The 282,074-nt window shown below is 42.8% G+C and overlaps 7 protein-coding genes and 1 pseudogene across 24 annotated transcripts; 2 read left to right on the top strand and 6 right to left on the bottom strand.

Annotated features, from left to right (window-relative positions):
• The first annotated feature begins 3,966 nt into the window (after positions 1–3,966).
• Positions 3,967–23,581, top strand: SACK1A (scaffolding CK1 anchoring protein A). The gene is made up of 4 exons (XM_045805696.2): positions 3,967–4,786; positions 12,712–12,879; positions 14,503–14,627; positions 22,218–23,581. The coding sequence occupies exons 1-4, from the start codon at positions 4,307–4,309 to the stop codon at positions 22,753–22,755; spliced, it is 1,311 nt and encodes a 436-aa protein (XP_045661652.1). The 5' UTR covers positions 3,967–4,306; the 3' UTR covers positions 22,756–23,581.
• Positions 19,911–23,706, bottom strand: LOC123797736 (large ribosomal subunit protein eL32-like). Its single transcript, XM_045805708.2, is given in 4 exon segments — positions 19,911–19,959; positions 19,961–20,415; positions 21,985–22,065; positions 23,578–23,706. Coding segments are annotated over 4 exon segments (666 nt in total). The 5' UTR covers positions 23,672–23,706; the 3' UTR covers positions 19,911–19,923.
• Positions 23,707–31,999: 8,293 nt separating this feature from the next.
• Positions 32,000–51,561, bottom strand: C9H8orf76 (chromosome 9 C8orf76 homolog). Of its 8 annotated transcripts, none has more exons than XM_045805703.2 (7): positions 48,553–51,376; positions 48,244–48,339; positions 47,924–48,039; positions 47,352–47,495; positions 42,805–43,262; positions 38,140–38,272; positions 32,178–32,518 (listed from the first exon to the last, which is right to left on the bottom strand). In XM_045805703.2, exons 3-7 carry the CDS (start codon positions 47,954–47,956, stop codon positions 32,321–32,323), a joined length of 966 nt encoding a protein of 321 aa, XP_045661659.1. In that variant the 5' UTR covers positions 47,957–48,039; positions 48,244–48,339; positions 48,553–51,376; the 3' UTR covers positions 32,178–32,320. The 8 variants fall into 8 exon arrangements, with proteins under 8 accessions (XP_045661657.1, XP_045661659.1, XP_045661660.1 ...); XM_045805704.2 differs by having other exon boundaries at positions 47,924–48,016; XM_045805701.2 differs by lacking the exons at positions 32,178–32,518; positions 47,924–48,039; positions 48,553–51,376 and adding exons at positions 32,000–32,130; positions 51,390–51,561.
• Positions 51,562–58,312: 6,751 nt separating this feature from the next.
• On the bottom strand, positions 58,313–83,380 carry ZHX1 (zinc fingers and homeoboxes 1). 5 transcript variants are annotated; one of them, XM_045805695.2, is made up of 5 exons: positions 83,011–83,379; positions 76,319–76,431; positions 71,128–71,259; positions 64,138–66,987; positions 60,044–61,670 (listed from the first exon to the last, which is right to left on the bottom strand). In XM_045805695.2, exon 4 carries the CDS (start codon positions 66,760–66,762, stop codon positions 64,141–64,143), a length of 2,622 nt encoding a protein of 873 aa, XP_045661651.1. In that variant the 5' UTR covers positions 66,763–66,987; positions 71,128–71,259; positions 76,319–76,431; positions 83,011–83,379; the 3' UTR covers positions 60,044–61,670; positions 64,138–64,140. The 5 variants fall into 5 exon arrangements, with proteins under 5 accessions (XP_087720768.1, XP_045661651.1, XP_045661649.1 ...); XM_087864642.1 differs by lacking the exons at positions 60,044–61,670; positions 71,128–71,259 and adding an exon at positions 58,313–59,338 and having other exon boundaries at positions 83,011–83,380; XM_045805693.2 differs by lacking the exon at positions 71,128–71,259.
• Positions 83,381–99,968: 16,588 nt separating this feature from the next.
• Positions 99,969–161,566, bottom strand: ATAD2 (ATPase family AAA domain containing 2). Its single transcript, XM_045805692.2, has 29 exons — positions 161,272–161,566; positions 150,191–150,339; positions 144,821–144,870; positions 143,098–143,263; positions 142,666–142,765; positions 142,239–142,326; positions 141,229–141,399; positions 140,505–140,622; positions 134,298–134,405; positions 132,105–132,213; positions 131,744–131,859; positions 125,521–125,695; positions 124,544–124,632; positions 122,047–122,206; positions 120,572–120,662; positions 119,658–119,972; positions 118,920–119,052; positions 118,389–118,575; positions 117,537–117,722; positions 112,102–112,237; positions 110,902–111,098; positions 110,173–110,332; positions 107,536–107,658; positions 107,267–107,410; positions 105,338–105,733; positions 103,417–103,550; positions 102,059–102,187; positions 101,224–101,275; positions 99,969–100,348 (listed from the first exon to the last, which is right to left on the bottom strand). Exons 1-28 carry the CDS (start codon positions 161,437–161,439, stop codon positions 101,231–101,233), a joined length of 4,143 nt encoding a protein of 1,380 aa, XP_045661648.2. The 5' UTR covers positions 161,440–161,566; the 3' UTR covers positions 99,969–100,348; positions 101,224–101,230.
• LOC148109421 (phosphatidylinositol N-acetylglucosaminyltransferase subunit P pseudogene) lies at positions 127,039–129,083 on the bottom strand (annotated as a pseudogene).
• Positions 161,567–170,040: 8,474 nt separating the features above from the next.
• Positions 170,041–243,841, top strand: NTAQ1 (N-terminal glutamine amidase 1). Of its 7 annotated transcripts, none has more exons than XM_087864638.1 (7): positions 170,047–170,336; positions 176,030–176,129; positions 177,042–177,092; positions 179,772–179,920; positions 180,621–180,745; positions 194,993–195,110; positions 242,072–242,222. In XM_087864638.1, exons 1-7 carry the CDS (start codon positions 170,248–170,250, stop codon positions 242,082–242,084), a joined length of 645 nt encoding a protein of 214 aa, XP_087720764.1. In that variant the 5' UTR covers positions 170,047–170,247; the 3' UTR covers positions 242,085–242,222. The 7 variants fall into 7 exon arrangements, 6 of the variants coding, with proteins under 6 accessions (XP_087720763.1, XP_087720764.1, XP_045661645.2 ...); XM_045805689.2 differs by lacking the exon at positions 194,993–195,110 and adding an exon at positions 187,427–187,552 and having other exon boundaries at positions 170,049–170,336; positions 242,072–242,205; XM_045805688.2 differs by lacking the exon at positions 242,072–242,222 and adding an exon at positions 187,427–187,552 and having other exon boundaries at positions 170,050–170,336; positions 194,993–197,516.
• Positions 229,515–264,253, bottom strand: FBXO32 (F-box protein 32). Its single transcript, XM_045805684.2, has 9 exons — positions 263,572–264,253; positions 257,594–257,706; positions 256,679–256,728; positions 255,402–255,494; positions 243,500–243,593; positions 242,475–242,659; positions 236,534–236,716; positions 235,410–235,553; positions 229,515–234,972 (listed from the first exon to the last, which is right to left on the bottom strand). Exons 1-9 carry the CDS (start codon positions 263,685–263,687, stop codon positions 234,883–234,885), a joined length of 1,068 nt encoding a protein of 355 aa, XP_045661640.1. The 5' UTR covers positions 263,688–264,253; the 3' UTR covers positions 229,515–234,882.
• Positions 264,254–282,074: the final 17,821 nt, after the last annotated feature.

Here is a 282,074-nt window from a genome sequence, read left to right as displayed (position 1 = left end):
TAAACACTCAAAACTGGAAACAACCCAGTGTCCTTCAACTGGGAAACAGATAGACTGGTACATTCGTGTTATTGTAAGACACTACTCGGCAATAAAAAGTAGCTAACCACGGACACACATCACAGTCTGGATCAGTCCCCAGTGCATTCTGCTAAGCGAAGGGAAGCCAGACTCAAAAGGTTCACGCTGTACGATTCCATTTATAGGATGTTCTGGAACAGGCAAAACTTTGGGGAGAGATCACTGATCCGTGGTTGCCAGGCATTGGGCGTGGGGAGCAGTTGACTACAGGAGAGCGTGCGGGGATCGAAATGTTCTAGATCTTAGCTGTGCTGGGGTTACATGATTGTATGCATTTCTCCAAACTCATAGATCTGAGCACTAACAAGGGTAAATTTTACTCATTTAGTTATACCTTAATTTGAAAAAAGCATCCGCAAATTTACTAGCCAAAAACTGGGAGCTCCCGTGGTTTTTATGCATGTTTATGGTGTTTACGCACACCGAAAATCTTGAGCGACCAACTGGGAACTCGGAAGTAGGAAGCTGGAGAAGGCAAAGGGCCCGTACACGCGAGGGCCCTGCTGTGGTTTTGTGCGGGGTGCCCAGGCAGGAATCCCTGAGGACAGCCCGGGAGAGGAAGGACCTGTGGGTGGGGTTTAGTGCGCCCGGCTGGCCATCCTGACCGGTGTTCGCTCCCACCGTCTGCCCTTGGCTGCCGGCAGAAGGCACAGCTGCCTTGGCTGAGCCGATTATATGCAGAATGGATTGATTGGTGTTGACAGGGAGCTATTTACCCGTCTAATTAATTATGCCAACTGATTTCCAACTTAATTGCGCTTCTTGGGTCACTGGGTAATGAGACTCTAAGGTTTTCATGCTGCTGCAGGCCCGGATGGAGAGGTGGTAGGAAGGGGGTGGCAGCGGCTCCTTAAGGTCAAACAGGCACCCCGTTCCTCCAGGTTCCTGGGCCCAAGGCCCAGGCTCTCAGCTCCGGCTGCTCCACAGACAAGCTCCGGAATCCTATTTGGACATTCCGTGTAAACTGGCCTCTGCCCCAGGAGCGCATAGCCATCCATTCACCTAACATACATGTATTAAATGCCTACTGTGCGCCAGCTCCACGTGGCATAGGCACTGGGGGTGTCAAGGAGCTAAGTCATGCCTTAGCTTGTCCCCCAACCCCCGTAAATTGCTCACGGCCTAAAGGAGGAGAATCTCCCTAAATGAGCAATTACAGAATCTGGTTGTAGACAGCAGCAAGGGCTTTGCAGGCAAACCCGATTCAGGCTCTGCTGTTGGGCCCTTGGGGAATTTACTACACGTGTAATGGGACTACCCGCTCCCCCCAGGCCCCTGTCCTCATCCCCACCTCCCCCTGCTTGTCTCCTGAATGTGGCAAGTCAGTGTCTGATGCTTTCCTCCTTACGGGATCACCTAAAACACAATTTTGAAAAACCAGTCAAAGTTTAGGTTACGCGTCTTTGGCAAGAATATCATGGAAGCAATGCTGGCTCTTCTCCCTGCATCCTATCAGGGTCTATACTGATTTCCTTCCTCCTCTGAGCCTACAAGGTGCTCATGGAACTTGCCTCCTCTTCCTCCAGCAGCTTTAGGGGTGAAAGTTCACTCAGATTTTTGTTTTTTGTTTTTGTTTTTTTTTTTTTAAAGAAGAGCTGCTCTGCGAGGGCATAGGTCAAAACAGTCCCTACAGGCCCAGGAGACTGGCCACTGCTTCAGGGGTCCCTCAATCATTTATTCATCGAACAAAGAGAATTGGGCCTGGGTGAGAGGAGAACCCCATCACATCCACCCACTACTTTCATCCTCCCCTGTATACATTCTGGAACTGGTAAGAGGATGTGGATTGTTCTGAGGGTAGAAGGGGAAAGGGGAGGGGAAGGGAAGGGGTGAAGCTTGGCACAGTGAAAAATACATGGGCTTTGGAGTGACAGTGCCCAGGCTATGCCACTCACTAGCTGTGTGATCTTGGACAAGTTACTCAACCTCTCTGAGCCCTTGGTTTCCTCATCTGTGTCAGGAGGCCCTCTTATCCGTCTCCCTCAGCACAGATGGCCAGCACGCAGCGAGCACCCAAGTAGAGCCAAGTGTAGGAGAGGTCAGGCTGGAATGTTCACACAGGTCTCAAACACACGGCGTCTCCAGCACAAGCCTTGGGAAATGGAACGTAACATGGCAGGCAACGGAGAGCCCCAGACAGTTTCCAAGCCCGGGCGTGAACCAGAACAAATCCCAGGGATTATTACTCCCTTCCCCAGGTTGGTTTCAGCAGACTGGGCACTGGAGGTAGGTGACACAGAGAGGGATAAAGGACTGGGGAGGGCCGGAGAGGGGGCAGGCTCAGAGGAGAATGTGGGAAAGAGGTTAAGCCAATCTGCATGAGCAAGAGTTGGCGGAAGGGAGAGGTGGAAGGGCATGGAGCCAGAAGGGCTCTGGGGAGAGAGCTCCTTAGGTTTGTCGTCCTGAGGGTTCCAGGGATTTGATCAAGTCTAATAAAGCGAGGGTCGCTGAGGGTGTGACTTGGATTTCTTCAATGAACTTCAAAAGAGGAGAGGAAATTTATTTCAATTTCTTTCTCTCTTCTTTGGACCGTGCTTTTAAAAGTACTGCTCTCCTGGGGCGCCTGGGTGGCACAGTGGTTAAGCGTCTGCCTTCGGCTCAGGGCGTGATCCCGGCGTTATGGGATCGAGCCCCACATCAGGCTCCTCCGCTGTGAGCCTGCTTCTTCCTCTCCCACTCGCCCTGCTTGTGCTCCCTCTCTTGCTGACTGTCTCTATCTCTGTCAAATAAATAAATAAAATCTTAAAAAAAAAAAAAAGTACTGCTCTCTTGCAGGACTGAGCCACTTGGGCGGCAGCTCTGGTGGGTTACAGATGCTGACAGCGATTTTCCTCCGAAGACTAGATAAGCCCCGGACAGACTTCTGGCCCCTCCTATATGCCAGTCGTGCCAGCCGTGCGAGGACCGCACAGTCCCAGCGTCCCGGCAGAGTGCTCTTAGCAGACATTGTCAGGGCCCTACTTCGATCCCCTTAGCCCTCCCCTCTCCCGCGAGTCTCTGACCGTGCCCCTGAGAGTCTGACCACATGCGTCCTGTGGCTTCAGGGTTGCGCTTGGGGAGCGCCCAGGGCGGGCCCACCACGTGGGGGTTAATGTGGGCCCAGGAGCAGCCCTCCGACGATGACAAATGGAGGTTGTAGATAAATTCTCAGCCTTTGGGTAGGAAAATTCTAAGATGTCCTCTATGCCATCTCCCAGCGGGCCCGACAGGAATGACCCAGAGGGTCCCTGCAGGTTCATGAAACCCGTACACGCGCCGCAGCAGCCTGCTCGTAAGCGCGCCCCCTGGTGGCTCCCCGGCCGTCCTGTCTCACCCCCTCCCCCGTCGGCGCTTCTTGGAATCACCTTCCAATGAGCTACCTATACTCGAATCCTGTCTCACTCTGTTCCTGGCAGAACCCGATGACAGACATTGCATTCCGCCGACATGGACTTGACCATGACCTGACCCGGAAAGAAAATGTGCCTTCTCCCTTAGCTGTTCCTGTACCTTAAACACACCTGCCCGTCCAGCTGGGAGACACAGGTCCCAACCCCCGCCCCCCCACCCGGGGGCCCAGACGCAGCCGCAGAATTCGCTCCAGGACACACTCCAAGCAGGTCGTGCAGCCCCCAGACTGGAGCTGACAAACACAACAGGGGAGAGAGGGAGCAGAGCAAAGCTTTTTCAGAGGACCGGAGGCTGGGACCTCAGTGTCACTGGGAGGGAGGAGCACGCCTGGTGGACGGCTCTGCCTGGCCTGCGTCCAGCTTCCCTCCCCAGCCTGGCGCAATCTCAGGGGCAGCATCTCTCCCCGCAGGGGAGTTCTTGTCTTGAACCAATGGCGTTTGAACTGAGAGCACAGGAGGGGCTGAGGCCCCGGGAGCGCTGGGAGAGCCTCCCCGCTCAGCACGGCAGGCAGGCCGGGGGCTCCGGAGAGTTGTGCAAGGAGCGCAGGCCGGCTGCTGGGAGCAGAAGAGGCTCCCAGGGCTGAGTGTGCCAGGGCGTGACTGAGCCGGCCCTCCGGCCTGCGGGCAGGGCGGTGGCGCCCGAGATAAGCCAGCGCCCCGCTGTGAGGATGATTCCTGGGAGGTGTTGCTCTGGACAGCGGTAAATGGCTCCCTCCGAGCGGGCGTGAGGGGTGGCAGGTGGAGGCTGGGTGCTCCCCGACCCGTGCTGTGGCCCTGACATCAGGAGGAGCTCAAGCCACGGCCTCCTGCCCACCACGACTCAGGGACGGGGCAACATGAGCCGGTCGAGGCATGTGGGCAAGATCCGGAAGCGCCTGGAAGAGGTCAAGAGCCAGTGGGTCCGGCCGACCAGGGCCGATTTCAGCGACAATGAGAGCGCCCGGCTGGCCACAGACGCCCTCTTGGACGGGGGTCCCGAGGCCTACTGGCAGGCACTCAGCCAGGAAGGTGAGGTAGACTTCTTGTCCTCGGTGGAGGCCCAGTACATCCAGGCCCAGGCCAAGGAGCCCCCTTGTGCCCCGGAGCCCCTGGCAGGGGCAGAGGCAGGCCCCAGGGGACTGGACTCCTGCTCCCTGCAGTCGGGCACCTACTTCCCCGCGGCCTCCGAGGGCAGCGAGCCGACCCTGTTGCACAGCTGGGCCTCGGCCCAGAAGCCCTACTTGAAGGAGAAGTCCAGCGCCACCGTGTATTTCCAGACGGACAAGCACAACAACATCAGAGACCTCATTCGCCGCTGCATCACCAGGACCAGCCAGGTATGGGTGCCGGAGCCTGTGTCTCCTGGGCCGTGGGGGACAGGGTGCAGGGAGGAGTGGTGCTGGTGGAGGAAGGAGAGGGGCTGGGTCCTGCTCCAAGGCATGGAGCTCAGAAGACTGGGGCTGAGGATGGAGTCGGGGTGCTATTCTCTGACTTGCCCTGGATCGCTGACTTTCTGATCCCGCCTGCCGCAGTCAGGGTGCGGACCACCACCACCCGTGCCTGGAGCTCCTGCAGTAGCTTCCCGCCTGCCCCTCCTCTTCCGACTTGATCCCCACCCACCGGGTCTCCCTGTTGCAGTGGTGCACTTCCTCTATACTCACGTCCAACTTGGTGCCCTCCCTGCTTAGAGCCCTCCATGGCTCCCAATTGCTCACAGCGGGAAGAACAGACTCCTTATGGCTCACAACCCCTCCAGCTCCTCTCCCAGTTCCTGTCACTCAGTCCTGAGGGACCTGCAGACTCTCCAGCCCCCCTTGCTCTGTCTTCGGGGCTGTGCATGTGCCGTTCCCTCGGCCTGGGACCCCTTCACCTTCCCTGCTTTTCACCTGACGAAGGCCTCCTCCTTCCTCAGGACTCAGCACCCAAGTCCCTTTCTCAGGAAGGCTCTCTTGAGCTCCCCCTGGCTGGGCCAGGCCCCTCACTTCTGTGGTTCCAAATGAAGGGGCCAGTCCACTGGGCCACACACTTTTCCCTTGTCCTCTCAGACTCAGCTTAGACCTGTCTGCCCACAAATGGCCGGGCACCCCCCTGAATCCAGCTGGTGGTCAGTAGGCAGAGAGAAAGTTTCTCCCCAGAGTATTTATGTTTTAATATGTGACTTTAGAAGAAGAAAAATAGGGGCGTCTGGGTGGCTCAGTCGGTTAAGCACCTGCCCCAGGCTCAGGTCAGGATCCCAGGGTCCTGGAATCCAGTCTTACATTGGGCTCCTTGCTCAGCAGGAAGTCTGCTTCTCCCTCTCCCTCTGCCCTTCCACACCACTCACTCTCTCTCTCTCTCTCAAATGAACATGTAAAAGTTTTTTTAAAAAGAACAAAAATATCTCATGACCAGAGCTTGGCCAGTAGCATTTCAGGCATGGTGATGGGCATCTGGTCATCAGTTCTCCCATTGCCTCGGGATCGAATCACCGGCCAGGGCAGCGGCTTCCTGCTGCAGCTGGGGAAGGGGGGGGGGGCTCGAGCTCATTCTACCCCAGCCTCATAAAGTGCAACAGGCTTTGAAGGCCCCCTCCTCCCTCCTGAAGCTGTAGAGGGACAAGAGTTGAGTCGAGAAAGAACCAGCTGGTATTTAAGCTTGTTTTCTGCTAGGATCCCAGGCTCCTGACGGAATCCCCTCTGAAGTTCACTAATGTGAAATCTTAAGGCTCCAGAAAAAGCCCGGCTGAAGGTGGAGAGGCTGTGTGTGGAAGGGGAGGGAAGGAGTGGAGTTCTGGAAAATTAAGTGAGGTTACAATGGCAGGGAGCATTGGCTTTTCGAGCCTCGGGGTTGTTTCGGAGCCGTTTTTCCTGTTTCTGTGACGGGTCAGCAGTAGGAACTGGCAGATGGGCCGAGGTGGGCAGCCAGGAGTGCCCGCACTGCCCGGGGCTGATCGCGTCACCCACGGCCAGTCTTTTGCCCTCCACGGGCCTCAGACTCCACGCTGGAGTAAGGCTAGCTCTGGTCTCTGTGTGTGAAGCTCAGTGCCCTGCCCAGGGGTAGAGACCAGTGGTGTTGGGGAAATTCTCGAAGCTGTAGCTCTGACCGTGAGTGAGGCTCCCTGGAGAGGAGCCAGCTCAGGGCTGGTGAAGCAATCCCCCTGCTGAGTCCGTCCCCCACCCCTCCTCCCCACCCAGCCAGGCTTCCCTCCCTCTGTGGCCCCAGGCCCCTGATATCCTTTGTTTCACCAATACTGCATGTTATGAATTTAAGATGACACTTAAGAGCCTGAAGATTTCACCTAAAAGTAAGAAGGTGGTGACCACCTTTTTGGGGTGAGTCCCCTTTGCCATAGTCCCCACCACGCCCTCTTGTCCCAGGCCTGGATGAGCTTCACCCACCTTGTTGTCTGTCAGGCCCCTGCAGGCAGAGTTTGTGATATGCCTCACACACACACACACACACACACACACACACACACACACACGGGCTTAGGGCTGACCTGCCCCCACAGAGATGCCAGGGGGGCTGGAGCCTTCACAGGCTGTCCACGGAAGCAGGCTGTGCCCCCTGCCTCCCTGCTCAGACCCGAGGGCGGCTAGGTTTTCATGTTCCCCCCCATGGCTTCAGACTCCTGAGAGGAAAACAAACAGAGCCAGCCTACTCCGTGTTTTCCAGGCCAGTTTCCACTCCCTGAACTAGCAGGAATTCTCCCTCTTTCGCTCCATGCTCGCATTCCTTTATTCCACAAAGCTTAATTCATAGCCGGGCCCTGCACCCAGGATGGCAGAGCAGAACAGGCGGCCTCCCTCCCTCTGGGGGCTCCTTGCCCCCGCCTGCCTGTGAGGGGAGGAGAAGAGGTCATGGGGTGGGAGGCAGCCCTGGGTGTGAGCAACCCTGTGCCTGGGAGGGGAGGACAGGGTGACTAATGTAGGCTTCACGGAAGAGGTGACCTCTGAGCTGAGTCTCAGAGGCTGAGTAAGAGTTGGTCAGGCAGAGAGAGAAGGGAAAGGGATTCCAGGCAAAGATCAGGAGGTGTGAGAGGGCTGGGCGTCCCGCAGGTGGGAAATGACTGGCAGGAAACAAGGTTTTGCTCACAGCTCCCTAGAGGCAGGAGGCAGAGCAGGCCAGGCCCGACCACACAGGAAGCACCGGGTGGGTCCGGAGGCAGAAGGGGCCAAGGGAATGCGTGGGCACAGGCCCTTATGGTGCTTTTGCAGGAAAGAGGGGGCAGGCAGGCCAAACAGCTTAGGACTGGCTCGTTGGTAGGGGCGACTGGGTGGCTCGGCGGTTACGCCTCTTGCCTTCGGCTCAGGCCCTGATCCCAGGAGCCTGGCACGGAGCCCCGAGGTGGGCTCCCTGCTCAGCGGGGAGTCTGCTTCCCTCCCTCTCCCTCTGTGTGCATGTGCTCTCTCTCTCTCTCTGTAGCTCTCACTGTCAAATAAATAAATAAAATCTTAAAAAGAAAAAAAAAAAAGGATTGGTTAGTTGGAATAATGTCAGCAGGCTCTGGGCTGTAGGTGGTCCCTTGTTGCCCAGGACCTGGCCCTGGGGTCATTTAGGGCAGGGGGACGGTTGGCTGGGTGTGCCTATCACAGGCTGCACTCCGAGGCAAGGTGTTAGCTGTCTCCATGAATCAGCTGGCCCTGGATGGCAAAGCATCGTAAAATCTGGAAACAGCAGGCTGAATACATCCTGCGAGTGTGGTCAGGATCCCCCGAGGGTTCCGGGATCCTTTCAGCGGGCCTGGGAGGTCATGCCCTCTCTAACTGCTCCTCTGTGTGAGGCCAGAGATCTCCCTATGCCCCCCCCCCCCCCCCCCCCGCATGCAGCGTAGAGAAGCAGATCAGAGAAGCCTTCTGTCTCCTGGTAGGCCAGATGGCCCAGAGATTTGCAAAACTGTGAAAGAACGTGCTCTGCTCACCACACGGTGCTGTTGCTATTGTTTTGGGAAAACAAAGGAGCCTCAGCACAGAGAAGAGAAAGAGGCAAGAAGAGAAGTAGAAGCAGAGAGTGGGGGATGGGGTGAAAGTGTCCAGGACACGGTTGGCCCCCACCAGGACCCAAACCCCATCTCCCCTCCTCCACCCTGCCATTCCTGAAGCAGCGGGGTTTTCCAGCCCCAGAGGAGCTCACATCTGTCTGCCAGGGGGTGAGGGACTCTCAGCCAGGATTCGAGGTCCCCACAGGATGACCCTTGTCTATGGGTGTTGCCCCAGCAGACCGGCATCCCCCTGGCGAGGCTCCTGGGTCTCTCTGCCGCTCAGACTCCCAGAAACGGCCTGCCAGGCTGGGCTTCCTTTAGCGAAGGGTCATGGGGTCGAGGAAGGACTTCCTTCTTAGCCAACCCCACCCCGACATGCTGGTCCAGCGGATTGGCCTACTTTATTTCTTTTTTATGCTGGCGTCGGCACTAATTTTAATCCTCTTCCATAACCTGGACTAAAACATGCTTGCATGGTGTTATTCTAACATTATTCATACTTGCTCATAAGGCATATAAAAATCCTAGTCATATTTTAGCTACAAACTAGAATAAAAGCCTTTACTTTTTGCACATGGTTTCATTTATATTATTTGGGCTCAGGGTTAGATGCAGCTTGAATGATAGCTAATGCTGTATTTTTGAGCAGTGTTTTATCAGTAAAGAAACTGAGGGTAAGTGACTTGTCCAAAGGCACTCAGTTCATCGCCAGTAGCGCCAGGGCTGGAGCCACAGTTCGCTAACACCCCATAGAGCACTGTCGTCTGGACTGTGTGTGACTGCCTCCATATTAGTGTCCCAGGGCTGCTGGGACAAGTTACCACACCGCTGGTCGTTTAAAAGGAGATATTTATTTTCTCCTAGTTCTGAAAGCCAGACCTAACATGAAGATGTCAGTTGGACCCTCCTTGATCCAAAGTCTCTTGGGGAGGGTCCTGTCTTCTTCTTCTGGCTTTTGGTGGCTGCAGGCATTCCTCAGCTTGTGGCCGCCTCACTCCAGGCTCTGCCTCTGTCTTCATGTGCCCCCCACCCTTCTCCCTGTCTCTCCTCTGGGTGTCTTTTACAAGGACAATTGTCATTGGATTCAGGGCCCACCGGAGAATCCAGGATGATCTCATCTTGAGAGTCTTTTTTTTTTTTTTTAAAGATTTTATTTATTTATGTGACAGAGAGACAGCCAGCGAGAGAGGGAACACAGCAGGGGGAGTGGGAGAGGAAGAAGCAGGCTCCCAGCGGAGGAGCCTGATGTGGGACTCGATCCCGGATCGCCAGGATCACGCCCTGAGCCGAAGGCAGACGCTTTAACGACTGCGCTACCCAGGCGTCCCTCATCTTGAGAGTCTTAATTGCACCTGTGGAGACTTTTTCCAAGGGAGATCATGTCCACGGGTTCTGGGGGTTAGGCTGCGGACACATCTTTCGGGAGGCCGTCATTCATCCCCCGACACCCTGTAAGGTAGCACGACCACGCAGGGGACTGAAGAGGTTATGGGCCTTGGGTCAATCCAGCTGGGAGCCAATCCCAACATGTGGCCAACAGGATAAACCTAGACTGCATCGTGAGCCTGTTTTTCCAAGCATCCCTTCAATTACAAAGGGGTTATTTGCAAACATGGCCCCTTCTCTGTTTTCGTCTGTCACCAGCCCTGTCTCTGGGAAGCAAGGACTCTCTGGAACACAACCAGGCAGGGAGGATTTGCTGACCTCCTGGGGAGAGAGAAGTGTCCTTTTCACCTATACCGCCCTCAAGGAGGAAGCGTTTCTCTTCCAGCGGAGAGGGTCTGGGTTGTTGTTGGCACCGAAAGTTTAAATGTGTAGAGACAATCATGTGCTAGCCGGGCCATGGTTCTAAAGGAGCGGGGCCTCCCTCTTAGAACATCTTTTCTTTTTTTGACTTCTATCCTGGGCAGTTGCTTCTCCTGTCCAGACACTCACATCATCTGGGCAGGAAGTCAGCTCCACGTGGGTACCAGACATCTCCTTTGTCTGTTTCAATGACGTCGTCCTGGCTACTTCCCAGATGTTGATGGTCCATACAGCTATATATCTGTATATACACATATATCTGTATATACCGTATATAGAGAATTACTATAAGTATATAGTAATTATTAGAAAAATGGTGGAACATTATTACAGGTAATGTTGAAAACTATCCTAGTGCCCAGTCCAAACCTGACTGCTGGTTTGGGCTTTGTGCTTGCTTATGTGTCTACACACCACTTTCCCTCACTGGTAGTCATATGGACAGACTATCATTTTGTGCTCTGTTTTCCTTTTTCCCTGAATTCATTCATTGATAATACACCTGTGTCGAGCATGGATCATACAGCAGTTTTGCTTCAACATTTCGCCACGTCTCACAGTTTTTATGTGACCATTATAATTATCATTGCTAATGGCTGCCATATCCACTTGTCATTAGGCCATGATTTGGGTATTAGGACAGACTTCTGAATGGGTGACAGCCGTCTAATCCCGCTCTAGTCCCACTGTGTGGGGGTCCCTCACAACCGAGCAATTCTCAGACACCAGCTGGGTGTCCCAACCCAACCCAGGCCAGTCCCAAGCTCAGACTGGAGACTCCAGCGACCCCCTCCTTGGGTTTAATCAATCTGCTAGAGTGGCTCACAGCAAAGAAAAATGTCGCTTTCTAGATTACCAGTTTATTATAAGGGATAGAACTCAGGAACAGGCAGATGGAAGAGATGCACAGAGCAAGGTATGGGGAAGGCATGGAACTTCCACGCCTTCTATGAGCACTCTGCTCTCCCCAAATCACCAGCCCAGAAGCTCTGAACCCATCCTCTTGGATTTTTCTGTGGGCTTCGTGACTGACAGGTAGAATTGATTACATCATTGGCATTGGCAGTTGATTCAACCTCCAGCCCCTCTCTCTTTCCTTGGGGTAGAGGGGTGGGAAGGACAGAAAATTCCAACCCTCTCTCTAATCACTTAGTTGGTTCCCCTGGCAACCAGCCCCCATCCTAAAGTCACCTCATTAACATAACAAAGGACCTTTATTGCTCTCGCGCTCTCTCTCTGCTCTCACCACTTAGGAAATTCCAAGTGTTTTCAGAGCTTGGTGCCAGAAACAGGGATAAAGACCAAATACACATTTCTTTTTATAAATCAAAATACCGTGGGAAACAACCCCAAACAAGTTTAGGAAGAGGAGCATTCATTGACATCTACAGTGGGAAGGTCAAGGGTAGGACTGGCTTCGAGAATGACTGAAACCACATGTTCGAATGATGCTGCTGGCAATGTGCTTGGTGCTGCTTTCGCGGGGGCTGACTTCATTTTCAGGCAGGCTGTCCCCACGTGGCGGCAAGATGGCTGCTAGTAGCTGTAGCTCTTACTCTACCAGCTGAGCAACCTCAGCAGCAAGAACACCTCCTTCCGTCAGTCCCAGCACAAGTCCAGGGCCGGCACCCATTAGAATAACTTAGGTCATGTGAGCAGCCCTGGACCAGTCTCTGTAGCCAGCGGGGGATGCTGTGCTCTCATTGGCCTGGCCTTGGTGATGTGCCCTCCCCCGTGCCCAATCCGGCGCCTGGCAGTGGCCCCGCCCAAACCACATTGCTTGAGGAGGGGAGGCGGTTCCTTAAAGTGAGAGTGGGTGCTACTGGCCAGAGGAGGGGTGGGTTCTTGGCAGGCAGGCAGGCAGGCATACACAAGTCTTCCCCTTTGCTGGATTTCTAGGGCTCTCTCCTCCCCAGGATTCTGTTATGATAGAGGAGGCAGTAGCTGCTGGCAGAGCAGGACTCCCTTCTCCATCCCACTGGGGCAGCTCAGCCTTGTCTAGTCTACATTATAGGGTCTCCACAGGGATTTTGTTAGAGGCAGTATTCCGTGGCTTAAAAACACTTGAAAACCAATGGCCATCGAGGGCCTTCGAGCTCCGCATGGCTGAGCAGCCATGTCGGTAAATCCATCCCTCAGCTCTGAACCTGCCTGACCACCTCCCCTTGTTCTTCTCTTCCCCTCCTTGTGCTCCTTCTCTGCCTTTGGCTCCTTCCTCCCCTGCATGCGACACTGCAGCAGTGGACCGAGAGGCTAGATGGTCTGTGGTTGGGCTGGACAGATGGGGTCAGGGAGGAGGCCTCCACTCCAGCTTTCCCTCGAATGCTGCCCTGGCAGAATCTGCCCCCCCCCCCCCCACAACCTCCTGCTTTCTCCTCCAGAGCATCAGCAATGCGAATGGCTCTCTTAGGCCCAGCGAGACTCAGGAAGCTCGGCTGAAACCAGTTAGCACCTGGCCCCTGACTCTTTTGTTTCGACCCCTCTGCCCTGGCTCAGGTCCTGGCCATCCTGATGGATGTGTTCACGGATGTGGAGATCTTCTGTGACATTCTAGAGGCGGCCAACAAGCGCGGGGTGTTTGTCTGTGTGCTCCTGGACCAGGGAGGTGTGAAGCTCTTCCAAGAGATGTGTGACAAAGTCCAGGTCTCTGACGGCCATCTCAAGGTAGGGGCCTCCAGTGAGCACCCAGAAGGCATTTTGTATTAGGATAGGCTAGCTTACGCCATGTTAACAGAAGCCCCCACCCCCATCTCAATGGCTTAACGTAATGAAGGTTTATTTCTTGCTCGAAGTCCCAGTGTAGGACAGACAGCCCCCACATCTTGTAGCTACACCATAAGGAATACATGGCCTCCAAGATGGCAGCGGCAGGGAGGGAGAGAGCAGGAGGATGCCGCAGGACCTGACCCGGAAGAGATTTCCATCACTCCTGCTTACAGCCCTTTGGCCTCACGAAGATGCATGGGGGCTGGGAACCCAAAGGGGCGCCTGGATATCTCGTGAGCAGCACTGTCTGCTGTGTATGCTTCTTGTCCTCCCGGCTGAAGGAACCCCGTGGCCACACTTCCCAGGCCAGGGCAGCGGCCATGGATAGGACTCCAGGGCCCTAACAGGAAGCTGATCCTCTTGGACTGAACCCAACTCCCCACTGACTTCTTTCTTCTGGCAAGGAGAAAAGAAACCCAGAGATAAGGGTTCATTTAGTCATGTCAAATTTATGGCAGTGAATTCAAGGCCCAGTGTAAAAGCACCCCGTGTTTATGAGCAGGCCCAACCGTCTGGAGGATGGGTGGGCCCCTTGGTGACTCCACTCTCACTCAGTCAGGTCAGCCTCCGGGAGACCCCACCATCCCCCCTTTCTCCTGCCCTTCCTTGCCTCATTGCCTGGGACATAGCTGAGTTCTGGCACCTCCCAGAGCAGCGGGCCTCTGGTCCTGTGATCACTGGGTCTGCTTGACCTGGATCATAACAGGTGCATAGAGTCAGCACAGGCCACGCCATGGCCCACACTGGCCACGCCTGCCTGTTCTCTGCCCATCAAGGGACGGTGGGATGTGGCCCTCCTCTCAGCATGTCACAGAGCTTATGGAGAGGCTGGGAATTGCTGTTGGAAGCATTGGGCATCCTCTTCCCAGAGCCTGCCCAGCCACCAGGGACATTCCCGGGATCCCAGCAGTATCCTCCTTTTCTCAGAGATCCCCGTGCTTTACCCACCTTTTCATTTCTCTAGCCTCCCAAGGGTTCTGGCTGATGAGGGCTGGGCCAGCAGGTGTTCCTGGGTGGGGGAACGGACAAACGGGGCCATGATTTGGGTTGTGGACACACCTTTCCTTAGGACAATCTAGGGTCCACTGAGGTCTCCACAAAGGTAGCCCCTCCGGCTGCACTTTCCTCTGACCAGCTTGGGGTCAGGGACTCAAGTCACTAAAGCCACTGACAAGGCAAGGCTGGGCTTGCCAGGCCTCTGTTGTCTCTGGGAGCCTAGACGGAAGGCTCCATGGGCATTAGGCCCTTGTCTTTCTTCTGTTTGCCACTTTGTTTAAATCCTACCGTCTCCCTTTTCCTCCCTCCCCACCCCCCACCCCGCCATGACTCAAATCATGTCAGGACAATGAAACAAATTTGGAAAATTCAGCCAAGGGAAAAATAAAACTAGCTGATGAGCCTGTGAATTAGAGATAACCCCTGCCTGTGTCTTGCTGAGCGTCCTTCCGGATGTTTTCCTAGGCACACGTGTATCTGTACGTACGTAATTAGTGAGCGACGCCTTGACTCTCCTTCCAACAGAACATTTCCATCCGGAGTGTGGAAGGAGAGGTGTACTGTGCCAAATCAGGCCGGAAGTTCGCCGGCCAGATCCAGGAGAAGTTCATCATCTCGGACTGGAGATACGTCCTGTCGGGATCGTACAGGTGAGCACTGGGTTTCACCTGCCGAAGGCTTCCAGAAGCGTAAGGCTGAGCCTGGCGCAGGGCAGCCCCCGGCCACTCAGGCACTTACCCCTCCCAGCGGCTCCCAGAGTGCTGCTCCGGCCGAGCTGGGACTTCACCACATACATGAGGCTGGAGGCAGGACCAGCCTGGGCAGAAGGGGGGACATCTGGACCCTTCGTGGGGTGGGGGTGGGGGCTTCAGGGTAGAGAGGCACTTCCAAGTTTCCCTTCAGATTGCAATAGGACACAGACTCTTCTTTTTCCCTCCTTAGCTCTCTCAGGCATAATGGTAAAGCTATGCAATTTGTTTTGGGCTGTGTGTGTATGTGTGTGTCCTATTTTATTTTCAGAAGTGTGTCCAAATTCCATGGGACCTAGGGTGGTGCTAGGGACTGGCCGCGACAGCAGCCTAAGCTAGAAGTCAGACAGCAGAGGTTCAATTCCTGGCTCTGTAGCTTCCTGGCTGGGCAACCTTGGGCAAGTCACCACACCTCTCTGTTCCTTCCTTCATTCGACAGCTATGTAGAGACCCACTGGGTCCATACCAGGCATGCTTCAAGGCTGGGGTGCCCCTCTGGAGCTCAGTCAATGGAGCATGTGACTCTTGATCTTGGGGTTGTGAGTTCAAGCCCCATGTCAGGAGCTTGAGATTACTTAAGTAAAAAAAAAAGAAGAAGAAGAACCAGTACAGAGAGAGAGAGAGAGAAAGATGGGGGGAGTGGAGGGGGCCTGGGAAAGGGTGGCTGAGCTAAAGTTCCCTTTGGCTCCCCTCTGGGTCTGTCTCTCCACCTTATCCTGGGCCTTGTTTCTGCAGCCGCGCGGCGGGCCTGTGATGTCTAGCTCACAGACTGCACCGGAGCTGAATGAGGTGCTGTCCGTCTGCAGGGGCAAGAAGCTGTTTCGTAGCTCCGCTGTCAGGAGGGCCTCTGAGACCGGGCAGTCCTGAGGGGACACCTCCATCTTCCAGGGGTCACTGAGCCCCAGGTGCATTTCCACCCACAACTTCCTCATTGTTTTGCTTCATTGGGGCACCTGTGCAGCGGAGCCCGTGTGCTTCTGGTCCTTGGGCCCTGCATCCAGCACTCGCGTGTTTTGTAAGAGGCTGAGCTGCCCTCCCCAGGTGGCCAAAGCCACCTTTTCAGCTTTTATTCTTTCCTTGGAGACTGACAAACACCTCTGGGCATCAAGCCATAAGGCTGCAGGTGGGAGCTCAGCCTCAAACCCCATGTCAGGACTTGAGGCCTCTGACCTTGACCTCTGACCTTATCTAAGCTGCCACTAGACCTAGCTCACCACCAGGATGGGAAGGGTCAGGTCTCTGTCTGGGCAGCTGTTCCAGACCCAAAGACCCAAGCCTGGAGTCAGGGGCCCACCATAGCTGAGGAATTCTCTCTCATTCTTTTATTATTGTTATTATTATTATTATTATAGGGAAATTCACATAATCTAAAATTAGCTATTTTAAATGTGTAATGCAATGGCATTTAGTACATTCACTGTGTGTGCAACCGTGACCGCTATCTAGTTCCAAAATATATATATATTTTTTAAAGATTTTATTTATTTATTTGTCAGAGGTAGAGACAGCCAGCGAGAGAGGGAACACAAGCAGGGGGAGGGGGAGAGGAAGAAACAGGCTCCCAGCAGAGGAGCCTGATGTGGGGCTCGATCCCACAATGCCGGGATCACGCCCTGAGTCGAAGGCAGATGCTAAACGACTGTGCCACCCAGGCGCCCCCGAAATATTTTTATCACCTCCAACAAAACCCCATATCCACTATCTGGGGAGGAAAAACCTCTTTTTCCTATTACCCTTCTAGGTCCTCTGGCTGGGGCCTGTACATTGGACAAAAGATAGATTAACAAGAGAAAAGCATATGGATTTATTTGTAAGTTTTATGTGGCGTGGCGCCTCCGTAAAGAAATGATCGTAAGCAATGGTTAAACCTGAGCATTTTTATATGAGGTGTGATGAAGAGTAGAAAGTCATGGAAAGTTGTGGAAAATGTGGTGGGGCCAAAGGGTATGAGCTAAAGGTAGTTACTGGGGAAATGTAGCGAGGCCTATTTATTCGGATCCCTCCTATCTTTGGGGACAGAGAAAGAAATTTTGAAAGGAAGATGCAGAGGAAGGAGAGTGTCTCCTCTTACTTTCAAGCAGGAGAAATATGCCTCTTCATTTTCGTCTGTATTTGCCCTTGTGGAGCTCATCATGCCGGGGCGGGGGTGGGGAGGCGGGTAGCTTGACCTTGGTTGGGGCAGAAGGAAGCAGAACTAACCTTGCTGAGCTTTGTGTCAGGCCCTAGGCCAGGTGTGATCAGACCTTTAGGAAGGATTTAATCCCCAGGACAACACTTTGAGGGAGGCATTATTCTTCCAATGGACAGTTGGGGGAACTGAGGCATGGATAAGGTAGGTGATTGACCCAGGGTCACCGGCTTCCTTGACGAAGCTCTCCAGCTCTCCAGTGCTTTCTGGGCTTGTCATCCTGATATGGGAGGTGCCAGGAGGAGGGTGGCAGTGGGCTTGAGGATATGCAGGGCCATTCCCGAGAACTGAAGAGTCCCCCTCCTCGACAGAGGGCGGGACAACTATAAGTTGGTTTGCACTCAGTAGTCAGAGGTGATCTGTTTGCCAGCCTTGCAGAAGACGCTTCTCCCCGGGTCTCTCAGGGTTGTCTCCAGTTAAAACAAAACACAAGTCTCCATCCCATTCTTTCAATGCAGCTGTCCCTGGACTTCAGATATTTTGGCCCCAGTCATATACAATTCTTCCAAGCTGAAGAGCTCTGTCCACATCTTCAGCTGAGGGGTGGGGGTGAGGTGGGGGGGTGTGCATTTCAACATTCAAGCTCTCGTAGAAAGTCTTACCCAGCACAGACACTGCGACAGGTACAGGGGACACAGTGCTCTTCTCAGTTATCAAAAAACTGGGTGAATGGCCACAGAGCGGTGTGGTGTGTGCTCTAAGATCGGCCCAAGAAGGGAGGTGCCCTGGGGTCACCCAGGAGGGAGCCCCCACATCTGCTGTTGGTGGGGTTGGGCCTTGGTGGGTGCAGCATGAGAACCTAACTGACCCTGCATCCATTCCTGCCCTGACCTGCACTTTCACCTCTGGGCTTTCTCTACCAGGAACAGAAAGACTTTTAAACATAAACCAGATCAAATCACTTGCATCCTTAAAGTCCTTCCATGCTTGTCACTGCTCCTAGAGAAGAAAAAAAAAATATGCTTACCATGGCCTCTGTCTCAGCAGGCTTCTCCTTCCTTTCCAGTGTGCTGTAGCCACACTGCGTTCCTCCAGGTCGTTCATGCTCTTTTAGGCCTCGGGGCCTTTGCACTTGCTGCATATTCTCTCTGCCGGAGAGGTCATTCCTGCTGTGTTATCCTGCTAACTCCTTATAGTTTCCAGATCATCTGCTAGAGAGCCTCTCTGTGGACTTGTTCAGCTAAGATTGTAAATGTGACGTCAGAACCCAGATTGGGTCTGTTTTCTTCTCTGTTGCATTCCTGGCATGAAGTACAGTTCATCCGGTGCCTGAACATTATATATGACCATAATATTTGCTGAATGAATGAATGAATAAATGAATGAAAGTCCACGGAAGGTCTGGCCATAGAGCTTTTCAACCTCTGTGCATCATTATCAATTAGCAGGATATGAAATCAATTTAGTGGATGATGCCTGGAATTTTTTTTATATAATGAAGTAGGATAGAATAAATGTACTGAGGGCACACCAAGGTCAGGAGTGTTCTGGAAACTGTCGTGTGGTGATGTATGTGTTTGTATATGTGAGTAGGTCATGACGTAAAATGTATTTCTCCAAGATTAGCCAAGATAGGTCTGAAGAAGAACAGGCAGGGAGGACCAGCCCTGCCCCAGATTGGGACGTGTCACGGAGCTGGAGTAATCACAGCAACGTGATGGACCTGGAGGAGGAGCGGGCAAGCTGACAGATGGCACAGAGCAGAAAGCCCAGAGACAGACCCGCCATGATGGGGCATGTCAGAGCGGTGGGGAAAGGAGAAACTGGAAAAAAATAATTCTCCACTCAGAAAATTGGATTCCACTTCACACATACACCAAAAAAAAAAAAAAAAAAAAAAAAAATCATCTTCCAATAGATTAAAAGGCCTGAAATGTCAAAAACAAACTTTAAAACTCTTAGTAGAAAAGAATAGATGAGTATCTTTTAGACTTTAGGATAAGGATTAGGTGTCTTAACACAGACACCCCTCTTTAAAAAATACATTATTTATTTATTTGAGTGAAAGAGAGAGCGCACAAGCAGGGCGAGGGGCAGAGGGAGAGAGAGAAGCAGACTCCCCATTGAGCCGGGAGCCCGACGCGGGGCTTGATCCCAGAACCCCGGGATTATGACCTGAGCTGAAGGCAGACACCTAACCAACTGAGCCATCCAGGTGCCCCCAGACATCCCTGTTTTGTGTTAAACATAACACAAAAAAGCCTTGACTATATTATATAAGATTACTAACTCCGACTGTATTGTGGTGAAGAACTTCGGTTCATTGAAAGATATCTGAAAGAAGTGAAAAGTCAGATTACAGAGTGGGAGCAGGTTTTCATGATGCCCTGACAAGATTAGTGTCAAGAACCACAAAGAACTCCCGTGAATCATCAGAGCAAAGCAGCACAAGGAAGAGCTGGTGGGAGGCGTGAGCGGGCATTTCAGCAGAAGCAAATGTGTGTGAAAACATGAAGAGGTGTTCTGCCTACTCAGTGACCAGAAAAATGCAGATCAGGCTAGAATGAGTTGCCACTTTATACTTTTTCAACTAGCAAAAAAATAAGACCGACAACACCAAATACTGGACATATAGGATCTTTTCTACATCGCTGAGGGGACTGTAAGTTGACAGAGTGACTTTCAAGAGAATTTGCAATTTTCTCCTAACGCTGACTATTCACCTGGTTTCTAATCCAGCAGTTCCACACGTAGGGGTATTTCCAAGAGAGAGTCCACAGGACAGTGAAAGATATGTGTACAAATGCTCATTATAGCACTGGTCACAACAGAAATACCGCAGAGCAACCTGAATGCCTGTCAGTGGGCGGATGGATGAATAAACCCTGATCTGGCTGCCAGTGGAATATTCTACAGCAGTCAAAAATGAATGAGGTACAGTGACAAGAGAGAACACGGATGAATCTTAGCAACATAATATTAAATGAAAAAAACCCAAAATATTACATATATGTTAAAAACAACTAATACAGTTTCTTTCCAGAATACATAAAACATTTTTTTGTAGTTTTATGGTTTTATTAACACAAATATGACATGCACAACAAGCTGTCTATTCATTTTCTTCACTGCGCAGCCTGGCATTGGGATTGGTGACTCTGATGGCCAGCTGGGCTGCTCTTTCCACAGTGGCTTTGCGATTCTTGGAGGAGACACTGTGAGCGATCTCTGCACGGTGAGATTTGTTGCAGGTCAGCAGCACTTCCAGCTCCTTGACACTGTGGACCAGGAACTTCCGGAAGCCACTGGGCAGCGTGTGCTTTGTTTTCTTGTTGCTCCTGTAACCAATGTTGGGTATCAAGATCTGGCCCTTGAATCTTCTGCGCACCCTCTTGTCAGTGCCTCTGGGTTTCTGCCAGTTGCGCTTAATTTTGACATAACGGTCTGATTGGTGCCAGATGAACTTCTTGGTCCTCTTTTTAATGATCTTGGGCTTCACCAGAGGTCTGAGGGCGGCCATGATGCCCAGTAACCGATGGCTGCCACCGCCGCAGGCAGCGCCTAGGAAGAGCAAAACATTTTTTTTAACAGAGAAAGGAAAGTATGGGAACTATGACACAGGATTCAGGGTGATGGCTGCCTCTTTTGGGGGGACCTGGAAAATAGGTTGCTGGGAGGGACCATATGGTTAGATGCTAGCTTTTAATTTTAGGTGGTGGGTTCATTTGTGCTTATTATATTATTTAAAATAACTAAGCAAATAGCCACATAAGTTAAAATGGGCCAGCAGTGGACCAGTCATGAGAGCGGCTCTTGAGCCAAAAATTGTGACAAAGTCAATTTCATGTATTAAGGGCCAAAAAGCAATAGAAATGACGTGTATTTCCTACCACGGGTGGTCATCAAGAAAACGTAAATGCTAGGGCATGGAATGGATGGCCATGCAGGGTGTGAAGGAGGGGAACCCCAGCACGGTGCATGGGTGCACGGGGGCTACAGGGACACCAAGGGAGGGTGCAGAGGCCACCGGGGTGTAGGGCACAGGGGGCGTGGGAGTGAGAAAAGTTGCCAGGGCACCCTTGGACCTGTTTTGTTGTGTAAAGCATGCAGTTGCTTGGCCTAATCTAGTCTGATTCCAAACAACACAGGGCAACTGACTTCTTAGTGTAGCCAAGAGTCCTGCTGTGCCCATGTTTGCCGCCTTCCCTGTCACCTGGCTGGCCCTAGGCTCAGCATCAGCTGCTCACCTCTCTGGTGTGTGTGGGTGGCTCCTGGGTGGGAGGGGAGGTTTAAACAAAGCCTCCTTGTTCTTCCCAGGATTGGCCCAGCCTTGCTTGGGCCCCACCCTGCCTCACAGAGCAGGGACTCTGCAGGCTGAGCCAGGCCTTTCGGTGGCAAGGCCGGTGGTTGGGGAGGGGGGTGCTGAGACCTTTGGGTGGGGGTCATTCCTGTCCCCCACAGTGACTGTGTTTCCCTCTGACCATCCTGCCACGTTGCCCTCCATGCCTGGGTTCCCATTATTAGGAACCGAGGAATCTCTAACCTGACCCTTTTGGTGGGTCTTCTGTGCTGTCACCAGGCCTTTTCAAGGGTTTTGGGTGTGTGTGTGTGTGTGTGTGTGTGTGTGTGTGTGTGTTTCGGGGGGAGGTTAATGAGGAGACTTTTCCATCAGAGATAAAAAGGAATTTGGTTAAATGAAGGAATCATAGAAAGCAATGCATAAATGCCTTCAGCATTTTGTGTTCATTTCAAACCAGTAGATGGAGGGAGGGCTGAGGCCTCTGCCCACCTCCTGGGGTGTCTGGGCACAGTGCACTCAAGCTGTGCCATTCCCCTTCCTGCGGGCGGCCTTGTGTCCCTCCGGAAGAGCATGTGACTCTCCCTCACGTCCCCCTGAGGAGCAGCCTGTGTTTTGCAGCTGCCTTGCCCAGACCCCCCTTTGATTAGAAGAGGCAGGTGTTCCCGCATTTCACAGGGGGCTTCAGCAGCTAGGGGACTCGTCAGCACAGAGTTGGGGACACTGGGACTCAGCTGTCACTTAGCCCTTCTGGGCTTGGGGGGGGGGGGGGAGTGGGGCACCAGAAGGGATCCCTGAGGCCAGAGATTCAATCTGGTGTCTCTCTTGGTCACCTGCAAACATTTGCTGGTTTTCGAGCTGAGCTGCAATCTTGCCATCTGTGAAGGGGGTCCCAAGGTCGCCCTCCAGGGGTTCTGCCGGGATGAAATGAGCAGGCCAGAGGAGCAGAGGGCTAATGTTAAGTCCTTACCTCCAGCCCTGCCATCAGCCTCCTTCCCCCAGCAGGGCCTGCAGGGGCTGGGCGCGGCCACCCCGCTCCCACCCCTCACTCTCCTTTCCCCTGCAGCTTCACCTGGCTCTGCGGACATGTCCACCGGAACATCCTCTCCAAGTTCACGGGCCCAGCGGTGGAGCTGTTTGACGAGGAGTTCCGCCACCTCTACGCCTCCTCCAAGCCCGTGATGGGCCCGAAGTCCCCCAGGCTGGTGGCACCCCTGCAGCCCAGAGCAGGCCGCAGCCCCCCGCCTGGCCGCCTCAGCGGCAGTAGCCGCTCTGCCAGCGACCACACGTCCTCCAACCCCTTCAGCAGCCCCTCGACAGGCAGCAACCCCCAGAACCAGAGTTTGTCGGCCTCGTCGGGGCCCAGCAGTCCCCTGGCCCCAAACCCCCCTCTGCCTCCCAGGCTGCAGCCCCACCATGGCCCGTGGGGGGCCCTGAGCCCACAGGCCCACTTCTTCCCCCTGAGGCCCCACGATAGCACACCAGCTCCCTACAGCAACCTCAATGCCTACAGGCCCACACGGCTGCAGCTCGAGCAGCTTGGCTTGGTGCCCAGGACGGCCCACATCTGGAGGCCATTTCTCCAAGCCTCCCCTCATTTCTGATGGGTCGCTTCCCCCAGCAGCCCTCCCCAGGGCCAGGCTGGGCATGCCTGGACTGTCTGGCCCAAGGACCCCACCTCAGTGACTAGCAGCCTGGAACTTCCTTCCCTTTGAACTAAGAGTGCTTGGACAACCTCATTGCCTGTGTTTGTTCCCAGGCCTGCGACCATTTACCTGCCAACACCCACCAGTCCCGGGGGTTCCCTCTCTAGTTTGGTCAATGGAGCACATTCCATAAAGTTCCAGGGAGGTGGGGGAAGGGAGCTAGAGCTAGAGGACAAAAGCATGAAAATAGAGTCCTATTCTTCCAGAGAGCAGCCAGCACTTTAATAATAATGTTTCCTGACTCTCTGTAATGTAAGACGGGGCAGATGAAGCCCGTTTTACATATGGGTAAACTGAGGCACTAAGACATAGATTGTGGGTGCGACCAAGGTACTCCTGTTTCCCAATGCCTGGGAATGGCCCACTTCACAAAAGGTATGGGAACATCCGGGATGTTTCTGGGAAAGGCGGTAAAGGCATAATAGTGAGGTACCCCTGGGCCCAATGAATTAGGGATAAGGCCCCAGAATGTGCCACTCTAAGCTGTGTGGGGTCGGTTGCAATTGCAGCCCCCAGGGATGGGGCAAGCCAAGGTGTCTAGGGGGTGGAGTTGGGCAAGGCAGTTCATCAGCTCAGGTTCTGTCTTGAGGGAGCCTTGGGCTGGTCTCAAGGTCCCTGAGTCTGGGCCAGTCCCAGGGGCTTATGGTGTCAGGATCTGGGAATGGCCCTGCAGCAGTGCCCAGGGCAGCCCGAAGCAACCAGGGAGGGTTCAGCATTGACCTTGTGGCCCCTTGCCATCAGACCCAGGGGCCTCCGTCTGGCTTGTTGACACCTGAAGCAAGGATGCGGGGCTCTCACAAGCGCCATCATTCATTCACTGTCAGATTCACAGCACGCCGTCTGTCCTGGAGGTGGTCCCAGATCTCGAGGGTGCAGCCTAGCTGGAGTAGAAGGAATACAGCAAGCACAGGGAAGGCCAGGCAGCCCAGGCTGGGGAGGTTAGGGGACACTTCCCAGTGAAGTGACAGTTAAGGAGACCTAACGAACAAGGGCGTTAAAGGTGGAGGGAGGGCTGGGACCCAGGCTGTTTGGCCTGAAGGAAGCAGGCACAGAAGCCCCGCAAGCATCTTCCTGTTTCTATGACCTCCTCCTGCCACCAGCTCACCTCAGCAAGTGTCTTCCTGCTGCTCGTCTCTGTTTCAGCAGCTTCGCCTTTGCCATGGAGGGCTGGGAGGACACAGCCCTTCCTCCTGTTGGCTTCGGAACCCCAGTAGCTCATGGCATCCCAAGTCACACTCTCCGGAGGGCACGTCCCTTCAGCCCCTTCCTGTGTTTGTCCAGTGTTTGGCAAAGGCAAAGGTGTCTTTGCTTCTGTTTTCTTTTAAATAGTATTCCTGTCCTCATTTCACTTTCTTCCTCCTTCATTCCTGAAAGTCCAACAACAAAAAAACCCCTTTGGTTCCTGAAGTTTCTTTAAACCCCAGCCCCGATGTGCTGTTTCCCTGCTGACCACTGTAACAAGGTTAGAACAGGCAGGTGCTGCTGAAGGTTCTAAACTGGATTCCACAGTCTGCGGAGGAAGCTTCAGGAAGGTACAGCTTGCCAGGGACCAAGAGCCCCCAGGCCTGCTCTGCCTAGGCCTGCATCTGGCCTAGTCCGAGTGGGGAGGAGCAGCCCTCCTGCCCCCAGTCACCCTCCACCAGCCAGGTTTCCCCCCCCCGGCCCCCCGCGGCCTTCTTAGGGGCTCACAAATATTGCTTTTCCTGCTCTGGACACCTTGTCGCGTGTGACCCCTGCCTGCTGGGAAGTTAGCCGCAGTTTGCTGTGGCTGGCACACTGTGAACAGAAGTGTGGAGAGTCGCTTCCAGGCATAAGCTTTAAGAGCCTGGGTGCAGGTGGCCATGGAGGAGCACGCCTCAGATGGAGCCCCCGCTTCCCACCAGCCCAGATTCCCAAGAGACCGTGGTGAGCAGGACCCCCCACTTTTACCCGCCGACCCCGCCGTGGATAAGTAGTATGAGCCAGAAATAAACCTTTGTTGTGTAAGCCAGAGATTTGAGGTCATTGATTACTGCACCATGAACCAACCTAGCCTGATACGAGGTTGGGACCCACTCACATGAGGCTGGGCCATTCCTTTATGGGCCTGGATTCCCAAGGGCCCCCAGCCCTGGGCTCTCACCCCAAGACACAATTTCCACCAGACAGCAGGAGGGTTTTACACACATGGCAAGGGGGTGACTGAAAATCCTGACAAATCCTTACCCAAGCTTCCAATCCTCCCAAACCCAATTCTGCTCCGGGCTAGAATCACACCTGCACCTGCCTCGCAGCTCTGCTTGCTGGGGACTGTCCTAGACCTACGGCCTCTCTACCACAGCGCGGAATTCAACAGCAGCAATGCGACACCCACCCTGGATGTGCTGACCCCATCTCGCGCCAGGCAGAGACCCAGACTCACGTCTACCCCGGAGAGCTCCAAAGTGGGCCGACGCGCGACACCCACGCGAACCACCCCCATGAAGAACACGAGAGAATGGGAGAAGCGGTACGACGGTGCTGTCCAGGGGGCATGGCGGAGCGGGGGTGGTTCAGTTATGGCCCCCACACCAGGGATTAGGGATCACATCATCCTCCACTAGGATTACCAGCCAGGACCGACTGGAAGCTAGTCTCCCAAGCCTCTCCTGGAATCATCTGTTGTGTTCATGTGTGCCCCAGACGCTGCTCTTTTAGCTCCCTACCTGCACCGGAAGAGCCCAGAGGCCGGGGATACTCTGCGGGCCCCAGGGGCCCTGACCACGGTGCCGGGCTGGTCCCAGCGCACAGTGAAGCCCGCTGACGGGTCAGGGAGCTCTGCTCCTGCAGGGACACGCTCGGCGCGACGACCTCCCCCCGCTCTGCGCTCACCCTGCCGTGGCTCCCCGCCTCCACCCTGCTGGCCTGTCACAGAAGTGCCGAGCCCCAGCTTCAAACGCTTCCTTCTCTGGACCTGGTCCAGGAAGTTGTTGGACACGGAGACACTGTCATTCACTTTCTCAGCTTCCTCCTGAAGAGCGTATGTGTGTCAGAAAAGCTGTTACCAGCGAGTATAAATACCACACACACACACACACACACACACACACACACACACACACGAGCAGACACACAAGCTCCTCTTTCTTGTTCCCTGTGTTTTGACTGAGCTGCTAGAGCCTTCTCTCCTCTGTAGGGTGTGGCGAGTGAGGGTGTCCGCACGGTGCTGGGCCGCGCCGACCCTTCCCGAGTAAGAGAACATTCCTCCTGCCCGACTCTGCCTTTGAACCGGGACCCAGGTCTCGCCTGCCATTGGACTCAAACTGTGAAACAGTGGCGTTCCCTGGGTCTTGAGCCTGTTGGCCTCTGGACTGGAGCTACAGCCTCGGCTCTCCCGCTCTCCGGCTTGTCAACTCAGCCTGCGGACCTTGGGACTCGTCAGCTTCCATCAACACTGAATAGGCCAGCTCCCCTACTCGAGCTCTCTGGACAGACGGACAGGTGGAGCTAGAGAGACGGGTATAAAAGCGCACGTTACAGTTCTGTTGCTCTAGAGAACCCTAATACAGATTTTGGTGCCAGGTGTCTGAAGGCCTTATGCAAATAGTCACATTCCGAGGGATTGGGTTAGGGCTTCCAAATACAACTTTGGGGGTATGGTACGGTGGACGGAGTCCAGCCATAACAGGCAGGCCTCCCATGTAGGCCCATGTGGCCAGAGGGGCCTGGCCACTCCATCTGGGCTGCTCCTTCCACCCCTGCTGCTTGCCCCCCCCCCCCCCCCGGCCACGGGACAACGGACGGCTGAGTCAGCTCAGCTAGGCCTCTCGAGATGGCCCTCCTCCATGCAAACTGCGCCTCTCAGCCAGCAGTCAGGCCTCTGGTGGCTGCTCTTCGAGAACGGCGCTTCCTGCCTTGTCTTGCAAACATCCACCCGTGTGAGCTCCTCGCAGGCCTTGGCAGTGCAGCCTGCTGTTGAGGGGCGAGCCCGGCACGGCTGTTCTGGGAACCCTCCCTGCAGGCACGGCATCAAGAAATGTCCAGTTCACATTTCCTTGCTGAATTATTCTAGCCCAAGTCCTGGGTGGCCAGCCTTGGTTTCCACGCCGAAAGGGCCTGGATTCATGTATTTCATCACAAGTTTGGCCCTTCAGGGTGCCAGGAGCTGGGTGGCCAATATGGATGGAAGCAGATGTGCTCCCAGCTCTGACAGAGCTTGCACGACAGCGTCGAGAGCCTCGCTGCCTCCAGTGCTTGTGTCTTACTAACCTGTGGTTTAGGGGGGGTGGGTCTGAGAGGGGCCAGAGGGCAGGGAAGGGGGCAGGGAAGTACGAGAGGCAGACAGGAGTGGAGACTGGAAGCGGACAAGCCGTCAACGATGCGAAATGTGGGAAGAGCGCGCTGGACAGCGGGCAAAGGCTGGCTGGAGTTGTGTAATGGGAAGTGTAATGGGGAGCCCCGAAGAGTAGCCGACTCTCCAGCAACGTGAATTCCCTCAGGCATGTGGGGCACGTTGGGTATCTTGAGGCCACCTAGACCCTCCCTGTTAGTGCTAACATCTGGGGCCTTCCTACACCCAAAAAACACATATTGCATGAAGCTCAAAGACTTTTAAACATTTGGAAAGTAAGACCAGATTTATCAGTCCAGACCCTAAATCAGCCATTCTCCTGCTCAGAAACTTCCTATAGCTTGTATTTGTCCCCTGAGCGTAGTCAAACTTCTTACCGCGGCATGGATGAGCCTCCGTGATTTGAGGCTGGCTTACCTGCCCTGCCTCATCACCCATGTCCCCTCACGCCCGCCAACCTGGACGACCAGCCTTCATGTCCTCCAGGCCGTGGCTCCTTTCATCTCCCTACTGAGAAACCCAACGTGCCTGCCTTTCGTTCCCCACAGAGCCTGCTACCAGCCCTCCCCTTCGCAAGGTCCGACTCAGATGTTTCCACCTTCATGAAACTTCTCTGAAAGCCCAGCCCTCCTCTGTACTTCTGTAACCCCCAGACCTGCCTCCTGCCCATTGCCTATTACTCACGTGGCTGTCCCATTACTTCTGCCAGAGAACGGAAGCTCTTGAAAGCAGCTGCTGCGTTTCTTATTTGCTACCTTCTTCAATAATGTTCTATCAAGGTTTTAAAAAGGAAAGCCACGTTTAAAAGAAATAGCTTCTGAGAAACAAAGTCTTATTCTAAAACCAAGATTGAAAGGACCCAAGTGGCCTGTATTACGAATTTTTGGCTGCAAGTAACAGAAACTGGAACTAGCTCAAGCAGTCAACTTATGACCACAAAGGTCATAGCTTAAGACAAACATAAACCTATTACCTTATGGTTCTCTATTTCAGAACCCCAACATGGGTTTCACTGGGCTAAAATCATGGTGTCAGCAGGTCTGTGGTCTTTCCTGGACACCCTAGGAGAGAGAATCCACTTCCTTGTCTTTTCTAACTTCCATAGGCCCCCTGCATTTCTTGGCTCATGGCCCCTTCCTCCATCTTCAAAGCCAGTAGCATAGTATCTCTCTGACCCTGACCCATTCTGCCTCCGTGTGGTGGCCAACTTTGTGTGTCAGCTTGACTGGGCTAAGCAATGCCCAAATAGCTGGTAGAACATTATTTTGGGTGTGTCTTCAGAGTTTCCGGTAGAGATTAGCATTTGAATTGGCGAACTGAGTAAAGAGCAACCTCCCCAATGCAGGTGGGCACCATTCATCCCCCTGAAAGCCTGAAGGGAACAAAAAGGCAGAGGAAGGGCAAATTTGCTCTCTGCCTGAGCTGGGACATCCTTCTTCTGCCTTTGGACATTGGCACTCCTGGTTCTCTGGCTTTGGGACTCAGATGAGGACATACACAATTAGCTCCCTGACTTTCAGGCCATTAGACTTCTCGGCCTCCATAACCACGTGAACCAGCTCTCATAGTAAATCTCTGCCTCTGGCTCTCTCTCTCTCTCTACGTCTGTATCTACATCTACAGATTTAAAGATATCTCCTGTTGGTTCTATTTCTCTGGAGAGCCCTAATACACTCCATCTTCCATTTGCAAAGGTCCCAGTGATTACACTGGGCCTACCTGGATAATCCGGGATATTCTCCCTAGTTTTAGGTCAGCTCACTAGCAACTTTAATTCCCCTTTGCCATAGAACCTAACGTATTCACAGGTGGTGGGAATTAAGACATGCACATCCTTGGGGGGGCATTATTCTGCCCACCGCACTGCAGGTGTTTCATGGCGACCTCAGCCAAGAATGTAGCTAGGGCTAGAGAACAGGAAGGCCTTGCAATCAGGAAGTAGCTGGGCACCTCGGCATCTCCTTCGTTTTCCTCCTTCTCTCTGTACACTCGCGCTGTCTGCTCCTCAGTCCGCTTTGACAGCACAGCCACCCCCAGGTTTTGACCTTGTTAGTTTCAGACACAGGAGCAGAATCTTTGATTTCTAAATCTCTTGGGGAGATTCTGATTGGTCGAGCTATGACCAGGTAAATCCTCTGTCCTCTCTCCAGTTAGTTAGGGTCATTGAGTACAAATATGGCAGCCAGGTACCCACCTGTGTGGGTGAGAGGGCAGTTCCCAGAGATAGGGGGTGGGGTGGTTGTTAGCTCAAGGGCTAAGCAGACACAACACTGAAGTTTTAGGTGATGAAGTCACTCTGCCAAGGAGGGAGAAAAGGACAAGGTGAGTCCCAAATAGATGCCAGTCCTCTGTTTTTTAAAAATTCTAATCCCATTATAATTTTATATATATATATAAAATCCCATTTGTGAAAAAAAGCACAGTCACTGTGAAATTTAAAGGGGGACCTGAGCAAGTCTGGGGTCAGGAACACCTTGTTTGAGAATGACTCCCCCCCCACCCCAAGCTAAGATCTGTAGGAAGGGGAGGCTTATGGCAGGGTTGGGAGACTACAGGGAAGAATGTTCCAAGTAGAGGTAACTGGATGGGCAAAGGGCTTGGGTGGGAAGATGCTTGGAGTCCAAGGACATGAGAAAAAACAGTGAGCTGGGGGGAAGTGGGCCAGGGCCAGACCACGCAGGGCCTCCCACACAGGCTTCATGAATGAGTTGGGAAATCACTGCCAGACTGATAACAATCTTTCTAAGATCCTTCGGCCACAGTATGAAGATTGTAGAGGTGTAAGAGTATAAAGGACAAAGGACTCTCACCAGTTCAAATACTAGGTACAAACTCCTCCTTGGGAGAAAATGTTGAGGACAGGCCTTTTGGGAGTCGCAAGAGGCAAGAATTGCCCTTGGGTCCCACCCAACCATCTGGAGTGCAGTCACCTCTGTGGTTCACATTTGCTCACCTTCCCAGTGATTCATTCATTGACAAGAGGGCAGAGTATCTAAGTAGGCAGGCCTGAGATTTTTCTTTAGCATAGTCATTGCTCGGTTAACCCTACCCTTCGCCATCTGTGCTGGAAATGATCAAGATGACGTGTGTGATGAAACCCTGAGGTGCCCAGTAGTCCTGAGTGCCCTTTCCTACCTGCATTACAGCCAAGCCTCCCAGTGCAGGCTTCTCACACGTCACCAAGTTGCTGCCAGGAAAGTGAGGTGGGGCAGGCGTATGGGAAGATTCACGAAGACCACTCAGGCGGTTCAGGACAGCACAGACAATGGATCTGGGAGGACAGCCAGAGGGCTGAAAGCTAAAAGCATGGACAAAGTTAGAAGGGCACTAGGATCAAGAGGGGAAGCCAAGCCAGACTAGAGGGAAAAGGGCATTTCTAGGAAGCCTAGACTAACAGGAGAAAGGGGGTTAGCTCCAGAGAGAGAAACAGGCAGGGTGCTTCGAATGCCTCAGCACTGTGTTGGATCTTCGGGGGATAAATTTTTGTGCAAACAAAATAAGATGCTAGCCAGTTAATTCAAAAATTCAACAAGGATTTCATTAAATGCCAGATATTCTGCCCCGAGCATACCGATATGAAAGAGACAGTCCTAGCCCTGATTTTATGAAGTTTAAAGTCTATCATGAAAACAAGCAAGCAATTACAGTAGGGTAGTTCAGAACCAAGATGGGAAGGAAATAGTGAAGGAGCACGAAAGAGGGAAACCTACTGCCACCTGGAGGTCAAGACTTCTGGGACACAGTAAGGAAGTGGAGACCTGAAAGGTGAATAGAATCAGCCCTCTGATGGGGGACGGGGAGAGGTGCCAGACCCAACTGCCAGTGTGAAGGCCTAAATACAAAAGCTACAGCGCATTTAAAGCTGGGGAGCAGGGACGGAGAGCGCTTCGGAGCCAAAGGCTCTATCGTGAAGGGATTGGCAGTTTGGGCTCTATCCTGAGGGGCCATTCGCAACTAGACCACAAACTCGCAGACAGCCAGTGTCTCCATTGGCAACTGCACAATGCTTGTCGTGTAACAGGAGCTCCATAGTGATTGTTCATGACTCCATGAGTGGATGGGGGGCAATGGGAGCTGTTGAGAGGTTTCCATACTTTTTAATGGTTCCTAAAAATTACAGTGTCTATTAATCATACCAATCTTTCATTTCCCATTAGAGATAAACGACAACTTAACAATTGCTAGTCAGGCTGTCATACGTACTAAAAGAGCAGTCAAAATAGAGCAGTCTGTTTTGGGTTGGGGCCTGGGAACGGGTGAAGCAGCAGGCGAAGCAGAAGGGAAATCCTGGGGACTGGAATTCTTATCCCTCTGCTGAGAAGAATAAAACGTTGTGCGGGACAACACTTGATGAAGTTTTTGGTGGACTATTAAATCCCACTCCTCAGAAGGGAGCTCTTCCATTCCAGATGATGTAAGGTAATGGCCTTTTGTGCTGAAGATGTCAGAGACCGTGACTATAATCCGTGCGTCTGCAAGGACAGGACCGTCACCCACCCTGCACGACAGCGCCCGTGGGCCTCATGTTTCTGTGCATCGGGGGAGCAAGGCACTAACTGCCCTTCGGTCCAGACCATCTTTTCATCATGATGTTTGCACAGCAAACAGCCTTACAAAAGAGTCGGTATCCTCTGCGGCCCAAGGCAAGAGTGCTGACTACTGACCATTAGAGAAGACCTGAGTTTCCAGAACGCAGTCCACCCATGTGCACTTTCATTTGGGCCCATACACAAAATCTCAGAGCCTCTGCAGACTTTGATAACCCTTCTTAGAAATGGTTTACTTTTACATTTCAATATTCTTATTCTTTCCTGATGGATTTACCTGAACAATGTGGATACTTTTACTGCTGATTATAACACAGTGCCTGTTTAAAAAAAAAATATCTAAGAGCCTCTTCTACACCTTCCCAACAGGTATCTTCTAAAGGAAGAGCAGGTCTAAGATAAGTGAATGGCAAAAATCTACAAAGAAAACAAACAAAAAATCAAGAAACTGAACACAGTAGAAATAATCTGTGAGAAGCTGTTTTTATAAAACATAAATTATCATTTTAAATTCACTATATTCCATGATTAGCAGTGGATTCTGTCTGAAGTAAACAAGGACAATTAAAACAGTGCAGGATGTTTTCTTTTGTTTTTAAAGGGACCACTAAGCCAAGATTTGTATCTCTGTATGGAATTGATTTTCAAAGGGACAGAAGTGGTCTTTGATCTTTCTGAACCACTTGTCTTCAAATTCTTTCGAAGATGCAATCACCAAGGCAGTCAGGGCTGCAGAGCCAACACACTTCACCTCTGTGTGAACCTCATCTTTTATTTTTTCTGGGACGATATCTTCTCCCATAACCTGCAGCAGGAGGGAAAAAAAAAAAAAAAAACCTGTCCCATAAAAGGGGCAGCAGACGTGGTGTGGAAGAGTACGCTACTCATCAAGTGTAAAGGGTTTCCTATCAGGAAAGAGAGAGAGAGAGAGAGAGAGAGAGAGAGAGAGAGGAAGGAAGGAAGGAAGGGAGGGAGGGAGGGGGAGGGGGAGGGGGAGGGGGAGGGGAAGGGGAAGGGGAAGGGGAAGGGGAAGGGGAAGGGGAAGGGGAAGGGGAAGGGGAAGGGGAAGGGGAAGGGAGGGAGAAAGAGAGAAAACCAGCAGAAATACTTTAGCAGCCAGGGGACAATCCCAACATATTGAAAAGATGTTTGTTCAGAAGCAGCGATCCAAGGACGACAGAGGTAAAATACCCCACACTTCTCCTCTTCTCTTCCCCTGGGTGAACAAGTCACTGGAATACGAATGTGGCAGCTATTCCTCCTACAGGGAGTGCCCCGTCAACATTCTTAAGTCAAAGATCACCTTCTGCTGGCACGGACGCATCTGCGAGTGCTTCTCCCTCCTCATAAAATAACCAGAAAGCAGAGCCCCGGCCGAACACTGCTGCTGGGGGTGCGGTGGGGGCATTCTTCCTCTCAGAACTGCTCCAAGGAAGTCCAAGGCAGCAAACAGGCGAGTCCCCTTGCCTGACCCAGAGAGACCCAATCCCTCCGGAGATGCTGTCGCAGCAACCCCCAGGACCTGAGGAGCTGGCTGCCCTCTGAAGGCACAACACTGCCCCCTACAGGTCAGAATCAGGCCCAGAGCTTGTGCTGGTTGCTCCGGTAAGACGGGCCGAAATTCAGTCGTGGGGAGCCTGCACCTGAACCCACTAAGTGAGCTCATCTCTGGTAAGGACAGCGAACTAAAATTAAGTCTCAACACATTGCAGATCGTTGGCACAAAAGGTTAGGGAGCCATCTGGCAGGGGTGCTGTAAAGGGAATTTAAGTTACTTGGATTCGGACTAGATGATACCTAAGTTTCCTGAAAACCTGAGATCCAATGTGTTCATGAATACTCAAATTACACTGGATTAGAGACCCATTCAAAGAAGGGTTTCCACCGACTCTAAATATCAAAGACTACTTGTATTAGGCAAGAGCTAATGAGATGAATAGCTTAACCAGGCAATTGTCAGCATTTATTAAAGCCTGGTGTTTTCATTAGTTTTAAGACAATTTTGTATTTCAGCATTTCTGACATCAAGAGGTACCTCACAACACGGGCGGGTCGCAGCATAAATGGCTCCTTACTTTTCTTTTAGTGGCCCATCAAATAATGATGTGTCTTACAGCTGATGACTTCTTGGACTCAATGAAAGGCAGTATTTTTAAATCTGGGATATAACACCAAAAGTCTTTTTTTTTTTTTAATAAAAAAGAGCACTGAATAATAGTAATAACCAGATGATGCAATGTTCCAAAAGGAGGAACTAGTAGGTGCATCACTCGCAGCTGTCGAAATACCCGCAAAAATACCTGACCATATAAAAACATTTAAACTTCTATATACCAAAAAAATCATACACCTCAGAAAATACTGCACATATAAAAGGTTAGTAAGCCTAGTATAGAGAGAGCTCTTAAAAAATTAGTAAGAAAAACAGAAACATACAAATAGAATAATGAAGCAAAAGCATGACTAGGTATTTCACAAAATATAAGTGGCCAATAAACATATGAAAAAACCGTTCATCTTAAGAGTAATCAAACAAATTAACACTAAAAAGTGCCATTTTTTACCAATCAAATCGCAGATTTTAAAAAATAAGTTAATATGTGTAATATTGTTTTTATAGGTCAAAATGATCGACTATTGACAATTTCACATGGTTCGACCTAATATCTAGGACTGGAGAAGGCAAATCAGTATTCTCATAACAGGATATGTAACTTGAAACAGAGTTTCTGAATCACAATTTGGAAATGAGCTTCAAGTCTTTAAAATGTTTGTATACGTTAACCTAGTGATTCTATTCCTAGTAATCTATTCTAAAAGGAATAAATAAATACACTGACTTTTTTTGCAAAGTCTTATTAAAATACTTAATATTTGTTAAATGTTCAGTACAGACGACTTAAGTAAATAAATGATAGCTCATCAAAAGCTATAAACTGGACTACTATCCGGCCATTACAAAATACATATTCAAACAGTATTTAAAGATACGGGGTCGGGGCATCTGGGTGGCACAGCCGGCTGAGTGTCCAACGCTTGCTTTCGACTCAGGTTGTGATCTCAGGATTGTGGGATTGAGCCCCACATGGATCTGCTTGAGTTTTTGTCTCCCTGTCCCTCTGCCCCTCCTCACCACGTGTGCTCTCTCTCATTCTAAAATAAATAAATCTTAAAAAAAATAATAAAGATACAGGGTCACGATCATGTCATGTTGGTAAAAATAACAAATACAAGGTGAAATGCACAGTTTCGCGATTCCTCAAAAAGTTCAACAGAATCACCATGTGACCCAGCAAATTCCACTCTTAGGAATATATCCAGAAGAATTTAAATCAGGAATACTCGGACACCTGTACACCAATGCTCACAGCAGCCTTCTTCACAACAGCCAAAAGGTGGAAATGACCCAAGCGCCAATCACCAGAGGACTGGATAAACAGAATGTGATGTGTACGCAGAGAGTGGAGTATTATTCAGCCATAAAAAGGAACGAAGTTTGGACACAGGCTACAACATGGATGAACCTTGAAAACATTATGTTAAGTGAAATAAGCCAGACATAAAAGGGCAAATATTATGGGATTCCACTACTTGAAACAGCTAATGTAGGTACATTCATAGACACAGAAGGCAGATTAGAGGTTACCAGGGGCTGGAGGGAGGGGGGGAAGGGGAATGGGAATTATTGCTTAATGGTTACAGAGTTTCTGTTTGGGATGATGAAAAAATTTTGGAAATAGTGCTGACGGTTGCACAACACTGTGCATGTAATTAATGAATTGTACACTAAACCATGATTAAGATAGCAAATTTTATGTTATATATATTTTTTATCTTAAAAAAAACAGAGAAGGGGAGCTGTTACAGAATAAAAGAGTGTAAGAGACAAAAGAACCAAATATGGTTCCTATATGGATCCTTTAATTTTTTTTTTTTAAAGTAGGCTCCACACCCCACGTGGGGCTTGAACTCACGACCCTGAGATCAAGAGTTGGACGCTCTACCGACTGAGCCAGCCAGGTGCCCCTAGATCCTAACTAAATTAAAACGACGATAAAACGAAAAAAAAAGTATGCAATCAAAGGATATTTAAGGACACAGGGTCATGCTTATGTCACAAAGTAAGATTAACAGAGCACAAAATGAAATGTATATTATAATCCCAATTGGGGCCCAGACATTTGTCCTGTTAAAAAAGCTCTGCAGGTACTTCACATGCATTGTCCGGGTGGAGAACTACTATTCCGCGCGGTCCACAGATATACTGAGCATGGTAAAGAGTATGAAGATGTTTAAGACATATTGTAAGGATGTCTTCTTTGTAAGGATAACCTTACTTACAAGGAGACCTAAAATCTAGTTGAAAAGATAAGACATATTCTTGTATTTTGGGGGGGGGGGCAAAGTGCTATCTATTCAAGCATTGACTCTCCTTGAGCTCAAGGAGGGAGCCATTGCCACAGACAGGGACGTTCAGGGAAAGCTTCCTAGATGTGGGACTTCAGCGGGGTCTCTGAGGATGATACAGTAAGTGGGTGGGGATGAGAAAACCCATGACAAGTTTGTTAGATGTGGCAGATCAGTCTACAGGACGCAAAAGATTTGTGAAAGGAATTACAAGGTCCTAAGTCTGGGATTACTCTCTGGAAGGCCTTGGATATCATATGGAGGCACCTAAACCAAACCTGACCTCTGAGGTGATGGTGACACGCTTTAGTTTTTGAGCAAGCAGGTAATATGCTCAGAGCAATGCTGTGAGATAAACCTCAGACAGATCTGAGGGGAGAGAGTAAGGAAGCGAGGAGAGACAAGCCAGGAGGTCACTGTGAGCCAAGCATGAGGTCATAAGGACAAGGGTGCTGGTGGTGCAAGAGAAATGGAAGGTGGACCTGAAGGAAGGGTGGCTGGGTGCCTGCTAGAGGTGAGAAGGAGAGGAGACGGCCCACAGCTAGCAAGCTCCCAGGTCTGGATAAAAGAATGACAGACAGGACTGATGAAAAAAACTAAGTCTACAATGAAGAGATGGTTCTCCCCGACTCCCCTCTGCTAGATACTGACAGAAGACTGACCAGGAAGCGTGTTGCTGAGTAGCTCCATTTTAGACACTTTGTACCTGCAGTGACAGTAGGATCAGCAATCGTCACTTCAGATTAGTCACTTAGGAGGTGTCTAGTCTGAGATGTGAGACAAGTGTTTCAGAGATGGAACTAGAGATACAGATTAGAGGGTAATCAACCCAGTGGTGACAACTGAAACCATGTGTGGTTATGATTTCTGTGGGAGATGGCAGAGAGAACAGAGAACCTAAGTGGAACCTCTGAGAATGTCATTATTTAAGACACTGAGGGAACTAGGAAGTTCCAAGAGGCAGAGGAATATTAAGAATATAGAAGAAAATCAGACTGATACGGCCATTCGGAAGTAAAGGGAAGAGGAAACAGAAAGTGGGTGGCCAATAGCTATGAACACCAGAAAGAGGAAGGAAAACAAACACTAAGGAAAGGCTACAGTAAACTTAGGAGGGATAGGCTATCCACTGAGCATGTCTGTGGGCTCAAAGGAAAGGCTGAAAAAGGCTCACAGAGAAGAGACAGGAGAGCGTGGTCCCATAAGAGGGAAAAGGGGTCCAAGTGGGAGTTTAGAGAAGCAAGAAAGGAGCCTGGCAATTTAGATATGCAATAAGTACTTCTCGAAAGAATGACATTAGGATGGATATGGATATAGACTTAATTCATGGGAAGAGTACCTGAACTGTCAAGTTTCAGTTACATACTAACAGGAACTAGCGTGAATAACTTAAATCCAAACATAATCTCCAAATGCGATCGTAAGTAATTTCAACATCACTTTTTAAAAAAACTAATGAAGGTTAAACAAACAAACAAAACCAAACCCTGACATTTTAATTTCTTTGCAACCATCAAGGTAGTAGGAAGGTGGAACAGAAGGAAAACGGACTTGTAGTGGGCTGGGCGCTGGTCTAGCTCTACAGCTCAAAATCTGACCTTAGGCAGGTCCCAACCTGTATGAGCCTCGCTCCCAGCCCCCCTGTCCCACAGGCCGTTCTGAGTGTTATGAGGACAAATGGAGGAAAAAACGTACAGAAACGCTGTAAGACTGCCAACATTCATTCATTCGTTTAAACAGCACTCAAAAAACAATTATTGGGCATTTATGATGTGCAAGCAGGTACTAACAAGCGCCGACAGGAAAATGAACCAGAGCCCCTGCCTCTAGCACGCTGCAGGAGAAAGATGACGAAGAGGCTGCTTTCACAGATTAAGTGATCAAAAGGCACGTAAAGAAGGGAAAAAGTCCCTTAATAAAGGAGATTTGGCTGTTTTTTAAAAAATGGTACCAGAGCCAGGAAAAATACCTCTGATGCCTTGGTTCACATAAACCCCTAGGGTTTATGCGAACACTCACCTCAGCTATCAACAGCAAAGTGTCTTCTTTGAAGCTGAACCCTTTCATTTTATCTTCAATTTCCTGCTGAGTCCTTAAGTTCCTCTCCAAAGCAAATGATGTTTGCTGAGACTGGGTGAGCTGAAGCAAGAGCCTGAAAAACAGTAAGTCCCAATGTGTGGGCAACAGGTAAGAGAAGGCAGTGAGGAAATGCGTGCAGAGGGCACAGGTACTGGGCCGATGGAAGTCCTACCGGGCCAGGGAAGGTACTCACCTTCATTTAAATCCCAAAGCTTCCCACTTGAGCAAACTGAGCAAAGTGCCTTGGAGAGTCTTCTTTTCTAAAATTCCTAGACCAATGCTTCTCAAAGAAATGTTTAGGGAGAAAAACCTCAAAAGGGCTTCCTGTAGAAGTCAAGTGATTGAAAGCACAAACTATTTGGAGTGAAAAGGACAAGCTTCCTAATCAAAGGCTCCTCCTCACAAAGTGTCGGGATGTGCTCCTTTGAAGTCAGTGTTCTGTGACCCTTTAAATCCCCTGAACGCACAGCCACTCGACCTGGAGGACTAATTATATCCTCCAGCATACTTTACTTACCCAAAGCAGGGTCAAGTCTTTGACAACCCTCTGATGACCACCTTGCAACTGCCTCACCGCTAACTTCCATCGTGAGCATAACCTGGTCTTCCCTTTCCTCTGCCCTCCCGTCCTTGTCACATGGCTCCTTCTCTCCATTGTTTTTTATTTAGTTTTTAAAAAGATTTTATTTATTTATTTATTTGTTTGACAGAGACACAGCCAGCGAGAGAGGGAACACAAGCAGGGGGAGTGGGAGAGGAAGAAGCAGGCTCATAGCAGAGGAGCCTGATGCGGGGCTCGATCCCAGAACGCCGGGATCACCCCTGAGCCAAAGGCAGCCGCTTAACGACTGCGCTACTCAGGCGCCCCTCCATTGTTTTTTAAAGTACTGAATGTGGGGGCGCCTGGGTGGCTCAGTCTGTTGAGCAGCCAACTTTTGATTTCCGCTCAGGTCATGATCTCAGGGTGGTGAGATCGGGCTCTGCGCTCAGCAGGGAGTCTGCTTGGGATTCTCTTTCCTCTCCTTCTGCCTTCTCCAGGCTCCTGCCCACTCACACGTTCTCTCTCTCTCTCTCTCTCTCGAATGAATGAATGAATGAATCAATCTTAAAACAAAATACTGAATGTGTAGATTTTCCAGTTTCCCTCAGGCCTCACTGGTCCTTATTGCTATTCCCACAAGCACTCGGCTCTCTTGTTCAGTCATTTCATGTCCTGAATGGACACTCACTACTCTAGGCACTGGGAGATACTGGCAGGCAAAACAGGTTCCTGCATCAAAGAATGGAAGGAGACAGATCACAAGATTACCTCAGGTAATGAGGAGTGCTGTGCAAACAATAAAAAAATTTAAAAAAATTAAAAAAATCCAAGCAGGGTGGATCAAGTATCTGCTTCAGGTGGAGCCGTGAAGGAAGTCTTTTCTGAGTCACCACTCAAGCTAAGACCTAATGATGGGCCAGCCACCAGAATATCAGGGAAGGAGGCCCAGACACAGGAATTAGCTTGATGTGTTTGAAAATTGTGAAGATCACTGTGGCTGGAATGGAGAGAAAAAAAAACAAAAACAAAAAACTAGTAAATGAGAAAAAAGGAAAGGCCAGGTCAATATCTCGCAGGCCATGGAAAGAAGCAGGGCACTTATGTAAGGGAAACAGGAAGTGACCAGAGAGTCTGGTAGGAGAGCGTGCTCTGACCCACATTCTCCCAATTCACTCAAACCCGCTTATGTTACCTACCTGGCCTCTGGAAGCACGTACATTTGTGACCCCTTTTATCTTTGATATCCTTGCTTTCCCCTCTCTTGCTCCTGAAAGTACTAGAAAATACAGCTTACACTTGCTTCTTCTGTCTCATGTTCATTCAGCCCTCTGCCCTATGCCTGGTCACCCACTGTTACTCAAACTACCTTCTCAAAGGCTGCAAATGACCTCCTCACTTCCAAAGCCTCTCCTCAGAATCGATCCTACCTGACTTCTGTCATCTGGCTGCTAATCTCCCTCCTGAAACTCCTTTATCTCTAGCTCCCTTCTTCTGAGCTCAACTCCTCCTAGGGAAAAGCTCCCGACTGGATGTCCTATAGGCACTTGAATCTCAGCACATTAAACCAAAATCTTTACTTCCACCTTAAGTCTGCTCTGCTCCTCCTGCCATGTATCCTGTCTTAGCAAAAGGTGCCACCATCCAAGGTAGACTCTTGACTCGTCTTGGACATCTTTGCTCCCCCTCCCCTCCCTGCCTTTCCCATACCCTCAGCTAGTCACCAAGTTCTGTCTATTCCATCCTGCAGTGACGTCCATCTCCTCGTTTTATTACACTTGCACTACCCTAGGTCAGATCCTCGTCACCACCCACCGATGACTTCACAGCTCCTTCACTGGTGTCTCGAGATCCCAACTCCTTCCTCCAAAATCTCCTCCCAGCCACCAGATCTCTCTCTTGAAATCACAGCTCTTGTCACACTGTTTGGACATTTAAAACCTCAAATACTATTCAGGCCTTCAGCATAAGGACCAAATTCTTTAAGATGACATTTAACAACTTCTGCTAATACAAGTACAACCTTCACCGAATGCTTACCATATACTGCGCACTACCCCAAGAGCTTCGGATCCTTGAATTCTAACAACCCCACGAAGAAGGCATGTCCCCTTTCCTCCAAGAAGACGAAGACGAAAGAACTGGAGAGCAGAGAGTCAAAGTAACTTGTGCAAAGTCAGACCACTAGCAAGTGGAGGAGTCCACACTCGTTCACTCAGGAACAATTTATTAAGTTCCTTACAATGAGATCAGACTCCAAAACCCCTCCTCCTCCTCACTCCATCATCCTGGCTTGTGGTCTGCGGCCCACCTCTCCGGCTCCACCACCAACACTGCTGTCGCTGCAGCAGTCTGTGTGATGACACTGCGCGACACTGGTCCTTCCACCCAGTGGACTGCTTACTGCCTCTTCACCTAGCATGCCTCTTCTCATCTGGGGAATATTCCAGAGTCAGCAAAATACCCCAGAAAGAACACAAGCTGTGGAATCAAAGGCCTGGGTCCAAATCAGGGCAGCATTTCAGAGCTGTGCCACTTTCGGCATAATTCTAAGTTAGTTTCCTAGTCTCTACAATGGGATCCCAACGTCCCCCCAGAAAGGGGTAAGGATTAAAAAGAAATAACGCATATAAAGCTCCAGTACACATTTCCCTCAATAGCTGATGAAGGTGCCCAGAAATATCCGCCAGAAGCATCACTCCCCCGTAAAGGTTTCCTTCTTCCTGCTACACTGAACCGCTCACTCTACCTGTCCTGTAGGGGTCTGCTCACACTACTAATACCCTGTTAGCGCCTGTGCCACCTGTCACTGACTATACGTGTATTTTCTGCAAGCACACTGAGTGGTGTAAGGAAGGGCCTTAAAAAAAAAAAAAAAGATTTCCTTATTTGAGAGACAGAGAGCATGAATAGGGGGGAGGGATGGAGGGAGAGAGGGAATCCAGCTGAGCGGGGGAGGCCAACTCGGGGCTTGATCCCATGACCCGGATATCATGACCCAAGCTGAAACCAAGAGTCAAATGCTCAACCAACTGAGTGCCCTTCAAAGGGCCTCTTTCTAACGATCTTTATGATTCCGGCACCAAACATGTGCCTGGCATACCACTGGTTCAATGTACTCCTGAATTAAAGTAACATAGTCAACACTAAACATCTGCTGAATAAAGTTTACAATTTGCTTCATAGCTACCACTTCTCAGTAAGCCTCACTGTTAATATTTCTATAATTCTCCAGAGTTAAAAACAACAACAACAACAACAACAACAACACTCTTCTGGCATCATTTGAGACCTAAGAGAATCTGTTTCATAAATTATAGAATTTGGTCAAGTGTATGTTCCCCTTTCCCTTAAACTTTTTTTCCCCCTTAAACTCTTATTACTATGGATTTAAAGTGTTTGGAGTCTCTAAACCATGGGAATTCTCTGTAGAATGAGTCAAACACTGTTTATTCATATTATTAATAGTGATTCAAACACAAGAGCAAATTTTTGTCTTTAGATTTCTGTGGAACCTATGAGTGAAAAATTCCTTGTTTAAAATACCTCTTCCCCTTAGTCAATGCTTTATACATTTAATTTTCTTATCCCAATTTTAATGATTTTCAATTTTAACATTTTATCTTAGTACTGATACAAATCATATTCTTGGGCAAATCTGGTTTTGTTTCTAAATCTTACATACTAAAAGGACATGTTCAAAGGATTTCAACCAGGGGCGCCTGGGTGGCACAGCGGTTAAGCGTCTGCCTTCGGCTCAGGGCGTGATCCCAGCGTTATGGGATCGAGCCCCACATCAGGCTCCTCCGCTATGAGCCTGCTTCTTCCTCTCCCACTCCCCCTGCTTGTGTTCCCTCTCTCGCTGGCTGTCTCTATCCTGTCAAATAAATAAATAAATAAATCTTTAAAAAAAAAAAAAAAAAAGGATTCCAACCAGACCACAGGGAAAAAAATCTCAAAAACATGCCAAACATCTATACTAGGACTTTTTGAAGCCTAAAATTAGAAAAGTAACACCCTCATCCTGGGCCTAGTACCGTGTGTTGTTGAATCCATTCTTCATTTACCTGGTTCGTATAAAAGAGGCACATGCTTTCATCTGAGTCTCTAGAGACACTGCCTCCCTCTTGTCTGCCGCGCAGTTCTGAACGTTTTTCAGAGCTTTCTCGTTCTTCTGGTTATTGCTGCTGCTTGCTTCCACAGAAAACACAGAGCTCTCAGGCAAGGTTTCAGGAAAACACAAAAGACAGTCTTTTCCTGAGTGTGGAAAGGAGGATTTGATAGTTTTGTCACTGGAGGTGACTCTGTTCTGTTTCTGAGATGACGCACACAGTGTTGACAGAGCTGGCCCCAGATTCAGGTAGGCCTCTGCCAATTTGCCCCAGTTCCAAGGATCAAAAGGATGCAGAGAAATTAGTTTCTGTAGGCAGAGAACTGTCTTCTCTGAGTCCGGCAGACTTGCCCAAATAGCCAGCTGGAGGTAGAGCACAGTGGTTAAATGGTCTGTGTTAGTTGCTTTATTTTCCTAAGGAGGAAAAAGAAAGTTAAAAACTTGATTATTTTTTTAAGATTCTATTTTTAAGCAATCTCTATACACACGATGCGGAGCCCGAACCCACAGCCCCGAGGTCAACACTTGTACGCTCCACCGACTCAGTGAGCCAGGTGCCCAAGAGTTAAAAACTTTAAACTGCAGAACGTTTTCTATGTAAAAATGGAGACGCCTAAAAACCCAAGCTGTGTATGTTGTAAATCAGAGGTATCTTTCAGTAGCTACAAGTAGAGACAACTGCTTGAAGCTGTAAACCTAGAGAAATACATACTACCTACCAAAATAACCACCAGACATTCCCAAACATCCCGTCAGAACCATAGCATAATTCATGTGACAGTGGCCTGACAAAATTCAGCAGCCAAATCATAAATGTCAGTTTATCTTCCATTTTTATTGTAATCTTTATTGTCTTAGCCAGATAGCTGAAAGACCCGGCCAACTTTTTTTTACCCTGGGCTAATGGTTCCATTTTAATATTCTAGGCTTTCTAAAAATCCAAATGGTAATTTCCTTGAGGATTCAAATGGACTCCATTTCCAAATCTGACTTGGCTTAGACATCTTAAACAGGATAGCCTTGAAGCTCTCAGTGCTTCATGAGGCATCATAATTGAATCCAAATGCCGTCCCTGGTAACCATTACCAAGGCCAATTATTTTTGGCCAGAAGGGGTTGCTTGGTTTCCTTCTGATCAGAAAATGCTTTTCAAGTCTCTTTAACCAGAGCCGCCACCTCTTGCCTAACTTGCCACATGGCAAAAGCCCTGTGGGTTAGGGAAAACAAGGCTTCTTTTTCTACGTTAGTCTGTGGAGAGCAGATGGCCGACTAAAATTACCTTTCAGTTAATTTTAAGCCTAAAGAAAACCTGGCCTACTAGTATCCAGACCAAGCTCCTGCACACAACTACGATGGGCAAGAAATGCAAGGAAAACTACCCAGGATGCAGCCCGAGGAAACAGGCCAGTGAGGGCAAGCTTGGGGAGAATTCTGAATATTAATGTATTTAGTGAGAACACAGAAAATACAGCTCCATGCGACCTATCTGGTGATACCGCACCTTCCTAATGACAGAATAGATGTCGTTTTATTAATACTATTGTTTTGTATTTTGTCCTTCCTGATAGACCATTAGGTTCCAAAAGGGGTTTTTTTTGTTTTGTTTTACTTTTTAAAACTCATTTATTTCAACCTCGATCAGTTCCGACAACACATAAAATTATTTTCTAAAGTTTTCCCTTCAGAAAAGTTCTATAACTTTTTCTTTTTAAGTTTTATTTTAATTCCAGTGAGTTACCATACAGGTGTTATGTTAGTTTCAGGTGTACAATAGAGTGACTTAACACTTCCATACCTCACCCTCTGCTCATCAAAAGTGCACATCTTAATCCCCATCACCAAGTTTACCCATCCCCCTGCCCCCAATCCCCTCCCCTCTGGTAACCATCAGTTTGTTCTCTATAGTTGAGAATCCGTTTCTTGCCTTTTGACTTCTCTCATTTTTCCCCCAAATGTTTTTTTTGCTCAATGCTGAATTCCTAGTAGAGAGCTTAGCACCTCGAACATAACATGTTCAGTAACCTAGTAATACATCTTCATGTCTCTTATTTATAAGGAGAATAACACATATAGACTTTAAGAAATGCTACCTTTCTTCCAGGACTAGTCTATAGTGTTTTACGCTGTTTAGGAACATTTCATATTGAGAATGTATGTTGGGGTAGAGGCTGTTACATATAAACCATGATTTCGATGGCAGGGTTTTTATAGCATAAATAGTAAATAACTCTCTGGAAATTAAATTCCATGTAAATGACTTTGTGTGATCTTTTCCAGAATAATGCAACTACTTCTGAAATGCAATAATGATGACAAGAGTTAATATTTATGGAGTGCGAACATATGCCAGGCACTATTCTAAGCACGTTACTTATTTAATCCTCATGACAATCCTTTAAAATAGGTTCCATCATTATGCCCATTTCATAGAAGGGGGAGCTGAGTCACAACAGCGAAGTTAGAGAACATGCCCGCAGCCACACAGCTAGCCAGTAGCAGGGCTACGGTCAGTCATACCAGAAGGCACAGAATGAAGGGTACTTTAGAAGAGCTGGTGCGCGTTAGCTGGCTTAGGATTCTCCCTCCAGATGCACAGTGTATTGCAGGGTATGGATATGCTCCATCTGTCACCGGAGCACTGAGCCCAGAGCCAGGCACATGGTGGGACTAAAGTCAATGTTTGTAGACAGCACACATTTAAAAGAGTCATTTACCGTCAGAAAGCAATGTCCTTAACCACAGCTTATCACAGGAGCATATCAGTTCCTGTAAGCTGTTTAATTATTAAATAAGAAATAAAACAGAAATGACTTCTATTACAAATTTTGTCCAAAATTCATTAAGAAGAGAGACGAATTAAAAGTTGTGAGCATGAAGTGTTCATACCCTGATGGGCACTCCAGGACGAGCTATTTTATTCCATGCTGTATACCGACCTGTTTCCCTACAGAACGCGAAAGGACAATAACTACCGAGACAAACCCAGAAATAGGCCAGAGCTAGTAACAAAAGAGAAAAGTCTATAAGTAGGGAAGAAATTTTAAAAATAAAACTAAACACGGGGTGCCAGGCCTTGAGAAACTATGCAGACTGGTGGGTGAGACGCACTGGCCTGTACTGCTGGTTCCTTCCCCACCACGGTACCTAGAAGCCTGATGGACAGTTCTCAGTCCCGGCAGGGAGCTGAAGGTCTTCTGATGGGTCCTTCCTCCTGCTTCGCCACATCCCCAGCTCTGGACACCTGGCATCTGCTGACAGCAACAGATGTTTCTCTGAACCTCAGGAACAGACTTCCTACGCTGGAAGGAACCACAGGCATGATCCAGACACTAACGCCACTGCCACTGCCTTCCGTAGGTTAGGCAGGGAAGAGCAGAGCGGCAAGGTGCAAGAGATACCAGGAAGAGAGGTGACAGCAGAGCACAGAACAGGCACCAAGGATGGGTGCCTGATGTCTAGAAAACGGTAGCGAATGGGCCATCACTGCTGCTAATCCGCAGACCCGGGAGACCAAGAATGAACGCTGCTAGATCCCACTAAGTTCACTGTTTGTGCTACGTGCTTCCTGAACAAGGTAATCTTACCTTCCGGCTTAAGAATTAACCCACATTTATTAGAGGGGAGAAAAAGAAGAACAAGACACAGCTGTTTTCCACGTTCTAAAGACAATTTCCGAGATTTGCTCTCACTGCAAGAGGCTGAGGTCCTAGGCAATGAACCCCATCGGCAAGTAAATTTGGGGATTTTTCCTAGTTAATGAGATGGAGGAGGACAGTTCAATTGCGTGCATACTTTAGGCTGACCTCTGGTCAACCTGATCCGCAGGGCTCAAGATCAGTGTCTGGGTGCCTCATTAATTCCCTCTGAGGAAGAAAACTGGTCATCTATAAACTAAGATTGGTCAACGTAGACCAATACTCATAAAATTTACACACAGAAAAACCAGAAGTAAATAAAAAAATGCCTTTATCTGAAAACAAAAACAAACAATCTAGAATTGCAAATAACTGCTTTTCTTTATCCCTTAAAAAAGGGATTCTGTGAATTCCATTTAAGAATAAAAAAGGCTGTTAAGCTTGGCTCAGTATATTTAGGGGTTTTTTGGTAACTTTTTTCTTGTTTACAAAAGTAATCCATGTTCATTGTAGAAATTTTGGAAAATAAAACCTAAAAAAAAAAAAATTAAAGAAAAAAACATTACTGATGATCCTCCTACTCTGAACGTTTACTCCTAACAAGAGTAAAACCTTTTTTTACAAATGAGATTTTCAGGCAATGAAGAATTTTGAGCATAACACAGGCAAGAAAAAATATGACAAAAATTGACTGTCTAGGGCTCCGAACTGTTCATCATTCTAAAGTTCTTACACCACTGAAGATTTTCTCCTACTTATCCAAACCCAGAGATTTTGCTGCTAGCAAGAAGTTGTTTTTTGTTTTTAGAAAATAAACTATTCAATAATCCCAGGAAAGTAAAAGGAATATAAGCAATGAAACCACTTACCAAGTTTGTAGCAATCTCCAATGCTTCCATGTGCCTTCCCAGGTGAACCAGACACCGAGCCTGGCCTTCCTGGACATCCCTTTTCATGGCAAAATTCGTGGACGGCAGTTTTTCAGAGATCCTGGAATACTCTTGCAGTGCTCTCTGCCAATTATTTGTTAAATAAAGGAAATGAAGAGAAGGGATAAAAAGAGAGGCAAAAATATAGAAAAAAGGATTCAGTTACAGGAATGATTTTTTTTTTTCTTGGCACAAGGTATTATTATAACTGACTCTACAATGAACTATGGAAGGCTTCAGTAATTGTCAGTACATTTTTCTAAAAGGCTTTCTTTTCTAAAAGAAACGGCTGGAGACTATAACCGCTACTACCATGGAAAATATCACCGTACGGTAGGAAGAAGCGTATTCTGGAACCAAACAGACAAGGGTTTGAATCCTGGTTTTGCCCCTAATTTGCTATACAACCTTCCTTCTCTCATCAGCAAGATAACAGTAAGACTTTTGTGAAGAAGAAATGAAATTTTATATGTAAAGCAACCTGGTATCTACTTGTTCTTCCCCTCTCTTACACATTTTGGGGTGCTCTGCTCCTGTGACTCCATGAGGCATCTGGGCTAGAGGCTCCCGCAGAATGAGAAGATAAAGAACCTGGGGAAACAGACCTGCAAGCATCCCAAAAAGATCCCTATATTGTAGACACAGGAAACAAAACCAATGATATAGAGCCATGTAGAAAAAAAGACAGAAACCTGGGTTCCTGAGATGACAAACACTTATCACAGAAGATTAAATTCACCCTCACAAACACCACGTTCAAAACTAATATACCGTAACTGACGGAACAAGAGCCTATGTTAAGTAGTGCCACCTTATATATGCTGAATTCTACCTGATACTCTTGCCGTCTGTAGGCGAGGTCCCCTTTGAATTTCTTCAGAGTCAGAGCTTCGACATCATCACTGCTCTCTGTTTCTTCAAAAAACCACTAGAAATTGTGAAAATGGCAAATTACAGAGAATTAAGTTATGCTTCCCCCCCCATACTCAGGTAGAAGCAATTTCCCACACATAATTGATTAAACCTCAAAAAACTGACATACTTCTTTAGGATGAGACTCAAAGAAAACATCCAATAAGAAGAATGACAATGTAGGCGATGGCTCAGTTTTCATTAAGATTATCGTGAGTCACAAACATACCAATAATAAGAAACCTCTCAACTGAAAAAGCAGCACAGGCATATACGGTTCTATCCAGAGCATTTCAAGATGCGGTCGTGGTGTCTGGGAGGCTGCCTTTTTACTAGCACAGTTCCCACTGCTTCTTTAGACTGAGACAGGTTTCCCTGTAGGGACATTTTTAGAGCGGATGGAACCGGGACTGACGATCCTTTATGGAAAGTACAAAAGAAAGAGGAATTACCTTTACTTACAGCCCTTTTATGAAAATGTCGTAAAAGCAAAAAGTAGAATCTAACCAAAGAGATTAAGGCTGAAAGGAGGTTTCCATGCAATCAAATACCAAAGACCTGGAGAAGAGAAGTTTGAAGAAACGCCCATCTGGAATATTTTATTCACTTTTCTACTGATAGACAGGAACGCGAGACTGGGATTTCTCGGTTAGTGAGTAAAGAACATTAAGATGAGAAAACAGGTATAACAAAAAGCAGTCTGTGTGCCAGTTTTTCCAGCTTCAGGGTAGTAGTTCAATCTCCCTTTTACTCACAGTAGAACATACTGAGGCTAAATGTGGTCTACCCAGGTAAATGCTATTAAAATGCAACTGCAGTTGTGGTCAAATTGCTTGGTTCTATTTCTAAAAGTGTTGCCTGGGTATCACTGCCTCCTATTTACTTAGTAAAATAGTCTCTCTCCTTCGCCTGATCCACCACAGCGAAGAAAGCTAGTAACTGCTGTTTTTCTGTTGTCCCTGAAGTACGGCGTTAAGTCAACAAGTCTATGTTCTGAGCCCGTAATTCTCCCTCACGCTCCACTGCTTTCCAGTCACAATGCCAACCCCAACTTGCTGAATAATAACCGCCCAACTGCAAACCTTGATGAAATTTTCACAATCCCACCAGGAAACGATCAAGAAAAACTGGCTTTCAAATGACTGTTTCTATTCTCCCACGTAACCTGCAGGTCCGCAACCATCCAGACAGGGATGGCTTCAAATTCCCCTTTCTGGTAAGAGGAAGGAGGGAAGAACTATGAGAAAGAGTGGATAAGGCCAACCTCCGACCCACAGAGAATCTGAGCCGGGACAACAGAAGTCTCCTGACCCAAGCTCCTGGCTTTACCCCCAGGGAGATCACCAGGACTTGAATAAGGCCTCTCCGAGCTCATGGGCAGCATCAGACGCCAAACAAATCCTAAAGACGAGTGATTTCTGGATTTTACTTTGTAAGTGTACAGCACATCACAGCTGACCAAGTAGCTCACCCGCTTCACTCCACAACAACCGTGTGAGCCAGCAAATATTGTTTTTCCCAAATTACAAATAAGGAATTGACACTTTGAAAGGCAGTGGTTAAGCCAAGGCTGCAGGGCACGGTCCTATCTCATAACCAACCACGGCTTTTAAGTCCACTCCTGTTTTTAGTCGACTTAATCAACTACTATAGGTAACTTTGTTTTTTTGTTTTTTTAAAGATTTTATTTATTTATTCGACAGAGCTAGAGACAGCCAGCGAGAGAGGGAACACAAGCAGGGCGAGTGGGAGAGGAAGAAGCAGGCTCATAGCGGAGGAGCCTGATGTGGGGCTCGATCCCATAACGCCGGGATCACGCCCTGAGCCGAAGGCAGACGCTTAACCGCTGTGCCACCCAGGCACCCCTACTATAGGTAACTTTGAAAGAGTGTATGTGATAAGGAGAAAAGGAAGTTAAATAAACAAACATAATTCAGTAATTACTGAGCACCTGACATCTTTAAATACAAAGGTTTTTGTTTTTGTTTTGTTTGTTTGTTTGAACTGAGAGACAGAGAGCAGGGGGAGTGGCAGGCAGAGGGAGAGGGAGAAGCAGGCTCCCAGCTGAACAGGGCGCCTAGGATCCTGGGATCACGACCCGAGTGGAAGGCAGACGCCCAACCCACTGAGCCACCCAGGTGACCCCTAAATACAACAGTTTTAAGGAAAAATGAAGACAGTACAGGTAAAGGAACCCAGCACAGTGGCTGAAACAGGTTAAGTTTCTGATAAATAGTACTGTAGTTCTTATACGTGAGATGAGATTTACATACGTGCAATAACACCAAGCAATATTCTACCAATTCAAAATATTCATGGAGTTCCTATCATGGACAAAAACTGCCAGGCACTGGAGGACATAAAGTTAAGCCCCCACTCTCCTGTGATCATTTAGCACTCCGGGTGGAAGAGCTTTACGTTATTGGCAAGTGCTGTAATACAAATTGAATGGGGAGGAGGCGCTCAAAGACAAACGTATTTGCTTAGAAGGAGGAATCAGAAAAGACTTCCTGGAGGCGGCGGCATTCAAGGTGTGCTCTAAGAACTAGGACAGATTATTGAACGATCTGACCATGCGAGCGGGGCTGACGTGGGCTGGGAGAATTCACTGAACAAGGGCAGGCCCGTGGGTGGGACGCGCTGTCTGGGAAGCAGACAAGTTTTGGAAAGTGGGCGGTGGCCGGATTTCGGAGGCCCCTGACTGCCCGGTTGCAGACTCAGTGAGGGCGCAAGGAGTTACTGAAGATTTCAGGACAGCGAGCCTTGGGAACACCCGCCAAACGCCCCGTGCGAGTTACTCGCCGACAGCTCGGGGCCCAGTGGGCCAGGCCCACCGGGTGCGGCTGCTGAAGCGCTCCGGCCTCCTGGGGGAGAGGGAGGACAACGGGAGGGGAGGCCTGCGGGGGCGCAGGGTTGGCCTGGCGAGGCGGCGCGCATCCGCAGAGCTACAACCTGGGTTCCGTGGGCGGCGGCGCGGGAGTGGGGCGTCTGAGGCGCTCCCTGCCCCGGACCCGCGGAGGCCAAGGCCGGGAGTCGGAATAGGGGCCAGAAGCCCCGTCCTCTCACCTGCGGCTCGCAGCGCTTGGCTCGGTAGGACGCCGGCGGTCCAGGCCGCCGCTCTGGCCTCTCTTCGAACACCGAGTCCTCGAACTCGCCGCCCAGCAACCAGCACCCGGTCTCCATGGCGCGCCCGCCGCGGCACCGGGACGGGGTGGTGCCTAGAGCGGCGCCCACGTGCGGGGCCGACACGGAAGGGGCGGGGCCGCCAGGGCTAGAGCGCGGCATGCTGGGACTTGTAGTCTGGGGTGGGGGGTTGCCCAAACCGGGATTTGGCCCGCCGCTGGCGTGGAGTCACGGTGGAACTTAGATTTTTATCTGATTGACAAACTGATCGAAGCCGGGTTCGGAGTGTTTGACTGCTCTGTTTCAGGAGATGGACAGAGAGATCGTTACCTGCACGCATCAAAAAGCACTGACTCCAGGGTAGCTTTTTTAAAACTCGTACGTGGCACTGTGTTAAGCACGTTTTTTGCACTTTGTATCCTCTCCCAGCAATTTGTGAAAGGTGCAGTGATTCCCACTTTGCAAATGAAGCTATTGGGGTTTAGAGAGAGGTTAAGTAACTTGCTTAAGACCAATTTTTACGTGGCTAAGAGCTGAGAAATACAGAAATCAATCACTAGTCCCTTTGTCTCCGGAAAAGAGACACCACCGCCACCAATAACAAAGACCAGAGAATTCACGTATTTATAGAATGGAGGACGGAAATTTACTCTGGATGCTCCTTCAAGGACTTTTAATTCTACCTGGAGAAAAACATCAAATTCCAGAAGTCTAAAACTAACATTTACTAAGGTTCTTATACATTCAAGATATTCCTTGAGACGGTAAACTTGAAATTATAGACAAAATACCGGCCAATATCGCACAGTACAATATTATTGTGACATATTACACAGCAGGTTTTCTTTCTATTTCTCCTCGCTCACCCGTTTCTCTTCCACCATTTGTCTTACAAGTTTCTTTCTTCAACCCAATCTTCTGTTCCACAAACTCACCCTGGGAGAGCCTGATCCACTCCCCAACGTTTCAAAATCCATCTCTCAGCTTATCATTCCTCAAATCTAGAACCAGCCCATATATCCAACAGGCTTGAGTGGAAGGCTTCACCAGGACAGCCTCCAGACATTAGTTACCGATTCATTCACCCATAGAAGGGTCATTAAAAAAAAAAAAAAAAAAAAAAGGAGGAGGAGGAGGAGGCAGGGGAGGAGGAGGAAGGGGTGGAGGAGGAGGAGAAGAAAAGTTTGTTTTCCCATCAGAGATGTAATAGTCCTAATTAGGAAAAATTCAGAAATTATAGAAAAATAGAAGAAAAATAGGTATCCATAGTATCATCATCCAGAAGTAATGGAGTCTAAAGAGAGTAGAGATATTTGCCCTAATCCTAATATGCCCTGTTCTAGCAGAAAAGGCAATACAGCATAGTGTTGAAAGGGCCTTAAGCACCAGATTTGCCTGGGTTCATGATCATGGTGCAGTTATTCACTAGCAGCGTGACTCAATCTGTGAAATGGCATTGATTAGGATAATGCGCATAAAGTGCCCGTCAGATAGCAAGTAACATGTATTCATTCAAAATTCCTGTTTCAGGTGCAAAGAACAAAGCAAAGGCAAGCAGAGAGAACCTTTTTTTCAGTTTTTTCTTTTTTAAGGCTGTTTAGCTTTGGAATGTCCGTCCTCTTCGTTCCTGTGCCCCCCACCTCCCACCGCCCGACCCCAACCCAGCCTCCTCCTGGCCCAACTACCTGAGCTAGGTATTCTGCTGCATGGGTCAAGAAGCCACAGAATGGCAGCTTATGAATAAGAGACAGTTCCTTGTCCTTTGAACTCAGGATTCCTGACCTCAGGGGTTTCTAGCCTTTTTACCACTAAGGACCCTTTCGGTTATTTTCCCCCAAAGTTGTGGAGGATTTGTGCACACAATAAAACTGCATTAATTAACTAATAATTGCTTCATTTTCCTTAAAAAATTGAATCCAAGTCCTATATAACAGCCAATACAAGCTTCTGCCCAGCCAGAGCCTACCAGCATTGCCTCATTGTGTGTTAGGGTTTTAGTTGAAAACAAAGAGGTAGCTGTTATGGACCCCAGGAAGCCTGGGGAAAGGTTAAACGTGATTAACATTGGGCCTTTGGCAATAATGAAAACATCTCAAAGGCCCCTATCAGTATTGAGGACCTGGCATCTGGACCCCAAGTTTTAAATCACTGCCTCATTTGATAGAGAGGCCCTAGGATAATGTCATTTCTTTCTTTCTTTCTTTCTTTTTTTTTTTTTTTTTAAGATTTTATTTATTTGTCAGAGAGAGAGAGCAAGCAAGCACAAGCAGGGGGAGCTGCAGGCAGAGGGAGAAACAGATTCCCCCATGAGCAGGGAGCTGCGGGACTCAATCCCAGTGAGATCATGACATGAGCCAAAGGCAGGTGCTTAACCAGACGCTTAACCTACTATGCCACCCAGGCAGCTCGATAATGTCATTTTTATAAAGAGAGGGGCATGGGAGTGCCTGGGTGGCTCAGTCCGTTAAACGTCTGCCTTCAGCTCGGGTCATGATCCCAAGGTCATGAACCCAGGGTCCTAGATGGAGCCCAGCGTCAGGGTCCTAGATGGAGCCCAGCGTCAGGCTCCCTGCTCAGCGGGGGAGTCTACTTCTCCCTCTCCCTTTGCTCCTCTCCAGCTCATGCTCGCGCTCGCTCGCTCTCTCTCTCAAATAAATAATCAATAAAAAAAATACAAAAATAAAAAAGAAGGGGCGCCTGGCTGGCTCAGTAGGTGGAGCATGAGATTCTTAATCTTGGGGCTGTGAGTTCAAGCCCCACACTGAGTGTGGAGCCTACTTAAAAAAATAAAAAGAGGAGAGTAAATGAATAAAAGAGAAGGGCACGTTGTAAGTATTAAATACAACTTACATACCTGGGAAAAGCTAAGTGTTAGGCTTTTTTCCTCCTGTTAGGGAGTAAAAGAGAATTCTGCAAGTGTTTAAGATTGTGTCGGTTGTGATAAAAATCTGTTTTTATAGATTTTTATTTATAAAAATCTGATTTTGATTGAAGGGTGTGATTGACTTCCCCACTGCAAGATATCACCTCCTCCAGGCAGCTCTCCTTCCTCTTTCCTCTAATTCCTTCATGCTTTTACCCATTCTGGCATTTACTACACTGTGGACTGTTGGAAGTTAAACATGGTGTCTTTCTCACTCTTGGAAACTCAGCCCCCAGACAGGCCTTAGCCCAGAGCTGCTCAATCAATGCTTGTTGAATGGACAGGAAGTGGCAGGAGGAGCAGACAGGAGCACTTCTCAATTCTAAGTCACATACTGAGGTCCTTTCTGAGAAGGACGGGAGGAACCAACATTTATTAAGCATCTATTATGTACTAGGCTGTGCTGTGGACACCGTTAGCTTCATTTTAACTAATTTTCACAATATCTCTCTCTGAATTAGACATTATTATTTCCATTTTTGCAGAGAAAATAGGATCTGAGAGGTAACTTGCCCAGGGTCCCAGGTAGTGAGTAAAAGAGACCAGACTCAACATCAACTTTGTCTGACATCAAAGTTTATGTTCTTAATTAGCCCCCAGAACCAAAATGGCAGGGTTTCATGAAGACATGGAGAACTGAATCTGAGGCTGGCTCTCCCTGCCTCATGTTCTGGAGGCTTAGGGGCTCTCATTTCTTCTTTCTGTGTCTCTGCACAATGGCTTTCTCTGCCTTGCTTGCACACATTCCAAGATGGCCTCTGAAACCTGGGAAATTCAAGCCCCCAGAAGAAAATTACATGCATCACTCTGTGTCCCCATTCCAGGTCATTGGCCGAGAGATTCTGTTGGCCAAAGAGTGAGATGTCCTTGCCATTTCAAAGAGCTAAAGGCTGGAGGTTCTGGTGGTCTCCTGGTGGCTCAGGGGCGGCTCTGGGACTGGTAGGTGGCAGGAAGCCAAGTAGACATATATATGTGGTCTATGGAATTTGCAGTCACTGTGCCAGGCAGAGTGCTGGGGTCTTCACTTTAGCCTTGGCTGGGAGCCCCCGGGCTAGACTCTAGTCTCTTGGGGATATCATTCCACAGACCCAGGGGTGCTTCCAGAGTACAAGACTGTTTTCACTATACTTAGAAATTACAGACCTCCACACCCCTCCCAGTCTTGAGCCCTGCTCAGTGTCTATTTCTGCTTGTCAAAGATACTCCCTTCCAGAACACCAAAATATTATCTTTGACCATAGGCTTTAACCAATGGTGGGAAGACTGGTTGTTTGCAAATTGGTTTTGGAATTACCCAGAAATCTAGAAATTCTATGAAGCAAGAGGAAGTTTTATCCGGGCCTCAAAGATGGGTGTCTGGGGGCGCCTGGGTGGCTCAGTCGTTAAGTGTCTGCCTTCGGCTCAAGGCGTGATCCTGGCGTTCTGGGATCGAGCCCCACATCGGGCTTCTCCGCTGGGAGACTGCTTCTTCCTCTCCCACTCCCCCCTGCCTGTGTTCCCTCTCTCACTGTCTCTGTCAAATAAATAAATAAAATCTTTAAAAAAAAAAATGGGTGCCTGAGGTTACTAATTTCCTTCCTGCCCCAAGGGAGATGTTAGAGGTCCTTTGAAAAAGCCTGACACCTCACTAACTATACATTCCTTAGGCATTCAAAGCCATCTACAGTTTATTACCAAACTAACTCATACTGTTTTATTGTTGTTGTTTTTTTAGTGTTCTTGTTTCTACTTCATTGAGGTATAATTGACGAACAATTAACTGTACATATTTAAAATGAATTTTGACATAGGTATATATCTGTGAAACCTCTCCCCCCCAACCACTCAAGATGATGAACATATCCATCACCTCTAAAGGTTTTATCCCTTCGCTACCTCATTTCTTTAACTGAATCCTGCTCTGCAGCCAGGCTGGTCCTCTCCGGAATGGGCCTCCCACATTGCCCCTCTACCCCCACCCCTAAATCCTTCATTCATCTTGCAACCTTCCCTGACCTTACCAAGTCCCAGCTCACCATTTCCTTCGTCAGCCCCTCCCAGTGCCCTCCCACCATAACCAAGTGGGATTTATCTTAGGAATACAAGAGTGGTTCAACATAAGAAAAAGAATAATAGATATCCAGATTGAAAAAGAGTAAAACTACATCTGTTTAAGGAGGGCATAATCCAACATATAGAAAATACTAAAGAATCCACAGGGAAACTACTAGAGCTAACAAATGAATTCAGGAAAACTGCAGGTTACGAAATCAACAAACAAAAATTAGTTGCTCCTGGGGCGCCTGGGTGGCACAGCGGTTAAGCGTCTGCCTTCGGCTCAGGGCGTGATCCCGGCGTTATGGGATCGAGCCCCACATCAGGCTCCTCCGCTATGAGCCTGCTTCTTCCTCTCCCACTCCCCCTGCTTGTGTTCCCTCTCTCGCTGGCTGTCTCTATCTCTGTCGAATAAATAAATAAAATCTTTAAAAAAAAAATTAGTTGTTCCTATACACCAGCAATAAACAATCTGAAGAACAAATTATGATAGCAATTCCAATCACAATAGCATCTAAAAGAATATCTATGAGTAAAATGTAACCAAGGAGGTGAAAGACTTGTACACTGAAAACTATAAAACTTGCTGAAAGAAATAAGACCTAAATAAATGGAAAGGCATCTCATGTTCATAGATAGGAATACTAAATATTGTTAAGATGTCAACACTACCCAAAGCAATCTAAAGATTCAACATAATTGCTTCCATAGTTTATAATTCAAATTTCAAATAATTTTTTTTCAGAAATGGAAAAGCCAATCCTCAAATTTATATAGAATTGCAAGGGGCCCCTAGTAAACAAAATAATCTTGAAAAAGAAGAAAGTTAAGGACCCATACTCCTGATTTGAAAACTTACTATAAACCTAAAATAATCAAAACAGTGTGGTAATGGCAAAAGGATAGATATATAGACCAAAGGAATAGAAGTCAGAGTCCAGAAATAAACCTCACATATACAGCCAACTGATTTTTGACAAGGGTGCTAAGTCCATTCAGTGAGAGAAAGACAGTTGTTTCAACAGATGGTGCTGGGAAAACTGGATTACCACAAGCAAAAGAATGAAGTTGGACTTCTACCTCACAGCACAAAAATTTACTCAAAATGGATTAGTGACCTAAATATAAGAACTGTAACCATAAAACTCTTAGAAGAAAATGTAGGATATATCTTCATGACCTTGGATTTGGCAATAGATTTTTTCTTATTAAGTAATCTCTAGGCCCAATACGGGACTTGAACTCACAACCCAGAGCTCAAGAGTTCATGCTCTCCCAACTGAGCCAGCCAGGTACCCACCCCCTGCCCCTGGCAATGTATTCTTAGATATGACGTCAAAAGCATGAGTAAAAACAACAATAACAAAAATAGATAAATTGAACTTCATCACAATTGAAAAATTTTTGTGCATTAAATGACACTATCAAGAAAATGAAAATATAATCCACACAAGGGAGAAAATATTGTCAGTTCTCGTTCCTCTCAATAGTTATGTTCTATAAAGTCACCATGAACGCTGAATTAGGGGATACTGAACAAATGCTCCTAGGATTAAGATCCTGGGAGCTTTTGATCATAACATTTTCATAAGCTGATCAATAGATAACCTGTTCTATGTGTTTTTCTGTTTAAAGATCCCTTATTTAATATACATAGATTTGTTACCATTGAACTCGCAGCCAACAGCACAATCACTCAGCCTGAATGAAGCTTGTCTAACATGTGTTTTCTCCATAAGGTACCTCACAGCCTTCTTGCATTTGCAAACACTAGACAGCACTCCAGCACTACACTTGGAGGTCATTTTAAATAGTGAGATCACCAAAAAAAGACACAAAAATACTTAAAAGTGGCACTACCAGACCACAGAAAGGATGCTTTCTATAATCTGAGAGCTGAAATAAGAGGCAAAGCACTGCTTTTTTTTTTTTTTAACTTCATCTGGGAACATGCAGATTGGCAACTCAAATGTTTTGCCACCATTCACATGTGCGTGGATGAGCACAGAAGTGCCATGAATATTGATTTTTGGGATTACAAATAAATTTTAGTGAGTAGTCAAATTTCTGTAAACAGAATCTGTAGATAATGAGAATTGGCTGTATTTGCAAATCATATATCTGATAAAGGTGTCATCTAGAATATACAAAGAACCCCTAAAACGCAACGACAAAAGGCAACCCAATTACAACTTGGCGAAAGACTTGAAATCATACTTACTTCTCCAGAGAAAATATACGAATGGTCAATAAGCAGACAAGAGATGCAGAACAGCTTTAGTCATTAGAGAAAGGCAAATCAAAACCATGAGATACCACTTCATACCTATTAGGACAGTTATAATAACACTTTTTAAAAACTGAAAATAAAAGGTGTTGGTGAGGATACAGAGAAACTGGAGCCCTTGTATGTTGCTGGTGGAGTAAAATTGTTACAGACATTGTGGAAAACATCTTGTCACTGTGGAAAAGTTTGACGGTTCCTCAAAAAATTAAGCACAGAATTGCTATTTGATTCAGCAATTCCATGCCTAGATATATCTCTGAAAGAACTGAAAACAGAGACTCAAACAGATACTTGTATGCCCATGTTTACTGCAGCATTTTTCTAGCCAAAAGGTAGAAACAACCCAAGTGTCTACCACAGAAGAATAGATAACAGAAGAATCAACAGAAGAATAGATAAACAAAATGTACACATGGGGTTGTTTAATCACTATGTTGTATACCTGAAACTAATATAACACTGTTTGGCAACTATACTCAAAACAAAAAACAAAACAAAACATTCTGGAATATTATTCAGCTATAAAAAGGGACAGGGGCACCTGGGTGGCTCAATCGGTTAAGCGTCCAACTCTTGATCTTGGTTCAGGTCTTGATCTCAGGGTTGTGAGTTCAAGCCCCACATTGGGCTCCACACTGGGCATGGAGCCTAGTTAAAAAAAAAAAAGGAACAAAGTTCTGATACATACTACAACATGAATGCACCCTGAAAACATGATAAATAAGTAAGGTACAAAAGGAAAAGTATTGTATGATTCCACTTACTTGAAATATCAAGAATATGCAACTTCATAGAAACAGAAAGTAGATTAGAGGTTACCAGGGGCAGGGGGGAAGGGGAAATGCAAAGTTATTGCTTAATGGTTATAGAGTTTCTGTTTGGGATGATGAAAAAGTTTTGGAAATAGTGGTGATAGTTGCCCAACATTGTGAACATAATTAATGCCATTGAATCATACACCTAAAAACAGAGTAACAAATTTTGTTATGTGTATTTTACCACTGTTTTTTAAAAACTCAGTTAATAAAAGGGAAAAAAATCACTGAAAACTACTAGTCGCTGCTAACTTTTATTCTGTATTCAAGGAGATAGTATCAACCGGGAGAAGAGGGGTTTCGCTCTGTCAAATAAATATATTTAAAAGCTATCAAACATCAGAGCCAAATGAAGTGCCAAGTTTATGAAAGAGACAGAGGGGAAAATTACTACTCGTTATTTATGGCTATACAAAGTTGATATATTGCAAGGGAAACATAATATAAGTGTATTATTCAAAGGTTTCATTTCTAATACTTGACATTTCAAATTTGAAAACATGAAAATTGTCAAACAAAAGTCAGACCACATTAGCAATGGTTTAAAAAAGGGAGCAATTTAATCATTATAATACAGAGTGCTTTAAGAAGTTTTTAAATGTGTAAAAGAAAGAACAGTTTAGTGCATTAAATTGTTACAGTCTTTACATTGCTTCTTCTTAAAAAAGTTAACAGTAGTATGAAAAAGCCACCCACAAAGCCAGCTGTCTGAGTGAAGAAATCAGCTAAATTGCAGCATTTTGGAATTACTAATAAAGCTATAGTTAAAAAATAAAAAGTTTATAAAAATGAAAGCAGCATGCATATTCAAGGCTTTTTCATAACATTTCATTAGCTGACAAACATTTAGGTAAAAACAAGAGCTTAATATTATTCATTAAATTAGACAAAAGAAACTGGCCAAGCCCACTACATCCGGTCATTCAGAAAAATCCAGAGCTAATTAAAATCCAGAGCTAATTAAAATCCAGAGCTAATTAAACTGAACATTTTTTTCTATGAAGAAAGCACATTTTGAAAAACGATCCTGTAGTCACAAAAAAAGGGTCCTTCTCAACGTGAATGAACAGCACCGGTCTTTTACAAAGTTTATAAGTTAGTATGAACTTTCAGTCTCCTGATATGGCAAGAGTTAACAGTTAACACTCCCATGATTCATAAGTGAAAAGCTAACCTTTAACTCATTATGATCAGTTCAGAAATTTTTCTCTCTTTACTGAAATTGCTACACAAAGTAGAATTTCCGTGAAAGATAATTCTTGAAAATTCTGATCTGATACCTGTACAAACATTTCTGATTTCTATATGATTGTAAGAAAACACTAAGTATATATTTACTATATGGTTCTTCTTCACATTTTTGGTAAAATATTTATTTCAGAGTTTCACCCTATCCAAATTCTTATGCCATTTTCTTTTCCTTCTTCAGTATTGATTATCTTTAGTTTAATACAAAGCAAATTCAGCTTCTAATGAAAAAAATGAATGGAGTATTACAGAGTAATAGTGGTTTCCATGAATGTGTTCAATTAAAGATCCAATCATTAAGGGCCAATGATATCACAAAATCTTACAGTTTCAACATGTGTCAATAGGCTGTTTTTTTTTTCACTTACACTAAAATTGTCCAAGCCCATACACAAATTTTAATCTTAGTGCAGGACCTGATAAATAAGACATAGAAATAAATCAGGTTTTTCTTTCTCCTGTTTCTAACAATTTTTACTCTGTAAAATGTTTGGTCACTCAAAGCTATGAGCTTAATCACATATCAAAGAATACAGGCAATAAGGCCCATCTCACTAGACATACAGTATATTAAGCTGGACAAAATATGAGGACAAGCTCTAGTGGTCATTAAACCCCCTCAGAAAGTCTAAGAATCAGAACATCTCCATCATATCAGAATAAAAATGTACTATATTAAAATTCGAATTTTTACAAGTTGTTTAATTAGTGTTCTATTTACATTGCAGAACTTCCGCCAAATGCAGTAGTTTAACTTTGGCACAACATTAAGTTCCATTTCTTTTGGGTATTGGATCCTATTTTTTGAGAATGTGTATGCCCCAAAACGTTTTCAGTGTCATCAAAGATTGGGCCCATTCACAGTAAATCAGACATCTTGCGTTGAAGAATTGATTCTCCTCCAACATTTTAGGAAGCTATAAAAGAAAAACATAATAAAAACTAAAATTTTAAAGAAAACCATATTTTAATGTTCACCACTTTCGAAACAAAAATTATACAAATTAGCCATGAAAATACATGCTCTGTATTTGCTTATTCACACTGAGCTCACTTGCTATACATCTTATATAAAGCACTGCAGTTTGTGTGCAACTCCTATGTATACGTTCTGCATATAGACATTTTCACCTATATGTAATAATTTATAAAAACAATTATTGGTAGGAAGTACATATTTCACTGTCAGTTTTTGTAACAAACAGACTGAAATTTAAAGGCTCTTGTATTTTTTTCTATTTATATATACAAGTCTGGCTTGTGCAAAAGATATATATGTATTTCACTTTTTGCAATAACTATTTTGGAAAAGTTTTGGTTACTTATTTTTGGTAAACTGAACCATATTTAAGTGAAGAAATAACTATTAAGAGGAAACTTATGGTGAATCCTTTGTAAGATGAAACATTTTGTGAAGCCAATAGTAACTTGCTAATTAATGTGTTTTATAATTTTAGACTTTTGAATATTTTAAAAGGCATGCCTGAATATGTACCATGAAAGTGCATGTCTAACAGATATGATACAATGTTTTGAAAACTGTAGATTTGTATGAATTTTTTTGATCATAGTATCCATTAGCGTATCAATATAGAACATGAGAATTATCCACACAAACTTAAAGTCAAAAAATGTGCAAAAAAGTTCCCGTTATTTTTAGAAGATTGCAGCTCCCTCCAGAATCACTGCTGAGGTTACTACAACCACAGGGACAATTCACTGCAGCAACACATTTGTTGATTTAATCTTGGCTGAGTGAGAATTCTTGTGTTTAGCAATAAAAAAAAAAATGCCTGTTAAAAATATTTTATGCATCTGGGTCAGAAGAAAGACTGTCCTGAAAATTTCTGATATTAGGAAACGGAGGGTGGTACTTTAGGATAAAGTTGCGCAAAACCGTCTAACTTCCTGTGACTTACATTACGCTCTATGAACTGCAGTGAGATTTACTCTAAAATAGGTACATTTTTAGTTTCATCTGTTTTTCTGCTTGAAAAAATATGTTTATGAAAAGAAAGGCTGGAAAAGGACTGCCAAGCAATAAGAAAAGCGCCTGGTACGTATTAAGCTCTCTATAAATAATTGTTTAGCAAAATAAATAAAGCCAGCGAGGAAGACATGGGGGAGTTAAGGAAATACTGTGCAGAATAACAGAGCATAAAAGTAGAGGGTGGGTAGGGATGCAAACTGCTAAGGAAGTAAGTAAATATGCTCATACGATAATGAGGATCTATGTCTCGATTCCTTTTTTACTGCTAGAGAACACCACAGTAATTTCTGATAATAAAATGCTTTGGACTACTGATGGACATATACAAACGTTTTGTGACAAGTGTGTTATTCTCAATAGACTATAGTTATATCCTAGAATACTCTAAAACAGAGAGTAGGAAAGAATAGAACTATGCTATTAAATTCCAGAAGTATTAAGAATTGAATTCCTAACTCCAAATCAGGTATACAGTGAAATTTTAATTGATTCAATGTACAAAAGAATTAAAATTTAAGGAACATGCCAAACCTTTCAGATTTAAAGCATGTTTACTTGCGCTTTTATAGCAAGAGACGTATTTTTTAACAAATGCAGTGTTTCTGCTGGTAGCAGGTTTGTTTTCTAACAAAGAATGAGAAGATACTTTAGGCAACCGAGTTAATTTAATATCAAATCTGTTATTTACCTTTTGATCTCTAAGACAGAAATAATTTATATCACAGTTTTCAAAAACAGATGCCATCTGAGCAAATACGAATTTACACAGAGCCTAAAACAGACCTTTGGCTTTCAACAAAAAAATTACTGAATATTTTTAACACATAAAACATTTTAAACTCTAGTTAAAAACCTAATAGTTTTGGGGCAATACAATGAATAAAAAAAAATAGCCATTTTTCACCTAGTTTCCTAAAACTGAGCAATCCTCGCCCCTGTGGTAAGTCTGTCCTTCGGTACACTTTTCCCCTTCTTTTTAGTTTTCGTTTTTGAATTCTTTCCTTAAATAGGCAAAAAATGAAGCTTTAGTGAAGGAGGGTTGCAAGCAATACATTTTAGTTATCTTTAGTATTTGTGAAGCCCCCCCCCCACCAGTCTCCCTTCTCTGAGAATGGGTAACTTTCCCTTAAAACAAAGTGAAAAAACATTTTGTGTAAAAAAAAGTAAATAATTAAAGCAGCATTAAATTCTACATAATAAATGTAACAATCATAATAATCAGACCACACATAATAATCACGTATCTCTTGGCCACAGTCATGGTCCCTAGTCCTCTTATTAGCTAAAAGGAAAACCATTTTAGAAAAAAACTGTCAAAAGTGAAGGTGTCAGATACAAGGTGACTATTCTAACTGTATGTGGTTGATGAACATACACTCAGATGAAAAACTTACATTTCAGTCATCTGATTTAGAAAGCTTCCGCTTCACATGTCGTGGGGGTTCCCAAGTGTCACTATCATCTGTTTCTTCTTCATCCTCTTCCTGATCATCAATAACTTCATCTTCTTCCTCATTTTCCTCAAATAATTCTATTCCTAACTCTGATCTTCTCTGTCTTTCTGCAAACCACTCTCTGACCTGCTCATAGCCCATATGTGATTTGTTCACGAGTTCATCAAGGTCTTGCTCATTAAGAAATTTGTGCTTCAGGTAATAATCCTTAAGTATTGCAGTTCCAGTTTTAAATTTTATGAGTGATGGCCCCCTGTCCCAGTTGTTCATTCTCTTGCTTCCTCTTGGCCGTCCACGTGGTCTTCCTCTCCCCCTTCCTTTGGGTCTCCCTCTCCCCCTTTTCCGAAGGGAGGACAGACCATTCATACTACTTGAATTGGCGCTTTGATAGTAGTAGTACCATTTAAGGTTTCCATTTTTCCAAGCATAACGGGTATCCCCAAACCAACTGACGATGTCTGTTCTAGCAAGCCCACTTTCTTCGGCCAACTTGTCATACTCTTCTGGTGACGGCCACTGTGTTCGGACAAAAGCACTCTTAAGCATGTGCAACTGCTCGGGTGTTTTTTTACAGATCTTGCCTGTACTCCCTGGCTTAGGTGCACCAGATTCATCTCTGGGAGAAGTTTCTCCAGCTTCTTCTTTGGAACTACCTGCATTATTTTCATCTATTTCCATTTTCTCTTCCTTTAAAGCTTTTGATTTCTTCTTCTCTGTAAACCAAGCATCAATTTCCCTTCTGGTAAGTTTGGTTTGCGCTCTTAACCTATTTAATTCTTCATCTGTGAGTACGGAGCTGTTCAGAAAACTCGCCTGAAGGGCACGGAGCTGCTCTGTGGTCTTCTCTTTAAACTTCTGGGGAGTGAAGTCAGGAAAAGGATTCCAGGATTGTTTAGGCTGTGAAGTAACAACAGTGGGGGATTCCGTGGTTTCATCACTGGAGTCTATAACAATAGTGGTGGAGGAATCATTGTTGAGATGTAAGCACTGATTACTCTTTGAATTTCTCTGGTTGTACCTCGTGTCACTAAACCATTTTTTAATCTCTCCTTTAGTCAGGCCTGTGATTTTCATGAGTCTGATAATTTCTGAATCGTGGGGAAACTGATTTTTAAGGTAGCTGACTTTTAATTCGGCCAGTTGCTCTTTAGTCTTTTTTGCCCGAATGCCAAATGAATCAGGGTTTGCCGCTGCGGTTTCGTGTTTGACGAGCTGAGAAGGTGGGATTGCTGCTGTTGCTGGCTTTGTCTCTGCAACAGGCTGAGCAGCGGGTGCCTGACTTTTTTGTACATTTGTTTGATTTGGAACCCCAGCCACGGTCAAGGCTATAGGGGCTGTTACCGGCAAGGTGTTCGCTCCAGCAACTTGTGTAAGGACCAGACCAGGCTGACCAACTATTTGGCATGTCTGTAAAATGGATGGTAAACCGTTACTCCCTGCGGAAATGTGTGTAGGAATAACAGTTATGGTCTGAGGTACAGTGTGTACTGTTCCGTTGAACTGTTTTCTTCTGGCCTCCTCTACTTCCTCAGGAGTCCAGCTAACACCATGTTTTAGGCGTTGGGCTGAAAACCATATCTTGATCTGTTCCTCTGTATATTTTGCTTGAGCAGAAAGAACAGTAATTTCTGACATTGTTGGATAAGGGAATTTGTTGTAGGTGTTAAGCAAAAGGGGGTTGTTATCCAATGCAGCATTGTAGGTAGGAATGCTATTAACAGGGATTAAGACTTTGGGAATCAAACTGGAATTCTGCTGAGCCGATACAGCGGTTATCACCTGTGCTAACCCAGGAAGAACAGCTGCTGGGGTCACGACTGTGCTGGCAGTATTTGGATGTATTCTGTTTACAATGGAAGTACTTGTATTAGATTCAGAAGCTGAAGAACTTGGATTTTCCACAGTTTCTTCACGGTCTGGTTTGATTTCATTCTCTTTGTCTTCAGGAACATCCTCAACTGAGTTGTGATGAACTGTAATCCGTTTGTTCTCCACTTTATTTTTCATCATTTTCATGATTGGAGTTTTACTGATAGATATTCCTGAAGAAGAAACTTCTGTAGGTTCAGCTTGCTCTGAATTCTCCTCTTTAACAAAACTACCATCAAAAGTCAGATCATTTATTGTCTGTTCAAAGATTGTCTGGTTATTTCGTTTCACCATAGTCAACTTAAAATTCTCTTCTCCTGGGTGATATTTCATATTATGCTCAGAAAGTGCATCATACCTTTTGGTAAGAAAATTGCATTCGACACAAACATAGGATGAATTTAGCACTACGTTGGGATGTTCTGAATCCACATGAAAAGTAAACATATTTAGATCTGGGGTTTGAAAAGTACAATATTTACATTCATAGCCACCTTCAACTTTTTTATTTTGCTGATTGTCAGAATCCACAGATTCATGAACTTCTTCATCACTTGAGATACTCTCTGCTCTGGTGTTTTCTACAGGTGTAAGTACAGGAGGACCTTCATCCAAATCTGATATCAACTCGAGGTCTGGATCCTGTTCACTGGCAAGGACCATGCAGGGTGTTGTGGATTTTCGCCTGCTTGCCATTCTGATGTTATGAGGAAAATCTCAGTGGTGATTAAAAAGCATTGAGGCTTAGAACTGTTCAGTATTCTTCATTTGAAAACAATGGCTTTTGGTTCTTCAAGTCCATTTTTATGTTCAACAAGTTTCATTAGCAGCTTTTTCATGGTGCAATCAAGTAAAGAGCTTATTGTTGGCAGATAAAATACTGTTGAACTGCTGAAATTTTTGAAGCACAGCTCCAATCACCTACATTAAAATAAATTTAAAAGTGTTTTTAAATGCATGATTATGATCTTTTAAACAAACTGCAGTTATATTTCACTTACATGAAGTTGTTGGATAGCTCAGTTATAAAGATCTAGAATAAGACCAGAACCAGGAAAAAAAATCCTCTAAGGATCAAAATACATGTCTCCAAGCCAAATCACTGAAGGTCACATACTGTACTCATGGTCAGCCCCAGGCTTGTTTACTTGGATTTTTCAGCCAGCTCTATATTGACAGGGAAGTGTGAGAAGGGTCTGCTTTGGCAAGCACACTATTATCAATGTGAAATGATAATGTTTTTTTTTAAAAGATTTTATTTATTTATTTGACAGAGAGAGACAGCCAGAGAGAGAGGGAACACAAGCAGGGGGAGTGGGAGAGGAAGAAGCAGACTCTTAGTGGAGGAGCCTGATGTGGGGCTCGAACCCAGAACGCTGGGATCACGCCCTGAGCAGAAGGCAGATGCTTAACCACTGCGCTACCCAGGAGCCCCTGAAATGATAATCTGTTAACAAGGGAGGAAATTTAAAACTATAAAAAAGCAGTCACAGGTACTCAGAGATTATGGCCATTAAATGTATAAGAAATTCAATTCATCAGTTATGCCCTCTTCCACCTTCTGGTCCGTTTTATCATTCTAGTAGCATAGCCAAGTACAACAGAAGCAGCAAAGATAGATATGGATGATCAAAGTTTCAGAAACATTATTCTTAATCATTCTCCACAATGCTACCAGGATTTATAAAACATATCTAATCATATCAGGCTCCTGACTTAAAGTTTCCCCAGTGCTGGAAGAATGAAGCCCAAACTCCTTAAGCCACATGTAGTTCTCTTCACACCTGCCCTCAACCTCAACTTCCTGACATTTCTCTCCTGACTCTTATTTCTTATGCTTTGGGCACAGTAGACACAATTGCTGTTCCAGGGGCACACGATAGAGGCTGTTCCCTATGCCAGGAGCCTTGTTTGTACACATGCTGTGATGATCTTTGTATGCCCTATAGATCACCTTCTCCCTTTAATTTGGATCCAACCTCCTCCTCCTCGGTTCATCTTCTAGTCAAGTACTTACTGGATTGTGGCAGAGGAGTGTTATATTTCTGTCCCACAACCTATCCATATTCCTGGTCTCCTTACTATAGGTGAGTCTCATTCTTCCAAGGACCTTTGTATCTCCAGTCTAATGCTCTTCCAGCTGAACTATCTTGGTTGACTTCTCATTCATTTCTGTATCCCCTCTGCATACAAAGAGCCTAGAACAAGGGACTCACTAAATTTTTATTAACTTTAACTAGAATGAATAGGAAAACGTCCTATGAAACTCAACATGCCCTGCCAAATTACAGAAAGAGCCCAAATGTCCATCGACTGATGAATGGATAAAAAAGATGTGGTGTAAACATACAATGGAATATTACTCAGCCATCAAAGAGAATGAAATCTTGCCATTTGCAGCAACATGGATGGAGCTAGAGTATATTAGGCTAAGCGAAATAAGTCGGTCAGAGTAAGACAAATACCATATGATTTCACTCATATGTGGAATTTAAGAAACAAAACAGATGAACATAGGGGAAGGGGAAAAAAAAGAGAGGGAAGCAAACAATAAGAGACTCTTAACAATAGAGAACAAACTGAGGGTTGTTGGAGGGAGGTGTGTGGGGGAGGGGCTGAATGGGTGCTGGGGATTAAGGAGGGCACCTGTGATGAGCACTGGGTGTTGTATTTAAGTGACGAATCACTAAATTCTACACCTGAAACTAATACCGTATATGTTAATAGAAAATTGAATAAAGAAAAACTCAACAAGCCCTGAGAGCAACACCATAGAGAAGAGTAGCTGAAATTCACAAGAATGACCATGATTTATCAAGAAAAAGTGAATTATGCTCATACACATACATTTTAATAATTTTGTACCCAAATATTTAAAATAAAATTTTAATGCTACATCAATGAAAGGTAGTGTGCTTCTGAAGTCTAAACCAAAGAAAAATGAATAAAATGAGTTAAGTGGGCTCATTTATTCTCTACCACAAATTAATACTATTTTCACTTATTAGTATAATTCTTGTCCTATCTGAACTGAGGAGAAAAGTTTACTTCAAAGATTATAAAGCAAAACCCAGTCTGTATGAGGAGATATACTGACTCAGGAAAAGGAGAAACATTTTTAGGAAAAAGAACTGTCCAAAGAGAGAATGCCCTGACTTTGAAAGGGGCAAGATCCTCCTCACTGGGATTATTCAAATATATACTACATATCCATTTGATGGATCCAAGCAACAGATGGGAAGTTGGCCTAAATATCACTCATTTCCCAATTTCCCATATTATTAAATAAAACGCATCAGCTTAGTAATAATAGTATCCTATTTTCAAAGAATCCCTATTCTCAAAGGTGTCATTCCACACCCCCCTCCCCGAAACAGCCTTTGATTTCTAAGGGAATATGAAGAAACCACTGATATTTAAAAGTATTTCTTAACTGAATATTATACACTAAGCTAATGCCATCTCTCCAATTCAGTAGGATTTTAACTATTTTGTTCAAGTGCTAGTATAGCTGTTTGATCTTTTTTTTTTTTTTTTTTTTTTTGTCATTAGAAACAGGGAATTCCCCAAATAGCTCGAAATAAGGTTGAGTAACAAATGAGCAGCACCCCCATTTTTGGCAGTGAAGGGGAACTGTTGAAAGGCAGGGAGTAAGCTATTTTGTACCTGTTATTCTCCAAGAATCTCAGGTTATATTTAATTGGGAGTAGACTAATGGTTAAAAATCAAAGATAGGTTTTGTTGTTGTTGTTGTTGTTTTGTTGTTGTTTTTCTGAAACTACCTTTCTTTAGTGGTGGTTTTGAAACTTTTTGTTGTAAGCAGCGGAGCCCCTTCTTCAAACAAAATTCTATGAGAAGCCTTGGGGCAAAACAGATAAAAGAACAGCTGTCTAACTGGAGAAGTAGAGAGGCTAAACTACTTCCTGACCCTATCCCATGGATCCTACAAACCCTACTTCTACCTCTGAAGGGTTCTGAGATGTGTTTGAAAGCCTGCGCCTTAAAAACTTAACTACTTTTAAGACAATGTATCAGTGTCACCAAAAATCCTCCTCAGCTTACCACTGCTGAGCCATGAAATTTGAAAACTAACCTAAAGTGAATTTAACGTGTCCTTCAGGTTGTTTCATTGTGTAAGGCAGGGCTGGGGCACCCAGGGGTAGAACAGAGTAACCAGTACTAATAAGAGACACAGAAGAGCAACTTGAGGAGCTAAGATCCCTTTATTCTTTTGGCTATCTAGGTCTTACGTTAAACTGCCCACTTTTCATTTTATCTCACTTAAAAATAGGAATTTGCTAAATTATTATTTTTATTTCTCTTCCTTATAAGCTCATTAGCTCAGAATGGTCAGTTCATAAGAATTTACGCAGATATTAAAAAATTTTAAAAGCCTTAATATTTTTTGCTAAATTCATAAAAAATTACAAAATATTCATAGGTTATTTTACAATCTAATGATGTATACGCACCATTGTGTGTTTTTCTTTGAAAGCACTGGTTTTGGCAATATAAACTTAAACAAGCTACTTGAAAGAGAACCTTTTTTAAAAAAAAGTCTTCAGTAATGCAAAAGACTCAAATCTGATTATCTTGGGTATTAAAGATGGCTTCAAGCTCAGGTTACTTCTATACCCAAATACACAGAGCTGAGAAACACTCTTCCCACTTTACTCCTGAAACTGTTTACATTTACCTAACAAAACCAGAGTCACTATATTGTTTAACATATTTTTAAAGGGAGACTGAGAATTCCCAAAAGAACCTCAAGATTTGGTCCAATGGCTCAATTCTACTGTAATGTATAATATAGCTAAAAAATAGACCAAAGTGCAAACAAAGGCATCCTCAGGGTCCTGATTATATAAGGTCATGATTTTGGAGGAAGCAGGGCACTCGGTACAAACAGCCCATTTTTACGACAGAAGAAACCAGGTCCACAGGAATACATTCACAGAAGCGCTGTGATATAGGATCAAACCACTGGTTCTGCAGTCTCCTCTGTCACTCAGTGGTTCAGTGACTGTAAAAGTTACTCAGTATCAACCTCAGTTTTCTCACCTATAAAACCAAGATTCTTCAATTCAACAAATTCACACAGCCATCCGTTGAATGTCAACCATGAGCCAGGCACTGTGTTAGGCACTACCGTAAGGTGATGACAGTGACAGATCGCCTCAGGTCTGTCGGGTACTAGTTGAGCAAGAAAAACAGGCAGTAAATAATCACTTAAAATAACTGTGACCAATATCAGGAACTCTATGAGCCTACTGCAGGAGGCTTCTAGAAAGGAAGCAGAAAAGGCTGCCCTGGAGAAAATAAGAAGGGTGCAATCCACCTCAGAGGCTGATCAAATAAAAATGCTTCACACACTGTGATACACAGTAGATACCTAATTAATGTTATTTTCTAGTCTTTGAAAAACTCTTTTGGGAGATGAAGAAATACCACTTATTTAGTATTATCCTCTTTCTCTCTCTCAAGCAACTTAATCAGCTGACAAGGCACACAAATTGAATGAAAAAGCAGAAAGAGTAAAAAAGAATTAAGAATTGCTTTGGTGTAGTTCCAATTTATTTCCTTTTACCATTAAAGTGCAATGGGGCTGAGACAGGAAAATTGCCATACAGAAATCATTATTAGCTGACAGGCATCTCATCCTCTACTTGAAGGTCAACTAAAAACAGAGCTCAAAATCAATTTGGGGAACCTTGCACTATTTACCTGTAAAGAGGGGGTAGAGTTCAGTTGCACACCTGAGTAGCTAGCTAGGTGGCTTTGCAATTAAAACGCAAAGTGAAGACTGCCAATAAGATAAAAAATTATGCTCTAAATGCATTCAGCACTGTAAATATAATTATATTTGAAAGCTATTTTCAGTTAACTTTTCAGTAGAAAAATGATTAAAAACAAAATAAAACAAAATGAAAAAACCCAACCTGATCAACAACTGTTATATGTTCATTAAAAAATGGTCATCAAGAGTAATTAAGGAATATGAAAAAAAATCACTTCTCAGCCTTTTGGCTAAGACCAAGTGCAGGAATATGAAAAAATATTTATCCATTTATTGTTAAATTTTTTAAAAAATCACAACAAAATCTTCAAATTAGTTATAAAATAACTGGAAAATATGGAGGCATATGGAAAAAAACTAGATGAGAATATAAAGAAATAAAATTTTCACATGAGATTATGAGTGAAATTTTTGTGTGTGCTATATACAAATTTTAATATTATTATAACATTACTTTATTATAAAATACAACAAACAAATTATTTCAAGGCCTTAAAATTGCAAATAGACTAGAATATTCTGATGGTCATTTGTCTGGAGCTGGAAACAAAGTTTACTTTCTATTTTTAAGGCAAAAACATGTGCTACATAAAGGTTTTTTTCCAGGGGAAGCAGAAATCCCTGAGTATGTATACATTCAAGTGTATTCCACACGTTTTTGGGAGCTGTTCCATGGTCTGAGAAGTCAAACTAGTTCTATGAACCCTCAAGAGCACTCAGAATCTGCCCCATATGGATCTAGGTCAAGCCAATTCCCATGGTTCTATCTGAATCCTGGCTCTTCTCCTGAGGGTAGGATACTCCCTAAACAATTCATGATTCTTAATTCATCAAAATAATTACAACAAAGTTTCTCTACTGAAAAGCATTTAATGAAAGCAAAATTCATTTTATCACCAGTATAAAAACTGGGGACAATTCTAACAGCAGTTCTTACATGGTCAGAAAGAATATCTACTTAGCTCTCTACTATATATCCCCAGGCCCAACACATTGCCTATCAAGGCCTCATTAATATTTGCTGGGGAAAAAAAAACCTTTAAAATTGTGTATTATAACATTTTACCTCATTAAACACTCATTTATAGAGGAGTTATAAAGAACAACTGCATTTACTTTCTAGTAGATTACTTCAATGGTAAAATCCTTACTAATAAAACTACCTTAGTCATTAGAATATTAAAACATCCTCATATATAGAATATTCTATTTATTAAAATATAGCAATGAATATTCATCAAATATTAACCAACATCTGTAATTCTGTTGTAACAAATCAGTTTTATGTATGAGTAGTATATGTCTAAATTAGTGGACTGTTTAAGAATGAAACAAGGAAGATAAATTCATTCACAGAATTAGTCCTGCAGTGAAATTCAGGAGAAAAGAATTCTTGTAAAAAACAGCAAATGCAAATCTGAACTTAGAGTCATTATTTTTCTGTCCGGGAAAAAACTATATTCTAATGGTGTTCTACATCTTTAAAGAGATTAAAAAATAAGTTCTCAATGTAATACACTATAAATAGTAGATTGTTTCAAATTCTATGTTTAGTGCTACAAAAAGTCTAAAATTTTTTATAGTTAAGCAGAGCCACAACTATACTCAATTTCCATGCCTCTATTTTTTTGGCAGTCCTATCCTTCAAATTAAATGATTAACAGACAACAATTTACTTGCTTCGTTAGCCACAAAATCATATTATACTGGTAAGATTTTATGTGAATAAAAACAACTTTCATACCAGTTCTTAGTCAAATATGAACACATAAAATAACTATAATTTTTAATGATTATGTTAGTTTTGAGCTGGTACTAGCTAAAAACTGTTCTCAGGGTAGCTAAAATATAAACTGAGAATCCTTTAGGATATGTATTCATACCTATACTGAGAATTCTTAGAACTCTGTATTCTATTTAGTTTCACTTCTTATTCTCTGAGTCAGAGTTCTGTTTAGCCAACTGAAAATACTTATTTTTATATGTTTGTATTCAAACTAAAAGTTACAAACCCATCAAAATCACAGAATGCATGAAATAATAATTTTAATAAAGAATAATGGGGTCAAATTAAAACAAAGAATATTCACCATGTTAAAGAAAAGTGTCTAAGAAGATGTTTTCTTTAATTAAGAAAAGCAAAACCATTTTGGCCTTTATACACTTGAGGCATTTTTCAAAGCCAAAATGTAAAAATACTTAGAAACAATGGTCAAGTTCCTAAAAAAGTTAAATGAGAAATTTGACAACCCAAATTTGTATCCACAACAAATGTTTTTAAGAATTATGGTAACCTAGAATCATTACCTAAGGGATAAATCTCAAGAAAATTGCCAAAATGGTCTCAAGACAATAAAAATTTGAGTATGAAGGTGAATATAGACAGGAGTAAATGTGATAAAAATAAAAGTATTGAAGAAACTGTGGCCAAAAATCATCTAATTTCAGAAGATCCCTTTGCTAATGCTAAACTAAGGCTTAACGGTTTAGAAATTCTATCCTCTCTACCTGTTTTTTTTCCACCTGAGAAAGCCAACCTTAATAAGATTAAAAGAAGAATCCAAGCCGGACGGAATTCTCCTGGCAAGAGCTGACCCCAGATTTGAGGAGTGAAATGTCTTTTGAAAGGTCTCTGTAACTCTAACATACTGGTTTTCTACCTTCTGCTGGCGTGTAGGTTGGTATGTAACATATTGAGAGTGATACATAAATAAGCACTATAATGAAATCTCCTATCTTTGTTATTAAGGCTTGTAGTATTACCCCAAAGTAATTTTTTGCTGGAAATAGTTTTCCCCTACTTTTCTCAAGGAGGTATGTTAAATCTTTCACAGACAGTCTAACACAAGAATGCTATTCTTGATTACAAGTGAGATTATCATTGAGAGGCTGAAAAACCATTCATCTGTTTGTTACCTTCCCTATTTATAAAATAACTGTTACATGTTTCACTCAAGATATAATCAGTCAATTATTAAAAATACTTTTAAAGATAATAGTAATAAGTATTAGTAATGTCAGCTTGTAAGGACTTTAACAATTTTTAAAAAATGAAAGTTGAACCACCACATTAATAGCTATGCAATCTGGGGTACATGGGTAGCTTAGTCAGTTAAGCCTCCAACTCTTGGCTTCAGCTCAGGTCATGATCTCAGAGTGGTGGGATCAAGCCCCGGTTTGGGCTCCACACTCAGCTGGGAGTCTGCCTGAAGATTCTTTCCCTCTGTACCAACCCCCCCAACTTGTGTGTGCACATGCGCACACACACTCTCTAAAATACATAAATAGGGGCGCCTGGGTGGCACAGCGGTTAAGCGTCTGCCTTCGGCTCAGGGCGTGATCCCGGTGTTATGGGATCGAGCCCCACATCAGGCTCTTCTGCTATGAGCCTGCTTCTTCCTCTCCCTCTCCCCCTGCTTGTGTTCCCTCTCTCGCTGGCTGTCTCTATCTCTGCCGAATAAATAAATAAAAAAAATAAAATAAAAAAAAAATAAAATACATAAATAAATCTTTAAAAAAATCTTTCTTAGTACTTTCTGGATTATCTAAAATAACAATTGGACTGGAGGCGCCTAGGTGGCTCAATTGGTTAAGTGTCTGCCTTCAGCTCAGGTTATGATCCCAGGGTCTTGGGATCGAGTTTCGCATTGGGCTCCTTGCTCAGCGGGGACCCTGCTTCTCCCTCTGCCTGTTCTGCCTGCCCTGCCTGCTGTTCCCCCTGTTTGTACTCTCTCTCTCAGACAAATAAATAAATAAAAATAAAATAAAATAAAATAAAATAAAATAACAATTGCATGGACGTGTAAATATTTCAACACTATGGTATGTGATCTAATGCTTCTTATAAAAGCCAGTTTATGTCAGTTAAATAAAATACAAAAGTAATTATGTACAAATGTATTCAAATATTTAAATACTGGCGTGCTTAACCTAAAACAAAGTACTTAATCATCAATACCCTAATTTTTAGAATTATAATTAACTCTTATTAGTAGACTATATATTGGAAATATATTTCCAGGAATTGTTCTTTTAAGTCTTGAAGCATTTTTCTGGATATAGGTAAAAAAAAAAAACTAAAATTTCTAGATCAGTTTCCCCACACTAAAGTTCTCTGCCCTCATGACCTTCGTTTGTCTTGTTTACCACTGTTACCACAGCACCAGTGCGGTGCCTGACACACAGTGTATTTCAGCAAATATTAATTGAAAAATCAATTATTAATATGCCACATAGATTTATCATGAAGTGTGATGCAATTTCCTTTGAAATTAAAGCAGCCAATACTCCTGTATTTTTCAAGTTTGAAAGTACATTTCTTAACAAAGTGTCAAGACTAAGGGCTGCTTTTTTAAGAAAAGCTTTTAAGACATTAGCCAAATATAGTATCATGGGCTCTAAAGCCAGCATAATCAGAATCTGAGTTTTACTATACCCAAACAATGAAACACATACTTGCCATAGCTTCTTCAGCATTCTGTTCTTTGACACGGAGGGTGTCCCTTCAAATTAGGTGTTTAGCTCAGGCCATCACTACCAACAGGTCTGAAGTACCTATCTGCCATTTCCTACAAAAAAAAGAGTAATATCACTTTATTATCCTAGATATAATTCAGTCTTAGGACTTTAAAGTTTATGCCTTGGCTTTTTAAAAATAAATGTAATTTTGAAAAAAAATTTAATTTCCTCATAGAAATTGTAAAAGAATCACTTAAATGCCAAACCCAATATTAGTAAGAAACACAAAATTTAAAACATTCTCAAAAATTCTATTTATAGGGGTGCCTGGGTGGCTTAGTCATTAGCATCTGCCTTCGGCTCAGGTCATGGGGTCCTGGGATCAAGCCCCACATCGGGCTCCCTGCTCAGTGGGAAGCCTGCTTCTCCCTCTCCCACTCCCCCTGCTTGTGTTCCCTCTCTCGCTGCCTCTCTGTGTCAAATAAATAAATAAAATCTTTAAAAACAAATTCTGTTTATATTATATAAAACAACCAAGTACTATTTTCACTATTATTTTCAATAAAAATTTTCAAAATGTGAATATATGCAGACTGTAGTAAAAAAGCTGAGATGAAGAAATTGGAAATTGTAAAATATTAGTACACAAAAGTTATGAAACACAATTTAGTTAAACTAAAACTATGCATTAGATCACATACTATGGGAGGAGGTGTATGTTTATATGTTTAACACATAAACCCACTGATATCTATATCCTAATTTATAATGCGTTAATTGGAATGGAGAGGATTATTAATGCTGGCAACAAGCCAATAACTAGTGGTACTCTACCCCAAAGCATGTGGTATGTAATGGAATGACCTGTGTTTATTTCATTTTTGCAAGAAAGCTACTACCAAATGGCTTTTCAATCAGTGTATTGTGAAGCATCAGACTGTACAATGAAATAAACTGAGAATCATTCTCCAAAAATTGAGATATGTGTCCAAAAATGTTGTGCCATATTATTCAGAGTACTTAAACCAATCAGGAAAATTTAATAAAAACTATAATTGCTTCTCTTAATAAATAACAGTAAATAGTGCTTTTGAAGGGTTGAAGATTTTAGCTGTTGTTTTTTAAGCATGGAAACTCTATAAACCAAGCAAATAAATATTAAGGAAGATGATTTCTTTCAAATACCTTATCCTTTGATTCTGTCTGTCTTTATATACACGTTCATGAAGAGGCTCTTAAGAAATAATGTAAATACACCAACCCTTTAGTAAAATACTCCCAGGTTAAGTTAAAGCTTAGGCTGAATAGCTATACTATTTTCACGAAAAGGAAAAGAGCATTTTCCTGGTAGGCCCAGTGGAACATCCTACTATCTGCAGCCTGGGATTCTACAGTTTCATTTCCTGGTATCTCCTTGTTTGGAAACTCCTTAGCTATCCATCTACAGGATGTGGACTAGAAGAGAAGATAGGAAACAGCTGCCAAAGAGGGGAAGTTATTTTCCAAAATGAATTATTAATATTATAGGAAATTGGTAACCTATTTGAATCCATTCTTGAATCACACAGTAATTGCAAGATGTTTTACCGAACGAAGAGTCTCTTGAGAAGAGCTGCTGAGACATGTAAGGGCACAAGGCAACTAGAGGAGCAACAAATGAGCTTCTTGATACTTCTGGATGAAAAGCATACTTGCCTGATGGTATTCCAGCTCCTGAAACTGGCATTATTTTAAAATACTTCTCTCTAACTCAAAGTATCTTTTAAAATTTTAAGATTAGAATGAACTTCAAAAATTAGTCATTTCAGCCATATACATCATATAATAAAACAGATGAGTTGTTTTGGCAGAAGATAGACTGTAAATAAAGATGAAGAGATTGGGCTTTGGAACCAGACTGCATGGGTTCAAATCTCAGCTCTGTCACTTACTATCTATGTGGTCTTAGACAAATGACTTAGCCTGTCTATGCCATCACCCCCTCATCTAAAATGGGGCTCTAGAAACATGTGTTTAAAATAACACATGTAAACACGTGTAACACAGGTTTGGAATATTTTCTGGCACATAGTAAGTCCACAGTTAGATTTTTCTGACTTTTATTTAAGATACTAACTTTAAGTTATACAACAAAGGAAGTCTTCACATAAACTTTGCTAGATGTTAAGATAGTATAAAATATTTTAAAAATCTGGGCAACAATCAATCAATTTTATTTTCCATTTCATACCTTTGAGCATATTAAGCAATGCTAGAACAAGTTGGCTTTAACAGGTAGACATTAATCAATCATAATTTATACCTCCCACCCCAACATACACATACTTCCTCTGACCTTAGCTTCAAGGAGAATCATTAATGTACAACACATTTTAAAAGGTGTTTCATAGAACTAACAGAGCTCTCATATAAATCATCTTATTGTAGTTATGAAGAGAAATTGTCCCCCCACCATGCCCTCACTATCAAATACAGTCCATGCCCAGCAAAGTTTTATTTTTTTTATTTTTTTATTATTTTTTAAAGATTTTATTTATTTATTCAACAGAGATAGAGACAGCCAGCAAGAGAGGGAACACAAGCAGGGGGAGTGGGAGAGGAAGAAGCAGGCTCATAGCAGAGGAGCCTGATGTGGGGCTCGATCCCAGAACGCCGGTATCACGCCCTGAGCTGAAGGCAGACGCTTAACCGCTGTGCCACTCAGGCGCCCCCCAGCAAAGTTTTAAACAAACTTCTTTTTGACAATATTAGAAGGTAAAAAGGAATAGACTTAGTATAGAAGAAAAACATAATTATAAGTGAAGTGCTTAGAAATATCAAAATCTTTCTATCTCCTTTCACTCCTCCCAATAACCAAAAAAAAAAAAAAAAAAGAGAGAGAGAGAGAGAGAGAGAAAGAAAGACCTTCAAGAAGGGCGAAAAGAGAGTCAGAAATCCTATGGGAAATCTAAAATCACTAAAATTTAATGACAAAGTTCTTTTATTTAAAATAATATGTATATGGCGACTACTTTAACGTTTTGATTTTTCAGATAGGCATTGAGACTACTAGCTTTTAAAAATCTAAATCTATAAACTGAAAACAAAAATCCTGCATAAAAGTTTTGACTCCCTTGGATGCCTGGGTGGCTCAGTTGGTTGAGCAAGACAGACTCTTGGTCTCAGCTCAGATCTTGAGCTTGGGGTTATGACGTTAAGCTCTGTGTTGGGCTCCACACTGGGTGTGGAGCCTACTTTAAAAAAAAAAAAAAGGTAAAAAATGTTAACTGCCTTGAATGAATGTCATTCTTAACCTGCTCATAAAAACTTCTTTTCCAAAGTATATCATCATATTTTTGTTTAGATAGAACGTATACAAGACCTTCTTACTACCTCTTGAATACATCATAGAATATTGATTATATAAACTGCAAAGATTAAGTGTCCTTTAAGGTCAAAACTCGGCAACTACATAAACATTTATATAAATATTTACTTTAAAAATTAACTGTATAAAATACAAATCTCCAAAATGTAAACTCAAATGTATATCCTGATTAGTAATATAAATCAGCAGCTTCAACCATTCAAATTTGGTTATTCACAACCACAAATATATCAGAGCAACAAGGATACAATAAAATAGATCAGTAATATTATGGAAACATTGGCTATTATTCAAAGGCTAACATCACAGTTTTTTTCCCCCTTCAATTAAATGTAACTTAAATTACTTTTGAGATTACATAGGATGGTTTAGAAGGATTTTAAGTTAAAAGAAATTTAGAAGTAAAAGTGAATGTGTTACACTGGTTACAGTGCAATACATATTTCCAAACACCTCCCTAAATTAATGAATATGATATTAGAATAAAACCTAGCTTAGGCACTGAAGCTTTAACACCGCTAATATTCAAATATGTAGAGTCTCTTGAGCCCAAATGCACAATGATGCAATGTACATAAAAAGGTTATTTCCTCAGCTACATTTGTAATCATTTTAGTAATTTTAAGAGTATTTCCATTTAAATATAAAGACATGATTTACAGCAAATTAAGTCCCAAGTAACCCATTTTTGTGCCTCATTAACATTATAAGAAAGAAACTATAAATACATTATAACATCACCTTTCAGTTTTAATGTAAAATAAATACAAAAGAGAAAATCTCCAACATGAACCACCTCACCTATGCTATTAAGTTCACTAATAAAATAACTGTAAAACTTTATTCACATTTATTGAAAAAAAAACCTTACAAGTATCACCAAAGATGAAATAATTGCTACATCATTCACAAACTGTTCTCCAAATCCAGTGAAATAATAAGCTCGCTATAAGGGAAAGACATCTACTATTAATGAGTACAAGCACAGCACAAGCACATTTATGTTTTCAGCCTTAGCATATTTTCAAACCATCTGGCATCAGTGCCACTCTGGTTCATCCAGCCTAATCTGTTCAGAATTGAATACAAAACTAGAGCTACATGCACTTTGGGGAAACCAAAGAATAGCTCACATGTATAATAATACTCCAAATGTGCAGCTCTCAACTAGTTTATACTTGAAATGTGTTTGAGAAGACATTTCCATGAAAGACATTAAAGCTCTTTTAAAAATACTAGAATGGTTCAAGAAATCTGTATGAATCATAGCTGTCATCAGGTACCCAACTCTTATTTTCTTTTTTTCTCACTTTAATCCTGATCATTAAATAAAGCATTTGGAGAGGTACTTCTACAAAAAGATTCACTGATAAGTGAAATGCTATCATTTCTGTATTGAAAGAACCCAACACTTTACATTTTATTTTGCATAAGATTAGTCAGTTTTGTCCTAAAATGCTTAGAGTAAGGAGAGACAGATTAAGAGGAAAAAATATTCATGAGAGCCCTTTTACATCCTGTTATGCATTGTCTCTGGCAGCACCCATATTTCTTTTGCTTGAAATCAAGAGTCAAAATTGCCACTTAAGAAATTTTTAAAAACCTATGGATATACTAAGGCCAATACCCCTATTAAAATCAACTCCCATTCATCCTCACTGATGGCATAAAAACAAACGACTTTTTTTTTTTTTGGATAATTTTTCAGACACAAAGATAACGCATGTAACACCATATAACACAAGTTAAAGCTTTCAGACAAAGACTGAGATATGATGACCAATATCGAGGAAACTAAAGGTGCACTCATGTAGGTAGGTGCACATATACACTCCAAACCCACAAACAGGCACTCTTCCTGGAGGGAAAGCTGCTTCTTCCTCCCTGTAAACCCTGTATCTCCCAATCCTTGATTTCCCCCTTTTCTGTTATCCTCTTAACCTCCAAGAGAATTGCTTTTTCAAGTTACATGAATTCCAACTAGTCACATTACAAACTATCAGCCTTTTTTTTTTTTTTTTTTTTTTTTTTTTTTTACATTTCTCCCCCACAAAGATTAGCTCCTTCTCATGTTTTTCTTCAGCTCTGGGCTGTGATCACAGAAAAGCCTTGTGGAATTCCCACTCTGCCCCACTTCTACCCTGTATTCCTCCTCTATCCACCCCTTTCCCCGCTTCCTACTTCCCCTACCCTGAGTCTCTCTCATTGAAGCCTGGCCGGAGCTTGCTGCTTCGCTAACCTAAACCAAGGATATCACACGGAACCTTCTCTTTGGGGTTTTGCTTTCCTCCTTGTTACCTATAGAGAGGAGAGGTGGAGGGAGCTGCACGAAACAAAGAATTTCAAGTCCCTTTACCTACAACTTTGGTGTAAATCCACAGGGAAAGGGCATCCGCCAGGGCTCTTCTTCCCTATCCTTGGACCCCGCTCCCTGTGCCCTCACAGCTCCTTCCCGGCCCTTCATTCCCCGCCGAGATTGGGAGATTGTTCCCGTTAGGCCCCAAGGCTCCGAGGAGTCCCTGGTCGGCCTCCCTTGTCTCCCTTCTGAAAGGGACGGAAAACGTTTCCATTCTCTTCAATTAACTTCTAAGTCCCAGTCTTCCTCAAAACGGAATACTGTTCTTAAGGACTCAATTCTGAGTCTTGCCCCAAAGTGGGGGAACCGCCTGGCCCCGAAATGGGTGCGTAGCCTTCTCTGAAGTGGGGTACAGCCTCCCCCGAAAGGTTTCCCGGGTTTCCAAGCCAGTGCCAAGGCGTTCAGCGCCAGCCAGAGGATCTCTCCTTACTCTCCGAGAGGCAGTCCCCACGAGGCCACGCGCCCCCTCAGGGCAGGCCTTCCGACCTCCTCTAGGACCCTCCACATCGCTGGGCTCGGCCGTCCCTGCCTCGCCCCCCCCTCCCCCCCAACCTCCCGGAGGCACCGTCTTCACTCCCCTCAACAGTCCCAAGTTCCTCAGTGCTCTCGTAAGGACTGGGGCTGAGATTTTCCCTCACGGAGTCCACCCCCAGCTCTTTCGACGGCCGCAGACACCCCGAAAGCGCGAAGGAGCCTCAGGGGCAGTCCCTCGGAGGCGATTCCCTGGTGCAGGAAGGCCGGGTCCCTCCCCCTCGGACGCCCCGCGCCGCGTCCGCCTCGCCACCCGCCGCCGCCAGCGAGCTGAGCCCCCGGGGTCCCTGGCCTGGGGCCACCCTCCTCCGGCCGGCCCGCGCGCCGCTCGCCTTCCCCGGCCGCCGCGCCGCTCGCAGGCTCTGCGCTGCCGGTTCCCCCCCGCAGTCCCCGGCGTCCCGGCCCACTCGTCCCGGAGCCGGCTCGCGCCGCTACCTGCAGGGGCCGCCGCGCCTCTCAGCGCCCCGCCGCCGCCATCTTGCATTTCAAACCGGCTGCACTTTTCAGGGAGTCAACTCTGACCTGTGAACCCTACACCCGGAACCGCTCGGCGGGCCGGCACACGGCCTCGGCAGCTCGGCGGGCCCTGCGGAGCGTGGAGGGTCGGGGGTGGGGGTGCGAGGCGAGGCGCGCGCCCCAGCGGCCGACCGGGGGCGGGGAGGGAGGGAAGGAGCCGGCCGAGGCGGGGCCCTCCCGCGCGCGCGCCGTCCGCGCGCCCCCACCCCGCTCCGCGCCAGGCTCTCCGCTCCCGGACCCCGCTGCTCCCTTGGGGTTCGACCCGGGCCTCTACCCTCTGGATTGGCGCACACCGGGAGGTAGGGGCCGCCCCGCCCCTCTGTCAACAGAAGCCCCGCCCCGGCCCGTGGTAGCCCCGCCCTCTGTCAGCAGAAGCCCCGCCTTCTCCAGGTCTAGAAGCGGCCCCGCCCCTTGCCGGCGGTAGCTCCACCCACTATCAACAGAAGCCTCGTCTTTATTCAGCTCAATCCCCGCCTTCTGTCACTTGTGGTCCTGCCCTCTGGGCGCTCCGCCTTGCTAATGTCACCATCGGATCGCAAGAAACGCCTCTTGTCATCGTAAGCCCCATCTCCTGGGGGGCAGTCCACACAAGCCACGCCCTTTCGCTGGAATCCCCGCCCACTGTCAAAAGAAGCCCCGCCTCCCCGAGACCGGTCTGGATTCCAGACCGAAGCCCCACCTTCTGTCAACCGCCGCCCCGCCTCTTCTCGCCTCCGGGTCTCCGCTCCACCACAAATCGCAGCTCCACCCGCCGACACCGAAAGTTCAGTTCAACCTCACTTCGAGCTGCCGTTGAAGACGGAGCCACCCTTTGCTACCCGAAAGCCCTCCTTTCTCCGCTCGCGAACCACTCTGCTGAAGGGCTTTCTTTTCAAGCCGTGGTCTTCAAATTCGGACAGCTTCCATGTGAACTAGTCCCGCGGAGGGGGCCAGCCAACGACGCAGGCTTTGGAGAAAACCGAACGGCGTCACCGCCCCTCCTCACCCTCCCATCACTTTCAAAATTATAAAACGTGCAAACCAAAGCGAAGAGAAACGTCTCACCCTCCAAGCTACTGTGCACAGATTCATGGGCCTGGACGCTGGACCCTCTGTGCTTTGACAGCAATGCTCCCCTGAGCCCCATTAATCCTAAAATGTGCAGTTGCTTAAAGTGGAAGCCTGATTGTTGAAATCAATGTTCATCAGCTTCTTTATTTTTATGTTTCATCTTAGAGTCCTAGAGCTTTGGGAAGGAGAAGCAAGCAAAGCTTAATGATCTTATAGACAGAGGTACTCAACCCTACCATACTCAACATCCTGTATTTACAACAAAAATGTAACACCACTTTACTCTCCTGGAATTAAATTCACAGGTAATGTAAACTACACAAATAAGTTCAATAAACCAGTGTAATGTTATAAAGGTGGAAGAAGAGAAAGTCGTTTATTCTAAAATACTATAATAACATCAATACAAATAAGATATGTTTTTTACTATGTCAATACTCTGGCCCCAATAAGAAAACTACGAAACAAAAACTGCCCCTACAAAATTTCAGGACGCCCCCTAGGGGGCAGTACTGTGCCCACTGAGAAACTGCTTGGGACTTCTTTCGGGGAAAGGAAATACTTCAGACACAGAAATTCATTCTTTTGTTCATACATTCAACAGCTAGGTTTTTGAGCACCAGCGTTCGTCAGGCACTGTAGGAGATGCAAAGCTGAGTCCGACAATATTTGTCTTCAAGGAGGCTACAGTCGAGTAACCAAGTGAAACACATGAGCGTAAAAACATCAATCAAACTGAGAGGTGAGAAGAGATCGAGATGGAATACAAAGAGAGATCCCTTTAAGGGTATGGACTGATGAATACAAATCTCACCCTCTCTCTCTGCCTTTCTCCCTCTCCCTTCTTCTCTCCCTCTTTCCTTTTCCCCTTCTTTTTCACCTCCTCTTCATCTTCTTAGCACCAGTTTATAGAGTCACCTCCTTCTCACTATAAGCTGTTTGCCTGGTTCACTGCCCGATGCCAGCAGCCCAGAGTCCTCCCAGTTTAGGGCCATGACCACAGGGCAATTCTGTCCAGGAAAACAACTTCAATAGCACAGTGCTTAGAACAGTGTCCTTGGCTGAATTGCTGCCAATTATTTGGTATACTTGTACAAAGCAAGACTGTTATCACCCTCAAAAAAAAAAAAAAAAAAAAACCTGCTTGCAGACCCAAGCAATATGAATATATGTTTAGCATAGCAGATTGTGCCAGCCCACATAAATCTGTTTAGAGATCATGCTCACAGAGTAACTTGTTTTTATTAAAATAAACTCATTTGTAAAAATTGTAAATATGACTGATTTCAACAGCTGTGTGGCTCCAGAAGTAAGTTTTGAGCCATGGATTGGCACAATTAGAAGAGTCTAGATTTTTTATGCATATGTTTTGCAGTTTGTCATACACAGTCTGGTAAGGCAAAACTTCAGTACTGCTAGAGATGAAAAGTTGTCCAGCGGGTTTTTAAAAAGCACAGCGCTTTTGCTATTCAGAGCCTCTTCCATATTTGGAACGGTGAAAAAAAATATTTGTAGGAAATGAAGAGCTTTGAATCAAAAGTTCTAAGTTCTGGTGTCATCTAAAGAGGAATAGGCTTCCAAAGGCACTTTTTTTTGTAGTAGTTCCTTCAGCTATTATCTTTCCTTTTTATACTTTTGGTGACAAAGTCTAAAAACACGATACTGTGAAAACAGACCAGCCGAGAAGATGTCAAAAGAAGACACTTTAAACTTTTAATTACAAGTAGGTGAACTCAAGAATTTTGCCCGAGTGAAATACTCCCACAGTGCTCTCCAAATGGCTAGTTCCGAAGGTAAACAAAAACGTTCTGGCTAAAGCTGGTTCAGACTGAACAAACTTTCAAAGTCAGTTTAGGGTCAAGTCATTTCCTATTCCTCTGAATGCTTGCTTTGTGAAAATAGGAATGTTGTTGATAATAACAACAGTAAAAACAAGGTAATACTCTTAGTAATGTTCTCCCCATTCCACTCCTCCCATTTCTGCATCTAGCATAAGACTATACATATAGGACTATGGGACTACAGATGCAAAACAGGAAAAACAGGAAAAACTGATTTCCCAGTATTTATTCAAGGAGTAACATGTTGATACATTTTTTTTAAAATCATGGCGTCATCTGGGTTGGTTCAATCATTGCTATGTATTCTATTTTCACGAAAAAGTTAGTGGCTATGTCAACACTATCTCTGAAAAAAAATGGTGCTGCTCCTGGAAGAGTCTAATTCAGTAGGTCTGGGATAAGGCCATGAACCTGCCAGGCAGCTGGTGACGCTCAGGTCAGTGACGAATAGGCTTCACTTTGGAAACAGGGATCTAGAAAAATGCTTATAATTGAGGAAAAAGTTATTGCGTTCTTGTAGAACTAAGGGTTACAAGCCATGGAAGGTCATTAACTCTAAGAAGAGATATCCATTCCTAAACCTGTCGGTTGGTTGGACATCAACCCTGAAAGGGAAATGCTACTTCAGTCTTCAAGAACTTTTGGACCCATTGCAGACGTCCGTCTTCCAGGAAAACTCACGAGGCACACTAAACCCTGGGCATTTTAGATATACTATCTCATTTTACCTTCCTGGTGTCTCTGTGAAGTGGTTGGTATTGCTTGAAGTTAACATAATGAGGATGCCAAGGTTTGGAGAGGTTAAGCTGCCAGTCAGTTGCCCAGTTACCTACAAGGTAAGGGGTTTGGAACCCACCTTGACCAATCCTAAAATCTAATGGAGATGCTACAGGCACTCCTTCTTAGAAGTGGGGAAGGTATTGCATTAGTCAGGCTATAGTGTGCACAGGATTGGAGAGCATTCCCTGGTGTTGAAGTCAGACAGTCTTCTGTTCAAATCAGCATCAGCAACTGTTGCTTCATCACAAACCCACAAAAACTTAGTGGCTTGAAAGCCCAAGCAGTTATTTAGCTCCCAAGTCTGTGGGTCAGCCAGGTGGTTCTGCTGATCTGGGCCAGGTTTGGTTGATCTTGGCTGGACTCATTCACGCATCGTGGTCTGCAGGTTGGTCGTCCGGAGGCTGCCTGCTCCCGGATAGACCCGTTCGTGTAGCTGGCAGTTGGCTGACGGTCAGTGGAATCATCTGGGTGCTGGCTCATCGAGGATGGTCTTGGTCATACCTGCGGTGGGTGGGTGGCTTTTGATCATAGGGGTGACTGGGCCACGTGGGTCTTATCTTCCAGTAGTAAATAGCCTGGACTCCTTCACCTGCACAGAGTTCTAAGAAACCGAGAAGCAGTGTTTAAGACTTCATATGGTTAGCCTTGGAAAGGACACATTGTCATTCCTGCCACATTCTGTGAGTCAAAGCAAGTCACAGGGCTCGCCCAGATGCCACCTCTTGAGGGGAGCAACTGCCAAGTCACACTGCAAAGGAGGAGGAAGGGTAAACAATTGTGGCCCTTTTTTGTCATCGATTTTCCACAATAACTCTATGACTCAAGGCAGGTTTCTTAACTTCTATTTCTACTCATCTTCCAAAAGAAGGTAATATTACCATTGTTGTGCTCTATCTCAGAGGGTGGATAGTTCCTGCCAGGGGCCGGGTTTACCTTAAGTTTTCAGAAAATGTTGGCCATGATAATGCTGGTGCTGCCCTCTAGGGTCTTCCTAGCCTGAAAGTTTTATGAATCTGCGTCCAGAGAGAGAAAGTAGGCGGATTTTTTTGGTGACCTCTTAGGGCAGGGCTTTGGCCCTGATTTTCTCTGTTTTTTTCATGCTGTTCCACTTAGCACTCTTCTGGTTGTGGTACAGAAACCCATTCAAGCTAGCTCAATCAGAGAAGCCAAAGCTACTGTTTGCTCCTGCATGTTCACGCCGTCCTCTCCTCCCTGGGCTCTCCTTTCACGACTCCTCTAGAACATGCCCCAGCCAAGAGGCCTTAGCCCTGGAGTCCACTATGACTGTTCAGCTTTGTGCATCAGAGCTAAATGGCCTGGTTCTCAGTGTCCCAATTTCAAAATCTGGAGAGAGAATCTGCTTGGTCCAGTACATCTCTTCTTAAAAGGTCAGTTTAGTCTAATCCGCTAAGGCAGGAGGGGTGGGCAGTCTTGGGGGGTAAGGGGCAGCACTATGTGGGCAACCGAGGCTGTGAGCAAAAGCAGTTCCTTCAGGAGATGGCTGTGAGCCAGCAGACGCAATGATTCACATTTCCTGGACACAGGCAGCCTTCTCTAATATTTTAAATTACCTTCCCATCAAAGAGTAGAAGTACACAGCTTCAAGGACTTTATAAAAACCCATCTCCCTTCTGAACACCTCTTAATAAAGCGGAGGTAGGTGGCTGTTCCCCATGCGCTCACTGAACCTACCACACGCTTTCGCCGTAAGCAGAACGTACTGGCTTGCTAGGGCTGCCGTCGCGGAGTACCGCAGACCACAAAGTACACTGCTGCGGCTTACATAACAGAAATATATGTTTCTCACAGTCGCAGAGGCTAAGATCCAGAGGTCAAGGCAGAATTAGTTCTTTCCGAGGGTTGTAAGAGATCTGTTCCAGGCTTCTCTCTTTGACTTGTGGATGGCTGTCTTCTCCCAGGCTCTTCACATCATCTTCCCTCTGTACATGTGTGCTCAAATTCCTCTCTTATAAGGACACCAATCGTATAGGACAAGGGTCCGCCCTAATGCCCTCGTTTTCCCTTATTCCCTCTGCAAAGACCCTATCTCCAAATACAGTCACATTCTGACTAGGTTAGAATTTCCAGCACATGAGTTCTGAGGGAGACACAGTAATCCAGCCCGTAATAGTGTGAAAACCATCATTTCTATAAACAATGTAAATGGTGTCTACGCTTGTTCTTTCCGTTGAAACATCACTGGGCTTATCTACAGTTCTGCTTATCGGAATGCCCTTCAGTCCCTGAGAGCATCCAGTAACTACCTATTGACTCTTTTCGTCTGTCAGTTATAAGCGTTCTTTAAAACTCCAACTCTGTGAAAAAGTGGTCATACTGTGTACTTTTTGAAGGCACTTTTGAAAAAATTCTGTGTTATCAAATAGCATTGTGTTTACACATTGCCCAAGAAAATGGTTCTCAACCCTGGTTGGACAACAGAATCACCTTGTGCTTTTAAAAAACAGCCCCCCCCCCTTATCAGTCTTACCTCTAAAGATTCTGATTATTTGGTTTAGGTTGGGATAGAGGCACTGATTTTTTTTTTTTTTAAAGCTTCCCAAATGATTCTAAAGAAAAGGGAGTGTTGAGAACCACTGGCTTCAGATAAAACATAGGGGAGGCAAACAACTTTTATAAAGCACCTCAACCTGCCAGTCCCTGAATTCGGTGCTTTGCTATGTAATTTAATTTTCAAAGCAATTCTATGAATATCAGTATTACGTCCTCCATTTTTCTAGACAAGAAAACCGAGGCTCATGACGATTGCCTTACTCAAGTCCTACAAGCTGGAGAGGCAGAGGTTTGTTCAGGTTAAAATACCGGGTAGGAGGAGCCTGGATAGAGCTGGAGGTTGGTCAGGCCTCTTTCACTGCAGAGACCATCAGCACAGAAAAACACAATTTTGGGCCACTTAAAAAAAAAAAAGACCTGGGAGTGTCTGGGTGGCCTTCGGCTCAAGTCATGATCTCAGGGTCCTGGGATCGAACCCCACGTCAGGCTCCCTGCTCAGCGGAGAGTCTGCTTCTCCCTCTTCCTCTGCCTCTCCCCGTTTGTGTGCTCTCTCTCTCTCAAATAAATAAAAATCTTTAAAAAATAAAATAAAAAAACAGATCCGCCTTACTTTCACACTGATTCTACTATCACAAGACCCAACAACCATCAAGGGAATATATTCTATTTGTCAGAACAGATGCTGTAACAAAGCCACATAAATCTCAGTTTGATGTATCATGATTTACTTCTCATTCATCAAGTTTTCTTACAGCTCTCAGTGACTCTCTGGGTCAACTCTTACCAAACGGTTACTCAGGGTTCCGGGCTATACCTTTTGGAATACATGTCTTCTAGGGTGCTCGGGTGGGGCGGGGCGGGGGAGAGATTTCTACCAGCTATCAAATGTTTCGGTTTACAAGTGACACATGGCACTTCTGCTTAGAGCTCTTTGATCAGCCCTAATCACAGGAAATGTGGGGGAGCACGAGGACATTTTGGTGACCAGCAAACGTCTCTGCCATGTTACCTTAACAGAAGGCATCTTTATTGGAGAACATGCTCAAGAAGATTGAAACCCGTGTTTGACTACACAGACCCTCCTTTTCCACTGCACAGTTAAGCCTACGGTCTATTCTGTAAAGGCAACCTAAATTCTTAACTGAGGTACGAGGGTGTGTTAACATGTAATTTTGTCATATTATACAATTCTTAGGGGGCAGGGATCATATCTCATTTTTCTCTCTCCTAAAGCATTGTACACAGTAGGTCCTCAATAGTATGTATGTACACATATACATAAATTCAGCAAATATTAATTGGACAAGACAGACAGCCTTCACAAATACAATTAAAATACCCTAATAATAACATAATGGTTTTGTGTCTTGTTTGTAATGTACTTTTTTTTAAAGATTTTATTTATTTATTTTGACAGAGACAGCCAGCGAGAGAGGGAACACAAGCAGGGGGAGTGGGAGAGGAAGAAGCAGGCTCCTATCGGAGGAGCCTGATGTGGGGCTTGATCCCAGAACGCCGGGATCACGCCCTGAGCCCAAGGCAGATGCCTAACGACTGTGCCACCCAGGCGCCCCTGTAATGTACTTTATACCATTATCTCATTTTAATTATGTCATAAATTAAAAATATAGCCAATTAGCTTTGGCTTCTCATTAATTTCTCAGCTGTTTTGTAGGTCAGATATTATCTACCACTTTACACATTTCTTTCCCCCTGTTTCATACCTGGATGAGAGGTATTTCGTTTATAGCTGGCAAGGTGATACAATGCTATGCTTACGTTATGCATGTATCCAGAGGTCACACACCTCTTTTCTGATCATGCAGAGATATGCAGACTCTTACAACAACTTTTTAAAGATATATTTGCTCAAAGACAGTTGAGGGACAATATAAAAATAAATACATAATTTTTCAGTTTAGATACACAAGGATATTTTTTTCTGTTTTTTGCTTTCCTTTAGATACTTCACATTTCATAATTAAGAATTATAGCTTAAAAGCAACTTTAAAATTTTTATAAAGTGTTTTCATTACCAAAGGAATATAATCACTTTGGAGAAACTTAAAAAAAATCAAAAACAAAAACAGAGGTAAGAACCCATCTACAAGTCTCCCTAACCACTATTAGCATTTTGGTATATTTCCAGAATAGTTCTTTTTAGGTGAAAGAAAATACATTATCTTTGTTTTTTTTTTCTCCTGCAAGTTTATTTCATGTAAGAATATTAGAAAACTGTCATTTTTGGATAGACATTTTCATTTAGCTAGTATTTTAGGGATTATTATTTCATGCAACAGCTGTCGGGTGAAGGTTCAGAAGAAACCAGGGAATTCATTTGAGTGATGATGGTAAATTACACTTTCTCCCTAGTGGGGTGGGGAGGGAGACTTAGGAAAAATTTGCGTAAGAAACAGAAAAGAGACATATGCTGTGGTCCTAAATATAAAACATGTAAATTGAATGAAAAAAATAATTACAGAACATAAGATTGGGGTAACTTATTTTTCTTTCTAAATAATTAAAGCAAAAGCTTGTGTCTTTTTTTAAGACCCTGATTTTCCTAAATATTCACCACAGTAAATAGCTACAATTAAGATTCATCACACGTAATCAGTTTCCAATTTATTTCATGAATACATTATCTACTGCGACAGGCCCCTCCTTTTCTCCCCCAAGTCAATCTTTAAGCAAGTTGAAGTTTCACAATGGCCCTTTAAACCAGTATTTGCAGCTCACAACGTGTGCGTGTCCAGGGTGCCCACGTTTGGCACTCTTTTTGATCCAGTAAATGTTTTAGTCCCGTATATTTTGGATGTTTAAATCACTTTGATTTGGCATGTGGTCTGAAGGTAGTGGTATTCCAAGAGCCCTCTCACTGCATGTTAAGTGTTGTTCTCTGACTCTCAGCCAGAGCTCGGATGTTGGCAGGGTTGATTGCTCAAATGTAGGGATTTCATTTCCAACCTTTGCATACTAAAATTACATAGCCCAAACATGAAGCTTCCAGATTTTTCCTCTTGAAAACAGAATAAAGACATAATTTAACATTGCTACAAAATAATTAAGACAATCTTTGAAATGGGAATGCATTTGAAAATTGTTAAGCTGTCACAATACTGAGGAAATTAATGCTGGTCTGTGAGGTTCAATAACAGCTGAGAAACAAAAAAAAATGTATAGTTGTTTAGGGAATTTCATATTTTTCTACTTTTACTTTGTAAAGGGAGTGTCGTAGATTCGGTTCTCCCTAAGGCAGACCCTGAATAAAGGACGTAGGAGCAAGTGGTTATTTGGGACATGATGCCAAGAAGAACAGGCAGGGGAGAGAGGCGAGACAGGGAAGGAAGCTACTAGTAAAGAGTGTAGGGCCCAACCCCAGTGGAGACTAGAGACAAAGTGAGAACATACCTCAGGGGCAAGGGAGCTGGGGTGTCATTATTCATCAACGTCATTGGCAGCTATGCCCAGGGATGCTGTACTTTCTGTCACTTGCAGCCTGCATCCAGCATGGCCCATGAAGACACCCTCAGGTGGGGTCACAGGTGCTGGCAGGAGGTTGCCAATGGCACATACCAGAATGTGGAGTGCCGAGACCGCAAGAGTAGGGCACCAGTGTCTTGTTAGGGGCCGTGGTTAAGAACATAGGTTTCAATCACACCCACCTGGTAGAGTCCTGCTTCTGCCACTTACGTGTGAAATTGAGTAAATCACCTCATTTATCCATTTGATTTGTAAAGTGAAAATAATATAGATTTTTATCTCTTAGGGTTGTTGTAAGGATTGAACCAGATTATACTACATACAGGGTGAGAGTTCGCCGTATGTGTCAAAGGACGGACTCAAATGCAGATGAGAAATTATGTCAGTAAATTGTGACTTTGTTAACCTTTATGACAGACAACTCTTGGGGCGGCTTCTGGTTTTGCCCTTCCTTGTAATGGTGATTTTCTTTAACAATGTCTGAATTATGTGACCCTGGCCTCTGGCCATAGCTAGGGGGAACATCAAGACCAATCCAATTCTTTGATTGGGGGAGGGGGGATGTGAAATCTGAAATGGAATTGGGGCGCCTGGGTGGCTCAGTCAGTTGAGCATCAGACTGATTTTGGCTCAGGTCATGATCTCAGGGTTGTCGGATTGAGCCCCGTGTGGGGCTCTACACGCAGCAGGGAGTCTGCTTGTCCCTCTCCCCCTGCTCATGTTCTCTTTCCAAAAAATAGGTAGATCTTTAAAAAAATAAATAAAATGGAATCAATGAGCGTCAGTGTCTTTGTTGTGTTACATTAATAGCAACTATTTTAAAAACTCCTGCAGGAGCTTAGAGCAGCGCTGGTTCTCTCCACTGACTTTTGGTTGTTCTGACCATCCATGAGGTAACTTACATCCTTTCAAAAATAGGTGTTTTTTTTTTTTTAAGATTTTATTTATTTATTTGACAGAGAGACAGCCAGCGAGAGAGGGAACACAAGCAGGGGGAGTGGGAGAGAAAGAAGCAGGCTCCTAGCGGAGGAGCCAAATGTGGGGCTCGATCCCAGATCGCCAGGATCATGCCCTGAGCCGAAGGCAGAGGCTTAACGACTGATCCACCCAGGCGCCCCCAAAAATAGGCTTTTTGCTAAAGTTAGCCAGAGAGAATTTCTGTTGCTTGCAACCAAAAGAATCTCAACCAGTAAAATCCATCTGTTCTTAAGTCAACACTTTAACTGATGACTGCTCTCATCAATATTTATATATAAACATAATTTAAAAATACATATGAAACAATTTAATTACATATAAATTATATACATTTTTATTTTATGCATAAACATAATTTTTATTAAATATGTAAATATTATTTTATATATGTAAATGTTCCAGAGCTAGTGAAAAACAAAAATGAAAATCCCCACAATCTTCCAGTCTTTCCACAGTCATTGTACTGATGACCTGTATGTATCATCAGTTGCAAAGCTAAGATATAGTCGTTAGATGGGTTTCAATTTCATGAGAATGCCCAGTATGTGGACAATTAACCATTAGTAAACTGAAGTGAAAATCTGTTCTTTTTTTTAAAGATTTATTTATTCATTTGAGAGAGAGAGAGAATGTGTGCAAGTGACCGGGGAGGTGGGGCAGAGGGAGAATGAGAGAGAGAATCCTCAAGCAGACTCCCCACCCAGCGCAGAGCCCAACACAGGCTTAATCCCATGACCCTGAGATCATGACCTGAGCCAAAACCAAGAGTCGGGTTGCTCAACCAACTGAGCCACCCAGGCGCCCTGAAAATCTGTTCTTTTACAGCCCTGGAGCTGTATAAATCTAACAGAAGCGGCTTCTAAAAATATAATCAAGATGACTTTGTACCTTTTTAAAAATTAGATGCTGTTGGCTAGATCCTACTTTTTCTGAGGTGTGGGCTTCCCTTCATTATAACCCCCATGGGCCTCCATTTTCCGTCAACTTTTTATTTTCCTATTCTGCACCTTATCTTCTGATTTCCTTATCCATTATCCAGTCATTCGGTCAACTGATATTTAGTGTCAACTATGGACATTATGTAAGTGCTAGATCTATAATCATAAAACAAAACAAAAAAAGTTCCTGACTTAAGCCTATCATCTCATGGTAAGACAAATGTTAAGTAAGCACTATAAAATATATAGTTACAGATTATGAAAAATGTGATGTACAAATACTGGGGATCAAATGGAAGATTAAAATAGGAAATCTCATTGAGACTGGAGGGGCATCAGGAAAACTTCTCTAAGATGATGACTTTTATGCTGAGAAATGGAGGACAGGAATAGGAATAAACATGCATTGGTGGAGGGAAGGGCATTCTAGACAAAGGGAACACCATGTGAGAAAGCCCAGAGGTAGGAAAAAATAACTGAAACAAGGCTAAGAGTGGCTGGAGTGTTGTAGGCCAAAGGAGTGGGGAGATAGAGGTGAGAGGTAGGCAGGAGCCATAAGGATCTACAATGGGAAGCACTAGTAAGAGCAAATGATAGCACAGATCTAAGATCCTTAAAAGAATATTTTGACTACTGAATGGAGAGTGGATGGTAGGGGCAAGAGGAAAAGCAAGGCCAACCAGGAATCTCTTGCAGTAGTGTAAGCATGTGATTATGATGAGTTGAGAGAGCCAGTGGAAGAGACAGAGAGAACTAGGAGGTATTTGGGAGGCAGACTGGGAGCTGAAGAAGAAGGAAGCTTCAGGTTTCTGGCTTCAGCATTTGGATGGGTGGTAGTGGCATTTTATTGATAAGAGGAACTCTGGAGGAGCAGTAGGTTTCAGGGAAAGATCAAGATATGTTGTTAGTCTGTAGGTCAGGAAAGTGATTATGGACTGGAGATATAAGCTTGGGAGTTGCTGAAATACAGGTAGTATTTAAAGCCTTGAGAGCAGGGAACACCACCTAGACCACCTAGAGAAAAAGTGTAGAGTGAGAAGAGAGCTCAGGACCAGGCTCTGGAGAACAATATGAAAGTTAAGGATAGAGAAAGGCCATCAAAAAGGCAAAAGGCAAAATTAATAAAAAAGCAGGCCTGGAATCTGGAGGGAAAACCATATGCGTGTAGAGTTACAGCAGGCACACACACACAAAACCCTCCCCCAAAAAACCTGTTTCAAGAAAGATGTGCTCTATGGTATGGAATGAAGATGACCCCTGGAATGCAGTTCTTAGCCAACAAAGGCATATAGGATCCATAAAAAATCTGGGACATTAATGTTTTCGATGCTTAGGGTCTTGAAAGGTCCTATTCAGGACTTCCTGTTCTTAGGAAGTAAAAGCTAAAAAAAAAATAGAGCTGCTGAGTCCTTGAGTACACAGGTGGAAAGATCAAATGAACTTGAAAGATTTTCTTGGATGGTCTAGAAAAGTGACAGGCTAGAGGCAAGAGAGTCTAAAAGAAGCCCTCAGAGACATTTTTGCAAAAGAAGGCTTCATCAGACCTTATTTGGTAATATAGCACACATTAAAGATAATTCCATAGTTGTAAAGATGACCTCCCAGAGGATTTTTAAGGATATTGACAATAATAAAGAAGAGTTGTCGATTTTAGGGATGTGTTGAATACAGTTGGAAATATCTTGATTTTCAGGAAATATAGGGATGCCAGGAGGCAGAAAGGAGTACAGCCTTTATAGTTCACACTTGTCACATAACTTTTGTGAAAAGTAATCACCCAAAAGATAATCTTCATCCTAATCCCTGGAATCTTTGAGTGTTTCCTTCTCTGAAACAAAAAAGGAGAGGGTCATTAGATGTAATTAAGGATCTTGAGATGTGGAGATTGTCCTGGTTCATTTGTATTAAGCCCTAAATGCAATCATGTATCTTTATGGAAGGGAGAATAGAGGGAGATTTTAGAAGATCTTAGAAGGCAATGTGACCATCTAGTCAAAGATTGGCGTCATGCAGCCACAAGCCAAGGAAACGCTGGTAGCCCACCACCAGGAGCTGAAAGAAGCAAGGAACGGATTCTCCACTAGTTCCTTCAGAGGAATGCAGACTTGCCAACACTTTGATTTTGGCCTGGTGATACTGATTTTGGATTTCTGGCCTTCAGAATTGGAGGGGTGATATAATTGTCTATAAGTAATGATGTTGAGAAGAACCTCTCCTTGAGATGAGTTTTCCTCAAGAAATGAGGCGCCTGGGTGGCTCAGTTGTTAAGCGTCATTCTTCAGCTCAGGGCGTGATCCCAGTGTTCTGGGTTCCGGGATTGAGCCCCGCATTAGGCTCCCTTCTCCACTGGAAGCCTGCTTCTTCCTCTCCCACTCCTCCTGCTTGTGTTCCCTTTCTCGCTGGCTGTCTCTCTCTCTGTCAAATAAATAAATAAAATCTTAAAAAAAAAAAAAAGGTGGTCATATGAGAGTAAGGTGGAGAAGGAAATAGGAGGGGTTCTGAATCCATTTTATAGGAGGAGGAATTTCTTGCCTTGGAGGAGTGCTGTGTTTCAAGGCAAAAAGTATTTTTTGCTTTCTTTTGTTTTTTTGTCAGGGGTTAGGGCACAATTAGAATAGGGCATAGCAGGTTGCAAAAATACTTAACTACTCTTAATGAGGGGACCAGTGATTGTCATTTCACTGAATCAGATATGGACTTCTTAATAAATAAAATCTTAAAAAAAAAAAAAAGAATTGCATTCCATTATCAATAATAGAAATCCACCTAACAGCAGTTTAAATAAGAAAGTTTCTCTTTCAATTAAGAAGCCCAGATGTTGTTAAGCACTTGAATAACAATCCCCTGAAGTTATTATGAGCAAGGTTTTTTCTTCTTATACTTTTATGAAGCAGGGCATGGGACAGCTTCAGGAGTCCCAGCCATTTTCTATATGTATATATATTAGGCAGCAGGTAAAAGGAAGCACAGAAAGACAAAGTGTTCTCACCCCTTTCCTTCCCAGCAGGTTTCCTAGAAATTGTGCACACTTCCCTTTGTATCTCCAGTGGTCACATAGCCACATTTTGCTGCAATGGAAGAAAACATAATTTTCCAGCAGGACAGTTTGCTCAGGGTATTGTTATAAGGAATGAGAGAATGGATATTAGAAGGCAAACTGGCTATCTTTTCCTCTATGTCCTAATATAGAGTGAGTTTTTATCCCCACAATATCCCTCAGCAAGGAGTAGTTACTCAAATCCTAACAAAGTCCCTTACATTATGGGGCAATCTCTCAATTGCAAAAAAGTACTGTATATGTGTGGGTGAGAGGTTAGTGGGGAGAAGACAAGTAAATTTGAAATCCCCTCAATTAATCCCACAGTGCATACCTATCAGGATTCCTGATAAAATCAGATTTAAAAAATGGCAGAACGGGGAGAAGAGCTTCCCCATGCTTATGAATAGGTTGTATATGGTGACCTTCCAGAGTACAGTAACGAAAGGGAAGAAAAAGCGATTTTACAGTGGAGAAACCCGAGAAACACTATTTCTGCCAGCTGATTGAGGGCAATCAACAGCCATAAAATCACATTAATAGCATGTAACCTGATATAATCACTTTATATCTGTGATCTTCCTCTCCCAAATCCATAATCCCAGTCCAATCGTGAGAAAAACAGACTAATTCCAACAGAGGGGTATCTTCCAAATATCTCAAAATTGTTAAGTCATCAAAAACATCCCTATTACTGAATTATCTTTTGGTTGTTGAGCTTTAATAGTCCTTTGAGATGATAGTATTTATAGAAGAGGGTTTTTCATTTTGTTGAAGTCTTATGTATCTAATTTTCCTTTTGTTGCTAGCGGTTTTTGCCACATTTAAGAAATCATTGCCAAATTCAAGGTCAGAAAGATTTGTCCCTGGGGCGCCTGGGTGTCTCACTCATTAAGCGTCTGCCTTCGGCTCAGGGTGTGATCCCAGGGTCTGCTGGGAGCCTGCTTTTTCCTCTCCTACTCCCCCTGCTTGTGTTCCATCTCTCGCTGGCTATCTCTCTGTCAAATAAATAAAATCTTAAAAAAAAAAGAAAAGATTTGTCCTTATTTTCTTCTAAGAATTTTATAGTTTTAGCTCTTAAATTTAGGTCTTTGATCCATTTGTTAATTTGGTATATGGTGTGAGGCAGTGGTCCAACCTTAAACAATCTTGAAAAAGAAGAGAATGTTGGAAGACTCATACTTCCCAATTCTAAAAGTCACACAAAATTACATCAATAAAACAGTGTGGTATTGGCATAGAGGATGGATATAAGATCAATAGACTTAAGAGTCTAGAAATAAATCCATTAATCTATGGTCAATTGATTTTTAAAAATATGTCCAAGACCATTCAATGGGAAAAGAATAGTCTCTTCAACAAATGGTGTGCTGGGAAAGCTGGATATCCACATGTGAAAGAATGAAGTTGGACCTCTGCCTCACACATATACAAAATCTTTCTGACCTTGAATTTGGCAATGATTTAAGGGTCCCCTGCAATTGATTATGAATTTAGGACTGACTTTCCCATTTCTGCAAAAAAAAGCCATTGGGATTTTGATAGGTATTACACTGAATCTGAATATTGCCATTGTGACAACATTAAGTCTTCTAATACATAAATACAGCACGTCTTTTCATTTATTTGGGTCTTAATAATTTCTTTCAGCAACATTTTATACTATCAGTATATAAGCCTTGTACTTCCTTGGTTAAATTTACTCTAAGATGTTTTAATAAGGTGCTATTGTAAATGGAATTGCTCTCTTAAATTTCTTTTTGGATTGTTCATTGCTACTTTATAGAAATACAATTGATTTTTATGCTGATCTTATATCCTACCACTTTGTTGAATTTATTAGTTCTAACAGATATTTTGTGAATTCTTTAGGATTTTGTACATAGAAAATCAGGCCATTGGTGAATAGCTTTATCATCCTTTCCAATTTGGATGCCTTTTAATTCTTTTTCTTGCCTTACTTACTATGGACTGATTGCACTTCTAAGAAAAAAATGATAAACATTCTAGGCTTGCAATTTCAGCATGATTTACATAGGAAAGGTATACATATTACTTTCCATGTCTGTAGACGGTACATGATGAAAAGGACGGAAGCACACTCATCTTTGTAGCTAATGAACATATATCAACATTCCAGTGTCAACAGCATTTTAAACTATGCACAGTAATAAAACAGATTTTGTACTTGTTTTGCACTGGATTATCTTTAGAATATTTTAAAATAATGAAGAAATAAATAGAAACAAGTTTGAGAAGCAATTTTCACCTTTAAAATTTATTACAGAAGCTATACATACAAAATGAAATCCTAGTTACAAAAGATGTATCTGGAGTTACAATAAGCTTCAATAAAAATGAGTATGTGTGTATACATAAGTGGAGAAATACACACCACTTTAAATTTTTTCAGTGACTGGCATTGCTTTATGCATTATATAAGAGGATATCTATTAATTAAGATATCTAAATTACTGGGTTTTATAAGCCTTAAAAACAATATCCAGATAAATCAACAACAAAAGGCAACTCAACTCTGAAACTGTTTTAGTATCCAGAATCTCTCATATGAGATCATTATCTCCTATTCCCCTTGAAGGAAGTTTCCAACTATTTTACAAACTAATATTAGAATGTCTCTGTAAAAAAACAAAACAAGAGATTATGCATGGCAGTGAATGATTTTATTGCTTTAAGAAAGAAATGTATTTTTGGTATCATTAATACAAAATTTATAATATTTATATTTATATAATTGTATATAAAAGCTATCTATAGACTATAACCTAAACACAAATTTAGAAAGATATAGTTTTCAAATATAAAACCTTTGTGCTATTAAAAAGATATTTAACAAAGTAGTTATTAATACATTTGCTGTATGTATAATCATAACAATAAACAAAAAAATATTTAAAATCTTTATTAACCCAAATTAGAATTATAAAAATGTTTAACTAAATTTTGACATTCAAGTACAGAAGTTGTTCAGGGGCCTTCCTACAAATGACTTGAACCCTGGGTTTTAAGTAAATGGGGAGAAAAAGCTAAAGGCAAATGGGAGATGGGCATTGAAAAAAACAAAGAACAAAAGGATGGCAAAGACAAAGACACGATGCTTAAGTAAGTTTCTAGTCTGATACAAGAAAATATTTTTAGGAAGGAAAAACCTTAAAAGTGCTTAAAACAAAAAAAGTCAATATCACTAATTACTCTTAAGTGCCATAAAACCTTAGTTATCCAAATAACTTTTATTAAGAGTTGGCCATACTTCAACTACCGATACACTACAGAATTACTATTACTACAGTGCCTTGTTCAATCAAACTTCCAATATTTATCAGTTATCTCTGTAACTTATCTTACACATGTACATAAATACCAGGAAAGCTTAAATATTTTTATTTACTATTTTAATCTTTTCCTTAAAGATGCAGGATTTTATCTTGCATCAGTTATACGGACATGACAAAGGTGAATTAAATAGCAACAGAATATAAAGAATATTCGATACCATGACATCATGATCTGGAACAACTGAAGTTTTCTACTTCTTGCTCCATTTTCTAGATAAAGGGTAAAAAGGAAAAACAGTAACTTTCAGTATGAAAAAAGTTAAAGAAACATTATTGCTATTTTTTTACGTCAACAACGTCAAGAATATTATTAACTCATGCATATATCTGAGAGTGAAAACAGGAATTTAGTTCAGTATTTATGATTATCACATAAACTGATATCACCAATGGGATTTCATTTAAATCCCTTTGAAGTAAGTCTGAGACGCATTCGTCTTAAGTTCAAATATAATCAAGGCACTAGTGTATTTCTAGATACTAATATTTTGTGTTTTATAGGTACTAATGTTACACACCTATCATACTATGTAGGTACCACAGTATACTTAGTAGGTATACTAATTACTATGTATATTATATGCTAGTAGGTATATTAGTAGATACCTACTAATAGATACATTGTACTATAGATACATAGTAAATAGATATATTATAGATATACTATATTGTTATAGATAAATTATCATCTAATATCTATTTTTAAAAATTAGTACTAATGCCCACTATAAAGATTAAGTAAACACACAGGTCTATCTTAAATCCATCTTGAAAAAGAGCTACATATCTTCATTAATAAACACACAAAATAGAGATTTTTCACATCTACTGATTATGGTTCCAATGTTTATTGAAGAAACACAAACTAGTGAAGTGCTAGATTTCAAAAAGTACAGAACTTAGTAGTATCTAGAAATAATCCACAGTCCATATATTAAAAATGGTCTTTAAAAATTCTTATAATCTTTCAATTTCTTATATAGATTAGTTTACCTGAATAAGTGTTGTTTTGTCATAGTCCATGCGATGCTGATAAATACACTGGCTGATTACTGCATATAAATTTTCCAACTGAAAAATATTGTATTCTTGACTTTTTTTAACAACAGTCTTCAAAAGATTCTAAAAGAAAACATGAATGTTTACATATGTGAGACAATTCCATGAGACAAGATATTTTAATTTTGAAGATTTGGGGAATTTTTAGCATATAAACCAGAGAGAGGGCAGACCAATTATTTGATGAGACATGGTGACCTAAGTGGCTCTGATACTTAGCAGTAGTTAACCATTGTTCTAATGATCCGGTCTCTGCCCTGGGTAACTCCCAACCTAAAAACTATAGCTGAGGGGCTGGCCAATTTCGGTTTTAGCCATAAATCTCTATAGACAAATTAAAATATAATCTCAAACTAGATTAATAAAAAAAGAAACATCTTAGCAGGGCATTTTATGGCAATGCAAGTACATTATAGTGTGAAACAAAAGAGATGGTACATAAATGATGAACCACAACTCACTACTTCAGTTCTTTTTAAGATTTATTTATCTATTTTAGAGAAAGAGAGAGCGACAGAGAGAGAAGCAGCAAGTGAGGGGCACAAGGGGATGGAGAGAGTCTTAAGCAGAGTCCTCACTGAGCGAGGAGCCCAATGTGGGGCTCAATGTGGAGCTTGATCTCACGACCCTGAGATCATGTCCTGAGCCGAAACTGAGAGTGGGACACTTAACGGACTGTGCCACCCAGGCGTCCCTGTACTTTTTCTTATAAAAAGGGTTTTCCATCTGCTCAGTGTTTAATGACCGAAATGGATTTGCTAGATTTCTGTGATTCTTTAAGTCTGGCCATACAACGATATGCCATTATCCCTCAGTTAACAAAAAAAATGCCATATGGTTGAGTAAAAACCAACTAGAATGGTCACTGGTGATGGTCAAAAAACAATGTATATGGGCACCTGGGTGGCTCAGTTGGTTGAGCATCTGACTCCTGGTTTCGGCTCAGGTCAGGATCTCATGGATTGTGAGATTGAGCCCCGTGACGGGGAGTCTGCTAGAGATCCTCTCCCTCTCCCTACCCCCCATGCTTACCCTCTGTCTCTAAATAAATAAACAAATCTTAAAAAAACAAAACAAAAACAATGTATAGGATCAATAATGCAGACAAATGTGTTAAAAACCAGAATATCAACACAGTAGCCATTTCTAAACACTGCTTTTATGAAAGTTATTCTATACCAAGTTCATCCTTTTATAAAAAATTATTTATTGTATGTCAAATTGACACAATGTATTGGTGGGTTCTGTTACTAATCTGCACAACAAAAGCATTACGATTTCAATTTACATACTTTTAATCGTTCATGGTCCACAACAAGCGAGGGTGTAGGCTGGGAAAGAATTGCCAAAGCCTTTTCAACACTGATGAGCTGCTGTTGCTCCACCTGGGAACGTCTAGCTCGAGTCATTCGCAGAACACACATTTCTAGAATGAAAAGTTAAATAACTATTATATGGTTCATAGACATTATGTTTAAAACAAACATTAGGCAGATTAAATAGCAGGACATATTTACTAAAACACAAACACCAACTCTGGTTTACTGGCTCTACTCTAAGATTAAGGTGCTGCCACTTCCCTCAAAAAAAAAAAAAAAAAAAAAAAAAAAAAAAAAAAAAAAAAAAAAAGGGAAGTGCTTCTCGAACGGAGTTATTCCAAAAGATCCTCAGCAGGACCCTTTGCACAAGATCACTTTAGCAGGAGTCCTAGATGTAAAAGCTGGAAGGGATCTCAGTAATCTACGTGTTGCAAACTACCACCCATAGGCCCAATCTGCCCTACTGGTATAGTCTTACTAGAACACAACCATACCAATTTTACATATGTATGTCAATATGGCTTTTCTAACAGGGTTGAGTACTTGGGACAGAGATTGTACCACTAAATATTTACTGTCTGTCCCTTTACAGAAAAAGTTTGCCTATCTGTGATCTAGAATAATCTAGGCACTGATAGATAAGAAAAATGAGGCCAAGAGAGGTGAAAGGACTTTTCTAAGGTCAATGTACTTAATTGTTGTAAGAGCCAGAACAAGAACCCAAATCTGCTGATATTTAAACAAGTACCTGTCTCCCCATTAGTGTCCTTTAAAAAAAGAGAATGATAAAAGAAAAATAAAACAATTCTGAACCCAAACAAAACATATTACATTATATAGCCAGAGGATTAACATTTAAAATATCCACATTAAAAAGTCTATTCTGCTATGATTACCTAAACACATTAGAACTCATTTCAAGGAAGTCCTTGAAAAAGATTTGTCTACAGCCTATAAGCCACTGAAATAAAACCAGACTCAACAACGTCAATACTTGTTTTTGATAGATTTTTAACTGTTACTCCTCTTTTTGCTTTATAAGACTAAATGTTTGACTTTTCCAAAACCCAAACAAATCTACTAAAGATCCAAGAAGATCCAGATAGAAGCCGATTCTAAATGAAAAACTTTGGTGGAAGGATCATTAGAATAAACATAAATAATCTTGGACTTTAACCTGTAATAGAACAGAGCAATGATGGGGGTGAGTAACATTTATTCTAGATCAGTCAGCCAGAATCACAGAAAACTGCTGATTTTGCTTAAAAAGAAGAGGGCACCCTGCCAGTTTTTGAAAACTGTATAGCCAAGCACTTTGCTACATGCTTTAGATGGATCATCTTATTCAAGTTTCAAAATATTTCATTACCTGACCACTATCTACCCTAATCTTGCAGAAGAGAAAACGGAGACTGACTGGTCAAGACCTTGCCCAAGGTCACAAGTTACTAAGTAGAGGACTAGGCCTCAAATCCAGGCCTATTCGATGCCACACTGTGCTTTTAACAACAGTGATTTACAAGCTCAGCAGTTATTAAGTAAAGAAATTGCTATTTTTCCTAATTAACACCTGCATTCTGAAAGACGAGGAAAAGGAACAAACTGAGATGGTAATTAGTCATTTAAAAACTTTGAGTGAGACTTTTTTTTTAAAGATTTATTTATTAAAGAGAGAGAGAGAGAGCGAGCAGGAGGGCAGAGGGAGAGAAAAAGATAATCCCAAGCAGACTCTGAGCTGAGTGCAGAGCCCAACGTGGGGCTCCATCCCATGACCCTGAGATTGCGACCTGGGCCGAAACCAAGAGTCGGATACCTAACCAACTGTGCCACCCAGGCACCCTGAAACATCTTTTAAAATTAAAATTAGTAAGCTGCTTAACTGAGACAGACTTACCTTTTGCTTCATTTTCATCAGAAATATCTATTATCTGAGAGCCAGAAGCATCTCCATTGCAAACAATTTTATCTTTCCTCACTTCTGTGCATGCTGTGGTCTTCCCAGATTCTTCAAATTCATTCTCAATACCACAAATACTTGAATTATTATTCCCCAATTCTATTTTGCTCTCAGAAGCATTTTGGTGTTTCTCATTTTCTTCCACTGAGGACTCTCCTGTGTTTCCAGTCTCATTGTGGTCTACACTTGTATCTTGATTTTCCTCTGTATCACTCTCAATTTTGTCGTCTGTGATATTCTGGCTCTCATCTTTCGCCTGTGAAATCCTCCTTCGTTTTGTTATGGTGCCTAAGTACCACTTTGACTTTTTGCGGATTTTTCTCTTCAACTGAGCTTCAAAGAATTTAAAGAAAAAAGATAAAAGAACATTTGACAATTTTCTAAAATCTAAGTAAGTGGGGGAAAAATACCTCCTGAGGTACAAGACGGTAGAGAGTTTGAGAAACTGCTGTAGTTTCTTACGGTTGGAACACAGAAACAAGGGTAGAGAGTACTGTGAGAAGAAGGCAGAAAGTGGGCGATAACATGTCGTTCTAAGGAGTTTGGATTTTATCCTGAAAAATTTTAAGGAGGGCAATGATATGAACTGTCTGATGACTCTATTACAACAATCGCTGTGGCAGGAGTATAAGGAATGAACTGGAGGAACGGCAAGACTAAAAATGGCCCACACTCACTGAGTGCTTACCACGTAGTGGGGACTCTTCTGAGCTCTTTATGTGTGTACTGACCCCCTGAAATTTCACTCTCACCTGATCAGGTTTGCTACCATTATCAACACTGTTTTACAGATGAAGAAAACTAAGCTATACAGAGATGAAACATTCTGCCTGGACCAGATACATAATAACTACACTGTAATATTCTGTGTGCGAGATTCATCCATACTGTTGCATGTGCTTGAATTTTAGTCATTCTCACTGTTGTATAATAATCCCTATTTTCCCATTCTAGTGTTGATGGGCATTTGGGTTGCTCCCAGTTGTGTATTATAAATACTGGTTCTTGTACATGTCTTTCAGTGAACATAATGCGGGCAATCCTGCCGGGTATATAGCTAGGGATGGACTGTTCTAAAGAAGACATTTTCCATGGCCTCAATTTCCATACATATACTTGCTCAAAGCTGATTTGACCAAGAGCATCTGATTGTAGAGGTCTCTTGCTCGTTTGCCTTTCTCTTCCTCCCTTTCCTAGCTGCCACCTCCCCCCCCCTTTTTTTTTAACAAAAGAAGGGCTTACTCTACCTATCTCAAATCACTTACCCCAGGATGGACAGACATGCAATACAATAAGGTAATGTTCCAACCCCAACAACACACACACACACACACACACACACACACACACACACACACAGAATTTTTAAAATTCTGTTTAAAAGCATCTGAGATCTAACAAGGCACTGAGGAATTACGACACCAGAATCTGGGAAAACAAATGAATAACTGCGAGTCTAAGATGCTGAGGAGAGTTGGGATATTCATAGGGCTTAAAGAACAAAAACTGGAATTAAGAGCCTGCCAAGGAAGGGAGGCCTTGGGAAAACCCATGGGGCTCTGCGTTAGTACCCTCTGGAGTTATACCCCAAGAATAAGGAGGAATAAGAAATAGACTAGAATTTATAGAAATGAAAATCAATTTCCTATCAGTCAATCCACAGTTGGATGAGGGTGAACTGGGACTGCAAGTGTTTTATCATTATAAACCTGGATTTATTTCAAGAATGCAAAGTTGCTTTAACATTAATAAAATCAAGGTAATTTACCGCATGGATATAAATACAGGAAACTAAGGAAAAAGTAAATGGCATCAGTAGAAAGTAAAGGCTAGTTTCATAAGAAAAAGTTACCCAAGGGCACTTACCAGGAGTACTGCAAGCCATAGGAGTACTGGTTGTCTTGAGTTTTTCATTCTGCTCTGGATCTGATCTTTTATCACCGGCAGAGGTGGAATTTTGCTTTGGCATCACATGATAGTAAGATGGGGCATATTTGGAGGAGCTACAACCTTATAAATAGACATAGGATATCAACGCAAATGTCCAGATTTCAAAATTACACGAAGGGTTAATCAACAGGACTTAATACACTACATCAGAAGCATCTTTTTCTGATGCCAAATCATTTTCCTACCTCTCTTCTTTCTAGATTCCTGAATTTCTTCACAAAGCTGCTCAAAGTCCTCATCAAGTTCTTCTTTAATTATTGCATAGGCAGTATCTCTTAAAGCACAGGCTCTATGCCTAATAAGACGATCTGAGAAATGAATAAAGAATTCAATTTTAGGGGCGCCTGGGTGACTCAGTCATTAAGTGTCTGCCTTCAGCTCACGTCATGATCCCAGGGTTCTGGGATCGAGCCCTGCATCGGGCTCCCTGCTTAGCGGGAAGCCTGCTTCTCCCTCTCCCACTTCCCCCTGCTGGTGTTCCCTCTCTCACTGTGCCTCTCTCTGTCCAATAAATAAATAAAATCTTAAAAAAAAGAATTCAATTTTAAAATCTTTCCTTTTAATTATTTACAAAAAATAAACTCAACATGTTGGGCTAAGATTATAGTTATTAAAATTCCTTTTTTACTTTTACCATGAATAGTAAATGTTACTGGAATTGTATTATTCTGTTTTTTCTGTTAATCTAATGTTCTGGACATCTGATTCAATACGGCTGACTAAACCCAAACAATATTATTGCTCTGTCCTATCTAGCTCCCCTTGAAATCTCGGGGGGAAAAAAAAAAAAGAATCAATCAACAGCAAGACTATACAACAACGAAAACAGCAAGGAAGGCTATCAGTGTCATTACTGAGGCAGAAATGTAAAAGAATTTTACAAGATAGAAAGGATGTTATTGCATTGACAGAGAAACTAAGCAGACAGTTAAATAGCCACCTTACCCAGGAAATACTGGAAAAGCTCCTATACTCAGAGTCCAAGCACCATAAACTAGAATATGCTTTGAGACAGAGGGCCGGTAATAAGTGAATGTAAAACTGCTCGAACAACTGGATCAGTTCCCTCACGGGGTGGCAGGCTGCAGTATCACATCCAGGTTAGAGTCGGCAGCAGTAGCTAGAGTATCAGAACTCTTCAGGGGATTTCTAACATGGCATTTGGGCCCAGAGAAAGGCACACACAAAAGTCGAAGCCTTGGTTCCCCGAGTGTGGGAGCATCCGCGTCACCTGGAAACTTGTCAGAAAGGTAAATTCCCACATCTGACCCTACATCTACAGAATCAGAAACCATGCGATGGGGCCCTGCAAGCTACCTCTTAACAAGCCCTTTAGGAGATGATGATTGCCTGCGAGAGGCACACCACTGGTCTAAAGTCATTTTTGATTGTCACCACGGACAGAAGGAGACGTAGCAGCAGCATGCCTGCAATTATACAGAAAAAGCCCTCAGCCTCCAGGGTAAATGTTTCCTTCTTTCTACAATTAAGGGATGTTCTCAGGTTGGTAGCCTGCTCCCCAGCATTAAACTACAGAACCCTGAACTATAGGAAAAAGACTAAGGGAGGTGAGGGCAGAGGACTGGGAGCAAAAGAACAGTGAGCTTTTCAATTGTTGAAGAAACTCTTAGTAGGTTCCTATGCTCATCGGTCTAATTTATAAACACTACCAACTAGAAAACAGCCAATGTACTGGGGGAGAGAGTTAACACAGCAAAAAGGACTATTAAAAAAAATTATCCACTGAGAGAGTTAAGGACATTATCCATAAAACAAAAGTAGGAAGCTAGGAAAAAGAAGCACCTAAGAAAAAATATTTTTGGATACGAATAAGTTTATACCAAATATATAGACAGTTGAATCTATCATTATATATATGAACAAATACATCATTAAAAAATCCCCTACTTTATAAATTTTATTTTTTTAATAGATTAGATAGGTGAAGACAGAATAGGTATATGTATAGAAAAGGTCTAAAAAGATATCCCCAAACTTAACAGTGTCCATCTTTGGAGAGAGGAAATGGGGGACTTAGTTTTCATTTTTATTGAAGCACAGTTGACTTACAATATTATATTAGTTTCACACGTACAACACAGTGATTCAACATTTATATACATTATGAAGTGATCACCATAATAAATCTAGAGGATTTAGTTTTTAAAATATTATTAGCAAGTTGGGGCACCAGGGTGGCTTAGTCAGTTAAGTGTCCAACTTGGTTTGGGCTCAGGTCATGATCTCAGGGTCCTGGGAAGGAGCCCCGTGTCAGGCTCCAGACTCCGTGCACAGTCTACCTGAGACTTGCCCTCTGCCCATCTCCCTGCTCTCTAAAAGAAATCTTAAAAAAATATTATTTGCAAGTATTCTACTATATTACTTCTGTAATAAAAATCGCAGTGGTCTTAACTAAGAAAATTCTTTCAAACCTTTTTTATTACAGAGTGTTTATTTTCCACTTGGAGAAAGAGCACTGTTTACAAAGGAAAGAAGCTAAGTTGTTATGCAATTTTGTGTCTCATTAGAGGATACACCACGGAACTGTAAATACAGGTATTCTGGAGTCAAAGAAACCTGCATTCAAATTCTGCCTCTGCCACTTCCTGGCAGTATGACCCTGAATAAGTTTTTTTAACCCCTCTAACTTCATTTTCCTCAACTGTAAAATGAGAATAAGGCTGTATTAAATGGCACTGTGAATGTAAAATGTTTATAATATATTACCTGACATAAAGTCCGCCCTCACTAAATGTTAGCAGTCTCTATCCTACCCCCCCACACCCTCCGGGGAGAAAAAAAAAAACCCCACTAATGCTCACCTCCAGGATCTCTATCTGGATTGTATTCTAAAGCATTACTACAGATTAGATCAATATCACTCAAATAGTCTTTCACAGTCAGATACTTGTGGAGATCAATTTTACTGATTACAGATGAAAGGTCCATTGGTTGCTTTATCACAGTGACATAATCAGGAACCTAAAATTCAAGCAAATGACCAAATCACTAAATTAACTCGGAACATAAAAAACATTTGAATCCAGTTGCTCTGCCAGGCAATATAGGGCAGAGAGAATAAATACATAAGAAATAACAATAATGTATTAATATGAGACCTTTGACTCTATTTAAAGCTGGTTTTGTTTTGTATTTACTCCTGTTCTTGGGCACCTGTATCTCCAGTAATATCTTATACTCCTTCCCTTATCCAAATGTCACCCATCTTCAATGTCAACTTAAGACTTCACACTTCACTCTCCAGCTCACTCTAAACTGTGTAGGTCACGATCATAGTATGTAGCATTAAGTCAATCTTAAATCATATCTAGAATGTTTGGGTTGGCAGACAAAGTTAAATGCCTACTCTTTGGAGGAAAGGAAAATACATTACATAGCTCTTAAGTCTCCATGTGCTTAGGACACTACTCGGTATATTCTACATAAAGAAAATAAGCTCAGAGTGTAGACAGGGAACCACATAAATAATTCAAACATTCTCTAATTCATTATAGTTTAGAACACATTCGAGCCAAAGATTAAATCAATACCTCATCAGGGTCAACAGGTTTAGTAAATACTCTGAATCGCTTATCTATAGCAAGCCTATGGGTAACATTTCTCAAGAAAATCCTCAGTTCTCTAAATGTATCTTCTTCTTGTTCTTCTAGTCGTTTCACTTCTTCTGCCGTCAGCGGTCTTGGCTCAGGTGGTGGCGCTACAGGGAGTACCTCCAAGGCCTGCAAAACTTCACATGAACGGAAGATTTTAGTTACTACTCTCCCATCATAGCAAGGGTGACAAATGACTCAGTGGCCAGGCTTTCAGGGGTTATCCTCCTTACACCTGCCGGGAATTAGAGGATTTGAAATACTCAAGTGCTATCATAATCTCTATCCCTAGCTCCCCTCCAGCAACAATTGGTAATTTGTAATTTTTAATGTTAGTTCCTAAGTCATTACCTCTGTTCCATTTTAAGATCATTTAAGAGGCTATTAAAACTTTCAAAATGCATTATTTCCAACTCAAGAATATTTTATTGAAAAAAGCTTTTTACTAGTTAATTTTTGAACTAACAAAAAACTGTGGTATGTTTCAAATGTAATAAGTTTAATTTTGTTTAAACAGATATGCACTGAGTAACCAGGATAAAAAAAGGAGTATGACAGTGCTGCCCCAATAAACTGGCACTCTATTACAGGAGTAAGGGACAATTAGCACATCATTGTAATGTCACATTAGTAGTATGAAAAAAGTACCGTGGGTCATAATGGTAGAAAACTAATTTTGCCTAGATATGTTAAGGAGGAAAAAATGAGTTATAGTAGAAGGACAAGTGGTTTCTTAGGCAGAGAGAGGCAATGAGGACAGAAGCATTACTGACAGAGAGCAAGAATGAGTGAAATTATGAAAAGACAGGAATATGTTGCATGTGGTGTAGACAGAGTGTTTTGCAAGGAAAGAGGTGGGGGAAGGGGAGGGAACAAAAGTGACAAAAATGGGCTTGGGAAGACAGGCTGGAGCTTTACTATGAATTCCAGCTAAAATTCTCCACGGACCGGGACTACACTAGGAAAGGCCTTCTACGCTTTAAGATCTTTAGTCTCCTTTAATGGGAAGCATAGAGACTTGTAAGCAAACCTAATGACTGAGATTTTGAGTTTGTGTTATTAGAAGACGATGATGCCATTAATATTTTATTCCCACTTTCTTGAAATTATTATACGTTAAACTTTGATAGAGAAACTAACCTGCTTTCTTTTTGGATAAAGGAGGTTTAGCAGCTTGCTTTAGAATTAAATCTTCAAAAAATTTTGTTCGTTCTTCTTTACCAGGTAACTGGACATTGAAAATTTCTCCATAATCACGGATAAATAATTCTTGCACCTTAAAAAAGAAAATACATGCATTATATATGTGTATACGCAACACTACGTATATATCATTCAATGCAACAGGTTATTACACACATATTTTTAATGACCTGAACTGTGTAATAGATATTTTTAAAACACAGATCTTTTATGTATGCTGGAGTTATATATAAATCACATATGCAACAGATTAGGAACTAAAAAATATGGGATCTTCTTTAAAACTCAAGACTCTAAAGTATAATTCATGTGGTAACTGACATGGCAGTATTTGATTCCAAGGGTTTTTTGAGATCAGTTAATTCACTTTCACAACCAAAAGTGAGACAGGGTAAGAATAAAGGATGGGGGCGCCTGGTTGGCTAGCATGCAACTCTTGATCTCGGGGTTGTGAGTTTGAGTCTCATACCTTGAGCGTAGAAATTACTTAAAAATGAAATCTTTAAAAAGAAATTAAAAAAATATTAATAAAGGCTAGAAAATAACAAGTGCTGGTGACGATGTAGAGAAATTAGAACCCCTGCACTGGAAGGAATGTTAAAATGGCGCAGCAGCTGTGGAAAACACAGAATTACCATGTAATCTAGTATACAGATTTGAAGAGCCAAAAACAAAACAAAACAAAAAACAAAACAAACCCCCAAATAAAACCAAAACAACCTACCACTCAACACGTACTTGTATACCAATGACCTTAGCAGGATTATTCATTGTAGGCAAGAGGTAGAGACAATCCAAATGTTCATCACAGATGAATGGATAAAAATGGGATAAATACATAAAACAGAATTCAACCTTAAAAAGGAGTGAAATTCTAATGCATGCTACAACATGGATGAACTCTGAAAACATGCCAAGTGAAATAAGCCAGTCACTAAAGGACAAATACATTACGAATCCACTTATACAAGGTATGTAAAATAGGTAAATTCACAGAAGCAGAAATTTATTATAACAGGTGACTAGGGGTTACAGAAAGGAGGGAATGGGGAGTAATTGTTTAATGGGTACAAAGTTTCTGTTTGGGATGATGAAAAATTTCTGGTAACAGATAGTGGTGATGGCTGCACAACATTGTGAATGTACTCAATGCAACAGACTTGATGTCACTGAATTGTACACTTAAAAATGGTTAAAATGGTAAATTTTATGTTATGCATATTTTACTGCCAAAAGAACGGCAAAAGAGATCCCACAAGGATGTTACTAAACAACTTCTTGACCTTTTATATTTACATACCTTGTATAAGGCCCATTAAATAGGTGTCAGACCTGAACTGATCACCTCTATTTTGGCTTTTTTTCCTCCCTTTTCAAATCTCTGTTCTTTTTATCATATACCGTAAGAATTCCTGGTCTCATGTTCCATCTCACTCATTCACTCTTCAACTGTGTCTGCTCCTTTTCAAAAGCCCCATGGAGGTTTTCTTTTTCAGGGGGGAGTTATTTCATGTATAGTATCTCCAATTGGTTCTTTTCTACAAGAAGTTAATTCATGTATAATATCTCCAGTGGGTTCTTCCCCTGATATTGGCAGCCATAGTCACTGCTCTGACACAGTAGTCTTTGGGCCCACCCTCACTGCTCGAGCTAAGGATGCACAACTCTGCTGACTGCTGCTTGGCATGGCCAGAAGTGAAGAAGGCCAATTAACTCAAAGTTGTCCAAGAGCTCTTTCAATTCCTTTCTAGCACTGACTCAGAGCTAGAAACTATTCCCATCTTTCAAAGCAGTCCTCTCATGCACATGGTTTGAACTGCGGTTACCCTCATCAATCTAATCCCCATTCCTTTGTCTTCCATGGATTCATGAAAGTTTCTAATCTATTCATGACATTCTTTCTCATTTTTTCCATACTGCTGAATTGTTAAGTGCTCATGCATATAGGTACTCTGACTGCAGTTCTGATATGGACAAACTTTAATGTAGCTACAAACGGTACACACACTGTTCTCATTTATTATATAGAACAATGCTACTTAGTGTCACTGAACCATTAAAAGGCTCAAAGTGGACTTGCTTATTTGTATCCATACAAGTTAGATTATTCATTTTTTAAAATAAACAATTCCTGTTCCTGTGCCCACTCCTCCCTACCATGCAGTGTGGCACTGGGATACTTTACCCAATTTACAATTATATGCTCAGGAAATATAACCCTAAGAAAACAGAGAAGCTATTCTTTAAAAAAAGATCTTTGAGTATATAATTCTCATATTCTTGATAAAGTTATCTTACATTAAACCAACTAATTTTTTTTTTTTAAGATTTTATTTATTTATTCGACAGAGAGAGAGACAGCCAGCGAGAGAGGGAACACAAGCAGGGGGAGTGGGAGAGGAAGAAGCAGGCTCATAGGGAGGAGCCTGATGTGGGGCTCGATCCCATAACGCCGGGGCCACGCCCTGAGCCGAAGGCAGACGCCCAACCACTGTGCCACCCAGGCGCCCCTAAACCAACTAATTTTTCAACCTCCCTACATCCATATAAAGAATGCTCAGCTAAGGGCGCCTGGGTGGCTCAGTCGGTTAAGTGTCTGACTCTTGATTTCGGCTCAAGTCATGATCTCCTGGTTGTGAGACTGAGCCCTGTGTCGGGCTCCATGGGCTCCATGCTGGGGGTGGAGCCTGCTTAAGATTCTTTCTCTCCTGGGGGTGCCTGGGTGGCACAGTCGTTAAGCATCTGCCTTCGGCTCAAGGCGTGATCCCGGCGTTATGGGATCGAGCCCCACGTCAGGCTCCTCCGCTATGAGCCTGCTTCTTCCTTTCCCACTCCCCCTGCTTGTGTTCCCTCTCTCGCTGGCTATCTCTATCTTCTGTCAAATAAATAAATAAAATCTTAAAAAAAAAAAAAAAAGCTCAGCTAGTTTGTCTTGTTATCAAGAGTATAAACTTCCATTTGTTTCAAACTTCAAAATGATTGACGGAGTTTTAACTGATACAATAAGCCCAGTGGTATAATGCAGCTACTAAACAGTAATTCTTCTTTACTCTGTTAGCCAGAACACTGTTAGAGTACTTAATTTATTCCTGGTACAGCTTTTCAAAAGGAATATAAAGACATTCGGGACAGTGACTAGAATTTTGAAGAAACTAAAAATATGTGTTGTGTGGCAGAACCTATCATCAAGCCCATGTCCTCTCCTTCTTGGGCACACTTATCTGTCACACTTCCTAGTCTCCCTTGCTGTTAGGTACAAAGAGAACGGGAGAGGAAATGACATACATCTTTCAGATCTGGCACATGAATGGGCCACTCCTTTCAGTGAGGTGGAATGAAAACAAGCTGGAAAGCCACGTGATGACAAGGAGAAAGCTCTCTCAGCCCAGGTGTCTGGAATGACTACATGGGGGAGGATAGACCTGAATGTAGTCACCTGCATAGTATAGTTAAGTGAGCGAGAAATCAACTTCTGTTGTATTAATAACCTTGAGGAATATACCATATCATAGAAGAAATGTTTATTGTGAAGAAGCTTGGGTCAGAGTGGGGAGATACAAATAAACGTAACAAGAGTATTCAAATATACAAAGAGCTGTCATGATGAAAACAGATTCGACAGGTTCTATGGAATACCCGGGAAACAGAGATTAAGATAAGGAAGCTTTCAAAATAAGCTGATTTTTTAGGAGTCAGAGCTAACAAACAATGAAGAAAGTGTTTCAACAAAGCTGAAATATCCACATACAGAAGCTAATATAAAGGAAGAGTCCAGAACTAGATTAACCAAACTAGAAGACTTTGAGTCTATAACATGTACATAATGCTTATTTTCCAGCTTATTCAACTTTCAATTGAATAATTCACAATCAATTATTAAAACAGAGCCATCAGGGACATCATCTTGTCCTCTGATAGCTTGATCTCATTTCCTTCATTCTGTTCTTCACTCACTGTGCTCTGACCACCCTGGTCTTGCTGTTTTTTCCAACACACCAAACACACTTTTGCTTCAGGGTCTTTGCACTGGCTTTTCTTCTGCCAGGAACCTTTGTCCCTCGGATACCCAAATGGGTTACTCACTGTCTTACTTTTTCTGGTCTTTCCTCAAAAGTCTTCTTCTTAGTGAGGCCTTACCTAAGACTATTTAACACTGTGACCCTAATCACACTCTTTTGGTATTGCTTAGCTAAATTTTTCTCCATAGCAATAGGTCAATATTACATATTTTATTTATTTTTCTCTCCCCCCAATTAAAATGTAAGCCCTAGGAAGATAAGAAATTTTCATCTATATTTTTCAGTGCTAAATTCCCAGTATCTACAACTATACCTGACAAAGAATAAGTACTCAATAAATATTTCTTTAATAAAATAGTTGAATTTATCTTCCTATTCACATTCTTAAAGAAATGCAAACCAATCTTGTCAAAGGTATGGAAAACTTATTCACACATAGAAGCCTACAATATGCTTATTATGTACTCTGAGAATTGAAAGGTGGGGGAAAAAAGTCTTACTTCATGTACTTCATATTCTGCTAGGAGAGAGAAAGGCAAAATTATTTAATGGCAGGCAGTGATAAAAACGAAGAAGAGTAAGGAAGGGAAAAGAGAGTGATGATGGGCCGAGGAGCTGAGCACTATAATTGAGAAACTGATCAGGGAAGGCCTCTCTGAGGTGATACTTGGGCAGAGACCTGAGAACAATAAAGGATCATGCCAGGCATGGAATACTCTAGAAGAGTATTCCAGGCAGAAAAATAATGAACTTCTGTCACTGGTAGTTGTCTAAATGGACACAAACTTGAAAGACAGTAATTTAGTGCCATAAAAAATTTTAAATGTGCATACTCTTTGACTAAGCTACAGTTATTACACTTTTAGGAATGGATGCTAGAAAAATACGCACAGTAATGCTCATATAAAATAAAACCCAAGGATGCTCACTGTAACAGTTCAACAGAAAAAAACTAAAAAACCACCAAAATATCTATGAACAAGAATCTGGATAAATTTTGGTACATCAAGACAAAGGAAAAAGCCATGCTGCTTTTAAAAGGAATGAGATTGTGTCCTGAAAAATACATTATATATAGATACGTATATAAAGCAAATTGCAGAATAATATGCAACATGTAACTACTATTTTTGTAAGAGAAAAAAAATTTATAACGTAGCCCTACTCTACACATACACATATATACATACCATCCTGCCCAACAAGTCTATATACCAGATAGTTAACATGACATTTCTGATAAGAAAACTTTTTCCATATCCTATTATTCACCTCTGTAGCACTTGAAATTTTTATAATAAATTCTTAATAAGTCTCTTTTTAGAGTATAGTGATTTTTCCCCCTCCAATTACCTCTTCTGGCAGAGCAGAATGGGGTTTGTCAGAAGTTGCAAGTAGTAAAACTGGAGCAAATGAAGGAATATTCTGTAACAATGTAGTAAATGTGGCTTTGAGTGTTGGTCCAACTATTTCCCACCACAAATGGATATGAGGAACATACACTATACTTGGTGCTGTTCTCTTAGCTTCACGAATCATCTAGTAGAGAGGAGAAAAAATTATATTTAGTTACAGAGTCCGCACATTAGTAATGCTCACTTTATTAGTCTGGAACAACTTTTAACTTCCTAGAATTATCATATAAAACCCTCAAGTTTTTAAAATGCTTCCCCCAGTCTCACAATCTTATTTTTAAATGTTTTGTAAAAGTCTCATTTTTAGGAAAACATGGTTGCTTCAAGCAATTAGAAAGAAAACAGCTTAATCAATCTAGAAGACTTATGTTAAATATAAAAATATAAAACTTCTACATCTGAAAAATTTTAACATGAACATAGCAAAAACAGAAGCAGAAAATCTGAGTACACACCACATAGCAGTTACTGTTCTAAGTACTTTATTTACTTAATTCTCACACCAGCCACACAAAGTAAGTACTATTATTAACCTCCATTTTGCACATGAGGAAAACAAGGTAGAGATCTAACAACTTCCCTAAGGTCACACAGATATTAAATGGTGGAAATGTGATTTAAATCCTTACTCTTTAATGACTAGGCAATTACATATAGTTCTATTTCATAACCCTGGAGGTAGAAATCAGAACAAGAAAACATAGTTCAACAAGGTTAAGGCAATTCTAGATTGTGCCTCTGTAAGACTGTGTTCTCTTACAGCTTATTTGTCTGGGCAACAGTGAATTACCTGGGCACACGTTTCTTCAGGAGATGTAGCACTGACTCCAAAAAGAACAGGAATGTCTAATGTATATACTGCAAATTTTTCCAAAGCATGGATGACAGCTGGTGCCAAATGAGAACCTTGCCCAAAGCCTGGTTCGCCCACTATCAATATTCTTGGTCGAAAAGACATAGGTTGATAACATGCGTTTCTGAAAGAAATTAGCTGTATTTTAGAAAAAGCAAAAATTTAAATTTTCCTCCCAAACTACCCATTTTCAACTCTCTTAAGGTAAAAATTTTGACTATGTGGCTGGTCAATCCATAACAGCATGGCTCACATGGTTTTTGGAAAATATCAACCTGCACAGATTTTAGGAATACTTTATACAGTGGAATTTCTACTACAGTGACAACTGTAATGATAAAAATATGTGATATTTTAACTTAAAAAAAGGATCAGTTAGCATCTTTTATCTTTTCAAGCACCATCTTTTAGTTTTAGGGAATTTACAGACCAAAAAATTATATATATTCATTTGCAGGGGAAATATACCTATTCAAATGAAGAAAATTAAAATTTTCTTTTGCCTTATTAAAGGATTTTTGAGAAGGCCCATTTTCATATACAGATGGAACATCATCATCACTGTATGCCAAGTCACTTTCTAGCAGAGGACATGAAATATCTATAAAACAAAAAAATTGTACATTAGTAACTTTTCTGGATTGCAAAGCAAATGTTTACATAATGCTTTAGTTAGCAAATCAACGTACATGATATGCACAATAAAATTTTTTAAGAATCAAAAATATCTGTGTAGACATGAATAACAATTAAATATAAAAACATTATCTCAAACTCAAAACAGATTTAATTGAGGGCAATCTGTGAAGTAAATTTCCTTCAAATATCCAGGCAAAGCATGACTAAATTCCTTTCAAGAGGCTCTTTTTATTATTATTCTTATTTTTCAAAAGATGTATTTACTTATTTTGAGAGAGAGAGAAAAAGAGTGTGCGTGGGAGCAGGGGTAGGCGGAGAGGGAGAGAGAAACTCAAGCAGACTCCATGCTAAGTGTGCTGAGTGTGCAGAGCCTGACACAGGGCTTGATCTCAAGACCCACCATAAGGTTATGACATAAGCGGCAACCAAGAGTCAGACACTCAACTGACCGCGTCACCCAGGCGCCCCGAAGAGGCTCTTTTATGAAGAAACATTTTTGGGATGTATAGAACAGTTAGCTTTACTGACTGTGAAAACTAACTTTAAGTGACCAATCAAGTTGCATACCTGAGTCTAATGCTTTATTTGTTCTGGTTTCTGCATGTGGAAATACTCTCTGCAGGGCTTCTAAGATCTTGTGAACGGTGCTTTGCAGGAGTGGCTTCACAACAGTGGACAAGGCCTGCCCAGGGGATGCCACAGCTCTTTGGGCAGCTGGTATCATCTTTTGCATAGCTACCTCAAAATCCTTAGCTGAGATGTTAATTGAAGAGAGATCCAACTGTAGTTTCTCACTAGTAGTATAGATTTGTGGGTAGCGTCGACGCAGAGCACATAAAGCGGCCTCAGAGCATATCGACTTAATATCTGCACCACAGTATCCTAACCAAAGGCAACCAAAAAAATTTTTAAATGTAAATCATCACCCTATTAGCATAACCATGGTTAAAAGAAAATTAAAGTAGTATTAACCATCAACAAATCTATCAACTTGCAAGTGAAATGTACAAACACTAAGTATAGCATAGCAGTCAAGAACAAGAGTTTTAAAATCAGACAGACTAGGTTCAAATTCCAGTTTATAATTTACTGCATGTATGATCTTTGGAGAATTATTTATGCTCTCTCAGCCATTTCTACATCTGTAAAATAGGGATAACACTACCTACTTCACAGGACTGATGTGAGAATTTCTTGAAATAATATATGTAAAATACTTAATGGAATGACTAGAAAAATGTGAACAGCAAAAGATGGCTATTATTATTACTGTCTAACTTTGCTTTCAAATTCTCCAACAGACAATTCATCAAACATCTCTATTTAATATCCAGGATTTTGTAAGAAGAAAAACATGCCACAAATAAGAGATTAGAAACAATATAACCTGTATTTCTTTAAACATAGCCTTGCAAGACTACAACTTGTTCCATCTCTGAAATGCATGCATTTTATCTTTTAATGCCTAAAGCAATGTTTACCAACACAGTTTTCTGCTAGTTCTTCTAGAAATATGTCCAGTGGTTTAGGATTCCAATCCCTTGTGTGAATCTTCAGAATTTCTTTTCGAGCCTACAAATAAGAACAATTTAACTTTCTTAATTTCTTATTCTTTCTTAATTTCTTATTCAGATTTGAATAATTCCAATTTAAAATAATTTTACTTAAAATCATAAAGAAATCAATACCTATTATATTAAAAAATGTGAAACACTAAAAATTAAAAGAAAAAGATGTATTTGTAAGCATTTAAGAAGTTTATGTTAAAGAAGATTTGCATTTATAGTGCTCAAGTTCTAGTCACCATAAATGTGTATGAGAGAAATTAAATAATGATGGGACTACTGTTCATTCTGGTATGTATTAAAAATTGTGTTTTTTTAAAAATTTATTTATTTATTCCAGCAAGAGAGAGAGCACCAGTGGGGAGAGGGAGAGAAGCTGACTCCCTGCTGAGCACAGAGCCTGATCTCCTGACCCTGAGATCAAGGCTATGAGCTGAAATCGAGTTGGATACTTAACCACCTGGGCCACCCAGGCACCCCAAGAATTGTTTTTAAGAGTACTGACAGCTCTACTCATATTTTCCTGCTTGGTTCTCAAAAGATTAAGTGGCTTTAAAATAACTGGGTAGGATTATATGGTAGTATCCATGAAAAAGCCAATGCTAATATACTGACTAAGGATTGACTATTCATTAGGCCACATGTTCTGAAGCAAATAAAGTCATATGGTAACAACCAAAGGCTATGCTCAAATTGAGTTATTTTTTTTTTTAAAGATTGGTTGATTGATTTGAGAGAGAGAGAGAGCACATGAGCGGGTGAAGGGGTGGAGGGAAAGGGGAAGACAGAATCTCAAGCAGACTCTGCACTGAGCATGGAGTCTGTTGCAGGGCTCGATCTCACGACCCTGACATCATAATCTGAGCCAAAAGCAAGAGTCGGATGCTTAACTGACTGAGCCACTCAGGCGCCCCTCAAATTGAGAAAATTTTAAGAGTATTTTTGGGGAAGGCATTATTTTATTAAAAAAAAAAGAATAAAAAAATCCAAGTTCTTTTTCTTTTTTTTTAAAGATTTTATTTATTTCTTTGACAGAGAGAGAGAGACAGCCAGCAAGAGAGGGAACACAAGCAGGAGGAGTGGGAGAGGAAGATGCAGGCTCCCAGCAGAGGAGCCTGATACGGGGCTCGATCCCAGAACGCCGGGATCATGCCCTGAGCCGAAGGCAGATGCTTAACGACTGAGCCACCCAGGTGCCTCAAAGTTCTTCTCTTTAAATAAAATAATGCCTCCCTAAAAATACATATACATATATTTGGATGTTAACCTCATATGACTTTTGCTTTAGAACATACAAAACTCAATCTTCAAATTTTCACTGTGCCAAGATCTGTCCATGATATATATGGGCAACATATTCTGTCAAAATCTGAATAATGTTAAAATCCTACATCTTTGTCAGGTAGGCTGAAGAGGAATTCTCTGTCAAAGCGACCAGGCCTTCGCAAAGCAGGATCAATAGAATCCAGTCTATTGGTAGCACCAATGACCACAATTTCTCCTCTGCTGTCCAATCCATCCATAAGAGCTAGCAGAGTGGAAACAATGGAACTAAATGTAAAAATAAGAGAGAAGAGATTAAACATATGATGCTAAATATATTATTTCTTTTTTTGTTAAGATTTAATAGATTAAACATGTGAACAAATTCTCTCAGAGCATGCCGTTACTTTCAACAGATGTACAAACTGTAAAATAACATACTAAATGGCATATAGAGATTAAAATCAATGAAAAACATAAATGGCCTCTAGAACGCCACAAATGGATCCTGGAAGACATTTCTTAAAGCATAACTTCACAAAGGAACTTGAGGATTCCCCAAAAAGGATACAATATTAAAAAAAAAATACCAGACAAACTGTATCTAAAAAATGCTCCAATGTGTACACATTATCAAAGAACCCTCAAATAAAATAGAATATACATAAAGCATAAAAAATAGAACTTTAATCACATTTTAATTATGGATAGAGAATAAAACAATCTTCATCACCCACTTTCCTTCCTTTTTTTTTTTTTAAAGCTTGTTTATTTATATCTACACCCAACATGGAGCTCGAACTCATGACCCCGAAATCAAGTGTCATGTGCTCTTCCGACGGAGCCAGCCAGGCACCCCTTCATCACCCACTTTCAACAATTATCAGTGTCCTTTTTTCTGACTTAATCCAATAGTTTTTTGAGAAAGAAAACCCCAAAAACTTCACACAGATCATTTAATTCATATACATTTCATATTAAAAACTTAATATTTCTGAGATAAGGACTTTGCAAAACTCCACAGTACTAGGACACCAATGGAAATGACAATAATCCCTTAGTATCACCTAATACTTAATTTTTCTGATTGTTTCAGAATATCTTTTCACATTTGATTTTTTTAAGCCAAGACCCACACACTGTACTTGGTCACATGTCCCTCAAATCCTTAACAGTTCCCATTGATTCTTCCTTTCTTTTTATTCTTTCATGCCATTTATTTGTTGAAGAAACTGGGTCATTTGCTTTGTACAATTTTCTTGCCACATTCTGGATTGGGCTGTTTGCTTCCTGATAGGGTCATTTAATCTGTCCTCTATCTTTCATGTTTCCTATGAACTGGCAGTTAGATCTAGAAGCTTAACAGATACCGGCTGAACTACTTGGGATAGCATATAGCATAGGAACATACCATATACTTGCTACTGTATATGCAGGAGGCACATAATGCCAGTTTTTCCTTTAAGATTAGGGGATTGGGTTTAGGTGAGGTATTATCAGCTTACTAAATTTATCATAAACTTCACTATCAACCTTTTTACCTAACTGTTTTTGCAGCCACTGATAATTATTGCTTAGATCGGGGTTTCTCAATTTTGGCACAATTAACATTTGGGTCAGACAACTCTTCGTTGTAAAGAGCTGTCCTCTGTACTGTAGGATGTTTAACAATGCCTGTGGTCCTTACCCACTAGATGCCAGTAGTGTACCACCCACCTCCTCCAATTTGTGACAATCAAAAATGTCTCCAGACATTTGTCCCATGTGGGAGGGGGAGGGGCAAAATCCACTCCCAGATAAAACCACAGGTCTAGATCCACTATTTGCGAAATGGTGATTTTCTATTTCAATAATTTTCCTTCCATTTATAAACTATGATTTTCCTATAAAGGACAATGTTACTCCATCAATTATTAAATTACTCTGAATCATGGCCTAAATCATTGTTACAGGGCAGGAAAAAGAAATGCTTGATCCATTTTCTTTATCAATTTTCAGAGTAATGAGTCACTATTTTAGCATCCTCTGGAATGACCAATTAGTTGTCATAAAAATACCTGATTTAGTTGGCAACATTTAAAAGATTCTTAACACAAAATTTGAACGTAACATTTAAGAAAGAGAAAAAATTCATTTTTCAAGTCGGAGTCAGCTTCTGAACTTCAGTTAACAGGTTGGGGCAAGAACAACTGGCTGTACTCTTATGATCAGAAGCTCAGCCACATTCCCAACCATAGCCCCACTCTTACTATTGGCCTGCCTCATTCATTTCTTTTATTTTTTATTTTATTAAAAAAATTTTTTTTATTATGTTATGTTAGTCACCATACAGTACATCATGCCTCATTCATTTCATTTGTCTTACACCTCACTGGCTAGTGGGCTTTTAAGTTTGTATCATGAATTAAACCCGTAACCAATATTTTATACTGCAGTTGTGAACACTTTGCCATGCAGAACAGGTCCATTTTTTCCTTTTTGTACTATATATTAGGGTTCTACCAAAATAAGGAAACTATTGGTTTGTAAAGTATCGTTCACTATTTAACATTCTATTCCTCATGCAACATCAATATAGCTCAGAATACAGGAAGAAAGGCAGAAGTGCCATCAAGCAAGTTTTACCTGTGAATTTGATCTTGCCTGCTTGATCGTACTGGAGCCAGACCATCGATTTCATCAAAAAAAATTATGGATGGGCGCATCTGATAAGCCTAGAAAACAGGTCCAGTGGTTGCATGTTATCCTGAATAACTTTAAATATATAGACTTAATATGAGCCATTTTAATACATTTTCATTCCAACTTGCCTACAAGAATTTATTTATAGTTTATTAATCTAAATGTAAATCTAAGAACTATATTTTAAGGATCCAAACTAAAATATAATATATACAATTTAATTTTATTTGTATTCTCAATTGGAAATATTCAAAATACATACTCTACTGGTCATACACTTTAGGTTTCATATAGCTATAGTTGTTGGGACACACAAAATTACCTATTCAAGACCAACTGTTGCAACAAGACAAAGACCAGAAGACAATGACATAGCCTACCTCCAGGTCAGGATGGGAAAACATTTAGCAAGATGCCATAGTTTTTGTTTTGTTTTTTTTTTTTAAAGTCTATTTCAGTAAAGTCAAAGAAATGCAGTGAGTTCTATAAAGAGATTCAAAAGCATTTGCAGCAATATGCCTCAGTAGATCAGAATGTATTATCTCACAATGTGTTGTCAATACAATCTGGGATATGCAATTGAAAGTCACTCTAGGGCAGAACTAATCTTCAAGTCACATACTGAGACATAATTCACTACTGCTAAGTATAAGAGTTCCAGTCTCTCTCTAGATATGAGACCTAAGACTCTGAAGAACTTACATACAATTATTCCTTTATCTTTTTCCTATAAAACTGTTCATCGTAGGTCAGTATTATCTTGACATACAAAGGAAAATAATCCATAAAGAATATATATTTGGTTTAATTCTTCTGAGTTTATGTCTATGAAACATGATTAAATACAAGACTTATCTAATCTTTACATACTTACATCTACGTTGATTATAGGTCTATGTAGGTAAATTTTAATATCATACCTGATCAAATAGCAATCGTAGCTGTCTTTCAGACTCTCCTACCCATTTACTCAGACAATCAGCACCTTTCCTCATGAAGAATGCTACTCTCTTATCCCCTTGACTGCACTCATTGGCAAGTGCTCTAGCAACCAGAGTTTTTCCAGTTCCAGGTGGGCCATAAAACAAACAACCTCTATAAAAGAATAAGTATTATTTTAATACTACATTAAAAATTAGAAACCAATTTCATGAATGCAGTTAATTAGTGAATAAAAAAGTAAATAAGACAACTGAAATATCATTTCAATCCATAAAGTACAATTTAAAACCTGAAAATATCAATACTACAAAACTGAAGCTAATAAAACCCTTTATTTGAATCATATTTTCTTTTATTCATTCATCATGCTCATGATAATACTTTACCTTGTACAGAAGTCACTCTTAAAAAGACTTGACAGTTTACTTTTATAACATATTAGGGGAAAGAAAAGCAGATTTCATCTACAACCTTTGGTCTCAGTGCCAGTAACATAGCACCAAAAGTTTTGTAAGAAAAAATGTTGGGAATGAAGTAAGATAAAAGAAAAAAGCTTAAGGAAATAATTGGTGTTTGGGTGGCAGGGACTAGGACAACGTAAATAATTTGAAATCATTCTTGTTGACAACACTGTAATAGGGTCATCTATAGTTTTTTCACATATTTCCAAAGTTATTCACTGCTCTTTGGATAGAAGTCCCCCCAAAACAGACTGTACTCATAATTCTTATTAGAAATGTAAAAAGGGTATAGAAATAGAACATGTGCTACCAAAGTAACACGAAATAATTTCAAATCATCATATAACTGCTCTTGAAAAGTAACATTAGGGAAGATTCCAGAAAAGCAAAAATGACAAAATAAGAACTGTGGGAAAAAATGCACATGTAATAGATAAAATCTATTAAGAGAATAATATATAAAAGAAAAATAAGAAATAGACATGATCGAATGCAGACAGAAAAAAACAAAGCAACTGCTAAAAAAGCAATAACCTAATGGAATAAACAAATGAAAATTTCAACCTACAGAAACCAAGGCAGGAACAGATTTTTTAAAATGTATCTATTGAGCCAACAATGTCATTTGTGAGGCTGTGTCCTAAAGAAGGAATTAAGGCTTCACACAAAGAGAAAGCGATGAGATATTCATAATATTGACATTTGTGATAATTTAAAACCCTAAATAGCCAGCAAAAGCAGAATCGATATAAAAAAAAAGTGATATAGCCACATAATGGCATATTATTCAGCCATTAAAACAGAAAGAGAACACACCCTGTGAAAACAGGTTAATACAATCATATATTTGATTTATTATAAAGGGAAATATATGTTATAAGGAAGGGGAAATGAGAAAAAATCAGGAGAGGTGTTTCTTTTTAAATTTACTAATTACTTTTTTTTTACAGTAATGCAGTATTTTATTCTGTTCATTAATAACTAATATTTGAGAACATTTATAATATTAACAGAACTTAAAGAGAAGTTCGACTTTTTTTACATTTCAATATCAGGTATTGAAAAAGAGTCAAAATATTGGGGTGCCTCCGTGGCACAGTTGGTTGAGAGTTTAACTCTTGGTTTCGGCTCAGGTTGTGGTCTTAGGGTTTTGAGACTGAGCCCCGTGTCAGGCTCCATGCTCAGGGTGCAGTCTGCTTAAGACTCTCTCCCCCTCTGCCCCTGCCTCCCGCTCTCTCTCTCTCTCCCTCAAATAAATAAATCTTAAAACAAAAACAAAAACAAAATATGGCCAAAATTATTACATCAAAACTTAGAATAAATGCTTGGTGTTAGTCTACATACTAGTCAGTTTTGGCATAAAGTTCTTTGGCTGCAAGAAAGAACATCTGTTTACTTCACTAACAGGAATCTCTTTTAATGCTGGGATGGCCTCTTCTTGGAATCTCTTCTGCTGTTGATTTTTAGCATAATTATCTTTGATTGTATGAATGGACTTGAGTGGACAGAGGTACTCTTCATGTTTATTCCAAATAAGAGTAAATAACCGATAACTACAGTAATGAGGAGATAGGCAATGCAACTGCCCTATAATTTTGAGGCCAATAGGTTTAGCCTAAGGAGGTTAGCCAAGATTCAAGAATAAAAGCCTACACAAAATGTAGTATGAAGCCAAATCAAGAGCTTAATAAAAGAACAAAGCCATAAATTGCTCTTTGCAGCAATGGGGATGGTGAATTTTCCATTATTTTCCTTGTGGCTTTAGACAATCTTGGGTCCTTGGGTCCTGACAGCTCTGCCACCTCAATGGCAAACCACAGTAAGGGCAGAGAAGGAAAATAGAGGGAAAGGCCGGGTTGTGATAGGATCCCCTCCCCAGACCCAATTTACTAAATTACTTTAACTAGGCACTTCCAATACTTCTTATAAACAGCAAGTGCTATTATTTAATATCTTTCTAGTTATAAAAATTTTTTTTAAATATTTTATTTATTTGTTTGACACAGAGAGAGAGAGAGAGATAGCAAGAGAGGGAACACCAGCAGGGGGAATGGGAGAGGGAGAAGTAAGCTTCCCGCCGAGCAGAAAGCCTGATGCGGGGCTTGATCCCAGGAACCTGGGATCATGACCTGAGCCGAAAGCAGACACCCAACGACTGAGCCACACTCAGGCGCCCCTCTAGTTAAAAAAATTTTTAATTCACCAGTGTTTAACTGGGATTGATGTATGCCACATAACTTTTATAATGGAAAAGGGAAAAAGCTTATTAATTTAAAAAAGTTTACTTAAATCAATGTTTCCATACAGGATGATTCAGGAAGAAAAGTTTCATAAGGAAAAAGGAATCTGGGACTAGGGTTTAAAAATGGGTTAATAAGGTATAAAAACTAGAAGAAAAAGGAAAATATTAAAAAGTGTGGTGATATGAAAAGCTAAAATAAAGTAGCTCCTAACAGACACACGAAAAAAATGTTCAATATCACTAGCCGTCAGTGAAATACAAATCAAAACCACACTGAGATACCACCTTAAACCAGTTAGAATGGCAAACATTAACAAGACAGGAAACAAGTGTTGGCTAGGATATGGAGAAAGGGGAACCCTCTTATACTGCTGGTGGGAATGCAAGCTGGTACAGCCACTCTGGAAAACAGTATGGAGTTTCCTCAAGACATTAAAAATAGAGCTACCCTACGACCCAGAAATTACACTACTAGGCACTTAACACCAAAATACAGTGAAAAGAAGGGCACATGCACCCCAATGTTCATAGCAGCAATGTCCACAACAGTCAAATTATGGAAGGAGCTGAGATGCCCTCCAACAGATGAATGGATAAAGAAGATGTGGTTCATATATACAGTGTATATTACTCAGCCATAAGAAAGGATGAATACCTACCATTTGCATCAATATGGATGGAAATGGAACGAATTATGCTAAGTGAATTAAGTCAAGCAGAGGAAGACAATTATCATACGGTTTCATTCATATGTGGAACATAAGGAATAGTGCAGAGGACCACAGGGGAAGGGAGGGAAAAACGAATGGGAAGAAACCAGAAAGGAAGACAAACCATGAGAGACTCTGGAACAAAGCTGAGGGTTACAGAAGTGGGGGGGGGGGGGTGCATGGATGGGGTAACTGGGTGATGCGTATTAAGGAGGGCATGTGATGTGATGAGTACTGGGTGTTATAAGCAAATAATGAATCACTGAACACTACATCAAAAACTAATGATGTACTATATGCTGGCTAATTGAACATAATATATAGAATAAAATAAAATAAAACAAAACAAAATAAAATAAAGTAGTCCCCAATAAGAAGGCTAATTTGTGGGGTGCCTGGGTGGCTCAGTCAGTTGAGTGTCTGACTCTGGATTTTGGCTCAGGTCAAGATCTCAGGGTCGTGAGATCTCGGGCTTGATGCTGGGCATGGAGACTGCTTAAGAGTCTCCCTCTTCCTCTCCCTCTGCACTGCTCCCCCCACAGCTTCCTCTCTTTCTAAAAAAAAAAAAAAAAAAAAAAAAAAAGCTCATTTTCAAAACCTCTTGAAATTTAGAGGTAATACATAGCAAGGAAGGAGAGAAGGGCTGGGTTAAAAATTGAGGAGGATGGAATAACACATTATTAAAAAACCAGTGAGACCACCCCTTCACTACTCTGTACAGGCAAATTGCTTGGATAATTTACTTTCTGGTACAGGACAAGATGAGATGCTGCAGAAATTAAGTTAAAAACTCCATGCTGAACAGTGTAGACTACTAACCCTTGCTCAAGCCTACTGCTAAAATGCTGGCAGCCAAGGCTCATAAGCTTCAAACAAAAAACTGGGGGATTTGTCTCTGTGGGGAAAAACATGCCTAGATACTGACTTTGAGGACTTCTGGTAAAAAGAATCACCACCCACCAATCACCCTAAGGTGAGGCCTACAAATTAACAAGCTCTATAAGTGAGCTTTTAAAAACATGCTCCGTTCTTGGGGCACTTGTGCGGTTCAGTTGGCTGAACAACTGACTCTTGATTTTGGCTCAAGTCATGTGAGATGAAGCACCATGGGGGTACTCAGCACAGTCTGCTGGAGATCCTCTCCCTCTGTCCCTGTACACGCCTTTGTGCGTACTCTTGCTCTCAAATAAATCTAAAAAAAAAAAAAAGCTTCACCATTAAATATTAACAGAGAGCCAAGGATCACTAGACACTTAAGGAAAACCCCACCAGACACTTAAGGAAAAAAGATCAAAAGAGATAAAAACAAGAAAAAAATGTAGATTAATCTAGAAAGTCCAACATTCAATTGACGTGAATTGAGGGAAAAGAAAAAATGGAGTGGAAAAATTACTGAAGAAGTGATACAAAAAAACCTTCCCAGAAATCAAAGGACATTTTTCCACATGGTAAAGGCATAGCACAACGAAAGCAGGAGGGGAAAAAGACACATCTACAGACTGTGGTTCCATGACCATTCTCAGAAAGAAAATAAAAATAACCTCCCATGCACTCTTTTTTCTTAGGATATTGCTAGAATATACTCCATCAAAACACAGCTGTAAAAAAAGGTCTTAGGGGCACCTGGCTAGCTCAGTCAGTGGAGCATGAGACTCTTGGTCTCAGGGTTGTGGGTTCAAGCCCCATGCTGGGCATGGAGATTACTTAAAAATTAAAAAAAAAAAAATCTTAAAAAAAGAAAAAAGTCTTAGTTGATTTCACAAAGCAGGGAATCTAGCACTGAAAGATAAAGGAAATCCCACTGATTGCGATAAGAAGTCCCAAAGCTTAGTTGTGCTTCAAGACTAAGAATAACTAGTCTGGATGGAAGCAAGAGAACAAAGCTCCAAGATGTGTCTAGAAAAATAAGGAGTCGTCAATAAATTATTTGATATGTTTAACTGTACTGTAGAATTTTATCTCTAACAAAAACTCTGTGCAAGAACTGAAAAGTACATATAAAACTAATTACAAAAAAACCCTAAAGAACAACAAACATAAAAAAAACCACCCACAGGCAAACAGTATTAAAAAAGCTGAGGGGAAAGAGCAGAGTTGTAAACGAGAGAAAATGTAGTCATAATATACTATATATGGCTCAGCTGTAAGAAATATTTACATAATCATGAAGCACACACTGAAAATTGGTTCAACAATTTTGTATGTGCATAAAGAAGCTACCAGGAGCATATGAGGACAGGAAAAAAATTATATATGGAGGGTAGGGAAAGCAAAAGAGCCTGTTCATGTTAGAAGTCAATAGATTCTGTTTAAAACAGACCAAAATCATAGTATAAGCATATCATTTAAGTATGTATTTAAATAGGTAAACAGGAGTTGAAAGTAGTTGGCTCTGGAAAGTGGGAGGAAGAAGAGTAGAGAAGGGACTATCATTTTCTCCTTTGTAAGACTTATACTACAATGTGACTTTTAAAATTATGTACATGTATTACTTTGGTATAAATCTGAAACTAAATTATAAAAGTGAAAGAAAAAAGTAAAGAATATGTATGGGAAGAATTTCACCAAATGTATGAAAAGCCTTGGAAATTATTTTTCTCTTCATAGAGAATCAATTTCAAAACCATTTTTCAAGGAAAACATTAAGAAAGTAAAAATATTCAATGTACCCAGGAAAGCATAATAAATTACTGCAGGCCTGAAAACTGTCAACAGAGAAGTGTTATCTTTCTGGACAAGAGTAGCATAGCCTAGATTTGGGCTAAAATAAAATGTACAATTAAATTACCTTGGAGGTTGAATTCTGAATTTTTCAAAGACTTCTGGATAAAGTAATGGAAACACCACCATCTCTTTTAGAGCTGCAATATGATTAGATAGGCCACCAATGCTATCAAATCGTACCTAATAATGGAAGGGAAATGCAGACATTCTCAGATTTGGAGTCAAAGTTAAAATGTCATTCCATCCCTAAACTATACTCAACCCATACACAGTCAAATGAATAACTGCATTTTAGTTGTAGCCTGAAGATTTGAAAAAAAGAAAAAAACAGGCTGTAAAAAGTGTCTGATTTAAAGAACATTGGTTTAATTTTAAAACTAAACTAAAGCAAACAGTTCAAGCATACATTTCAAGACAGTACTCACTGAAGAATCTAGTTGCATTGGATCAACATCCGCAAGACTTGCTCCAATCTTCATTCTATCTTTATAAATTCCTTTTAATTCATCTTTTCGAAAATTTAGCGGGAGGCACCTATTTAGAAAAGATTTTTAAAAACACCCCATCAGTTCACTTTTCTCCCCCAAATTCCATGTTAGAATATGGACATTTTTCTTAAAATTTTAAAAAAAGGTTTAATTTCAATCACAGCCATTGTGAAATTATGTATTTCAACTTCCTCATTTTCTTTATAGGTTGAGAATTTCAGTGTTAGAAATACTTATCGCTGAAGTTTTATTATTAAAGATATACAGTCAAATGAAATACCAGTGTTCAAGATACCACAGCACCATAAAGTAATTCATCTTTGGGAATCCGGTCTGTAACAATATACTTTATAATGACTGTGCTTAACATACACAGAGTATTTACTATTTGCCAGGCTGTTTTAGGTGGTTTTACATGTAATAATTCATTAAGTCCTCTTAACAGTCTTATGGAGTAGGCATTATTATGTCCCCCATCTTAAAAGAAAACTGAGGCATAAAAAGGTTAATTAAAATGCCCAAAGTCACACCGAGTGGCGCATCCAGGACTCAAACCAACCCAGCCCTGCAACAACTCTGCTACAATACCTCTCAGCAAAACATTCAGTCTACCAAGCATTTGGATCCACATCATTCCTCTCAAGCAAGAATGAATCACTGCTTTCCTGACTACTTTCAAAAACAGTTATGGTAGATTACACAGAATACACCTAGAAGAACCTGCTTGTCTTAGAGATGGAGAATGCAAACTGCTCCTGCTAGAGGCTAAGACACTGATGTTGGAGCACCTAAGCAAGAAAGATGCTGCAGCTGAACACAAGTAAAAGCACTCCAGGCCCCCCCACCCCTCACTGAGCGCCGCTAGCCCCAGGCTCTGCAAGGAATTTACACTGTGAAATCTGAGATGGACACGTTTTCAATTGTGGCTTTAACTGCATGCTATAAAATCCAGGGGATTAGATGCACATTTCTAGGAATGAAGGCAAAGAAAAATCCAAGTAAGTCTAAATAATACAGGTTGTGGCTGACCTAACTCATTGCTGCCAACAGAAATGAAATGCAAATCAAAATGTAATTTAAAATTTTGTATTAGACACACTAAACAAAAAAGTAAAACTAATTTTAACAGTATATTTTACTTATCTAAAACATACCATTTCAATATGCAAAATAAATATTTACAAAATTGAGATATTTTACATTATCTCTTGTACTAAGTCTTTGAAATTATATATATATATATTTTAAAGATTTTATTTACTTACTTGACAGAGAGAGACAGCCAGTGAGAGAGGGAACACAAGCAGGGAGAGTGGGAGAGGAAGAAGCAGGCTCCCAGCAGAGGAGCCTGATGTGGGGCTTGATCCCAGGACTCTGGGATCACGCCCTGAGCCGAAGGCAGATGCTTAACGACTGAGCCACCCAGGTGTCCCAAGAGTATATTTTTTTAATAAAAATTTAAATATTTCTCAATTCATATTAGCTATCTTTCAAGTGCCTAATAGCCACATGTAACTAGTGACTACCACATTAGGGCAGATCTAATGTTATAAAGGAATAGAGCTTAGGATACAAAGAATGGTTGGTTTGCATACCCCTTCAATTATTATGTTCTAATTGTTTCATCATTGTTTTCTACTCTATAAAAATATTATTTTATTAGGATTCAAGCACTGCATTTTTCACTCACCCACCTACATCTGTAAAATGGGAATAATCCTTGCTATGAAGTTACATATGAACTTATGAACTTAGATGAACTTATACCACAAAGAGTTATAAAATGAGTAAACTCCTTAGCTTTCCTAAAGAGTTCTACAATAAGAATGTACCATTAAATTATTATAGACAGAAAAAATATATTTGAAGTGAAAAAAATTTATTTCCTCAAGTCAGTGTTTACCGAGCACCATTTTGAGCTATACCATGGTTGTGTAAGGAAACGTTATCTAATCTATTACTAGTTTCAAATATAGGTATTTCAAACAAGATGGCATTCTGGTTTATACATTAACCTCTTACGTCATTCTTAAATTTGGCCAAGCTGTACCGATTCCCAAATTATTCAGCCTTCTCACCACTTAAAAAATATAGCTTGTAGTTTTTAAAAGGCATCAGTATGACACTTACCTGTTGATAGCTCTATTACGGCTCCTTTTTCTTCGCCTCTCAAATTGTTGTTCATCTTCGGAAGAGGAAGATGAAGTAGAGTCACTACTGTGGATTGCATGCCTTCGCCTAAAGTAAAGAGGAAAACTGAAATCATGACGAAGGAGGGCAGGAAAACCAGAGGCGTAAGATGCAAACATCAGAAATACCTAAGGATTCAAAAAAGTTTATCATAAAATTAATACATTTGCTGAACCAATGAAGTAGGCTTTGTTGAATCTTTTGAAAGGAATAAAAGACTTGGATAACTGAGAGGAAGGGAAAAAAAAGATAGGCAGGAGGCTGTGGTAGAGCTGACAATCATACGTTCATTATGATAGGGCATGGTCCAGGCAGAATGACTTCTTACTCTTGATATAAATCAGTTATCCTCAAAGAGAAAGGTGGGGAAAAGAGGGTATTAGACTCTTTGGGACTGTAATTTCAGAAAGTATTTTCAAGATTATACTATATATAATTTCACATTTGGAAGGGAATCACCTTTTGAAATGTCAACCTTAAAAGGAGAACACGAGAGTTCTTATGTAAACCAGAAAGGACCAAAAAGTTAAAAATACTAGGAAACAGTGAGAAATAAGATGGCCTTTTATCTACAGTATATCATCAACTGTAAATTCACAACTGCCACTTAACAGCTGTGTAAATGTGGATGAGTTACCTAATCCATATAAGCCTCACTTACAGAAAAGGAATAAAAATATAATCAAATTCTTAGGCTAGCTGGTAGTATTTATTAGGACGCCAAATGCTACAAATATTGAAAAAAATTTTAAATCACTTCTACCTTTGCATTGTTGCAAAAGACCCACAGGAAAGACAAAGAATCTAGCTGGGAAAACCTGTAATCATTCTATTGGCTCAGGGTCTAGAGCTTTTCCTGGGTTAGAATACAATCATAGTAAGTAGGTATTTACAAAAATATAAAAGGTTCACCATCTATTATCTGCATAATGTAGGTCCAGAATCTTATACTTGGAAAACAAGTTTTTCCACTACTTACGTAGCAGGATCTGAAATGTCATAAAGGCAATTCATTTGTCCCACTTACTGTGATTATTCATATGTTCTTCTATAGAACACATCTGACTAGGCATTACTGGCTCAGACACTCCTAGAGATGTTAATGTTGCACATTACCTCTGTGACTCCCCCTTGCCCTCCAACCTGAATTCAAAACACAAATGGCCCTGAGGGCTTTGGATAGGGGTTATGGAAACACAGATACAAATGAGAAAGTGATCCTCTACTGTCCACTTCCCCAAACATGCCCAAGACTGTTTTTGGGATCAGCCTGAAAGTAAAACTGCTGAGCACAAGTCTGCAATTTTATATGAAAGACAAATTTATTTAATATTCCCATTAATATTACTAAAAGACTCTAACTTGTAAGCACATAATTCACATAGCTGTGTGTGAATTCAGTATGTATTCACATAATTAAGCCCAACTCACAATTAATAAAAAGGATTAACAATTATTAAGTGCTTCTCATACCAGGTAGTAGACATATTATCTCATTTAATCTTAATTAAACTTTGGACAAGTACATACTGGCATGTTCATTTAGAGTTGGGACCAATGTGCCTGGCTCACAGTTTAAACAACTTGCTCAAAATGTAAGAGTTAGCCAATGATCTGTGTCAGAATTTAAACCGTTGTCTTTCTATTCCAAAAATCCACATTCTATATACACTGGTGATTTCCAGTTGTTGGTTTCACAAACCAAAAAGAGTTATAAGCAAACAACAAAACCTGTGGACTGACGTACATTTTCCATTTGATTTGCGAAGTAGGATTTTTAAGCATTATAGTTATAATAACAAAAACATACAGCACTCAATGCCAGATAGTATCTTAAATGCTTTACGTGTATTAACTCATCTAATTCTCATAATACCGTGAGATAGATAATATCATCCTCCTCATTCTATGGGTCAAAACACTGACACAAGTAAGTAACTTGCTAAAGGTCACTAATAAGAAGAAGAGCTGGGCTTGCAACCCAGGCGGTCCTAGTCATGGGTCCAGGTTCTTCATAATTATACTGTAGAAAGGCCATTATTTCAGTTTTAAAAAGATTCTAAACACACATATCCACATTCACTCATTTTTTTCCACTTGGCTTTTTAAAAACATCTGAACTTTTGGCAAGGATAAGCACTGGATCAGCACTGTGAGTCTAACCAGTGTCCAGAGCTGCCAGTTCCAGCACCTCGACAAAAGGTAAGGAATACTCTGGAATACTGGTGAAGCAATTGTACTATTATGTTACCTTCATGTTCAGAGGGACTAGGCTTGTTCCAGAAACTGCAGACTGAAGCTAAAGAATAAACCTTAGATGAGTAGAGGTTAGCAGTCATAAGAAAGAAAATCCTGCTTAAAGGCAGCATTCCTGAACTCGGCGTAAGTACGCTGAAAAGACTCTTAGAAGATCTTGCACTGCAGGTGCAAGGTTTCTGGACCATGGATGCTAAGAACAATGTTCAAACAATTCTTTAGATGTGTGTTTTGTTTCTATGCCTAAGTTGGTGAAGTAGGACATGAACTATAAACAGAAGCTGGTCTCTTCAAGAAAAAGTAAAAAGGCTGAGCAAAATTACCGTTAAGGTTGTTAAAGGGAAAGAGATGTTTACATAGCCTTGGCAAGAGTGTTACCAAAAAAAAAAAAAAAAAAAAAAAAAAAAGGTTTAAAGGGCTACATTCAAAAGGTCAGATAGTAGTAAGTGTTAGTTAGGATGTGGAGAAATTGGAACTCTCTTACATTGCTTGTGGGGATGTAAAAGAAAGCAGCCATTCTGGAAAATAATCTGACAATTCCTTGAAACAGTAAATACAGTTAGCATTTGATCTAGCAATTTCACGTCGAGGTACATACTGAAGAGAAGTGAAAACATAAGTCCACACAAAAAGTTGTTCACAAATGTTCATGGTAGCCAAAAAGTAGAAACAACCCAAATGTCCATCAACTGATAAACAGAGAAACAAAGTATGGTATATTTATACAATGGAATCTTATTTGGTAATAAAAAAGAATGAAGTACTGGTACATGCTACAAGCTAAACATGGATGAACCTTGAAAATGATGTCCCCAGTGAAAGAAGACACTCACAATAGAGTGCACATAATGAAATACCCAGACTAGGCAAATCTAGAGAGACAGAAAATAGATTATTGGTTGCTTACGGTTGAGGCGGTGGGAGATAGAGGGACTGGAGATAACTAAAGAGTACAGGGTTTCTTTCTGAGACAAGAAAAATGTTCTAAAATTGTGGTGATAGGGGCGCCTGGGTGGCACAGCGGTTGGGCGTCTGCCTTCGGCTCAGGGCGTGATCCCGGCGTTATGGGATCGAGCCCCACATCAGGCTCCTCTGCTATGAGCCTGCTTCTTCCTCTCCCACTCCCCCTGCTTGTGTTCCCTCCTCGCTGGCTGTCTCTATCTCTGTCGTATAAATAAATAAAATCTTTAAAAAAAAAAAAATAAATAAAAAATAAAAAAATAAAATTGTGGTGATAGCTGCACAACTGTGAAAATACTAAAAGTCCTTGAACTGTACACTTTAAATGGGTGAACTATATGGTATGTGAATTGTATCTCAATAAAACTGTTATCAAAAACCAAAAATCTTCACAAAGCTATCAAAACCAAAATCATTGTCAAATAATGTGACTCAAGGTACAATTGAAATCTCTTAGTTCATACTTTAAGTGTGTCAGAATGTATAAACAAACATAAAGCAGATCAGACCTATAAATAGAGAGAACTGAAAGCTGCCAGACAGGGGTTTGTGAGATGGGATGGGCAAAATGGGTGACCAGGAGTGGGAGATACAGGCTTCCAATAATGGAATGATTAAATTACAGGAGTTAAAGGTACAGCATAGGGAATATTGTCAATAGAATTTTAATAGCGTTATAGTGGCAGATGGTAGCTACACTTGTGGTGATCACTGGATAACATACAGTTGCTAAATCACTATGTTGTATAATTGAAACTCATGTAACATCATGTGTCAACTATACCCAAAAATTAAATAAAATACATAAATAAAAAATAAATGTGTCAGAATCTTCCACTAGTCAATGCGATCCAAGAGCAGGAATCTTGACTCGGGTCATTTTTATATCCATAGTGCTTAGTTTAGCACATGGTAGTACTCAAACATTTGTTAAATAATTGTAGAAAAAAAAAAATCATGTACCCAAAGAGCTATGAGACACTTTCCATAAAGGATAGACTCTGTAAACCAGATATGGGAACTTGAGCACCAAATGGGCAAAAAAAAAAAAAAAAAAATTCCTATCTGCTGCAAGATACATTGTAAGTGGTGACTACAGAGGCAGTCAGTCATTAAGTAGGTTACTTCCAGAAACATCTATCCACTAAAAGTGAGAAAAGAAACTAAATCTCAAAGTAAGTGCAGCCTTTTGCTTCTGTTAGATCTAACAGAGGTTTGTCCTTTAAGTCAGGCAACCAAGACAGCTGCCCTGGACCTTATGCTTGGTGGGGATTCCAGGGAACATTATACCCCCCCCCCTTTTTTTTTTTTAAGATTTTTTTTTTTTAAATTTATTTATTCGACAGAGATAGAGACAGCCAGCGAGAGAGGGAACACAAGCAGGGGGAGTGGGAGAGGAAGAAGCAGGCTCATAGCAGAAGAGCCTGATGTGGGGCTCGATCCCAGATCGCCGGGATCACGCTCTGAGCTGAAGGTAGACGCTTAACCGCTGTGCCACCCAGGCGCCCCTCCAGGGAACATTATACCTTATCCTGCTTTTCTGAAGATCATTAGATTGCACCACCAATATACTGGTCTTTAACTATATTCTTAATAATTTTTTTTTTAAGATTTTATTTATTTATTTAACAGAGATAGAGACAACCAGCGAGAGAGGGAACACAAGCAGGGGGAGTGGGAGAGGAAGAAGCAGGCTCCTAGCAGAGGAGCCTGATGTGGGGCTCGATCCCATAACGCCGGGATCACGCCCTGAGCTGAAGGCAGACGCTTAAGGACTGCGCCACCCAGGCGCCCCTTTAACAATATTCTAAGGGGCCTATGAGAAGTAATGACAGTGTGGCCTCCTTTCAAGTGCAATTCATCTTGGGCAGCCTTGACAGGTTGCCCTCCTGGTCCTCCATCCTTCTGGGCTCTGGTTGTATGAAAAGGGATGACAAAACAGGAAATCTAGTGTGATTTTTGACACTTTGAAAATGAAATTAAAAGACCCAGGGACACAAGTAGTATTTCATTTTTTTCCTAGAAGAGAAGAATTTGTCAGCACCTACAAAAGTGTTGCTTTTTGTGCTTCTTGAGGAGACTTCCAAGAACTGTTTGAATAACTGAAGTCTCATAGGATATCAATCTTACCTCTGAACAAATTAATATTAGGAAAAAGTACCATTTCCATATCAATGTCTTTTTTTTTTTTGCCTTTAGTCTTCAATAAGCTCTCCCATTCATGAACTACTATCATGTTACTATTACCCAGAAAGTTCTAATGAATCAGAAAACCTTCTATTACTTGGGAGAATGAGAAAATAACAAGAATTACCTCTTTGAACTTAAATATGACAGACAACCAACAAATCTTAGGATGTAGAAAGGGAAAAAAACCTACAAATAATTTGGTCAAAGAAAATTAAGGTTTCCTACTATATGAGAGAAAAAATTTTTAAAAAGTGGAAATAAAACCTGGAAAAAAGAAACCAGATCTAGAAAAGGATGGTATCATGAAAAATCTAGAAAGTTATGTAACCTAGTATGTTTGTCATTGTGAGAAAATATGTCTGTGATACTATGTGAAGACAAGACTACACCTACACTCAAACAATGTGTGAAGATTAAATGAAACAGTCTATGTAAGATGCTTAACACTAAGACAGAAATACAGTAAACACTGAAGCAAAGGTAGCCTCTATTATTAAAGTGTGGAACAATGGAATAAACTACCTTACCACGGTAGTTATTAACAATTCCTATTAATGGAAGCAAAAGCAAAAACCAGTCAGTGGTAGTAAGGGTAAGAGCACTATAGGCATAGAGCTAACTCTTCCAAATATATGTTTCTAGAATTCTATTTGGATACACCCAATACTAAGACTCTAGAATCCTACCCTAAAATAGCCATAATTATGTTGTCATAAATCAATCACTACTTGAGAACCAAACCTGTTCATTCGTTTACAGTAAGGACTTCTTGGTCCAGCAGAAGATAATCTATATCTTGGTCTTGCAGGAGAAGCTGGGCCACTATAAAATATGTTGGGCTTTCTCTGGTGACGAGGTTCTAAAAAGAAGAATTATAGGTATGTGATATATAAATATGTATGAAGATAATTTTGCTCTTCATCTAAATACTCACAAAGGTGCTGCCTTCCGTGAAAATACTAGTACGTATCTACTATAGACTGTTTTACCGTTCACGTTTTAAATCATTTACATCTGCAGGGTTGCTGTTGAAAATATGTATAGCACAGATACCAACCAACCAAAACACACACTGGCCATAAACAACCATTATGATTATACTGATGCATAACAGCTGGTTATCAGCCCTGCATATATATGCTCATAAGTACTGAGGCACAACTTTAACATAAATCAAAAACAGTCTTATTACACAAAGTGGCAAAATTAAGTAGAAAGCTGTAAAATCTAAATAAATAAATCTAAAATAATTAAAGACAGACACAAAACTTCAAAATAGCCAAATTATTTGCTTTGGTCAAGGCTAACATCTAACTTTCTTGAAGAAATGACTTCTTACACACTTAGGATAGTTTATGAAAGACAACAGCCATGAGTATTCCATAAAATGAAAACATGAAAAATAAGAATAGAGAAAAGGCAGTAAAGATAAAGGTAATATAATTACAGTATATATAGCACTTACTTTCTAGAGGAGCCTGGTAGTACACAGTAGCTTTTCTTTGTCTAAGATAATATCGTTTCTGGTTATCTTCTTCCCCATCCTCTTCATCTTCATCATCATCATCATCTTCATCATCATCTTCATCTTCACCATCATCTTCATCTTCTTGGTCTTCACCCTCTTCAGATGATTCTACAGTTAAGAAACATTTACTTTCAAGATAGTCACCAAAATGTTAACGATTTTTAACACACTGAAATTGAGAGTGAAAGAGACCCTCCTCTAAAAATTTATTTACTTCTAGATTGTTCATAGAAATGATCTGTAATTCTTTTGCAGCATTAAATGAAGATTTTAAAAAATGAAGTAAATTGTAGGATTAAAAATAACTAGAGGAAGGAAAAAAGGAAGTAGGGAAAGAAGTTTAAAGGCTACTGTCAGTAGTACCAAACTAAAGTTTATGGTATTGCTAATTTTATTAATATAAGTGACTATACTTAAGTTTCCAAGTTAATTTAACATGTTGACAAATTAGAGTATCTCCTCACTTAGCTTTTGCCTCTCATATTTAAGTTTTCAATTCCATCCAGCCCTTCTGGCTGTCACTGAGTTACATGGAGCGTAACTCAAATAATCTACTTATGAAAATGTGAAACACCCTCACCAAATATTTAAAATGCATTTCAGAAACCAGTTTTACTCAAGAGAAGTTCTAATAAATTACAGTAGCAATTTCTAAACAGAAGAGTGAAACTCAGTTTTAATCACCTTTTAACAGGCAGAGATGTGTTGTCTGCAGATGTATTATGCAAGCAAACCAGGTTTATTTGCTTTAGATTTGATTTCAAGTACTCTTCCAAATAAGACATACTATCCTTTTAAGCTCTGCCCTGCTCTCACTTTTCAATTATGACCAATCCTTTGATCTTTCACAAACTACCATAAATGTGACAACTTCTGAATAAAAAAGCTATCTCCTCCTAAATAAAAAGTGCTGAAATTCAAAACCAGAAGTAGAACAAAAGACTAACCCACACTGCCTTCTTGATTGTCAGTCGTTTCCTCATCAGTTCTTTGAATACCTTTTTGTTTTCCTCTTGTGTACATATTGAGATTCTCCTAAAAACGTTTAAACAAAAGCCATTAACATTTAGTATATTAAAAAAATTCAGTAGGATCTTTCTATCCTGCTTAAAATGAAGATACTTACAGCTACAAACTCTTACAACTACAGCAATAACTAGTGACTGATCAAACAAATGCTGGACAGTTTAAAAATGTTGAAAATGATGAATAATTTCACCAAAAAATGGACAGTACCATAGAAAAAAGGTTAAACTGGAGATCATTAAATCATCCCCTAAATGGAAGGAGCTATATATACATATTCTTTTTTACTGAAGTGTAGTTGACACAAAATGTTACACTAGTTTCAGGACTGAGGAAGGATATATTTACTTCTGTTTCATTAAACACTCCCAAGTCTTCAAGTTCCCTCATTCGCTGTCTACGCATCTTCTTCATGTCATCCATTTTCTGAAGTACAGCTTCGGCAGTGCTTTAAGAAAATTGACATAATATAAGCTAAAATTGTAAAAGAGTAGTACATTTTTAAAAAATTTATTTTTCTTCCATTGTGTTTTTTGAGTGCTGGGATTTTAAATATCTCTATACAAAGCATTGATTTACTTGTGTAAAAATATTCTAAAATTTCTTTCCAAGAATTTAAATACATATATAGAACTATTACAAAGCCCTCTAATAACCATTCTCCTTTATGCTTTACACAGCTGAATGTATTAAATAGTCAAGCTAGTTGAAATTTACGATCCCTCCCCAACAAAAAGTTTTGCCAGCTAAATCATCTTGATCCAAATAATTTTTACTTACTTTGTTATAAGTTTGTCAAACAGCACAGACTGGTTCACACTACTATAGCGACTTCTAATCCTGCAACTGCGCCGAACTTCAACATCACCATTCTCTTCATGCAAGTGGTCTTTAGTTTGAACAATGTTTCTAGTCCTCAACGACCGAGTAACTGGAATCACTTTGTCTTCAAGATGTATACATAAAAATGGAAAGATTTTATTTTATTTTTTAATTTTATTTTTTAAAGATTTTACTTATTTATTTGAAAGAGAGAGCACGAGAGCGAGAGAGATTGAGAGAACGAGTGGGGGAGAGGCAGAGGGAGAAGCAGACTCCGTGCAGAACAGGGAGCCTGATGTGGGACTCGATCCCAGGACCTTGGGATCACGACCTGAGCCAAAGGCAGACATTTAACCGACTGAGCCACCCAGGTGTCCAAAAATGGAAAGATTTTAAATAATGGCATTTATAAAATAATTCTAAAATGAACAACTGAATAGCTACACTTCATATAACAAAGTCATAGTATCTTAAACTTACTTACCTTTCTTAAAAATAGAAAACAAAAATAAAGTTACAACATATACCTACCATATGATCTAGCCATTCTGCTCTCCAGAGAAAAGCAAAGATATGTAATACAAAAATTTGTACACAAATGTTCAAGACAGGTTTGTGATAGTCCCAAACTGGAAACAACCCAAATGTCCACCAAAAGAGTAATAAACAAATTATGGGAAACAACTTAAGTGGCCCTAAACGGATGAATGGATAAAGAAGATGTAAAATATATATACACAACAGAATACTACTCAGCCACGATAAAGAAGAATATCCTGCTATTGCAATAACATGGATGGAGCTTGAGGGCATTATACTAAGTGAAAGAAGTCAGAGAAAGACAAATATTGTATAATATCATTTAAATGTGGAATCTAAAAAAAGCCAACTCATAGAAACAGAGACTAGGATGTTAGTTACCAAGGACTGGCAGGTGAGGGAAAAGGAGAGTTGGTCATAATATAAATTTCCAGCTATAAGACAAATAAGTTCTGAGGATTTAATGTACAGCATAGAGATTATAGATAATAATACTGTATTATACACTTCAAAGTGGCTAAGACCTTAAATGTTCTCACCACAAAAAAGAAATGGTTATTCTGTTACATGATGCTGGTGTTAGCTAAAGCTATAATAGTAATCATTTTGCAATACATAACTGTACCAAATCAACATTTATTGTACACTTTAAACATGCACAATGTTATATGTCAATTATAGCACAAAAAAACTGGGGGGGGGGCGACTGTGGTATATCCATGTAATGGAATACTTGGCAAGAAAATGCAACAATGTGGATGATACTCAAAGTAATTATGCTGAGAGAAAGGAAGCCAGACGAAAAGAATGCAACTGCATAATTTCATTTACATAAAACTCAAGAAAATGAAAACTAAATTATAGTGATAGAAGCAGATCAGTGATTGCTCAGGAATCTTGGTACGTGGAAGGCCTGGAGAGGAGTTGGGGGAGTGATTATAAAGAGGCCTGAGGAAGTTTTTGGCAGTGATAGCTATCTTCACTATCTTATTGTGGTGGTGGCCTCATAGCATACACTTACGAAAAACCAAACAAATTGGACACTTGAAATATATACAGTTTATTGTATGTACCTCAATACATCTGTAAAGAAAATATGAATTACATGCTTTCAATCTGAAATGCCTTTAACACTACTTACCTTCTTTGCACTCTTCTTTTTTCTTATCAGCCTGCTGTCTGGCTGACTGCCTATATGAAAAAAATATATTAAATAATTCAAAATAATTGATATAATTTTAAATCCTATACTTCATAATACTACAAAGTAGCGTAAAAAGGTATATCAGCTTACACAGTAAATACTCATAGATAACTAAAAGCCTAAATAACACTGAAAAATAAAAAGCTTTAGAATATCTATGCTTATATCAGTTATGGCTAAACAAAGCCTGAGAACCCTGTTGTGAAATGTAATAATATATGTATTAACTCATAGCCAAACAGAATTAATTAAATCAAAGTTTCTTACTTAAAACAAGAAATTATGTCCTTAGCCTAAGTAGGTATAATTGAACTGTAATTATTGAGCAAAAAAAGACAATGTGTTTTATACCACAGGAATACAGTGACCCCACAGCCTTGAAATATTTATAACTAAAACAGAACTAATGTCCCTTAGCAATATGCTAATTTCCTTCTAAAAACATTTGCTGGCTACAATCTCTATATGACATGCGTTATCATTCACATGCAGACACAGTCCCATTTGTGAATCAGATTATCTCACTTACAAACTGGCAAACAGTATCTACCGAAATTGGAAAGATTACTTTCCAAGGTTTTAAAAAAACAAGTACCCTCCCCTCATCTTTTTTCCAAAATCCATTGAGCAAACAAAACAGTAGGTCTCATTAACTTATTTTTAGGAACTCAATTTTCCATACTTGGATAGCTACATCTATTAATCAACCTATATGTCAAGCTATTTCCAAGTGGGCTGGTTATACACACATGGTATTTCAAACGTGACACTTTAAAATAAAATGGAACCATCTTATCCAGAAGAGTTCAATCATGCATTCTCACAACAATGTAAGTCATCGTTAATTCATTATCTCTTTTGGTAAGAACCAAGAACAAAATAAAAACATTTGAGCAATCCATCCACAGGTCAAGGCCTAGTTTGTTCATAGCCTCATAAACATTTCTCATAAAGGAGCTCCTCCCTCCATACTATATAGGTCTACACTTCTATAAACAAGAGCCCTATTAAATGCTAGGAACACAATGATTAAAGCAATGTCCGTCCGTCCTTCCTTCCTTCCTTTCTCTGCCCTTCCTTCTTTCCTTCCTTTCCTCTCTTTCTTTGCTTCTTGCCTTTAGGGGAATGGGAGCACCTTTCCCCTTCAGGGGTTGGTAAACTTTTCCTTAAACAGTTGGATAGTAAATAATTAGGTTTGTGAGTCATACAGTCTTTTGTCCCACAAAAACTTTAACAATAAAGCAGGAAAACAGCCATAGGCAGAATGAATGGATATGGCTGTGTTCCAATGAAACTATAAAAACAGGTGCCTGGACTTTTGTCAACCTCAGCAAATCTGATAAAAGCTATGGATCTTTTCTACCTAGAAAACTGCATACACACATACAAGTTTATACATTATTTCAGAGGTTTCATGTGCCCCCTGAAAACTATGATTACTGGACCCTAGTTAGGAACTCCAGAACCAAGGAAATATAGATCCTGCCCTCAGGTACAGTTGCTCAAATCTTTCTATATTATTCCCACAGTTTTGGCCTCCTGGTCTTTGAACCTCAGATAGAAAACAAAACGGATGGAGGGACACAGAAAGGAAGTAAGTAAAGATATTTACTACAGTCAGGCAAACTAGCAACAGCAAAAAGGGTCACCCTGATAAGAAGCAGGAAACTACATAAAGCAAAATTCAACAATATTGAGGGCCAGTTTATCTAAGTCTTATACAAACAGATCCTAATGCTATCACTATGCAAAATAACAGTCTTTGTAATAATGATCTGAATACACAGATTATTTTTTAATAATCTCCACAGAAGACATAGAAATGGCCAATAAGCACATGAAAATATTCAATGCTATTAACCATCAACGAAATGTAAATCAGAACCACAAAGAGATACTTTCACACCCACTAAAATGGCTAAAACCAAAACGACTATGACAAGTGTTGATGAGGATGTGGAGAAATTGGAACCCTCATACGCTGCTAATGGGAATGTAAAATGGAACAGCTGCTTTAGCCAACTATTCAGCAATTCCTCGATGTTAAGTTACCATTTGACCTAGCAACTCGCTCCTAGGTATACACCCCCATACAATCAAAACCCTATGTCCACATAAAATTTGAACACCAGTGTTCACAGTATCATTCAAAGTAGAACAATCCAAATGTCCATCAACTAATGAGTAAACAAAACATGATAAAATGATGCAACGGAATCTTACTCAGCAAAAAAAGAATGAAGTGCTGACAGATACTACAATAAAATGAACCTTCAAAACATCAGACTGAGTGAAAGAAACCAGACACAAAAGGCCACAAATATGGGGCACCTGGGTGGCTTAGTTGTTAAGCGTCTGCCTTCAGCTCAGGGCGTGATCCCAGAGTCCTGGGATCGAGCCCCACATCAGGCTCCTCCGCTGGGAGCCTGCTTCTTCCTCTCCCACTCCCCCTGCCTGTGTTCCCTCTCTCGCTGGCTGTCTCTCTGTCAAATAAATAAATAAATAAAATCTTAAAAAAAAAAAAAAAAAGGCCATAAATATGATTCCATTTATATAAAGTGTTCAGAATAGGCAAATCCATAGAGACGGAAAGTAGATTAGTGGTTTCCAAGGGGCCAGTGGGGAGGGAGAAGGAGGTGGGAGGTAACCTAACAGGGTTTCTTTCTGGGGTGATGAAAATGTTCTGAAATTGGATTGTAGTGATGGTAGCACAATACTGTGAATATTCTAAAACCACTGAATTATACATTTTAAAATTATGAATCTTATGGTATGTGAATTATATCTCCATGAAGTTGTTATTTAAAAACAATTTTAGAGATGCCCGGGTGGATCAGTTGGTTAAGCATCTCACTATTGATTTCAGCTCAGGTCATGATCTCAGGGTTGTGAGATCCAGCCCTGTGTCAGGCTCCTCACTGGGTGTGTAGTCTACTTAAGATCCTCTTTCTCCCTCTCCCTCTTCTCCTTCCTCTCTCTCTAATAAACATAAATAAAAATTTAAAAAAATTTTTAAAAGACAGCAATTCAATATATTTTAAAAGGAATCAAATTTAAAAATACCAAGTCACTCATCTTTAAATCTAGATTGAAAAAGCACTTATTTTAATATATTCCTTTAATAGCTTTTGAACATAAAGGGCAGCACAATGTTTCATAAACTTGAGTAAAGTACATATACTTTTAAAGGTAAAGACTTTAAGGACTTCCAACATTAAATTCTTAAGAGTTCCTTTTTTTTTTTTTTAAAGATTTATTTATTTGAGAGAGAGAATGCATGTGAGAGCGAGCAGGGGTAAGGTCAGAGGGAGAGGGAGAGAATCCTTAAGGAAACTCCCTGCTGAGTGCAGAGCCCGATGCGGTGCTTAGATCCCAGGCCCACAGACCATGACCTGAGCTGAAATCAAGAGTCGGACGCTTAACTGAATGAGCCACACAGGCACCCCCCCAACATTAAATTTTTTATGACTATGTACAAGCCAAACTGAGGGAAATTAATTTACATTTTATGCAAATAAAATAAAACCAACAAAACCACTAACAAAAATATTAACATAGGAGGTCTTGCTGAAATAAAATAGCCATTTGCTGTGTGAAATTGGTACAGACGGCTATCAGTTTCTCGAGTTTGGTATGTTGTACGTCATCTTTGTGGTGTATCATGACTCAATTCATCCACTTGTCTTTATTTCAAGTGCTCCAAACCTTCAGTTGAACAGCATGTCATGACATCACATCCATGGCTTCCTCTTCAAAGCATTTATGTATCAAGGTCAGACTCAGTTTTTATCACATAAACCTGATCTAACTCAAGCAGTACTAGGCTGGTGCCAACTTAGTTGTAAACACCAACGTAGGCCCTGAAATTTTATGACTGTTCTCTAGAAGGTAGCAATTTAGATGATCCAGAATGTTTACTTTTTCTTCAGATCATGAAATAAAGTTTAAAATTCTCAGAGAGAATCCACAGGCCATTTTCTCCACGCCAAAAAGACTTCAAGTTTCAGAAATACTGGGATAGCTTAAATTGTATTTCATCAATTCTGTAAGTTGTACATTTCCCTCCATTTTAACATCTTCTGAAATTGGGATGTTTTAAAATTGATGGAATGTCTTAGTTTAACTTTCAGTGTTTTCTTCTTTTCTACTGTCTCATATAAAACAATGAGTGTTTCAATTGCTACTATCTTGGATCCCATGAAATACAGAGGTAAATATACCATAAATAATGGATGAAATAATGCAAATTTAAAAATATATAATGAAAGACTATTTAAATAATATTAACAAAGAACAAACTTAAAAGGTTCATGATATCACTTATCTGGAAAATATGTTACACAAAATAATCAAAGTCTACTTAAGAATAGGAGGACCCTAGGGGTGCTTGGCTGGCTTGGACAGTGGAGCGTGTGACTCTTGATCTCAGGTCATGGATTTGAGCCCCACACTGGGTGTAGAGATTACTTAAATAAGTCTTAAAAAAAAAAAAAGAGTAGGAGGGTTCTAGTCTTATAAGTTACTATGAGACATTTCTTTATGAGAAGAATTAATGTATATGAGAAGAATTAATGTATAAAGCAATGACTTCATCAAAGACATTTTATTCTAATTGGCACCCCCCGCATTTATGTCAGACCCACCAAAGTGGGAGGAAAAGTGAAGGTTTTTAGCTAATTAGATTTAAATCTGCCCCAAACCAAACAAATTCAAGTTCCCTGAATTACCTAACGACTTAATTCACTGAAAGTAATTCCTTGAGTATTAAAGTAGATGGAATTCATGCCATCTACCTCAGGGCTCTTGAGAAATGAAATTTGAATATGTACAAATCATCTAGTCCTCTTAGACAAGTAAAAAAAAAAAATCATGTTCCACTTCCTACGTGAAGACTGCTTTTAGAAGCACACCAATACACAAATTCATAAATGACTCAGAATTGATGGAATACTTGATAGCAAGTGATGAGAAAAGTAACTACTATTTCGAATAAAGGCTTTGTATTAAGTATGAAGCAGGATCACATACAAGCAAGTTAAAATCACAAAGTCACACAGATAAGTAGTTATCAAGCAACTTTGTCAGCTGCACTCACACGTATCACAAATATTATCTTTGAACAAGAAAATAAAAACAAACTGGGTACATATTAAAATTTTAACTCAATAATATTCATTTGTGGCACTTTCATTTCAAATTACATTTTGTGACCCTGGAATCTTGATGATTGGGCAAGAATACACTTAAAAATTAAACACAAATTCTAAATTACTTTAAAATTATTAGCATTCACCCATCTTGTTTTACCTTGTAAAATGCCTTCCATTAGCGTGTTTCTCTGTTATTTCCATATTCTTATCAAAACTAGAATCTGAAGAATTCTGTGCATTTTTTCTCAAAGACCTTAAAGAACGTGTCCGGCGGTAGGTTTCAACTTCTTTAACTGAAGACCCATCCTTCAAGAAAAATTGAGAAAGTGATCAAAATTCCCAAGTTAAACTCCTTCTAAGAGTTTTCTTTGATTACAAGTTTGTAACAACTGCTTTTTGTGCAGCATGATTCTGTATCTTCCCAAGAAACTACAGTATTTAAACTAAATAATCATTTTATGATAAACACATGTCAGCAATGTCTATGAAACAGATAATATAAGATTTATTGATGGTTTATAGCTCTATTTCATAGCAAGTGGTCTAGTAAAGTTTCCCCCAACTGTACAAAAAGTTGTAATAGTTCATAACACTGAATACTCCTTTATTTTAAGGCTACAGAAATTAGAAAGATACACAAACCATTGCCTGCCAGGCAACCACTGGCAGCAACTTTAAAATAACTGGGCCACCAGAAGTGTAATTTGGGCTTGGATGATAAATGGAGTTACTACCACCTATTTCACAATTTCACCCAGATGATGCAACACTTGAATTCGAAGACTGTTTATGTACGTTAACCTGCTGTAAAACCGCAGCGCTCTATGTGACTTTATTACTGCTCACTAGACTAGAGTTTCTTTTAGTGGCTGCTTTATGAGCTACAGAGGTTCTGTCATAAAGTATTCAAAAGTTCATACACATCTCTCTGAAATCATATAAAGGCTACTTTCACATAAAAAGAGAAGGTAAAAGTACCTACCAACTCTAATTATATGCCGTACCACTCTGAAAATCGATAATTTTAGAAAAACAGGCAGTATTTTAAAAAACCTGCAACATTAGTATACCCTCCCCCTTAGGCTGGCTTTACACAGTCATTTCATTTTGTTTTGAGCAGAATATTTCGCTGATTCACAAGCAAAATAAGGATATTTAATCCACAAGGATTTGTGTTAAGAATTAGACAGGTACTGGGGCGCCTGGGTGGCACAGCGGTTAAGCGTCTGCCTTCGGCTCAGGGCGTGATCCTGGCGTTATGGGATCGAGCCCCACATCAGGCTCCTCTGCTGGGAGCCTGCTTCTTCCTCTCCCACTCCCCCTGCTGTGTTCCCTCTCTCGCTGGCTGTCTCTGTCAAATAAATAAATAAAATCTAAAAAAAAAAAAAAGAATTAGACAGGTACTTCATAAAACATGAGTGATATATATGGCTTGTTAATCACTTCTGTCAGTGTACCTATATGTAAGGATGTTTGAAAAAGGAGTATCTACTCTTTTAGGTAGGTGTATTATTTTTTAAATGAACACCTACATCTTAGATAGGTGTAGTATAACAAGACTTCCTAAGAAAAATTTTATGGGAATCTATTTCCAGATTTTTAACTTCCCTACGTACCTTTTCTTAAAACTGATCTGCCAGAGAAGGCATCCTCTTTCATTTACCTTTCTCTCATTTTACAAAAGAAAGTCATCTCTCTCACTCATTCTGAATCTTTTTTTTTATATTATGTTAGTCACCATACAGTACATCCCTGGTTTTTTATGTAAAGTTCGATGATTCGTTAGTTGCGTGTAACACCCAGTGCACCATGCAATACGTGCCCTCCTTACTACCCATCACCAGCCTCATTCTGAATCTTAATCTTACTTTTGTGGACTGCCTCAAGGCCTTAAAAACCTCCCTAAAGCCAAACAAAGAAAAACACGAAGGTTAGGTGTTAAGAAATGAATGACAAAGCTCGGCAACAAATCCTTTCCTTTGTGAGGTGGTTTCTAATTCTCTGCTTTCAACAAAATTGAAAGGAGACCTAATCAAGCTAAGAGACCATGAAAAATAATTTTGGCAAGTGTTTTTTGGCATATAAGCCAGGAAAACTGAGTGGCACTGCTAAACTCCTTTCATTACTGTCTACTTATTTATATGAACAATGTTTCTCGGAGCTTACATTTATAAAAACAATGGAACTGATGCCAAACACTGTCTTCAGCAGTAAGTTCCTCCACAGATGTATGATCAATGGGGCGGGGGGACTTCAATCAAATGAAATCCCAATGAAATCTTACTTTCTGTTTCATCATTTTTAATCAAATAAGTATGCTTTTGTTGTTTGCATCAATTGAATATTGTAAGTTGTATTTTCTTAGGGCCTTGTGATCACAAAAAAGTGTAAAAATTTTCAAATTTTGTTTTACAAGTATGAAAGGATACTTAATAAATTACATTTAAGTATAAAAATAGACCAAGATAAAATGCTGTGGCTTACATGAATTGGAAATACAAATTAAAAGAGGGAAAAAAAGAATCAAGATAAAATTTCTGATTGCTAAAGGAGCATGTTTATGTATTATGTTTTTAATGTTCCAAGACAGGTATCAAGTAACTATGGTTTTTAAATTCCGGTGGATAAAAAGACTGATCCAATAGTTTTATTTTTTTAATGTCAACACTAAAGAATGACTGAAATGATCTGCTTTCTAACTATTTAAACCAATGGGGATGGGGGAAACCTTAGATAGCAAAACCACTTTAAGGGAAACCTTAAAAATGTACAAGAGAATACAAAGCTAAAAATTTAGACACTCTTAGAAGAAAGCATAGCGGAAAACTTTCATTACATTGGACTTGGCAAAGATTTCTTAGATATGAAACTGAAAGCACAGATGATGAAAGAAAAAATAGATAAGCTGGACTTCATCAAAATTACAAACTTTCGTGCCAAGGACACTATCCACACAGTGAAATGGAAACCCATGTAATAGAACGCATTTACAAATCATGTATCTGACAAAGGATTGATAGCCATAATATATAAAGAACTCCTATGTTTTAACAACAAAAAACAAAAAATGGGCAGAAGACTTAAATAGACATTTCTTCAAAGAATATACACAAAGGGCCAATAAACACATGAAAAGATGCCCAACATAACTAGGCATAGAGAAATACAAAATCAAACCCACAAATGAGATGTCACTTCACACTTGTCAGGATGGCTATTAAAAAAAGAGAAAATAAGTGTTGGCAAGGATGTGGAGAAACTGGAACCCTTGTACATAGCTGGTGGGAATGTAAAATGGTGCAGCCACTATGGAAAATGATATGGCAATTCCTCAAAAAATTAAACACAGAATTACCATATGATCCAGCAATCCTACTTCTAGGTATATAGTCAAAAGAAATGAAAGCAGACATCTGTATACTCCTATTCACAGCAGCATTATTTATAATGGCCAAAGGTAGATGCAATCTAAATGTTCATTGATAGATGAATGGATTAAAAAACTGTGGTACTCACAGCAGAATATTATACAGCCTTGAAAAGGAAGTAAATTTTAACACACTGATACAACAAGTATGAACCTGAAGACATTATGCTAAGTAAAGTAAGTCAGTTACAAAAGGACAAATATTGTATGCTTCCTCTTATATGAGGGTCCAGGGTAGTCAAATTCATAAACACAGAAAGAAAGGTAGTTGTTAGGTGCTAGGAGAAGGGAAGAATGGGGAGATATTTAATGGGTACAGAGTTTCAGTTTGGGAACATAAAAATTCTGGAGATGGATAGTGATGATGGTTGCAGAACAAAATGAATGTACTTAATGCTACAGAACCATACACTTAAAAATGGTTAAAATGGCACATTTCATATTATTTACAATTAAGTATCACAATAAACAAAGAAAGTAAATATCACCATATTCCTGGGGATAATAAAAATGGTTTGTTTCCATAGGAAAAAGGGGAGGTGCTAACTACTGGGAAAAAAGATTCCCTGAAAAACTTGGAAGATTTAATTTTATAAGTGGTATAAGTGAATCTTTGATTTGCATAGTGAGTGGCTTTGATCATACTCTCTAAATAAGTACTAGGCATCAAGAAAGGCTTTCCTTAACTGTGTGGGGGAAGAAAAAACAGGTTCTTGGGGAATCACCTATATAAAGGTATACACTAGAAAAATTTAAAATAATAACTTTCAAAAATATTTCTTACAAAAGCAATTTAAAAATAAAAGCAATACATGCCTATTATAATGGGAAAAATGAAGAAATGCACAAAGATGAAAGTGTCACTCTTAACTCCAGCTACCCATGATAACCACTGTTAACCTTCCGGTACATAAACTACTCTTTTCCTATGCAATCATACTCACATGACTTAAATTGGGATATTAATTATGTTTTGTAACTTTTTTCTAGTAATATAAAACATTTCCCCATGCCATCAAATATTATTTCAAAAATCTTTTAAAATGAATGAGTAGGGGTGTCTGGGTGGCTCAGTCGGTTAAGTGGCTGACTCTTGGTTTAGGCTCAGGTCATGACCTCAGGGTTGTGGGATCGAGCCCCCCCCCCCCATGGGCTCTGCATTCAGCAGGGAGTCTGCTTGGGATTCTCTCTCTCTGCCCTTTCCCCTGCCACTCTCTCTCAAAGATTTATTTACTTATAATAAATCTTTAAAAACAATAATAAAATGAATAGTATTCCAGCTATTACATGAATCAATTTAACAAATTGCTTAATGTATATTTAAATTATCTGCAATTTTTTTGTGTTATAAATGCCTCTGGATGAATTATCTTGTATACATCTGATTTCCTAAGGAAACTAGCACAGTTATTAAACCAAAATCACATTTTAATATAGCTTTCCAAATAATTCTGAAGAGGTAAGTTAAATGTCAATTGGTAACAGTAATTAACACTGGATGACAAAAATGAGGACTTTCACTTTCTATTTTTTACATTTTTACAGTGCTCATTACTAGAAAGAATTTTCCTAAGAAATAAAAAACAAAAGGAAAACATACTTAATCTGAAAACCAAACCTGGAAATGCAGTGTCCTCATTTATTCTTTTGCTAAAATCTTAAATATTAAGAGCACTGATGGATCTTCAAAAGTGAAGTTTTAAAAGAGGAAAAATATTTTGTTAGATTTTTAAGTCTCTTATAATCTTGCAAAATCAGTTAAGTTTGTAGACAAGATGCAACTACAGTAACAAAAGCTTTCCCCAAAGTAGACACAATTGTATAATAGAAATATACTAATATGTTGTTTTCCCACGAAAGACCAAGCTTATCCAAGCTTTAAATTCGTAACAAAAAATATGTATGTGGGTCAGTTGGTTGAATCAATTCAAGTATCAATCCAACAAATGAGGTGCAAACAGGATGTTTTAAACCACAGTTAAATATGCATCCATACATAGGGCACCTTGAAAACGTGATCAGAATATTCTAACCCAGGGGTGCCTGGGTGGCTCAGTTGTTAAGCATCTGCCTTCGGCTCAGGGCGTGATCCCGGCATTCTGGGATCGAACCCCACATCAGGCTCCTCCGCTGGGAGCCTGCTTCTTCCTCTCCCACTCACCCTGCTTTTGTTCCCTCTCTCGCTGGCTGCTCTCTCTCTCTGTCAAATAAATAAATAAAATCTTAAAAAAAAAAAAAAAAGAATATTCTAACCCAGTATAGCTGTGAGATCCCTCCTTAGCTTCATCTTGAAACACAGGTGTGATCAAGTCTTCACCACGGATCTTTTCCACAAGCTCCATCAATTTGATTTCTACTTCTACAGCTCTTACAATAGCCCCAAAACTATCTCCCAAAAGTTAATTCCAATGGCCTCTCCTCCACCTCATTGATTTCTATGTAGCTGATCACTCCCTTCTTTAAATGTTTGGTCCTTTGATTCACATGATACTCTTTTAAAAAACATAATTCATCCTTTTCTCAATCCTTAAAATATAGCCATTACTTCAGATCTTAAATATATTTGTGTTCTGCTATGTTTTCTATTCACCTTCAAGAATTCAACTACCACTTTTATGTAGGTGACTCCCGAAGATATATAGTCTTAACTTCTCACCAAACTCTGGCATATTCCCAATGGTCTACTGCTCACTTCTTCAGCTAGAAACAACACTGCCTTCCCTGTCTGTATCTAAACAACTCTCAGACCCTTTGCAGTATTATTTGGCATTTTTTTCTCTGTTCCTTCTAGTATCACCTTAATTTAGCCTCTAGTTTTCCCTGCTTTAGTCTAATGTGATAATAGTATACCAATTAAGAGCCCAAACTCTCTAACGACAGACTATCTAGGATTGATTCTTGGCATGTCACTTAGAGCTGTACAATCTTGTCCAAGTTACATAAGGTCTCTGTGCCTTGACTTCTACATCTGCAATGAGGATAATAATAATAATTACTTAATAAGGCCAATGTATGTGTATATTAGGTACCATGCCTGGTACACAGCAAGTGCTATATAATTGGTAGCTATTAATAATATAATCTTTTAACTGGTCTTCCAAACTCCACATTTGTTGACTATAATCCAACTTTTTTTTTTTTTAAGATTTTATTTATTTATTTGACGAGAGACAGCCAGCCAGATAGGGAACACAAGCAGGGGGAGTGGGAGAGGAAGAATCAGGCTCCCAGCAGAGGAGCCTGATGTGGGGCTCGATCCCATAACGCCGGGATCACGCCCTGAGCCGAAGGCAGACGCTTAACGACTGCGCTACCCAGACGCCCCGACTATAATCCATCTTAAACACTATTTAGTCAGATCCCTGTTCTAAAAGTTGCAACTTCTAAGCATAAAATCAACTGCCAGTCTTTAACACAAACTGACAAAAATGGACTACTATTATTACATCAAAACAAGTACACACTCTTGAATTCAGAGCAGCCATGTCACCCAACTTCAGGATGCAACAGTCATAGCAACATGTCAAAATATCCCAATTTATGCTTTGTGATAATTCACTAAGCTGAACACTTTTCATTTTTCTTTGTTGTGTTATACACGAAGTTTTAAAAAATCTCCCATATGTTGTACATATCAGTGTCATTTACAGTACTTTTCAAACTTTTAAAATAGACAACTTAAAAAAGTACCTTTTACATACCACAGCATATTTTATTTTACCTAACATATAGAAAAATAAAAGTGTACATAAACACAACCTAAAAGTAATGTACACTCATCGTCCCACTACTATCCATGAGAGACTATTCCCTACTATTAGCATGAGAACAACCCTAAATTTAATGAATCAACGAACCTCAGACCCATGAAAGCACAGAAATAGGCAATGGCTAGTCTGACTCTGGAAGAAAAAGAAAGCACAGAAGGGGCATCTGAATGGATGAAAATGCTAGATCTTGTGATCCAATTAGGATGAAAATAAAAGTTTAAGAAACAAAAAAAAAAAAAAAAAAACAAATTTAAAACAAAACTTCAGGGAACCCATACAAGTCAGGAGGAAAAAAAAAAAACAAAAAACCAAAAACAAGCAAACCCTTAAGCCCAGCTGATTGAGATCATATTCAAAATGTAGAAAGGTTAATAAATAGGTGACTCTAAGTGCCTTCAGAAATTGAATATAAGGTCAGTTTCCAAGATGAGATAAAGAAAAATCCAAGTTAACAAATTAATATGAATAAATTTAACCATCTTTAAAAGTAACTTATCCTAAAAAATGATCTGTCAATAAATATGGAGAAGAAAATGATAAAGAAAGGGGGGGTAATCAGAAGGGGGAATGAAGCATGAGAGACTATGGACTCTGAAAAACAAACTGAGGGCTTCAGAGGGGAGGGGGTGGGGGAATGGGATAGGCTGGTGATGGGTAGTGAGGAGGGCACGTATTGCATGGTGCACTGGGTGTTATACGCAACAAATGAATCATGGAACTTTACATCAAAAACCAGGGATGTACTGTATGGTGACTAACATAATAAAAAATATTATTATAATAAAAAAATGTAGCTGAGGAAATAAGAATACCTAAATACAATCAGGGTGATCAGGAGTTAAGTTTCTGAAATGCATGACTGATATAAAAAGCAAGCTGTAATTAAATCAAATGTATTGCATGTAAACCCCCAAATTAGAAAATATTCCAATCACAAAGGTATGTTTCATTTTTGGTATTGGTGGGCTTTGACAGCATGAACACATTACCCTTCAGGGCTATCCATTTCTTTTGATCCAATCCCATGCTAAGTAACCCTTTGATTATAATTTGGTTTATTGAGAATTTAAAAAAGACAGAATTACTATGTTTCAAAAAGGTATAATCCCTAATACCTTTGGAAAGGTAGGGAAATCCTAGCCTGGAAAAAAAAAAATCCCTTCCACCCTAAAAAAACCCATCTGAGTGTTAACTGCTCAGCCATCACATACCCCTGATATGGCAAGAATGGCAAACAGTCTCTCTATATCGATGTGTTAGTTCTCCTCTGCTAGACTACGTTCCTTTAGACCAAGGATAGTTAACGAATATTTATTATGCCCCTAGTACACTCTAGGTTCTATTCTAGGTCCTAGAAATATAATACTGAACAAAAGTTCAAAATCCAGAACTGTACAGAGTTACATTCTGACTTAGGGCGAGATAAAATATTTAAAAAGTAGAAAGTTAATAGAACACGTAATAAGGTAATAAGTTATAAGGGAACATAAAGCAGAGTAAAGAGGCATGTCAATAAGAGTGATCTGTAATTTTAAATAAGGTGGTGAGGGTAAGCATCACTGAAAAGGTAAAGTTTTAGCAAAGACTTGAAAGAGAGATTCCTAAGTTCTCCTAGGTAGAATCTGGAGCTCTATCGCTTATTATAAAGGTAAATTTGAGCATGCTATTTAGGGCTCCGTGTCTCGGTTCTCTCACCTGCAAAACAAAGATTGACCATACCTACCTCATAAGGTTAGGAGGATTGAGTTAATAATTATGAAATTCTTGGAAAATGTTAAGTACTTTGAGTTCTCAGATTTTTTAAAATTAAAAATGTAAAAGGTAAATTAGGAATGAATCATGCAGATATTCAGGGGAAGAGTATTCCCAACAGAGGGGAGAACAAGTACAAAGGCCCTGGTATTCCACGAGGCAGCTAAACCAACAGAGCTGGAATAGACTAGGTTTTGCAAAAGGGAAAATGGAAGAGAATGTCATCATAAAGATAAAAGGGTGTCGGGCTACTCCCAAACTTTTCAACTTTTACTCTTAGAGATTTTTGAGCAGAGGAGTGATCAACTGTTTCTGACTTTCATAAAGATCACTATAAGCTATACTGAGAACTGACAGTTGTGGAAGGCGATCATTATATACAAGGGTGGAAAACCAGGTGGCCAGTCAAGAATCCATTTAAAAAACCTAGGGAAGCGATAATGGCTTGGACCAGCATGGCAACAATGAAGGATCTGAGAAGTGGTCAGATTCCAAATACACTTTGAAAGTAGAGCCAACAGAATTTGCTAACATGAAATGAGAGAAGAGTCAGGACTCTCAGGTTTTTGGCCTGAAGAAATGGAAAGATGGGAGTGGGCATTAAAATTGATTGTGGTCTTAGTTGCTGACAATGACTGAGTCCTAACTATATGCCAAGCGCTCAGGTAATCTCGTTACATGCATCATCACATTTAATCCTCACTATGCACGTGGTATCACCTCTTTTAACAAGAGTAGATTATTGATAAACTGAGATTCAAAACTACCAGTTTTTTAAATTATGTTATGTTAGCCACTATATAGTACATCATTAGTTTTTGATGTAGCGATGACAGTTGTTTTAAGCGCCTATGTTACTTAATCAGTGCTCAATACATCATTACAGTCATAGGATCTAGCACTGTCCATAAAATAAGAAATATTCAGTAAGTATTTATTGAAATAATTAGATTTTCTGAACATAGGTAAGTTAAGGGATCCGAGTTTAGTGCAGAAATGTCTGGCCTCCTCAGATCTCAATCTCAACATATCATTGAGAAACAGACCCTGAAAGTCAGGAAATTATTATTTCTTCAATTCAGAATCACAACTGCAGAGAAAAAACAGACTTTTTCACTCCCTTCAGTAGAGCAGCAACTAGTACAAGGTGCCTACGAAAGACACTGACAACAAATTTCATATAGCAATCACTCCCTTAACTATGTTTTGTCAACTCTCTCTCCCTTGGCCTCTCTTTCTGACTTCCCACTTCCTAATCCTCTCTCCGGTCCTATTTTTCTCAGCCCCAAGCCTACCCTCCCTCAAAGAGAACTAGACTACTTCCTGCTGCCTTAACTTTTCTAGTGTTGCTTCCTCAACGTCTCCAGCCTTTTGTTAACGCTGTCTCCTTCACCTCTGCCTCTTGGCAGCTGCGGTAGGGAGGTGGAGGGACTCTCCCCCTGGCCTTAACTCTACAATCAAAAATCCAATCAGTACTTCAGACCTAGAAAGAGAAGTAATTCTTTCAAGACTTTACTGCTCCGCCCCCTTGGAAACTTCCCCTATAGCCATTGTTTATAACTGCAGCATGATATAATAGAAAGGGAAAGGTTTTGGAGGCAGAGGGTCCGAGTTCCAATTTTAGATCTACCCCTCACTGGCTACTTTGAGTCCATATTTTTCGTCTGTAACATAGATATCATAACGATCCATTCTTATGGAGCTGTTAACGAGGTTTAAATGAAGAAGGTGTACATGAAATGTTGGTCTCCATCTCTCCACATTATGCAACCTGGTATTTTTTCACGGCGCTCTTATTACCGAACCTCTCTGTATCGCAAATGAAGGTCAGAAAACCTGAACTACAATCTTTCTATTCCCGTGGCCCCTAAAACATCTATCCTGCATCCAGTAGGGGGTCAGTAAACGTGTGCTGCACTGGAAAGATGCGAACCTAGGGCAGGAGCCTGGGCTATAGGTTAGGGAGGTGTGTGAGATGGGGGTGGGGCAGCCCGACAAACCAAGATTCCAGAGGGCTTCGGTTTCCTCTTGCGTGAAATGAGTTAGTAACGAACTGCATAGCCCTCTTCCAGACTGCCCGATCTCTTGCCCCGACCCACAGCCCTTGGGGCTCCGATCTTAGGAAGCCTTCCATTTTACTTGTCCTCGACAACACTCCTCTCAACCCCCCTCCCCCCCACCAACTGTCACCCGGACCGCGCCGCCCGGCCCCCAGGCCCCACCCGGCCAACCGGCCGCGGGCAATCCCGCAGGCCCGGCCCGAGGGGCCCGCCCTAGGCCGGTACTCACGCCCGTGGCGGCCACGGTGACGGCTGACTGCTCAGCGGCACGGGCCGAGCGGAGCCGCCTCCGGCCGATCTGCTCCAGGCTGAGGAACTCGTTGGACAGGTCCAGAGGGTCGGTGGCCGAGGAGGCGGAGTGGCTGTGCAGCTCCAGGCTGCTGCGGAGGACCACCATCTTCCCTGTCTCCTCGCCCAGCGTCCGCGGTGGGTGACGGGCCCGAGCCCGACCGGCAGCCGCTCAGGCTCTTCCGCGCTCCGAATTCTGGCGCCACTAGCTCCGCGCCAGCGGCCGTAGCGCGCGCACCCGGAATCCCTCCGCCGCCTGTCCCGCCCACGCCGCGTCCCTACCACAGCGAGCTCGAAACTTTCCGCTCTTCTGACGGGCGAAGGACTTCGGGTTGAAGTTAAGGAGGACCTGCACCGACAGTGACCAGGACCTGAGCGGACAGTGGCGGGAGAACGCTGATTTCTTTTTCTTATATAGTTCCGGCTCGCTGAACTCGGCGGAGGGACACGACGGGTAGCGGAGAGAGGTCCCGTTTGGAATTTTGGCGCGTGGCTGTCGGGGGTGGGGGGGGCAGGGAGGCTCCTGCCTGCTCTGATTGGCTGGCGGGGGCCTGGCGGCTCCTCCCAGCTCCGCCCGTCACCTGCCTTCAGCTTCCCGCCACGCAGGATTCAAATGCAAAATGCTGAGTCCTCGGCCGGAGCTGGATAAAGCACTTGGCTTTAGGCAGGGCTTGACTTTGATCCTTAAGAGCTTTTTACCGATAGCTTAACCAAAGCAATTTACCTATCAAAAACAACAACAACAACAACAACAACAACAACAACAACAACAGAAAGGGACCTAAAAGTGACCCTGCAGAGTACTATAGTTAAGGACGCAGGTTCTGTACCCATCGCTGCCGTATCCCTTGTATACGATTTTGAGCAAATTACTCACTTTCCCTGGTCTTAATTTCCTCATCTGTAAATTAACTAATAATAATAATAATCCGAATACCTACGGCTCAAAGATATTATACCTTAGAACCGTGTCTTCACATAGGAAGAGCTCAATAAATGTTTGCTACTATTAAAGAATTTCAGAAAATGGCTTCTCTAAGATACAGCAGTTAATTGACTATGAAATAGATAGCATGCTGAATGATCAGAATGTGAGAGGAGTTCTAGAGAAACCGAAATAAGCTTTATTGATTTGGATAACTACATTTCCTTAATCCGACATTTATTAAATATTTATTGAGCATCTATTATGTGCCAGGCAGTATTCTAAACACTGGGGATACAGCAGTGAATAACAAAAGTGCCCTTATAGAACTTTAATTCTGGTGGAAGGAAAAAAATAATTGAAATAAATGTTTATTATCGTAAGTGTTGAAGAGAAATATAAAGTACGGAAGGGGAGAGGGAAGCCTGCAATTTTAAGCAGGATGATTAGACAAGGTCTCTCAGGTAAGTGTAAGCAAAGACCTAAAGAAGTTAGGTATCCGGGAGAAGAAAGATTCATGCAGAGGAAAGGGGAGGACAGGGAGGCTAATGAGACCAAAAATGAAAGCGCCTCTATGAGTAGATCCTGCAGGGCTGTGGGCCTCAGCTGTAAGGTTTTCTGCTTTAAAAAAAAAAAATTAAATTCAAGTAATTAACATATAGTGTATTATTAGTTTCAGAGGTAGAGTTTAGTAATTCATTAGTTGCATATCACACCCAGTGCTCATTACAAGCGCCCTCCTTAATGCCCATCACCCAGTTATCCCATTCTCCCACCCATCTCCCCTCCAGGAACCCTCAGTTTGTTTCCTATGGTTAAGAGTCTCTGATGGTTAATCTCCCTCTCTGATTTCGTCTTATTTTATTTTTCTCTCCCTTCCCCTATGATCCTCTGTTTTGTTTCTTAAATTCCACATGAGTGAAATCGTATGATAATTGTCTTTCTCTGATTTACTTATTTTGCTTAGCATAATCCCCTCTAGTTCCATCCGGGCCATTGTAAATGGTTAAGATTTCATTCTTTTTGATGGCTGAATAATATTCCATTATTCATTTATACACACACACACGAACACTCACATCTGGGCTCTTTCCATATTTTGGCGATTGTGGACATTGCTGTTATAAACATTGGGGTGCAGTTGCCCCTTCGAATCACTATGTTTGTATCCTTTGGGTAAATACCTAGTAGTGCAATTGCTGGGTCGTAGGGTAGCTCTATATTTAACTTTTTGAAGAACCTCCATACTGTTTCCCAGAGTGGTATACCAGCTTGCATTCCCACCAACAGTGTAAGAGGGTTTCCCTTTTTCCTAGTCAACATCTATTGTTTCCTGACTTGTTAATTTCAGCCATTCTGGCTACTTTTTATTACAACTGAGGTGAAAAGACATCACAGGGTTTTGAATAGAGGAGTGACTTTTTCTGACTTCTTCAAAGAATCCCTCTGGCTGCTACATAGATTTTGTTAGATTGACCTCCACAGAAGTTATAGCAGTCGTTTTAGTTCTTTTAAAATAAGTAAAGACACAGAAATTTTAGAACACCAAGAGACAGAGACAGCCAAAGGGTTTTCTTTGTTCCTTTATTCTCTCTTTAACAATATTAAGAATAACCACACTGGCTGCAACGTTTGGTTGGTATAGTGGATTGAATTGTATATCCCGAAGGGATATGTCCAATTCCTAAACTCTGACACCTGTAGATGTGACCTTATTCGGAAACAGGGTCTTTGCAGGTGTAATTAAGGACTTTGAAATGAGATCATCCTGGATTTATGGTAGACCCTAAACACAATGACTGGTGTCCATATAAGAGAAAGGAGAGGGGTATTTGACACATAAAGAGATACAGAGAAGAAGGGAATGTGAAGGTGAAGGCAGAAATTGGAATGATGCATCTCTAAGCCAATGAATGCCAAGAGTTGCTGGCAACCTCCAGAAGCTAGGAGAGAGGTACAGAACAGACTCCCTCAGAGCTTCTGGAAGGAACCAACCCTATGGACACCTTGATTTCAGACTTCTGGCCTCCTGAGAATAAGTTCCTGGGTTTTCTTTCTTTTTTATTTTTAAAGTCACTTAGTTTGTAATAGTTTGTTGCAGTAGCCTTAGGAAACTCATGGGTTGGTGTGGAATTGGTCTTTGGCAGGTCTTTCTTTCCTTTTATTTTTACCTCATGTGTGACAGAAAAGAGTGCTGAGGTAAGAGCTAAGCATAATTCCATTACTTCATTTGAAATGAGGTTATAGGTGGGTCCCTTTCTGTTCTTTGGTAACAAGGTTAGAAAATAAACATCAACTTGGACAGGGATTTCTTTCAGGAATGTTGTAAATGTGACCTTACTTAAATAAAATAGCTAATCTCATTGATTTCTGTCAAAAGAAAAAAACCATTAATCACATGGAAATTGGGGGGGTCATAGTTGCCATTTGCTATTTTTTAACTACTTTGAATTTAAACAGACACCTCTCCTATTTGAGAGATTTTCTTTTTGACTAGGTTTGGGTTAGGCAGGGTTCTACCTACTTTGATGGAAATTCTACAGGGATGGACTTCATTTTCCTGTAAACCTGGTAATCAGGACTCAGGCATGTGACCTCAGCTCGGTCATTGCCTCTTGAAGGGGTGACCCAAAGATGCAGGGGCAGAGGTTATTCATGGAGGCAGCAGCAGATGGTACAGAGGCAGTGGCATTAATGGTGGCATTCTAGCCAGCTGATTCTTGGAATTTTGGAGAACTAGATCAGTGTGCCCTGGCTGTGCTTCTTTTCCTCCAAGCCCTGCCCAACTTCCCTCCTTCGTATCCTTCCAGTAAATTTGATTTCCTGTTTAAGTTATCCAGAGATGGTTTCAGTTGTTTGTAACCAAGAATTCCGCCTGGTATAGAGGCTTCAGGTCAGAGGGAAAATTTTACCAATGGTGTCCTAGAATGGACATTGACAAAAAGAATGCTGGGAGGCCATGTGAGACAGATACCCCTTTCAGGTCAGGATGGAGGGTTGGGAGAGAGGGTGTGTGGGCACAGGAAGTGAGCTGGGAAGAGATGCCATAATTTTGTGATGTGGTTTTCAGGCTTTCTCTCTTTATCAGCCTCCCTTTTAATTTCTCCGTTTTCCCATGTAAGGTATGGTACACAGCCCCGAGTCTAACACCACAGATATGCGCTGGCCCACAAAGAGGGCCCTTGAGACTACTGCCCCCCTCCCTCCTCACTCTCAGTAAGATGAGTAATAACATTATCACATTCCAACCCAGCCCAGCTCCTCACCTCTAAGGGCAAGGTGCCCCCCACCAGCTCCCATTGATTATTGTTATCTTAGCACTTTATATTGAAATTATCCCTTTAGGGCGCCTGGGTGGCTCAGTCTGTTGAGCCTCTGACTCTTGATTTCAGCTTGGGTCATGATGTCAGGGTCTTGGCATCAAGCCCCACACAGGGCTCCGTGCTCCCTCTGCCCTTCCCCCCTGCTCATATGCTCTCTCTCTCTCTCTCTCTCAAATAAATAAATAAATATTTTTTAAAAAAGAAGTTATCCCTTTAACACAGGAAAGTAATAATCAGATAAAGGCAAATTAAAATAATAATGGGAATGCTAGGTTTTTTGCCTATTTTTTGTTTTTTAATAATAACACTCAATGTGATACTGAGGTATAGGCCCATTTCTTAAAAGCAATATAGCCACATGTATCATGAGACCTGGTAAATATTTAAAACCATTGGCTCAGGAATTGCACTTCTAGGACTCCACCCTAACAAAATAATCAGCGGCATGGACCAAGATTTACATACAAAAATGTTAATTGCAGCTTTATTTATAATAGAAAACTAAATATACAAAAGTAGGGTATAAGTGAACTTTAGTCTGTCCATGCAGCTCTTTATATTAATGTTGATAAATTTGATTTTTTAAAGAATTTTTTTATTTAAAAAATTTGTCATTAGAAAGTAATACAGTTGACCCTTGAATAACATGGAGCTTAGGGGCGCTAATACCCCTGCTGTCAAAAATCTGCATATAGGAGAGTGGAACATTAATAATTGTCAAGTCTTCAGAGTCTACCTACGTGATTTCTTGTCCTTGCAACAACTTAAGTTCGGGAACAACAGAGACTATGCAAGACTCTATTTCAGAGGTAGCAAAACTGAGGCCCCAAATTTTTCCTTCACATGTCCAAAGACTGAAATCCAGACATTGGATTAAGAATTCCAAACCCTTGTGATTAAAAAGGCCAATGTTTGTTAAAAAAAAAATTCTGCATATAACTTTTGACTTCCCAAAAATATAACTACCAATAGCCTAGTATTGACCGGATGCCTTACTGATAACATTAACAGTCAATTAACACTTATTTTGTATATGTATTATATACCATATACCATATTCTTACAATAAAATGAGCTAGAGAAAAGAAAATGTTATTAAGAAAACCATTGGAGAAAATACATTTACGGTACTGTACCGTAAAAAATGCGTACAAGTGGACCCGCACAGTTCAAACCTGTGTTGTTCAAGGGTCAACTGTACATGTAAAAAAGTCAGGCAGTACAGAAACATAAAAATAAAGGTACAAGTTGCTCTGTGTGATTGCTATGAGGAAAAGGGAGTTTTCTCTTTCCACTGGGGTTGCCAGCCTGGAAAATATGAATATGGGGCTGCCAGCGGCCATCCTCCCCACAGCAGGAAGTGAAGTCACCTCGAGATGAAGCCAAGCACTGAGAAGCAGTTGAGAGCTGGGGAGAAAGAAGGCCTGGGGAAGTAGGTTCTGCTTCTGGTCTCTTGAGATCCTGGTTTCTGCAGCTCATCTTTTGACTCTGAGAGCCATTTCAGCATCCTTCCCATTAAACGAGCTAATAAACAGCCTTTCTGTCTTCTAACTGAATGAGTCATGACTTAATACCGGGCCAGCTGCTTTGTTGGAATCAAATTATAGTGCTTGTGCTATAATTCTATTCTAATGATCAATTAATTCTTCCAACAACATGAAATGAGGTCCATGTCGCATGAAATGGGCTTGGTAAACCACTAAAGGCCCCTAAATAATCACCTTTCTTCATGGTCACAAATCATCCTGGGAATAGGCATCAAGTTCACAGAGTATAGTGTCTGGAATACGTATTTTTCCTTTTTACGAAACTCAAGACAGTGAGTATTCACAGTTAGTCTTATGTCTTCTCCTCCAACATATTTTCCCCAAGATCCATAATAAAGGTTTTGGGGTCATAATCTACAGCACTTTCAGTATGCTGGGATATAACTCAGCTGAGTCTGAAGATTTTTAACCTGTTTAAGGCAAACTGGTGCTTTCTACCACTGCACTTATCTTGGCTTTGATTTCCTCTCACTGCTGTTTCCCTTATTCTTTACAGCCTGAGGATCATTTTCTTTGATAGACAAAAGAGAAAACACAATCAAAATAGACATTGGGTATTTGTTTCTTTCACTTATATAGTCCCTTACCACATATCATATGGTCCCAAGAGATGGGATTATCTTTTTTCTTCTAGCTCTTAACACTGAGCATTAAAAATACCTCCTCCTCCAATTAAAACAAACAAAAAAAAACCTTTTGTGGTTAAACCTCAGTGTATTATGTGCTGCCTACTTCTTGATCTCCCCTTTCATATCTGTGGCCCTTTTTAATACTTTCCTTTGTTCTGTGTCCTTTCTGTAAACCCCAACCCTTTAAGATTCTGATTTCACTGAGCTTGGGGTTCTTGTCGTGCACTCTTATTTCTTCCTCAACCAGAGCTTTGGAGTTTATAGGTCAGAATCTAAGCATTAGAACCTTATTCCTCTGAAACCATATCCCATTTTAGAGTCTCTACTATGAAATCACATGAATGTACAAATACGATCTGTTTTTTTTAGTTAAAAAATTCCTATTTATGAGAAAGTTTGAAGCATCAAGAAGCATAAAGAAAGTATGTTATAAAAGGCAGACTGCTGGCTCTCCTTTACCCCTTCTCCGTTGTTTGCCCAGTGACTTCAGACCACCTCCAGACTGGGTAAACCAGTGAACTTCTCTGTGATTGGGTAAGCAACCCACGCATTCTCCAACCAGGTGCAAACTCCTTTCAAATTTGTCCTTGAGTACTCGTCCTCAGCCTTAGGTACTATACAGAGTTTCCTTATATCTTTTGGTTACACTCTTAGAGGAGTTAATTCTTGGCATTCAACTTCCCTTAAGCAAGGTAGGGAAGGGGGCGGAGGGGAGCAATCACTAACCAGTGGCATGGGGATGCCTTAGGAGTCTGGGAGCCAGCTGGAATAGAAGGCTCTCAGAATGCCTAGGGGGGAATGGTGGGGTTGGGGGAGGAAGGGGAGGCTTGGTGAGGGAATGACTGCTCAGTGTGTGACCCTATGGGCCACAGATAAATGTGCACAGGCCATTGAAGGGTTTGCCAGAGAAGTATGGGCAGGTGGATGCCTGCAGGCCTCACAGAACTCTCCTTTATGGGTTAAGAGGGCTGCAGGAAGGTTATTGCCAAACTAAAGCTGTAAGGTTGCAGAGGAATTGGGTTTGAGCCTGTGGCTGGGGCAGACCCCACTGGATGTTCTCAAGACCATACTCCCAAATCTTGCACTGCCCCAGGAACTGCAGGAAGCTTCTTCCAGCACACTTTACTGAGAAAGCTTAACTTGGTGTCCACTTTGAAGGAGAAATGCTTAAAGGAATTCTGTTATTTATCATATAGCTTATATTGAAGTGTGTGTGCAGAGCCAAGAGGCAATACATTGATAACTGACACATAGACTTAATGCTCGAAGTCTTTAGGATTTTCCTAGAGGCTTTCGAACTTCTGACTGGAGATGGCCTATAAACCAACTAAAAATTTCAGTTTTTATCATGGGAAGTACCCTGATCAGTTACATATGTTCATTACAAATATAAGAATTCAGAAGGCTAATAAGGATAAAGTCAAAGTCCTTCATACCATTCATTCATCAGATAAACAGTTTTAATAATTTGGTTCCTTTCCTTCCAGATTGCTGGCAAATAACTATATGATTAACACAAAATGGATGCCATGCGGACTCTTCTTAAACTTTTAAAAAACTTACTCTATTAAGGAATCCCTATATCTTTCCGAGTCAACACACACAATTCCATTAAAGACACGTTACAACATGGTGAAATCTGGGGCTGCTATCCCTCTCTAAGACCGTTCGATGCAGACGTATTTGGAATTAACTCCCCCCTTTCCCTGGGTTCCTGCGGCCTCTAGGATAAAATTGCTAAAGCTTCATTTTTCACATACAAGATTCTCTCATTTCACTTGCACAAGTCGAGTCTTCCGCGTCCCGTCTAGTTAGTTCCTCCACAGCCAGCAAGCCCCAGTCAGCCCCGGCTTTGAAAAGGGTCTCAGACGCCTCCAGGCGGTTTACCAATTCCACGCCCTCCCCTGACTCCTTCAAGTCACCTGCGGACGACCTCGGTCCTCCCGACGCTAACCCCATCCTCGCTGTTACCGCCGGCCTGAGCATGCCCCGCTCCGCCCCAGCGGACCTGAGCTCCGGCAGCACCGCCCCGCCCTGGCTCCACCCACCTGCCCGGGCCCCTCCTACCCGGAATTACGCAATCCTACTCTCCCAGGATCCGCCCACTGGATGCACACGCGGCCCACCGCTCCCCCTCCCCCCGGGATCCGCCTACTTAGCCCTGGCTCCACCCTCCCGGAAGGTGCTCTGCGCTTCCCGCCCGGGCTCCGCCCACCGGAATCTGCAAAACCCGCGTAGCCCCTGGCTCCATCCACCCGGAACTTTCACCGCCCTCCCGGGCTTCGCGCGCCCGGAACCTGCGTCGCTTGCTCTGCCCAGACTCCGCCTACTCCGTCCCTGGCTCCACCACCCGGGAACTGCAGCAGCTGCCCCGGGCTCCGCCCCGAGGACCCGCGCGGCCCGCCAAGCGCCGGCTCCTCCCCCGAAGCCTGCCCGCGGGACTGGTCCAGTCGCTTCGCGTCAGGCTCGTGCCCGGGCCCAAGACAGCCCGCCATGGAGGGGGATGTCCCCGCCGCTGCAGCCGCCCTCTACCAACCGGCCAGCCCCCCGCGGGACGCCTGTGTCTACAACAGCTGCTACTGGTGAGGGGGCGCGGGTGCAGCCCCCGGCATCTCCCTCGCTCTCGGCGTCGCACCCCGGCCCCGCCTCTTCTTGGCCCCTCCCTGGGGGTAGCTCTGGGCCTCGACTGGCGGGTTTTCCCGCTTGGGGGATGAGGGAGCGGGAAAGGCAGCCCTGGTCTCCTGTGTGGAGCGTAGGCATTTGGAGAGGGGGGAGGGGCGGAATTCTCATGAATGGTAGGGTCGGTGGTGCATTACTAATGCCATCTCAGTGCTTGGGGGCCAGGAAGGGGAGTTGGAGGCGGAGGGTGGAGGGCAGAGAACCGTTGCAAATTACTTTGCTGAAGCCTTTGTGGTTTCATATTGATGTGAAGGTCATTTTGATTTTGGAAGAGAATGGAGGAACGGAGATTTTGCAATAACTTTCCCAAGGTCATCAGCTAATAGCGACCAGGAATCCAATTCAGGCCTTCTTGTACCAGAAACCACGATCTAAACCACCCTGTTGTCATTACCATACGCATTACATTTACATAGCACTTGCTGTATGCCAAACATTGTTTTCATTTGCTTACGTAAACTAATTCATTTGAGCCCTACAATTGCCCTGGGAGGTAGGTATTTCTGTTATCCCCGTTTTTAAAGATGAGAAAACTGAAGCACAGAGGGGTGCAACTAATTTGCCTAAGGTCACATATCTTGTGAATGAAGAAATGGGGATTTACCTGTAGAGTTTGGCTCTGGAGTCCACCCACTATACCCCTGTCCCAGTCACCTGTGTGGCTGAATCACCATTCCTACCTTGGTCTTTTTGACTCCCACACCTGAGTAATGACTTCTTCCCCAACTTCCAGTTGCAAAAGAAACCTCAGGCCCATCTAAAACTGCCTTTTCCTTCTTTAGCTGGTCATTGAACCAGTGTCACCAAGAATTTAACATTTGTTCAGCTCTGACTGCATGCCAGGGCCAGTGCCAAGTGTTTCCATCCATGGCTCTGAGATAGGTTCTATCGTTTACCTCATTTTACTAATGAAAAGATGGAGCCACAGAGAGGCTGCATCCAAGATCACACATCTAGCAAGAGGCAGTGCTGAAATTGGAGCTTCATGATTCTTAACGGCTGCATTTTTTTCTGCCTTACCTCTCACCTAAATCCAATTAGTTTTTGTCCTTACATCCATTCATTGTTTTTTTTATTCATTCGATAAAGATTTATTAGGCACTTGGACTGTGTGATACACAGTTGTAGGCACTTGGGATACAGCATAGAGTAGACAGATTCCCTCTTAAGATCTCTTGGTTCATGTGTTTTGGCTCAGGGAAAGCAGGCAAAACCAGGTAAACCATGTTTGGTGTTAAGTGCTAAGAGAAAATAAAGCAAGGTAAGGGGTGGTGACTCACTATTTCATAATGGATATTTAAGGAAGGCATTGTTGATAAAGTGGTATTTGAGCAGAAATCTGAAGAAAAAAAGAGTGGGAGCTTTGTGATATTGGAGGAAAATCATTCTAGGCAGGGGAACAGTGGTGCAAAGGCTCTGAGAAGGAAGCGTGCAGTCGTATTCCCAGAGCAAGGTGGCTGGCACAGCTAGAGTGGAGTCATCTGGTGGAAGAATGGTAGGGAATGGACATCTCTTCAATAGGTGGTCTCCTTTAAGTTCCTTGGCCATGGGCTGGGCCCTCCTCCTCCAGGCCTCTGTCCAGATCTCCCCTTTCCCTCAGGTCCTGAACCTTAGCTGGCTTCACACTGCTGAAAGCCGTTCTAAATTCAGGTGAGCCCTAGAATCACCTGGGAGCTTGTAAAGCATGCAGATCTTAGGGTCCCACTCCAGAGAGTCTGGATGTGTGAACAGTACAGTGGAGGAGTCTTAGGTTCATCCATTGATCCCATTTTCAGGAATACAGTCATAGACAGTAAAGTCTGTCTCCTGAGCATAGCAAGTCCTTTCAGATCTGGTCACCGTGTGTTTCTCCAATCTCATTTCGAACCTGCCTTCTCAGGGCTTCTCAGCCATGGCTTTATTGACATTTTGAGCATGCTAATGTTGTGGAGGGCTGTCCTGTGTATTGTAGCAGCATCCCTGGCCTCTCCTCACTAGATGCCTGTAGCATCCTCACCCACTTTGTGACAACCAAAAACATCACCAGATAGTGCCAAATGTGCCCTGGGGGGCAAAATCACGTCAGGTTGAGAACCAGTGTTCTACCCTGTCTTAAACTATCAGGTAGGTGCACTTTACTACGTTTGCTCCTGCCGGTTCTTACAGCGTGAAATAAATGCCTCCTCTCTGCTTCTTTTAACTTGTGTCAGATGTTAGTTATCTGTTCAGAGCCAGCTGAATGATAATAGTGGTAACCAGTATTTGTGTGGCACTAGGTGGTTTGCAGAGCACGTCTGATTCTATTGTAATTGTTTTGTATTCTTCGAACGTTGGTTGAGCACCTGCTGTATGTCGGGGATCCTTCCCTTCTTTATGCTTCTCTGACCTCAGCCCATCACCAGTAACCCTTGCAGAATCTTGACCTTAATGCTGCTTTGTTAGTCCTTCTGCTACAAAATAATCAACCAGGTTGGAACATTATTATTACAATCCCCTCCCCCCCATTTTTAAAGAGGTGCTAGGACTCACACCAAATCTGGGATTCTTCCTATCCCAACAGTAACTCCCAGCATTTCCAAGTATAGGCCCCCCACCCCTTTTTGTAGGCTCCATGCCCAGTGTGGAGCCCAACATAGGGCTTGAACTCACAACCTTGAGATCAAGACCGGAGCTGAGATCAAGAGTTGGATGCTTAACTAAGTCACCCAGGTACCCCAAAGCCCCCTTTTTTAAAAATCAAATGTTTCTCGAGATCTTCCTACATGATATTAAGTGTACTCTTGAAAAAAATTGATAAAAAAGGACTACAGATTCAGTAATTCTTTTTTTTTTTTTTTTTTTTTAAGATTTTATTTATTTATTTGACAGAGATACAGCCAGTGAGTGAGGGAACACAGGCAGGGGGAGTGGGAGAGGAAGAAGCAGGCTCCCAGCGGAGGAGCCCGATGTGGGACTCGATCCCGGAACGCCGGGATCACGCCCTGAGCCGAAGGCAGACGCTTGACTGCGCTACCCAGGCGCCCCTACGGATTCAGTAATTCTTATGTTTAATTTTTTTTCTCTTTGTAACATTCACACATATTTGAAAAATAATAGACAAAGTTTGTCCAGCCACATGTATTCAGCTTGCCAACAGTACTTATGGTACACACGGATTCTCAAACTCTTTGTGTTAAGTCTATGCCCATCCTTGGGACTGGGGAAGGGGGGAGCAAACAAGGAGAAACCAGTGACCTATACCTCCTTCATCTTCCTGTGTCCCTCAAAGTTAATGACTCTCTTCTATGCATCTTTTATAACCTTCTATGATGCTTGCTTATTTATGGATCTGTATGTCTCCTCTCACTGTCTGTGAGCTCTAATTTATCATTACATCCTCCAGGCACTTAGCATAGTGCTTGTACATCACAGTCTCTTGAAGATGTCTGTGATCAACTCCAGAATGTCTACAGGCTGGACAGACAAATGTCTTCTGAAAACTTGGTCTTAGAACATCCAGATTTTGGGGCGCCTGGGTGGTTCAGTCGGTTAAGCATCTGCCTTTGGCTCAGGTCATGATCCCAGGGTCCTGGGATCGAACACATCCTGCTCCTTCCTCAGCAGGGAGCCTCCTTCTCCCTCTCCCTCTCCCTGCCGCCCCCCCTGCTTGTGCTTGCTCTCTCGCTTTCTGTCAAATAAATAAATAACATCTTTTATTTTATTTATTTTTTTTATAATGATTTTTTATTATGTTAGTCACCATACAGTACATCCCCGGTTTTCGATGTAAGGCTCGATGATTCATTAGTTGTGTATAACACCCAGTGCACCATGCAATATGTGCCCTCCTTACTACCCATCACCGGTCTATCCCATTCCCCCACCCCCCTCCCCTCTGTAGCCCTCAGTTTGTTTCTCATAGTCCATAGTCTCTCATGTTTCATTCCCCCTTCTGATTACCCCCCCTTTCTTTATCCCTTTCTTCCCCTACTGATCATTCTAGTTCTTATGTTCCATAGATGAGAGAAATCATATGATAGTTGTCTTTCTCTGCTTGACTTATTTCACTAAGCATTATCTCCTCCAGTGCCGTCCATGTTGTAGCAAATGTTGAGAACTCATTCTTTCTGATAGCTGAGTAATATTCCATTGTATATATGGACCACAACTTCTTAATCCAGTCATCTGTTGCAGGGCATCTCGGCTCCTTCCACGATTTAGCTATTGTGGACATTGCTGCTATGAACATTGGGGTGCATATGGCCCTTCTCTTCACTACGTCTGTATCTTTGGGGTAAACACCCAGTAGTGCAATGGCTGGATTAAATAACATCTTTTAAAAAAAGAACATGCAGATTTTAAAAAACTTAGCTAATACATATTTTATGTCATAATGAAACAGTACCTTTTTGTTACTCTGTACTACATATCCTATGGAAATAGTCAGTAGCAATCTTCTGTTTTTACCTCTGTCACTACTTTGTCTGTAGGGTTTCTTAGGTATTTTAGAGAAAAACAAAATCATAGGGGAAAAAAAAAATAACTCTTGGCTTTGGTACTTTAAGTGTACTCATACGGAATATTTAGACAGGTAGACAAGCTCAGAACTGCATTGGAAGTGTGTCTTACCATAAGATGGTGGTAGTCCTTACTGCCGGGCATGCCTTACTTCATTTTCAGGTAGCGTGGTGTGGCGTTTGGAAATGAGGCTTTGACAGATTGAGTCACAAGTATGAGCAGAGTGCTGATGTAGCTCATTTTGAACGAAGGTGCAGTGTGGCTCATTAGAAAACGATAAGAATCCAAAGGCTGAGCTGGGAATACTGCCAGCAATGAGTCTTTTTGCCCATGTGGGAGTGTGCCTGTGGCCACCAGTGTGGCTTGGTTTGATGCACTGGGCATTGCTTTACTTAGGTGCTTCTGATTATTGCTTTAAATATCTAAAGGCCTGTCACAGAGAAAAGGAGCTTCATCTGGGTCAGAAGTATAGGAAGGTGAATTTCAGTTCAGTGTGAGAAAGGACTTTCTAAAAGTCAGGACCTCTTTTGTACCAGAGGGATGTAGAGAATCCCACTCACAGAGTCTCCCTCCAAAAGAATTCCTAGGCATATCCTAGGTCCTTTCCAGCCAGAAGCCCTCCTCCCCAAAACACTCATCCTGCCCCATTCCTAAGGGGAGCAGTGAACCACTGTTAACTAAGATTTATCAAGTGTTTATAATATGGTATGATTATCCCCATTTTACAGATGAGAAAAGCAGATACTCAGGTCAAGTTATTCAAAGCTTCTTACCTCATAAGTGGCTGAGTTGGAATTCCAGCTGTATCTCAAGTCCCTCGATCCAAAGCTTATGGAGTATTGATGTAGCATCTTCTCAGTTATAAAAGGCCTCCGTGGGCAAGCAGGCACTGTTGGGGCAGGTAACATGTGCTCTGTTTGGAGAGAGGTCAGCACACAGTATAAATTGGGTCACACCTTGTTGGGGATCCTTTAGAGGAGGGTCAAACATCAGTCAGTTATTGGGTGGTGTTTCAAGTCTCTTCCAACTTTTTAATGTCCTCATCAGTCTTCTGTTCAAATTTGAAAGACACAGAACACTATTGCTTAATTATATTGATTAAACTATTACTTTATTTCAGTGAAGAAAATATTTGGAAGCTCTGCGAATATATCAAAAACCACGACCAGTATCCTTTAGAAGAATGTTACGCTGTCTTCATATCTAATGAGAGGAAGATGGTAAGTTGGTGAGTGATTGCAGAAAGAGAACAAGAGATTTAGGGTGACAATAGAAACTAAATATAGTATGGGGTCAGCACTGTTATAAAATGTGCTTTATAAAATATAGCAACATTTTAAAGTTTATTTTTGAGCGAGATTTTTTTTTTCCTTTCAGGGCACAGTTGAGTTAGAAAAGTTTAGTCCCTTATTTGTAGGTCAAGAAAAAGATGATGGTGTACATAGATTAAATCCCTTCTCTTTAGGTATTAAGTTAGAGCGTTCTAAATTGTTTAGGCTAGAGCCACATACTCTCAGGTTTGAAGTAAAGATGTTTTTGTCTCTGGAGTTTAAATAAAATTATGGTAAATATACATGAAGTATTAAAAAAGCAAGCCCTTAAAAAAAAGTAAGCTGTTAATATTTTGTAAAGCACTTAAAAAAAATTTAAAGATTTATATTTTTAAGTAATCCCTACACCCAGTGTGGGGCTTGAACTCACAACTCTGAGCTCAAGAGTGTCACATGCTACTAAGTGAGCCAGCTTGGCGCCCTGTGAAGCACTTTTGTAAGCAACATCTCATTTGATACTAATGGAAATGCGGTAAAGTAGGCAGGGTTCTGACAGCTATCTCTGTTTTATAGATGAGGAAATAGAGGCTCAGGGAGGTCCCATGAATAAGTGGGAAAGCAAGACTTGAACCTGCCAGGCCTTCTGATTCCCTGTTGAGTTCTCTTTCTACTCTCGAAAGAACATCAGATAATTACTTTTTGCGTTTTCATTATTACGAACATTTGGAGGGATTTAGATTTCTTCTTCATTCACCTTGATTGTTGGTTGCTTAGAAATATTTTTTATTTATGTATTACTTTAAAGAATTTAGTAGTGCTTTAACTGAAGTTGTTGCTTATGAAATTGACTATATTTTGTAGATACCTATCTGGAAACAACAGGCAAGACCTGGAGATGGACCTGTGATCTGGGTAAGATGGTCAATACAGAGAGCTTCTGGTGCATTAGTACTTGTAATTCCTGAGTGGTCTCTGTGTTTTGGTAAAGCAGAAATGATAGCAGTAGAGTAAGGCTATGATAATTATTGACAATTGACCTCTTGGGAATTAGATGTTATTTTGTCTACGGTAGTACTTACAGACATGTTTTCATTTAATTTTATTATTGTAGGAAAGATTTTATTTTTTAAATTATTATTATTTTTTAGTGATCTCTACGCCCAATGTGGGGCTTGAACTCACTACCCCAGAATCAAGAGTTACATGCTGTACTGACTGACCTAGCCAGGCACCCCATATAGGAAAGATTTTAAATAGCTGATGTGGCAGATATATTTGTGATCTCCTAGACTGTTATCCATTTAACACTGGAAGGAACTTTAGCAACATCTAGTCCAGCTGCACGTTAGAATTATCTGGATATCATGTTAAAAGTATAGGTTTCTCATTTAGTTGATTTAGAGAAGGGTTCAGGAGTTAGTGTTCTTTTTTTTTTTTTTTTAAGATTTTTTATTTATTTATTCGACAGAGATAGAGACAGCCAGCGAGAGAGGGAACACAAGCAGGGGGAGTGGGAGAGGAAGAAGCAGGCTCATAGCTGAGGAGCCTGATGTGGGGCTCGATCCCATAACGCCGGGATCACGCCCTGAGCCGAAAGCAGACGCTTAACCACTGTGCCACCCAGGCGCCCCCAGGAGTTAGTGTTCTTAACAGACTCCTGAGTGACCATGAGTAGCATATGAAAAACTGGGATCTACTCCAGCCTTTCCATTTTTCAGGTGAAGAAACAAGCCCAGAAGACAGAGTGAGAAGCTCAAAGTTATCTAGCTGATCAGTGGCAGGACTGGGTCTCACTCAGCCTGGGGTCCTTTCCAGCACACATCCCTGTGTCACCTTAACCTGTGCCCCTGAAGAGTTGTTTATGCTAATAACATGAAGTTAAAGTAAAAGAAGAATTCCACTCATGATAATGTAACAAGCATCTTATTTCTCATACTTACTTAAAATAAGATATCATTTGAACACTACACTTATCTCCAGTTTATAGAGGAGGAAGCTCAGGCTGGAAGGGGAGGGGCCGAGGTTTGACCTGAAGGCCTCACCTGAAGCCTCCTGCTCTTTGCCAGCCTCGCACTGTCCGCAGCACTTGACTGTGTCTCACTCACTCTCTGCTCCGCGAGCTCCTCGAGGGTCAGGACTTTCCTTTCTCATCTTTGCATCTTTCTTTCCGTAGCACAGTTTCTCACAAACAATAGAGAGTATGCACTTTAAAACCACTGGAATAGGAGGTGGAAGATGTCAAGAGAGAAACAGATTTTGGATAAGGCAGAGACTGGTTCTGGTAGGAAGTGGGAGACTCCTGGAGGGAGAGCGAGCACGCAAGGGAAGGCTGTAGGGAGAGAGGTGGAAAGCTTGTTGCAGAAGGACAGGAATAACACGGACACGCCCAGTGGAAGGGGGGCCACTCTCTCTCTCTCTTTATCTGGAGGGTAGCATGCATTAAGGGGAGTGCAGGGCCTAAGCATCCATTTCTGATGCTATTTCTGCCTTATGAAGATAGCATTGGAGCCAAAGAAGCTCTTTAGGCTTTGATGGCACAGCATCTCCAGTCTTAATTAATCACCTTCCCCCCATGGTTGGGTCGATAAAACAACGTTTGAGAAAGTGCTCTGTAAGCTCTGAAGTACTAGAATTATAAGGTGGTGGTACTAATGTGATTGAGCCTTTTATTTCCCAGTCCTGTTCTCTGTGAGAGCGCCTTTCTTCCGAGGGACTCAGCATCTGACTGCCCTCAGCGCCCCTTCATAACTTCCATCCCGTCCCTTCTGGCCATTAGCTGGTGTTGGCCAGTGCCTAGCGTCGGGGACTGAGTGATGTGTCATAGCTGGGCTGCACAGGAGAAGCTGTCTTCATCTTTCCTGCCTAATGGCTACTGATGGGTTGGCCAATTTAACAGCAACAGCATTTTAAAGTCCTTTCACGTTCCAGGGTAGTCCAAGCAATCCCCTTTGTTAATACTTTGGAGGGTATCCTTGCACACCTTTTCCTGTGTATTCATATGCATGCATGTGTACTTTGGAACGCTCATGTGTGTCTTTGTATACACATAGCTTTTAAAAAATAGTATATGGTACGTATTTTACAATTTACTTTTCCCATCTAACTATGTAACATATCCGTTTTTCCATTTTCTACATAAATTTACCTAATTTTCTTTTTTAGCGGCTGCATTGCGGTTTATTTCTCTCCTGGTGGGCTTTTGGTTGTTTCTGAATTTTCACTATTGTAAACAGTGCTGCAGAGATTTTCTTTGTATCTATCTATCTATCTATCTATCTATCTATCTATCTATCTATCTATCTTTACATGCATATGGTCACTTTTTTCTGTAGGATGGGTTCCTAGAGGTGAAATTGCTAGGTCAGAGGTTATACATTTAATGTATATGAACATTTCCACTACTTATTTAAGTGTTCGCTGTCACTGGACATTTAGTCTTTTTTTAGGGTTTTATGTTTGCTTTATTGTGCTATTTTAGGAAGGGTTGTATTAGTCTTGTATTCATCGTTAATGATTATGTATGCATTATTACTGTGACCTTGGAATTCACCATCACTAAGTAACTTGATTAACTTCAACTTCTACTTCCAGGATTACCATGTTGTCCTGCTTCATGTTTCAAGTGGAGGACAGAGCTTCATTTATGATCTTGACACTGTCCTGCCATTTCCCTGTCCGTTTGACACTTATGTGGAAGATGCCTTTAAGTCCGACGAGGACATCCATCCACAGTTTAGAAGGTGAGGAGATTCAGGATGGATTTACCTACTTTCGGAAGTTAGACCTCGACAGTTGTACAGAGAATTTGTGTGAGTGAGAGTGTGTGTGTGTTTGTGTGTGTGTGTGTGTGTGTGTGTGTGTGTGTGTGTGAGGTTTTCTGGTTGGTTTTTTTTTTGCATTTGTTTTGCAAAGATCACTTGATTTAGCATCACCATTGATTTAATATTTGAAAATGATGTGCTATGCAGAAGATTCAAAATGTTTTGAAGTTTTAAAGGATTGTCCAATGTATAAAAGGTTGGCATTCTTTTAAAAATGTGTGTGATGAGATCCCAGACGTTTTCTGAAAGCCATTTTGGAGATTTCTGTCATACGTATGTATTTGGGTGGGTGGGTGGGTGGGGTGTAGCCTTAATGACGAGAAAATTGAGAGGTCTGTGATGGCAGCCCCTTGAACATTATGCCTTTTACCCCTGATATACAGTTGAGTAAATGCACCTGGATATATTTCTGTGCCTGTGTAGTTTTGAATTTCAGCTGATCCTTTCTCATAGCTTCTTCAACAGGTGATAAAGCTGCATAGATATTTGTGTATTACTAGTAGTACAGAAATTCCCGGGTACTTTTGTGTATGTCATAGAAAATGAGTCTGTATAAAAATCAAGTGGGAGTTTCACTGTGAAACCTTCCTAATGTAAATGAACGTTGCTTTATCTGCAGGAAATTTAGAGTGATCCGTGCAGATTCGTATTTGAAGAACTTTGCTTCTGACCGATCTCACATGAAAGATTCCAGTGGGAACTGGAGAGAACCTCCTCCATCATATCCCTGCATTGAAACTGGAGGTGAGCCAAAGATGTCTTCTCAGAGAGGTTTCTGGTCACTGTGCAGCTCAGCATTGCCCCTTAACCAGGGACAAAAAATTGTGTGTTATTCTTTGTGTGAAACTTCCTGAGTTGTAAGAAGGTAAGAGGGAACATAGATGTGCATATTTATTAGATTCAGGAGTTGAGGCACAGAGAACAGGACTGGAAAGCAGAAGAGCTTGCGGGGGAGGGGAGGCGTCCAGGAGCAGAACCATGAGACTTGCACACTGCCTTGCATACCGCCAGGGTGTTGGGTGTGCCTACTGCTGGGACACTGGGCTTCAGAAGGTCTGTGTGCTTGCGTCATTTAACGGGGATAAGTAGCACCTTGCTATGGTGGGGTTTCATGTTAGGGCAGAAGTCCCTAGGGCATCCTTGCGGTATGTGAAATGTCATTTCCCTGGCTCTGTGATAAAATCTGCATTAGAAGGAAGTGAGAGCTAGCAGGTTTTATTGTACCATTCATCACATTTATGTGCTTTTAGGCATCAGTCCAATTAATAATTTTCTGAGATTTAAGTAGATAAAGAGTTCTTCACCCTATTACTATTGTTTGGCATTCACACGAGCTTGAAAACGTTATTGATGATTATAAGTAATTCGCAACGTTTGCTGTTTCTTGGTGAAATCATCCTGTCTCGGGCATCCCAGAAAAATAGGATAGTGACATTTGGAGTTCAGCAAGGAAGAATGTAAATATATTTGGTGTATTTGAACACAGAGGATTCAAACTGATTTTTGAGGCTCTCTGTGAAAAGCTCTCTCTCATGATTTTAAACATTTATATTGGAGTTGCTTTTTGGTCTGCCAACCTGCGTACTAGCCTCAGCGTTAGAATTGGAACAGCTCCTAGGTTAGGAGGGGGTGCCATAGATCTTCCTTTTAGTTTTGGGCAACCTGCCATATAGGGGTGGTCTGGGACAGCGTGCCTTCAGCCATCCCCCATTTCTGTTTCAGACGTGAGCACCCAGCACAGAGCCTAGCACATACCAAGCACTCAGTAAACACCAGCCTGTCAGCCCCGATCCTCTTTGAGTCATTCCTTTCGGTTTTGATGCCTGCTGCCCAGTAAATGCTGTTTTGTGCCAGGCTGGGTGCCAGCCGCTTTCCATAGTAGTTTAACAGAATTTTTTACCACAGCTCAGGCAAGCTTTATTTTCCACATTTGATAGACGTGTAAAGTGAGGTGCATGAAGGTTAAGCCCTTTGCCTCGGCTGCACAGTTAGGCAGGATGGAGGGGGTGGTGGTGTCTGCTTCTACCTTGTGTGTGGTTAGTTCATCAGGGACCTCCTGAACTTGAGATTGAAACTAAAAGGAATCTGCTCTGAAGTGTGGGGTGAGCATAGGGTTTCCCATGTCATAATTTAACCACACTGTAATGTTCTCTCATGTGGTAAACTCAGTACTTCAAATCCTGTGTTTATGAAAGGAATATATTTGAAGTTAGGATAAGTTAGAATTACTTTTAGCTCATTAATTTTGTTTTATAAAAAAATAAAGAAGGTTAAAAAAAGAAAAAATGGTTCAAGAAAAATACCGAACCGTAATGCCTCTTTCAGGTACTTTAATAGCAGTTCCCTCCATTCCCTGCATTCATGGTGGGATTGACTCTTAGGGCTTGAATTTAGTACAGTTGATATGTTGACCATTAGGATTATATGATTAATAATTTCAGTGGCCATATGTCTGCAAGACCACTCTTTTCAGTTCAGCATTTAATGTCTTTTAAAGGAAGGAACTCTTTTTTTTTTTCCCCCCTGGTGAGAAGGAAACTGAAATTTTTGGTCGTATCACCTTGCCCTGAAGAGTCAGTTCCATCACTAGCCACCGATGGCTCAGTTTTTAAAGACATTTCCCAAGTCTTGGGCTGAATTACAGAGCACACCAAATATCCCCCTCCGTTTCTGAGTCCTTTCCTGCCGCCGGTGTGCATATATTTCACATCTTCTTGCTTCCTAATGTATAGTAACACTGGCTAATTTGAGCTGAGCTGGAGGACCAGTGTTAGGTAAACAGAAATGTTATAGTGCCTCGTGGGGGAGATTAGAAGAGACAGATGTTTATTTGTTATACCTGGATCTTCAAAAAAATTTTATTTTCATTTTGTGTTTAATACATTGATCTTTTTACATAACGAATGGCTGCAGATGGTAATCATTTTTTAATTACATTAAAAAGTCTTAGAAAACAAAACAGAAAAAGGGGGATGTTTTAGAAAACAAAGATTGTATTTCAGAAGTGGAGATTTCCTTTAAAAGCAGTTTGTTAAAAATTTTCGCAGACTTGCTGGCCTCTCCGGAGTCTGGCACCGACCCAGGTCAGCAGGAACTTCCACCCCATCTTTCCTGACAGGTGCCTATCTTCGCCTTATTTCCAGTTACATGGTAATCCAGCATTCCCAGCTCTCTGATGACTTCAACCAAAGTTCTGTGTTTGCTGATTATCTAGCTTTTTTGTTAGAAGGGTATTAGCAACTCTGTTTCTAGTTTTCTACATCCTTGGTGCTTACCTTCATCATTGAAAGATAACAGTTGTGGGGTCATGTATACTAGATTTCCATGTTTTTTCTTTCAGGTGTTTAAAGGCGTCTCTCTCTTGCTTTCTGCTTGCATGGGCTCTGATCTCCTATTGTTTCTCCGAGTGTTTTCCCTCTCAGTATTTTTAAATGTTTTTCTCTTTGTCACTAGGTTTTAGCATTTTTTTTTTAAAGATTTTATTTATTTATTTGACAGACATAGTGACAGCCAGCGAGAGAGGGAACACAAGCAGGGGGAGTGGGAGAGGAAGAAGCAGGCTCATAGCGGAGGAGCCTGATGTGGGGCTCGATCCCAGAACGCCGGGATCACGCCCTGAGCTGAAGGCAGACGCTCAAGGACTGAGCCACCCAGGCGCCCCTAGGTTTTAGCATTTTGATTATGATGGACTGTAGTGTAGTTTCCTTTAGGTGTATTCCACTTGAGGTTTGTTAAGATCCTGAGATTGGTGGATTTATAGTCTTCATCAAATTTGAAAACATTTGGCTGTTATTTCCTCGCACATTTTTTTCTGACCACCCACCCTCCCTGAAGTTCTTGTCCTTCAGCTATCTTTGTGTTAGATGGCTTGATATTATTCCCGTAGGTCAGTGATGTTCTCTTCTTTTTTTTTCAGACTTTTTCTGTACGTGCTTCATTTTGAATAATTCTTTTCTTTTGTCTGTAAATCCATTGCTCTTGTCTTCTGCATTCACTAATTTGTTGTTAATCTCATCCAGCACCTTTTTTTTCATTTTACATATTTTATTTTTTTATGTCTAGAAATTCCATTTTGGACTGATTTAATATTTTTCTCTCTCTTCCTCGTGCTCATGTTTTTCTCTACCCTTTTGAACATATGGGGCATGTTTATAATAGCTGTTCCTTGTCTTCTAGTTCCATTATTTCTGTCGTTTTAGTCCATTTCTGTTGATTGATTTTTCCCCTGGTTTTGGGTCATATTTTCCTGTTTCTTTGTGTGATTTCTAAGATTTGGTTGGAGGCTGGACTTTGAATTTATGTTGCCAGTTGCTGGATCTTGAGGTACTTTTAAAAAAACAGTGTTGGCATGCAGTTACATTACTCGGAGTCAGCTGGGTCCTTTCAGGGCTTGTTTTTTAAGCTTTTGTAGTGCAAGTCCAGAGCAGCCTTTCATCTAGTGCTGATTTAGCCCCAGTGCTCTACCAAATGCTCGTGCCTTACATGTTCTCTCTACCCTGGCTGGTCGGGACTGTGGAGGTTCTGGCAGTTGTTAGATCGACTACATTCTAGTGCTTCTTTCCTGGCCCTGTGAGGTCAGTCCCAGCCAAAGACTTGGGTGTGTGTCGTGGTCAGGGTGGGTGGGGAGAAGTGTGTGGGGGGGTCCGCTCTGCACCTCCTTCTCCTGTACTCTGCCCCCTAGGTCCAGTTGCCCAGGTCCTCCCTAACTTCGATGTCTCTTTTCTCACTTCAGGGAGACGGCCACGCTGGGTGTGTTCCCCTCTGTGTGCTGGGGTCTGGAAACTGCCCCTGAGGCCAGTAAGCTGGAGGGATCCTAGGGCTCCCCTTGTATCTGCTTTCTTAGGAATCCCAGATGTGTGCTGCCTGTTGTTCCAATGTCTGGAAATAGTTGCTAAATATATTTGCACGGTTTTTTGGAGGTTTATGGCGGAAGCGCAGTTTTTGTAACGATTTTTTGATGGGCAGAAACAGCAATTGTATGCACTTAAAAATTTTTTTTAGTGTGGAAAATTTAAGTCATATACATAAACTAGACAAAATAGTATGTCAGACTTTCAACAGTTATCAGCCCATGGCCAATCAATTCATTTGTATCCCATCTACTTTCCCCCTTCTTGTATTATTTTATTTTGAAGCCAGTCCCAGATACTGTGTCATTTCAACTCTAAATATTTCAGTATGGATCTCTAAAATAAAAGGCTTTCTTTTTTTTTAAAAACCTACGACCCCTGTGCCAGTATACATCTAAAAAAGTTAATAGTAATTCTTTGAAATCATTATCTATCTATCTAGCCAGTGTTCAGATTCATAGTTATAAAGTCATAAAATCATCATCTTTTGTTTTTTTTTTTTTATTTTATTTTTAAGTAATCTCTACACCTAGCATGGGGCTTCAATTCATGACCCCGAGATCAAGAGCCTATGCTCTGCTGACTGAGCCAGCCAGGTGCCCCCATACCATCTTTTTTTATACAGTTTGTTTATTTGAGTCAGTATCCAAATGAGATCCCTACATTGTGTTTGGTTATGTCTCCTTAGAATCTTTTTTAATATATAGATTTCTTGCCCAACTCCCTTTTTCTTACAATTTATTTATTGAAAAAAATGGGCCTGGGAGAAGCAATCTGGATTTTGCTGATTGTATCTCTTTTGTAGCCTCTGGATTTCTTGTAATTTGGCAATTGAATCCAATAAATTGGTAGTTTGATTATTCATACATTTTTTTTGTTTTTTTATTTGTTTCTTAAAAAATTTTATTTAAAATCAATTAGCATAGAGTTTATCATTAGTTTCAGAGGTATAGTTCAGTGATTGATTGGTTGTGTATAATACCCAGTCCTCATTCCATCAAGTGCCCTCCTTCATGCATTTTTTTCATATAAGTTTTTATTTTGAAATAATTTTAGACTTCTGAAAAATTTGCTAGAACTCTATAGAGCATTCCCATATACTTTTTACTCAGATTCCGCTAATGTTGAATTTTATATAACCATAGTGTAATTATTGAAACCAAGAAAATGATGTACTTGTTATAAAAATATTGATCCAGTACTGTTGACTTACAGACCTTACTTAAGTTTTGCAAGTTTTCCCACTAATTTCTTTTCTCTGGTCCAGAATCTACCCCAGGATATTACATTTATTTGTCCTGTCTCCTCAGTCCCCTACAATCTCTGACAATTTCTTTTTTTTTTCCCTTTTCTTTTATAACTTTTACAATTTTGGAGAGTACCAGTGAGTTATTCTGTAGAGTGTCCCTCAGTTTGGGTTTGTATGATGTTTTGTCATGATTAGATTGAGTGACGCGTTTGAGATAAGAATACCACAAAAGTGATATTGAACCCTTCTCCATTTGAATAATTTTCCTTACTTTTGGTCTTCTGGGTGGTTTTATTGTGTTTTCAATGGACATTTCTTTCATGAATTTTTTAGATTCCAAAATGAACCTGAATGATTTTATCAGTATGGATCCTGAGGTAGGATGGGGAGCCGTGTACTCCCTATCTGAATTTGTACATCGGTTTGGCAGTCAGAACTACTGAACTTGACATCTGGATGTAGAACCATGGAGAAGTTCTAGGACACGAACAGTCCATCCCTTCACTGGGGACAGCAAACACTATGGTACATTTGGCTTGGAATTATATTTTCCTCTTTTAATTCAGTTGAGTTGAAACAGTGGACAAAAAAATTTAAGAAAAACCAATTTTTTTGCATATGTTAGGTTGAAACTTGATGTAGTGTATATTTGGTAAGATATTCCAATGCTCATTTGTTAAAACATATGATAACTTATGCCAGTAATTCCTTTTGTTATAATAGATGTGTAGACTTTGTTCTGGATGTTTCGTTTCTCTCCAGCTACACTGTAAGCTCCTTGAGGGCAAGGCTGTGGCTCATTGCTCTGTGACTCTTTGTGCCCCTCAAAGGTGCCCATAAAATGTTTGCTGGTGATTGTGCTGCTGCTTGAAGAGGGCTGGTACTGTGAGCTGAATCAGCAATAAGTATTAGTCTTTTTGGACTATTATGTTCTTAAGAAAAGATTGCAGCCCTCTCAGGCTTGAGTGTTGTTCGGCTTATTTATATATGTTTTTAAATAAAGTTGACTTAAAAGTAATTTTGTTTTGAAGATTTTGTGTCACCCTTGATGATCTGAGATACCCAAGTATATCTCACTTGTAGATGGGAACCATTGCTTTAAAATACGTGTATCAGTCTTCCTTCTTGAAGATGTTTTGGAAATTTGGCTTTCGTCATACAATTCCAAATAAAAGATGTTGGGCATTAAACTGGCATATATAGCGTTAACTCTCACGCATGTCTTCATGATTCTACTGTAACGGAACAATTTCTGAAAGCAAGGATGTCCAGGCTTTTGATCTTAGATGAGTTTTCTGCTTATTGAGCAACTTTCATTTAATGTAGATCCTCTGCCTTGTGCTATGGAGGAACACCTGCAGTCGTTACTCAAGAATCAATCAAAGGAAATGTCATGTATCCGTTTGGTTCAGCTGACCAGGAGGATTCTGGGAGAAAGTGAATGAACCTTTGGTAAGAGGAACACAAACACAACCTCTTAAGTTATTTTATAATTTAGAACTAATTATAGACCTCATACTTGCATATCTTTGTTGACTTTTAGATGGTCATTTAAAAAGCATGTGACTAAAATGAAGAAGATAAATTTTGGCAGGCTATACTACGGAAATGCTTTGTCTTGAGCAGAAAGTTTCAGAGGGACCAAGAGATTGTAATCTGATTTACAAACTGCATTTTTGGAGGTTTTTTTTTTTGCCAATTTATGAGCAGGTTTCCAATCTGGTTTTCATAATTGTGTCTAGTACAGATGAATCAGACGGTGTGTGTGTGTGTGTGTGTGTGTGTGTGTGTGTGTAAGTTTGAACTTTGCAGCCAACTTGTCTTGAAATTGAAACCCCTTACATCTAGCCACTGTAGGGAACAAGGTTTATAGTTTAAGCCTGTTAAAATGTTCAGTGGTCACAATCTTGAGTTGTTAGAAGCAAAAGAGGACATTTATTGTTTTTTTCTACCTACCACTCCCCACTCCTACAGCTCCCTTTGGGAACCTCTTCTTTGCATATTTTGTATAGTCCTGGTGGCCTGTATGTAAAGGCATTTGGCCTAAGCTGGGCGAGGCTTGGAGCCACCCCTGGACAAGTCTAAGAATGACCTGTCACAGAGTTCTCTAGATTTGCTGTATTGACGTTCAAGGAGAAAAAAAAAAAATCTCTCTCCATGAGGAATGCTAAACTAGGGGCCTGGGAGTTTGGGGCTCATGGTGGGCATCCTGACTGCCACTAAAGGGCCCATTGCAGAATGCAGCCTGGCAGAGCTGAGAGCAGAGCAGAAACCCCGAAGGCATTTCTGAGTGCCTGGATTTGCTGTTGCTTCAAGCCAGCAGCAACTTTGGAACTTCCCAGTTACATAAACCAGTGGATTCCTTTTTCTCTTCAGCTTGTATGAATTGGATTGCCATCAGCTTTAACTAAAAGGTAGGTTCCCTTGCAAGATTTTTCTTAAAAGTTGTTTATCAGGAACTGTACTTTTGTCTTTTTGTGCTTAATTTTTCTCTGAGGTCAGAGTTGCTTCTCTTTATACTCACCATGTGTGAGAGAACTGAATAAAGACTGATAAATGCTGTCTGTTTGGAAAGAGGAACTTTCAAGAAAAGCAGGGGACTAAAATAGAATTTGTAAGTTGACTATGAAAATAAGAGAAATGAGGTATCTCTGAGAATCTGACACATGATGGAGCGGGGAAGCAAATTCCACAATGTAAAATGGCTCCCAGGTCAGTAGAACTGCCATTATCTGATTGGAGACACTACCATGGCTTGTAAGAAGGATTATGTCTTTCAGAAGAGGGGTTGGTTAGCAATGGAAGTAAAGGCGAACTGTTTTGTGTATGTAGTTTTCTGAGTTTAATTTTTAATTAATTATTTTAAAAATAGGTGGTACGTGCACGTTACGCAAATTCAAAAAATATAAAAGTATATGGTAAAAAGTTCTCTGTCCTTCAATTTTTTGATTTCTCTATCCAGAAACTGTCTTCAGTTTCTTTTGTGTTCTTCCAGGAATTTTTATGCCCATGTTAGCATATAGGTATTATATATTAAGTTCTGTTCCCCCACCCCCCACAAGTGGTAACATTCTAGACTTTGTTCTGCATTTTACTTTTTAAAGTTAAAATACTTAGATATTTTCTAATCAGTACACGTTGAACTTCCTCATTCTTTTTAAAGGTTACATTGTATTCTGTGGTATGCATGGTCCATAATTTCACAGTCCTTTTTAAGTTGTTTTTAGTCTTTTGGTATGACAAAACTGCTTGAAGGAACGTTTTTGTCTATGTGTCTTTCTAACAGTTTCCGAGATAAATTTCCAAAGTATAGAGTGCTTGTTGTCCCGCTGAATGCGTGCTTTTTTTTTTTTTCCTAAAAAAGGGATATGCTTTTTTTTTTTCCTAAGGAAGGTAATAGCAAATGTTTTCTATAAAGGCCCAGATAGTAAATACTCTCGACTTTGCATGCCATAAGGTCTTTGCTATAACGGCTCAACTCTGCATGAATGTATGGCTGTGCTCCAGTAAAACTTTGTTTATAAAATCCGGGAACGCGAGGGTTTGACCATTGGGCTAAAATTTGCTGTCCCTTGTTCTAGAGTAAGAGTCGAAGCTGGTGTGTGGCTGTTCTGCCAGGGATTACATTCCCAGTCTCCTTTGCACAAGCAAGGTGTGGCCATTTGACCAGGTTCTCACCACTGGAATTTAAGGGGCTGACTGTGAAACACTGCCTACCCAGTCCTTTCCACCTCTTCCCCCTTCCCTACTGATGAATGGTCGAGGACTAGAATGACCTCGGAAGCTGCCCATTGAAACTAGCAGAGCTACCATGAGTCTGGATTCCTGAGTGACCCTATGGAGCTGAGTCTCCTGCCTACTTGAAAAGTATAATGTGGAACTGAACCTCAGAGACAAACTTGTGTGTTTTCTTTAAGTCACAGAATTATTGGGTGAGTCTTGACTTGGCAGTTTAGCCCTCCCTAAATAATACAGTGCCCATTCAGGCACTTGTGACAGTATATTTTGACTGGGTCAAAAAATTGTGATGTTCCATGTGGAGTCAGAGCCTCTGTGTGCTTGTGCAAGCCACCCCCTCGCTGTCCTGCGACGTTGGTCGAATTATTGCCCTTCACAGAATGTTCAGGAACACTGAAAAACAGATGCCCATTAATACCTCTTGTTTTGAATGAGGTTAGGAGCCTTGTGGGAAAGACGCCAAAGGAGCCCTGTTTTCATTTATGGTTCAGATGTGTTCAGGCCTGTCTGATGGCCTAGGAGACCTGGAAGTGATTCTTGCTAGATGAGAGAAAAAGAGGTTCCTGAGAGAAAAATGACACCCCAGTGGGGGAGACACATGGCCGAGTGGCTCAGACTGAACGGTAACTGGAGATGAGGGACTACAGTGGCAGTTACAGTGTGAGGTGTGCCTCTCCATTGCTCCCCCTTCACAGTGAGCTCTGGCCCCACCTCCTCCACCTTCGTGAAAGCCCCGTCTTCTGGGAATGAAAGGAAGGAACTGTCAGTCAGGGCCCAGCATGGCTCTGTGGGAACCTTGGAGGGAGCTGGTCTTAGGCAGGAGGAGGAGTTCAGTGTCCTGACAAAGATTCGAGTTTTGGTGGTTGAGTGGTCGGCTCAGAGCAACGGAGCAGGAGCATGATGAAGCCTGAAGGCCGTGGCTCTAATTCTCTGTGAATGCTTTCATCAGGACTTTGAAGTAGAAAATGCCCTCCTATGGGACTCGCAAGCTGGTGGGAGCTTGAGTACACTCGGCTTGTAATAGCGAGCGCCCTTGATGCTTTGCAGAAACTTTTGGTGGAGAATGCTCTTCTAAAAAGTTGGACTTGGTGAAGGTGTGCTTAAATCATCAAGATTTGGGATTACTATAAATGTGATAGGTTTGCACTTAGTAGTGGTTGGAGCCTGGGACATACCAGATACATGCCATTAAGGGAAGAGGACGTCGTACTACTCATTTGCCTTGAATACATTTTGGAGAACAGAGGCAGAAGTTACAAGGAGGTGATTTTCCTTCTTCTGTCCCTCCCTCCTTCTCTCCATCTTCCCTTCCTCATCCATCCATCCGGATGTCCATCCACCCCATGTCTCTTGCGTGCCTGCCACTTGCAAAGTTAGGCCATGATGAGCAAGGCAGAACTGTCTAAAAGAAGACAGATGCAGAGTGCTCAGGTTCGAGGGACAGCGGGCTGCCACATCACTCTCATTAGCAAGTAAGCAGAAAGCTAGCCTTTGCGAAGCGTGTTCTACAGAAATCTTTTGATAAAGACTTGGCACCTGAAAGATTACACTTGGAACGAACATGTAAGCCCAAATAAAGACCTGTCCTGTAATTACTTAAAAGGGCCGTGGAGGAAGCAAGTGACTATTGTAGTACAGAAGGTATAGAATGAGAAAATGTGGAAATATAGGAAGATCCCTAGGATCAGAAAGGGAAGTCCAGCCTGAACCAGAATTATTCACTTGGAGAATATGGAGACCCATATGGGCACCTGCTGCTTCTGTGTGGCGGGTGCGGGTGTACAAGTGGAGTATATAGAGCTCATTCTGTAGGTTAGTGACAGTCTGTGCAACCAGTCCTTCTGTCACCTTCACTGTCACCTTCACAGAACACTGAGGTAAAGAGGCTGTCCGGTTGTCACAGCAGTGAGACAGTCCAGTGTCTGATACTCGTGGGGACAAAAGGGTAAGTCGTCCTCCACAGGAAATTCTCTTGCAGTGTGAGGCGCATGGTGGATGCTCAGTAAATGTGCTGAGGGAACAATGTATGTTTATGAGGTTCTCTAGATGTGTTTCTGTTCGCGGTGTTAATTACAAAATCAGTGAAATGGTGTGTGGTTGTGTACCGAAGGCCGCTGTGGCCAGTTGATGAGATTGAAGTTGGTTGTGGGACACATGACTGACGCCACCAGAGTCATTCTGCTCTTGGTGAAGAAATGACAAGAATGCTGTGTGGGAGGGCTTCCCTCTGGGTATTCTTTTGCCCTTTGTCTCACTGTGCTCCCTCCCAGTCTTGTTGACACATTGTCTATGCCAGTTCCGAGAGCATTCACTAGTATCTCCAACTAATTAGAACATTCTGTCAAGAGATCTTCTTGCCTGTGTGCCAGCGATGAAGAACACGGAGGGAGGGGACAATATTCCTGTTTTTCATACTTGTTGAAACTGCGGAGTAAGGTTAGGGTGCTGTGGTCTGAATGTTTGTGTCCCTCTCCCTCTCCCAAATTCATGTGTTGAAATCCTAGCCCACAGAGGTGATGGTAGTAGGAGGTGGGGGCCTTTGGCAGGTGCTTTGTTCTTGAGGGTGGAGCCCTCATGAATGGGGTTAGCACTTTCATGAAAGAGATCCCATAAGTCTCCCTAGCCCCCTCCCATGTGAGGACACAATGTTAAGTGTGCAGCCTACGACCACCTCACCTGGCCATGCAGGTGCCCTGATTGGACTTCCAGGATCGAGAACTGTGAGCAATACCTTCCTGTTGTCGTAAGTCACTCAGTCTGTGGTATTTTGTTAGGGCGGCCTGAAAGGATTGAGACCAAGAATTCCTAACCTGCAGTCCCAGCATACATTGTGTGTGGTGATATGACCACATTTTTCTGGAGAGAGGACCCATAGCTATTCATTTAAAAGTATTTTTACTTATGGCGGGGCTACTCTGTACCAGGCTCCAGGTTAGCTGCTGGTAACTGAAACCAGAGTAGCACCTGCCTTCCTCTTGGTTGCGGCTGACGGTAGAGACTGACGTCAATCAAAGAATCATGCAAATGACCACACTGGCAGCTGTGCACCGTGCTGTCAAGGAGAGGTAACAGCTCCGTGAGGTGGGAGAAATACCTGATGAAAGGGGTGGGGAGGCTTCCTGGAGGAGGTGTTGCATCCGTCCAACAACTCCTACTCTGTGCCAAGCACTGTTTCTGCCCCAGTGATTGAGCAGTGGAGAAAACAAAGCCCTTGTGCTCATAGAGCCTACCTTCTGGTGGAGAGGACAGACAGTGGACATGTACCATGTGCGAAAAGATGGTGGCTATTTATTGAATTGGGGAAAGATTGTGGGGGAGACTTACGGGGGAGGAAGATCAGGAGTTTCATTCTGGACATGTTAAATCAGAGATGCCGGGTAGATGTCTTAGAGGAGATGTCAAATAGGAGTTGGAAAAAGGAGTCTGGGATTCAGGGATAGGGTTCAGGCTGGGAATATGCAATTGGGAGACATCAGGTAGTATTTGAAGGCACAGGGTTCTCGGAGGTCATGGAGATGCTGGGTGTAGATGGGGAAGTGGTCTGGGGACCTAGCCCTGGGGGCTTTTACATTCAGAGGTCAGGAGAGGAGGAGGTACCAGAAAGGGACAGAGAGGATGAACAGGGGCAGGAGTGGGGGTTAGGAGGACGAGGAGAAAACCAGGAAAGCCCAGGGGAGAAGTGATTCCAGAGGGAGAGGGGGATCAGATCAATGTTGCCCGTCCGTGGAGTAAGCTGAGGAACGAGGTGACTGTTGGCTTTGTCAAGGAGGTCTTCAGAGCATTTTCAGTGGAGCGACGGGGATGGAAGTGGTTGACTGGATTCAGGAGAGAACAGGAGGAAGGAGGCAGAGTACTATGGTAAAGGGAGCAGAGAAATGGGCCAGCGCTGAGGGGGAGGGGGTCAGGGAGAGACTGCTGTGTTCCTGCCGCTCGTGCAGTTCTTCCTTTATGAACAGATTAACCATTTCTGCCCCTCCAAAGGGAGCTCTGATGATATCAGAGACCTGTCCTCCAGGCTGCTGTCCTCGCACGCAGGGCTGACACCACTCAGCTCTTGCTCTGGGCGTTATTCCGTATGACTAGATCCGTCTCATGATTCCTTTCCCTTCTCCCTTTCAAGATTTTACTTATTTGAGAGAGATAGAGAGCAAGAGCAAGGGTGAGGGACAGCGGGAGAAGCAGACTCCCTGCTGAGCAGGGAGCCCAATGTAGGGCTCGATCCCAGGACCCTAAAATCATGACCTGAGCTGAAGGCAGACACTTAACTAACTGAGCCACCCAGGCGCCCCCATACTGTCTTTCTTGAGCATCGACATGGAGGAAAGACTGCTGGATGGCCTGCGGGGATATTTTATGCTTGGGCACTAGCCCTAATAAGACTCCCTGCTTTTTTCTTGTCTCCTTCCCACCTTGCAATCTGTATCTCCACAAAGCAGCCAGAGTGGTCTTTTAAAAGTACAAACCAGAGCACCTCAGTCACCTGCTTTAAAACAGCAACAAACCACCACCACCACCACCGCTACTCTGCAGTGGCTTCAACATGAACTTAAGATAAAATCCAGTGTCCTTTCCAAGGCCCTCAAGGCCCCATGTGGTCTGGACTGTGGCCGCCCCTGTGGTTCCAGCTCCACGACTCCCAGTCCATTCCCCATCCCGCCACCCCCGTGAAGATTCTGCTGTGAACCAGGCGGAGCCCATTCCTTCCTGAGGGACCTCACATTCTGCTTACTCCAACTTGCCCCTTCCTTCCCGTATCTTCTCTGGGCTGACCACTCCCTGACATTTAGGTCCCAGCTCCAAGTCCGCTAATCCAAGCTGCCCGACCAGGCAAGGTCACGTCACTTCATCACTTCTTTCCTTCATAGCAGTTGTCGCTAATGGAAATGACCTTGTATATATATTTATTTAAGAGCCTGTTTGCGTCTCCCTTCACCAGACTGAGGGCGCTGGCTCCTCCTTGCGCTAGCGGTGTCTGGCCCTGTAGGTACTCCGCAAGTATTCCTCGACTGTTCCATGAAGGAACAATTCCTGTCGCCCGTGGAGTCTGGAAGATGAAACCTCCCAACCACTGGATCTCTGGATAATGCCGGGAAAATGCTGCTCGGTTCTTGCCCTTCGGATTCCTCGCTCTGACTAGGTTCTGTTCCTTTTTAGATCATGCTGTCCTTGTCCACGCAGCTTTCTCTCAAGACTCTCAGGCCTCAGCTCTTTCACTTCTCAGTCTGGAGGGCACATCACAGATGACTTCTGCAGGTGGCCAGGATCTTGCGAGGTGATTTTATTAGCGTCACCCACACTCTCAGTGGGCTCCTCACTCCACAAACGTACCTTGTCCTTTGTCCTGTGTCTGACTGTGGCTCAGGGGATGTCCCCCTTTCCTCTGAGCGGACTATCTCTTTCACCCTCTCAGCCACGGAGAGTGTAGCTTTGGCTGTGAGCTGTAGCAGGTGTCTGTTGGGGCCAGGCTTTTAGTAACATCTATTTGTTATCAAGGGAGCAGTCACAGCTGAATTTCGCTTAGAGTCAACAGGCAAGTTTTCCTGAGGTTACCATGGGGACCGGGAGTTTGAGAGCAATTTCTGGGAAAAACACTGGGAAGAAATTGAGGGGCAAAATGTTAATACAGTCACACTGTTCTGGCACACACCATTTCTAGAATCATGGGTGATGGATGAGTCATTTTCCCACTCAAGGTCCACAGGGTGCAGAGCTGATGTGATCTCGAAGGCCAGGTGTGGAGGAGGCCTAGTTTCTGCGCTCAGAATACAAGAAAAATCAGGTTTCAGTCCTTAGTCCCCATTACAGCTGTGCTTTTTGTTCACCAGTTGCTGTGTTACCTTGGGGAAATCACTTAACCTCTCTGGGCCTTTGTTGCTTCACTTAAGGTTATTTTGAGAGTGTGTGTGTGTGAGGAAAAAAAGAGGTTTCATACTCTGAAAGGTAAAGTGTTTTAAATTGCTAATACTCATTTCATGCGTAATATATGCCATATCTTTTTTTTTAAATGTCATTTTAAAGTGATCCTTTCGCTTTCCCATCCTCTTAGTTCTGTCACTTAAATGACTGTCACCTATTGGACTTCTAGGCATCTTGGAAACTTAAAAACAAACAAATCAATTTGGCTCAACCTCTATGGAGGGTAACCCGGATATTTATCTTTAAAAATGACCTGTAAAAATACTTTTTGACTTAGTCATTCCCCATGTAGGAATTTGTTTTCCAGAGCTACTGCACATATGTAAGACGTGGATAAACAGGTTATTCACTGTAGCATTTGGATAACAACACAAGACTGGAAATCACCTGTAGGCCCATCCACTGGGGCCTTATGGGGTGAAATGTAATCCAGCTGTAAAGGAAAGTATTATGAAGCTGTGAAAATAAATGAGCAAGGTTGTTCCTTAAGCTGAGTGGTGATGTCTTTTTCTTTTGTGTTATGTTATATTCTTTTGTATCCTAGATATTTAGTAAAGTTTAAAAATCAAGTGAAACAGTGTGTATTAAAAGACAAAAATACATGTGTATTTGCTTGTATTTGGACAGAATATCTAAAAGAATATCTAATATCCAAAATAAACTGGTAATATTGGCTGCTTCTGGAGAGGAGAACCAGTGGCCGGGGTTGGGAAGGGAGGGAAACTTCATTGTATACCCTTTTCTGTTTTTAAGAGTTGTGATCTCTGTGAATGTATTACTGGTTAGAAATAGATTTAAAATAAAAAAAACAAACCACATGTTCCATCACTTACACATTTACCCACATAACTTTTTTTTTTTAAACACACACAAGTTTTAACAGGTACGGTTTCAGGTACTCTCTTTCGTGAAAGGCGGTTTGACCAACAGCAGTAAAAGTCAGGATGTGTGAGGCACGCTTAACAGAATGTGGAGGTAATGTTCACATGATGAGAGCCTGCAGAATGAGGAAGCATGCCCTCCGTTGTTCTTCCATTATACTGCTTTCAGCCTCGTGTTCACCAGCTCTAAACTGTGATTTTGCTGCCGGGAGTGAGGGTTAGACGTCTGAGCAGCAGGAGAATGGTTTGTGTGCTGGTAAAGGATGTGTTTCTGTGCCGCATATGGCTTTGAGCTGCACTTTGGTGCAGAAAGGCTCAGGAGGCCCGTGAGCTCATGCAAAGAGACTAACCCTTCTGAGTAGATTCCTCTTGTTTTAAGAATCTTAACACCTCGAGGGAACCCATAATGATAGCTCACATTTATTGGGTACTCGTTTTGTATCTGGCATTGCTCAAAGCCACTCACTGTGTATAAAATTATTATCCTTACAACAACCCGATGAAGTGGGAATTAGTATTATCCCCATTATTCAGGTGAGGAAACAGGCATGGGCAACTTAGCCGAAGGAGCACAGTTAATACATAGAGGAACGTGATTTGAACCTGGGTCTGACTCCAGAATTACTACCTCACAAAATGAAGATGCAGGCATGTTGGAATAAATCCAAAGGCAAAATTAGGGCATTGTCCTCTGAAAAGCAGAGTGGATTATAGAAGTAAGAACCTGGGGAAGTAATGGGGTGGCCTGTCTTGAACGACAAGATGAGATTTAGGGCTTAATCTTACAGGAGAAAAGGGGCTATGGTGGCAAACTCTTAAACAGCGGAGGGCTGTGGGAAAACTAGCACTTTGCAGAGTGTCCTTTGACTGGGGTTGGCAGGTTGGGGTTGGCAGAGTGGGGAGACCAGGGGGAAGAGGCCTCTGCATGTGAATCGATGGGGTCAGGACTAGGGAGGGTGCCATGGTCATGGAAGGATGCATCTGGGCTATTTCTCTCCAAGGATTTGGTAGGGTTTGTACTAGTTGAAGATTGAAAAGGAAGCAAGTAGAGAATAACATGGTTAGTTAGCATACTCTTATCATGCAGGCATGGGTCATGGAGAAGGTATTTCATCCTCCTTTCACATTCTGGTGCATTTAATGCTTCTGCTAGCTACTATGCTCAAGGCTTTCATGGTCAATCACTTGTCTGCCAGAACAGTTCTTCCAGGGGCGCCTGGGTGGCTCAGTCCTTAAGCGTCTACCTTCGGCTCAGGGCGTGATCCCAGAGTCCTGGGGTCAAGCCCCGCATCGGGCTCCCTGCTCCGCTGGGAGCTGCTTCTTCCTCTTCCACTCCCCCTGCTTGTGTTCCCTCTCTTGCTGGCTGTCTCTCTCTCTCTCTGTCAAATACGTAAAATCTTCAACAACAACAACAACAACAACAACAACAGCAACAACAAAACAGTTCTTCCAGAAGGCACAGCAGATGCTGTCAATCCCCACCTCCCCGATAGTTCCCATCTCCCTTTACTCTTCCTCACCTAAAGAAGCACTTGTATGTCCATGAGAGGCTTTCCCTGGTCCTAACGTGCTTGGCTGGACTCGTAGAAGAGTTAATCTGCCCTGGAGCAGTCTTTAGCAGCTGATGCTCAGGACCTGGAGGGGGAATGCTTCAGCTTTCTTGTTCCTCAGAGGGTACAACTCTTGAGGGAGGTGCTACAGGTCCCCTGGCATCCCAAGCAGGATTGGTCCCCACTGCCCACACGGCACACCTGCTTGGCACCTGCTCGGTAACCTGCTTTCTTGTCTCTCCTGACTCACCTCCTCACTCCTTGCTGGTGCTTCCCAGGATCCCCTCTCAAGGAAACTACCTGTACCTGTACCGCAGTCCCTGTCTCAAGGTTGACGTTGGGGAACCTAACCTAAGGCAGTTTACAGATGATACTATCTAGGCCCAGAGAAGTGATTTCACTTGTTCAAGCTCACAAATCCAGTCTGTAGCAAATCTGGGATTTTAATCCAGGTCTCCTGAGCCCAGTGGGTTCCTGATGTCATTTTCTGCTAGACCATGTTGAGTGTCTGCTGTAATGCCTCCCTGGATCTTTTTTTACATGTCTGGGTTTCCTACTAGAGTCTGGCCTAGTAGACTCTAATATAAACTCCTAAAAGGCAGGAACTATGGTCTTGATAATTTTGTACCCAAGACCAGTGAGAACTGTGTCTTTCAGAGAACAGATGCTCCATGAGGATTTGTTGAAAGGAAGAGATAGAGCAAGAGGAAGAGGGTGGAAGGAGGAAGAGTAGGCAATTGGGCGCATGACCTTGGGGAGCATGAAAGAGATTCTCCGGGCATCTTGATATGGGACATTGGAGTGACTTGCCTTGGAGGAGACCATGATTGAAGTGTCAAAAGCAGACGACCCAGAGGAGGCGTAATGGTGAGCAGAAAAATGGGCAGAGAATGCAAAATGTCTTTTCTTGGAAATCACTTATGAGGAAAGATCACTAGTGAAATAGTCCTTTTCAGTGCATGTAAAATTATTTCTCATTTTCATGTAATATTAGTAAGCATGATTTTCTAGGAAAAAAATTGGATGGATTCTCATCAAAGATTAAAGTCTACAAATCAGATACTCCAGGGCAGTATTTTTCAAACTGTGCTCTACAAGGCAGTAGGACTTCCAAGGAACTCTCTTAGAAGCCTCCTCAAGGAGAGGTTAATAGATCATAAAAATGATTAATATATACTGGACTCCAACTCTTAAGTGGTGGGCCACGCCCTAGGCTAGGTCTTGGTCTGCATTATCTCGTTTAGTCTTCCCAGTTACCCTTTGACAATAAGTGCTATGATCATTCCTTCTTCACAGACAAGGAAGGTAATGCTCAGAGAGATCACTGAGCTAGGAAGTGGACAAAGTGGGATTCATTCCTGGGGCTTTTTGACTCTAGAGCCTATGCCTTTCACAGGCAAGACTATAGATACCCTCCTACCCACCCCTTTGCGGACTATGCCTTCCCTTCACCAGAACTGAAACTCCAGTTTTGACACCATGGAGAGCAAAGTGGGGGACAGGAACTACACTGCTGGTTGCAGGTCAGGAGAGAGTATACTAAAATGTGCCATCCTTTGATTGCCTTCTCTAAAAGTCTTGGGGTCTTGCTTTCCCATTGGACAGAGGAGGTTTAAAGTGCGTTTGATGAATGCATTCTGCTCTCTTGGTACACAAGGGGGAGCATTTAGCACAGGAATGGGAATAAGATCACTGCAGAGAGTATTCTTGCTCTTTGCAGGAAAAGAGTTCCCTCTCTCTCTCTCTCTCTCTCTCTGTCTGTTCAGAATTCTTTGCTGAACCCTTTAAAAGCAAGTTGCAGATGATCAGGAGACTTTGGCTATAAATACTACAGGATTTCGTAAGAGCAAAGTCATTTTTCGGCATAATCACAACATTATTTTCATGTCTAGGAAATTTAACATTGATGCAATGATATTATGTACTGCACATTCTATATTCAAATCTTTCCAAATATTCCAAAGATGTCCTTTAGTGCTTTTATTCCCCCAGTCCAGAATTAACATTGTATTCTCTTAATATTAGGACATGGTCATTTTTCCAGAGTATTTTGCTGCAAAATGTTCATAATTTTTACTGGCTATTTAATATTCCATGGAACTGATTTGCCATGATTTATTAATAAATGTCTCTTTGGTTATTTCTATTATAAGTATTACCTGGTGTTAAGCAGGGCTTTTCCTTTTTCACTTTTGACTCAGATTGAATAGATCTCAGATTCCAAAGTGAGGGTGAGGCTGACCATCACATACGGAGTTCACCAAGTGTCAAAGGTCAGGTTCCCCAGGAAAGACTCTGTGATGGAGATTTGTGTGTAGGAGGTACACGGGGCAGTGCTTGGGGATCCACACCTGTGGGGGAATAAAAAAAACAGGGCTGGGCAGAGGGAATAGATGCACTTCGATATATTCACTGCAAAGGCCTCAGCCGCCCCTCCACTAGCCCTGAAGCTGAGATGGTCCTGCAGAGATGTCCCCTACTGAAGCAAGGAGGCCAGCTCTTTATGCTTCTATGTGGGCTGGTCATTGGGTGCAGATTGCCCCTGGGAAGGGGACATGACCTTGGGTGAGATCGCTCTCTTCAACTTAGAGCAGTTTTCAGAGAGACTCGGGGTGCGAATGAGGGCCTCAGTCCTGAGAGGAGGTCTGGGCAGAGACTAGAGTATCCACTACATCAGGGGAATTCTCACAAACCTGTGGGCCAAGTCCTTGACCTCTGCAGCCAGACTGAATACGCAAGCAGTCCGCCTCGTGAGGGTACATGCATGCTGTGACTCCTCCCTTGCCCACCAGGGGAAGGGCCTTCTTCGAAAGTATATGATGGGGGCTTCCTTAGGACCATATAGAGCCTGAAATATATTTTCTACAGTTGAGGGCAAGGAGAACCTAGAGGGCAAGGTTTGGGCCTGCCCTCCCAGGCTCTGTTGGGGCAAAGGATGAGAGAATGTTTCCTGGGTCTCAAAGGTGGGCCCCCTGGGAAGAGAGAGCTGGGCCAGAGCCATTTAAAAAAGAACTTAAAAAAATTATTTAAGATTCACAAGTTGCAAAAATAGAGAGTTCCCATGTGCCCTTCTCCCTGCTTTCCCCAGTGGTACCGTGTAACATAACCATAGTACATTTTCAAAACTAGGGAATTGACATTGACATTGGTATGATACTATGAACTAAGTTACAGACTTTATTTGGGTTTCATTAATGTTTACATGCATGTGTGTGTGTGTTACTATGTAATTTTATCACTTGTAGAGATTTGTGGATTTGTGTAATCACCACCACAATCAGGGTGCATAATTGCTCCATTACTATGAAGAAACAACGCCCTCATGCTATAGCCATACCCCGCCCCGCCCCCGACCGCCCACAACCACCCGGTCTATTATTCGCCATCACTGTAATCTTACCATTTCAAGGATGTTCTATAATGGCATCGAGCAGTATGTAGCTTTTTGAGATTGACTTTTTCTACTGGGCATAACATCCTTGAGCTCCATCTGTGTTGTTGCGTGTATCAGTAGTTCATTCGCTTTTGTATCTTAGTAGTATGTATACTACTTGTAGTAAGCCCTTGTATAGCCACACACAGTTTGTTTATCTGTTCCGGCAGGAGTCATTTAAGTCCTGGCCAAGACTACCCTCTGGGAGGGTGAGGGCTTGCGACGATGGAGTCCGAGTGGAGAGGAGTGCCGGGACCAGGGCAGAGGAGGCCGTGGCAGCTGGGAGGGACTGCTTGTCCCTTGTTCTGAGAACTCAGATTAGAGAGGTCCCCAGAGATGGGGACCTCCACAGATCCCACGAGGAGTGCCACAAGCGAGGGGCAGTTTTAGAGAGCTGCAGAGCCCACTGAGCACAAAGTCAGCTTACAACGGGACCTGTCACAAGCCAGTTAGGGTATTTCCAGACGTAACCACTTACCTCTTTGCCTTCCATCCATTTTGACGTGGCATTCAAAACAGCAGCCGGTGAGTGGGGGAGGAAATGTGAAGGGGTGCTGGGAGAGAGAAGTTGACTGCGTATGAGCCCTTGCTTTCCCTCGCCGCTCTCACTGAACTGGTGGCTCTAGCTGAGAAGTGGGAGAGAAATCTTTGGAATGAAACCAGAATTGTTGCTTAATATAATGAACGTCATAACACATTGAAAGACTCTATTTAGACCATGTTTGTGACTTGATGTGACCATTAAAGTGTCATTACCAGAATGTGACCAGAGCGGGCAGGGTCCTGTGATAGTTCTCATCTAGAATCAAGGACAACCTCCTTTCTTCTTGCTACTCTTCCCCAAACTGAATAAATTTTAAAGGGATGGTGGGAGAAAAATGATGAAGTATGTTTTGATAATGTCCATACAGTAGTACAGAAATAACTCGGACATAAACATCTATACGTAAGCCTTTTTTTTCTTTTATACTGTAATTTCTTTAGAGCAAATTCCTGGCAATGGGGTTAATAGGTCAAAGGGCATGGGTATTTTTATGGTTTTCAAAACATACTGCCAAATTGCTTTTCTTTCTTTCTTTCTTTCTTTCTTTCTTTCTTTCTTTCTTTCTTTCTTTCTTTTTTCTTTCTTTCTTTCTTTCTTTCTTTCTTTCTTTCTTTCTTTCTTTCTTTCTTTCGATTTTATTTATTTATCTGAGAGAGAGAGAGAGCAAGCACGAGTGGGGGCAAGGGGCAGAGGGAGAGGAGAAGAAGGCTCCCTGATGAGCAGGTAGCCGGAAGTGGGGCTTGATCCCAGGACCCTGAGATCATGACCTGAGCCGAAGGTACTGAGATCATGATCTGAACTGAAGGCAGACACTTAACCGACTGAGCTACCCAGGTGCCCCGCCAGATTGCTTTTCTAAAGGTTCATACCAATTTATATTCCCACCAGATACCTTATGAAAGTTTTATCACTATTCTGTGGTACAGGATGGTATCATAAGATTGTTAATGTAATGAGGTTTAAATGCTATGTGATGTTTGGAATAATTTTTAAAGTGCTTATTTAATATGAAAATTTTTGCATTAGATGTTTTATCAATCTCTTAAAATTTGGCCTTAATATCTTGAGTGTAGAATATTGCTAAGGGTCTGATTTTCACATGCAACTTCTAAGGGCTTTCCCAGAGCACTTAGAAGAAGAACAAATTCTGTAGAATTTGCAGGCAAGGAAGAAAGGGAGAGGTGGGTAAAGGCCAGAGGACCAGTGAATACAAGAGACAGGTTCAGGGCTATAAGTGAGAGGTAAAACATGAAACAAGGGACCAGGAACAAGGAGGTGGCCATGAGGTCAGGAGATGAGGTGAGAAAGGACCTTGGGAGACAAAGATCTGAAGTGGCCTCCAAACAAAGCAGTAGGATAGGAAATATGCCTCTTCTCCTACCAAGTATCAATGAATTAAAAAATTATGTATGCATGTGTTTTATATAACACAAAATTTATTATCTTAACCAGTTTTAAGTGTATAATTCCATGGCGTTAAGTATATTCACATTGATTTGAAACAGATCTGCAGAACTTTTTTATTTTATTTTATTTATTTTATTTATTTTATTTTTTAAAGATTTTTTATTTATTTGACAGAGATAGAGACAGCCAGCGAGAGAGGGAACACAAGCAGGGGGAGTGGGAGAGGAAGAAGCAGGCTCATAGCAGAGGAGCCTGATGTGGGGCTTGATCCCATATCGCCGGGATCACGCCCTGAGCCAAAGGCAGATGCTTAACTGCTGTGCCACCCAGGCGCCCCAGAACTTTTTTTTTTAAAGATTTTGTTTATTTATTTGACAGAGAGGCAGCGAGAGAGGGAACACAAGCAGGGGGAGTGGGAGAGGAAGAAGCAGGCTTCCCTCTGAGCAGGGAGCCCGATGTGGGGCTCGATCCCAGAACCCTGGGATCATGACCTGAGCTGAAGGCAGATGCTTAATGACTGAGCCACCCAGGCTCCCTGTGCAGAACGTTTTTATCTTGCAAAACAGAAATTCTTTACCCATTGAAGAACAATATTTACCCCCCCCCCCCGCCCCGGCCTCTGGTGGCCACCATTTTACTAATTATTTCTGAGTTGACTACTGTAGATATCTAAGTGCAGGTGTGCAGTATTTGTCTTTTTGTGATTGGTTTATTTCACGTAACATGATGTCTTCGAGGTTCATCCCTATTGTGTAGCACTTGACAGGATTTCCTTCCTTTTTTAAGGCTGAATAATATTCCATTTTATGTGTATACCACATTTTGATTATCCATTCACCTGTTGATGAGTACTTGGGTTGCTTTGCTCTCTTGGCTGTTGTGAATAGTGCTGCTATAAATGTGGGTGTGCAACTAACTCTTTGAGACCCTGATTTCAAGTCTTCTGTATATGTGTCCGGAAGTAGGATTTCTGGGTTGCATGATATTTCTATTTTTAACTTTAAGGGAACCTCCATACCATTTTCCATAATGGTTATGCTATTTTACAATCCCACCAACACTGTACGAGGTTCCAGTTTTTCCACATTCTTACCAACACTTGTTATTTTCTGGGTTTTTTGTTTGTTTGTTTTTTAATATTGGCCATCCTAATGGATGTGAGGTGATATCTCATTGTGGTTTTGTCTTGCATTTCCTGGATGATTAGTGATGTGGAGTACCTTTTCATAAGCTTGTTGCCATTGGTATATCATCTTTGGAGATATGTCTGTCTGTTTTATCTATCTATCTTCTTCTTCTTCTTTTTTTTCTCTCTTTCTTTCTTTCTTTCTTTCTTTCTTTCTTTCTTTCTTTCTTTCTTTCTTTCTCTCTCTCTCTCTCTCTCTCTCTTTCTTTCTTTCTTTCTTTCTTTCTTTCTTTCTTTCTTTCTTTCTTTCTCTTTTTTTCTTTGCTCCCTGAAGGCTTTCAGCACTGACTTTTGTCCACTTTAAAATCAGGTTATTTGATTTTTTTCATTGCTGAATTGAGTTCTTTATATATTCTGGATATTAGCTCCTTATCACATTAATGATTTGCAGATATTTTCTCCTGTTCCATGGGTTGCATCTCACTCTGTTGATTGTGACTTTTGTTGCACAAACACTTTTGTCTATTTTTGCTTTTGTGGCCTGTGCTTTTAGTGTCCTATCCAGGAGGTCATTGCTAAGTCCAATGACATAAAGTTTTTCCCCTGCGTTTTCTTCTAGGAGTTTTTACAGTTTTAGGTCTATATTTAAGTCTTTATTCCATTTTGAGTTATTTTTTGTATATGGTGTAAGGTAAGGGTCCAACTTTATTCCTTTGCTTGTAGACATCCAGCACCAACACCAGCACCATTTGTGAAGAGACTGTTCTTTTCACATTAAGTGGTATTGGCAACCTTGTCAAAGATCATCATATATTGGAGCGGCTGGGTGGCTCAGTCGTTAAGCGTCTGCCTTCGGCTCAGGTCATGATCCCAGCGTTCTGGGATCAAGCCCTGCATCGGGCTCCCTGCTCAGCGGGAAGTCTGCTTCTCCCTCTCCCACTCCCCCTGCTTGTGTTCCCTCTCTTGCTGCCTCTCTCTCTGTCAAATAAATTAATAAATACTTTTTAAAAAAATCCTCATATCTATTTTTTTTATAGATGGAAAAATGATGAAGTTACAGACATTCTTTATAAGGTAGATTTGGAGGCATATAATGAATTTTTGAATGAGACGGAGAGGTCAGAGTAAAAATACAAAAATGTGAATAAAACCTTGAGACTATTGGATGGGGACCTAGTAACACCTTTTCTTAAGATGTCATCAGTGTCTAGGGGCAGCTGTTGATTGACAAGCTGTTGATTGACAAGCAAGTGATTATTGAGTGCCTACCACAGCGGCACTAAGCAGGCCAAGGGAATCCAGGTATGTATTAGAGACAAGTTCCTGCTATGTATGTTTCTGTGTGGAATCTCATTTTCTTTTAGTAGCGTCAACAAAAATATGTATGTCTGCCCTGGCTCTGCTAGGAGTTTGGAGAGGCATAAGGGACTGTGAGACACTTTCCATGTCGTCAAGGGCCCATGTGAACTTATTCTTACCATGACCCACAGAGACCCTTTGTGTCCACTGCTCTTTGCTCCGGGCTAATACCTGATGAGATGGACGTGTCATTTCATGAAAGGAAGGAGGCCTTAAAGACTGAGGGTGATGGCTAGATGTCTGAAGGAGTCCGTGTTCCATCTGAAGCTGCTCTCTGCAGGGCTGTTTCTTAGTGCCTCCCCTGGGGCATTCCACTTTGGTTGAAACCAGAGGTTTTGCCATTTCAGTAACCTAAGTGCTCCATTCAATAAACACAGAAAATAGGGTAAAAAGAGACATGGCTTTTGCCAGTCCCTGAGACATTCAATAGCACCTTCTTTTGGGCTTAACAATGGCAATTGTGGAGGAGTTAAGGTAATGCTTTGTTTTGTAGTTTCTTTGTTGAGTGTTTTCTTTCTTGCTAATGGAATGGGTATGCCTGTGTGACTAGGAGTATCTTTTGCCTTGACTCTTCTCTCAGCATAACTTCTCCCAGCTCTGTTTGAAGGGTTTTTAATATCCTTGGAGAGGCATATCAAATTTATATAAGGAAGCCAGTTTGTAATATTCCTTTTTGTAAACAAATTATTTATGCTTAAATGAATTGTTCCTTAACCTGCATATAGTTCCTACTCCGTAATGCAGGGCTAATCATTTTTTGAAGTAAAGTTTTTTTTTTTTTTTAAAGATTTTATTTATTTATTCGACAGAGATAGAGACAGCCAGCGAGAGAGGGAACACAAGCAGGGGGAGTGGGAGAGGAAGAAGCAGGCTCATAGCAGAGGAGCCCGATGTGGGGCTCGATCCCATAACGCCGGGATCACGCCCTGAGCCGAAGGCAGACGCTTAACCGCTGTGCCACCCAGGCGCCCCTGAAGTAAAGTTTTTACTTTTGTAATATTTTGGATTTACGGAAAAGTTGTAGGGTTCCCGTATTTCCCTTACCCACTTTCAATTTCCCCTGATGTTCTTACATTATCATGGTACTTTTGTCAAAACCAAGAAACCAACATTGGTACATTACCATTAACTAAGCTCTAGACTTTATTTGGATCTCACCAGATTTTCTCCACCAATGTCCTTTTTCTGTTCTACAATTTAATTTATTCAATTTATTCGCAATGCATTCAGTTGTTATGTGTCTAGTCTCCTCTGGTCTGTGACAGTTTCTCAATCTTTCTTTGTTTTTCATGACCTTGACAATTTTGAGGTGAATTGGGCATGTATTTTGTAGAATGTTGGGTTCAATAATTTCTAGTGCATTATTTTGTGGTCTTCCTAGAACCTGGAGTTAAGGCACTTCTTTAGTTATTGTTAAAGGTAGTTTTCTGGGTTTAATGGACTTGAATGGACCCTTGCAGTTCATAAACTAATTAATTATTGTAGTTAGGAGTCCAGTGTCCTGGAGAGACAACTGCAGTTTTGAGTCACCCTTATGGAGTTTAGCCTAGGTCAGGTTTATATCTCTTTGGTTTTGCAACATGGCCACTGTGTTAATCAGGGTCTTGGAAGGAAATCTAAGGCATATTTACCTGGGATTTTGAAGAGGACTTAATGAAGGGATTATATACCCAGGTGGGACAGTGTTTTAGCTTGAGCAGCTATGAAAAAAATACCACAGACTGGGTGGCTTAAACAGTAGACATTTATTTCTCACAGTTCTGGAGGCTGAAAAGTCCAAGATCAAGGTGTTGGCCAGCTGGTTCTTAATGAGGGCTTTCTTCCTGGCTTGTAGATTTGTCCTCACATGGAGAGAGATAGCTCTAGTCTCTCTTCTTCTTAAAAGGGCACCCATCCCATCATGCGGACCCCGCACTCATGATCTCATCTATACCTATTTACGTTCCAAGTGCCCCATCTCCAAATTCCATCACATTGTGGGTTAGAGCTTCAACATATGAATTTTGGGAGGGTACAAACATGCATTCCATGGTAGGCAGGGATAGAGAGAACCAATAGGGATGTTGAGGCTTTCGGGGACTGGCAGCAGAGGGAAGCTCTTTCACCCCAAGGGCTGAAGAAGAAAAAGGAGGAAAATGTGTCGTGGAGCTCAGAGAGAGCTGAAGATGTCGGGTGAGAGTGGGTAGGGGTGCCCAACGGGAGCTGTAGTGGTAGAGAGATGAAGACATTGCCAGAACGCTGAGGCAGGGAGAGAGCAAGAAATCTCCAACCTTATGTCTTCTACCTTCAAATTCCCAGTTGTTGTCTCTCATTGGCCAAACCCACCAGAAGCTAAGGACAAGGGAGCCTGGCTACTGCAGTCCTCAGGAATCAGCCCTGCAGGCTGCAGAGAAGGGTAGAAAATGGAGAAGCGTATGTGTAAATAGAGAATGACCACCAGACACTTACAAGGGTACCTATGCTGACTGTATCCACTTATTTCATGTTAACTTTTGGAGAGCAGGGACACCACCTGTCAAAACTTAGCCTTGTTAAAGCAGTTATATGTTTCCCAGGCCTGCAAAACAAAGCGCCACAAACTGGTTCAAAACAACAGGGTGCCTGGCTGGTTCAGTTGGTTAAGTGGCCAACTCTTGATTTCAGCTCAGGTCATGATCTCAGGGTCCTGGGATCAAGCCCTGTGTCGAGCCCTACGTCAGGCTCTGTGCTCAGTGGGGAGTTTGCTTGAGATTCTCTCTCTCTATCTCTCTTCCCTCAGCAGCAACCCCCCCCCCACTCATGCACTCTCTGTTTCTGTCTCTCTAAATAAATACAGCTTAAAAGAACAACAACAATGTATTCTCACAGTTCTGAAAGTGAGAATTCTGAAATCAAGGTATCATCAGGGCCATGCTCCCTCTGAAACTGGTGAGAGAGAATCCTTTCTTGCTTTTTCTGGCTCTGGTGGTAACATTCTTTGGTTTATCACTCAAATCTCTGTCTCCACGGTCACATCTCACATCGTTGTCCTCTCCCTGTGTGTTTCTGCCTCTTCTTTGTGTAAGGACACCAGTCATTGGGTTAAGGGCCCACCCTACTCCAGTGTGATCCCATCTTAAATTGACTAATCATATCTGCAATGACTCTAATTCCAGATAAGGTCACGTTCTGAGGTACTGGAGATGGGAGCCTCAACCTGTCTTTTTGGGGAGCTCAACTCCATAGCAATGACCTCATGCCCAGAGAACATTTTTTAGCTGATGAGATAGAAGGATCAGTTCAAATCTGTATGTACTGCTCTGTAGTGTTACTGTTTGATAGGGGTCTTACCCCACTCCCACTCCTGAAATGGATAGCGGCGGAGGCTGTTTTCCAGAATTTGAGAGTTCCTGGTAGCCGGGCAGTGACTCAGAGTAGTTGTGGGTAGGGAAAAGGCAGAGAGTGTGCCAGCTGGTGCTAAAATATCCGAAGCTGAGAAACAGTGTCATCAAGCCTGACCTTCCTCCTCCTTCCTTCTGACTAAAGCAGAGCCATGATGTGGTTCAAAGATGATGAATTGCCCTCTGCTAGCCCTTTTATATACATTGCCTTCCGTATTGCTTACTCTGAGTTTTAGGGCTTCCAAAACAAATGTTCACGAACTCGATGGCTTAAGGCAACAGAAGGTTATTCTCTCACAGTTCTGGAAGCTGGACGTCTGAAGTCAAGGCTTCAGCAGGGCCATCTTTCCTCTGAAGGCTCGGGGGAAAATTCCTTCCTTGCCTCTCCCTGGCTGTTGGGGGTTTCCAGTGGTCCTTGGCGTTTGTCCCTTGGCGCAGGTGGATCACTAGGATCTCTTTCTGTTTCCACCCGGCCTTCTCTGTTTCTCTGTATGTCCTCTCTTCTTATTAGGACACCAGTCATTGCAGTCAGGGCCCTCCCTAAGCAAGTATGACCTTATCATAATTTATTTACACCTGCAAAGACCCTGTTTCCCAAAAAGGTCCCATTCTGAAGTTGTGAGTGGACGTGAATTTGGGGGGTACACTCTTCATCCCACTACAGTAATTAAAACTCATTTTTTTCAGTTGAGGAGAAAGAGTCAGAAAGAATAAGTTGCCCAGGTCACTGTGAGAAAGTTGCAGAGCTGAAGGTTCATGCATATTCTTTTTTTTTTAAATAATAATTTTTTATTATGTTATGTTAGTCACCATACAGTACATCTCTAGTTTTTGATGTAATGTTCCATGATTCATTACTTGCGTATAACACCCAGTGCACCATGCAATACGTGCCCTCCTTAAGGCTTCAGAGGGGAGGGCAGTGGGGGATTGGAATAGGCCGGTGATGGGTACATGCATATTCTTAACCATTAATTAGCCAGAATGTCTTCCTTCTTCCCATCTGTCTGTCCCCTCTCTGCCGCCACCTTGTGCTTCATTACTTATCTGCTCATTCAAGGATGCTTTGGACTTAGTTATCTTAATTTCGGTGGACGAAAATGATTAGGATGGTTAACTGTCGAGTGTGGGGGATGGGAAGATAGTACTGTGGTGTTTGCTTATTGGGAATTTTCTATATCCTTCATGCCTTGTACATTTATTAATTGTAATTTTTCTGTCAGGAAGAGTTGTTCCTTCTTCCTCGTTTATGTATTTATATTAGGATGGGCTTATGGATATTTATTTTATTTTTTGGGTTATAGTCTCATACTGTCATTATTTATTTTGTTGCTCACATTGTCCCTGCTTTGCCCATTAGAAGCTTAATTAGGTTGGGTCCTGTATCCTTTGAAGATGCTCCATCATTCGTGAGTACTTCATACTTTTTGACACTTTCCTTTTTCCCCTAGGCTCATCTTGTATTTTCCTTGCCCCAACTGTGCGATCAAACTTTTTTCGGAAAAGCGTTAGTTCCTTTTATCAGAGTATCGATTTTGAAACCAAGATCTTGGTAGTGGGTGTGCTCATTGCTTCTTGGTCCTTTTAGCGGACAGAACTAGGAAGTATTTGTACACATACTAACATACACGCACATCTACATTTATTTCAATGTGTGTCTGTTCTGATGTGAGAAGCCATGATGAATACATTCCTTCTAAAGTAAATTCATGAGTATCTGTAAGGCAGGCATCTGTCTGCCTCCCAATAATAAAGAGAACAACAGGTTCATTGCAGCATTGCAGAGTCAATAGTACTAGTTTACTTCCAATTTTATGTTATAATTCAGGTAGCTGAGGTTGTCAGGGAAGAGGCCTAACCTTATGTTAATTCTGCATCCAGAAAGAAAGAATCATAGAGGTATCCAATGCATGTTTCCTCAACTGCTATTCCATGGAATACTGCATGGGGAGGTGTTAAAAGCTTTATGATAAAAGTGCTCTGTGGTCTAATAAATTTGGGAAACTTGTCATGGTAGATCCCCCACACCTGTGTAACACTGCCCAGGAATTATTACAGGAGTTTTAAAAAAATGCATTTTCCAGAAAAAATATATTTTCGGAACAAAACATTTGTCAGGCAACTTTATGGAAGGGGAGGGTATAAGAAGAGAAAGTAAGCCTGTCGAATCTGTATGGCTTTTCTGTTGCACAAATTGATTTAGGATGAAGTGTTGGTCTTTGCAATAACCTGAACACTTTGAAGTGTGACCACATTCCTTGTTAAGAGAAGCTGCCGTATGTTCGTTTCAAATGGTTTTAAAACCTAGAGGGAAAATTGCATTCACTTTACTGAGGGGCAGATATATTCTGTAGAAAAAGCGGTGTTCTCTACCCCTGCCGTTGAAATACAGCATCACAGAACTTAGGGGAAAGCTGACACCAAAGACAGAGTCCTGCTTCAAAGTAGTCATTTTGTAGATGAAGGTAGAAACCTACAATCTTTCCCCCGCCGCGGCATTTCATATTTAAACCTTCTATTTTTAACGTGATGGTGGGATTCATGGCTAATGCTTATGAGATCTGTGTCTAGACAGTTGAGAAAAACAGGAAATGAGTTACATTGTCGTAGCTTAAGAGAATTTAACCTTTTGTCTTCTAGCTCCAAGCTGTGCCTGCTTTAAAAAAACATTCCTTCTCTCCTGAGAATTTCAGGGCATTCAAGGGACTATAATAATCCAGGGCCTCTTCAGGGAGCAGAGATAGCTATTTTGGTGGAAGAGGAAATGAGAACATGGGTTTACTGTGCTTTGCACCATAAAATTGAACGCAGCCACTTGGAGGAACACATTCACTGTCTTCTGAATTCTAAGTATGTGCTCGCAGCTGTCTCTGATTGCGTGCTCCCAAAGGGCAGGAGCTCAGCCCGGATCATTCGTTCTCCCTCCGTGTTCAATGCGGAGTTGGGTGCTGCAGGCCCTAACGTGTCCCACAGAAGAGAAAGTTAAGAAGAAGCATCTGGCATTTATGGAACACTTTCTATGTGCCAGACGCCAAGCGAAGCACATCACAGACATGATCTCCTTTACTCCCCTCGACAATGCTAAGATATAGTAATGACTGTTACCCCCATTCCACCCATGAAGAAATGGAAGCACAGAGACGTTAAGGAACTTCGCAAGAGTAGCAGAACTGGCATTTGAACCCAAATCAGTGTGATTCTAGAACCTGTGTTCTTTTTTGGTATGCTATAGCATTGTGGGGCTGTTGTGAAGATTCATGAGATGATGTGTGTAACAGACGTATCACAGTTCCTGGCCCGTAATAAGGATCATAATGAATTCTTGCTGTTATTTACACGTATAAGTAACATAATGCTGTTCTTCAACATGAGGTAGGCGATGCCTCTCATCTGTGCTATGTAAGACACACAGCGCTTGGTGCTCCTAAGTAGCTAGTGTGTTGAAATGAATAGTGGTGGTGAGGATTTCTACCCAATGCATGTGGTACATGCAGCCTTGTAGTGGGGCTGGAGTGATGGTGACAGCTGGCCAGGTTAGAGGGTTCGTAAGCAAGTGAAGGGAACTGACCCACACTGCAGTAAAGTCTGCAGTCTTGGCCTGATGACCCATTGCCTCCTCGAGTCTAAGAAATGGCCATATACCACATACAACAAATATTATAATAAGGGCCTGCTTTGTCAGACTCAGTGGCTGTAGGGAGACATTATTAGACCAGACATAAGACTTTTGGTCCTGGAATTTTTTTTTTTTAATGATTTTATTTACTTGCCAGAGAGAGAGAGAGAGCGCGCGTGCGCGCGCACATGTACAAGCAAGGGGAGTGGCAGGCAGGGCGAGTAGCCTGTTGTAGGACTGGATCCCAGGACCCCGGGATCATGACCTGAGCCAAAGGCAGATGTTTAACCAACTGAGCTACCTAGGTGTCCCATGGATTTTTCAATCTAGTAGGGAATACTTTAAGACCCAAAGAAACAAATGAAATCATTACACATTGTAAGAAATGCCACCAAGGAAATAATCAGAGGGTTGAGATACAGAATAATGGAATTGGGACAGGAAAGGGGAGGTCAGATCCTGCTTTGCATGGGGTAGGAAAGGAAGGCTTCCTTGAGTAGGTGGCATTTAAGACCCGGCAGTAAAAAGAGCCTAGGAAGGGGAACAATACAGACAAAGGCTTTGAGGTGGGAAAGAGCTCAACAAGTTGGAGGGGCTCAAAGAGGATGGGTGTGGCTGGAGCATAACAGGGATGGGGAGGGGGCGATGAGATGGGACCAGAAGGATAGGCAGGAGCAGACCATGGAGGATCTTATCCGCTCTTAGTAAGAAATTGGGTTTTATTTGAAGTGTAATGGAAACCCACCAAGGGTCCTAAATAGATGAGTGATGTGATCTGATTTGCCGCTGTGGACTAGACAGAGTAAAAATTCTGTTGAGGGTGGCCTGGACCAAAGACCATGGTGGCTGGAACCAAGCAGTCCTTCCAAGAGGGAGGCTGGATGGTCAGAGACCATAGGATGATGGAAGCAGAGGTCAGAGCTGTGTGGGGCCACGAGCCAAGGAACACAGGCAGCCTCGACACTGCGAAAGGCGAAGAAATAGATTCTCCCCTAAGGCCTCCCGAAGGAACGCAGCCCTGCCAACCCATTTCAAACTCCTGACTTACAAAATTGTAATATAATAAATGTGTTGCTTTAAGCCACCAGGTTGGTGGTAGGTAGTTACAACAGCAATAGGAAAACTTTTACAGCCCCTAAGCCTAAAGAGTGAGGGGAGGGAGGGCGTGAGCAGACCCAGGGAGAAAGCTACAGGAGGGGGTCCACTGACAGCCACCATGGCCTTCGGGGGGGAGGTGACGGCGGAAATAAGTGTTCTCCCTTCACCCTTTCTCACCCCTCAGATCTGTCTTTCTTCCCCTGGCCTCATCGAACCAGAGCCACAGGCAGGGGACCCACAGATGCAGTTCACATGGGTCAACCTCTCAGGCGACAAAGAGGATGGAGAAGGGTGGAGATCTCGAGCAGCAGATGGAAAATATCCAGGCCAGTGTAGGTTGAGTGGTTTGCCCCTTATCTGGAGCTTATAATAAAGCAGGAAGTTTGGAGTGGTTCCCTCATTTATCTGTGCCTTCTGTTTTGTGAGTTCTCTCTAGCAGAACCTTCTCCCTAACTTCTTTGGGTTTTCCTCATATTTTTCTAGTACAGGTATGTGATGTCGGGGCACCTGTTTCTAATGTCTGATCCCTCCTCAGTGTGACGCAGCAAGTTCTCAAAGTAAATGATATGTTAGTTAGTCCATCATTTACTGTAAATATAAGACCAAAACACAGGTTGACATCATAGTATCATGAATGTATTGACGTAAACTTTTTCGTATTTTTTCCTATAACAGGGGTCCCAAAACTTCTGTCCTTGGACTGACTACGTAGGCATTCCCAGGGATGTTTTAAGATTTTATAGATTTGGGGATTCTGTCCTTGGAGATTCTCATTCAGTAAGCCTGGGTGAGGACTGTGAATCTGTTTTCTTTTTAAAAAATGCCCCCAGAGGGACGCCCGGGGGGCACAGTTGGTTAAGCACCCAACTCTTGGTTTCGGGTCGGGTCCTGATCTCATGGGTCATGGGATCGAGCCCTGCATCGGGCTCTGCGCTCAGTGAAAGTCTACTTGAATATTCTCTCCCTCTGCCCCGCCCCATCTCAAATAAGTAAATAAATCTTTAAAAAAATGTGGCCCCAGAGAGTATTGTGAGCCATAGGTACCTAAGATCTAGACTATTTTTTAGGACAAAATGACTACAGACTTAGTTATATATTGTGTGAAAGCAGACCTTTTTTTTTTTTTTTTAAGTTTGAAATTACCTTTTTCAAAAGCTTACTCAGTTCTCCTTCCAGTCAGCTGGATTGTGTTTGGAATTAAATTCACCAAACACAGTTTCATGAACAGAAAATCCACTTCATTAGTGTTAGTCACACTGTATATACGTAATGAACCACCAAGATGTGGCAGCCGCTGGATTAGGCTCTATGGATACCAAGACGAATGAATTCTAATACAGATTTTCAAGGCTTTCATCTGTTGGGAGGGACGGCTCTGCAGACAAATAGTTATAATACAGTGAGATCAGAGCTGTGGTGGAACCATGAGCATAGGGCCGCAGGGATTGGGAGGCGTTGCTCAGAGAAGTCTCTGCAGAAGAGATGACATTTGAGCTGGGCTTTGTAGGGAGAGTAGGAGTTTACAAGGCAAGGAAGGGCATTCCAGACAACAAGAACAGTGCATGCAACAGAGGCTTGAAGCTGGTGGCCAGTTCCAGGAACTGCATGTGGTTTGGAGGAGCTGGAACAGAGGGTGTGTAAGGCTCTTGATGAGGCTTTGGGGAGGCAGGGGCTTTGTGTTGCCATGACAGTGAGCTTGAGTGTTAGACCAGTATGGAAGAGATGCCTTGAAGTGATTTGGAAAATTATTATAAAAATGACGAAAGCAACTCTTGCCAAACTTTTAAATAACTCTGGGTCATTTTATAGTTAAAGAGTAAAAGTCCCCTTTCACGGCTCTCTTCTGTGTCCATCCAAATCAACCCCCCCACCCCCCCCCCCCCAACAGAGAGGTAGCCTTTGTTAACAGTCTGGGGCATCCCCACTGATGTGTTACAAACTTTATTATGTGTATTTTCCTTTTTTTTTGAAGTAGGCTCCACACCCAGCATGGAGCCCAAAATGGGACTTGAACTCATGACCCTGAGATTAAGACTCAGATGCTCAACTGAGCCACCCAGGCACCCCTGTTATGTATATTTTCAAACCTACTGCTGTGGACTGAATTGTGTCCCCCTGAAATTCATATGTTGAAGCCTTAACTTCCAATGTGACTGCATTTGGAGATAGGAGGAAATTCAGATGAAATGAGGTCAGGTGTCTGCCATGTGAGGCCACAGTGAGAAGACGGCTGTCTGCAAGTCCGGAAGAGAGCTCTTACCAGAAACCGGACACTGCCAGGCCTTGATCTTGGACTTCCCAGCTGTCAGAACTGTGGAAAAATGCATTTCTATTGTTTAAGGTCCCAGTCTAGGAGATTTTGTTAACAGCAGCCTGAGACCAAGATACCTGCCAAAAATAGAAAAAAAAAAAATAGTGAAAAGAATCTTCATTTACCTATCCCCCAGATCCAGCAATTAGATATGATTAGATATGTGTCTAGAAGCAATAAGGTGGATGTGTTGGAGGGGTTCAAGCTGGAGATGGGGGAGCATGTTAAGTCCCTCCTGCAGACTTCCAGGCAGGTGATGCTGACAACTCTAGTTGGGGGAGGCAGGGGAGAAGGTGAGGAACCATCAGGGAGAGATTGAAGAGTACAATTGATGGGGTACATGAGTTTCAGTATGAGTCTGTGCTTCATTGACTCTAAGATCCCAGGGATTATAAGGTGCAGGTTGAATTCAAAGATATTAAGAATGAAAAGGGTGTTCATCTTAGAATTGATGAAATGCAGTAGAATTAAAAGCCTGGACCGCCAACTCTGCATGGGAATACTGGACACCAGGTCACAATTTATTGGTGTGTAAAAGAGAAGCAAGATTTTGATATCTGGAATCCTGATACATGGTATGGATTAATGAGTGTGCCTTTTTTATGCTTCCCAAGTTGAACTCTTGCTGTTCTTGATTAAAGGACATGTTTAGGGAATTAAAGAACATGTTTTGGGGGGGGGGGTTTATGTGGTTGGGAACTTAAAGGAGCTCTCAGTTTAACAAAATGCTACCCAGATGTGATGATGTCATTTGCAAGGCCACAGTCATGCTCAGTTTAGAAGCAGCCAAATTCTGTTTATTTAATAAAAATGTGTGTTTTGAATGGTGGTGCTAGGGGACCTGGCCTCCTGCTTCCTATTCTGGGAGCTTTCTTGGGCTTCTAGAGAGAGCTTGGATTCCACAGGCAGATGGAGCTATTATCCTTGTTTTCTCTCCCCAGCGACAGGCCTACAAGCCTGTATTACAGAGGACCAGCATCCCTTGTTTTGGAGCTGGGATGGTTATATAAACACCAAGAGCAAGCATTGCTTGTCCAGGCTATACTTCGAGGACCTGAAATTCCCCTTTGGAGGGCATGGCATCCAAATCAAGCAGGGTACCTGGCTGAGGGGCAGGATGCAGCTTCCCGTAAGAAAGAGCCAGAGGCAGGCTCGAAGGATCCACATGCTAGGGTGGGCCCCTCATACCAGCTAGGGAGCTTGCATCTGCACACCCAGGACTCCCCCGAATGAATTTTTGCCTTTTCTGATTTGAAATAGGATTGAAGAATTCATGCGAACGTTATTTAGAAAGTTCAGCAGAGCCAGAACTCTTTGTTGCAAGTTATTTTAGGACTACATTTTATCGGTCGCTGTTTTGGAAAAAACCACTTTAGCCTTTGTGTTCCCGGGAAGTACCCAGCAAAATTGGCCACTCTAGACCCCTGAGCTGCAGAGTGAGTGCAGGCCCTGGATTCAGGCAGCCTCGGTTTGAATCTCAGTTCTACTTGTGTCTCTGGGCAAGCTGCTTATCCTTCCTGTGCCTCAGTTCTCTCCTCTGTAAAATGGGAATAATAAATAGTACTATTTCATAGAATTGTTGAGATAATCAGGCGTTTAGCCTGCTTAGAACAGCGCCTAGCTATCCAACGTAAGATAACAATAATAACTATAGTATTAAACACTAATAAGTGTTCAGTTTACAGTGCCAGGCACTGTTCTACACAAAATAGCTCATCTACTCCAGCCAGCCATCATCTGAGCTAGGTGCTGTTGTCATTCCCATCTTATAGATGAGGAAATTGAAACAGAGAAAAGTCTATTTGATGTAAGTATTTTTGTGTCTCTGCTGAACCTCATGTAACCCGATTGTAGAATATTAAAATTGTTGGTTCCTATGTCTGAGTCTCCTCCCCCTTAAATATGTGGGCTCCTGAAATATGATGACTCCAGGTGCCTTTTTTCACTTAATAGACCTACTACCAGTCACACAGTAGGTAAATAGTCTTGAGTAAATTGGAACTGGCTGGATGGGAAGTCTCAGTTCATGGTCTCACCATGAAAAGGTTTTTTTTTTCTTTTTCAATATTGGCTCCCAACGATATTATATGGCTCTTCCCGAGGCTTCATGGGAACGGCCCCGTTGGTGACCTTCAGGCCAAGTCCTGCAGCTTTCCAGCTCCTGCTGGTTATTAGCAGTCTCATTCCAGTATGCGAGCCTTAGCCTGGTTAATTTTATAGTGTCTTTCTCAGATCTGAGCTCTCCTCTCTGCCCCACCAGGGCAGGGGAAGCGGTGGCTCTGGGGGCTGCCTGGGTTCCTTGTGGCTGTCCCTCTTCCTGGAGCTTAGGTGAGGGGTGGGAGTGGGAGGGCGGGCACGGGGAGGAGGCAGAGGCTCTTCCTTATTGACTCCAAGAGGAGGTATCTGTCCTCTCCCCATGGGTTGTGGCTGCTTCTCTAGCTAACTGGCTTGTGGTCAGTTCCCTCCGAGGCAGGTTTCTAAAGCTGGCTCTCCTGTGGGCTGTGGGAGCAAGTCCTTCCAAGGCCACTTTGGGAGTCTCTCCCCACACACTTTCCTGCATGGAGATCTGGCTCCAGCGAAACCTTTTCCTCTGACCTTGCTTCAGTCCTCACTCCCATCAGTGGCTGCTGGGGCCACTTACCTGAGAGGGTGGCCTCAGCAGGGAAGATGGCTGAAGCCTAGTTTGAAGCCAGGTTACCTTCTTAGCATCCAGTGCACCCAAGGAAACCTCGCACACCCTCGCATGCCACTGGGCACAGCGCGGGCTGCCTTGCTGCCCCTCTGTCTCCCAGGCCCGTGTCCTCTCCAGGGCTCTTTTCCTTAGTCCCAGGCAACACTTGCAATCCCGTGGCCCATGCAGCCAACCGTAGGGGAATGCAATGCCAGTATTCCATATGGCTGGAACCCCTGGGCTTTATGAATGATTCTCCTGGAGTCCTGGCTGTGACTTAAGGGAAGGGATAGGCTCTTTCCATGAACACTACCCTCCCCTCCTGGCTGAACTCCTCGCTCTTACTCCTTCCCTTATATTGATTCAGGAAAGTTGATTCTGGCCTTTCCAGAAGCCCGTCAGTGAGGTGGCTGGCTCCACCTGTTGGACTTACCATGTCAGGCTACTCAGTGCCACTTGTCCTCTGTGTTGGGTTTTATCCAAAGTTCTGGGACCTCACTGCAGCATTATTCACAGTAGCCAAGGCATGGAAGCAACCTCAATGTCCATTGGTGGATGAATGGATAAAGCATAATGTGTGCGTTTGTGTGAGTGTGTGTGCGCACGCGCGTACTGTGGTGTATATAGACACACGGTGGAATATTATTCAGACACGAAAAAGGAGATCCTGTCATTGGTGACAACATGGGTGAAACTTGAGGGCATCACACGAAGTGAAATAAGTCAGGCAGAGAAAGACAAATACTGTTGGATCTCACTTATATGTGGAATCTAAAAAAGCTGAGCTCACAGAAACAGAGACTAGAATGGTGGCTGCCAGAGCTAGGGGTAAGATGGGGAGCTGTTAATCAGAGGGCACAAACGTCCAGTTACAAGCTGAGTAAGTTTTGGAGACTGTAGTTAACAGTGCTATATTCTATATTTAAAAGTTGCTAAGATCTATCTTATAATCTTAGACAATCTTAGAGATCTTAAATATTCTCACCACACACACACGTGCACACACACACACACACACACACACACACACATTAATTATGTGAGTTGATAGAAATGTTAAGTAGCCTTATTGTGGTAATCATTTCAGGTATACACATGTATCAAATCGTCAAGTTGTACACCTTAAACTTACATGATGTTATATGTCAGTTATATCTGGATAAAGCTGGAGCAAAAACCAAAACAAAACTAGGGATGTTTCCAGTAAAAAGATCTTCCAGAGATAACTTAGGAGATACTTTATTTCCTAAGAGATTCTATGAAGTAGACCATAAAATTTAATATGTATCATTTTCTTTTCTTCTCATATCTGAAGCTATGACTTTGTGAATTGCATGTCTTTGGAAATGAGTCATTGGAAGTTTTTCCAAATTATATACACAGGCAATTTTTTTTTAGCTAAGAAATATGGCACATGTTAGAAATACTTGAAAGACACAGAGGTCCCCAGAGCTGGGAAATAAGGTGACCCATATTAGTGAAACTAGTTAAAATCAATCAACTAGGAAAAAAGAAAAGCAAAATTCTGGGAGCAGAGAAACCCCACTCAACATCCTGTTATAGTCATTATCAAGTTACAGAGGATTGTTCTTGGGGCAGTACCGAACATTCCGAGGTCTCATTTGTCTCGGTGAAATGGGGGCCAGGGTGGGCTGTATGCTTATAGGAAGTTGATAGAAGCTGGACCAGATCACCTCTTCAGGTCTCTGTCAGGTTTAACGTCTTTAAGTCTGTGAAGTTCATGCTTTTAGGGTTGCCTGAATTCAAGGTTTCTCCCCTCCTTTGTTTTGTCTCAAGTTAAAATCGCATTCATGTCAAGGCATTTCCTGGTTGTGAAGCCAGACCTGGAAAGGGGGACAGTCCTAACTAGGAGAGGAGAAGAGAGTATTGTGCTCCTGCATATGAGGGAATGGAAACAAAGCAGTGCTCTGTGTATAATCTATTCCATCTCTCAGTGGCAGGGCTATTAGCACAAGCCAAGATTTCTTGCAGTTATTTGTCGGCAAGTCTTCATCTAATAGCAAGCCCATTTGAATGGCAAGGCTAATGAAAATTTATCCAGGAGACCTCTGGGTATCTGGTGCAGGAAATATGTATTTCACAATGGCTTTTCCTGAGGCACTGTATTAGGTGCTGTGCAGGGAGGATGGCTATAGTGTCATAAAAAGCACACTGGGTTTAGGGTGAGACAGATTTGAGCTTAAGCCATAGCTCTGTGGTTTAGTAACTGTGTGGCCAGAGTATGATGGTAAATGTTGAAGAATCAGCTCTGAAGAAGAAGCAGGAGGAGGGGGAGGAGGAGAAGGAGAAGCAGCGGCAGCTCTGATCTGTAGCTCTTTCTGATTTCTGTGGTGTAAATATTCTCACTAAGGCCAGTTTTAAGTTATGGACATGCCACTGAACGTGGAGGTGGAAAGAGACACACACAGGCAGGTCAGCCCTCATGAGCCAGCTCCAGCATGCCACACCGTGTGATCCAGGACAGATTATTTAAGTTTTCTGAGCCTCCTCAGTTTCCACATCTGTGAAGTGGGATGATACTAGTATACACCTTACAGGGTTGCTATGACAATTAAAAAAGTACGATGTATTTGAAAGCACAGGATTCAATTTATTATTGTTATTACACCTGGGCTTTCTTATTACTTAGGAGTTTATTTTTATTTATTTATTTTTAAAGATTTGATTTATTTTATTTGAGAGAGAGAGTGAGCACGAGCGGTAGGGGGGATAGAGGGGGAGAGAGAGAATGTCAAGCCCCGATGTGGGGCTCAATGTCATGACCCTGAGATCAGAACCTGAGCCTAAATCAAGAGTCAGACGCTTAACTGACTGTGCCACCCAGGCGCCCTTACTTAGGAGTTCATACAATTTAAAAGATTTTTACTCAAGAAATACTCTAACCAATGGAGGTGAATATGTGCTTGTTTTGGGGGCGGGGGGAAGATGTTGAAGAAGAAAAACAAAAAAGAAAACAAAAATACCAAATAACAGTTTCCTCTGAACTACTATATGACTTCCTAAAATTACAAAAGGATGTTTGAGCTAAAAAGGACCTAGAGACTAGCTGAGCCAACATACCTTCATGTTATAGATGAGGAAACTGAGTCAGGGAGCTGAAGTGGCTTCCCAAAGGTTCAGCCTGGTGGGACAGACCCCTGAATAGAGGCCACGGCTGCTGAGTGGCTGTCTATTGAGGGCTCATTCTGGGAGCCCTCCCCTTTTCAGCAGGTGTTTATTGGCTCAAGCAAGAACTTTTCCCTGAAGAGTGATGGGAGAAATGGGGAATCTAGGACTTATATTCACACTGGTCAGGGAAATGATTTGGCTTAATGTTCAGAATAGCTATTTAAACTGATGGTCTCAGGGGCACCTGGGAGGCTCAGTCGGTTCAGCGTCTGACTCGTGGTTTGGGCTCTGGTTGTGATCTCATTGTCCTGGGCTCGAGCCCCATGCTGGGCTTCGCACTTGACAGGGACTCTGCTGGAGATTCTCTCTGTCCCTCTCCCTCTGCCTCTCCGCCCCTAAAATAAATAGATAAATCTTTCAAATAAAAACCAATGGTCTCTGAAGTGAGGTCCTGGAGAGAAAAAATGAAAATTGCCATTGACTGCTTTATTGAAGAGGAAGAAATAAAGCAATTATCCAGGGTTTCTGATGGGAAATAATCTCCTTATATAATTCCATCGAAGGGACATTAATGAAAGGACTACTTGGAGAGGTGTGGGTATGGTTAAGGGGACACAGAGGATGCTGAGGCCCCCAGAGGTGAGCAACAGTGAGCATTCCTTCTCCCAGGCTTGGAGAATGCTTCTCCCGTGATAGCTGGAGCCATGGGGAGGCTTTATGTGGAGAAAGGAAATAGCCCCTGTCAGAGACGAGTGGCCAGCCAGGAGGGAGCGAATGAGAAAGACCCCAGATTCTCTCTTTCTCTGCTCCCTGGTCTCTGCTAGCACCTCCCATTGGGCAAACCCAACCACACACCAATCCGACGGCAACAGACCCTGGGAGATGCAGCCCTTTTCGGTCAGCCCTCGGGGGCACGGATCTGTGGGGACAGACAGAGAACCAGCACAGAAGCTTTACAAATATTCAGTATCCGGATTACTAATGGTCTTCCGTGTCCACCTGTCAGACATCGAGTGTCGTGTCAGTACCTGAGGCACCTTGACCGCAGCGCAAAGCGGAGGCGGTGGTGCCCTCAGTCAGTCGTCTGTTTTCGGTGTGTTGTAACATACTGCAACTTCTGTGTGCCTGGCTACATGGACTTATGGATTCTAGCATCTAGTTTTAAATTACATCTCACAAAATGCACAAATGCTTTAGGAACGTTCTTGCAAAGACACAGCAGAGTGAAGATAGTACAGTTGCACATAAAGGAACAAGGAAGTGTCAGCACTAACACGGCTCTTGCTAGGACGGCCTCTCCACGGGCTGCGGTGTCTGCTACAATGGCAAGCTAACGAAAGCCAACCAAAAATTGGCTTGAAAGTTAAAAATGATCACAACTATTTGAAGTATGGGTTTATATCCATCTTTACTAATGTTGACTGTCCTCCTAAGTGTTCATTATGCTTTGAAATATTAATGATAATAATGCGTGCCTATACTTTTTAAAAAAGATTTTATTTATTTATTTGAGAGAGAGCAAGACAGCAAGTGTGAGTGTCGGGGAAGGGGGCAGAGACAGAGAATCTCAAGCAGACTCCCTGCTGAGTGCGGGGCCAACATGGGGCTCGATCCCACGATGCATGAGATCATGACCTGAGCTGAAACCAAGAGTCAGACGCTCAACCGACTGAGCCACCCATGCGCTCCTGCCTGTATTTAATAAATACACATATATTGGGTTTATGCTAAAAATGTTTACTGATGGGATGATAGGACACCATTGATTTAAACAATAAGCAAAAGCTACAACTGTGGTAATTATGCCTCTCTTTATGGACAGTGAAGGCTGCGTGGTTTTTCGGCCTAGAGCACATAATGCAAAAACAAAATGGAAAGTAGCCTTAGTGAATAATAATAATGAATGTTTATATAAAACTTACTATGCGTTAAGCACTGCTCTAACCACATGGAATGTATTAACCACTTAAAATGCATCAAGTCAGGGACTCCTCACAGCAGTTCTGTGATGCAGGTACTGTTAACATCCCATTTGACGTATAATGGGACTGAGGCATGTCAAGGTTGAGCAGTCTGTCTGATATAGCAAGGAGGAGGCAGGACAGAGTTTGACCCCAGGCAGACTGGCTTCAGATTCTTTGCTCTTGATCCCTGTGCTAGGCTGCCTCTCTGAAGGAAGTAGGGGCTTCTTGGAATAATTTTGAAATTAAGACAAAACTATCACCTCACACCTGTCAGAATGGCTACAATCAATAACACAAGACACAATAGGTGTTGGTGAGGATGTGGAGAAAGGGGAACCCCTATGCATAATTGGTGGGAATGCAAACTGGTGCAGCCACTGTGGAAAACAGTATGGAGGTTCCTCAAAAAGTTAAACAGAGAACTACCCTATGATCCAGCAATCACACTAGTAGGTATTTACCCAAAGAACACAAAAATACTAATTCAGAGGGATAAGTGCACCCTGATGTTCATAGCAGCATTATCTACAACTGCCAAATTATGTCCATTGATGAATAAAGAAGATGTGGTCCATATATACAATGGAATATTAGTCATAAAAAGGATGAAATCTTAGCATTTGCAAAGACATGGATGGACCTAGAGAGTATTATGCTAAATGAAATAAGTCGGAGAAAGACAAATACCATTTGATTTCACTCATATGTGGAATTTAAGAAACAAAACAAACCAGCAAAGAGGGAAAAAAGGGAGAGAGAGAGAGAGAGACAAACTAAGAAACAGACTCTTAATTGTAGAGAGCAAGCTGATGGTTACCAGAGGAGTGATTGGGGGGATGGGGAGATAGGGATGGGGATTAAGGAGAGCACTTGTGATGAGCACCAGGTGATGTATGGAAGTGTTGAATCACTATATTGCACACCAAAGCTGATATTACACTGTATGCTAACTAACTGGAATTTAAAACCTTGAAAAAAAATAGCTGACGTGTTGACTGGGTGCTAGCAGATATAGAAAGGCTCACATTTCTTTCACACACAAAAAAGAAAAAGCTAAATATAATTAAAACAATTGAATGTCAGTTTAAAAAGTACAAAGAGAGGGGAGCCACTCGCTTTTATGTGGGGTGAGGGTGACTATTTTGCCGCACTCTCCGGCATCTGCCAAATATGATTTCTCAGGATGTGGTACTTGGCTGACAGCCCCTTAGAGCCACTAGATTCTGCTCGCTCTCAGGGTTTTCTCTCTTTCCCTCCTGCCCTCTGAAGCCTTCCTGCAGACTTTCCTTGCCTTGTTCTCTTTCTAGGAGCATGTACTAGTCAGGGTTCTCCAGAGAAACAGAACAAATAGGATTCATCTCTTTCTCTCTCTTGCTCTGTCTTTCCCTCTATCTCTATATAGACATACACAGCCCCCCCCACTCTGTGTGTATATCTGTATAGATATATTTTATTTCTTAAAATCTGTCAATTTTCTATCTATCTATCTATCTATCTATCTATCTATCATCTCTCTCTCTCTCTCTCTCTCTCTCTGTCTCTAAGGAACTGGCTCACACAGGTGTGGAGCTGGCAAGTCTGTAATTGTAAGGAAGGCCGGCAGACTGGACACCCAGAGAAGAGCTGATGTTGCAGTCCTGTGCCCAAAGGCAGTCTGGAGGAAGAATTCCTTCTTTCTGGGGGCACATCAGCCTTTTCCTCATAAGACCTTCAACAGTTGGCTAAGGCCCACCCACCCGGTCGAGGTTAATCTCTTTTACTCAAGGTCTCCCTATCTAAATGTTAATCGTATCTAGAAACTACCTTCACAGCAACATCTGCATTGGTGTTTGACCTAACAAATGGGTACCATGGGTTAGCCAAGTTGACTCAACATCGATCATCACAGTTTGTTGAAAAGACCTGGGGTTCACTGAGTGTTTGTTAATTTTTGAGAACAATGACAAGGCTCAGGCCCTGGGACCCCCAGGGAACACAGAGCATCTCTTCAGTTCCCTTCAAAAGGGAAATCGGCCCAACCTTCAGTGTTTTAGTGTTTTGTTTCATTGTTTTTTTGTTTTTGTTTTTTTTTTTCTCCAAGAAACCTATTGACAGCACCAAACAGGCTTGGGTGGTAAGTCCTGGTCTCTGGCTTTCAAGCCACAGTCCCTGGCTTATAGATTCCAGAGGAGTCCTTGTTTATACAGATGCAGGAAGAGTATGTTGTGGGCTTGTGTCTTATCCCACATCGTTCCTTTTCAGAAGCATGAACTCAGTCCTTCCTCTCTGGATTCCTCTGGTCCTTTGTACATCAGTCAGGGTACTTGGCACTTTGGATCTTGTGTTGTAGTTGATGTACCTTCTCTTGTGCCTCCCAGCCCCCCCCACCCCCTAACCAGACCTACAAAAGTCCTTAAAGTCAGGGGTTGGGCTCACATTTCTGAGTGTGAGCTCCCGTGCCAGGACACTGCTGCTTCGTAAACATGGCTTCTTGGAGAGACTAGGAAACGCTGATCCTCTGTGATGTTTCTTGGGCAGCAACGTGATTGGCATTAACCTCCATGAAGTCTGTCACGGGCAGGAGACAACTTACACCTACCACAGCGGCAGCCAGAGCTCTCCTGTCCAGCCTTGCAGGTCACGTGCACAGGCGGTCAAAATAACTCCTGCTGCTGAATTAGGCTCTAAAGACAGTCGTGCCTTTCATTTGCAGACAGACCCTCACTCAGCTTGGGGGCGGGGGAGCCGAAGGGTCAGGACTGATAGCTTTGTAGGACAGGCGAGTGAATCTGTCGCATTAATGGTGTTGGTTCCTGTTACTGCTGTCACCAATTACCACAAATTGAGTGGCTTAAAACAATGCAGATCCATCAGAATTCTGGGAAATTTGACCCAGGTCTCACTAGGCCAAGTTCAAGGTGTTGGCAGGGCTGCGTTCCTTTCTGCAGGCTCTGGGGGAGAATCGTTGCCTTTTCCTGATTATAGATGGTTCTGGTTCCTTGGCTCGTGGCCCCTTTCTTCTCCCTCTTCAAAGCCAGCAATGGCGGGAGGGCCCTTTGTCTGTCACATCACTCTGTCCTCTTGTGCCTTTCTCTTGCACTTTTAAGGACCCTTGTGATTGGGTTCACCCAGGTAATCTGGGATAAATCTCTGTCTCAAAGCACTTAATCACACCTGCAGAGTCTCCCTTGCCATGTAACATAGTCGCAGGACCCGGGGATTGGAATGTGGACATCTTTGGCGAGTCATTATTCTGCCTACTGTAGTAGCCTTATGATTCCATTTAAAATAAGTAATTAGTGTAAGATATGATTTTAAATGGAAAGGTATAGTAATTTCACTTGTTGTAACAATGCTAGAGTTTTTGAGACCTATTTATGCTTAATTTATTAAATTTACAAGTTATTAATTTACCTGGGAATGTTTTGCTTATTAGGATTGAAGCTTCCCTGAGCAGGTATTTGAAGTGCTTATATAAAAAAAAGCAAATGTGTTAGATTTATAATTGTAGTTTTAACATGTTTAAAGGAATTTTCTTTTTTTAAAAACATTTATTTTTTGAGAGAGAGAGAGAGAGAGAGAGAGAGTAAGCATGGGGATAAGCATGGGGAGGGACAGAGAGAGTGGGAGAGAGAAACTTTAGCAGACTCCCAGCAGAGCTCAGAGCCCCACGCAGGGCTCGATCTCACAACCCCCAGATCATGACCTGAGCCAAAACCAAGAGGTAGACGCTTAACCGACTGCACCACCCAGGGGCTCCAAGGAATTTTCATTAGGTGTAGAAAAGGAACCTGTTTTTTAAAGGGACTTTAGTTTGTTCAATTTGAGTTTATCAAACAGTAATAAAAGCCCCTCTTATTTTGTATGAAAATTTACTAGACTTGTAAAGATGTAGTTGAACTTAAACTTTAATGAACACTAAGTCTTCGCATTTGTTACTTTTTCAACTACATTAATTTTTAACCAAGAAGCTATAAATAGTTCTGTCTATGCCCATAAATGCACACTGATTCTTATTTGAGTGGAGGGTAAGCATGTGATCAGTGAGACTTTCACCAAAAGCATTTTGTGAATGTCTGTGTGCGTTATTAATTCATTCAGCCCCAGCCCTGTGCTGGGTACTACACACAGCCCCAAATAAGACTACAATGTAGCAAAGTCTAGATGCAGGAAAGTGTTATGGGAGGTGAGATTTACTCAGTCGGAGGAAGCATTAGGGAGGAGCTGGCCATAAGGAGCAATAGATGCTTATCAGACAGAAGTAGGAGAAGAATATTCAAGGTAGATGGAGCAGCCTGAGTGATGAATGCATGGGATATTTAGTGAGTGCTGAGCTTTTGTGATCCTGGTGGAAATTAAAAAAAAAAAAATCTGATTCGTCTAATGTGCCTTTTATGTTGTTTTCGGATGGAGAGTTAGCGGCAGGATCAGGGTGTGTTCCAGAGTAAATGTATTATTAATTCAGCCAGCACGTCGGTCACCTGAGTGCATCACACCTAAGCAGAGATGCAGAGAGCAATGTTGCTTGGGGAATCATGATTGTTAGCGTTTATGGAACACGTGTGGTGTGCCTGGCTCCATGCCTTTTACTTGCATTAGTTCACTTAACCCTCACAACCGTAAGTAATAGATTCATGATCACCATTTTGGAGTCTTAGAAATTGAGACCTACAAGAATTAAGGGGACAACGGTCACACTGTAGGTAAGCGGCAGGACCATAATCTGAACCTTGCTCAAGCCAGTCCCTCTTTCTGGAATGCTTCTGACCTCACTCTTCTGCAGCTGGCTCTTTCTTACAGTTTAGGTCTCAGCCTCTCTTTTGTTGGAGAGACCCCCAGTTCAGCCCGTCCTAAGCAGGTTCCCTTCTTATTCTGCATTTCAGCCCCTTGTTTATTCTTACCGTAGCATTTCTTGTGAATTAAATATTTTCCTACTTGCTTTGTTTATGTGTTGTCTTTACTTTTCCTACTAGAATCTAAATTCCATGAAGGCAGGCATTCTGTCTTGTTCACTATCCTATTCTCAGTGCCTTGCACAGGGTCCAGTGTATAATAGCTGTTCAGTAAATATCTATTGAATAAACTGATACTGATTTCACAGCTCATTGTAGTAGACACACAGTAAGTGGGACTATCCCATTTAAGCATAATGCTGTGTTATTGACTGAGGTTGGTATTCAGCAGCAAGCTTATTTTTTGACATATTCCTAGAAATTTTATAACAATGATAAGTTTCTGGGACAAGGAATCTAAGCCTCATGAGGCAAAAGATAAGCATACTCAGTATGCTAAAAAGCCAACTCGAATTGGCCCACACCAAAAATGCACCAGTGTGTTGTTGGAAAAACATTTATTGTAATTCAGTGTCAAAAAATTTTTATAAAAATATGCCACCGTCTGGTACAAACAACTATAAAAAAAATCAATTCATCATGCAAGGAAAGTGTGCAAATAATTTATACAGAAGGACTTAGCTCACACAATATTAAATAAACATCTTCGCATGTAATGAGACTAACCTTATACTTTTAGTTACATGTTCAACCCCTATAGCATTTTTTATTAAAAGGAGTAAAGCTTCTAAACTTAGGACATGGACTTCAATATACACCCCCTTTAGCCACGGTTATTGGCACTTGGTAGAATAAAGATGGTGCCAAGAGCTCTCAAGCGTAGAGCAATCCTTGGAGCCTTCTGTTTAACAGACTTGTGCATCGTTAATTAAACAAACATTGCTGTACTCAAAGACAGAAAAAGTCATGTTCAAACTCCAGAAGTAATGTTGTAGCAGATGGAGTTTTAAGAAGTTCGGAGATTTGGAGCAGCCATCCATTTTTGGACAAATGGAGCAGGGCCAGAATTGTGGGAGATTTCTCAGGAAGCTTTGTTTGCTGAGTTCAGGGACACTTGGAAAAATGTCCAGCAGACAAAGTCACAAATATCTGTGGCCCCTCGCTCCTTGCTGTCTCTTGGAATAATCCCTCTTTGCTTAGTAACGATGAGGTTTGGCAGAGAATGGGAGGGTCCCCCTGGGAAAGGAACTCACCAGATCTTATGGCAGGTGTTGGAGGATGGGGAGATGAAGGGTATGGATTAAATGTACTTCTTAGTCTGAGAGGAAATACTGGCTTGGTTATCATCAGAACCTCAGTTTTTAGAAAGCAATCCTGCTGCTCAGCCATTATCTACCTGTCTTAAGGGCCACTTTTGTAATTAAAATGTAATTACCTGGGGAAAAGTGGGTTTGTCAAAACATGCTGCTTGCTCCGTGGTGAGCAGGTTGTACTCACTAAAATGCTCTACTCTCGCAGCAGGGTCAGAGGTTCCTAAAATGTTAAGTGGCTCCAGGGAGAAATGTTAACTTCTCCATGGGGAACCAGGGACTTAAAATATTTGGAAAAGATAATGGCCGGATGCCTAACACTGGACCCTCACGCTTGCCTTCCACAGTGAAGGTGTTGAGAACAATCAGGCAAGTGTCATGTGTCTCCAGAAGATACCAATGTATGCTGGGTCGGGGGCACAGAGTCAAGGCCTCAGAAAGTCCTGGGTTCATACTCAGGTCTACCACTGAGTACCACATGGACTCAGACATGTCCCCTGAATATTCTGGACCCACTACCTCATGCTGAAAGGCAGAAGGAATTCCAGACTCCACCATCTTCAATATCTTGAACTTCCCTTCCAGCACTAAAGTCTGGGATGGGAGTTTCCTTCCTTTGGGAAGCCACGGAGGGTTTACTCTCTTTAACAAAACAGAGAAGAAAGCATCTAAAGAAAATGTTGAGTTTAAAGGAATTATGATCTTGTTTACTGAAGACATCAAGAGCCCAAGATATATCAAAGAGCCATGTCTTTGCATTTGTCTAGAGGTTTGGGGTGTTTCTGAGGTCTGTTTAAACACTAGGATTTTAGGCCAGCATCCAGTCAGGAGGATGGTTCACAGACTCAGATAGTTGGAAACAGATTAAAAAAAAACAAAAAAAAAAAAACCACACACACACACACCCAGATGTCCACATAGAAAATGTTGATACAGTTTAGTTAAAAAAAAAAGTCACACATAAAATTACAGTTAAAAAAATTCACACATAAAATAGAGTGCATAGCAAAACATTATTGCCCTATAGCCTGGCAGAAAAATATAAACTCAGGTGCGTATTTTATGATAAACATTGTATTCAATGCTACAAACGATATATTGTTGAACATGTCTTGAAATGATTGACCTGGTAAATCACACCACTTGCTTAGACAGATGAAATTCTAAGCTCTCCCTCGTCTCCCACACAGAAACAACAGAAAAAAGGAGCCTCTGTTAAATTGTAAGCTCCTCATGAAAAACGCTTTTCGAATCCACAGAGAATCGTGGCAGTAACTCGGTACCTGCTTGTTACGTTACTTCCCCATCACCCAGCCAAGCCCACCGTTGTATCGAGTATTGAGGAGTATCGGCCCAGCCCGCCTCAAATAGCTCCTCCAGGCCACTTCAGTGTAAAGGTGATCGTCACTAAGCAAATGCCATCTCACGACTGACACCCTGGGGGTGTTTTCACTCTGTAGTTTTGCCACTCGCCTTCCCAAGCTACTGATCCATCTACTCGAAGTAATAGCATTAAGTAATCATGCACTGTAGTTGAAGGGGTCATTGGACTTTTTTCTGGATCTTGCTATGAAGTGAGCACTCACATATTCTTTCCCTCAATGTTGTGCCTTACTCTTAGGACACTCTGGGCTCGTTGCTCACACACCTTTACGTTGGACCTGATCATACCTAACATCCCTGTGGACTTGGGCTCACTCACATTGGCCTGGGCACCCTCCTTCCTTCTCTGGAAGTCCGAATTACTTCATGGTTGACATCAATTTCAAATTCTACATTACAGGGGTGGGAGTGGTTAGGTAGGTACAGCAAAGAGGGGAGCCTTCTATCTCTTCCAACAATTTCCATTGTCCTGTCCCTCTGGCTTTTAGACCAGCAGTTTTGAGACAGGGATTCTTTGTTTTTGTTTTTTACGTGAGGTTGTTCCCAGAGGGTTTGCCAATAGAAATTCTAAAGAAGATTAGTGCCCAGGGAACGAGAATTTTCTTTTTCACTCACTTTACTTATATAGGAGGCTCTGGCCATGCTTAACAGCTGCCATGTGGTGCCAACACAGGTGCTCTCACACGCTCTCTTCTTCTCCTTGCCTTCACACAAACCACAGCATCAAAGATTGGCCATTTCTATTCCTTCCCCCATCCCTCTCCACCTGCCATTTCCTTTCTTAGTCTCGTCTGCCAATGAAAGAGAACCACAAATGTTGGTTTCTTCTCTTTTTTCCTTAAAAATTTTCCTCTACTCTGTCACACACCACCCCCCAAAATGCCAACAGAGATGGGTAGAACCCGGAGGCACCGTCAAGGGAAACATCTCAGAAAACCATCACCCTACCCCTTGTGGTAGGGGTCATCTCGCACATATGCGCCTCACTGCCTGGGGTAGGACATGAATCGCGGGCATTGCAGATAGTCCAAAGGAGACTGGTTTGCCAGTTTTGTGCTGACGGTCTAAGCAGGCAACATTTCTGGGACTGCAGACCTGAGGGTGCCTGGGAGTTTCCACCTCCCTGATCAGCGTGAAGGGGTGGAGGTCACGAGTTGATGGACAGACGTGGAAGGCCATGAACGCCTACCCTAAAAATGTCAGAGTCAAAGATCCAGAGATCTCACCATAACAATCAACCCAGCTCTGCCCCACATCTTTCAGGAAGCTGAGACCTTTGAGAGAAGTTGTCTGAAATTCTAGAAGTGCCAGTATTTTTTTCCACCATCTATAGGCCCTGCATTCTCAGTGTGACTTTGACTCAGGGGGAGGAAAGAGCAAAAAAATCCCATTAGGTATTATAGGGCTCTGGAAGCTCAACCTTACCCAACAAGATCCTATTCTTTAATGTTTAATTCTTCTCAGTGGGGAGAATTTAAATGCAATTTAATTTTTTCTTCTGATGGGGGGGTGGAGATAGTGAAAATAAACATGGAGATACCCTGGTGTGTAGGCACAGACACTGTAAAGTGAGGAGGGTTGGCGGAGAGTTGACTTCTCTGCAGCGTGCTGGTACTGGGGCTGTGCCTGAGGGAAGGCAGGAAGGGGCTCTGCATCGCCAGCTGGTTTCTGTACATGCTTACCCATCTTTCCCCTCCCCAGTCCACCCCGACGTTCAACCCCTAAGGATACACTGTTCTTCACTGTGAATGTGAGCAAGTTCCTATTTCTGCTTCACTTATTTGCCAAGGGCATGCAGGGTGGCAACTTTATTTGCAAAAGAAGAAGAAAAGCACAAAGCAAATACAACTGCCAAAATATGTACATTGTTGTAGAAAAGCAAAGTTCTATAAAAAGTAAAAAAAACCCAAAAACATCCCCTACCCCATCCCAGGAATATTTGACAATGAACTCATGAAGTCCTGAGATTTCCTTTCTTCCACAGTTACCTGGTGAAATTTGCCTAGCAAGATCCCCAGGGGTGTGGAGCAAGTTTAGGGATGAACTCACAGTACTGCTGTTCCCTATGATTAGAACTCCAGGCTTCATCTTGTCATCCTCGCAAGAAGTCCTAGCTTAGGCTGAGTAAATTTTGATGTTGGGCATAAAGAAAAGAAAGCTCCTCGGCTCATCACCTGCCACGAGGGACAGCAGCTAGTGCAACGTTTAACTGATACATAAAACCTGTTTTACAAGCCTTTATCAGCACTCTGGCTCCCGGCAGTCCACAGATAACTCGCTTATCCGTGAAGATATTCTGGGAAGCCCAGACAAGCTGAGAAGTTAAACAGGAATAAGAAAGTCTTCACAGCTATTGGGTGACTCATTCTATCTTTTCTGCGGTAGGACTTCCTCTGGGACTTATGTTGCCCCGAATGAGCTACAGTATGAAAGGAAGAAAAAAGGCATATGTGCTGTAGAGTTGTTCTAGAAAGGAGGCAACTCCAAAGAGTGCCTATTCGCCTAAAAAGGAAGTCTGAAACATGATGAGGATTGCCTCCAGGATCCCTTCCTATTGAAACCACTTTCATGTGATGAAAAACCAAGAAAAAAAAGACACTGCCTACTGGACAATGCACTTTGTCGAAGGGAGCGCTGCCTCCTTTCCGAGGTAGACTATTGTGTGATATATTCGCAAGAGAAGGCCCTATGCCCACACAGGTTTAAGATAGGTGGTGCTTCCTTTGCCTTTTTAAAACACTCCCCCCCAATGGAAACCAAAGCGCAGGGATTTCGCATATGTCGCCGTCTTCTCTTTCTTTAAGCAAATTTTCACATTGTAAACAGAGTGTTCTGTCTTGCATTCGAGTTCTGCCCTTTTCTTCCACATCCCTAGGGAACTACCAAGGAGTTTCAGTGAACATGAGGAGAATTCCACTTTCACCGATGAAACTGAATTCCTGCCCTTACAGTCTTGCCGGCAAATAGTTAGGAAAAAAGTTTATTTACAATATTTCTGCTTTTCCATACCAGTTCTAACGAGCAGTCCGTATTCTCAAACTCCCAGTCGGCAACTGCATCTCTCCCCTTCCAACGTCCTCTCAGTGACTTAGCTCAGAAGTTTTGAGCCAACGTTTCAAATGTACACTATTTACAAATGAAGTGTCCAAGCTCTGTATTCCCAGCCATCCGATCAGCTGGGGGAACCCTGCGGAAGTGCTGTCACATGCTGGGATTCAGAACTTGAACAAGTTGATAAAGTCCTGGGGTGAAAGGGAAACGGAGCAGCTCTCCGGGTTATTGGCCGTGCACGGGTGGTCAGTGCCCTGGAAAGGAACGTCATGGTTTTAGGTTTGAGTTCTCAGAAGCATCTCGTTGGCTTGTAGCCCCGTGAGGCTGTGCCCAACCTCAAAACAGCATTCCTCTGTCAAGAATGCCATAAGTTCTGCAAAAATTAAAGAGCTCTGTGTGTGTGTGTGTACCTGTGCACAAAGAGATGGGAGAATTTGCACGTGGGTGAGATGTACAAAACACACACACACACACACACACACATATATACATAAAAATAGGGGTGGAGGAAATTAAGGTCTCTCAAAGTTTTTCTCTGCAGGGACTGAATTAGAGCTTCCTACACCTTCAGCGGGGGCTGCAGTAGTGAAGAGCAGGAAAGAAGTGGGAAGGGCTTCCGCATGGCAATGCCGGTGCCTTTGGCTCTTAGGGGCTGGGTAGGGGTCTGTGGCTGCCACCCCGAGGGACATACCTTCCAGGAAAGAATGTGACAGTGTCTGCAAAGCTGAAGGGTGTCTCCATACTGCTCTTTCCGTGGGTAACATCGCACAAGTTTAAAATACATCTTCTTCCAATCCAGCTGTCCTTTGTCTGACAAAATTAATCGCTTGCGGATCTAAATTGCAAACGAATACAGATAATTGCAAACGACTGCAGGAGAGTTCATCAAGAAGATGGTTTGTGGTTTTGTTTTTCTGAAAAGTTCTGTTCCCACCCTCCTTCCCCCTTTTTCATCTATGCCCTGCAGTTGCCAGGGAAAAAATAGCCAAGATAGAAAGAGTCCTTCTGAGCTCTACCCAGTGAAGTGGTAGCTTTTACCAGTCCTTAAACGAAACAGGGGGCTGGTGACATCTTACTAGTGACCTCTACTCCATTGTATTTGGATGGTCCTTTAAAGTTTAGGTGATTTCAATAAACACCTTCAATCTTTTCTTTGCTGTAGACTTGAGTGATTATTTCCAGGGAGACGCAGTCACTGCTTGGCACAGTGGCTCTATTTTATATCTAAATATTAGTGGCTTCATGAATAGAACTTGTTGAACTCACACATCTATATAAAGAAGGTGGAAAAAAAATCTGAAGCAGCATGACGAGGGGAAAGAGGCCCAGAGCTGGTGTCAGAAGCCCACAGTTCAAATTTACATTCAAGGCGGTTTCCTTCCCTTCAGAGCCATTTCCCTAGTTTGTGGACTGAGTCCCCTCATCTGTTTAAACTGAGCATAAGGATACCTACCCCAGCCCTGGGTTGTTAGACTAAAATGAAATAATATCTATAAATCTCCTTAGCTGTAAAATATAAAGGGAAGTTATTTTTGTAAGTTACTCTGTTACAGAAGAGGGAGGACTGGTGTCACTTTATGAATGTCTAAGAGCAATTTGTGAAGTGTGCATATGGGTTAAGAATGTAAGTTTTTTTTTTCCCGCATGAGAATCACATACATTATTTAGAAACTCCTCGTACTGTTGCTCTCTAGTCAGCTGGGAAGCCCTGGAGGGTGGGCACTCACGCTTCAAGCTCGAGAAGAATGCCAAGGCAGTTTGGGGGGGGGGTAACAGGGAAGGGAGAGGAGGGACTGCCTGCGGGGCCCCCCTGACCTGCCGCTCCGAGAAGTGGTACTGGCAGAGTTTCTTCCACAGCAGCCGGTCCTCGCTGAGCACGTGCAGGTCGGGGGCCACCTGGCCCAGGCTGACCAGGTCACGCCCATCACTCAGCCGCTGCATGATGTTCAGTTGTAGGCACAAAGGCAGGTCGGTGAAGGTGAGGCCTTTGAAGGCAGGCTGTGGGGAGAAGGATGAGGTTAAGGTGCAGGTTGTGGGGGGCGGGCAGCAGATCACCAGGTGACACTCTCCAGGGAATCAGCTGTCCCCTTGTCCCCCACCCTCAAGCTGGTTGACTGATCGCAGATCGAAAGCCACAGTTCTCCCCGCCCTAAGGGCAGAAACAGGACCTGTGGCTGAGGACCCACAGGAATAGCCTGGAACAGCTCGGGCGGAATGGTGCCAGAGGGACTTTCCTAAGTTTCACAAAGCTTTATACTTGTAACCATTCTGCAAACAGCACATGTTGGATTCTTGTGCTCCAATCAGTTTGCTCAGTGACCAGATTCACTACGTTCCTAAAGGGCTTTGTGCCCTGACAGAGTGCCCCCCCCCTGCCACCTGCGCGGGCTTTTCCCATCGCCCCTCCTGACCGTGATCCCTCCAGGAAGGTTTTCTTGCCTGTGCCCAACACGCTGCCCCCCCCTCCCCCCCCCCCCCCCGCCGCCTCTCTGCCCGTCCGAACGGTGTGCTTCCTCAGATCCAGTTTATACTTATTTCCTCTGAAAGGGAATTTCTTTTCTGCTTTTTGTGGGTACTCCAGGCCTCTTTCACTGCATCTTCCTGGAATTTCTATGATCTCTTCCGGGGACTTTTTGAACCAGCCCCTTTTTGTTATGTAATGCAAACCGTTTCCAAAAGGAAACTTGAATGGAACATTCCTGCTGGAATGTAAGGTCCATGGGGGCAGAACTTTTTGTCTTTTTTCATTGCTGTGTCCTTTGTGCCTAGAAGAGTGCTTCTCATACAGTAGGTGCCCAAAAAATATCTGATGGATGAACGAAACCCTCATAATTAAGTAGGTATAAAACAAAAAGAAGACCTGTGCTTGTGTGTATTTGTGTACGTGTGTGTGTGTGTCCTTTACGAATGGCTGGCCCAGAACCTTTTGGCGTAAGTGCCCCAATCCATCAGAACATCTCTATTCAAACCTAGGGCTCCATGGAATATTTTCAAAAACTCTGTGGCTAATCCACTGGCAATCCATCAGGAGCTGCTTCTGCTATAACCCTGAACTGGTATTTCATTGCTGAATTTTATATTTATTATTTAAATTTTGATGGGCTCATGTTATCCCACCCACACCTAACTCCTTGAGGGTGGGGTCAAATGTCATACCCCTTGCAGACAAGGCCAGCACAAACCACCTCTTTTGAGGCACTGGGGTTGGAACAGGTTCATTAGGCTGGCAAGAGGTTCAGAAACATAAGCAAATAATGATAGAACAATATGTTAAGTGCTATCAAGGAAGTAAGCCCAGAGGGCTCTGGGAACTACTGGTGCAGAGGAGGTCCTCACTAGTATTTACTGATAGGTCTTGAACAGCAACTGATGCTGCCATTTGGATAAGGAGTCAGCATGAATCACCTGAGACTGGGGTTCTTTGTTTTTCTCATGCTAGACCCAGGTGAGCTCTTGATTTTGGACTACTGCCATTTTTAACTCAGTGCTCTGTCACCTCTGGGGGGCACAGGAAAAAATATAGGATGAAGAAGCCCTTCCTTAGCTCATAGGAAAATATCCTGTCAATGGGTATTGAGTCCTCTCCTCAAATTTTTAGGGAACTACTCTGTTCAAGGCACATCAGAGCCCATGTGCACAGGACTCCAGGGGGGACGCGTGGTTTCACCAATCCCCACGTGTGTCCTCTGCAAAGCAGGACAGGTATGTAGAGGAAAGGTGGGAAGAGGCCTGGGGCCTTGGGAAGCCGGACTATGGAGAAGAATGGGAGGTGGCATGAGAGGAACACTGGAAGGACAAGCAGCAGATCTGGATCCCAGGTGCCCTTGGGAACTCTGGGTCTCAGTTTCCCCATGTCCAAAATGAATTGGCTTAGAAGACTCTGAAGGTCCCTTCCAGCTCCAACAATCTCAGATTTGGATCAGCTTCAGCCTCTTAACTCATCAGAAGTGTCTATGACTTGACGGTTTAAATTGTTCAGGCTGCTGGGCTGAACTTTAAATTGTTTGCAAAATTCAGGACTTTCGCCGGACCGCTGAAGGCTCTAGACCTATTTGTCGTTTATCATCTGCTGCTGATCATATGAGCTAATAAAACTGCCATGAAATTTTCTTTTTGTTTCCAGCACTTCAAAGCATCTACTTTTTTGGTGAAAACTCCCAGGCCAATTATTACATGAACTCCTATTAAAGTCCACTTGGCAGAGTTCACGCTCAAATTTTCAAACCTGAACCTTTCCAAAATCCTTGCCCAGACCCCATGCTGAGCCCTTACTCCTGATAAATGGTTAACTGCTTGCATGCCTTCTTCTTTTTGAATATAAACATATAAAAGAACAATAAGTCAATCAAGCACTTGGCTGTAATCCTTCTATAGGCATCCTGCCCTCTATCTGCTTCAAAACACTGCCTTACCCCAAATGCTGCCTTACCCATAGTGATTCTATTTGACTTCTCCCCCTTCCAAGCCAGTTCTCTTTGTTTCTCTTCCCCTTCATCCTTTATTCTATTAATTATTTTTGCCAATAAAAATTGGCTCCATAGAATTAAATATGAAATTTTGAAGGAAGACAAGATTGTATGCCGGGAAGATACTGCTAGAACTTTGGCAAATAGAAAGCAATTACTGTAAATGTCACCTTAACATTTCTGTGGAACAACATACTTCTCTTTCGTCCAAACTGTTAAAATGTAGGCTTTAAAATACAGTCCAGACTGAAGTAATGAAGTCCTGTTTCTCTCTCTCTCTTTCCTCTGGAGAGTTGGGCATTTGTGTGACAAGGTCTTGAGGGCTCCATGGGTTCCCATCACTGCTCTCAAAATAATGTGGCTCAGAGCGAGGAGGGCTTGGAAGGAGGGCAGCAGGGAGCAGACCGTAGTGGGGAGAAGAGCGGCCTCTGTAGACAGGCCTGGGTTCAGTCCCCCTCCTACTACATCGGACCTGCCTTGAGGCACCAGCCTCAATTGCCTCAACACTATTCTTTTTTTTTAAAGATGGATTTTTTTTTTCTTTAGAGAGAGTGAGTGAGCACAGTGGGGAGGAGCAGAGGGAGAGAGAATCTCAAGCAGACTTTTGCTGAATGTGGAGCCTGACGTGGGGCTTGATCCCTGAGATCACGACCTGAGCCAAAACCAAGAGTTGGATGCTCAACTGACTAAGCCACCAAGGCGCTCACAGCCACACTATTCTTAACCACTCAGCCTGATTTTTCTCATTTATAAAATGAGGAAAAGCACATCTTACAGTGTTGCTGGGCAGAGGGGGTGAGATAACGCACAGAAGTACCCAGTGCAAATTAGCTATTATAGTTATCCACTGGATGAGTTAATACATGTGAAAGACTTAGAAGAGTGCCTGCCACAGAGCGAGCCCTTCATAATAATAAGAGCTGACACATTTAAAGACTTACTACGTGCCAGGCACTGTTCCAAGTACTTTCTATATGTTAGTTAGCTTCTTAGATCTTACACTGGGGCTAGGAGATAGGCATTACTTCCCTTCAATCATTCACTCACTCATCTAAAATTTATTGACTGCCTTCTGGTCTGTGCAAGGCAGAGGGAACAGAACAGGGAGCAAGATGGTAAGGCTTTCTTTGTGGTGCTCATAAGCCAGTGGATGGAGACAGGGAAGTGGCATCACATATGAGATAATTTCAGATGGTAACAACTCCTCTGAGGGAGGTGAGATGAAAGTGTTTTCAGTGGAGTGGATGGCCTGGGGAGGCAGGACAAAGCTTGGAATGGGCAGACAATAGCTTGGCCCAGCTGGAATGCTAGGAGCAGAGGGGAAGGTGAGATGAAATTCAGTGTTTGATCTATCCTGCACGGGATTGCATTGGATGTAAAGGGTTTGCAAAAAGCTGGATCATTGAATACGTAGTTGGAAGAAAGCTGGGTTGAAAAGAAGTTTGGAAACCACTGATGTTAAGAAAGCTTTGCCATGTGACGAATAAGGAGCCCCAGGTTGTGGCCTAAGTTGCTGGGCTTCTCTGGTCCCTGCTCCTGTCTCACCCCATGAAAGGTTATAGTAACTACAAGGGCTACCTTCTCCCTGGAGTGTTTGTGGATCAGTTAAGGGGGGTTCTAGGTCAGCAAGCCAATGGACGTGCAAAGTACGTGAGCGCTGTGGCCCAGAAGCCTCCTGGGATGTGGACAGAGGGAGCAGAGGCAAGCTCTGGGCAACTGTGATCATCTAAATCATGTCCCAAAGTTGCTGGAGGGAAGAGGCCCTTGGACAAGTGGGACTTGCTCATTTGAATCACTGGCTGGATCCTTCTGTCCTGGGCTTGGACAAAAAACCAAAGTATTAATTAAGTCCAGGCTACACAGAACACCAGAAATCAGGTAGAAGGTATAAGTGGGTTTTCTGTGAGAGATAAGCTGGGAACTTGGGTCTCAAATTCACATCGTCAAACTATGCCTACACTTAAGAGAATGGGGTAAATTATTAGAATAAATTCGGTAAATGTTCAGAATACATGCTCTTAAAATAATCAAACAATTGAGATAGCTTTTCTGGGCTTGTGCTGTGCTGTGTGTGTGTGTGTGTGTGTGTGTGTGTGTGTGTAAGTGAGGGAGTTGTAGCCTAAGTGATTCTAAGGAAGTCACATAATTCTGAAGCTTCTCATTATTCCCTTTGTTTCAGAGCTTAAGAAACTAACAGGTTATTGGGGCGCCTGGGTAGTGCAGTCGTTAAAGCGTCTGCCTTCGGCTCAGGGCGTGATCCCGGCATGCTGGGATCGAGTCCCACATCGGGCTCCTCCGCTGGGAGCCTGCTTCTTCCTCTCTCACTCGTCTGCTGTGTTCCCTCTCTCGCTGGCTGTCTCTATGTCACATAAATAAATAAAATCTTTAAAAAAAAAAAAAAAAAAGAAACTAACAGGTTATTAACAGCCAAGTCAAGGACGTTGTATTTTGAAAACTTCATATAGTAAAATAATTATTTAAAAGCGGTCAAAGAGGTCTCTTCATGTTACTTTTTCAAGAGATGGGGCAGACCCAAACTTTATCAGCTTGGGTCCCGGAACCACTTAGAAGAACGCGGTCAGTGATAAGCGAGGTGAGCGCTACGTGAGCCGTCTAAGAGCGCCTGTCCATTAGCGAGCCTTAAGAGATTAGAGCAGTGTCTTTCTCACATTTTTTGTGTGCCTCAGTCCTCCTGTTCACTAGTAAAAAGACAGGAGCTGAGGGCCAAGTTAGGTTCTAAAAGCCAGAAGACACTACTGATAGTAGTGTAGCTGTAATATAGGGCCTCTTTGGGTTTTCTTCCCACTTTGAGTGAGAATCGCTGTTTTCTTTCCCCATGTGTATGTTCACAGTCTCTAACCAAAGGTCTCCTTGTCATCATTACTAGTCACTGGAACTAGAATTTGCCAAGGTTGGTGCCAGCTTTCCAAGCCACTGCCATCACATCTCTGTTGTATTCAAGGCAGCAACCCTGAAGCTGTGAAGGACACGTTCTTCAGGAGGAAAGAGGAAAGACAAGAGATCCCCCCCAGTCCAAGCTTCCGGTTTTCCTACCATGTTGCAATTCACATACTTTGATCTTGTTATGCCAAGTTCTTCTTCCCACCCTCTCTTTATTGGGAATTTCCAGCCCACTCGCAGCGCCCAGGAGAGAGCATCCGATCGGAACTGTCCAGACTCTTCTGCCACCAGAGAAGATTTAAAAAGTCCCGCGGAGGCCGCCCAGCCTCTCGGTGGAGGCACCGAGCAAAGTCTTTACTGCTAGGAGGAGGCCGGGCGTTCCTGCTTACCCTGGTAATCTGGACATTGTTCAGCTGCTGCTGCCAGTGTAGGATCGTCTCCATCCGGTACACCCACATGTTGATGTTCCCGACCAGCACAGACTTGCCAACTCTTTGCACCAGCGTACACAAGGACGTGTAGAGGGTCTGCAGCAGCTCCCTGATCAGTCTGATGTTTTGCTGGTCTTCGAGGACTTGAGTGGGGAAGAAAAAAGCATGAGCAGTTACGGTACTGGGACACTGTATATTTTGTACGTGGGCCCTTCTTCTCCGTTCTGTTCATGTCACGTGGGTACTGCCTCTGGGGATGTGGTTTTCTTTCTCACTGTTATTTATTCGACACTTGGCCAGGCTTCTATACTTGAGGTTACTGGGTAGAGTTTCCATTATCTAGGTCCCCCTTTGTTCTCTTCTCCCTAGTTTCTGACAAAGACTCTTTCTCTCTTCATTGTTTCACCAGCACCGATTGGCTCACCTGATCTGAAGGCAGTTTTTCTGGCCCAGCAATGATGTCCTGTTTAGGTGGCCAGGAGTCAGAACCTGAGTTCTGATCCTGTCTGCCCGAGTCTTTGTGGGATTAGGGATAAACTACTCTGCTTATGGGCCTCAGTTTCCCTGCATGCACAATGACTCAGGTGAGCCAAAGACCTAAAGTTCCTTTTAGATCAAATACTCTGTGAGTCTATTCTGCCTTGTACATAGCTCAATTTTCTAGGAATTTGGCATCAGAGGCTTGGTAGCCAAGCTTGGGACATGTGCCCACACTGAGAAGTGTGAGATGCGTGGAACAGGGCAAATGGATGTTCCTGGTAAAAGGATGGGAGGGTGACGGCTCCCCCCTTCATCCTGAACATGGGTGGCACTCCTTTCTGAACTGGAATTTGGCATGGCCGAAACGCATCTCGAGTTATTCATTTCCATCCACTCACCCTTCCTTAAATCTCAGGACGTGTCTGCTTTATCGGAAAATCCACTGCCCATCCCCATCTCTATAAAAAGGGGAGAGTGGTGGAGGGGAGGGGGTTAAAGCTCACCTTTCAGTACCACTTTTTCCAAAATGTTCATGAAGTTCTTTTGGGCGATGCCACTCAGGGACGTGAGCTGTGACTTTGCTATCAGTTCCAACAGCTGTGGGTAAAAATAGAAGTTGCCCGGCTTAGAACACAGAGACATTTTTCTCCTCTAATCTTCGCTTTTGAGTCACATGACGCAGAGATACGGACCAACAGGGAGAGATAGACGGCAGGCGGGCCCACAGAGGACTAAAAAGCAGGTGCTCACAGTGAAAGACAAATGGGGGTGATTCAAAACCCAGGAATCAGGCTGAATATTTAATTGCCTTTTTTTTTCTTTTAAAAATAAAGAGTTTGGCTTCAGCCAGGGTGAATTCATTCTGCTTGTCCTACTTCAGCAAGTGAAGCCGAGGGACTCCAAAGGGAACAAAGCTGCCTATGACCTGCAAATGTTTGAGTTCTACACAATCGCTCCCAGCAAGAGTCTTTCTACCCCTACTTGAACTTCTTCCCCAATGGCACCAACTGTTCTCAAGGCACATTAAAGCTCATGGTCAGCAAGAGGCGTACTTTCCAAGGAAGGCGCAAGCCTTATCCAGAAATCTCATGCAGTGTTCAGTAAAAATGTCTGCTCGTTAGAATCTCCCATTGCACTTCATCTTCCTGTAGAAAGAGGCCAATCACAGGGAGAGAGAGGAATTCAGGGTTGTATAGCATATGTACATATTTCTATGTAGAGACTAGGATCCTGTGTGACTATGGGCAAGTTACTAAATTTCTTGGTGCCCCAATTTCTTCTTCTGTACTAATAATACTCAGAGTCCCCAAGACTGTTGAGAGCTTTGAATGAGGGAATGCCCATGGCACAGATTAGGTGGAAATCAAGGTTTGGTTGGTTGGTTTTAGGCGTGTGTCCTAATCCCACTACCCCATTTATTGCCAAGCAAAAAGAAAGAAAGGTAATAACAGAAGTTGGTGCATCCTTAGTCCGGTCTTTCTTTGGTAGCAAAATTCTTTACAGGTGTGGCAATATTTAAAAAAATATATTAAAAATTCCACTGTTGAAAAACGAAGCTTAAAGACTGAAACGGTATCTTAGAGATCAGGTAGCTAACCCACTTAACAGATGAGCAGAGTGAGGCTTGAGAGACTAAGTCTCACTGTCCTTAAGCAGTGGGAGGACTCAGCAGAGACCTCCTTGGTACACTTCATGCGTTCACAGAGTCCTCACACAAAAGAGGCTGGTGTAAAGTGAAAATAATTTTACCGGAGCCCCACAGGCCCCCCACTAAAACTAGCTGGCCTAAGACTTAGAACCCAGACCCCTCCTTTACATTAGAGCTTGCATTTCTGCTCCTAGGAAACTTCTCAAGGGAGTTTCATCTGCAGGCCAGGCCTCAGCCCCACTTCACTTCAGGTCAGTACACACCGAGTGTGACACTGCCTGGGCACCCGAATTAAGGCTGAGGGAATTAGCAAAGTGACATTCCAAACATTGGGCTGCAGAGGAGAACTGAAACTTTTGGATCAAAGCCCTAAGCAAGTCAAAGAGCCTCTGCTTCCAAGGCATTTGTTTAAAACTTCTGTCCTCCTGGAGCCCCTTAGGAGCCTGTCAAACCACATACAGACTTTTAATTTCCTGAACATAATTTTACTCTAAAAAACAAACAACAACAACAAAAAACCCAAACAAAACACCCCGAAACCTCTTCCTGCCTGGCTTATGTATCTCTCACACGTGCAGGGAGAAGGAGGCGAGGAAAGGCTGAGGCTGGTTTAAGATTTGTACTGGTGGTCCAGTGTTGGAAGTCAGGAGCTGACCCAGTACCCACAAAGAGAGGCAAGAAGTCCATCCATCCGTAGAGGCCACATCCACGGGCGGTGACCACGCTGGATGACCTCTGCTTGTCTGGTTCAGCCCTGTCACCAAGCAGCACGTGACAGTCAAGAGAGGAGTGACAAATGGTGCAGAGGGACTGGCCAGACCTTTCGTTTATCTCCCTGACCAACAACAACCAGATTCAGAAGGCCAACCCGATGGTCTATTAATACCCGGTGCCTCACATGACCAGCATGAAGCAAGATGAAAGAAAACAAAAGCCCTGAGTCCCTCTCAGAAGGGCAGTTGGCTGTGCACTGTGACTCATCATGGGGTGGGAGGAGGGCAGGCGGCGCTCTGCCTGAAATCCAGCCAAAACCCAGATTCCATGTGACTACCATCTCTTGAAGGCGTCAGTGTTAATCTTGTCTAAAAATGCACCAATCACAAGGACAGGAAAACTCTCCAGGCTATGACTGTGCATTTGAGGGGAAAACAGAAAGCCCTTTGGTCCGATTGAGATGATGTTTGACTAAGCAGGAGGAGGAATGCAGCAGCAAAAATTTCTCAGTTGACAGCAGAAGGACATGTCAAGCACCCTATGTTTAGCTCTATCTCAAGAGAAAGTCCCTCCTTCCACTGCCAGGCAGTTGTGGGGTCAGGAGAAAAACCCTGGGGAATAGGAGGAGACGCAGCTTCTCTAGCTGATGACCTTTACCACTCTCTTCCATTAGCAAGTATTTTCTGAGTGCCCACTCTGCCCTTGCATTGTGGTCGGTGACGTGGATATGACGGTAAATACACACGAAGGCTAGACTCATGGTGTTTACGGTCTAGTGAATGGTGTAAGTCAGTTAACTTCTCAAAACCCCAGTTTCTTCATTTCTAAACTGGAAATAAAAAAACTACCTACTTCACAGGGTTGTTAGGAGAATTAAAGAGAGAAATATGTGAAAATCCAGTCTAAATACCAAATACAAGGCATTATTATTACAAGATATTATTTCATCTTCTTCCAGACCCCAATCTTTTAGTGAACTTTACGGCTGATATCAAGGTTTAGCAAACTTTTTGTGGAGGGCCAGATAGTAAATATTTTGGGCTTTGTGGGCCATATGCTCTTTGTCACAACTACTCAACCACTTAACTCAGCAGTTGTAGTGCAAAAGCAGCCTTAGACAGTATGTAAATGAGTAGATGTGGCTGTGTTCCAATAAAACTTTATTTACAAAAACAGGTGGGGGGCCAGACTTGGTCCTTGGGCCATAGTTTACCAACTTCTGGTATATATATATGACATATATAATATATATCAAGATATATCATAAAGTCTAAGAAATATGTATGGGGTGTGTGTGTGTGTGTGTGTGTGTGTGTGTGTGTGTGTATAGAGTTTAAGAGAGTTTCAGAACCAAACTTCCTGCTTCAATTTTCCCATCTGTAAAATACGCATAATAGTATCCACTTCAGAGTTGCAATGAAGATTGACTGTGTTCATAAAGCATTCATAACAGTATCTGGTACAAAGAATATACTCAAATTATTATCATTAGTTTTTATCATAATAAAGAGACTATTCCTTGGTAAAATTACCGCTAAAGAGGGCATAGTGAATTAGTAAAGTACACCTGGCTTAAAGATCTTTAGAATCCCTGTATTTTTTATTCACTATCAACCAAATGCTTAAATGGTTTCAAAGTTTAATATTCCTTTCTGTCATTTTTCATATGTTTGTGATACATTTAATAGCTCCCTATCTGTTGATGAGAGTTAATGTTGATACGTTTTATGTCTTACATTGTTGCATCTACGGCGAGGTTTTATTTTGCCAACATAATGGGGCTGGGGGGGGGTTTTACTATGTACCAGTGACTGCTCTAAGCACTCCCCATGTATGATCTGATCTTGCTTAGTCTTCCATGGTGAGCTGATGAGTTGGGTTCTCCATTTGCTAAAAGAGGACACTGTGGCTCAGAGAAGTTAAGTCAGGCACCTCAGGTCTCACCAGCAGTAGTAAGTGGTACAGCCAAGACTTGTGCCCATTTGTGTCTTAACAGAGAACATGTATTTTGATCACTTACGGACTTTTCAGGGTCAATCCAATTGGCACTTAGGGCCAAACTTTAAAACTAGTGGCCATATCATGTATTGCTATGTTCTGGGAGACAGAGTCTGGAAATTCTCAATCAATATTACATCGTGACAGGTGATCAGCTTTTACCAGGAAGGGAGAAATAATCCCCAAAAAGTGTTACTAACTCGATTGGGATGGGGCAGTTGCTTTCGATAAAGCATTTAGGTCTCCTTTCCACGTGAGCAGAACTCTGCAGGCCCTGAACGGGTAGGTGGTACCGTGTGGAACTAGTAAAGAGGACAGACTTGATTCCTTTTACTTCTGCGTTAGGAGAGCTGTGTGCCTAGGGGAGCAGGACTCTATCTAGCTGTTTATTTACCAAGAGGACTGACTTAGCCAACTGGGTTCTTTGCCCCCAGCCACAAGAGAGCAGAGGAAAATGTCTTGTAGGTAAATAGTGGTTTCTTTTCTGCTGGGTGAATTTGAGCCCAGGTGACAGTAATTTGCAGCCCTGTTTGGGGGGGGAGGGTGAAGAGGACGAGGAGCAGGAAGACTCAGGCTCCTCCCGGATTCCACGGTATCACTGCCACGTGGGCAGTCTGCGTATCCCACATGATTTGCAGCGACGAGTTGTGCAGTCACAGGAAAAGTTTTGGGCTACCAGAGGAAGGGATGGTGGTCACCGCTTGTGGAAACCACATCCTGCCTGTCAGCGTTGGCTCATGCTAGTTTTGGAGACGTTGAGTAGGAGAAAAGTCGAGTTGCAAGCAATATCGCATAGCAAACCTTGGAGCGGATACCACCACAGTTTGAAGTGGTGTGTGGAACACAAATGGGCAGAAGACAGATTTCCCTCCTTTCTCACTTTACCCCAGAAAGAGCAGGTTTCTTCTCTTCTCTCCCCTTCAGTTCATCAGCACATTCATACTTTACAAAACACATGAGCTCATGTCACTTCTTGGCTTGAAGCCCTCATCTAAACTTTCTGTGACCGGCCTTGTGCCCTTTCTCCAGGGTCACTTTGCACCCGGCTTCCCCGACTCATTGTGCTCGAACTGCACAGCCGGTCCTGGGTTCCCTGCACGGGGCCAGCTCAGGCCCACCCCCCAGCCTCTGCCCTTGTCCCGTCTTCTCGGGCTGGCTCCAACCCACCTCCCAGGCCTTAGCTCAGAGGTCACCTGCTCAGACCATCCTCTCCGGGAGCCATCTGGTCTCACTGTTCCACTTACACATCTCTGAAATGATCTTGTTTCCTCATTTGAGGACGGTCTAATTGGGATCTGAACCTCAAGACAGCAAGGCTTGTTTTGTACCCACTCACTCTACCCCCAGCCTAGTACCTGGTAGGCCGGTGACCGATATTTGTTTTCTAATACATCTGTCTTTTAGAATCCATGTGTGTTGTAGCTGCAAGGGAGCTGGGCAAGAGTATACCCAAGTCCCTCCTCTATAGAGGAGGTGGCTCATGATGGTCAGATGACACAATCACGGTCAATGGCAGATGGTCTGGACTGTCAGGCCGGAAGTCATACGGCTGTGGTCCCGGACCGAGATCTCAGGAGTTAAATCACTTATAGTGCACACAGATCACACTTTCCAGGGAGGCAAGCAGCTGTGATCTAGAGGGACACTGAACGATTAGGGCTTCAGAAGCAGCCACGGGAGCAGCAGGTGCCCTGTGCACTTGAGACCAAACCACACGGAGTTTAGCCATAGGCTGTTGCTCAAAGCATTCTCTGTTTTGCATAGAACATGGTTAAGAACATAATTTGTCTCTCAATTCTTCCATCTCCTAGGACAGAGGGCCCTGAAGCTTGAGTTATAGGTCTGATGGAGAAATGAGCCTTCAGGTTATCAAAGGCAGGAAAGAAGCTATAAGAAGCGTGCCATTTCTCATGTACTCAGCACCCAAGCTGGGTGCCTCTAGGAAGCTTCTGTCTTCTGCAAGAAACCCTTAGTCACGTCAGGTGGTGCCTCTGCTTGTACTGAGTGCCATGTACTTTCAAGACCCTTATTTATTCAGTGGACAGCACAGGTTAAAAACCTGGAAAGTTTGTCCTGAATTTGAGCTTGAACACTGAGAGGTTGGAAGAGGGAACATTTCAGCGACATGAATAATCTTCAGGCATGTCAAGATTGGGTAAATATTATTTGCAAGGGAAACATCTCTCTGAGGGCGTTAGAATCCTAAGAAGGAGGGCCAAGTTTATACAAATTAATTGTATTCTCATACAGAGAAACTCGCCTGTCTTCTATCCATCCCGGATATTTTTGAACTTGTAATGGTGCCCTGCTCCCTGTTGCATCAGACAGAGCAGCTCTGTTTGCCTCAATACTCCTGCTTAAATTGGGCTTCGCATCTACACCAGGACTCGTCACCTCGACCCTAGGATTCCATGAGGCTAGATGTCACATTGCCCTCAGTCCTGGCCCACCTGCACTTCCCTCCAGTCCCGTTCTTTCCCATCTCCAGATCTCTGCTCCTGACACTTGTCTCTGCAAAGCCTGCTACTTGCCACTCTACCTCGCCGAATCCTGGCCATCCTTCAAGGAAGGAGGCTGGTTCTTCAATCTCAGGTTCTACCTCTTCCAAGAAGCTGTCTCCCATACCCCCTTGGTCCAGTCTCCTAGACAGGACCAAAACCCAATTTGCCTTCCCGTGGTTGAACCTTGTCCTCCAGAGTAGCCCAGGAGCTCCTAATAAGCAAAGGCCAGGTGGGTGTTCATTGAGTCTCAAGTGGCTTTGGCAACACTAGGAAATGTTATGGGTTGCATCCAGAAATCCCTGTTTAGGAATTTGAAATTATTCACCTGAAGGAGCCTGTGATCTCTGGGGATCTAGCAGGAGGATGCTGTCAACTCCTTGCTATTGGAGCTCCTCCATCAGTGGACTGGAGGGGCCTTCCGATCCTAGCTTACAGAGATACTAGAAAAAAACGCTCTGTTTTACCCTCAACCGGAGTACTTAGAGCACAGTGCCAAATGCTCTCAGGAACTTACCCCCTTGAATGGGAGCAAAGTCGGCTGATTGGTATTTAAAACTCTGCTCTCTTGTCCAATTTATCATACCCCATAGAAAGCACCTGACTTAACTTAGAAACTAGACAGAATTTCTGTTTAAAATAGATTTCTGGGCCCATGGTGGGATAGGTTTAGATTCTGAGTCCTTGAGAAAAACATCTGATCCTGTGGTCTCCAAAGTGGGATGGGAGAGGAAATCAGGCAGAAAAACCATAAAACATCCATCTCTCCATTTTATTTCATCTTCAATCTCTACTGTTTCTATCATCTATTTGTGTGTCTTCTAATGCCTGTAATCAGGACCCTAAAGATGAGGATATTAATGGCAACAACTGATTCTCATCGAGTGCTTACCATGTACCAGGCCCTGTTGAAGCATTTAAATTAAGTTTTAATTCTCTGAGCAACATGATGGGGCAGATACCATTATCAGCACCTTTTATAGGTAGGTGATTCACAGATGAATTTATGAACATACATAAATGGAGAGTACATGCTTACGTTGTTTGTTTAGGAGTCCATGGTCCAAAGCACTACTGTTCTGGGCCCTTGGCCATCCCTCATTTTCTCTGGTGCTCCCCACTTGTGTGGGCACCCTCCTACTTCTGCATGCACTCCATTGTAGGCACCCCTACTTCTTCAGGGAACTCCCCACTTCTGTGGGCATACCCCCATGTCTGTGAGTGTTCCCCACTTCTGTGGGTACCCAGACATTGCAGTGCAAGCCTGAATGCTTATGACTGAAAGCCAGGAATTCTAAGAGACACAGACTTTCTCCTGTAAAATCACTGGTAGCCGAATCCGCAGTCACTCAAGGACCCCACCCTATGCCCTCAAATGTTAATGCCCTGCAATGAATTCTCACAATTCCCAACCATTTCTGGGAGTCCTTTTCAAATAGGCTCACAACAGCTCTGTTCTTTTGACCTTGTTGCTTCTGGGGTGACTGGCCTCCTTCCCTCCATCCCAGCTTCTCTGTCCTACTGGAAAAAGAACCCCTGGTTTTAAGACCCAGGTGGCAGGGGCCACCCTCCAATCCGAGGAAGGTGTGGAGTCTGTGCAGTGCCAAATTAATCCAAGGTCACTGCGGCAGAGCAACCCAGTGAAGGGGCCAGGCTTCTCAGGCACATCATGACCCACCGGGGGGTTGGCAACAGCACGCCCTTAATTGAAGGCATTGGTTTGAATTTGAGTCACAGTGCCATATTCCAGCCTTCTGTTTGCCAAACCGCCGGTCAACTTAAACTAAAACATGTTTTTGGAAAAGACTTTTAGGGGTGGTAGGAATGCAGTAACTTGCTGGAAACATTCAAATGATCTTAGGGTGGTAATGCAGAAAAAAAAAAAAGAATGTGCCTTGGTTTGGGTTGTGATGCTCTTTTTTGCTGCAGAGGACTAGAGAGTGGGGTTGCAAGCTTTTACTTGTCCTTTCTGATCTGCTAGCACGTATGGGTCAGTTCATTCCTATCAGGAAGTGGCACTCAAGGTTCTCCAGGACCTTGCTGGGCTGGAGGTGGCATCTACAGCCCATGGAGAGAGCTGGGAGGCCAGGTGAGAGGTCATCCCGGAATTAAAACATTAAAATCTTCTCCTGCCTGGGTGCCCCACTGTCTTGTTTAAAAACGCTATATGCAAAATATGGCATTTGGGCTCCCAGTTTTTTGAGCTGCTTCTCAAATCTGAAAACACAGGGATCCCCTGAAGGACAAATTTAAGTCACAATGTTTGAGGCACCACCTTCAACTAATTAAATTGGATGCTCTAGAGATGGGCTTCTGTAGACCAGCCAGCTTTGCAGGTGATTCCAATGTGCAGCCAGTTCGAATGAGAACCGGTGGGCCATAGCAGGCTCGCTTCAGAGAGCCGTGAGTCGGTGTGTGGTCTCTAAACCTTCCCCTGGTTTACTGGACACCCACTTTCCCCACTGGCCTCTCTGTGCCCTGGCTGAGTTAATCAGCACCCACCTCCTCGTGGTGACCAAGTGCCAAACCCACCGTCAGCCCAGCCCCTGGAATCCTCGCTAGCTCCCCAGGGGAATTTCCAAAATGTGTTGGCCTTGGGGCACGGCGTAAACCAATTTTTAAAACGACCTTTCATAAATGGGTAAGTCGTTGCTTCTCAAGATTTTAAATCCTCTTTAAAACCCATAGTTAAAAGTGTATGTAAGCCATCGGGGGTGTGTAGAGAAGGGGGTGGAGGCAGTGAGTAGCACCTGAAGCCTATTAAAATAAGGAACAAATGCTATATGAAAACCTTTCCAGTTGATAGTCAAAAGTTTTGATTCAAAGGGGCGCCTGGGTGGCACAGCGGTTGAGCGTCTGCCTTCAGCTCGGCGTGATCCCGGCGTTATGGGATCGAGCCCCACATCAGGCTCCTCCGCTATGAGCCTGCTTCTTCCTCTCCCACTCCCCCTGCTTGTGTTCCCTCTCTAGCTGGCTGTCTCTATCCTGTTGAATAAATAAATAAAATCTTAAAAAAAAAAAGTTTTGATTCAAAAAATTCCACAAAATTTTCATAGTTACTGATAAAAATTACAGAATTTTCAGATAGTGGTGTTAGCCATCTCTTTTATTCCCTCTGCACGGTCTGTTTCTGAAGAGGACAGCCAGCATGAACACATTTTTTAAAAATGTACTTGGCTTTAAAGAAATTAAACAACTTTTTTTTTTTTTTAAGGCTTTCAGAGCTGGTTCAGTCTTTCACTGGAACTAAGGAATTCCTGTAGTACTGTATTAGGAAACGATTAGGTGAAGTAGTCAGATGGGGAGGACATATTGGCAATGCTCTGCAAAGTTGGCTTAAGGATAAGAAGAATATATGAGATGTGCATAGAGTTCCTGAGAAGAAAACCCTCAAAATGCAGTGCCTATCATTAAAATGTTTTAAGCTCTTTATAAAAATAACATTATTTCTCAAATTATAGAGGACTCTAACAGTGAAGGGGAAAGAAAGATGGTTCTTTCCAAAATAGAAACATTTTTCCACTACCACTGAACCTGACAACTCTGAAAACATGTAGCAGTTTCTTGGACTTAAAGATATTTAAGGAAAAGTGCCCATAGTTTACAATTAGATACTAACAGATACAAGTTCTCTATGCTGGGTCTTTATCAAGTGGAAGATTCCCCCCCTCCCTTTTTTAAGAAGAAAAACACTGATCAACTGGCCTGAAAAGGCATATTAGGAGAGCATCAATAGTAATTTTGGTTAGTAGGTCATAAATATTGTAGCTGACTCTGAATAACAGATTCTGGTTTGCAGGGTATCTAGACAATACATTACTGAGTGGACAGCTACGCTGTGAGCTTGTTGTGAATCCTTATAGAAAGGCCAGCGGAGTCTTAGGGAGACTAGAATAGCCTCAGAGTAGGGGAGCTGCCACCTGACCTCAGGCCATTGTACTTTTCGACTCACTGTGGCAGTTGAGAGCACGGATGGACTCTAAGGCGGACCAGGTTTCAGATTTCGATTTTGTTGCTTATGTAGCTTTGGTGACCTTGGGCAGGTCATTTTACCTTGCTGTACTTCCATTTGTTTAAACAGATCATAAAAGTCCCCACACTTCATAGGATTAATGAAAGGATAAAGGTGAATGCATGTAATTACGCAAAAATAGATTTTGGGTATTGTGATCTTGTCCCTTTGCTTTATTTCTTGAGAAAGGAAAAACAGGTAGGAAGGAGAACCATCTAAAAATGGACCGTTTTGCTGATCAGTTTGTAATTAAGACTTCAGAACTGGGTGTCCTCCCCTGACACCTAGAACATGGAAACTATTCATATTCTTAGCAACAGAGTTTCCAGCTCTTGCTGGGCCTCTCTCCAAGCAGCCTGGGGCGGGTTGCAGGCCGCAGTGATCTCCCTGAAGTGGCAGAGTCACACTGAATGACACGAACATTTCATCAAGAAGGTCTCTCATGTTCATCCCTTTTGGATGGCAATAAGGGCTCAGCTGAGATCTGCTCATGTGGTCACAGGCTCAGCTCGGACCTTCTAACCTCCAAGGAGGCCTGGGTATCAGGTCAGTTGGGACGGCCAGGCCTGCATCTGCCCAGATGACAGGTGAATGATCCAGGACTCAAGGGGGCTTGAATGTCATCAGTCTGGCTGCACCGTGGCAATCATCTGACTCAGTGACCCAGCACGGAGCAGCACAAGAACCCGGGAAAAAGAAAATAAAAACCCAACCAACCAACACCCCTTGTGAGTAAATTCCCTCCTACTTCTGAGCCTAAAACCCACACAGCCACGACCTCCCCGATTGAACCACTGACAGAAATGTACGAGAGAGCTAAGAATGGGGGAAACAACAATAAACCAATTAAAAAGAATCACGGACTTGAGGGGCACAGTTAGACTCATTTGCTTTACTCCATTCATCATGAATATTTTGCTAAAGCTCCTTAAAAAATTTTTCGCCCCCAACATAGTGTTTCAAATGGAAAGCAAGCGGCCCAAACACGTAGTTTCAAGTCTTAATGAACGCGAGACCAAAGACTGATTAGGTCATCCCGTGGAAGGGAGTCATGGGCAAGAAGCACTGAGGTGCTCTGAACTTGTCTGGTTTTGTAGCCTAAACCACGACTGCCTTGGGGTCACTGAAAGTTCACTCAAGCAGGACAAGGAGGAGGACAGTGAGAACCCAAGGTACAGAAGGTTTTTAAAGCAAGCCATGTGTTTTTTGGCTTGCTTACTGCTGAATTCTCTCTTGCTAATGTTACTGCCAGAGCCCTTGCTGCCTGCAGTGTGCTCCCGTTTATCCGTGGAGGGGCTCCCATGAGGTACTATGGCCATTGCTGGCTGTCACAGCCAATCTCAGGGACATCCTAATGGGATCCATGTAAGGACTTGAAGTATATCTGGAGAGAAGGGAGTTGACAAGTCTGTTTTCTGCTTTCCTCAAAATTCCCAGGGTCCTAAGAAGTTATTTTGCGGGGAGGATAGGAAACTACCTCAAGACAACCTGAAAAAACAATTCAACCGAGACTCTGGTAACCTACAGAGACTTACCCGTACGACGTAGTTAAATCTTCTGGAATCCAGAATGGCAGTTGAGAAGTCCAGCCTGTTGAAAGCTTCCCCCAAAGTGCAATATCCATGGCGCTGAACATGAAAACAGGGGGTGCAGAGGTCACTCTCCAGAACAATCCCCCTGGACTCTACTGACAGGCTGGATGCCTGTCTCGGGTGACCTATGGCCACCTGTGGCTTTCCTGTGCCATGAGAAGCTCTTTCTGGGAACCCCCTGTGAGCCACAACGATGGGCAGTGTAGCCAGAGTCTGCTTTAGTCAGTGGCTCACGTGTTAAACACCCCTCTTCATGACTTGTACCATCTGAGCCCTTGCACAAACTCAAATGGGGAAATCATAAGTAGCTGCTTATCAAGAGAAGGTCAGGAGTTGGATGGATGACGGGTGACATGATGATAGCTGGTCACTGTAATGTCTCCTGGGAGGGGAATTACACTTCCTAGTGTCAGCTCTGCCTGCTACCTTGCCTTGTATCTTTAGTGCTTTTCTCATTGTGATCATCAGAAGCATTTTTAAGGCTTCAGGAGGAAGCAAAAAGTTTTGATCTTTCACCTGTGAACACACAAGGAACTGGGAGCAGAGAGCCCTGACTCCGTCCCAGCTCTGCTCCAAGTATCTGGGTGGTTGCGGGTATGCCCCCGACAGCCCCCCCCCCCCCACCCGGCAGGGCCTCAAACCACACAAGGATGTACATATTCACCAAGGCCCCTGACAGTGATAGAAATTCTATCATTCTGCCATACTGTGTTGTATCCTAGGTATCTGAGCAGAGGCCTGAGCAGAGAGAAAATGTACACGAAGGGGTCTTACAAAGTGCCACGCAAATATACTTATTACAGTGTCTTGTCCCCTGGGCAGGCGCTAAAACTTCCTCCATGTTTAGTGATTAGTCCTTCCAGGGCTAAAACTTAACAAAGTTAGAGCCTGAAGAGATCTCAGAAAAAAGAGATGCACGTTCTGGGGGAAAGGCCAGGGCTTTATAACAATACATTTGAGATGGGTATATTAATCTTTATAAAGCACTTTACATAATCTCACTGAATGACTGGGGAGTCCACCTAGCAACTTTTGCTTCTCACTCTCTCTGTAGCCCTAAACTCTGATGGTTGGGTGGGTGGCAGCCTGCTAGCCACCACCACTCACACCCAAAAAGACAGCCATGATTTGAAGTAAGGATCTTGCCCCGTTTCCCTCCCTACACTGTTGGGAGAGGCGTAAAGCTAAGCATATTCTTTAACAAACGCATGCACGCTCACCTCTTTAGTACTTCCTTTGTGAACATAGATCCATTTTTCTTGGTGGAAATCTACAGAAGCAAAAAAACTTAAAAAAATAAAAATAAAAACAAAACCCCCCACAGCTTTAAAATTTGCAACATGCCCCAAATTTTAAACTTGTTTCTTTTTCATGTATTTCAAAGCATCAAATGTTCTGACAAAAAAGACAAAGACTACTGACAACCTAAGAGATGTGAAGGCCTGATTTCTGCTGTGTATATATACTGGCCTTATAGCTCACTGGGTCTGAAGCACTCCACATCTTTGATCAGCAGATTTAGCAGACCAAAGCTCCAAATTGGGGACAAAAAAAAAAAAAAATCAAATACCCAAGTACAAGCGTGTTTTAAATGTCAAGCCTACAACCTATACAAGGCCATAAAAAGTAGAAATAAAGCAGATAACATGAAGAAATCATGTGGTACAGGTGGATTAAACTAAAGGTCTGTAATTCCCCCTTATTAATCGAACTTTATCCTCTTACATACAGCATCTAGAAATGTAATGGTATTTATTCAAGGAAAGAGAGAGAAACAAATCTATTTCCAAAGCCTCGAAGCCCAGTGCCAAATAGAAAGACATGCTGGAACTGATTCAGCTGACCATATCGCTGGATAATAACTAAATTAACCACGTCAGATGTAAGTGCCAAGCAGGAGAAAAACAACCCAACTACCAACTGACTTATAAACAAGACTATAAAGGACACATTAATCTTGCTTGTACAATGCACAGCCAGTTTCCTGAGTGCAAAGATCCCAGTAACCTCTGTCAATGACACAGTCAACATTAAAGTAGACATTCGGGGTCTGATTTTCTCTCCCCCCCCCCCCCAAGAACCCATCCTAACGATCTTCAAACAGCTTTCGTCCAAGTTCAAAACCAATGGCTTACACTGAGTTTTGGTTTTGCTATTCAGCATGTCCTTCTTTCTCTTCTTGGCGGCAACATCATAGTTCAGGCTGTTGAAAAGATTCTCCTTATTGTATACTTCCTTGTTGCAGTAACTAGGACAAACAGAAGAGGGGATGAGCCGTCACAGCCATACTTTAGTAAGAGCTGTTCCTATAAATAACTCACTGGGTTATAAAACACAAACATACATCTTCTCAAACAAAACAATAAACCCCCCTGAAAAGAAGTCTGTCCAGGCACAGACCTCCCTCTTTGGGGATGAAATATTCGCACATCTCTGTGGAAGGCGGGGATGGGGGCTTCTACTTCTTTTGAATTTCCAACAGTGCCTGCCATTGTGTTGGGACACACAGCCCTGCACCCTTTAACTAAGGGCAATGCCAGGCACTACAATCTTACTTTAAGCAAAAATGATGACTGCAGGGGGGAGGGAGAGGGAGGACTACTGGTATCACTGTAGTCCACAATGCCTTCATTTTGCCAAAGCATCCACCCTAAGCTGCTCTCTCAAAAAAACAGCTTTATGGAGATATAATTCACATACCATACAATTCACCTATTTAAATTGTAGTCAAGCTGCTTTTAACGAGCATGCTTCCATCATGCCTTTGAAACATGATCACATTTCCCAAATCGGACTTACACTCTCCATTTTTAGGAGATGTTTAGTGTACAATGCTAATTGTTTAGGTTTCAGGTAATGCCGTGACGAACACTAGGCATCATGCTGCAGGGTGAAGACCTCAGGTCCTAAATGAAACCAGCTGAATTCACAGTTCATAAATTTATAAGGGCTGAAAAGACAGAACTGCCCCAATCCCAGGTCACTGAAGGACACACAGGTTCAACTTGGGTCAGGTGCATATTTCCGTCAGGAGGCTGAGTTCTAGGCTATTACCCCATGTAACTTTACAGTGAATCTCTGAAGAGTTTCTGTAGAAGGGATGCCAGAGAAATATTGAGATGGAGTGAGTAGATTCCCCAAACCCCATGGGTATGGGTGCTCAAGGGAGGATTTATAATGCCCACCGGTAAAACATCAATTAGGGGCTTTTTCTTCTATCACCAATATACCAGAGCCCTTTGCTTTTCCTAGTTCCTCTGCTGAATTTAAAATGGGATTTGCTTTAGATCTTTTTCTGACATACATCTATTGGGTAAATGGAGGCACACCTATGCTTCTCCATTCCACGGACATTATGTAAACAGTAAGAGAAAAGACGGTTTAAAACAATTTCCAGTATCCTGTTGCTACAATCATCTCTCAAGAAGCACTTCAGTATCTTGCTACATAAATACTTACATGTGACATCACCAACAATATACTCCGTGTTTCTGGACCCATAGGGAGGAGCTTGATGGATAATCCTTTGTTAATCTACCCTAGGAAGGCCATGTTTAGTACCATATACTGAGTTTCCTAATATCTATAGCCTTCTTTTCATTCGGGGGAAACAGGATATTTTTAGGTTTCACAGAGATTACTGCAGAAATGCCTGCTCTTAGAGACAGTTTCTTTAGCAAGCCAAGGGTGAATGTTTGGGGCCAGACTGTGTCACACAGGAGTGGGTGCTTGTCTCCCTGCAGGACTAGACCATACAGAAACACTGAGCAGCCAGTTACCTGCTCCCAGCTCAGCAGGAAAAGAAGGCAGAACAAAGGGAGAGCTGACCTCTGGGTCCTTAGAGCCAACGAGAAATTTCAATCAAAGTTGAAGAGAAGGGAAAAAGAGGGATGGTCATTTGATCGGTCCATGATATACCAAAGCTGAGAACAGCTTTAGAAGGCAAAGTTAGAACCTTTTGTGTGTAAAAAAGCCACATGAAGGCTATTTATTTATTTATTTATTTATTTGACAGAGAGAGAGAGAGAGCCAGCGAGAGAGGGAACACAAGCAGGGGGAGTGGGAGAGGAAGAAGCAGGCTTCTAGCGGAGGAGCCTGATGTGGGGTTCGATCCCAGAGCACCGGGATCACACCCTGAGCCGAAGGCAGATGCTTAAGGACTGCGCCACCCAGGCGCCCCTGAAGCCTTATTTTTAAAACACAACACACTTATGCACCATGAACAAAAACCGAGAGGCTAAATTCCACCTGTAGAGAACCATAAGATGAAGCGGTCTTATTCTCTTAAATCACAAGTTTGAGATTTCGCAGAAAGTTTTTGGAGCCTGGGCCATAAACTGTGGCCATTCCCCAGAAATTTTAAATATTTATAGCGTATCTTACTCCCTTCTAATTGAGAATATTACTCAGAGGAATCTGAGCACCTGCCTTCCTTATATAAATGACAATAATCTGCTTTAAGCCCGAGTGACTCATTTCCAAAGTTAGTTTAGGAAGAATTTGACATCACTGATGGTGCTCTCCCACTGTCGAATGTAGAAAAGCTTCAACCAAAGACAAACCCTGCACTTTTCTCTTGGTTATTAGGTTTTGGACTCCAGAGGTAGGGCCTGGAAGGAAGGGCTAGGAGATTTTTTTGTGTTGCCTGCTTATAGGTTTTCTGTCAAGCAATAATTTGTTCAGTTAGAGGCTATTTTGAGAGTCCAATTATGTCCATTTCAAGGAAATGCAAAGCCAATGGAAAATTACAACTGAAAATTTTAACAAGAAAAGCCACCACCATTTAGGAACCATGACATTTAATTTTTTTTTTTAAAGCAAAACTATTTAAAGAGGCTATTTCATTAAATTCAACAATATAGCCACTAAAGTTGCTATTTTGTGGTCAGTTTTTACTAATCTTGATTTTTATAGGCACAGGCCTAGAATAAGAAAAAAAAAGACCTGTCCCAGCCCTATCCTATCAACACGCACATACCAAGATACTGAAAGACAACTTTAGAAAAGGTGGAAAGATTTCAAAATTAAGACCCTTTGAGCAGAGGAGATAAAAAGGGAGGGAAGGGGAAAAAAAGAGGCCTGTTTCTCATTTTGTTTGCATTAAGAGGCCATTTAAGAAAGCTCTGCTTGCCCCAAAGGGCTTCGTTGTAGATTAAGGCCAGTGAGATTTCTATGCTAATTTGCTGCCATACATACCCAAATGGTCAAACTCCCTTGGCTAGCTCCCAGATTGCTCTGGTAAAACAAACAGCCCAATGTTTATAGTAATATATGAAGTTCATAGACCAGTGGCTTCCTAGCACACAGTAAGCACTCATAAAAATCTGAACTATTATTTTTTTCTCCTGTACTACTCATCCAGGGTACCAAGGTAAACTTCCTGCTTCCTGGTTCAGCCTTAGCTGTACTGGAAAGCAACACTGGAGTTTTCAGCTGCAGGATGGTAGACTTGAATAGTGGCCTGAGGCTCAAGTCCCTGAGATTACTCATCCTGGGGCGGGGGTGAGGCAGGGGGGGGTTGTTGGTGAGAAGGGGCTCCTAGCTGGGGTGGTCTTAGTACCGTTCTGTTGGAGGGGGACGGGCTCGGAACACAGAGACAATGGCCAGCAGCGTCCAGAGAATGTGTGCCGTGCAGACATGCTGTGGTCAACACTAAACACAGGTTGGAACACACCAGACACCCTTCTTTCCTGACTCTCGTTCAGGCAGCTCACAGAATGGTACATGGAATTAGAGAAGTGTACCCTGCCCCTGTAGTCCTCTGTTTTATTACCCGTTCCTTCCTTTCCAAAGGGTCTGCCTTTTGTTTTCTCCTAACAGGAGAGGCATTCAGCTTCACCTGTGTAGGCAGGCATTCAGCCCAAACCTTACATCACAGAGAAACATCACCAAGGCTAAAAACAGTGGGGATATTTGAGACTACAAACCTGGGTCTCAGAAGGCCAACTGCATTTAAGAAGTTGGCAGACTTCTCATGCTAAGTAGGGAAGGGATTGTTTACAATTGGTGGGGGGAAAAAAAAAAACACTCCACAAACAAACAACCAGCTGCTTTGCTAGGAGCTACCAAATGATTCCGAAACTGACTCATCCAGGAGCCACAGGTGGTCCCTATATTGATGACAATTTGTGATTACTATGGCAGTGCCACAGCTCTGGCTCAGAAGGCAGGAAATGGAAGGAAAGAAAGGAGCCTCATTGAGGGGACAAAGGCGTGTGTAGCTACCCGATCCCAGCCTAGGTGAAACTTTTGTGGTAATTTAAAACCGTATTCAGGTCTCCCATATTATGGCGAGAGAGGCATCACTATTTGCTTCTAAAGGGGAGTGATACCAGCTTATCTCCTGGAGCAGAGACGGTGTGAATATTTATAGGAACCAGAGGCTATTTTGAATCCTCTCCTGCTGAGCCCAAAGGTCTGCATCCTACTGAAGAGCATCCTACAATTCTATTTGGGTGAGCCACTGCAACACCATTCAGCAGATCATTGCTGCCCCTCCCCAGGAAGAATCTAAACTGTTGTACAGAAATAAAGTACCAAGCTATCAGATCATCATTCCGTAGGAAGAAGAGGAAGGAAGGAACCTTCTAGTCTAGGGAGAATAATTTAGGCATAATTGGTAACTTACATCCCTAAAAGGGAAGAGTCTAGTGACAGCCGTTGGTCTTTTTTATTTTGCTATAAGTAAATCATCTGATTTTCCATAAATAAGATTTCTTATTTGCTCCCCAAACTCCACAGGAACTGCCTCAAAGTATCTTAAATGTAAGAGTTACATGTGCTCTCATCTCTCCTGAGAGACCCCAGGATCAAATGCTTTTTGGTGGTTTTTTCAGTGGAAGACTAAAGGAATATTAACGTTTTACAAATCACAAACAGCTGGGGGGGGGCTCTGGAGGTCAAGCTATCAAAATAACCATACTTTCTTGATAGTTTTCTTAAAATTGAGGGCGAGGGGCTCAGGAAAAAAAAAATCACTGGTAAATCTCAGCGGGAACCGGTCCAGTCACAGAACTCATCAGGGAAATCAATTTAAGGGCTCTGGTGCCAGTGGTTTCGACCAAAGGCTGCGAGAAAAGGCCCCCAAGGATGACTGGGCTGCACTGAGCCCCTCTGGACCGACGTTCATTGCCCTTCTCACCTGTGCCAAATGGCGGGGATCTGGAAGTCTACTGTTGAGATCCGGGACTGACAGATTCCAGACCACTTAACTTATTAGACAACACTCGTGTGTTATTAACCAAGCAGAGCACCCGATCGAACGGAGCTCGGATTTTCCACCAGGCTGACAGAGCTCAGGTGGGACCTCCCCTGAGCCAGGTGGGCTTTCTGCAGCTGATAGGCGTCCCTTGAAATTATTTCGGCCAGGAAACTGACCGAGCGAGCCACTGAGGAAACAGGTGCAAACGCTTCGTCCTTTCAAAAGCAGAAGGCTTGTGGGTTTCATTCCCGCCTCCCTCCCCTCCTCCGCAACTCTGCGGCGGCAAGTCTACCCCGGTTCCTCAAGTCCGCCCCGCAAGCGCCGGTGCCCCAGGGACCATATGGCCGCCCCTTCCCGGTTACTCATCCTTCCTGCCCACTCTGCGGCCGCCTGTGCGTGGGAAGAACCTGGAGGTGCTGGACCCATGTCCCATCGCGTCACCCGACTTGTGCCCACAGCGCCTGGGTTCTCCGAGGCCCCCCGCCCCAGTGGTGAAATGCGCGCAGCCCACTCGTCCGCGCCCCCGCACAGGCAAACTGCGCGACTCGTGTCCTTAAGGCAGGGGGTCCCCTTAAGTTTTGTCCTTAAGCTTGAACGTTTGCGGACAAGATCCGCGTTTGTCGTCAGATTCTCAGAGGGACCGGGGTTCTGTAAAGAGTTGTGCCCACTTGAAGACGCTGACCTTGAACAATAAGAGAAACCAAATTCCCCGAATCCCGTGCTCTGGCGACCTCTGCAGAAACCCGGTCAAATCCCTCCCTCCACCATTCCACCTTCCACCCCACCCCCTGGCCTGGGGCTCCCTCCTCACCCTGTTCCAGTCCTACCTGCCCCCGATTCACCCACCCCGTGCCCCCGAAACCAGTCCAGGTCTGTTTTGCGGGGCTGAAAGTTGGTGGCGGATCCACTCACCTGCTGAGGTCGCTTACGAAGCTGCCGCTCTTCTCATCCAGGAAGCGCTTCCAGCCATCGGCCGTCTTCACCCAGCTCTGCCCAGGGGACCGCCAGTCCTGCCCGAGGAATGGCATGGCACCGGGGGCGACGCGACGGGATCGACGGACTGATGGATCGGACCGCCTGGGCGGCCTCGGGGAAGTGCCGCCCCGGGCGGGTGCTCGGGCTGCAGGGGCCGGAGAGGGGACGCTGCAGGGAAGCGGCGTGGAGGGCCGAGTGCCGGTGCTCGCAGAGGGCGCGGCGCTGGGGAGGGTCGCAGGGCGCGCGGGGCTGGCCGGAGTGCTGCTCCGCGGTCGCCGCCGCAGTATTTATCCCGGGCCGCTGGCTCCAGCCCTTTGTTGCCGGAAGAGCCGCCTGCTCTTAGCCCGGCCCCCCCGCCAGAGCCCACGTGGCTTTGTTTATGGGCTCGGCTTGTTTTCCGAGGCGCCCGCGGCTCCCGCTCCTCTGGCTGTTGCACAACCACGCGCCGGTGGAAACTTGAAGCCGTGCTGCCAGGCCGGGGCTCCCGCCGCCCCTACGGCCCTGGCCCCCCAGCGCCCACTCCCCGCCCCCAGGGCGCAGCTACCGCCCCGGGGAGAGCAGGGCCGGGAGCTCGGGAAGCCGCGCCCCGTCCCGCGGCTCCCGGGCTGGTGAGGTGCAGGAAGGAGGCCCGAGCGGCGTCTGGGTCATTCCTGGGCGGGGGTGGGGAGGAGGGATACCCCCCTCCCAGCCCCGAGCTGTCACACCGAGTCCCGCAATCACAACAGCCCTTGGAGAACGGGGGGCGGGGAAGCACAGCGCCGCCCGGAGCAGGGCTGAGGGAGGAGGACCACGGCCTCCTGGCTTCTCTCCCCGCCTCAGCCCTGCTCTGGGGCGGAAGAGGGCCACCCCTGCGAGGCTGCGGTGGGGAGAGGAGGGCAGCCCCCACCCCACCCAGTCCCCGAACTGTCATTAACAGGTCCGCTGCCAGGCCCGAGTCCGAGGGTGGCAACGGAAGGAGAAGGACTGGGAGGACGGGCGGCATCTGATGCCCGCGGGGTGGGAGTGGAGAGCGGGGACAGCCCCCCACCCTACTCTCAGCGCCCTGAGCGCGCAGCGCCCACACCTGGGGCGCCGGGCCCGGCACAGAGCTGCCGCGAGCACGTTAGAGGTGCCCGAGCCTCGCTCCAGCGCCAGGGCTGGCTGGGCTTTAGTTTTGAGGAACCTCTGTACTCTCCCCTTCTTCCCGCCGTTCGGCATCCTCGGGGCTGTTAATTCCTCTCCGGGAAATACCAGGCCAGGAGTTTTGTGTTTTAGCTTTGGCTAGCGTTAAGGGAGAGCGATGCAGAATGCCCCTCCGCCCAACCGACCCGGACTAGAGGAAGTGCGGCCAGCAGGCCCTGCCTCGGCGCAGGTGCCTAGACCCTCACAGACTAGCTCCTTAAGCTAATCCTCTTAAACTGGTGCTAGAGGCCAGTGCGGGAGCCGCACAGCTTTCCAGATGCGGGCACAGAAGGCCCCAGAGAAGAGTTAAGCCAGTGATTTACCCAGGATGGCAAGGCTAGCTTCTTCACAGTCCTTAGTTCAATCTGAAATTACCCTGTTGGTTTTACTTTTGGATTGTTTGTAACAATCCATCTCTCTTTGCTGAATGTAAACCCTTTGAGAGCTGGTCGGTCTTGTGCAAGGGGCATCCCAGCACCTCGCCAGGCCAAAAGAACACCTTCGATCACTGTTTGTTGTGTGAGTAGGTGAATGGGAGGCAGTGGGAGGCTGCTGGCATCAAGGTAGCTTCTTGCCCTTCCTGACTTCTAGGTGGGATGCTTCACTGTCTGATCTATTGGGCGATCAGACTGCACGAAGCAGTCGCTGCAAAATTGCTTGCTCAAGAATTAGTTTCAGACTCGATGCCTCCACATTCCTTCCTCTGCAGCCATCTGCAAGGGTCTTCTGTTCCACAGACGCTGTAATATTTAAGACTTAGAGTAGGGCAAAATAATTGCGTGTGCCTTGGGAGGGTGCATGTTAGAGGGGGAAGGATATGTTTTTAATAAAGTCTGTTTTCAAGTAGCCCGAGTTTTCTGATTCAGGTTTCCCACCATAAATAATTTATTAGTGTGGTAACAGTAAAAATAGCTTATAAAAACACTGCAGAAGGTCTAAAACAAATGATAAACACTATGATCATGCTAACAGATGGGACGATGTTGGGTCTGGCCTTTGTTGGAGAGAATTGATATCTGCAAGGGAACATAATTAAGGGATGTGACTATTACAGATGCTTGTTAGTTACATGTCCGTAAGCTACATCTCTCTAGAAACCACAGAAGGCAGGAGATTTGAATTCTAATTCTGTTAGCGCATCATGCTGCTGTCTGACCTGGATGAATGACTTAAATTCTAGAGGCTCAGTTTTTTGAGCTATCAAGGGGAAAAAATAGAGCCTCTAAAGCTTCCCTTTCAGGATTAGAGAGTGTTGTAAATGGGATTATTGGTACTAGTTCTTTCCTCCTCCTCACATGACCCATGGCCTCCTAGTGATATGTACTTCTCTGATTTTTTTTTAAGATTATTTATTTATTTGAGAAAGAGTGAGCACACAGGGAGGAGCAGAGAGGGAGGAAGCAGACTCCCCTACTGAGCAGGGAGCCCAACATAGGGCTTCATCCCAGGACCCCAGGATCATGACCTGAGCTGAAGGCAGATGCTTAACCCACTGAGCCCTCTAGCCACCCCTATATATACTTCTTTGATTCTAGACATTGGACTTGGCCATGCGACTTGCTTTGGTCAGTAGGGTGCTGGTGGATGTCATATGAGCAGAAGATATGGTGTGTGTGCTTGTCTGGATGGTCTTGCCCTCTTGTGTTTCTGTGAATGCAATGACAGGAATATACCCTGGGTAGCCACTGCTCCAAACTTGGTCCTGGGATAGGACATGTGGAGCAGACACCCCAGTTGCCCCACAGATATAGTAGCAAGAAATCAGTGTTTATTGTTGAATGCCACTAAGACTATAGTGATCTTTTGTTACACAGCCAGCAGCTACAAAGAGTTGAGCGGCTGAAAGTTTGTCAATTTTCACTTCCAAAATTCAAGCATAAGTAGGAAATCACCTTTTTTTTTTTTTCCGGCTAAGAACTAATCTCAGGAAGCCTCAGTGTTGTCTCTAGTCCCTGCTCTACCACCCTCCTTCTCAAAAAAAAAAAAAAAAAGAAAAAGAAAAAAAAGAAAGAGAAAAAGTTGTGGCTATCATATCTTAACCCAGCCTTCTTGTGAAGTGTCAGTGACTGCTTCAGATTTCCCCCACCACTAAAAATTTCACTTGACACTTCTTCAAACACATGGTTTCTACTGGGAAGCCGTGGCATGCTGAGCCGCTCAGGATAAAGAATGTGCTAGGCCACGTCTAGAACAGTTAACCTTCGTATCAAATACTGGCTTGACTTTGCAAAGTCTCTGTGAGTGGAGGCCTTATCATGACTGAGCATTGAGAACCACAAAAGCAAAGTGTCAGTGTCTTCGCTTTGGACTGAAGATCTAGAGACAGAAGGATGCTCCGAGACTTTCTCAAGGCACAGACTGGGGAGGACCAGCATGGCCTCATGGTTTGAGCAGGGCACACCACGCGAGCACCATGGTGCTGAGTCCCTTTGCATGAACACTGAGCCACTGCCTCTCCTAAACAGTTTCATGCCACAGAGTTGCCCACCTTATATGCTGGGTATTTGATTTTTAAAAAATATGTGTGTTTCTCCCCTATGGGGCTGCGAACTCCTTGTGGGCAGGGCTGTGTCTTAGTGCTTTAGTCACCACGGTGCTTATGATGGCGCTTGCTACGTGACTCGCAACCAATAAATAACTCAAAAAATGTGGTTGGACTACTCTGGGATGCTGTTATTCCCATGTCTTTACCTGTTGACATCTTCTTACTCCTCAGGATGTAGCAGGGTAGGGAGGAGGAAGGGCCGGCAGCCCCGAATTCTCCCCTGCACAGCTGAGTCCTCCGTAAGTGGTGCCTTACCAGTTGGTGAGACAAATAGGGAGGGAGGTTAACAGGTAGCATCTTAGAAAAACAATGTTTTGAGTGTTTAAATATTTGTTCCCCTCATGGCTGATGCTAGCCCTGCTAAAGGCCCTGTGTCAAGCACTTTACAAACGTAATCCTGTTTAATACTCCTCACAAAAGCCTGTGAGGCGGGTATTGTTATTCCCTATTTCATAGACTGGGAAGCCGAGGCTCTGAAAGTTAGGTAGCCTGTCCACAATCAGCCAGCTAGCATGTGGTGAAACCCAAGCTGGTACCCAGGTCTGTCTCCAACCCTAACTGGATTGGGTTCAAATTACAGTTTCCCACTTAAATAGCTGTGTGACTTTGGGCAAGTTACCTAAACTCTCTGTGTCACCATTTCCTCATTTGTGAAATGGAAATAATGGTAGTATCCACCTCAAAGGATGTTGCGAGGATTTATTGAAGTAATACATAGAGAGGATCTATAAAGGGGCCAGCACCAACGGTAGTGAATATTCTTTAGGCAAAATTTGCGTCTCCATCTTTTACTTGCTTATGTTCACATCTACCCACCAGATTTTAAGTTTTGAGGGCATGGAGCATAGCTCACTCAGCTAATTTCCAGATCTGGGAAAAACAGCTTATGTCGGAGCAATATACAATGAAATGATAGCTTGCACATTATTAGTTGCTATTCATCGCACTTGAACTATGGAAACGGGCCTTATTCTGTTTTCCAAAGGTAAACCCAACGTAATTTAGCCTGACCACTGCCTCACAAGACTGTTTAGAGAATTTGTTTGTAGAGAGGATTGAAAACTTGATAAATACGAACTGCTCTGTTGTTTCTAACCCAAAAGACCTTCGTTTATAGTTTTGGCTGAGGGACTGACTACTTCTTACTAAAATGATATTTAGCAATGGTATTTTGTTTGTTCATAGTTTCTCCTTCTGAAAGGATATTTTTTAAAAAATACTTATCAGCAGTAGTTGTAAGTTAAAAATAACTTTAGCTTGTTGGGTGGGGCAGGGCTGGGATCAACCAAATCTCTTGGTTCACCCTGTCCCAGTTAGAGCGAATTTTATGAAGGAGGAGCCAGAGAACTCAGGGTATTAAATTCAACCTGTTGGTGTTGTCACAGGACTATGTGTTTCATGCCACAACAATTTGCATATGACCTTACACCGTGTCTGTCTAGGGTGGGGCATCCTTGAAACAGTGTGAAATACGTCTGTTAGGTGTGTTTGAGTAGGAACTGTTGGCTGCGTGTTATTTTTGGGTCTCTGGCTGCCATGAGTCCTGCCAACTAAATTAAAGTCGGTCAGACACATGTCACTGAAAATATTCTCATTACTTTAATGAGAATCATTTGGCATTCCTCAATTCCTGGTTCTGTTTTTGAGAGAGGGTCAAGGGCATCTTGCTATAATCCTCCTTCTTTCATAGCCCAGTTGTTCAATTTTAATGAAAATTCTTTTTTTTTCTTTCAATAAGTAGTAAATAGGATTTGGAGGCAAGACTGCTAACTTTTGTACAATATAGAGAAATGAATGAAACCACAACATTTTACATGAATAGCCCAGACTTCTAGTGTCTTTTTATAAAAACACATTTTAGAATGAGGATGTTAAATTTGTTATGGATGTCAAGCTTTAAATACAATATCAGTGACTGAAATTGGTTAAAACCATCCTATCTATAACCTTTCAAATGGTATCTTGACTAGTTGAATAGCACATTTTAGTTCTGAGATTTCTCATATAAAAAATAGCTTGGACTGAAATTCATCTAGACATTGTGTCTTGCGGGTTACTTACTTATTATCACCAATGTTTATATAACTTTGCAGGGTAAGTATTTTTGTCACCATTTTATAGATGAAGAGACTAAGGCTCAGATATGTTAAACATTTATTCACAAGTCTGCTTAAAAATCAGAACAAACTTTTGGAGAGGTTACCTAATCCAGTTCCCTCCTTCTACCCTTGAGAAGGCTAAGTCTCAAAGAACAGACTCACTTGAACACAGAGCTAGTTAGTAGCAGGCCTGGGAATTAGGCGCCATGAGACCAAACCAACAGGGTTGGAACGTTCCATTAATCTTGCTGGACTGACCAATGTCCCTGAGAAATGTAAATTTTGAAGTAAAATTCAAATCCTCTGATTTACACACTCCAGTAATCAGGTTTTATTAGGACTTGTCATCAGTGTGTTTGTTCCAGAGGAAATGAGAAAAACAACTTGATCCCCTAATGAGGCTACTCCTCAAAGTCAACCAGGATCCTAGAGAAACAGCAGAGTTGAAAAATCAGGCACCTTGTAGGTCCTTACCTGACCATCAGATTGAATGCGGGTCTGCTGCTCGTTACATTTTGACAGATTGTCGTAACCGCTGCCTGTTTTGACTCGTCAACCCTGGTGATTGGAGAAGTGGTTCATGAGTCATATGGAGTGTGTTTCCTCATATGAGTTAATTACTGAATTGTCAAATCCTGGAAAAGTCACTTAACCTGTTTGGTGTTCAGTTTTCCATTGATAGACACACCTGCTGTAAAGATGGTTGTATGATTCTCTGGGCATCAGTGAAGGGCGATCATTAACAACGATTACAAATTTTCTTTGGGAAATAGAAAAACGCAAGTCTCTCCTGTCTTTCTTGGGTGGCTGCCTGTCATACCCATCATTTTCCCACAGAAAGCAAAAGTCTGTAGATGTGTTCTGCTCACTACTGTATGCCTGGTGCCTGGCACGTTTCAAAGAATCAAAGTGCCAAAGAGGTCTCGGTGTATGTGGAACTGAATTTCTAAGTTGTAACCTAGAAATTGTGGTCCATGAATTGAAAACCATTTTACCGTTTGTCTCAGATGATTCAATAAAAATAAAAACAAAATGAGCCCGTGAGGTTTTTTTTTTTTTTTTAAAACAACAGTACATTCATTTCAGGAAGAAGAATGTAATTTAAAAATAAGTACAGAATGTTCATCTTCTTTCCCATTCTGACTACGGCCTGAGAAATCCAGTCCCTTAAGGGACATAATATTTTCAACCAGGGTTTACTGTTGATAGTAATTTAAGAAATAATTTAGTCTTCTAAACATCTGCTTTGCTAAAAATGGTATTGTATAAAAGCTTTTGCTAAACGTCTTCAAATTGTGTATTTATTGAAGAGATGGGGCATAAGTTAGATTTTTTCTCTCCTCTGTCAACCAAGCAAAAGGAGTGGTTATCTTTCGTTCTGGTTTTGATCGTCTTACAGGCTGTAAAATTTATTATAGAATATCATTCATTCGTTGTCTCAACAGGGATACTTCATGCCTTTGCTGTGTTCCTGGTACTCTTCTAAAGCAACTTAGAACATTTACTCTCAGGGAGCGTATAGGCTATAGGGAGAGAGAGAGACATACAAATATGTATTCCTTAAATTATGTGGCATGTGTAGTGAGAGGGATTTGCACGGGGTTTGTTGGGACACCCACGAGGATAAATCATGTGACCCAACCTGGAACCGTCAGGTGAAGCTGCCAGGAGTTGCTCCTGAGCTGGGTCCTAAAGGATGAGTAGGAAGGGATGAAGCAAATGGAGAGAAAGATGAGAGTGGGACGGGCATCCAGGTAAAGGAGACAGCAGGAACAATGACAGGAGGGGTGGAACAGCTGGGGTGCCTTGAAGGACAGAATGTGAGCAGATAGGAGAGCTGGGGATTGGGGGTGTGGGTGGGGGTAGGTTGCAGAGGGCTCTATGTGGTCTGGGAGAAAGCTTGGGCTTTATCTGAAGGGGTGGGAGTTGTAGAGAGCTGTAAACAGGGGAATGACTCAGGTAGGTTGTGAGGTTGTGCTGTAATAGATATCTCTTGCGGGGGAGGGGGGAGGGATGGATGGAAGAAGTACATTGCGCGGACAGGAGACAGGTCAGGAGGATGTCACTGTTTCCAGGCGGCAGCTGATGAGTATCAGAGCCAGGAGGGTGGTAGCTGGGTCGGGGAGGAGGGGATAAACTTGAGACTCCTGTAGGAGGCAAACACCCAGGACTTGGTGATTGATCCCATGCAAGTGATGAAGAGAGGGCAGTGCCAAGGAGGGCTTTCCAGATTCTTTTTTTCTTTTCTTCTTTTTTTTTTCTTTCTCTTTTCTTTCCTTTTCTTTCTCTCTCGCTTTCTTGCTTTCTCACTTTTTCTCTTTCTTTTTTTCCTTTATGCCCAATGTGGGGCGTGAACTCATGACCTCAACATCAAGAGTCAGATTCTACTTTAGGTGGAAGAAGAAACAAACGGTTGGGTGGAAGGCTGAGGACTGAGTTGCACTGTTCTTCATGAGACCTCACCTTCCCTGGCTTTAGGGCCACCAACAGGAGGAACTCTGTTTTCTCTGCCTTGGGGAGATTGCCTGTGTTGCAGGAGGGACTTCTTTCTAATTGCCCAGGCCTGCCCAGGGAAGAAGCAGGACCTTCATAGAACAACATTCAAACAGAATCTTCTCTTTCTGTCTTCCACTATCTGATTCATCTTGAATAAGATAGTTTTTGTTTTTTTCCTGCCAGTGGTTATAGCATGTAGTCCTGTCCTAGGGTATGAAATGTTCCATTTTCAAATGCCTTAAAAATTTTATGAATATATATAGTGCTGTTCTCACTACAAATAAGTTAAAACAAACTTTCTTTTAAACAAAGAAGCAAAGAATGAAATTGCCTAAAACCAACAGGTGAACAGGTGGGTGCTGAAAATTTTACATATATATTTTTATGTATATATTTTTACCATCCAGTTTGTACTGCCTGCTAGCCCCCTGATTTGGGGTGGGGGGGGCATGCCTCACGTTTCTTGGTGGGAGATAGGGCTGACTTCCAAATTCAGGATCTAAAGGGACTGGCTCTTCTCTCTCCCTGCTGTGGTCCAGTCAGGGACAGGCATGTGACCTGGGCTGGACCAATCACACACACTCTTCTGCAGAAATGATGGAAAGAGCTTTGGTGGTTCTTGGCCAGCATAGTTGGAGGGGTGCTGACCCCAATTGGCCCCTGCTGCAGCAACTTGGCCATGATCCTTGCTGTCTGGTCCTCTGGGGCTCTCTCAGTTCTTGCCTCAGTTTCCCATGCCTGTTTCTTCAACCTCTTCCTGATGCTATGGACCCTGATAGTCTTCCAATAAAATCTTTGTGCTTAGAAGAGCCAGGGTCAATGTCTCTTGCTTGCTAACAGTAAATGTGACAGTGTGGAGCCTCCATGGAGAAGAGGCATTCAGAGCCTGGGTCACGTACAAATACACTGTCTCCTCTGCCTATCACCCCTCCAAGCCCCTGTGGTCTCACATGCTTATGTGTGCACGCGGGCCAACTGCTGAATTAGACCAGAGAGGATGATTTGTAAGTATTAGGACTTACCTAAAGAAATCATCTGCTGAGGAAACTGGACTCAAGCCCAGATAGGGGATTTTGGTTTGCACAAAATTGGCAGATTTAGAAATATGGAGACAGAAAAGAATGTTGAGCTGTCCATGTGTGAAAGTAAAAGATGAGGAATTGAAAAGCCCAGAGCTGTAGATTTTTCTTATAAATCCATGGCATGAACCTCATCAGGGCAGCAAGGCTGAACCCCGAGAAAGTTCAACTGGTGATATCTTATAAATTTCCCTAACGTACACATTCCGTTACAAACATTTTCTAAAAATTGATGCTTTGGGTGTGGACTTTAGCTTGAAGGCAGGAGGATGGGAGTACATTTATTGAGTACCTGTTGTGTGCCTGACTTTTATCTACATTGGCTTATTTAATTCACCCCCCAAACACTACAAGGTAGGTATCATATCCTTATTTTATTCACAAGGAACCTGCATAGTTAGGATCACAAGCTCACAAGTGGCAGAGCTGGGATTTCAATCCAGGACTTTTAATTCTAAAGCTTGTGCTCTTTCCATGAAACAGTTCTGCCTTCCAAAGTTTATGTGAGGTCAACAGGGAGAATAAGGACAGAGAAAGCCAACTTCTAGACCCCTCTTTCATGTAAGTGAGACTCAGGACAGGAGACATGGCTGACTGGTTTTCGTCATTACTGCCACTGTGTAGTCTGGAGGGACCTCAACTGTCTTGGTACCCTACCTCTAAATAACCAAGGAACTTACTTTATGACAAAAGAAGTATAGCACTGGATGCTTGCTGGCGAAATTAGCTGATTTGACTGTGCAACCCATCACTCAGAAGCTTGTCTGAACTATAGAAAGACCTTCTAAAGACTGCTGGGGAATAATGTTCTAAACGTTTAGGGCTCCCATCTCACAGAATGCAGTAAACATAGTGTTTCCCCCATGTCCAGAAGGGGGGAGGTGGGACTAGCCCCATTCCATTTTTAATCTATTATACCTAACAAGCCTCACCTGGGGCACTTTGTCTTCCCATCCCTGAAATCTTGGGTTGGTGGATTTGGAGGTTCTGGGTTCCACCAGAGAGCACAGACATGGTTCCATTGAAGTTGAAGCTGAAACTGTCCCTAGCCATTTGAGGCTCCTCCTGCCATTGAACCAACAAGCAGATAGAAGGTCCCTGTATTGACTGGAGTGATTGATCCTATTATCAGGGGAAATAGGTTACCACTACCCAATGAAGGCAAGAGAAACCATATCCAGAGCCCAGAAGGCTCACTGGGTCGGTTCTTAGCATTGTCATATATAATAATAATGGTTAGTGGAAAACCGTGATAATCCAGTCAGTACTGGGTCATTAAGGGCTCTGATATCTAGGAAATGAAGAGTGAACTCATCCTATCAGGTAACAAAACTCCAACCAGCGGAGGTGCTGAGGGAGAAGGCGGAATGGTGGTGGTGGAGGGATTGCTGATTTTCGTCCCATGACCAGCAGTTGAAGTTTGGATTGTTGCTGTTAGGCATGTCTTCTCTAATTGAGTATACTTTTCTTCTGGGGCTTGGCTTTCTGCTGCCTCATGTGAAGTGTATGTTACAATATAGGTGCCAAGTGAAAGTGTGACTGTATTGAGCTCTCCTTATCATGACATAGCAGTTTATGGGACTTCGGGTCTCCAGGATGTTGGGGACTAGTTTCTTCATCTGAGTGAGGGGCAAATGGATGCTGAGTAGATGCAAAAGGAGTGGTTACTCCAAGCATCGCTCCCCGTCCCTTCCCTCCAGTCCATCTAGACCCCGTCACCTGGGCTTCCTTGTGCTCTGGTTTCTGGTTGAGTTTGGTCAATGGAAGTTACTGGCAAAAGATTAGAGAGAGAGATAGATTTCCCCCTCTCCCTCTTTCCTTCAGCACTGTAGGCTTAGCCCTTCCACACCTGCGGTTCCTGCTAGGCAGCGGCTCTGCCCTGATTTCAGCTCTGACTGGACTCTGAAAATCACTTTCTTCCTCTGGCCCCCAAGACCCAGAGGTAGTAGCAGCTTCCTGCTGCCCTCGCATCCTGTAGGCTCCCTTAACTCTATCCACACCTCTGTAACTGATCCCTTCATTAAAACCTCTTAAGTTGAACCATTTGAGCAGAGTTCGGTAACCCGCTGGGCCCCTGGGTGATACACATTGCGAGCTGATTTCATTTTACTGAAGCAGAAAATGACCATTTTGTTCATTTTATTGAAGCGGTCTTCATTTTCCCAGAAGCTGTGTACTGGTGTTTCTTGAAAAAGTAAGGGTTCCTACAATATTTAAATCAATTCGATCTACAAATGTTCGATTTACGTGCAGCCTTCCAGGAAGAAGGCAAGCCAGAAATAATACAAAATAAGGGGGGGCGGCTATTTTAAAAGTCTCTTTTACCTAAGAAAAGTAGGGAAATAGACTTTCCTCCTAGAATACTTATGACAAATAACATCATTTTAATAGTTTAAATGAGAAAGTTGATTTCTACAGATGTGGTAGAATTTAACTGTTACTCTACCTTTTTTTTTTTTCTTCAATTGCCTGTCATCAAGTTATAATCCTCTGGGATATGTATATTTATTCCATCATTTATTCCTTCCTCAAGCTTTTATTTTGTACTTAGACAAAGTGCTGCCATTGGTGAAACAAAGATGAATGGGGCATGGCCCTTGCCCACCAGACATAGGCTGAGCTCAGGGAGAAAGCCACAGGTAAATTCATTCCAGTCTCTGCTTTTGAGTGTCTCCATAAGTTAAAAAGAAAAAAAATCCCCCAAAACAAAAAACTAACTTTCATTCATTCAACAAGTGTTTGTTGAATACTTGCAATGTGCCAGTGCTAGGTACTGGAGGTATAAGACTGAAAGGAAAACTGCAAAAAACAAACTCTCCCAAATCCACAAAACAAAAGAAAAACAAAGCAAAAAAGAAAAAACCCAACCAACAAACAAAACTGCCCCAAAAAACCAGCACCCCCAAGCACATACTCAGCTAGTCTTTGCAATCATGGCACTTACAGGTTCGGGAGCTAGTGCAGAGCTGGTATGAGGATTAAATGAGACCGTCATGGAGCAACAGGCATGTGGTAGATGCTTAATAAATGCTGGAGATATGAGCATCTACTGGGGAGACAGACCCATTGCACTAAAATGTGATGTGTGCTGTATCTGTGCAAAATGGTAGAGGAGCGCAGAGGAGGAAGGAACTTATTCTGTTATGGGGAAGTCATGGAAGGTTCTAGAGGAGAGGTGATGGCTGAAGGACAAACCTCACTTCACTGTAGAAAGGACAAGGGAGGATGACATTCAGGCAGAGGGCAAAGTTGTGCAAGAGTGGGAGAGCCCGGGGTGTTTGGGAAGAGGTGTCGACTCAGTGTTGCTGGAGCAGAGGTTGCATGGAAGGAGACAGGAAATGAGTCTGGAAGGCAAGTTAGAGCCTGATTGTGAAGACCCTCCTCTACCATATGGAGGGCAGAGAGCCTTTCGGAAGTGAGATGAGCATCTTGCATAGTGTTCAACCCTACAGCACTGCAGACATGTTGGAAGCAGTGTGTCTATCCTTGTGGGTGGGCACTCTCTGATCTTGTGCTTTCAATAGTTTTAAAGGCTGAAGCAGCATTAGGAGCCCCTAATGCTGGGGAGACCAATGGATCCAGAGAGCTGTTTTACAGTAGAGTCTCCAAATATGGTATAGGATCACGTGTTTAAATGGCGTCCCTCCTCAGCAAGACTTTTCCAGAGAAAGCACATAGATCGTGTGTGACAAAATCAGTTTCCTTTTGCAACATAGCGAACATATAAGATACAACATGAAGACCACCACTACAAGCTTCTGGGATTGGTGGGTGTCAGAGAATTGATGTCAAGTGCTGCCTTATTTTTCTTATCTATCTTCCAGAACCAAAGGGAAGGAACAGGGCCCAAACAACAGATCGACAATCCATGAAGTAACATTTATTGAGCACATAGAGTGTATCATGTACAGTGCTGTGCTGTTGATTCAAAGATGAATGAGATAAGATCCCTGGTCTGGGAAGAGCTCACAGACTAGTGAAGGAGACAGTTGTGTCTTTATTCTGAGTGTCTGCCTTGTATCAGGCAAGGTACTGGGCTCTATACGTCATCCCATAATGACCATGAGAAGCAAATATATTCATTCTCATTCTCAGCTGTGAGAAATAAAGTTTCTGGAAGCTGAGATATTTGCCTGAGGTCTCATAGCTGGGATATCACTCAGGATCCCTGCAGGGAACAGATGACACATTCAGATGGGGTACGTGAGAGCAGTTTAGTAAAGGGACGGTTTACAATGGCGTGGGCAGGGAAACTGACAAGGGATGGTAGAGCAGTGCGGAGACAGCAGTGGGGAGGAATATTCCCACCACAAGGCCTCCAGGGGCAAGTGGAGGGAGCAGTTATAGGAACTTGGATTGAGGAGCCATGGCTATAGGAGAGGGCCGCCAGAGAGGAGCAGTGGCCTTTGGTAAGGGATACAGCCAAGTCCCAAGACTTGGGACAAAGGAGCCAAGGGGGATAAATACCCTGACCTCACTTTCTTCCTGCCCTTCAGTCTCCCACCCATCCCTCCCACTGATAAACCCAACTGGAAGCTAGAGGGCAAGAACGCCTGCTGATGCAGCCTCCTGGGGTCCAGAGAAAGGCAGAGAAGGGTAGAGTGTTGAGTCTGGAAACGCAAATGGGAAATAGCCAAGACAACTAGTAAGGCATAAAGAGGAGGTTTAACCCCCCCACTTTTTCTGACCTCATGACTTCCACTCGCCATGTTAAAGCAGCAGCTGTCTAACACTTACATGGCTCACCTTCACAATTACCTGGAGGATATCTGTCAGCAGGATTAAACAGCACGGAAAGGTGCGGTGGACGTGTGTTGTTTTTGACATCCATTGTCTCCCTTCTTTTGGCAACCGTACCTCTCCTTGATACTTAACACGTGTGCGTGTGGAGGTGACAGGGTGGGCATGTGGCCCAAGAGAAGCAGTTCTCCAGAGCACATGGTTGGAGGCTTGGTGAAACCCACCCCGAATGCTCAAAATGTCACAACTCCCTGTGACCAGCACCGAAAGTACACTCTCCGAAAAGGGGACCAGGAGGTTTCAGGCTGGAGGATGGGCTGGGGAAGCAAACCTTTAGGCACCCTGTCTCCTCTTAGGAGATACATTTGGTGTGGTGATGGGATTCTGCCTGTCTGGGGTGAGGTCCCGTTGAAACTCCCGCCATGTCATTTTAAATGATTGCAAAAAGTGCCTTTGTCAAGGTATTTCGTGTAGATCTGACATCAAGCTTCTAGGAACAATTTCTTATTGGGCCACCAGCACCATCTTGTTATATAGCTATCTATCTCTCAATCATCTTACATAAATATTGGTTATATAGTTCCAAGCATCACACATGGGCATCAGATTATAACCATGAAATGATGATCAGCGTGTGGGCTTCTGTAGCCATTTTTCTAGAAGGTCTAAGAGGGGCTGAGCACAACCCTAGCCAATCATCTTTTTGGATATAGTGAGGCGTTCAGGGCATGTTACCCAAACAGAGTGAATGGCAGGGCTCATGCTGTGATGCTAGGAAGTCTCTCTTTTGCCTGAGTTGCAGAGAGGGTGGGACGTGCTGGCAGCCATCTTGCCCCCGTGAGAGAAGCTGGAGAGAATTGAGTTAACACAGAGGATGACCAGCTGAGGATACAGACTAGAGTGACCAACCGATCCCAGACTGTCCTGTGTTTAAAAGTTAAAAGTCCCACATCCTAGGAACTCCCTCAGTCCTGGGCAGACTGGGACAGTCTCTACCTCAAGGACAGAAGGCAGTATGTCCTGATGACATCACTGGAGCCCCAAGTCCCAGCCCTGCCTGTGGACTTTCCCTGGCTTCTGTCTTTTGCAACCAAATGGGTCCTGACTGAGCCAGAAATGGGCAGCTTAGGGGCCAGGAGCAGTTGTGTGGTTTAGACCAAATCAAGTCTTCCAGTACTCCTTGATTTCCCCATCTTTAAGATGAGTGCCTGGGTGACTTTTATGTTCTCTCCCAGCCCCATAAAGTTTATGCATCTGTGTCAACCCCGTCTTGCAAGCCCCCCTCCCCCCCACCTTTTAACATCAAAACAAAACGAAACAGAACAAACGTGCTGTGCAGAGTGCTCCAAGATTCAAGCAATATGCTTGAGCTGATGTTATCGTCCCTTGGCACAGTTTTACCTAGATGAAAGTGAGGACTATTAAAATATCTCCCTGCAACTTTTATGTGGGAAGAGGGCTGGAACACTAGGCATGAAATGGTATTTGCTTTGCTTGTGATACGAAACAGCTGCAGAGTCTGCATGAATCAGGTACGTTGCTCATCCGCAGTGACAGGTCTTGGGTGGAGCGTCTGCAGGCGACCTGAGGCAGAACGTGTTCCAAGCCCCAGCTCTCCAGCGCACAAAGAGACCTAGTCTGGGAGGCAGGATTTCTGGTTCCTAGAGTAAGCACTTCATTACTTAGTGGTTAAGAGTTGATGATATATTTTAACATATATCAATATATGTATTCCCTTCACCTGTAATATTCTTCCCCAGGTACTGGGTTTTATTTGACTAATTTCCACTTATTCTTTAGGTCTTTTATTAATTGTTGTTATGGAGATTTTACTGGCATGCCTAGAACAGCTTGGTTTCCGTAGTCATCATGGTGAAGCAGGATAGATACTGTTAGTCAAGCACACCATCTCATTCCCCCCCCACCCCCTTTTGGTAGCAGCTCCTCCTTTCCTTTTGGGGCAGACTCCCCCCTTTCTATGTGGTTCCAGTGGGGGTGTTAATCACAGTGCCCACTTACCTCCCTAGGGGGTTGCCAGGTAGCAAGGCTAGGCCAATCATAGTCCCCATCCCCCACACCTTGTCCTGCACAGGATTAGTCCATAGATGAGCATTGGGCATGTGACCTAAGTGGAGCCAATCAGAATCTTCTCTGGAATTGACTTAGAGAGATCTGGAGAGAAGGAGGGTCCTTGCATTAGGTCTGCTAAACCAGAAACATGTGCATCTAGGAATATCAGAGGCTCTCTTTCTTAGCAGCATTGAGAAAAATGGTCAGCATTAAGAGAGAAAGAAGGTAGGGCACAAAGTGAACAGTGATGAGGAGTGGAATAAGAATGAGAGCCTCTTTAGAGATATACTCCATATACCATAAAATGGACCCTTTTCAAGTGCATCGTTTAGTGGTTTTCAGTACAGTCACAGGTCGGTGTGACCATTGCTACTATCTAGTTCCAGAACGTTTTCATCACCCCAGAAGGAACCTCTGTCACCTTTAGCAGTCACTCCCAAATACCCTCTCCTCCTAGCCCCTAAAGACCACTAATCTCCTTTCTATCTCTGTAGATTTGCCGATCCCGGACATTTCATCTGAATAGAATCATACTGCCTGTTGTCTTTTGTGCCTGCCTTCTTTCACTTAGTGTAATGTTTTCAGGGTTCATCCAGATGGAGGCATGTATCTGTACTTCACTTCTCTAGATAGATGAATAATATTCCCTTGTATGCACATTCCATATTTTGTTTCTTCAGTCGTCAGTTGATATACATTTGGCTCATTTCAGCCATTATGAATTATGCTGCTATGAATTTTTCACAGAATCGCACACAATTGTGATAAATCATTTCCATGATACTTTGTCAATGTCTGTCTTTCCCATCAGACTATGAATCTATGAGTGCAGAAGAGCTTACACAGTGCCTAACACTTTGTAGGTGTTCGGTGATTACATATTTGCTGACTGAAAAAAGGAAAGACATAGGAGTATGATCCCCATTTTACAGACAGAGAAGCTGGGGGTGAGGGAGATTGACTTGCTTAAGTCATGCAACTGGTGTGTCTATCACAGTTCCTCATTATAAACAACAGAAGCCAACACTGGCTGATTTAAGAAGAAAAAGAACTTATGGAAAGCCTATTGGGCAGTGCACAGAATCACCAGGAAGGCCCAGGCTTACAAAATGAGCTGGAACAATGGAGCCAAGATGGCGGGTGGGACCAAGGCCAAAATGATGCCTGAGAAGCAGCCTAGTGAGGACATGGCTGACATCCCTGCCTTCCCCCGAACAGAGGACATTACTAGCATAGCACTGCTACCATCACTGGCTCTGGATACCAGACATCGCTGCTACTGCTGGTGGCCTCACCAGAAGGCCAAGACCATTGGCCCTACTTCTTCGCATCACCGGCTTCTGAAGTAAAGCCCGTGGGTCTGTCTGATTGGCTGTGACTTACCACAAGGAAAGCTGGGAAAATGAATGTCTGGCCTTTTAGGCTTTTAGGGTGGAGGTGGGGTCTGCCTTATCCCAGGACTCCTAGTGGCGGACTCTCTGGAGCAGGAAGATTTAGTGTTGGATAGAAAAAAAAAATAACTTTAGTAATAGGTGAAAAGCCAGATCTCTCCGAATTGAACACACTATAGTTGTTTGATAGCTTCTGACAAGACACCCAGTCCTCTGAACCTTTTGAGTCACTGAAAGCCTTACCGTGTTGTTTTTCATCTAGTCCCCAGTCTCCAAATGTCAGGTGTCAAAACTATGACAGGTCATCATGTACTGAGGGAGGCCTCTTAATTTCTTATCTATCCCCACCTTTTTTTTTTTTTAACATTTTATTTATTTATTTGACAGAGATAGAGACAGCCAGCGAGAGAGGGAACACAAGCAGGGGGAGTGGGAGAGGAAGAAGCAGGCTCATAGCGGAGGAGCCTGATGTGGGGCTCGATCCCACAACGCCGGGATCACGCCCTGAGCCGAAGGCAGACGCTTAACCGCTGTGCCACCCAGGTGCCCCTATCCCCACCTTTTAAAAGCAAATCCTGCCAGAACATAATGCCCTTTTAAATGTAAGCAGAATCGAGTGCCTAAAACAAAGCAAAACCAAACCAAACCAAACCAAACCAAACCAAACCAAACCAAACCAAAAAAACCTAGAAAAAACATGAGGACCTCAGCCTCCGATCTTGTCATGCACATGTGATTGGGAAGTTTCCCTGCTGCTTTAGACCTCGAGAGGAGTGGCCTGATGGCTGTACCTCTTTGCCACCCTCTGTACCCTCTGTATCGAGAAGCACGTGGCTTTTCCTTGTTAATGTCCCCAGGA

Source organism: Ursus americanus, chromosome 9 (assembly GCF_024610735.1).
Source record: "Ursus americanus isolate L20-20 chromosome 9, mUrsAme1.1.p, whole genome shotgun sequence".
In the NCBI taxonomy this organism is placed as follows: domain Eukaryota; kingdom Metazoa; phylum Chordata; class Mammalia; order Carnivora; family Ursidae; genus Ursus; species Ursus americanus.
Note: the sequence above shows the minus strand (reverse complement) of the source record. Positions and strands in the feature narration are given on the sequence as shown.

What these genes read in the sequence shown, in the direction of transcription:
- ZHX1 (XM_087864642.1), bottom strand. Translation starts at nt 66,762, where the DNA reads ATGGCAAGCAGGCGAAAATCCACAACACCCTGCATGGTCCTTGCCAGT.
- NTAQ1 (XM_087864637.1), top strand. Translation starts at nt 170,248, where the DNA reads ATGGAGGGGGATGTCCCCGCCGCTGCAGCCGCCCTCTACCAACCGGCC. An exon ending in TATCTAATGAGAGGAAGATG is followed by an intron (nt 176,130 to 177,041) that starts GTAAGTTGGTGA and finishes TATATTTTGTAG; the next exon opens with ATACCTATCTGGAAACAACA. An exon ending in TCCCTGCATTGAAACTGGAG is followed by an intron (nt 180,746 to 242,071) that starts GTGAGCCAAAGA and finishes CATCATTACTAG; the next exon opens with TCACTGGAACTAGAATTTGC.
- ATAD2 (XM_045805692.2), bottom strand. Translation starts at nt 161,439, where the DNA reads ATGGTGGTCCTCCGCAGCAGCCTGGAGCTGCACAGCCACTCCGCCTCC. An exon ending in CTACCAGGCTCCTCTAGAAA is followed by an intron (nt 140,623 to 141,228) that starts GTAAGTGCTATA and finishes TCTTCTTTTTAG; the next exon opens with AACCTCGTCACCAGAGAAAG. An exon ending in TATGGCTTGCAGTACTCCTG is followed by an intron (nt 105,734 to 107,266) that starts GTAAGTGCCCTT and finishes AATTCTTTGAAG; the next exon opens with CTCAGTTGAAGAGAAAAATC.
- C9H8orf76 (XM_045805697.2), bottom strand. Translation starts at nt 51,506, where the DNA reads ATGGAGACCGGGTGCTGGTTGCTGGGCGGCGAGTTCGAGGACTCGGTG. An exon ending in ACAGACGGCAAGAGTATCAG is followed by an intron (nt 47,496 to 48,243) that starts GTAGAATTCAGC and finishes AATAATTGGCAG; the next exon opens with AGAGCACTGCAAGAGTATTC. An exon ending in CTTTGCTGTTGATAGCTGAG is followed by an intron (nt 32,519 to 38,139) that starts GTGAGTGTTCGC and finishes CTCCTGCTGCAG; the next exon opens with GTTATGGGAGAAGATATCGT.
- FBXO32 (XM_045805684.2), bottom strand. Translation starts at nt 263,687, where the DNA reads ATGCCATTCCTCGGGCAGGACTGGCGGTCCCCTGGGCAGAGCTGGGTG. An exon ending in ACCACTTCTCGGAGCGGCAG is followed by an intron (nt 235,554 to 236,533) that starts GTCAGGGGGGCC and finishes TTTGCAATTTAG; the next exon opens with ATCCGCAAGCGATTAATTTT. An exon ending in GTCACATTCTTTCCTGGAAG is followed by an intron (nt 234,973 to 235,409) that starts GTATGTCCCTCG and finishes GTTCCTTTCCAG; the next exon opens with GGCACTGACCACCCGTGCAC.
- SACK1A (XM_045805696.2), top strand. Translation starts at nt 4,307, where the DNA reads ATGAGCCGGTCGAGGCATGTGGGCAAGATCCGGAAGCGCCTGGAAGAG. An exon ending in GCATCACCAGGACCAGCCAG is followed by an intron (nt 4,787 to 12,711) that starts GTATGGGTGCCG and finishes GCCCTGGCTCAG; the next exon opens with GTCCTGGCCATCCTGATGGA. An exon ending in TCTCTGACGGCCATCTCAAG is followed by an intron (nt 12,880 to 14,502) that starts GTAGGGGCCTCC and finishes TCCTTCCAACAG; the next exon opens with AACATTTCCATCCGGAGTGT.